The sequence below is a fragment of the Pieris napi genome, chromosome 15, assembly GCF_905475465.1.
Source record: "Pieris napi chromosome 15, ilPieNapi1.2, whole genome shotgun sequence".
In the NCBI taxonomy this organism is placed as follows: domain Eukaryota; kingdom Metazoa; phylum Arthropoda; class Insecta; order Lepidoptera; family Pieridae; genus Pieris; species Pieris napi.
The window spans coordinates 8,551,036-8,834,424 of record NC_062248.1 but is presented as its reverse complement, the minus strand read 5'-3'; the positions used below and the strand labels follow the sequence as shown (position 1 = coordinate 8,834,424).

At 34.5% G+C, this 283,389-nt stretch overlaps 19 protein-coding genes across 31 annotated transcripts; 9 read left to right on the top strand and 10 right to left on the bottom strand.

Annotated features, from left to right (window-relative positions):
- The first annotated feature begins 42,301 nt into the window (after positions 1-42,301).
- On the top strand, positions 42,302-65,314 carry LOC125056814 (anti-apoptotic protein NR13-like). Of its 2 annotated transcripts, none has more exons than XM_047660106.1 (6): positions 42,302-42,454; positions 61,720-61,906; positions 62,355-62,593; positions 63,414-63,674; positions 64,750-64,903; positions 65,113-65,314. In XM_047660106.1, the coding sequence occupies exons 3-6, from the start codon at positions 62,423-62,425 to the stop codon at positions 65,124-65,126; spliced, it is 600 nt and encodes a 199-aa protein (XP_047516062.1). In that variant the 5' UTR covers positions 42,302-42,454; positions 61,720-61,906; positions 62,355-62,422; the 3' UTR covers positions 65,127-65,314. The 2 variants fall into 2 exon arrangements, with proteins under 2 accessions (XP_047516062.1, XP_047516061.1); XM_047660105.1 differs by having other exon boundaries at positions 64,750-64,908.
- Positions 65,315-66,100: 786 nt separating this feature from the next.
- Positions 66,101-84,552, top strand: LOC125056419 (cullin-3). 5 transcript variants are annotated; one of them, XM_047659498.1, is made up of 16 exons: positions 66,101-66,225; positions 66,617-66,770; positions 67,807-68,004; positions 68,294-68,479; positions 69,094-69,297; positions 71,025-71,204; positions 72,430-72,624; positions 74,003-74,179; positions 74,627-74,797; positions 79,419-79,526; positions 80,067-80,191; positions 80,655-80,874; positions 81,603-81,772; positions 82,566-82,704; positions 83,645-83,830; positions 84,449-84,552. In XM_047659498.1, exons 2-15 carry the CDS (start codon positions 66,711-66,713, stop codon positions 83,795-83,797), a joined length of 2,286 nt encoding a protein of 761 aa, XP_047515454.1. In that variant the 5' UTR covers positions 66,101-66,225; positions 66,617-66,710; the 3' UTR covers positions 83,798-83,830; positions 84,449-84,552. The 5 variants fall into 5 exon arrangements, with proteins under 5 accessions (XP_047515454.1, XP_047515456.1, XP_047515455.1 ...); XM_047659500.1 differs by having other exon boundaries at positions 66,151-66,259; XM_047659499.1 differs by lacking the exon at positions 66,101-66,225 and adding an exon at positions 66,351-66,510.
- LOC125056420 (tectonic-1-like) lies at positions 84,542-86,042 on the bottom strand. The gene is given in 2 exon segments (XM_047659501.1): positions 84,542-85,492; positions 85,680-86,042. Coding segments are annotated over 2 exon segments (1,089 nt in total). The 5' UTR covers positions 85,872-86,042; the 3' UTR covers positions 84,542-84,595.
- A 1,051-nt stretch (positions 86,043-87,093) lies between these two features.
- Positions 87,094-88,715, bottom strand: LOC125056421 (B9 domain-containing protein 2). Of its 2 annotated transcripts, none has more exons than XM_047659503.1 (4): positions 88,380-88,715; positions 88,252-88,302; positions 87,703-87,928; positions 87,094-87,336 (listed from the first exon to the last, which is right to left on the bottom strand). In XM_047659503.1, the coding sequence occupies exons 1-4, from the start codon at positions 88,468-88,470 to the stop codon at positions 87,243-87,245; spliced, it is 462 nt and encodes a 153-aa protein (XP_047515459.1). In that variant the 5' UTR covers positions 88,471-88,715; the 3' UTR covers positions 87,094-87,242. The 2 variants fall into 2 exon arrangements, with proteins under 2 accessions (XP_047515459.1, XP_047515458.1); XM_047659502.1 differs by having other exon boundaries at positions 88,177-88,302; positions 88,380-88,711.
- A 193-nt stretch (positions 88,716-88,908) lies between these two features.
- Positions 88,909-122,020, top strand: LOC125056551 (serine-protein kinase ATM). The gene is made up of 35 exons (XM_047659701.1): positions 88,909-89,476; positions 89,637-89,730; positions 90,205-90,369; positions 90,995-91,224; positions 91,591-91,689; positions 92,123-92,347; positions 93,111-93,238; positions 95,553-95,777; positions 96,075-97,153; positions 98,213-98,631; positions 99,225-99,680; positions 101,005-101,325; positions 101,581-102,086; positions 104,656-104,827; positions 105,342-105,582; positions 106,015-106,253; positions 107,080-107,360; positions 108,177-108,375; positions 109,010-109,295; positions 109,846-110,313; positions 111,453-111,654; positions 112,752-112,917; positions 113,460-113,566; positions 113,639-113,746; positions 114,720-114,934; positions 115,595-115,810; positions 116,442-116,606; positions 117,330-117,436; positions 117,506-117,622; positions 118,689-118,790; positions 119,208-119,395; positions 120,012-120,118; positions 121,116-121,230; positions 121,447-121,568; positions 121,754-122,020. The coding sequence occupies exons 1-35, from the start codon at positions 89,276-89,278 to the stop codon at positions 121,945-121,947; spliced, it is 8,265 nt and encodes a 2,754-aa protein (XP_047515657.1). The 5' UTR covers positions 88,909-89,275; the 3' UTR covers positions 121,948-122,020.
- A 470-nt stretch (positions 122,021-122,490) lies between these two features.
- On the top strand, positions 122,491-123,816 carry LOC125056851 (PITH domain-containing protein GA19395). The gene is made up of 4 exons (XM_047660164.1): positions 122,491-122,864; positions 123,123-123,244; positions 123,331-123,435; positions 123,512-123,816. The coding sequence occupies exons 1-4, from the start codon at positions 122,682-122,684 to the stop codon at positions 123,720-123,722; spliced, it is 621 nt and encodes a 206-aa protein (XP_047516120.1). The 5' UTR covers positions 122,491-122,681; the 3' UTR covers positions 123,723-123,816.
- Positions 123,817-123,958: 142 nt separating this feature from the next.
- Positions 123,959-147,008, bottom strand: LOC125056850 (collagen alpha-1(IV) chain). The gene is made up of 15 exons (XM_047660163.1): positions 146,878-147,008; positions 133,641-133,826; positions 133,519-133,563; positions 133,101-133,385; positions 132,750-132,998; positions 131,863-132,646; positions 131,523-131,783; positions 131,222-131,444; positions 130,853-130,968; positions 130,366-130,766; positions 127,854-129,924; positions 126,821-126,998; positions 125,732-125,846; positions 125,025-125,245; positions 123,959-124,627 (listed from the first exon to the last, which is right to left on the bottom strand). Exons 1-15 carry the CDS (start codon positions 146,953-146,955, stop codon positions 124,456-124,458), a joined length of 5,385 nt encoding a protein of 1,794 aa, XP_047516119.1. The 5' UTR covers positions 146,956-147,008; the 3' UTR covers positions 123,959-124,455.
- A 15-nt stretch (positions 147,009-147,023) lies between these two features.
- Positions 147,024-159,777, top strand: LOC125056849 (collagen alpha-1(IV) chain). Its single transcript, XM_047660162.1, has 12 exons — positions 147,024-147,140; positions 147,243-147,288; positions 151,826-152,242; positions 152,489-152,731; positions 152,808-153,029; positions 153,219-153,524; positions 153,665-154,132; positions 154,213-154,596; positions 154,998-155,454; positions 155,532-157,049; positions 157,598-158,829; positions 159,195-159,777. Exons 1-12 carry the CDS (start codon positions 147,121-147,123, stop codon positions 159,450-159,452), a joined length of 5,571 nt encoding a protein of 1,856 aa, XP_047516118.1. The 5' UTR covers positions 147,024-147,120; the 3' UTR covers positions 159,453-159,777.
- Positions 159,778-161,675: 1,898 nt separating this feature from the next.
- LOC125056561 (transmembrane protein 164) lies at positions 161,676-163,630 on the top strand. The gene is made up of 6 exons (XM_047659717.1): positions 161,676-162,010; positions 162,198-162,380; positions 162,489-162,605; positions 162,734-162,812; positions 162,904-163,004; positions 163,154-163,630. The coding sequence occupies exons 1-6, from the start codon at positions 161,876-161,878 to the stop codon at positions 163,388-163,390; spliced, it is 852 nt and encodes a 283-aa protein (XP_047515673.1). The 5' UTR covers positions 161,676-161,875; the 3' UTR covers positions 163,391-163,630.
- An 88-nt stretch (positions 163,631-163,718) lies between these two features.
- Positions 163,719-165,870, bottom strand: LOC125056562 (F-box/SPRY domain-containing protein 1). Its single transcript, XM_047659718.1, has 4 exons — positions 165,322-165,870; positions 164,933-165,206; positions 164,764-164,854; positions 163,719-164,686 (listed from the first exon to the last, which is right to left on the bottom strand). The coding sequence occupies exons 1-4, from the start codon at positions 165,690-165,692 to the stop codon at positions 164,589-164,591; spliced, it is 834 nt and encodes a 277-aa protein (XP_047515674.1). The 5' UTR covers positions 165,693-165,870; the 3' UTR covers positions 163,719-164,588.
- A 628-nt stretch (positions 165,871-166,498) lies between these two features.
- On the top strand, positions 166,499-168,165 carry LOC125056563 (thioredoxin reductase-like selenoprotein T homolog CG3887). Its single transcript, XM_047659719.1, has 3 exons — positions 166,499-166,826; positions 166,893-167,022; positions 167,455-168,165. Exons 1-3 carry the CDS (start codon positions 166,675-166,677, stop codon positions 167,773-167,775), a joined length of 603 nt encoding a protein of 200 aa, XP_047515675.1. The 5' UTR covers positions 166,499-166,674; the 3' UTR covers positions 167,776-168,165.
- On the bottom strand, positions 168,162-185,323 carry LOC125056557 (WD repeat-containing protein 35). The gene is made up of 22 exons (XM_047659711.1): positions 185,172-185,323; positions 184,972-185,083; positions 184,604-184,743; positions 184,403-184,505; positions 183,991-184,151; positions 183,363-183,510; positions 181,197-181,327; positions 180,618-180,821; positions 180,001-180,115; positions 179,331-179,444; positions 178,788-179,010; positions 177,398-177,623; positions 176,685-176,854; positions 174,942-175,157; positions 173,660-173,803; positions 173,167-173,284; positions 171,884-172,012; positions 171,139-171,232; positions 170,423-170,598; positions 168,867-168,953; positions 168,606-168,715; positions 168,162-168,358 (listed from the first exon to the last, which is right to left on the bottom strand). Exons 1-22 carry the CDS (start codon positions 185,193-185,195, stop codon positions 168,187-168,189), a joined length of 3,117 nt encoding a protein of 1,038 aa, XP_047515667.1. The 5' UTR covers positions 185,196-185,323; the 3' UTR covers positions 168,162-168,186.
- An 829-nt stretch (positions 185,324-186,152) lies between these two features.
- Positions 186,153-220,881, top strand: LOC125056555 (sodium leak channel NALCN). Of its 2 annotated transcripts, none has more exons than XM_047659710.1 (35): positions 186,153-186,469; positions 186,633-186,818; positions 186,944-187,167; positions 187,367-187,495; positions 187,622-187,767; positions 187,869-187,977; positions 188,947-189,146; positions 189,704-189,864; positions 191,824-191,991; positions 192,599-192,790; positions 193,094-193,231; positions 195,033-195,239; positions 195,442-195,692; positions 196,116-196,241; positions 197,016-197,168; positions 197,748-197,927; positions 198,917-199,037; positions 200,466-200,597; positions 200,895-201,062; positions 201,129-201,196; positions 201,935-202,075; positions 206,490-206,610; positions 207,256-207,389; positions 208,292-208,457; positions 213,140-213,334; positions 213,833-214,050; positions 214,780-215,003; positions 215,567-215,703; positions 216,120-216,256; positions 217,091-217,250; positions 217,946-218,050; positions 218,119-218,182; positions 219,306-219,396; positions 219,750-219,826; positions 220,189-220,881. In XM_047659710.1, the coding sequence occupies exons 1-35, from the start codon at positions 186,368-186,370 to the stop codon at positions 220,332-220,334; spliced, it is 5,277 nt and encodes a 1,758-aa protein (XP_047515666.1). In that variant the 5' UTR covers positions 186,153-186,367; the 3' UTR covers positions 220,335-220,881. The 2 variants fall into 2 exon arrangements, with proteins under 2 accessions (XP_047515666.1, XP_047515665.1); XM_047659709.1 differs by having other exon boundaries at positions 196,980-197,168.
- Positions 220,882-221,756: 875 nt separating this feature from the next.
- On the bottom strand, positions 221,757-227,575 carry LOC125056560. 3 transcript variants are annotated; one of them, XM_047659714.1, is made up of 9 exons: positions 227,312-227,575; positions 227,061-227,203; positions 226,629-226,703; positions 225,949-226,112; positions 225,206-225,407; positions 224,553-224,728; positions 223,111-223,291; positions 222,268-222,483; positions 221,757-222,050 (listed from the first exon to the last, which is right to left on the bottom strand). In XM_047659714.1, exons 1-9 carry the CDS (start codon positions 227,340-227,342, stop codon positions 221,808-221,810), a joined length of 1,431 nt encoding a protein of 476 aa, XP_047515670.1. In that variant the 5' UTR covers positions 227,343-227,575; the 3' UTR covers positions 221,757-221,807. The 3 variants fall into 3 exon arrangements, with proteins under 3 accessions (XP_047515670.1, XP_047515672.1, XP_047515671.1); XM_047659716.1 differs by having other exon boundaries at positions 227,061-227,158; positions 227,312-227,565; XM_047659715.1 differs by lacking the exon at positions 227,312-227,575 and having other exon boundaries at positions 227,061-227,301.
- A 611-nt stretch (positions 227,576-228,186) lies between these two features.
- On the bottom strand, positions 228,187-233,196 carry LOC125056558 (nucleolar protein 10). The gene is made up of 10 exons (XM_047659712.1): positions 232,992-233,196; positions 232,609-232,869; positions 232,355-232,495; positions 232,073-232,281; positions 231,545-231,773; positions 231,176-231,302; positions 230,539-230,707; positions 229,868-230,102; positions 228,986-229,111; positions 228,187-228,610 (listed from the first exon to the last, which is right to left on the bottom strand). The coding sequence occupies exons 1-10, from the start codon at positions 233,055-233,057 to the stop codon at positions 228,203-228,205; spliced, it is 1,971 nt and encodes a 656-aa protein (XP_047515668.1). The 5' UTR covers positions 233,058-233,196; the 3' UTR covers positions 228,187-228,202.
- A 3,198-nt stretch (positions 233,197-236,394) lies between these two features.
- Positions 236,395-246,817, bottom strand: LOC125056439 (katanin p80 WD40 repeat-containing subunit B1). Of its 3 annotated transcripts, none has more exons than XM_047659530.1 (16): positions 246,560-246,817; positions 246,345-246,475; positions 245,920-246,253; positions 245,397-245,595; positions 245,080-245,230; positions 244,610-244,784; positions 243,263-243,397; positions 242,639-242,695; positions 242,073-242,240; positions 240,991-241,131; positions 239,953-240,055; positions 239,383-239,521; positions 238,970-239,110; positions 237,830-237,942; positions 237,366-237,440; positions 236,395-237,097 (listed from the first exon to the last, which is right to left on the bottom strand). In XM_047659530.1, the coding sequence occupies exons 1-16, from the start codon at positions 246,588-246,590 to the stop codon at positions 236,842-236,844; spliced, it is 2,349 nt and encodes a 782-aa protein (XP_047515486.1). In that variant the 5' UTR covers positions 246,591-246,817; the 3' UTR covers positions 236,395-236,841. The 3 variants fall into 3 exon arrangements, with proteins under 3 accessions (XP_047515486.1, XP_047515487.1, XP_047515488.1); XM_047659531.1 differs by having other exon boundaries at positions 243,320-243,397; XM_047659532.1 differs by lacking the exon at positions 240,991-241,131.
- A 1,150-nt stretch (positions 246,818-247,967) lies between these two features.
- Positions 247,968-249,015, top strand: LOC125056441 (UPF0598 protein CG30010). 2 transcript variants are annotated; one of them, XM_047659534.1, is made up of 2 exons: positions 247,968-248,215; positions 248,288-249,015. In XM_047659534.1, exons 1-2 carry the CDS (start codon positions 248,054-248,056, stop codon positions 248,804-248,806), a joined length of 681 nt encoding a protein of 226 aa, XP_047515490.1. In that variant the 5' UTR covers positions 247,968-248,053; the 3' UTR covers positions 248,807-249,015. The 2 variants fall into 2 exon arrangements, 1 of the variants encoding a protein (XP_047515490.1); XR_007118061.1 differs by having other exon boundaries at positions 248,073-248,210; positions 248,288-248,337.
- Positions 249,016-249,152: 137 nt separating this feature from the next.
- Positions 249,153-251,130, bottom strand: LOC125056440 (AKT-interacting protein). The gene is made up of 5 exons (XM_047659533.1): positions 250,739-251,130; positions 250,598-250,662; positions 250,421-250,521; positions 250,122-250,309; positions 249,153-249,592 (listed from the first exon to the last, which is right to left on the bottom strand). The coding sequence occupies exons 1-5, from the start codon at positions 250,813-250,815 to the stop codon at positions 249,340-249,342; spliced, it is 684 nt and encodes a 227-aa protein (XP_047515489.1). The 5' UTR covers positions 250,816-251,130; the 3' UTR covers positions 249,153-249,339.
- A 14,347-nt stretch (positions 251,131-265,477) lies between these two features.
- On the bottom strand, positions 265,478-271,550 carry LOC125056794 (protein big brother-like). The gene is made up of 3 exons (XM_047660084.1): positions 271,244-271,550; positions 270,681-270,860; positions 265,478-266,316 (listed from the first exon to the last, which is right to left on the bottom strand). Exons 1-3 carry the CDS (start codon positions 271,415-271,417, stop codon positions 265,960-265,962), a joined length of 711 nt encoding a protein of 236 aa, XP_047516040.1. The 5' UTR covers positions 271,418-271,550; the 3' UTR covers positions 265,478-265,959.
- Between the last annotated feature and the right edge of the window lie 11,839 nt (positions 271,551-283,389).

The following is a 283,389-nucleotide window of genomic DNA, read 5'->3' as shown; positions in this document are numbered from 1 at the left end:
TAACATTATCATTCAGGTTGCATAGCTAAATCAAACGTTTCATTCAGAACTGCCCTGCGATGCTGTAACTCACTTTAAACAATAAACTACAAGCTCCCTCCTTATCAGAATGCCGAATCGTGAAATGACCGCTTCACGACTGATTTGAGCGCGACTGCCGCTGTGAAAACCGTTAACCGCTGTGCGAGTTCGAAAAGTGAGTTACGGAATCGCAAGACTGCTCTATTCGAACTTAACAACGAAAGCTCACACAGTCTATACCATAGTTTCGTCAAGTATTCACATAGGTTAACGTGATAATGTTGCTTTTAAAGCTTGAACGCATGTCCATATAGATGTTTTTTTACGATTCACACTAATTGACCTAGTCCCAAGCTAAGCTGGTGAAGCTTGTGTTATGGGTACTAGGCAACTGATATACATACATATTATAGATAGATAGACATATAAATACATATTTAAACACCCAAGACCTAAGCACAACACCAAATGCTCATCACATCGATGTTCGTCTCAGCCGGGGATCGAACCCGGGACCCATGGATTCGCAGTCAGGGGTACTAACCACTAGACTAATGAGTCGTCAATTGTATTGGCCGTAGATTGTATAATGTATAGTTCAATAAATGAATTCTATGCGGACGATGCATGTTCGCGTTTTCCAATAGTTCCACTGCGCCTACGCAGTGCTCTTCAAGTTTTCCCTACGTATTTTATCGTTATCGTTATCGTTGAACAGTATTCGATATATACATTTTATTACGATAGCTACACGACCGTCTGTAATCGCTAATAGCGCGATAAAGTTTTATGCCAGAGTTATGTAACCTTTTAGTCAAGTTACATATTAGTTTATATTTTAGTTAATAATTAAAACTCACTTGAAGCCAAAATGAGCCCTTTAGTTTTTCCCACACTCATAAGATTCTCGTTTCCGATAATGTCGAATAGGTCAACTACACTTATATTATTTATAGTTAACAGAAGTGACACTTAGATTTAAGAACCCTTAAACAAGTCAAGTTAGTTTTTTGTTAATCCAGAGTCGCAACCCAACTACCCCTAATTTTATATTAGTTATAAACACACGTTTGAAACGATTAAAGCCAGTTGACACCCAGCTTTAAACAAAAAGTTTCATTTAATATACCTTTGAATATCCCAGCAACAACCGCCACCATTTTTTTTTTTTTTTCGTGGGGAAATGCGTTACGCATACCCTCCCACGGCACAGTTGACCTTGGTGGGGAAGGGTTATGTGGGACTCGCACAACAGTGCATACCCACTAAAACCCCACGGCGCCACCAGCAATCGCCCGGGGCAGGACACGGTAACAGCGTAGCCTTGTCCGCATCCAGCCACGCGATCAGCCGTTTGTATCACGGTCCTCTACGGCCACAGATGATGTGGAATGGACCTTGGCACAGCAAGGGCCTTTCACATCGGCCAATTCACCCTGTTTATAAAGCTGGGGGAGGTCGGGCACGATGCTTGCAGGGATGCGTCAGCATCCCTTCTTTTCGACGCATGAACCCCTGTTCCCCCGCTGGAGCAACTGCGTGCCCAGGATTACACACGGGGTTGCACGGTGCAACGGCGGCGCTGTGGTCTCCTACGGCGACGCGGGTGGGCTGCAGGATCATCCTCCCTGGCCCTCTCCGCCTCTTCCTTTTGGTGCATGACGGCTTCACAGAATCTCTGGAAGATTTCCCACATGCCGTCACTGTCCGAGTTTGTAACTGCTACTCTCACAATGTTATCGAGAGTAGCGTCCTCGCCCTGTAGCACGCCCAGTAGAGGCCTCCTTTCCACCTCCCATGCTAGGAAATCCTTTAAGGTGTGGAGGATTGCCTCCGCCGAACAACCGCCACCAAACTTAACTCCGGCTAAGAATCCTACAGGGATATAATAATGAGCGTAACCACTAAATAAATATGTCCGATACCGGCTCTTGCAGTATATTTTACTGTACCTATCAACCACACTGCTGTAACAACCGTAACTGCATTTGAATTAAGAGCATAAGTTCACCAAACAAAGAGAAATTTTACACGCGTTGTACCGCATTACTTGTCCTTTTTCGATAAATTTTACGTTAACATAAATAAAAAATATGTAAGCTATATGAATTGGGAATTAATTTGAAAATGAACTTTATATTTAATAATAAGAAACATAGGAAAACATGTTGTTGATGTATAGCGAACTATTCATTTAACAGTTCATTTCGTTTAAGTCATCATTAATTATAAAATAATAGTTTTCTAAAAAAAATGCTTTAAAATGTTTATTTATTTGATTTTTTCTTCAATCGTGGAGAATAAGGAAATGATTATTCACTTGGTCTTATTTGTTATTTCCTTTTTATTTAACAAAATCAAAACTCAATCGGAACTCATGGTACGTTTAATATTAATATTGAATATACAAAATGATATTATGATTACTTAACTGATTTCTCTCGATTAAACGAATATCTCGAATTGCAATACTCAACGGTACCTTAGTTTAAACAAAATAAATTTCTGAACGCACGCATAAATATTTGTGTTTAAACAGATTAACCCACTATTAGAAAAGGACTTAATAAACAAGATAATCGGCCATTTCTTAAAACATTTTATTTAACATGTTTGATAATTCTAAAGCATCATAACTTTGCTAAACATTTCTGTCCATACCTTTAAGTATTGTACATAAAAACGAATAAATTAATACAAACAATAATTGTATGAATAAACTTACAAATACTTCACATATATCTATTTAATTATCATGTTTACAGTCCTAATTTCATGTTAATAAAAACACTGCGAAAGGAGATATTCTAATTTATTTTATGAGATGCTGAGATCTACACAAATTTTAATAATTTATGAAAGTTATAAAAAGCTGTCACCAGCATTTTAATATTATGCTAATAGCCTTACATAAAACCGTATGTATATTCATTTCTTGGCAGTACAACATAATATTTTATATACTTTTGCTTGTATGGTGTGAATCAATGCTACTCTGACTGCCATCCAACTCTTGCCGGTCCGAGTAGCAATTGGAAATTTAAAACTAAATTAAAGAATCCTTTGACGGCTGTTCGTCTATCTTAATATGTCCGATAAAAATAAGTTTGATAAGAAATATAGGAATATTCAGCCATATAGGTGCTATAGAAACCATGAGGTCAACACTGCTCTGTCTTTGTTTACCTTTTAAATAATAATAACAATATAATCTTTATTTATTTCTCACAAAAACTTAGCACATAAACAAGTGACATTTATATACTATTATAAATAAATAATTGTCTTACTTCTGTTTAGGGAAAAAGCTAGTTTGTGTGAGACTGATGCCTGCTAAAGGTAAGAGTACCTGTGTTACAGGTCATCAGGCCTCCACCACTTCGGATCGACAGAAGGTCTTATACAATACAATACAATATTGAAAATCAATTGAGACTAGAGATGCTGTTAACAAATCACAACCAATCGAAACACTAAAAAAAGTTTCACCCTCAGTGTACCCACTAGAATTGTTAACGATTTTTTTTTAACGGATTTGAAGTTAAGCGAAACGTCGGTTAAATTTAAAATTATGTAAAATAATTGTAAATTTAACGATTTATTTCTGGAATTGAGTTCTATAAACTATATGTAGTGAAGATTAATGAATATTTTAGTAATTTATCTTATTTGATGAGAGTCATTAATAGTTTCTGCTTAATTCGTTTCCTTAATTGAAGCAGCGTTATTGGTGGGAATTCGTATTCTTAAGTCGAGTCAAAAACTAAACCTACCTAAAACTCGGTGTAAAACTCTTAACCGAGTTTAATTTAATTTAATACCTACGTGCTATGAGAGCATTTTGAAACTGTGCCAAATGCCTTCCAATTATTATTGGAGGTATTCCTTAAAGCGCAGATATTCGGTAAAATACGGTGACTCTTCCGCATAAATTACTGCGTACAAATGTCTTGGATTACCGTTTATTCATTTTATCCAGTTATTATTCATTCTAACAGTACACGAAGATCTGCAAATACATTACTATACTTGACTTGGTTTAAAATAGAGAAACCTAAGAGGATTACTCAGGATGCTTGCGAAGACTTTTGTATTTTTAAGAACTTAGTGTAGAATAGTTTTAGGGTTGGTGTGGAAAAATGAATTCTTAATCATTACAAAATTTTATTTTAAAGTAACTGGTCGATTATAAAAAATACTAAAGTAAACTTGACATGGTGTCAGTCTGTCGCTGTTTTATATTCCATAAACAATCGTTTTCAATCTAATTAAATAGTGTGGGAATATATGTACTTATACATGAGGTACAATATACAGTATCGACAATATTCTTAACCTATATAAATAATAAAAATCATTATAAATTAATAGATAGAAAGTTAAAACAAATTTAATAAGATTAAAAGAAAAATGTTTTAAATGAAATAATAAAGCGCCGGTTACTCGTAGTACCAGTGACCCTACTAGCTAATAACTGGTGCTATCCTCACTCAACGGATAAGTATATACAGCGAAGCAATGCTGCCAGCATTAAAGGTACACTCCCACAAGGACCAAACTTTTTAAAAATCAGACCTATATGATTGGGAAAGACTTTGTTATATATAATGGTGTGGTTTAATGCTCTGGGAATCAGATTAGGGGTTGGACTTCATACTGCTTCAGACTGGTTCTCAGATGGGCATAGCCATGCTCTCCTGACTGATCTTCGACTGAAAGCGTCGTAAAAAATTGCAAAGCCATCTCGAGTCTATACTTACGTAGAGCTTTTCTTTGAGGGAAACAAATCTACGTCTGACTCGTCCCAATCTTTGAAGATGGCCTGAGTTGCTGGCGGTAGTAAGTGCAACTGGACAGACAGTCTATGATGTTTAAGTTTCCAGACAGGTTTAAATCACCTGATGTTAAGTGATAGACGCCCATAGACACTCACATATCCAGATGGCTCACAAGTGCGTTGCCAGCCTTTTAAATTATATTTAGGTTGTCGCTTATGTTGAGAAGGATAGTGGTTAGTTCTAATAAATTTATTATATCAGTATATATAACGATTCAGGTAGCAAACGATTCGTATGTGTTTTTAGTACCAGTATTATGAACTTTCAACGAATTAAAAAACATTTTTTTATATATTTCACGTATGTCTCGGGCAGAAGGCTCATCTGATATTATGTGATACCACCGCCCATAGACACATAACTAGATGGCTCGCAAGTGCGTTGCCGTCCTTTTAAATAATATTTAGGCTGTTGGATATTATAGTAGTTTGGTGGTTAGTTCGAATAAATTTATTATAACAGTATATATATCAATTCAGGTAGCCGACATAAACCAGTCTAATGCGGTTTATATTACTGGTACTAAAAACACACAGTAGTCTGATAAAGGGTTTCAAATGTCCTAATTTGCCTAATAATGGACAGTACGAAATGCGGCGCTACGCTTACAGCTTACTGTGAGCGACGCAGAGATTTTATTAGTGAGTTGATGAACCGATTTTCATTCAAGCGAGTTGCGAACGCTTTGACCGAGCTTAATCGGTTTATGGAAAGCTTCATACGACAATAGCTAAAGGTTTTTGGGTAACTTTAGTTTTAATACAATTATGAGTTAATAATCGTTTTTTTTAATATAATAATAGGTTGGGGAAAAAGTTTCTTCGCATTTGCAAGAAAACTCACAACATTTTTTAATATAGTTTATTTACATTTAACTAAAGTATGTAGGTACCATTTTGTTCGATAACTTTTTGCCATCTTGTAGGTAGGGATATGATCCCGCGACAATTGGTTTTGGCAGTCCTCTCGTGATGTTAGCCTGACACTGCCTAAAGAATTCTGAAAAGACCGAAACAGGTGGAAATCTGATGGTGCAAAGTCAGGTCTATACGTCGGATGCATTAACACCTCCCAGCCAAGCTCTTCTTAAAGATAAAGGATATTGTCCTTCGAAATGAGGAGTTGGTGTATTGTTATTGTATCATGTTCAGAGGTGATATTTATGCTTGTAAATGAAAAACTAAAATAATATCACATGATTTTTGTCACGCCGAATCTAAATATATTTTAAACGTATTCAAAACAATTGTCAGACATAATCGTGTTCATTAATCGATCGATTAAGATATAGATTAGATTAAGACATTTTATAAACAACTTAAAGTGTTGTCCGTTAAGGTGATATCAGACGGTTCACTCGAATGATTGTTCACTCGAGTGAATACTTCATTTTTTTTCATTCTATGTTCACACGGCTTAGACGAAATGATACAGAAATGAACATTCATTGTTCTTTCTTTAAATATGTCATCGAATGAAGTCGTACGTCTTGGAATTAGTTTAATTTGTGATCATTTAATCAAAGAGTTGACAAAAAAGAAGCAAAGAAAACGTCGAAGGTGGTGGGTGCGACCATGGATTTAAAGAAGAAATTTATTTAAAAAAAAAAGTAATGTATTTTGATCGTTCCACTTGAACACCATTTTGCCGCATGTAAACAATATAATAACACACAGAAAAAAAAGTTATAATTTCGTCGACAACGTGATGTCCGTCAACTACAGGACTCGAAACAAAATGGCCGAATCCGAATGAACGTTCTCTCAGTGTTCAGACCGTTCATTTCTCGTTCATTCGGAGTGGGAATGAAAGATACCGGATGCCAATATCCAACACTGTTGGATCGGTTCACTAATGAATTCATTCGGTACTCGTGTTTCATTTTTTGTTCAGACATTTCATTTTGAGTGAAATGTACCGAATGAAAGGTGAAAATGAACAAAAAATGAACCGTCTGATATCACCTTAAATGCTCTATTTTAATAATTTAATTTCTTATTTTTGCGTAGAGATGTAACCAATATCTTCTACTAATAATAAGAAGTGCTCTGAAGAATTGTTAGGGCTAATGTTCGCGGCTTTGTTGCATCGTCGAGGCAGAAGGCAAACTTTTATCCTCTATCTCGACGCCTGATCACATCTCTTTTTAAGGCACTTTCGCCGCGCACCACCTCTTTGTGGAACCTCCTGTGGAAGCTGCCAGAGACGACTTAGGCGTCTTCAAGAAAAGAGCGTAAACCTTGATATGTCGGCAACACACCCGCAAGCCCCCTGCGATACACATATGGGCGGCGGTTATCACTTTATTCCAATTTCCAAGTGACTAAAAAAACTGATTGATAAAATAGAGATTACAATTGAGTTTTTCATATTTATATCAATCTATAACCGACTGCCACATATCAAGAGCTATTCCAAGAAATTCAAAATGTAATATTTTTAATGCGAAGTTGTCTATTAACGTGTATTTTATAATTTACCAAATTAATAACAAATCCTATGGGTTTATTAAATTTTAGAGGTATACAGTCTCGTTCATTATGAATTTAACAGACCTTTTTAACCCAGTACTTTACTTTTACATTTATAATTATTTTAAATAAATAAACGTTAGTAATATTTCTAGACCCTAAAGCTTTTAGCGTGAAAAAGTTTCATCCCGTTATCATAATATCATATTTTGGTTTAGGCATGAATATTTACTCGAATATAATGGTTACATTTTTGCAGAGGTTGATTTTACTAGGTGAGATTTTTGTAATAATTTCGCCAGACCGTACCAGTAAATATAATAGGAAAAATTAGTGGACCAAGAGAGACGTTGTCCACACGTCGTAAATACAATAAATCATTCTCCAATCCACTTGAACACAAACAATTTCACCAAAATCAGTCCAGCCGTCTTTCTAGGTCTTCTTAAGAAATGTATCCCGCTTTGTTTGATGTTAACGCCACAATATACATGACCATTCAACAAAAAGTGATCTTGAAGTACATATTCAATTTTCAAATAGGTTTATCATTTAAGATTTTCTTTAATTATAAAGCTATTATTATTAATTACCTAATTATTGTTTGTGGTGTCTACTTGAGAGTTCATATTTCGACAGGGAGTTTCGACAAGATTACATTAAATGACACAGAATATAATAGTTTTATATTTCTCAAATATGTTTCTTATATACCTATTTTTCCCTAATTATAAAAGACAGTGGGTACAATACAAGTTTCATCATCGTACAACGAGGGAGTATACGTAATTCCACCCGTATCACCTCGATGACCGTCGTTCCACAACTGAACGTTTTTGCAGTAAAAAACCGCCTTCACCGGGGTAGACGTGGATCTTTACTTCGTACTTCGCTCCCTCCCGCGACAGCCTATGCCGAGGTCCGAGTCTCGCGGGAGACGCCCTTGCGCTAGTCGCTGGAAAATACCCCTTCCGGCCGAGTTACGTTCGCCAAAACAGCCGGAGCTGAGCTTAAGATTAAAAACACACATTGATCAAGGAAGAGCCTTCTAGAAAGAAGAATACTATCTATTCTATGCTTTTTGACACCAGTTCATAATTAACTTCCAACGGATTTGCCTTTTATGTGCCTGCACTTTCCAGCTTATCTTACCCTATATCCTATGAGTGTTTCGCCACATAAATGATTTTGTATGAGCTGATTTCACAAGCAATTTCCTAAATAGGTAACTGATATATTTGCTGCTTTGTCAATTTCTATCACATTACTGTAGCTTTATTTGTTTCGCATTTACCTTATGTACCGGAAAATCCCCAACATGTACCGTGCTCCTACGTATAAATAATAAGCTGCTTAATCCGCGTTATAAGACCCATGAATATACCAGTGTAACTATTATTTTATTTTTAATATTATAATAATGACTCTTAAGATGTTTAATATCAAATAATAAGCGTTAATTCGTCCACATCTTATTGATATACATTTAACAAAAATATATATAAATAAAAATTTTACAACTCTAACTTTTCCCACCCTTTTTTATTGTGTGCCATCGTCATCCAATTTTCTCCAGCTACCCTTTCAATCGTCTCTTGGTCTGCTATTGTTCCTTTTCAAATATGTCAATACTTTTTTTAAATGAAATACTTGGGAATTACTTATTTTTTGTCAACCCGAAAAATCTAGATACCCAAATTTTCTGTAATATCCTCTGTACATTAAAATATCAATTTTATTATCCACTTGGCAATCCTTTTTTTTACTCTTTCACAATCCTTAACTTTTTTATGAGTCTCGCTTATCAACGTCTATCTAGAATTTTATCTAGTGCCTCGGATACACGAGGCGAGAATGTAAAACAAAAGATTGTGATTGGCCAAACGGACGTTTTGGACTAGAGGTGATGCTCGAACGGAATGCACAATGGTTTCGGCTTTTGTTTTACATTCACACCCCCATGCACAATGCGTTACCAACGTTAGCCACGAAAGATTTAGAATCAACATTACATAGAAAATTTATCTTTCTCTTTAGTCTCAGCCGAGGATTCTTTACGTAGATTCAGTTAGAAGATAAATATAAAGACGCCTTAAATGTTGCCTCATATATAAATAGAACGACGAACATGTAATAAAAAATAATTTACTTAATATAGTCCCTTTTATTTCTGTTTTAATGGTAAAGGGATCGTTTTTGATGGCAGTCATAAAATGAAATAACCTGGTGACGCTCAATTTGTACGACAAGTGTTTATTAAAATATGTATATCATGTGTAAAAGTCGAATTAGGATTTATCAGTCTTTGTTCCTCCGTATCCTATTTAAACGTAATTATTTTGTTCAAAAAGTAAACAACGAATGTTATTAGGTAGTTATTAATTGTATTAGATATCTATGTTAAAACAAATTTATTTACGAAGGCTTTTTATAAAGATGTTAATTTTTATCTAAACAAATACATTAGCTATGCAATAGATTGCTCTGTAGTCCTTGGATGGCAAGTGAGGGTAGGCTTATTAAAAAGTTTACCTACCTAATTGGCGTATTTTCCGTAACATATTATTAAGTTATGATGGTGGGACATACATAAAAGCAACAAATACATTACAATTGAAAGAAATAAAAAAAATACGTTGTAATTGGTTTATACCTGGAATTCATTTCCTTAGTCTTAGTATGAATCATGATTGAAGATATATACCGGAAATAATACTAATGGATACGATGTTAGCTGCGCATGTCACTCGATCCAAGTCCCTAAGGCATATTATTTCCGCAATTAATTTCCAGTCCATCTTGTTATCGGATCTTTAATATCATCATGTCGTCAAAACTGCATAGTTCTTTTTAATTTTTTAATGATTGCTTAAACATTATAAATAAACTAAATGTTCAGAAAACACCAAAAAACCACTAACCTCGGTACCTGAAGGCATCCCAATACAAATTTCTTTAAATTCCATATAAACTAAAGAGTTAACAAAAAATACAATCAATACAAAAATTCAACGAAAACATTACAACAAACAGTGGAAAAAAAGTGCGTGCGTACAAAATACACATGTCAGAAGTGATTCTTCTTTGACAAACTAATTTTTAAGTCTTGTTCATATTTATACAAATCTAAAACTTTAGATTTCCGAGACTTAGAGGGAGGGAAAAAGGAAGATATGTTAGGAATTTAATTGTCATTAAAATATTACGAAAAGTGTCGAAAATGAATACAAGTTATAATTTTTTTTTATATTTTTTTTTTCTTCGATTATAAAAACACGTGGCGTTTTAATTTACAATTCGTCATTTGAGATTTCATAAATTGTTTTGCATAAAATAAATAAATTCTCTTTACGAAATTTAAAATTACAAAATTGAACTTCTATAAGGTAATTCGCCCTTATAGTACTTGAGAGTACTCTCTCAATCGGTCTCAATCGCTCTCTCCCTTTTCATCGACAAAAATGCTGCACATCTTCGTGACGCTAATATTATTATTATTGCGATTCATGCGTACAAATGTTACCCGCATGCGCCTAAAGAAGTTTCACTTCAAAAACATTCTTATACCTTATACATATATATTATTATTATATTACATCTATCTTAAATTTATGGAGGTAAGCAATCACATCCCAAATCCCATGGTTGGCCAAAAAATACGCTTGCAATTTTGGATGTTATTTTTGTCCGTTCTCCGTACACATTATAGTTATACTAGTTTGTAATTCGATATTCAATGTTTGTAGATGGTCTTATTACCACTGTTGCTACCTACAGAACGATTATTAACTTTATGGCCTTTAAATATGTAAGCGATTTCGTTACCAGCAAATAAGATCATGTTAATAGCCAGGAAGTCAATATACTCGCATTTATTTCCCGCAAAGTAGATAAAAGCTGTTTTGACAAGCAAAAAACGAGCTTTAATCAAAAATAAAAGGTTTTTAATGAAAATCCTGAACGGAAAGCTTTTATTGAACCATCTTAGCATTAATAATATATTCTTCTATTATACTTTTACAAACGCTCGATGTTTCTACAATTTCAGCTATAATTTCGGGTTTAACAGGAAGCAAAAAATTGTCACTTATCTCTGATAATAATTTATTAAAGTAGAAGACATTATTACATTATTTATTTATCTATTTACAGTATATTCTTTGACTTTGATACTATTTTAACTTCAAACATTTAATTTCAATAAAAATAATTAAAAATAAATAAAATGAAAATCAAACAAATTTAAAAAGTTTGGTCCCTGTGGCAGTGTACCTTTAACGCTTTCTTTTCCGCTTTAACATATTACTTAGTACAGTTATAATATGTTAAGCATATTATTGTTATGTATATTATACATGCTTTATAATTTTACTGTCAATATTGGTGTTGTAATTTATTGGGAGACATTTACATTGCTATTAAAATAAATTATAAATTGGCCTACTATATACTGAAAGTCTTGCGGGGGGTGGTGAGCAACCCAAGGGCTCCTAACTCCAAGAACTCAGTTTCTTTGTACATATGGGATATCTGCGACGGCGAAAGCCAATGTTGTTTGCGATAATAATCGTTCTGTTGGTAGCAAGGGCCCGAACCAGTCTGTTGCACTGAGCCCCACGTTTGCACGTTTCGCCCACTGAAATCGCCCATCGAAATGTATATGTTTGTTGTGAGTGAGTTGACAGTAGCGGTATTGTGTATATTATGTATTTAATAGTACAGTCAAAACCGTTTATAACGACATCGTTTACAACGACCTATCGGTTATTACAACCAGATTGTATGGTCCCGTCCGAATCCCTAGTAAACTATTCAGTAAACAAACTGCTTATAACAACATCGGATACAGCGACATATCGCTTACAACGACGAAATTTTATCGATATTCATCGGCTATAACGACCAACCGCTTCTTGTCACAGCAAAACAAAAAAATACAAACTATTTTAAATCTTATTTATAAGCATTGAATGAATATTTAGGCATATTATTACCTAAGCACTTTCTCCCACCTCATCCTAACCTCTTCCCGGCCATTTGACCTTGCATACTTTACACAATATGTTTACCTAGTTCGCTAATTGACTGCGTGAGTAACAGTTTGATTTAAAAGTGTTGGTGTTGTTTACACTGTGCAATTGTGCATTTGTTATCATGTCGCAAAAAAAGAGAAAAGCGTTTTCTATTGAAGAAAAATCTCATGTCATATGGATAAAATGCAAATAATATTTGAGACTGGGCTAAAAAAAAACGTACCAAAATGACTGATTACTTTTGTACCTAATTATTTCGTAATAAATATTTTTGTTTCTTTTATGACTCGTTTACATATTATAATATTAACATACCATATTATAACCCAATTACCTACCTATTCTAGATAGATAACTATGTACATACATATGTACTGTACTTGTGTATATGACATTGCTTATAACGACTATCGGATATAACGTCGGCAACTATACGGTCCCTTCAATGTCGTTATAACCGGTTTTGACTGTATATATTATTTATTATATATTTTTTGTCGACATTATCGTATTGGTATCGTACTGTAAGGATAATGTAATCAATTAATGTAAAAAATGAATTCCACAATTACAATGTTTAAAGAATTCTACCTCATACAACTCTTCTTTCTTTTGAACAAAGCGCAGATCATTAAATATAATTTAAATTAATTCTCGACTTCTGATGGTTTGTGAACCGAACGGTTGCATGGCGGATGCGACGAAATTTAATTCTTAGGTATCAAAGATGGTAATTGCTCCTTAGTTTCTCTTGTCAGCCTGAGCTTCATATGTATACTTAAAATGAAAGTCTTAGAAACATGTATATTGTCATGTTTTCCATGCTTTCGGAAGTCAATGGATATATGACTCGACCACAAACAAAAAAATAACGTAGTGTACTAAATTTAAAACTAAAGAATTGATAAGAAGTACAGAAATAAGAAAGGAAACAAAAATGTTTGATGCACTATCCCATTGCAAAAAACTGATGTGGAAATGGGCTTCCCTCATTGCACGCTTGAACCATGGCACATGGACTTCCAGGTAGTAGTCTGAAGTAACAGAGATCGACCTCTTGCACGGTCAGCTGAAGAGCTTAAAGAAGCTGGTGGGGAAGAAGAAAAATGCTCAAGATAGAGCGAAATGGAGCCAGTGGGAGGAAACCTATTCTAAGAGGTCCTTCGAAACAAAAATCTGTATAAAATTAAAAGTGGTGTGTTTGTGTAACTTTTGTAAAGATAAATTTTTCATGGAATAAAAGAGGCCTTATTTTTTTTAAGTAACAGGAGGTTCACCGTTCACCAGTGACACCGTCGCCCATGGACATTCACTCGCAAGTGCGTTGCCGGCCTTTTAAAAAATGGTACGCTCTTAAATATTAAATATTAATTATTATTATTCCCGGGCTTCTTATGTGTAAAAATAAAACACCTAACCTGCGCCGATATGTAATAAATTAAATTATAATTAAATTGTGGGTATAAAATATGTTACCATTATAGACACTATGTATTCATGGGCATAACAAAGGAATCTCGTTAAGTATGCAACCTTATATGTTTTTAATTTGCATATATTACAATATTTAGGTAAATTACTATAGTGATAGTGAACAAAAGGGATTTTTGATATATAAAAGTAAAGTATAAGAAAAAAGGATCCTTAACATTTATTTATAGCCAAAGCGATCTTTATCGTTTTAGTAGAACAATTTGAACTTTATTGGCTCGGCTTAATAATTATTTACTGCAAATAGTAAACGTAATGTATATATTAACTAGCTGCCCCCGCGAACTTCGTTTCTCCTTAATGTGATTTTATTTAGCCTACCTTTTTAGTTTATACCAACATGGAACATTTTGCTATGCTACCCCAGAGACTGTTCGGTTTTCCGGAGTGAACTTTTTAGGTTTTTCTGTGATTTTTCTTTATATAAACCTCAGAGTTCAAGTTATAAGTTCTTAAATAACTAATAAAAAAATTGGGGTAGATCGTAGAGGGGTGAAAATTAAGGGTAGTATGTATTTTTGTATGCTGTTTCATAAAAAAATAAAAACAAAAAATTATATCTAAAAAATAAAAATAAAAATTTAGGGGTTTGAAAGATAGATATTAGCCGATTCTCAGACTTACTGAATATGCATAAAAAAATTCATAAGAATTGGTCTCCGTTTCGGAAGAGTATGGGAACGAACATAGTGACAGGAGAATTTTATATACAGTAGAACCTCGATAACGTAAACCTCGGTAACATAAAAACCTCTGTTACTTCAAAAAATACTATGTTCCCTTCCCATCGGAGCCCAAAACCTCTATAACTTAAAATACGCAACCTCTATAACGTAAATAAATAATCTCTGTATAGGCCCTCAGTAACTAAAATAAATGTTTCCACAACCTCTATAACATAAAATTGTTTGTGAATGAGTCATTTCATAAGTGTCAAAACAAATGGTTTCGGTATTTATTGCTTGCACGTGTTTACTAATGTATTGTTAACGTAAACAATACATTACCTATTGTTTGCTTTATCTAAATTCTTCAAAGCTTTGCGGCGGTTAGCTTTGTGACAACGACTTACTTGCATCATAAGTTAATGTATTCTCCTCTCTATTTGTCATTGAAAATAAAATCGATTTAGAAACAGTGAATTTTTTAAAACAAAAGAAAATCACAGATTTTTTTAAGTAGACTAAACCTTTAGTTGTTGTTTTATTTTTATGTAATGTAAGTAATGTGAATAAATATGATTACATATTTAATTTTCCATCCTTCTGATGCATTCAAGTAAAAATGGGAGGAAGGGTACATAGAAACATGTACATACCTCTATATTAACCTTTACCTGACAATTGACATAGAACCTTGATAACTTAAAACCTCTATAACATAAAATATTTTGTGTTTCCCTTGGACTTTATCTTATCGAGGTTCTACTGTATTAGATAATAATGGATTCCTTTATTTGAGCTGATTTGTACTATTTCTTATGATTAGAATTTTTGTAACATTCTTGTAGTGACATTTCTACCAAAGCGCTTTCTGGGAAATTTTTCTTTACGAGAATTTCGGTGAACAACTAGCATATTTTAATGAATTGCTTATTGAATACCAATATTTAAGGTCTGAATTATTCATTTCGTCTAATGATAATTATTTGATTCATTAGATAATATGTACCTTAATTGTATTAAGTCTAATTTATAATAGAACAGGAGGCAAACATACAGGAATCTCTCGACTGATGTTATGTGATACCATCGCCTATGAGCACTCTTAGAGCCAGAGGGCTCGCGAATGCGTTGCCGGCTTTTACTTACCTATTATACTTTTTATTTATACTTTTTTGAAGGACTAGAATACTTCAGTGGATAGCTGCAAAAACTGCCTTAAATAACGCTTAGTTGTGCAAAGTCTTTACAGTACCTATACCCATACAAGAACCCTTGTTATCTTATGAGATTCTTATCCATATAAAGTCCCTTTTCACCCACTTTCACATACTCTCATTCATAACGCCAATCAATCAATCAATACGACTATGAAAATCATTTAGCTCTGAAATCTAATACAATCTCAAAGGCTCAATAATGAACAATAAATTAATTGTGTTTATAATTTAATTATCTATGACGGCCACGATGAAAGCCAAAGCTTAATTACACTGGGGATCGTCTATTAATCTTTAAATTCATTACAGAAAATATTTAACTTACTGGTAAGAAGATTACGAATCGTTCAATTGATATGTAATTCGTTTTTTAAGTATGTATTGCCACGTACCGTACGTATACACATTATGGTTCTATTTTTAAATTTAGTTTGATTTTAACACTATACAGTAGAATTTTTCATTACAACCTAGCATCGTAGCGAAACAGTAGCTTTTATAAATCTAATCTAAAAGCGTATAAATCCTTAAAAGGCCGGAAACGCATTCGCGAGCCCTTGGCATTGAGAGTGTCCATGGGCGGCGGTGTGAGCCTCCTGCCCGTTTGACAGGTACAGTTACATAGTACAGATACTATAAAAAACATTACCCTTGAAAGCATTAAACGGTAGTGTTCTGTAACCTGTGGTAAGGTGAATGATTGCCTTGGCAAAGACTTTTTTTTAATACAGCGTTGTAGGGGCTGGTATCCACAGCCGTGTTGGACAGATACAGGATCTTTAAATGTTTTCAATAAATTTAGTTACCTTTTTACAAACTGGTTCTGGACTATAAAAAATTGGTTGACAGCTTAGCTTGGTCCAATACCCATAAAGCCCTATTACATTTTCCTGGGAAATTAAATCTTTATTCGCATCTGCCGAACTGTTAAACTATATTTTCTTTTTCTTTCTTTCTTTTCTTTTTTTTTATTTGCCAAGATAGTGGTACAATTAGATCGAGCAACAAAAAAAAAAAAAAAAAAAAATCTTTATTTTTCTCCACAATCTTACATTGATATTAACTAAATATTAAGAAACAGATATATTGTCGCAAGGAAACATTATAAGATTGTGAGAGACTGGTGACTGAACTAAGCAGGGCTTGTATCTCAGACCACCAGCCTCTCCCCACATGGTGTAAAAAGTAACCAGTAACAAGAGTAAATTATTAATAAGGACATTTTAGAGATGTAACATGGAGAAAAGAGGTACCTAATTAAAATATGTAGGTGTGCAATCGCGCCGATATAACATCCGTGCTAATTATTATATATATTATTATATATATATATATATTAGCACTTAGATAAATATATATATATTAGTACTTAGATAAATAGATAACAGTACATAAATAAGTATAAAAATAAATAGTAAATCAAAAATAAGCTATAAATTGTAAGTTAGACCATTGGTTGGATTAAGTTTTCAGTCTCATCATAGTTGAGACCTTGTATGTAGGCAGTGACCTTCTTTTTACAACTGAAGGATAAGAGTAAGTGAATATTCAGCTTGCGATTTAGTTTGTTGTAAATAAAAGGGCCGAGGTAACAGTAGAAGCGGTGGGAAAAGGCAGTGTAGAGAGAAGGAAGGTGAACAGGGGGTGGGCGGCGAGCAGATCGAGAGGAAGAAGGACTAGGTTTATGTTCGTGATGCTGTTTGAGGGCTGTGTTTAGGATGAACAGTTGACGTACTGTAAGTATCTGAGCTTCCTGATAGAGGGTGAAAGTAGGGAAAAGAATGGGTTTGAATAAGCAAACTTTTAGAAGAGCCCTCTGGGCACGTTCCAGGGACAGCAGATGGGTTTTGGCTGCACCACCCCAAGTGGTGATAGCATATAATAAAACAGATTGACATAATGCTAAATACATCATTCTGACTATATGAGGCTCGGCAACATGACGAATTTTCTTAAAGATAAACATGAGTTTGCGGACTCTACCACACATATTCATAAGATGGGCCTGAAACGTGAGTCGACTATCTAGTGTGATGCCAAGATACTTAACCGTACAACCTCTCTTCAATGTAGCGCAAGAGCATGGAACAGAAGGAACAGAAGAATGTGTATGGGCAGTTAAGGAATACGGGATTAAGGCTATGGGAGGAGTATATATGGAGAAGGTAAGATAGCAAGTTTTCTCTATATTAAGAGTTAATAAATTTTGGCGGAGCCAACACGAAACGATATCAAATCCGGTCTGTGCATAAGAGAAAGCTTCCCTCCAGCTTTTTGCAGAGAAAACAAGAGCAGTATCGTCGGCGTAAGAGACCAATTTGCAATTAGGTATTTTCAGGGAACACAGATCATTCATGTACACTAGGAACAGCGTAGGACCAAGAATGCTGCCCTGGGGGACTCCGAATTCCACTGGAAGGTAAGAGCTGACATGGCCATCTACCACTACACATTGACTCCGACCGCTGAGGTAACTTTTAAATAAGGAAAGTTGAACTCCTCTCACTCCAAGCGCTTCCAGTTTCTGTAGAAGGATTTGGGCCGAGACAGTGTCGAATGCCTTCGCGAGGTCTAAGAATATGCCCAGACACTTCCTATGGCTGTCCAAGTTCCTAACTATGTGATCGGTTAATTCATGGATGGCATCCGATGAAGATCTTTTAGCTCTGAAACCGAATTGGTTCGGAGAAAGTAATTGTTTATCTTCCAGATAACTAACGAGACGTTTGTTTATTAGGCGTTCAAGGATCTTGGACAGTGCTGACAGAATAGAGATGGGGCGATAGTTGTCGACACTGCCACGGTTGCCGGATTTGAAAATGGGATGCACTATTGCCTTTTTAAAAGCGGATGGGAAGATTCCCGTACGCATACTTAAGTTACATACATGGGCGATTGGTGTAGCTAATATTTTAAGGTTGCGTTTAAGTATGGCAGACGTGATGTTGTCCCAACCTGCAGCACAGCTTTCTTTCAAGGAATTTATAGTGATTTCGACTTCTTCAATAGAAGTGTCGAGCATGACGAATGATTGGAGAGGAAAAGGAGGATTTGGCCGTAATGGAGGTGGAGAGTCGTGTTGATGATTGGATTGTATATTTAAGGCAAGCGATTTTCCGATACCCACAAAGTGAGAGTTAACATGGTTTGTTGAGTCTTTTGGATTCGCTCTACATTTTAGGAGGTCACTTGGTCTATCATGTTTTTTATTAAGATTACTAACGTCTTTTATAGCTGTCCAAAGTTTTTTGGTGTTAGTTCCTGCATTTAGTAGTAGACCTTTTTCATAATTCTTTTTTAATTTCTTCAGTAGACTATTACAGAAGTTCCGGTATCTGTAGTATGTTTTACGCAGAATATCATTTTCAGGTTGCTTTTTTAGTTTGTAATGCATTCTATCTCTATTACGTATACATTTAAGTAAGCCTGGGGTCATCCATGGCTTGATGATTTTAGTGCGGTGAGAGCGAGTCATTACGGAGGTGTGCATAGAGATAACTGATTGAAGAATTTCTATCAAATTGTTGGTTGCTTCTTCACAGTCAGTGTTATTGAGAACAGATGAAAAATCTGTATTCAGGAGAGACTGTGAGAGGCTATCATGATCCACTTTTTTTGATAGATCGAGTAGGAGCAGAGTAGCATTTCTTTATATCTAAGGACATTACTACTGAACTATGATCAGTGATTGAAGAATTGATGACAAGAGTAAGAGCAGTAAGAGGTGATTTAAGAATACCGTGATCAAGACACGTAGAAGAAGGAAAACGAGTAGGGAAGGTATGAGTTGGGAGAAGCCCATGGTAAACCAACATGTTGAGATAATCTTCAGCTTCTTGGTTAAGATTCTCTGGAGTAATATCAATATTTATGTCACCTAAGATTATTATATTTTTGAAACTTTTAAGAGATTCTAGCAAGGTATTTAGAGAGTTAATAAAGTTCGTTTTATTTTTGAAAGCACTTGGTCGATAAATACCTAAAATTGCAGTATCAATATTAAGTTTAATTAAGAGAACGCTGGCTTCTGCTACAGAGGGTTCTTCAATTGGGATGCCTGTAATACAATTTTTATAGTAAACCAGGACTCCGTCATTTTTATTAACTGGGTTACAGGAAGAGATGCTGGAGAAACCTTTTATGGTTGGTATTACCGGGTTGCTTTCTAGATAACATTCAGTGAGAATGATAATATCCGGGATAGTATGAAAATTTGTAAGTAAAATTTCAAAGTTCGCGAAATTTGCCGATAAGCTCCGAATATTTTGCGTTATAATATTTAGGACTTTATTATGTTTAGGTAAATAGTTTCGGACTTCATGTGAATCACAGCAATGGCTTGAAGCAACCGATACATTATCGATGTTGTTTAATAATTGTCTATTATTACGATCGAATTTTGAAGCCTTGAGTAACTAAAAGTAGCCAATTTGCTAGCACAATACAGTTATTAAATGGGAATAGCAGTGTAAGGTCAATGAGTGCAAGCACAGGTTTACTAAACTTAAGGATATATGCACGCATTGGAATTAGAGTACAATTTAAATAGTATATATCAGTGAGATAGTCATAGATTATGTATAAGAGAAAAGTGTCTACAATATTTGTGTGTGAATAAAGAGGTATGAAATTAATTACGTGAGTAACAACTCTAGAATAATATTTGAAAATTGAGCCTAAGGAACCAAATACTATCAGAAATGCTAAATTATATAGGTATATTATATGAGGAAATATAAAATATAATATAATACATATGTAAAGGCGCGTCGGCACTATAGCACAGTTACAAACAATGATTTTACCTAGTACTAATATCATAGTAATTAAAAAACTAAATCTAATCATAAACAAAGACGGAAATACGTCGCAAGGATCTAGTTTTTTGGCTGGGGGCCAACCAGCTGACTTTCATTAGTAACAACAATGAGTTTGGTGTGGTCTGCCTGCCTCAGCAGCACTCGGCCTCCGGAAGTCCAGCAATACTTATATTTTTCCGTCTTGGCGTATTCTCGAGCTAGATAGTATAGGCGGCGTGCCTGTGCCGTCAGATGCTCGGCGATGTAAATCGGATGTTGCGGACCACCGACGATGGTGGAGTTGAGTTTGTTACTGCCTCTGTTATGTTCTTTGAAAGCCTTCAGAATTCTTCCCCTCGTAATAACTGAATTCTGAATTCTTCAATTAACAAGAAAAATCCGCACAATCAGCCATATTAAAATAGGCAGGCAAATACTTGGCGAAAATATCGTCTCGTACATTCGAATAGTAATATACAGTGACTATAGATAGTATCGAAAACTAATATAGCGTAACGTAAAATAGAAGCACGAACATACGAATAGGATTTGATTAGTAAATTAGCGTGTATTGTGACTGACAAATTATAGATTTGTGTTTTATTTGTTAAATAATTTCTATTTATTAATCATAGTTGATGTTTCATTGTATTCTTTAAAAAAAATACATTAGTGGCGCTACAACCTCTTTAGGTCTGGGCCTCAGATCTCTGAATCTGTTTCATGATTATTTTTCAATCTAATAGGCAAGTAGGTGATCAGTCTCTAGTGCCTGACACACGCGGTCGACTTTTTGGATCGAAGACATGTCGGTTTTCTTACGATGTTTTCCTTCACCGTTCGAGCAAATGTTAATTGCGCACATTGAAAGAAAGTCCATTGGTGCACAGTCGGGGATCGAACCTACGACCTCAGGTATGAGAGTCGCACGCTGAAGTCACTAGGCCAACACTGCTTCATTGTATTCTTTTATCTGTTGAAAAATTTGTAATTGCCGTATTTTTATCTCATTACTTCTTTCTCTTGCCTGCTGTTGTACTATTTGTACTGTTATAATAATTAATAAGCGTAATATATAATAAGCGTAATATATAATAATTGTATTAGTATATTTTCTCATTAAGTTGTAATATTATTAAACCCCTACATGTCCCATAAATAAAATCGCGTCTAGCAAATGTTCAGCAAATGTAACATTTCACTTTTCAATGGATTATAACACGTACCTCTGATTTCAGTAGCAGTAACGAAACAATGCGTAACTTGAATAGATGACACAGTATAATCCTTGTTAGAGGGAATAACGTTGTTTGAATAATTCATAATCAAGTTATTATGGGAACGCACATATGGGCTGTAAGCGGTTGAAATTAAATGTGTTTTTCAGAAATTAAACATTTGCGTTGAATATGTGAAGAATTCACTGCGTTGTGCCACCGCTGTGTGTAGTGGTCTCTTAATTGCTACTAAATCTAGTGTTAGAAAATTAATGTTGCCATAATAAAATATCTCTGAGTTTTGCAATGACCCTGTCAATATTAATAGTTAAATATTTAATTTATTCTGCGTAGTAGCTCCATCTGCAAGGCCTTGTTTTTAAACTGCACATAAAAAAATGTTAGTTTATACAATTCTTTTAACAGTGTTTTCATTAATTGAAAATCCTAAAACTCCGAATGATTTTTGAATATAAGTGTATTTTATTTCAAAGATTTGCCTCAAAGATTTAAAGGTAATTGACACTTTCGCCTACACGGTACACACACATCGCAATTTCTTACGGATTAGAAATTCAATTATTTATTATAAAATGTGCAAATAAAAGTTTCAAGTTAAGCCGAAACGGGCGCATATGCGTATAGAGTTATGTTGGATTTTATAAAATGATATTTTTATCCCTTACTTACGTAGTACCTACATGTAATTTAGGATATAAAACGATTCGACGAACAATCACTTTAGTAGGATGAGATGTAGGTAGATTTCTGGGTATTGCTTTGACAGTATTGATCTAGTTCTTTTTCAAATATCTTTATTTTTCATGTAACAAACATTTATAATGTTTGTTATTCCATGATTTTAATTGTAAATAAGTATTTTATCATTTAATCATGCTACATACGAATAATTTGTATTTACAATTTTCTTAACCTGCAAAGTACTAATAAAAATAATTAAAACAAATTTAAAAAGTTTGGTCCCTGTGGCAGTGAACCTTTAACGCTAGCAGCATTTCCTTGCTGTATTGCGATACCTTATTTGTTGAGCCAGGAAAGCACCAGCTCTGGGGTCACCGGTACTATCTACCAGGCGCCAACTTAATCTTTAATAAGCGCCTGTGTACTTGAACCCCACGATTATTTCATTATTTTTTCCTTTTCTTGTTCATCCTTCTTTTAAATCATTTCTGTATTCTAATCGTCGCGCCTCAAAATATTATCTATGAAGCAGATAGAATATAATGTCTGCCCCGGAAATTGACAGCAAACAGTCGACTCTAACTGAATAAACTCGATATCATTATGTAATAATTTATTATATAAAGGTTTTTATAATCTAACGTGGATTAAAGTTCAATTTGAAATTATTAAAAGAAACAAATAACGTGTAACATGAAAGTTCATAGTTTTTAATTAATTATTTTACAATTTATAAATATTTGTTACAATTTAAACTTTTGTGCTTTCGCTTAAACTTTCCACTAAATATGATTAATAAAGTAACAAACATCTGTTTAAGAAAGTTTAATTGATGGCTCACTTAAAAGGGTTTATAAACACTTTGTATTCAATTTATAAATTGAGTTAATAAACTTGATTATACATTCAAAGTTCCGTACCAAGATAGGGAGAGAAGACATTGTTTCCAGTTCAACGAATTAGTCTTTGTCACAATTTATAGAGTAGACTAGTCACAAACAAGAGCACTAAAGGAACATTATTACCAAGAAGGGATGTAGTAGAACCTCGTTAAGTCGAACCTCGATAAGTCAAAAACCTCCAAATCTCGAAAAAATGTTTTGTTCCCTTCCCTTAAAACACCAAAACCTCCATTACTTGAAATCTTGACCCTCTGTTAATCGAAATAATCACCGAGTCCCTCTAAGCCATTTTGGTACATATTTTCACTCTATAACTCGAAAAATTAAATTTGACCTCTGTATCTCGAACATAGGAACGTTTTATTTTACAACCTTTACAACTTGATCATTTGGAATTTATTATCTCTATTGTTCGAACAAAAATAAGTTACCGACTTTAAGAACTTGCCGACAATGTGAGTACACTATTGTTTCTTAGAAAACATTTTAGGAGTATACAATAATAAATTTATGACTCATGGAAAGACGTGTTTGCTTGCTTTGTGTCAGGTGTTCAATTTTGATTCCCTTTGAAATTTAGCTAAGCCAGTCATTTGTTTTCACAATTTATAATAAGAAACCTCAAACTCTTTATGTCGAATCAAAATCCTCCATAAGTTGAAAACTCAATAACTCGAATTTTTTGGCGTCTCCCTTGATGTTCGACTTATAGAGGTTCTACGTATGTAGATTCCTGTCTCATAAAAATGCTTTATGTGTCTCACGTTTCGTGTTCAGACTGTGTGGCTGTGGTAAAAAAGATTAATAAATCATAACGCCTTAGCTGTTGTTAAAATAAGGTTTCCCTAATTTTTTACCATCACAGTCTGTTTAAATTCATAATAGGTTTACCAGTAGCACTGTATCGCTTGCCCCGGGGAATAAAGCCATGAAAGCAAAATCTTTTTTTGTCAGGAAAAATAAATGAAGGTAATGTATAAAATTACTAGGATATTAAATACGTTACATATACAAATTTATATCAAGTGAAAGCAATTTTTTCTCCTGTTCGACGATTTAAATATTGTGGTTATGTATTTAGTGTAAATAGTTAAACTATAACTAAATGTACATTACATTATATACATATTACATTTATCTAATTAGACTGAGTGAAAAAGCAATTTACGATTGTTTCACTGTTTAAATTTAATTGCGGATGATAAAAACCACACATTACGACGGCACATTTTGAGGAATGTCTAAAACGTAATAATTTATTACCACTCTTGTCGCGGAAATATTATAACGTTGGTGAAACAGAGATATATTATTACCACTCTTTGTTTTCAAACTGCCGCATTAATGAGTAATGTTGAAAAAACTATGAGTATGGTTGTTGCTATCTAGGTATTTGTGCCCAAAAGAATTCGGTACAATCAAGACATCCTACACCTTATAATATAATTAATTACATTATCATCACCCAAGGGAGTCAAAAATTCTTTACGACTTTGTTCCTCGAGGCAAGCGATATTAACATCCGTCCAAAAGGAGGGTACTCGATTAGTCTAACTGCTGACTGGCTGGCCCCAGAGACTAAAGTTGAGAAGTTTTAGGTATACATCCTTAGCGGCGGGAATTAATTCGTTGGCGGGTTTTAGGGTATTACGTCATCATAATGATTGTAAACGTAGAATGTAGGTCTCACTACGCTATTTAGTAAATATTATTATTGGCTAACTCCCTTATTCATAAAAACTAAATTAGTCTTATTGGACTAAAGTATTTTTTCGGTCAATAAAAAACTACTTGAACCCAAAAATGGAAGTCACCTACCCACAGTTATACTCCATATGTAAGTCAGGTTTTTTTATTAGATATTTTAACTATGAGCTGTGTTGGCCTAATGGCTTCAGCGTGCGACTCTCATCCCTGAGATCGTAGGTTTGAGCCCCGGCTGTGCACCAATAGACTTTCTTTCTATGTGCGCATTTAACATTTGCTCGAACGGCGAAGGAAAAGATCGTGAGGAAACCGATATGTCTTAGACCCAAAAAGTCGACGGCGTGTGTCAGGCACTTGAGGCTGATCACCTAATTGCCTATTAGATTTAAAAATGATCATAAAACAGATTCAGAAATTGAGGCAAATCACCTAAAGATGTTGTAGCGCCAGTGATTTTTTTTTATTTTAACTATGGAAAAGGCTGGTATATAATATGTACATTCTACAGCTTTAAAGCATACGGCTGTAGCAAAAATGTAAGTACGTAATACAAAAAATAATGACCCAGTATAGTTTACAGTTTAAAAAGAATTAAGAATGGAAATTGACTTCTAAAGGGTTGGAAATGGAACGAAGAAAGCCGATAAGCAAAGACACTCGGTTGTTAGGAGCATTATATTATGGAGAAATTGGTTCATGATTCAATACGCTGAGTCTTAACGACGTACGATTCAGAAATGGGAACAGAATTATTAAGTCTCATTATATTATTACAAACCCACACAGTGTTACAAAATAGGTACAAGCAATGAAAATACGTAAGGCCAACCTACCTATTTGAGTAATTTTGTAAATTATTCTTTTTACGATACTGGTTAGTGCGGGACGGTTATGTGGGACTCGCTTACCCACCAACAATTGGACACACAATTAATAAATAATATAAAAGGTTTAAGACTAGAGAAAGTTTACATACGCAAAAAAACAATTATTAAGGGTAGGTATAATGTGAGGGTATTAAAGTGACTTTGACTATTTTAGTCTAGTTTGTCCACATTAGAATCTATGATTTATTATTTGATACAGATTTCTCGTAAAATTATGCTTACGCTGAGACTTAGTTTTATTTGACGAATGATATAACAGTTTTAATAATTTAATTACTTGTAAAAGTTATAGATTTGGTGAAAATTATTTACAATTTTTATTATTTAAAGATTTGATTCTGATCGAGTTTGATTTAAATGTATAAATATTTCTAAGTAATGAATTTAATAAATAGTGCAGTAGGTACAAAACTATAAAAATACAATCAGTCGCCCTGTTAAAGCGAGGATTTAATCTAATATATAAAATTCTCGTGTCACAGTTTTCGTTGCCATACTCCTCCGAAACGGCTTGACCGATTTTGATGAAATTTTTTGTGCTTATCCGGTATCTATGAGAATCGGCCAACATCTACATCATCTCTTTTCATCCCCCTAAATGTTAGGGGTAGTCCACCCCTAAATTTTTTATTTTATTTTTTTGACAAAATTTTTAATTTTAATTTTTTTATGATTAATTCCTAATTTTCATCCCTCTACGATCAACCCCTATTTTTATTATAAATGATATACATGGCAAAACGACGTTTGCCCGGTCAGCTAGTTAGTCGTATAGATTTCTGAAGTTTTACAATTTTGCTGCGCAATTTTCTAATATTTCCTTCTGGAAGAACCTTCTACAAAGTGTTAGACAAATAAAATGAACAAGATAAATGAAGTCTTTTATTTTTTATTCGATTTAGCTAATTAACAGCATTTTGTAGCAAATATACCTTTTGTTATGAGTCTTAAATAGATGGAACGTAAATGACAAAGTCTTTGTATATTTTATAGTTGGCTTTACAGGACGAAAAATACGCCGACATTTATCATGAAAGACTTAATTGAAGTATTATTTTCTATTTTAAGTAGTGATTAAATATCAACTCAATTTTTAAATTTATTTAATAAATAATTTTGCATAAATATTTAATATTTTGACAGGTCGCAATTCAGTATCATATATTTTTTAATTAGTTGATAATTTTTACAATAGAAGAACGTACGCTAGTTACTTCCTTTATATATGTGCACGTTTCTATCCTTTTATATTTTATCTATCCTTTTAGTTTAGCTTTTTGTGTCCCTGTTTAGTTTTGTTTTAATAACTACATATATTATGTACCTACTTTTGCAATTCTTGCTTACCTTATCAAATTTAATCCATTTTTTTACAGTTGTCGCCTGGAAGAGATCGCTCGAAAGCGATAAGCCCGCCAGTTGCCCTCCTTTTCATTTAATTATGTTCGAGTATATATATTTTATTTTATTTTTTTCATTTTATTTATTGAGAAAGATTTACAGCTTATTACTAACTTACTTACTAAATACAATGTTCTTTTACGCCATTAAATAAATCTTTACAAATAGTTAAGTACTTATAATATTGCTGTATTGGTAACAATAAAATGATTTTATTCAACTAAATAAATATATATCAAAGAAAGTAATAAACTAACTAAAAATTGGTTAAGCTAACACTAAACAGTTTAGTATAACTTTTATGTACACTTATAAGAACTTATGGTTCATCATTCATTCCACTGAGGAGCTCAGATGTCATATCTCTCCTTGCCGACACCACACTTGAGGCGAATAGGTCAATATCACAAGTTAGACTATTAAACTTACTCGCCGCCCTAACCATAAAGCTGTTCCTTCTGTAATTGGTGTTAACTTTAGGTGTGTACAATATGTGCATATTTTTTAGCGTCCTATTATACACACGGAGACACACCTTACTTAGTAGTTCAGGAAGGAGGCAAGTGGTGGTTAGGTTAATAATATTAATGTAACGAATAAATAAAATAAATAAGAACATTTTTATTCTGGTTTTAAAAAACCTTTTTGTGTCTCTTTGAAATAACGCATATCAACAATTATTACACTGCTCAAGTTTTAACTACAAAAATGTTTCGGTTCGTTTCTAAAAACTAGTTTGGCGGTTTTTGTAGTATTTTAATAGCTATATTTTCACTCTTCCAATTTTACGCTCATTTCGAAGTAAATTTATAGGTCAGTGAAAACACGGAACGATAAAACAATTTTATCTCCTAGTGCCAAACGTGAAAAGCAAAGCTGATTAAAGGCAACCATGGAAAGCTGCACTGCGCACGAAGTGATGTTTTTGTGGAAAAATATGAACTGGAAAAATTCAGCTTTACAACTTTACACTCGCGTCAACAACGCCACAAAAATAGATTTTTTAACTATGCATAATATAGATTTAAACTCTTTATCGATGCTCGTGCAACATAGTGTGGATTTCACTTGTTGGTGTAGCGACTATTTAGAAATAGCGACGTTATTATAATTTTAATTCAGTACAAAATTGATATGGCTATAGCGAATTTGAATGTTACGCCGAGTTCGGGTATAGCGACTGTTTTAATAAATCATTTGTTACAATGTACGTAATTCTATGTTTTACCTACAAAAAGGTAAATCTAAATATTTACTTACTCAAGTAATCTAGTACAAATATTTTAATATCACGAACAAGAAATTGAATTAACTTAGTATTGTCTTTGATTAACATAACTTATGTTCATTTGAATAAAACACTATTTTGACCGGATTGAAGTTATGTATTATTATAAATTTACAACTATTTAAAATTATGTTAAATAGTTGTAAATTTATAATAATACATAACTTCAATCCGGTCAAAATAGTGTTTTATTCAAATGAATTAACTTAAATTACTTTATTTTATTCTTTAGCTGGCATACTTATAGCGCTGCCTACAGGTTCCTACAGGTTAATTCCAGGTTTAGTAAACCTTAAAAAAAAAAATGTTATTTTTTACTTGTGCGTTTTTACTGTTTGTGATGAAAAGGGACGTTATTATCAGTCGCCGTAAAACCACTTTTAATGTGGAGCACCGCACTTCATAAAATGAATACATCCACTAACAAGTAAAATTTAAGTATAGACTCAGATGTTCAGACTCGTATTGAAATTGAAAAATGTGCTTGCTAAAAATGACCAAAAATTATAGCTGTCAGAATTCTACCGAATTAAAAATCAAAGTATAGATGCTTACATCCATTTCATTAGATAATCCTATTATCAAAATGATTAAATTTCAATTTGTTGAGAATTTTTCTTTACATGCAATATCAGCACGTCATAATCGATACTTAGCGCTAAGCATGGGTTATGTCAACTCCAATAGGAACACTCACCTCTGAATCTTGTACGTAAAGGAAACATCCTTTTATCGTACAATAGTGTGTTTACAGAAAGAAAAACCTATTCAGTATTCATGTCGAAGTTAGAACTACGTTTTAATAAACAAAAAAATACTGAATAAAAAAGTTTGAACAACATTGCAGTGTAATACATAACTTTTATAGCGTAGCGACATTTTGTTAAAACGAGATAATACTTGCAATACTACAAAAATCTAATATTTTTAAAGCTTTTACGCCTTTTTACAATTCACTCATGAAAGCTAATCTTAGGATTAAATTATTAAGCATAGACTTACAATTATAATAACTTCGCTTTTATTATAATTGTAAGTGTATGCTTATGGTTATGGTTTGTGGACTCAGTTCCCGCACTTAGACTCTGAATAGGTCCGTTATGTCCGTAATCGGCCTTTTAAGAATTTGTACGCTGTTTTCTTAACAAGACAAATTGCTTCGAAAGGCACGACAACCTGTAATGTAATATGTTAAAGACATAGTTGTGGGGCGTCTTACGACAAGATGGTATACCCTTTTGACCTCTACATCCGATGATTAACAGGTAAAATATAGATTAATATTATTATTTATAACAAGCGGTCTCCAAATAGCCAGATAAACTACTTAAGCACCATAAATCTTTCACAACTGCAAACATTTATCCCAAAACAATATTCGCCTGTAAGCCAATTTCAGTGGGCAAGAGCGATAAAAGTTTGTTCTTCTTTAAGCTTTGTAATCTGTGTCGACGAAAGTTGCGTTTTATTAAAAAAGCAATTCGAAAATTAAATTTTCTACTTTAAAATGGGCGAAGTTTCGTAACCCACGTAGGGAATTTAAGCTGATCATTTTCCTAATCGATTCAGTAGTTTCATAGAACGACTTTATCAAGTTTCAGCAACCAATATCCTAACTCCTTATCAACATATCGCCGTTCGAACGTTGGTTCGGATACAAAATAATAATAAAGCCTTGCTTTTCACATTATTTTGTTACTTAATATAGTCTATATTATTATTACTTACATTAATTTTAATAATTATTTATATACTACTAGCAGACCGGCCAAGCGTTGCTGTGGCTAAGGTTTTTGTTATATTACATAGTAGCAAACTATTCAAGGGAAACTTTAGAAGAACACCAGTCATGGGGACCACCATGCTTTTATGGTGGTTATGCCATTAAATTGTAGCTTATGTGAAACGTTGGTACTTTCAACACAGCGCCATCTGTTACAATTGTGACTATCAAATAATAAACAAATATTTTGCAATAATATAATATTGCGGGTATAAATTGAGATGTAAGCTATCCTATCTTTTAAGTTAGATCAAACTGCACACGGTGTGCAAATTTGATTGATATCGGTTCGGTAGTTTAGGAGTCCATAGCGGACAAACAACGTGACACGTAATTTATATATATTAAGATTTTAATGAATAATACGTTCTATATGATTTATTGTTTTTATATAGAACAGGGAGCAAACAGGCTCACCTGATGCTAAATGATGCAGCTGGCCATGGACACTCTCAATGCCAGAGTGCTCGCGAGTGCATTGCCGGCCTTTTAAGAATTGATACGCTCTTTTCTTAAAGAACCCTAAGTCGAATTGGTTCGGAAATACTTCAGTATGCAGCTGGTTCCACATGGTGCGCGTTGTTTTTTGTTTTCTGTTTCTCTTTTCATCTTGGTAGAAGTTTTAGTTTTCATACATATAGTGTTATGTAGCGTTTATCCATATTTTCAAAACTCGGGCTGATCTGACTTAACTGTTGTCAATAATAAGCGTACTTAAACAGAAAGCATTATTTACACATTTTTCTTATATTTCGATTTATTGTTAAATTTGTGTTAGTTTTTGGTTATATATTGTATACTACGTAACGTGTCTTATTACGCAGGGCCTACCGTGAACTTTGTTATTACCTGTCAAGTTCGGGACAGGTTAATTGATAGTCAAGATCAGGTTTTAAATTAGTAATAGTGATTTCCGCTCATTTGTTACGTTGTTTCAATACTACATGACGGAAGTTTTTCATTAGAAATAAGTTTTGTTTTTTATAGGACAGAGAGGCTTATCTGACGTTAAGTAATAAGCCGCCCATGGACACTCTCAATGCCAGAGGACTCGCGAGTGTGTTGTTATTTTCTTAAAGTTTTTATAGTGATCATGTAATGATAACCCAGCGAGTGGGTTTAGTAGTGAAGCCGCTGAGTCACGTGATCATTGGTCTGTTGAAATGAAGATCTTGAGAATGCAGTGTTGGCTTAATAGCTTTAGCGTGCGACCTCGAACCCCGGCTGTGCACCAATGGACTTATCTTTCTGCGTATTAAGAAACTCGCGAAACCTATATGAAGGTAACACTATGTACACTTATGAACGTCAAAAAAGAAATATACATTAAATGCTTCTAATTTTACATTTACTGCCAGTTCTCAAATCAAGGGCGTAGAACGGAAGAGAAGAACTGGCAATAAACTCTCCGCCAGCCTTTTTAATCGCCCAATTTTTTGTTTTACACAACGTTTGTAAGGAGCTGCAACCATTACACCATGTTCCACATGACATCTTTAGTAATAAATTATAATAAAATAAATTAAAAACAAAGATTTGTCATGCTGATAAATGTTCTATCCTACCATCCAAAATTATATTCAATAAAAAATAAATGTAAATTTTATGTAAAATTGTACTTTTGATTCTGACCTAATATTTAAGTTTATACGATCTCAGTATAAATTTACTGTCAAATCCATTGTGTTGAAAATTATCTCCGGGAACAATAGAAAGATCGACAAGAAATTACCCTCTCTTCCTCTTGTAGGTAAATATTTGAAATTTCCGTCTCTCATTGAGTATATTTGCCAACATTAATTTGCAATTAATTTAAATTATTAAATTTGTTGCTTTTTACTGTTACGTTATGAATTGATAGGACACAATAAAATCTTAATCACAGCTGTACATTAAAATAAGTAATCCCCGTAGAAGTCTATAACTAGTCAGAGACATACGAGTTACGGTCTCTCTTATTATAAAGCTACATGAGTGAGTGGGACAGTTTTCTAGTTTCCCGGTGTAGTGGAGGAGAGTGAGTGGCACCATCGTGTGTATCATGGCGCAAAAACCACCGGGGAAATACTGAAACCCCTGAGAAGTCGAATTGGTCCCACAGTCTTCCCAAATTTTGACTTGCCGGGGGTAAAACCCCACCCTTAGCCAACCCCAAATTCTTCCCGATTCCCAAGATTCTTATGGTAATAGTGTAAGGGTCTTTCCATCACCAGATCGACCCCTACTGTCCTCGAAAGTGGTGATACTAAGGTGGGTGGTGTTCGACCAAATGTCATTCAGGCGAGTGAGTAGTAGATGTTGCAATCCTTTTTACCTCGTTATCCTATCAAAAGCGTATTTCTATTGCGGAAATATGGTTTTGCTGATTGCGCAATTTTTCGGGATGTTCGCTCTCTTACTGGCATACAAGTGTTTCAATTATTACGAATTTGAAAATTTGTTTAGGGGAGATTGTCTCAATTTTGATATCAAAATAAGCGCATACTTAGCCATATGGCTAAGTATGCGCTTGCAGCGCTGGCATGCGAAATGTTAAGCAACAAAGCGCACTTATTACCTCGACTTGAGAAATTGAGGATTTATTGCAGATAATTAACTATCCACAGGTAAAGTTGTCGCAGTTTCAATGGCCTAAGTATAAGCCCGCAGCGCTGCCACGCGAACTGGGAAGCAGCGTAGCGTAACCTCAACATAACTATAATGTATAATTACGTATATACGTCAGTCACGTGACACAAAACGGTCACAGACTTCCACTGATAATTCTAATACTAATTTTGAAATTTTATTTCGTCGGGGACTGTTTTTGGTCGAAATATAATATGTGTTTTTGCGTAATTTAAGAATGTGTTTACAAGCGTTGTAAGGAGTGGTGCGACGCCATTTTTCCTAGAGAAGCGTTTTGGCGGGTTCCTTAAAATTATTATTTTTTACAAATAAATAATCTGAAATAGTTTTAGAAAACCTGTCAAATGAAATGAAAGGCGCTCGAAACTTCGTTATGTAAGTAATGTAATTTTATATTCCTTAAAAACGGTTTATTTACACATCAATAACTTTAGAACATTAATTGGCACAAATGGATCGCAGAATGAAGACGAAATTCAGTCTAGACTATAATATTCAGACTTTATTACGTTAAGCCAGACTAACATCGATTATTGATAGCCTATTTACATTTATACGCCTATTGTGTAGTGTTCATGGTATATGATTAAATTAACCAAGATCCGTGAAATTGACATTATTCCGGGATCAATTTAACGAATCCTTAAACAAACACAATTTGGATTAACACTAAGTTTCAGAGATTCATAAATTAAATGAATTTACATAATTTTGAAGGGTTTACAACCAACCAACCAACAAATACAAAGATGATACATTTTAAAATTGATGTTTGCGGCTTTTCCGATGTCTAAAATCTTTAATTAAAGCACAATTTTTAATTGAAAAATTGAAAGCAAGCAAGGGCTGTTAACCGATCGTGTGTCATCGAATTCCTCATATTTTAACAATTTTAAGTCTCGAAAAACTCCTTTCCACTCAACGGCGGATCCAGGGGGGGGGGTCATGGGGGTCATGACCCCCCCCTGAGCAGGACTTAGGTGGACCACTAATTGAACATAATGATTTTATATATAAATTTGTCACCATACAGATTATATGTAACTACATACCTTCAATATTTCATTAATTTAATTTAATATAATATAATAACTTTGTATGATGGCAAACGTTTGGGAACCAACGCATCGAAAATTTGAATTTTCCGCGCCACACTTGCGCGTGCTTGTTGACTATGAAACGTCTAGCTAGACTTTACCTCAATCGGAATCGGAACGACTAAACTTCAACATATCACAACATAGTTATTTTAAATTGTGACATCAATATGTATCCTAATATAGGAAAATTGGATACACTACCCTGTCAGCGAAGCGACAGCAGAAAGGTCTTTCTCTACGTTGCGCAGAATTAAATTTTGGCTAAGATCTTCAATGGTTGAAGATCGCCTAACCGGACTGGCACTTCTCCACGTTCATAAAAACGTACCCGTTGACGTAAATGACGTCAATAACACGTTTCGGGAAAACACGTTACAGAAAAATTTATTTAGTTATTAAAATATATGTATTTTGTCTGTTTCTATTTTGTTTGATGGAATCCTTTGTCGTACCATCTCTTCACTTTTGCGGAGTTTAGCGTAATACCACTCCACTTCCACTTCAAAAAAAAAATACGTGATAGTGTTTCTCTGGATGAAGATGGTAATATGAACGTGTATACAGGGTGGTCCAAGGGTATACGAAAATACCCCATGTATGTTCCGCGATTTTTTGTAGTTTTCGAGTTATACATTTTTTTGTGTTTTTTGAATGTTTTCTGCCAGCGAGGTTTCAAAAATTCATATCTTTTTTTGTTGTAGGTATTTTACAGTTTTTTCTGTTAAATGATTGCCTTAAAGTAAAAAGTAAAAAAAATCCCTTTTCAAGTAAAAAAAATCCCAGCTTCTTAAAATTAGTTAAAGCTACTCAAAAAAGGTTCTAAAGTTAGAAGTTAAGTTTTTAGCAAGATTTGCCCAAACATTCGACTTCAATTTAAAATACAAAAAGAAGTTTCCACAGCTTTTGGCTAAGTTTAAAAACTCCACAGGGTTCTAAGCTACCAAAATTATAGAAAAATGGTACTTAATCGGTCTTTTTTTGTTGTAATCGGTGGATTTTTTTTGGTGGATAGGCTAAAAATCATTGAAGCATTAAAAATGTTTTTTTTTCGACTTTTATTATTCTTATGGTAAATTAAACTTAATATGTAATGTGGTTTTTTAATTAATTTTAATACCTGTAGCTGTTAATAAATGTAGCTGTAATTGGCCTTTTAATGTGGATAGGCAAAAAAATCATTGAAGCATTAAAACTGTTTTTTTTTTAACTTTTATTTATGAAATTTTACGATCTACTTTTTACTAATTTTAATACCCGTAAAAAAAGTAGCTCGTGTAATTCTTACAATAATTTTGGTCTTACGAAAAGACCAATTAAGTACAATTTTTTCTGTGATTTTGGTAGCTTAGAACCCTGTGGAGTTTTTAAACTTAGCCAGAAGCTATGGAAACTTCTATTTGTATTTTTAAATTAAAGTCGAATGTTTGGGCAAATCCAGCTAAAAACTAAACTTCTAACTTTAAAACATTTTTTGAGTAGCTTTAACTAATTTTAGGAAGCTGAGATTTTTTTTATTTGAACAACATTTAAGACAATCACTTCACAGAAAAAAAAACCGCAAATTACCTACAACAAAAAAAGATAGGAAATTTTGAAACCTCGGTGGCAGAAAACATTCAAAAAACACAAAAAAAATTATAACTCGAAAACTACAAAAAATCGCGGAACATACATGGGGTGAGGAATCTAAAAAAAAAAATATTGACGTCACTAGTTGGACCAACCTGTATGTACACAATATTATGTGCTAATTTTTCAAGTGTACAATAAAGAATAAATATTTTTAAGTGCAATACTTACGTACATTAATAAAATACCTACTTTTTACTTGTATCTATTGTTATCAAATTTAAATTATAAGTTCTTGACTTGACCACGACTATGTGACCCCCTCCTGGCGCTAAAGCTGGATCCGCCCTTGTTTCCACTTCCACTTTCCACTCCTAGTGAGAGTCTAAGTCTACGGAAACTGAGTCCACAATATCTATCTATCTTGTTTTGTTTTGCACAAACAGTCAGAAATAAATTTTTAAGTATCTTACAGTTTTTTTTACACTTGATCATCAAGTGTTTTGAGGCGCGATATTCAAGTATGTTAATGAATTAGTTAAAAAATAAATAAATAAAATAAAAATCACTTTATTTGACGAAAAACATTTGGTACTAGTTAGTAGTAGTTAACTAACTTTATTTTAGTTTCTTTATTTTAGTTCTAGTAGTTCTAACTTTATTTTAATTTACCGTTATGTTATAACCTTAATAAGTAATTAAGGATCAAAATGAAGTTTTAAATTAAAAAAAAAATGGTTAAAATCGATAATTTTTAAATTTACTTGGGGTGTTGCGCGAGGCCCCTGCAAGAGCCAGGCCCGGCCCTGTTCGCCACCCCTAAGGCCGCCGCTGCCTGGACGAAATAGCTTTTTAGCAATAAGGCCGCCCGTTACATAACATCTTATGTAACTTTTTTTTTATATATGCATGTTTCCGGTGACGGATTGTAAATAAATAAATAATTTCATATTCGAATGGTAATTAACTGCGGAATTTTTTGTGTCTTGTCTTTACTCAGTTATCATAAATTAGAAGTCTACGCTTACGCCTACGCCTATGCTTACGCCTATGCTTACGCCTATGCTTACGCCTATGCTTACGCCTATGCTTACGCCTATGCTTACGCCTATGCTTACGCCTATGCTTACGCCTATGCTTACGCCTATGCTTACGCCTATGCTTACGCCTATGCTTACGCCTATGCTTACGCTTACGCCTACGCTTACGCTTAAGCCTACGCTTATGTCTACGCTTACGCTTACGCCTACGCATACGCTTATGTCTACGCTTATGCTTACGCCTACCCTGACGCCTACGCCTACCCTTGCGCTTACCTTTACCTTGTATATTATAAACCAAATGCTTTCAATTACTTTTCCAACACGATTCGTTTTTATCTAAAAATTTATATCGAGGTTTTGCGACTTCCCGGTGAACCCATATTTTACCCAGTGGTTTTTCGCCGAAATACATACGATGGTACCACTAACACTTCTTCACCACTCCGGGAACCCAACCGTTTAGTAGCAGTTTAATTACAACTAAGCGTTTCTTAAAGCAGTTTTTGCCGCGCACCACTACCACGTGGAGCCGACCAATTCTACTGAGGGTTTTTAAGAAAAGAGCGTACCCAGTACGCACGTGCGAGCCTTTTGGCAAAAAATAATGTTTATGTCATCAATAACCTCGACAAGCAATAACGTTAAATATATTGTCTTCATATTTACTACAAAACTCAAACAAAATGAGTTTTGTTGCCTGAGTATTTCAATTATTGTATATTACTTTGTGCGAGCTTTGACTTTTAATATATGAGAAATATTACTACAAAGTAGATTATAAATATATTATTCATTGTTTAGCGTAGTTGTTCGTGCGATTTCCAACCGTGAGGTTACGCGCTCAAAATTAATTGCTTTTTCAATTTTACATTAATTACTCAGCGTAAAGAGTACTTAAACCTTTTGAGTTAAAAAACCTAGTGTAGAGAATATAAGTGCAAGTGCAGTATCTCGGACACACGAACATAGTGTCTAATCATTATAGAACACACTAAGACGGTTAATGAACATTACCTTAGTTTAAGCTATTTATTGAATGAATCAATGGTGTTACAACCTTTTTAGGTCTGGGCCTCAGATCTCTGAATCTGTTTCATGATCATTTTTCAATCTAATAGGCAACTAGGTGATCAGCCTCCAATGCCTGACACACGCCCTCGACTTTTTTGGGTCTAAGGCAAGCTGGTTTCCTCACGATGTTTTCCTTCACCGTTCGAGCGAATGTGAAAGAATGAAAGAAATCCAATAGTGCACAGTCGGGGATCGAACCTACGACCTCAGAGATGAGAGTCGCACGCTGAAGCCACCAGGCCAACACTGCTCTAAGCTATTTATTAGTATTGTAGCGACACTTACAATCTGCGCCTAAAATCAGTACGATCTGATCCTAGGAAGGAGGAGGTAGCGCATAACATAACACAGAAACACTGAAAAGTTCGAAAACCAGTATGTCTTAGATCAACAAAGGCAAATAAGATGGATGACATAAGTACGTGGGGTTTCTGTGCCTATAGAGGAAAATTATCAATATAGTCTCAGAAAGGGTTGTACTTTGTGACTTTATACCATTGAATTTCGGTGAAGGTTCATTCGGAGCATAGAAATCGGATCTTTGATCTTAATTGTAATTCAATAGACGACAGATAATACAATAAAATAAAACACATAACAAATTGTGAATTTTACAATAGAACAGTAATTGTTCGAGTTTACTCGGATTACGATTTAATTGTAGAAGGACTTTACAATCGATCTAATATAAATTGCCTCAGACCGGTCAATGGTAGGAAGAACAACACCTTTCTTTTTCCACAATAACTATTAGATTTGAAAAGTTGATGTAAGGATTAAGATCAGTACTTAAAAGTCGAGGTCTTTAAATATTTGTACAAGCCTTAATTTCTTATCTAAGTATCGCGGTAATCATATGTGCTTTAGATGTTTTAAAAAATTTCAGCCTAATGTAAACGCGATTATTACACATTTGAATAAACTTGTTTATCGGAATTTAACTTTAACTAAACAAAGTAATTTTAACTATAGATATGTACATTATAATCGTTCTTTATTAGTAATCATAACAATCAAATTTACAAAATCAATGGCGCTACATCCTTTTTAGTTCTGAGTCTCAGATTTTTGTATCTGTTTCACAATCATTTTTTAATCTAATAGGCAAGTTGGTGAACAGCCTCCTGTGCCTGACGTACGCCATCGACTTTTTGGGTCTAAGGCAAGCCGCTTTCCTCACGATGTTTTCCATCACCGCTCGAGCGAATGTTAAATGCGCACATAGAAAGAAAGTCCATTGGTGCACAGCAAGGGATCGAAACTACAAGCTCGGAGATGAGAGTCGCACGCTGAAGCCGCTAAGCCAACACTGCTCAACGAAATATACAGTATTTTCAATTTTCTTAACCTTCATAGTAATAATAAGAACAATTAATTGATTTTGACTACTATCTTTTTATCTATATAAATTGAAGTTTTTGTAACGTATGTTTTTCACGGACGCTTGGCCCTGCGACTTCCTGTATACAAAAAGTCCCCTCGGGATTTGTGTGCTGCGATATCGCGGGCTACTTGATTCCGATGAAGTTGCATGGTTCTGGTTAGCGCTTCTCCTGACAAATCTCGTTTACACGTACATGTCGACTAAATCTAGTCCAATCTAACCCGAAAAAGACACAAGTTTGTGATTTTTCCGCTAAAAAATGAAAATCCTTCCTCAGGTCTCAAGGAATAAATAAAAAAAATACTCGTATTGGTCCAGCCGTCTTTGAGTTTTGGGCTTAGCTATATATTTTGCGATTAAATATAAACTAGATATATTTTTTTCTAATTACAAATCAGTAAATGATTATAATTTATCTGCTATCGCATAATTATCATAACGATGTTACCGTGTCGCTGGCATTTCTTTAATCCATACAGAGATGGCAAGTTGTTTTAGAAAACAAGGCAAAAGTATGTAGCTTTCGCTCAGAGGAACATAGAGTGTATAAAAACCAGAACTGTTATCTTATTTTTATTACAAAATTTAACTAGTTTATACTTGTTTAATATGGTATGGAGACAAGTGTGGCCGACTTGCTATTAATGCAATTTCATTTTCTTCATTATATTTATACACCATTTTTCTGTTAATAATAATAAATAAATAAAGCTTGTTATCTCTGTCCGTTAGTACATAAAATAACAAATAATTGGTAAGAAGGAGGAGGTCTGTCTGTATGGGGAGGAAGTCAGAACATAGGCCTCCTATTTAAGTCCATTGTGCTCTAACGCTAATCTATCTCCATCTCCTTGCGCATACCATCAGCCCATCTTTTTACATGACTTCCCCTCTTTCTTTTGCCCTCTGCAGAGAGAACAATACCATAAAAGCTATTAAAACAATAACGAACTTAAAGCTTAGTCTATACTATAGTTAGTCTACTGGTCTGTACTATTGTAAGCTTTTAGGGTGATAGTCAGAAAAAATCCTGGGCCCTAAGTGTGGCTACAGTGTGTCAGAAACGGTTTGGATTTCGACCTACGGGAGTCATAGTTCGCAGTAAGTCTCGTTCTTTATGTCGCCATTAAACTAATTGTTTTGATCAGTGTAATGAAAGATTCGATTTTATTAGTCTTTATTTTCATTTGTGAGAGTGTATAATATTATATAATTGTAATTGTAGGTAGAAAATATTATCATCATTATACTTAATGTTGAGTTAATGAAATAGCAATATGGTTTAGTAGTTATGTCGTGTGTTATGTTGCTATAGTCGTATTTTTTTTTATATGGCTCTGGCACGATTTGTGCATTAGCCAGCGTCAAGTATAGGATTTTTTATAATTCGTGCTTGTCTTTAGAAATTCGACTGTGTCCTCCATATACGGTTTAAGCACTCGCCCGGTACCGCACAACCCTCTAAAAGACCGAGAACAAATTTAAAATAAATTAAAACTTGCCCTCGAACCGGGAATCGAACCCGGTACCCCTCATCTAGCTGCCACTTAATAAGACCGCTAGGCTATGAGGCCCCTAGTCGTATTTTTAATTAGATGAAGTCAACTTTACGGTGTTGTCGGTTTTTAATGAAATAAAAATAGTGTTGTGACAAAGTGAATGATTGAAAAAACTCCTGAATTAATAATCGGTGATGGCACTAGTCACCACGCCGCGCTTTGTTATAAACCGTCAAAAAACTGATTGTAGTTACATACTACTAGTACCTAACTTATATCAGAGCACTTTTATAAAATTTTAAATTAGAAATAATATTCTTTTATTGTTTGAAATGATTAACTATTCACACTCATTGTTCACTCATCTGATTGAACAAGAACTGAACGTATCACTATTACTTTAAATATGGCAACATTATCCAACAACAGTTGGCTTCGTCTAATTAAAAATACGACTATAAACAAAGATATACGCGGCACATATACTCTCAAATTAAACGTACGTCTGTCCCATGGTTCAAATGGGAATTCGGGACATCAAATAAGACCTTAAGGAAAAACCCGCAGCAGTACAACTGGTCTCGGAATCAGATAACTGTTTTGTGATAAAAAAAATTCTCAATAGGCAAGTAACAATCCGTCGATTTTTCGGTCTAAAGCATGCCGGTTTCCACATGTTTTCCTTCACCGTACACTCTGTACTGTGGTTTGCACAACGGAGAGTCCACTGGTACACAGCGGTTCAAACGCCCATATGGCTTAACACGTGCATTCTCAATACTTCACGGTCAAACAAAACGGTCCGGCTTCCGCGTAATCACCGATATTATCTTAAACAACTACAACATCCAAGAAAAAATATTAACTTGGATTACGAATTACCTACCGGAAAGATAATGGAGTTTTTTGGTCGCGGACAAACATTATAATATATTATAACCAGGGGCCAGAACCCCAACCTGTTGCACAGATCCACGTTATCAAAGACGTTGCTACTCAATGCTGTCTCCGACACTATCGATATATTTATGTTTTCGCAGAGTGAATTCACAGTAGCGATATTGTGTATATTATGTGTTTGATATTATAGACTTTATTGTATTTTAATTATTCTCGATATTACCGTATTGGCATAGTTTATAAGGATAAGGTATGTATTTATGTAATAAATAAATAAATTTATTGACTAGTGTCATCACAATGTCTGCCTTAACCAAAAAATTGGTGCACAGCCGTGATTCAAACGCAAAACGTGTGTTTGCACGTTTAAACCACTAAGCCAAAACTGCTCTTTTGTTTCTTTTATATAACATGGCAAACGGGCAGGCGGCTCATCTGCCGGTTTCTCAACGCGTGGCATTTTAATATTTATTATTATATTAATTTATTATTTATAAAAAAACTACGTTAGTGTATTTAAATGTGAACCGAAGTCAAAGTTTTATAAGCTTATCGTAATTAAGTCGCTATGTCATCGCAAATCCATACGACAATATGATTTATAGCAAAACCACAAAGATTGAACACGTACAAAAAGTATGTTCATAGCTTATAAGCGATAGCACAATGAGAAAAATCATCGCACAGTATACACTGACGGGAATTTTTAATGTGTTTAGTTGATAGCTGTGTATCGTGCGTGACACTCGTACGGCGAGATGTGTTAGGACATTTTCAATAGTTTATTGTTATTTCCATTGCAGTTCATCTTTCAAACACGGATACAATTTGGTTCAAGGTATTTTACTTTATAATACAATTTGTTATGCCGATAACAATATTGATTTGTGATTCTGATATAACTCGCGCGCATGAATAAAACTTTCGGTTCGATTTTGGTTTTGCTGCTCGCGTTTAAAACGTTAAATAATGATCTTACATTTGTTAACTACATAATTACAATAAACTGAAATTATTTAAGAACTAAGTGAATTAGTAATTCTTATACTATTGATAGCCTTAACAAAAAAAATCTAACTAAATAAATACTAATTACCTTCTGAGATTGGATTCATAACGTCCTTCAAACCGTATTAATATATATAATGTATTAATATATGTTTGTAAACAATTAATGAATAAAAAAAAATGTGCGTGTACTAGTGTACACACTACACACGTTAGAAGTGAAACTTCTTTATGACCTTATTTTTCAAAAAAATATCTATATGCAACTAACTTTACAGAAATTGGTTAAATAAAGTTAAATTAGATAAAGTTTAACAAAAGGCTTTTAATATCACAGACTTGAATACAAATAATACAATTATTTCATTTTACCTTATTACCACTAAGATTATTACAGAATTTCATAAATTGTAATATAATTTTTAGTATCATTGTTATAGTTATTATAAATTTTTGTTATTAATGGTTTAGAATCTCTTCGAATCAACCGTGGTAGGGACGAGAAAAAGACGCGCGTAACGGTCGAATGTGACGCGTAACCGAAACATGTGACGCGTAACCGAAAAATGTTACACTAAATTTTTTTCCAACCCCGATAAAGAAGTTTCACTACAAAATATAATTGTTAAACCGAGAATACAGTATGACCCGGAAAAGTTCAAATTGTTTAGAGTTAAAGTTAAATCACTACTCTGTCGGTGTGTTGTCCCTCGTCCATTTACTTTCGTCATTGAAATGCCCGAAGCAATGGTCCTTAAACTTGAGAAAATCCAAGTTCCTTAAGTAAAATCTTTCGGGACTGATAGAAGTAGAATAAAGGTATGAATAGTTGTGCCTATTTGGATCAGACTTTTAATGTTCAAATAAATAGCTGGTAGTTTTAAATAATACTGCTTTGTGAAATACTTATAATGACAGAGTTTCAGGGCATAAACATATTATTTACGGTCTTCTTGCCGCATGTCGGCGGAGAAGTGTTGTCCTAGCGGCTTCAGTGTGCGACACTCATACCTGAGGCCGTAGATTCGATCCCCGGCTGTCCACCAATGCACTTTCTGTGCGCATTTTTAACATTCGCTTGAACGGTGAAGGAAAACATCGTGAGGAAACCGGCTTGCCTTAGACCCAAAAAGTTGACGGCGTGTGTCAGGCACGGGAGGATAATCACCTACTTACCTATTAGATTAACAAATGCTCATGAAACATTCAGAAATCTGACGTCCAGATCTAAAAAGGTTGTAGTGCCCACTGATTTATTATTATATATTAATAGAGATAAGTCGCCGTGTCTGAGTCGGCAAGTAAAATATTCATTGTAGGGAAAAGATTTCATATAGATATATGCAGGATATATAGAAATTCGTATTACAGTTTCAACGGTATGTTAAAACGCAACGGGAAAAAGGCATGTATAAAAGTATGCGTTTAAAAAATACTATAATATATTGATTATAAATCAATGAGTCTGACGGCAATCTTTTAACTAAAGTACTCTTTCGTTCTTTCTGTTAAATTGTGTTCACGCTGTTAGGAAAAGAGACAGATGATTGCAATTACACTGCTTCATTTGAAAAATAATGTTTTATATTTACTTTATTTAATGTAGGTATAAATCAGATATAAATCGCAAAATTCAAACTCTAGAGGAATGAATAAAGCGGGCTAGATTCATTTATATGTATATTTTGATTGGTAGCTAAATTAGTTTATTACATAATTATTCATAGCTTTTATGAATAAGCCATATATTATATGTTGTCCGACAGGTAGTGAAGCGAAGAATTAAATTCACACCAATTAGTTTATTAAAGCTAACACGGTAATTGGTGAACTTGGTATAAACAAATATCAGTATATCCTTAATTGAGATTTGTGCTAATTTAATTAGCTTTAATGAAGGCAACATCACTTCAATTATCAAATTCTGACATGAAAGAGGAAGCTTATATCTTGAACAATTTAATAATTAATACGCAATAAAGCATGTTTATTTTTAGAACTTACCAAGTGTATAGGAACACGGGAAATTTTTTAATGTTAGCTACAAATCTGTTAAATATGGTAAAAGAGATTTGGGTATTGGTTAATTCGAGACTTTTGCGAAATATAAATAGAATTATGTACATGATAATAACAATTAATGATTAATAAGATGGGTGTGAACTATTAACCACAAAATGCGGTGTTAAATCGTAAATGTTTTCGGTCTTCGCGGAATAAAGCTAATGAAGTTTTTTGAATTAAGAAAAAACTAAAATAATGTGCTATACTCCGATTTTTCATTGCGTAGAATTCTGACATTTCGTAAGTGTTGCTACTAAAAAAGTTCTCCACCGAAAAAGGTGTCCCTTTTGACTTGAATGAATTTGACTCATATGAGGGCAATATAAAATAAAATACTACGTATTTTTATGTTTTACCTACAAAAAGGTAAACCTAAATATTTACCTACTCAAGTGACCTATTAAAAAAATAACATATATTACAATATCACAAACAAATTTATTTTATTTTATTCTTTAGCTGGCGTCACTGCCTACTAATTTCAGTTTCGTAAACCTTTTTAATAAAATAAAATGTTATCTAAACTTGTGCGTTTTTTACTGTTTGTGATGAAAAAGGACGTAATTATCACTCGACGTTACACCACTTTTAATGTCGAGTACCGCACTTAATAAAATGGATATATTCACTAACAAATAAAATGTATGTATAGACTCAGATGTTCAGACTCTTATTGAAATTGAAAAATGTGCCCGGTCAAAAAGGTTTGCCATCTCGGACATGTGAAAAAATTATAGTTTTCAGAATTCTACAGAATTAAAAATCGGAGTATATAATATTATTCGGTTTTATTCTGAATTTATTGTAGTATATCTTACCGTGAAGAAAATCAGGATTTGATCACTAACCACACACTATTCTATACGTATTATGATTTAGGAACTTGGATACTATATTAATCTAAGATATTAAATAAAAAACATAAATAAGTTATAAATGTCAAGTACATTTTATTGTCACATAACATTAATTAACCATTAACGTATTTTAAAACTTTGGATCTACACAAGACCTTCACAACTCACCGTTTCATTCATTCGATTTGTCATTACACATCACTTCTAACCTTGACTCTGGTTAAAAAGTAAATATTTGTTTACCTTTTAAATCAATTCAGAATAATGTATTTTAAAATACCACGGAGTACCGCATGTTTTCCCGCATAAAATCATTCGATTCTATGCTAATGATAATGATGAAAAATGAGTTTACTTTTTTGCTAGCGTAATTAAGTTACAAACACTTCACATTTATAGCTTTGTTTTTCATCGCATCGGTAGGAAAGCCAACGTAAGCGATAAGTTAATTATAAGCCTTAAACATTACTCAAGCTTAAACTCAAATTCGTACAGTACAATTCCATGAATTTTAAGATGTCTATCGCCCTGTGATCTTTCATCTTGGGCTCAGATTTCTGTATATGTTTCTTCATAATTATTTTTACTAATTGGCAAGTGGGTCTCGTCTTTAAAAAATAATAATATGTTTATTATGGAACATAAGACACAGGTATCACTTATTCCACGTCATTAAATTTGAATAGGCATCCTACTCATCAGCAAGAAGACAGAGGGTGGAGGCCGAGAGAAAAAGCCGGGGTAAAAATCTCTCGGTACTCTTTTAAAATAGCAAATCATCAAACAACACTTATTTTAAAACAAATATCTAAATCGAATTAATTAAAAGTAGCCTGTCTAGCACTAGTCCCAGGCCCTTTTATCAACTAGATAATCGTTAACTTTATGGTGAGCCTTTTTACACAGCTTTTCTTTAATACATTTCTTAAATTTATTAAAAGGCAGAGATAAAAGAGCCTCTGGGATTTTAATGAAGAAGAGTATCCCTTTTCCCAAAAAAGAATTACTAACTTTAGATAGTCTAGGTAGTACGGGGAAATTGTAGCCTGCGTTTGTTCCGAGTATTAACATTGTGCGTATGTTCTGTTCTAGTAAACTTATAACTATTTTTGTATACATACATAATATTTTCATAAATGTATTACAAGGGAAAGGTATCTAAGTATATTAATTTCCTTGAATTTATCTCTCAGAGATTCCCTATATTTTAAATTATAGATTGCAGGAATAGCCTTGTTCTGCAGGATGAAAATAGTTTCATTAGTTAAATCAGCAGCATGACCTCATAATAATAAGCCATAAGCTATTAAACTGTGAAAGTAACTAACATAAACAAGTCTAGTTGTATCGACATCATTTAGTGAGGGAATTTTTTTAACCGCATAAGTCTCTTCGCCAATCCGTTAATATGAGGGGACCACTGAAGTTTTGAATCCATGGTGATTCCAAGAAATGCAGTTGTATCATCCTTTCCATAATTCCTTCACTGTACGAGAGAGTACTGTGAGAGAGTGTTAAATGCGTCCACTGCGAGGTCCGAATCCACTTATTTAATTATGATTATGAGATTAATTAATATTTAAGAGAGCCGCATACTCAAACCGAAAGGTTAACCCCGCTCTTTGTGATATCAAATCTCATAACGAAAAGGACTCACGACTTCCAACATGAATTTTGAATATTTTAACATTAGAAGCAGGACGAATGTGTGTCATGAACGCATCATAGAAACGTAGCTTCGTCCTGTATAAGAAAGGATATTTCACCTTTAAAATTAACTTGAGTACATTAAGTTTCAGCGTGTTTTTATATGTACGTAAATTGACTGAAATATGTACATATACGAAATTTTCTCAAAAACTACCCAGTGGATTTTGACAAAAATTACACCAGAAGATAGCGATTTATAGGGAACATTTTCATGTATACTTTTTAATGTTTTGATGATAATTGACTGAAATATGTACATAAACGTAATTTTCTCAAAAACGTATCGGCGGTCGCGCTCAACTCAGTCGTAAAGTAGTCATTTTACGATTTGGCATTCTGATAAGGAGGCTTGTAGTTTATTGTTTTACAGAATCGCAAGGCAGACCTTAAAGGTTGTAGCGCCACTAGTTTTTAATGGGGAAGGCTAAAAAGGATTTGTAACATGCTACAAGACCGTTACATGGTTACGGAAGTAGTGGAATACAAGAAAAATAAAGCTATTTATAAATGCAACTCGAATAACTTTCATAAACTGTCTCTGAAGGCACATCTGGTCCAGCAAAAATGGCAATTGAAAGTAAAGTACGATTTTGTACAGTTTAATATTCAAAGGTGGAAATTTTATCATAAAAATGTGTAGATTTTTGAATAATTGCACACCTTTGTAACTTTTCACTTTTAACATTTGTCCGATCGAATAAACGTTTAAACTGCATTTTTAATATTGTTTTTTAACAAAGCTTGTTTGCAATACAAAAAAACTTTTTGCAATATATGAAAGCGGGAACTGGAGTGTAATTTGGCTTGATATACCTGTATACATATAAAGCCATCGCGGAATAAGCTTAAAAGGAGTATTAAGAATAAGTGGTTGCCTGTAAAAGATCGCTCGGAAGCGATAAGGCCGCCAGTTGCCCTCCTTTTCATTTAATTATGTCAATTGTTTTATTTCTCTTTATGCAATGAAGTGTTAATAAATAAATTCATAGCGCTATATCTCCTGCATCATGACACACACACATCTGACACACTAAAACACAGCACAGCCGAATTCGGTATAAAGTATTTAATAATTTTTATTGATGTATTCCTTTCAAAAATATTTGAATATTATATGTATATACACTCGGCGTCAAAAAAATCGCACCTTTCCTAAAATTCGTGTCAAGCGATTATAACTCCGAAGATCCTTCCTGTACCCTATCATTATTAGTATCATTTGAAAGCTAATGAAATCCCTTATTTGAAAACGGTAGAAAATTGGCCACCACCCCCAGAAAAAAAGAAAATTCTGGGAAAATGTGAAACAATGTGTATTCTGATCAAAATTACAAATAAAAGGAACAATACAAAAATTAAAAGTAAACAATGACAATCCTTAAAAATTAGTCTTAAAACCTAGTGTTGCCTCCTCTAGCCCTCCGACCAGCTTCCAAGCGGTCAGTCATGGACCTGATGAGCGTCACGACGTGTTCCTGGGGAATGTTGTCCCACTCCTCGATGACGGCACCTCGAAGCTCATCGAGAGTGGCAGGAGCTGGATTACGGGCCCGAACTCGCCGTTTTAGCTCGTCCCAGAGGTGCTCGATAGGATTGAGGTCGGGGCTTCTTGCTGGCCAGTCCATAACCTTGATGCCAACTCGACGTAGGTAGTCCTTGACAATCAAGGCTGTGAGGCACCGGGCGTTGTCGTGCATGAACTCGAAGTTGGCGCCGACAAAACCTGCGCATGGGACCACATGCTCCTCCAAAACCTCGGTGATATACCGGTGGGCAGTCAGAGACCCCTGGCCGCGACCATCTCCAGCTCTGGAGACGCACACGAGGTCTGTCTTGCCGTCGATAGAAATGCCGCCCTAGAACATGCAGGATCCTCCTCCATACCCGACGGTTTCCACGGTGCAGGCTGGTGTGAAACGCTCCCCTGGTCGCCTGTAGACTCTCTTACGCATGTTGTTGGTGTACAGGCCCACTCGGGTTTCGTCGGAGAACAGGACATTCCTCCACTGGTCGAATGTCCACGGCACGTGCGTTTCGTAAAATCGCTTCCTTTTCGTCCGGTGGATGGCAGTCAATTGGGGGCCTGTAGCAGCTCTTCGGGGCAGCAAATTCTTCTCTCACAGCCTTCTTCTGATAGTGGAGACGTTGTCAGCTGTCCTTCGAGTAGCTCAAAGCCGCTGCTGCAGCTCCACAGCGTTGGAGAAGCGGTTCCGCAAAGACGTCGACACAATGGAGCGATCACCTCTGACGGTAGTGCAGCGACGTCTCCCGGATCCATGTCTCCTGATGTAACCTCCAGTCTCTTGGAACCGTTGGTATACCCGTTGCACTCGAAATCGGCTGATTTTCAGTTGCCGAGCAACTTCAACCTGCCGTAGTCCGATTTGCAGTAGGGCCACCACTTGAGCTGCTTCTTTGCCATGGTATCCATTTTCACTGGGTTTTTTCTTGTCGAAGCTCTTCAGGAGTGACCTCTGTGACGTCTGGATAGCGAATAACCCATAATTGACTTTTACCCCCTCGTTTTATACGCGTCCAGGGTGGTACAATTAGTGAGCCTCCAAACGCGTACATCGCCACTTTTTAATCAAAGTGCTGGCGATTTGTGGTTTCTGATTTTCCGTAAACAAATGATTATTTTTTTGAAAGCTTATTAATTGAGCTTTTAAATGATACTAATATTGATAGGGTACAGGAAGGATCTTAGAAGTTATAATCGCTTGACACGAATTTTAAGAAAGGTGCGATTTTTTTGACGCCGAGTGTATAACGTATTCCATCTTTGGCTACTTGTTTAGTATAATTGTGTTTTATTATATATAATTTATGTTAGCTCTAGGAATACGAAATATATATCTACATATATAAAAAAGATATGTTTAAGCCAAATGGTGCGATGTGTTTGAGACTACTGTCAGACACAAAAGGCTGAATAAATATTATAACTATTATTTCTTGAGTATTATTAAAAGTGTTAGTTAATCTGGAATTAGATATATTCATCAAATGTTTAATGTTACTGTATATTATATAATCTCAGCCCGATATCAGTAAATTTGTATAGTAATTACAGATTCATTACACATAAGATCTTCAACGATTTACTTTGATGACGTGTCCTGATTACGATAATTATCGGCATATTCAAGATTAATTTCCTTACATTTATTGTTATTAACATTAAAAGTTTAGATATTGAAAATATTAACTCAAAATTTCTTACACATCACCTCAAGGCTGGAAGTCTTCCACAGTCCGATTCACAAGGTATTTTATTTTGCGAACAAGCGAACTGTGGAATCGACTCCCGGTGTGGATCTTTCCTGGAATACACGACCTCCAATTGTTTAAAAAAAAGAGTATACTCCACCGGCAACGCACTAAAATGAAATGCTGTAAAAAAAATATATTTAGTCAACAAGAATACTGGCATATTCTAAATTACCCTCAACACATACTTTAAAAAGTAAAATTATAGTTATCTTTGGAAGCTTGAACACAACCTATATTAATCTATTAAAGTATTATAAATAGGATTTTTTTTGTATGTTATACGAATAAACTGACCGATTTACAAGAACTTTCACTATTACAATGCTAATTCCTGAATAACATAGACTATATTTATTTTCAGAATACATATTAAAAAAATAACAATTTCCAGCCATTTCAAGTTATTACTGTCTCAGGTTGCCTGTAATAACTAACAGATAAGTACATCGTTTTACCACTATGCCTTTGCATCAAAATGTGGTGATTTGGCCAAGGCAACTGTGTAACCACCTTAGTTAAACTTTGTTTTAAGACGTTTTAGGAATAAGATGTAAATAATGTGAAGGCAAATTTGTTTCTAAATTACGCTTGTAACTTCGTTTATGACCAACTGTTGTGTAAACAAGATCTACATTAAACTGAGAACAAAGAAACACAGGAACTATGCAATAACTTTAACGCAACAAAGAATTAATAATCTTTAATAGTCTGTTTTAATTCTTCAAACGCTTTTCTTTTCTTGAAGCACCAAAATTCTTGCGCAATGTATGCTTACATTACGGCATAAAAACTGTATTCCTTTTTTTAGACAACACGTATTTCGCAGTAATTTTCCATAAACATATCCAAATAAGTGAAGAAACGTGACAAAGAACTTGCATAACAATGATACCTAAGAGATAATAAGGTTCAAGTGTTCATTTACATTGTGCAAAACGCCATTTTAGTTTACATCTGCCATATTGTCATGATAATTTCCACCTACTGCTTGCTCTGTAAAAGCGTTTTATCAAATTAAGAAATAATTAAGCTACCGAGTTTGCTTTAAGCGCTTAAATCTAATTTTTAATTACAAGATACAATATTTCCGTTGTCACTTATCACGTGACTATAAGAAAGGATAACAATTGATTCGTAATGTTACCTCCTTATTTGTTCAAATTAAGTCAAGCTAATTAAAAGTGCCTAACTAAAGTCTTCTGTAAAATTGTTTTTAAAATAATGTTCTTCATAATATTATTTTATTCTATAAGTTAAGTCGTTTGACAGGTTGAAGGTCATGGTGACAAGAAAGCCGAACTAAACATAAACGATGTATATGCGGTATTTTTGCTTTATAGTAGTTTTTTAAATAGAACAGGGGGCAAACCTGATGTTAAGTGATATCGCCGCCCATAGACACTCTCAATGCCCGAGGGCTCGCAAATCGTTGCCGGCCTTTTTATTTGGTACGCTCTTTTCTTGAACGACCCTATGTCGAATGGGTTCGGAAATACTTTAGTGGGCAGCTGGTTCCATATAGTCGTGGTGCGCGGTAAAAACTGTATTAAAAAAAAAATATTGGTTGTTTGTAAAGTAGGTTTACGATCGAGATGTTTACGTGATAACGTCTTATTGGTGATATAAGTTTTTAAGTAAGGAATTAATGAAGATAACAATTTTTTCAAATTTTAAATTACATCTATCGTTTTATTCACACTTTTGATGATAAATTTCGGGTGCAAAATGACAAGTTTACTTATTCGACTATGATATACATTTTTCTTCATACATTCACGGAATGACTGGCAGCGCTCGAGATGAGACGGGAGATCGGTCCGTCTCTCTCTCGTTATACCTGCGATCGCGCTCGTGAGGTTTTGGTGTGACACAAGTTTCTGAACATGTCACCCGACTAAAACGATTTTAAAGACGTTATCACGTCAAAACGCTCAGTTGTGGAACGACGGACGTCGAGGTGGTACGGGTGGTATTTCGTATTCTGCCTCGACGTCCGATGATGAAACTCAGCTCCAGGTATTAATCCATGGTAAATACGGTAGAAGATGCAGAGTGACCCCACATCTCTAAAATTTACTTGCACTTAACCTCTCGTAAATAGTAAGATGTTGTTTAATATTAAACTGATTAAGAAAGTAATAAAGATCTTTCAATATCCTACTTTTTAGCTATAGCGACCAGCTGCATACTGATTTCAGATCTTGCTACAGCTGCATTTCATAACCGTTCCATTTAATTTCAATAATTTAATAACAGGAAGTGAGACAGAATATGATAAAGCTTAAAAGAAGCATTTTGATAACAGATAAATAACTTAATTTGATGCAAATTTCTAAATAAGAAATTGGAGTTGAACTAATAATACTCCAAACATACCCTTACATAAAAACCGTTTTAAACGACGTCCCTTTCAGTCAAATTATATTGACGCTATGGGAAAAAGGGACAGGTTAACGTGTTAATAACAAGTCTTATTTTTCATGAATACTTGAACACAGGGGTGAAATTTATGATCCTTATAATGATTACCTTATGTTATTAGCAACTGTAATATTTTGCAGAAAACTATTGTTTTTCTAGAAACCTAGCGGGCTGATAAGAATAAAAAACAAAAAATGAGTGCTCTTGTTTAACATGTGCTGCATCTTTCATTGAATTGTTATCTGTCAATCGGAATGACGGATCGCGTCGCGTATGATTAGAATATATAGAAGAAATACTGTTGACCAATCACAATCAAACGAAACGCGCCCCACCAAACTACCACGAACGAATTCATAATTGACCCATACTTATAAAATGTCTATAAACATATCTACTACGATGGGTCGTTAAAGATAAACCAGCAGGAGCCTAATGACTAAACAGCGTAGTACTATCTTGGAAAAGGTCGGTCGAAGTCATTAAAGAAGTGATAGTTCAAACATTCCTTTGAGTCATAAAGGATACTGGAATTTATATTTCTATTAGAAGTTTTAGTTGGTCACACTGTGAATAAAGTTTCGGAGGTATAAACCTCAATAATGCCTATCTCAGTTGACTATCTCTCATCTCATGCCTAACTATTTGTCTATGCTGAACTGACAACCCACGATTTGGTATTGGCTATTGTAGTTAGAACTAGAATAACCTTTTACGTAATAAGCACTCGTGTTAAATTTTGGTTCTTATATCCTCTTTGGCTGGAGAATCGTTGTAACAGTTTTTTTTAATGGCTCTGGCACGGTTTGTGCATTAGCCAGCGTCAAGTATGTACAAGAATTTTATAATTCGTGCTTGCCTTAGAAATTCGACCGTGTCCTCCAAGTACGGTTTAAGCACTCGCCCGGTACCGCACAACCCTCCCAAAGGCCGAGAACAAATTTTGAATTAAATTAAAACTTGCCCTCGAACCGGGAATCGAACCCGGTACCCCTCACCTAGCTGCCACTTAATAAGACCGCTAGGCTATGAGGCCCTGATTGTAACAGTTTTTGAACTTTATGTCAAAAACGAGACATTGACATTATACCAACACGTAATCTCACTTAAGGCGCTTAAGGTTGACAATAAGAAGTGATTTACGGCGACATAATTAATTGACACCGTAAAGTCCACTCTATAAGATTTTCAATCCTAATTAATTAAAAATAATAATTATATAATATCAATTTAATCGACCTTATAATATATAACCACTCGTCACCACAGTTATTAAAAATATAACGGAGTTAAAAGTATTTCTTAAAGAATACCATTTACCGCGTTCACATGTTTATCTCTAATTGTTTTGTGTTTTATCATTCCATTAACATTGTTTTGACACCAACGGTATAAATAAATGGCCAGGAAGCGTCGCATTATAATACAAAAAGTGAATGCATAAAACCTTGACAAGATCTTGTACTACAACAGGGAGCAATATCTTTGAAAAATATCTAATCTCACGGTAGCTAGTCTGAACAAGTGAAACTCAAACGGGTGCTAAAGCGAGCTCAATTCTCCGAGAACCTTTTATTCAGCATTTATGTATCTAGATTCCAAGAACGTCTGGCCTCTACCTATTATTTATTTAATTCTGGTATTAAGATAATTTAGATAACCAATAACGAACGTTAATAAACTTTCTACAATTTTGGTAAAATTACCAACTAGTAGATTCATTTTACGGCTTATTATTAGTTTTGTTGTGGTAACGTATTCGCGATTTCGATACTTCAACTTAGAATTAATACAATTTTATTAGATGACTTTCCCCGCTCGGGGCAGAAAGGTTTATTTATTTATTGAAGTACACAACATCATATATACCTACGTATAATGCATTTTCTATAGTACAAACAATCTATTCTAAAATACATAACAATTATGGTGAACATAAATTTTACAAAAAAATATAAAAATACAATGAAAATAACAACTTCAAATTTTAGTTTTTACGAGTAATTTTTTGCTGAACAATGCGGTTTAGGTACCAGATAGGATAGATCGGTGTAGATAGCTAAACTAATTTTTTTTTAAAGTTGATCAGCCTACCACCGAATATATCAAGCTCTGGATAAGTAGTATTTATTCTGTTATATTCGCGAAGAATTCAATTCAGGTTTAAACTAATATCATAAAGTGTTGTAATAAAAACAAAAGTGGTATTTTGTAACCCATTGTGATTCTTATATTAGCTTGAACTTTTCCGCGTTATCGTACGATAACAAAAATCCGTATCGCTGATAAATGTTATGAACATAGCCCATATAAGAGGCTATAATGTTGTTTGATTAACATTCTAATAAGCAATGAGAAGTATATATAAAACTAATATTAAAGAACCATTTGCAATAGCCGAGCACAACAAAACATTATTGCTTGTTGATCTTGACGTCATTTATTTCCTTGTTTATTGTTTATCTGTTTTTGAGACATGCCATAGATTTTTAGGGTGTAAGCGTGGAATGGAATGTAAATGTATTACGCGCAAAGCCCTGCGCTGTGACGTGTCACGTGTGTGTGTGTTAGTTAATATTATAGTAATTTAGCGTCAAGCGTAACACGAATTTAATACGAACTATGGTTGTTAGTCTACGAAATCATTTACGACTCAAATAAACGACCACTGCAACTGATTTATCGCACTAAGCAGGTGCGATTTAAGTCACCTCAAGCATGAAATAACATTTTTTATGTTCTTATTTATATTATATTCTTGTAATAAAGAGGTGATGTGATGATACCGTGTCTTACTTTTGTATAGACTATTGGTGTTTGTTTTTAGGGGCAGACTGAAACTCATTTAGAAGTTTATTAGAAGCCTACAAGTTCGTATCAGTATATCAACTGAATTAATGAACTTTTTGATTAGGGCTTTTCATTGATTAACCATTATTTGCTTTCAAAAAATTTGATAAGACATTCTGCGATTCTGTCGCAATGTTTTTCGATAAATAAATGGTAGTACATATGTATTACATTTCTCAGGCCTCCGTAAGCTTTATACCTAAAAGGAGAATGAAACAATCAGTCATTTATTCAATAGATACCATAGGATAAACAAAGCTTCAGTAAAAAAACGGATATAGATGTTTTTTACGTTGACTAATTAATGAAAATTATCAAAACAATACGTATCAACATTATTCTCGATGATTATTTAATTTGCAGTGGCTTAACAATTAGATAAAATCTATTTATATATTTAAGAGCGTTATCCTAAAACTGATACCACTACTTGCGACATTTTTTGAGTCATAATGATTTTTTCTATTTTTTTGTTTTCTCTCATAAAAAGATTTAAAAAAAATCAATAAAAAAATTCCACTCAACATACTTTTTCCTCTTATATAAAATGTCGAAGCCTATCAACGTGCTCTTATTATCCTTTGATTCCAATAAAAGTCGAAACAATCATGACTACCAAACATAAGTGAGGTTCAAAGGGCCTTTTGTGGAATTTTGGACTAGAACAAGTGGCACCGCTTTGAGTTCTGATTGAATAATCGCACGGAACTTACGGCTCAGTTGCGGTCACCACATTTCAACTTTATTTATCTATTCCGAACCAAACATTGCTTTAAAATTGATTGACCTAAATGCATACTAATCACGCATTCTCTTTAAATTTCCTCGTAAGGACACCTCACTTAGTATGCCGAGAGTGTAAAACTTATCAGTAACATTGAACGCTGAATTAACATTGCTGACATGGCTTTAGTCATGACCTTACGGCTGTCGCTACTTTCAATACTTTAAATAACGAATAATCAATCAGCATTTTCAATACATAACATATTTTTTTATAAATGGTAACCAAAAAATATAGAAATTACATTCTTATCTATTTCAAAAATTTAATATCTACTACACATATCTTTTATAAATGTAAAGTCTTTTAAACCTATTCAACTTGTATATTTCTTTCAATAGCTCGTACGTACTCCTATTGTAAAAACTTACAATGGATATTAACTATTCTAGTTCTATACGGTTCATTTAAGTTTAATAATTAATAGCAATTCGGAGCTCAATGTGATGTTTTTATAAAGTGTAAGTTTGTGTATCTTTTAAATTGATCTTAAAATAAAATTGTATTAAAGGTTAATATCTATTTAACAGTCCAAGCTTTTCCTCATATATTGTTCCGCGTCTTGTTAATTGTTAATCATCTTAAAATAACATCTGAATTGCAAAGGTACGCTTAAAAGGTACTTTTTAGACAACCTGTAGTGTGATTGCTTGGCACTATAAATTCAGGATAGTTATAAAATATTTTTTATCTTTTTTTGGTTAGTTTTTGTTTATGTAAGTATTTACTATTTTTTCTCTTTAGTCTAGCTGCTAAGTAAAGGAAGTATACTATGGTTATTGTTCTTCAGGCAACACTTTTGTACCTTGAGGTTATTTTATAATGTTTAAGCAATAAAATAAAAAAACAACAATTTTTTTATTGATATTTCCAAACCCCACAACGGGTAAATTTGTCGTAACATCTAGACAGAATGTTTTTGGCAAAAAGTCGGAATTTTATTACTTCAGAAGTGTTTGGCCTTAATGAATCTAAGTATTTTCAAAACATTTAAATTTAAGCGTAAACGAAAGAATTTTTTCCCGCGTTTATTTAAGTTGATTTTTTTTTAATTTTAGGCATTGTAAAACATACAAAGTTACCATCACTCTATTAAAATATAATTTTATTTCAGCCGCCATGTAATAAAATACACTTTGTTATTTTTTCCATTGAAATTTTATTATGTTTTACAACGAATAGGCGCTGAAATATCCGAGACCGTGGCTGTAAAGCACGTAAAAAATTTGATAAATAAACAAGGTAAAATCACTTGAAATATGAATCCCGTTTAATTAGAAGTGACCTTTTTGGTATATTTTTCAGGATCATCTTCTAAGGGTTTGATACATAAATGTATCTATTAAAAACATGTAAGCAATTCCGTACACAACGTAAATCACATTAATCAAATTTAAAAACAGAAAGAATATTGTCTTTGGTTAACACATATAAAGAAAACTATTTGATACAAACTTTTTGCAATATTTACAGAACTCGTTTCAAGTGCTATTCACCAATTGTGGTGAGCGAGAGATACGGAAGAAAGCAGTAATCATGGACCTCAATAGTCGCTGCAAGATTAATCTTCATCGATATCACCTTCGTCATCCTTTGTGATAATCCCACTTCGGATGAGGAAAAAAATAATAGTCGATATTTCATTCTCACATTACTTCTGTTTTTCTTTGCTGCAATGTTAATCAAAACCGACTCCATTTGTACTGCAATGCATAGCAAATTTATTACTAAGAGTAATCTAAATTATCTAAAAAAACCAATGCCGCTACAACTTTTTAAGGTCTGGGCCTCAGATTTCTATATCTCTTTCGTGTTTCGTTGTTTTCTATTAGGCAAGTAGGTGATCAGCGTTCTGTGACACACGCCGTCAACTTTTTGGGTCTAAGGTATGGTTTCCTCACCTTTTCCTTCACCGTACGAGCGAGTGTTATGCGCACATAGACAGCGTCCATTGGTGCACGGCCGGAGTTCACACCTACGACAGGGATGAGAGTCGCAAGCTGAAGCAACTAGTTCAACACAAGTTTGTGCTGAACTAGTATATAATTATTTGCATCATCTTGACACCTGCTGTTCCACAAAGCGTTTTTCAAGGCACAAGGGTGTGCACCTGGTTCCAGTCGATGTATAAACCTTACACTTAGGGACCTTCAAGACTATCCCTTTTTAAAGGCCGGCAACATACACGCCAGTCTTCCGGCGTGACAATTGTCTAGTCGTTAGCGGCCTGATCATGTCTCATAAAAAACTTAATTCATAGTTATTCAGTTTTTTGTTATATTTTTGTTGGCTTCCTAACACTCTTGTGTTCCTCAAAGAATTTGAATAAGCTTCCAAATTATATTCTTATAGAAAATTCAACGACAATATTATACAATTGTATCACTCTATTCTATCAGAAGGAAGGATAATTTTCAATTTAACAAAATTAAATGTTCCGACGTCGCCAATTACGAATTCTTGTACTTACCAGATTCGTTTGAAGACAGGTATTTTATATTTCTGATTGAAATTTTGTATTTCTTTTGTTCAAAGGATATTAAAAACTTTGAATTATTTTTGATTCGCGGAATTTCCTCTCACTGTTTCTATCTTATATGTATAAATTAAATATCATATAGTCGGTAAAACTCATATATTTAAATAAAGCACAATTTTTAACTAAACGTTATCTATACTAATACTTATGTTGTATGTGTGTAAAGAGTAAACTTAGAAACTACTAGAACGATTTAAAAAGTTCCCCACTAGAAAGTTACATTATCCCTGAGTAACGTATATGTACTACTTTAATTTTCAGCGAGTCCGCGACAGGCCGCCTAACTGATATATAAGAAACCATTGGCGTATATAGGTATTTTGAAATGTCTTTATTTGTTTCGTCATTTTTTTTCTACTATGAGGTTATCAGCCTTCGATGCCTGAAACACGCCGTCTCCTCACATTGTTTTCTTTCATTTCTTTGACTTTTCTGATGTGAAAGTTCCAAGCTACACTGCTAGTCTACCCGGTAATAGGTATATACGATAAGGCGCTCGATACGTCGAGTTAAATTTAGTTAAAGAAGTTTCATTTAAATGTGGTATTCGCTAGCCAAAGACAATATTGCGATTCAAACATATCCGTAAATGCTTGCTGAATAGCAGTAATCTCTCACAAAAGGAATGCGTGACTTGAGTAATGGCATACAATTATTCAACTGTTTTTCATAATATCCCTCCATTTATAATAATTGCTTAAGATCATGTTTCTCTATTACGTTCTAAGCAGGAGTAAAGACAAAAAATGTTTCGTGTGGAATTTAGAATTAATATTATACCGGCATTTCGGGATGTTTGAGCCATCTCTGGACAAGAAATAAAGGTGAACAACAAATACCACCCCGAGATTCCTTAATTCAATAAGGACAGAAAAATGCCAATCGATAGATTGTCGTTGACAATTTCCTAGGTTCTGATGAATGGTGCATTCATTTTATAAAAATATCAAACTTTAAGAGTTTGACTTTATTCTATAAAGACTTTATTTCCAAAACTTTTATTCTTCCATGTTCATTATATCCGTTTAGGATTTTGTTATAGTACGTAAAATGTTTTAAAGAATAAATAGGTTTAATCTTTAGTACAAAAATCGAGGAAAAAAATAAATTAAACAACGCATGGACCAAAGAGATTGTACTTTTGAGAGAGATTGATAGGAAGCAAAGATTTTATTGGCTGATGATTTCGGTTGAGATTTCATTACAAAAAGCTGAACAATATCATATATCCTATCATAACCTATACAAATAGGAATCATTTTATTAATATGCCTAACGGTTACATTGAGTGTCACCTGTACTGTATTATTCATAAAACATTAAGACGCATAGACATAAACTATGACCCGAACAAAAACACTATTAATACCCAGAAAAAAGGCAGGTTAATGGCCTTAAAACGGTTTATAAGTATAAAAAAGAAGTAAAAAAGGCAAATCTATAGCGAATTCTATTAAGCAATAGATACGTGACTACGACGTTATTAATGAAGCCTCTTTAGCGACAATTCAACAGCCTTATATGTAGAAAAAAGAATAGAGGCGTCTCATCCATCTTGGACTCAAATTTCCATATCTATTTTTACTAAACATTTTTCTTTATAAGCCACGTGATCAGCCGTCTGTGCCTGACACGCGTCGTGCGCTTTTGGGTTCTTGGGTTTCTCTTGATACCCGTAAGTCTCCTCTCTCTAAATCCCTTTGATCACGATGTTTGCCCTCATCTTATGAGTATACATGTATTACTTGCGCATATAGATTTATATTTACTGCAGCGATTCAAACGCGCGACCTCACTAATAAAGATAATTACTGGACACTAATAAAGTACAGTAGTATAATTACTATTATAAATTGTAGTATTTAGAAGGTAGGCAGATAATTTTCAACTTAAAATTTTTCCTTTAGGTTTACAAGGCATAATTTAACAAATGATGAGGGAGTAACAAAAATGTCACATTCACGTTTAATACCGTTTTACATGTTATAATATGAAAATTCTTTCCGATAGTAATAAAAGCAGAAGCTCAACAAGTTGACAAAGGACGAACTAGGCAATAACTCGATACCGTTCAATGGGACGAGTACGTAATATTGAAAGGAAAACAGATTTTTCCGAGAAGGCTTCAAGAGTTTAATATTAAACATTGTGTTACCTCGTACTATAACATATACTTAATGGGTACAAAGTTTTATTAGAATGACTGCCTTGGAGTTGAAACTCAAGACGTTCAAGGTTCGACACAGATCAATCTATTAGTTGTTATCGTGAGAAAATTTATGCATCATTTATTATAGTAATACATACATATCGCTTTTGTTTATGTGTTTTTCATAGCATCATGAATATAATTTCGGTGGTATTTTCCTTACATGAGACTCTTGTTGGGTGTTTCTTACGTATTGTTTTTTAGTATTCAGCTTTGTTATTACTCAAACTAAATTTAACTTTGTAGAGTGTGACTATATATACTTTACACATACACATACTTTATTAATTTAAGGATAATATTTCTTAAAACTGTTTTAGAATAATAATTTCCAAATAACTCTTTATTGATATTAAAAAACACTCTCGTTTCTCAATATTTGTTTTAGATAGGACCTCTAACAGATTTAAAATGGCAATTGGATGGAAAGAGAATTCAAAAGGACAACAACATCGCAATACACGTCACTCCACCAGATGGAGAAGAAGACGAGTTCGTGCCGCCGCTGCGAGCGCGCCGCAAACTCAGCACGCCGCTGAGCGTACTTCCCGGCGCTGAACGGCTGAAATTGTCCGGTGAGTACAAGTATAGTCTTTTATTGACATAACCTTTACACATTTAAAGAAAAAACTTTTTAACCGGATTAAAGTTTTGTATTATTATAAATTTACAATTATTTAACATAATTTTAAATTTAACCGACGTTTAACCTGTTTGACCGAAATTTAAAATTATGTTAAATAATTGTAAATTTATAATACATAATACAAAACTTTAATCCGGTTAAAAAGTTTTTTCTTTAAAAGAGTACAAGTATCTTTAATCCTCAAAACAAGGCCGGCAACGCACCCACTAAAATGGGTGTCCATGGGTTGCGATGACTTTCCATTATGGATATTAAAAAAAATATCTAAGAACTTAAATTACGTTATAAACTACAATATTGTATGGATTAGAACTTAAATACTTACTACTAATAATATTACAGATTATAAGTTCTTTTTTTTACAAATAATATTTCAGATGGCCTACGATTATCACAAACACGTTCGTTGTCACCAATTGATCGCACTAAACGACGATTTAGCACAATGGTATCAAGCACGGCAGCTGCTGCAGTCTCCCGAAGGTTGTCTGCCACCATCGGTTGGTGCCTAGCCATGCCTACCCAGGTCAAACCGCAAATTGTCCGACAAGGGAGAGCTCTATGTCTTCAGTACATTAAGACTCAAATACGTAGATCATCAGCGTGCCCTAAGAAGGTAACGTAAGAAAGAAATAAATAGGCCCTTAGAAGAAAAATACTTTTAAGTTGTAATTAGACAGAGAGATTTGATATATGTATTATTATATTATAGATATTGATATAATGAGAACTTGTGAGTAAACGATTCGGCAATCTGTTTTACAATAAAAATGTGGTGAAAAATTACTCGGCGGACATTGTCAAGAATTCAGATATTATTTTCTTTTGATTATCATTCCTACCTAATTGCTATTTTGTAGTTACATTGTATATTCGCGGATGCTTGGCGGACCCATACGACTTCTTCGCAACAAAAAATCCCCTCCAGAGATGTGTGCTGCGATATTGCTTGCTACTCGATTGTGAAGAAGTTGTATGGATCTGGTTACCGCTGCGCTTTCTGAAGTTTTCATGTCAATTTCATGTATATCGTTCGTATTTTCATAAGTATTTAGCTGTCCACATTTAAGCATGTGTGATGTTTAAGTATAAATAGAATAAAATATGAATAAATCTCAATATATATATATGTAACCGGAATATAACAAAATCCGCATGTGGGCTTAAAATAATAACTCTCGTTTAGAATCCTACGAAAGTTTATAATTCTAGGAAATTGCGGATTTTGTTATATTTCGGTGACATAACCTAATGTTAAACCCTCAAAAACTGCCTTGCGATTCTGTAACTCACTTTTCGAACTCACACAGCGGTTTTCACAGCGGCGGTCGCGCTCAAATCAGTCGTGAAGCAGTCATTTTATGATTTGGCATTCTGAGCTCGTAGTTTATTGTTTATCAGAATGCCAAATCGTAAAATAGTAATATCTTCTTCAGCAAATAGTATTAAAACGCCTACAACAAATGCTGGAAACGGAATGCGGAGAAGAGGCAATAAACAATGTCGAGTCGGGAGTACTAGCGGCGTTACGAGCTTTATGTGCAGCGTTAGAAAGGAAACGGCCTGACGCGTTTCGACACGTGGCCCGTCAGGCGACGAGAGCCCCCTCAGCCATGCTCCGATCAGACACAGCCCTTGCGGAACTTGCTTTAGCCCTAGCTAGACGCATTACTAGAGAAAACATAACTTGGTCAAAGGTAACTATCTTCATTACGTCTTCACAAAGGATAAGTAGTGAAATAGATTATTACAAAAATACTAGCTGACCCAACAAACGTTGTTTTGCCATGTATATTATTTCTAAGAAACATTGTTTTAGTTCAATAAAAATAACTATCTACAATAATAATAAAAAAGTTAATCGTAGAGGGGTGAAAATTAGGGGTTGTATGTATTTTTTAATGCTGTATCATAAAAAAAATAAAAATTTATCTAAAAATAAAAAATAAAAATGATTTACCCCTAAATTATTAGGACTACCCTTAACATTTACGGGGATATTGTCCGATTCTCAGACATACCCAATATGCACACAAAATTTCATGAGAATCTGTCAAGCCGTTTCGGAGGAGTTTAACTACAAACACCGCGACACGAGAATTTTATATATTAGATGGAATAAATAAAGTCGTTAAGTTTTCGTAAACGTATGAAGAGATTAATGTTTCATAATTATTCATTTTCGTTGTTAAAGACTATTGTAATTAGTTCTATACAAATGAGTGTTATAATTTGTAAAATTCCACCTTATTAACTTTACAAATATGAGCGTGTCAAAATTGTGCAATGTACAAGTAAAAGCTCATTTAGTAGGTGATAACCGCCAACAAGTGCTTTTAATATTCTAGCAGTGAAAATATTATACGTTTACGAGCCATAAAGATTTACTTTTAACGTCACGTAGTATTATGTTGTAGATTCGTATTTCTATTCTCCATAAAAAGGTTACGATAACCTAAAAGAAGATTTAAGGGTTTAATAACACAAGTGAACATTACTTTCGTACGACCTAAGGCCGATGTTTTTTGTAACGATTTTATATCTATAAGAAGCCAGTGCTTATATTACTGCTCTCATACTGATATCACAAGAAAAACTAAGCAGTTAATACCAATTATTAAACAAACTGTATAGTATTTCCGTTGGTCACATTCACTGTTTGAACAGATGATCGTAAATTAAACCAAACATTACATACTATACCTAATTATGCTTATAAAAAAGTGTAAATAACACTAAGTAAACTGCAAATTATTCCTTTTTTATTTTTAGATTGCAGCTGTATATTGCATCTGTGGTGCATTAGCAAGAGAAGCTGCTGAGGCATCAGACAGCGAACCTGCTCTGGAACTTATAGCAGCCCCGGCGGCGGCTATCGCAGATCTCCTGCATGAGGAACCTGGCAATTGGGTTGCCAGTCATGGCGGTTGGGTACTGACAAAATATAAACACAAAGAAAGGACTTAGTGAACAGCCTTTGATCAACTTTGGTCGCGAGAAATCAGAAATGCCATTACCTGCACAATTAAATTACAAAGTAGCAGGGACCAACTAAGATCCATTCTTTGTGTCTATGATGAACCCTCAAAATTTGTTTAATTTTAATTTAGAATATTAAATTGTTTTTTTTTTCAGAATGGACTTATTGAGCGGCTGCGCGTTAGTGAACGCGACCAAAGATCCGAAAAAAATTTACGTGTTATGATCTCCATCTTCGTGATTGCCTGCGCAACCCTATTTCTTCTTCGCTTTTTATCTATTCTTACGCAGTAAATTGTTCTGTAATTTATTAAGTATTTTATGAATAAAAATTTAAGAATCGCATTTACAACGAAAATTAGTTTAAATAACCTACTAACTTATTCACGCAATCTATATAAATAAAAATTTTAAAGTGTACAGAGTACCTACCTAATATAGATAGGCATATTTCAGGGTGCAAAATACAATCGGCAACTGCAAAGACAACTGTAGATCAAACTAAGAAGCTGAAATTTTTCATAATGTATTATTTACTATTTATCGTATACTTTCAAATACGTAGATTGATATTGGACATTTATCATATTTTGCCCTAATTTGCCCAAGTAGAACTCCAAACTTTTACAGACTAACCAAGAGGCAATCAATTATTCAATTAAAGAATACATAATTAAATGTTCCACATTAATTAATTATGTAATCTTTAATTGAAATTTTTGGTATTCAAAGTACAAGTTACTAGAAATTTCTTTATTATAAGAAATTTTTCTACTAATATAAAAACATTTTTTATAAATGGTTAAATTATTCCATATTATATCTAATTACTATTTACAATCAAGTATTCAGTATTTACAATTTTCTTAACCGACAATGTAATAATAGAAATAATTAAAAATAAATAAAATAAAGTTATTTACAATATAAAGCTCAGTAAAAGTTATTTACAATATTAAGCTAGATAATGCGCGCGAATAATTAAAAAGCGCGCGCTCTGGCTTGAATCAACTTTTAGACTCCATAGACTAATAAACTTGTTTTGACACTGTACTTGACTGTTGTGTCACATTAAAATCCACAGAGTAGTTACTGATACTAAATGACCGAATGCCTCTGTGGTGTTAAACTAAATTGTCAATTGTCACTTGTCCTTGTCAATCATGTTCTATTCCCAATTTTGATTCGATGGTTTTGGAAAACTGAAAAAGTATCTTGTTTACACTAGTTTCTAGATATTTTTAAGTGTTAAACTTATAGCTAAATGAGGTAACATCTTTTTAATGGATTAACCGTAATTGATGTATGATAATTATTGAATAATATGTCATGTCAAGTACTAGCTAAAACTAGCGACTATATGATGAGTGAAAGAGAAGTCTCCATTCCTAGCCTGTTATTTTGCCTTTTCTCTTGACATCTATTTACTTTATCAATATTTTTCATATATTTTGTTCTAAAAGATATATTGCACCCTAAAATTGTTTATTATTACGGCTTTATTAGTAAAGCTTACCAATCAAAACACAAAATTGAGCCCCTTTTCTTAATTGGGTAAATATTAGCGTAATTCGCATTCGCCAAGTACATTATCGGATGACGTTTGCTTTACCAACAAAAACTAAGCAGTGATTTTCTAATGTAATGCTCAAATTTCCAGCTTTGAATTGGAGGGCAACAATGAAGTATTACTCTGAAGTTAAATAAAAACGATATATAAAGTTTTGTTGTGAGTTAAAAAATAATCAGCCGCAATGATGAAAAGTACGTTACCGAAAGACAAACCTGGCAAGATGAGGATCAGAGCTTTTCCCGTAAGTGACGCCTTTTTATCCAGTTATTAAGAATAAATATTGCACACTAGATGTAAAACATATCAATTATTAAAATTTATATTAGTGTAGAAGGTTACTTGTATATTATGATAATAAAATATTTTACTAATTGTTTTGATACAACCATTTAATAGGAACCTCATTACTAAATAACACTTAAAATATGATTTATTTAGCTCTGTACTTTAAATATAAAGTTGCATTTAAGAGGGACTGGTGGATAAAGCTTAACATAAAAAAGTAATTTATTAAGGAACAGTCACAATATAACTTAATTTGTGTGAAATTAAATAAGGTTAAATTATACTTTAATAAATTTGCCTGAGACTGGAGTTCTTGAAATTGTTTAGGTAATCAATTAAAAATTGTGTGTGTATATAGATGTTAGTGTTTTCAATGATTTATGGTGTATGTTTTTAATCCATAGTCATTATTTGACAACCAATTTCAAAATTGGAAAAATAAGTTCACTTGAATACAGACAAAATTTCAGTAAAAAAATGTCATTAATTTGTTTGACAACATAGAAAAATCACTACATTAGAGAATTTATAAAATTGTTTACAACATATATATTTTTACTTTGATATTTATGTTTTTGTAATGATAGAAATCATAAAACTCAAAATGACTAGAAAATTTCAAGTATGGAACTATTCAGAACCTTATTATCAGATGTATCCGGATACATGGGTATGTCCTCTCAATAACTTGTATGAAATAGACAGGCTGTCTAATTCATACTAAGTAGAACCACAACTGACTATTTTGTTAGTTGTGTTTGATATCAAAGCTGGCTTTCTTTTTATTTGTGTAGATGTTTTATTCATGGTTAAGGACGTTGCGGGAGAAATTAACAATTTATAATACCTAAATAATCTAATATAGACAATGAGCATTATTAATTACTACACTTATTAATTTTTCTAAATTAAATACTACTGACCTTGCCTCATGTGTATAGTAATAAGATAGTCATAATCTTCCTAACACAATAGAAATAAATCTTTTTCAGATGACTATGGATGAGAAGTATGTAGAGAGTATATGGACTTTACTAAAAAATGCAATACAGGAAATACAGAAAAAGAATAATTCGGGTCTCTCATTTGAAGAATTATACAGGAATGCATATACTATGGTACTCCACAAACATGGGGAGAGGTTGTACACTGGCCTTAAGGAAGTTGTTACACATCACCTCGAAAACAAGGTAACTATTGAGGGCCTTCAAGAGGAAATCAAGTTATATCTGTATTTCTATGAATTTCAATAATTTATCCTACATCCCCTTGGAATTTTACAGTCCATAAATCCCTTAAGGTATAGGGGTGTTTCATACTTAATTTTCTTCAATTTACCTTTCTTACTGAATTATTTTGTTTCTTCTAGATATGGAAACATTATGCTTAAAGCTGTGCATATTGCATAGTAAATTATACTTAAAATGTTATGCCAAAGCTTTCAATTGTACTTCTTAAGATCCATGAAAATCTTCACAGGTCCGTGAAGATGTCCTCCATGCATTGCACAATGGATTTCTGCAAACACTCAACAATGCATGGACAGATCATCAAACTAGCATGGTGATGATCAGAGATATACTCATGTATATGGATAGAGTTTATGTACAACAGAATGATGTGGATAATGTCTATAACCTAGGACTTATTATATTTAGAGATCAGGTACTGCTATTATTCTTAAGTATTCTTCTGGCTCGGAAAATTTTATATTGTATGTGTGCTACAATATTTCATACATTCAGTAGCTTTAGTTATCGCATGTAACCCAGAGATTGTAGATTCTCTGCAAATCAATAATTTTTCTGGTTTTATAGTAACAGAAGAAGGATCATTTATGGACGATCACTGTGTCTATAAGTAGTGTGGTTCGTTAAATAAAATCATCATATTTTATTCATACATGATTACATGATCAGTTTACACTTTAAAACTAACCATTTAACCCAAAATTAGTGTTTTAGCACTGTTTAAATTGTGTTTATGCTGTTATAATAGATGTGTAGTTAAAAGAGTGTTATATTAAAGACTATTTTTTTTTAATAATGCAGTATTTAATGTCAAGAGAAGGAATAGGCTTAGGAAAATATAATTAACTGTAATATCGTGGGACTCGCTGATATGCAATTTTAATTTTATTGTTAGTTTTGTATTTTACCTCTGTTTAGTGCTTTTGGGTCTGAGTCAACTCAACATTAGACAACAATACAATTTAAAAAAATATTTATTATTCTTTTACTATTAAGTTATGAACATATTTCTAATATTTCTTGTAATAGGTTGTTCGGTACGGTTGTATACGCGATCATTTACGACAAACACTCCTTGAACTGGTCGCTCGTGAAAGACGTGGTGAAGTGGTTGATAGATTGGCTATTCGCAATGCCTGTCAGATGCTCATGGTATTGGGGATTAACTCCCGGGCAGTGTATGAAGAGGACTTTGAGAAACCGTTTCTGCATCAGTCTGCTGAGTTTTATCGGGTAAGTTTTCTCCAGTTTGAGCTCAATTATTTTTTAATCTTACCGTTCTCTCCCCTTATTCTTTTTCATGTTCATTGTTTTAGTATCTTATGTTTCTACTTTATACTTTATTTGATTGTTATGTATCTGTTTTCTAATTAAGAAATATTCATAAAATGTTATAAAATGAAGGCTGGGTCAGTCAGTCAATATAAAAGCGATAAACTCAAAAACTACGTGAGTACGTAGTGGAAAGTGGATAATTCATTTTAATTGTTTTGTATCTAACTTGATTAAAATATAACGATTGAGGAAGGGGTCGCATTTTATTTGACAAAATTCGGAAAATCGGTAAACTTGTAGAAGGAATCTAGTTCAACATAAAGAGATATACATTATACAGTTAAAATGTCTCTTGTTTGTAAACCGTTTTATAAAAACTGCATAGTATGTAAGATATTTATTGGAAGACCAATTACTATTACTTACACAATTAAGTAAAACTTAATTGCAGCACTAGCAGACCGGCCAAGCGTTTTCTTATATTACATAGTAGTATAAAAATATTTTGCAATGAAATAATATTGTGGATATAAATTGAGATGTAAGCTATCCTATCTTTTAAGTTAAATCGAACTGATCACAGTGTGAAAATTTGATTAAAATCGATTAAGTAGTTTAGGAGTCCATAGCGGACAACGTGTCAAAACAACGTGACGCGTAATTTATATCATTGCCTAATACTTTATGACACTAAGATCACTGAATAATAAAAATAAACATGATTAACGGAACTTTGGAATTTAAGGAAAACAATATCAGTTAACATTCGTCATAGTCCATTTGGAAATTTTAATGAATGATAATAATACATTAAATGGATTCGCGATTTCATAATAATGGGTAATGTCCAATGGCCATGTTTCAGCCATTTAGCCATCTATTAAAGTTATTATGTAAATACAATCTTAAGAAACAAGTCTTTGGGGCTATATTTTATGTTTAACCTTTTATGTATATGAAAAAAATCCTTATATACTAGATATCATTCACTACTGCCACACTAATCTAACACAATATTTTTTACATTATTTACAAAACTAGATCTTTCAAACCCCTAGTGATAAAGGGTGTCCATCCCAAAAAAAAAAATTCTATGATACAGCATACAAAAATACATAGGTACAACTCCTAAATTTCGCCGCTCTACGATCAACCCCTATTTTTACACGCTTTATATTAGCTTCACCTGTAGGTATGTATGTATGTATGTAACCGACTCCTTCGGACTCGATTTTGACCCACTTTTAACGGACAGATTTAATTCAAACTTTGCGCACCTGTCAAAGATAGATGACAATGCAATAATCCGAAACAAAAAATGAAAAAAATAAAACAAATAAACTAAAAAATAAATATCTAATAGTTAAAAAAAACTAAAAAACACGCTTTTAAAGCACATCAAACTAAAAAGTGAAAAATAATTCCTAATTTAGGCTGAAAATGGTAATGAACAAAAAATACTGGTATTATTGTGAAAAAGCGTGGGTTGCTCGATAGACGAAAAATATGGCACAGAGCGCCCCACGCGTTTTCACAATAATACCAGTATTTTTTATTTTAGTAGATAGTTATTTATGTTGAATTAAAAAAATGTTTCCTAGAAATAATATACATGGCAAAACAACGCTTGCCGGGTCAGCTAGTAATAAATAAATTTCTCTGACACGTCGTTATTATGTCCACAGATGGAATCTCAGAAGTTCCTAGCAGAGAACAGCGCAGCGGTGTACATAGCACGAGTCGAGGCGCGTATAAGCGAAGAAGCTGAACGCGCAAGACACTATCTTGATGAAAGTACAGAGCCTCGAGTAATCGCTGTATTGGAACATGAACTTATTGAACGGCACATGAAGACTATTGTAGAGGTATTATTATTAAAACGACGACTCATTGGTCTAGTGGTTAGTACCCCTGACTGCGAATCCATGGGTCCCGGGTTCGATCCCCGGCTGAGGCGAACATCGATGTGATGAGCATTTGGTGTTGTTCTTAGGTCTTGGGTGTTTAAATATGTATTTATATGTATATCTATCTATAATATGTATGTATATCCGTTGCCTAGTACCCATAACACAAGCTTCACCAGCTTAGCATGGGACTAGGTCAATTGGTGTGAATTGTCTTAAAAAAAAAACCTAACCTTTTTTTAAATAAATATTCTACTGCTACAATTATTTTACTATTGAGATTGGCCTGGGCGGGATGTTGCGTTAAAGTGCGCTATGATTCTTATTGTCCGAGGAATGGGATCTATGACATGAACAGAGCAGCAGAATAGTTATGCGTGCTCACGGCAATTTTTTCTGCGAATTTTTTTTTTCGCTTACAATTTAAACCCGAGACCTCGTGATCTGTTGCTGAATATTCTTAACACTATTGAGACTAACTTTATTCCTTGTATAACAATACAATATAGTTGGAATTTTTTGAAACGTTGTTAAGCTAAAAATAGAAGCCTTTTACGTGTTTAATTTTTTTAGATTTTTGTGTCTACGATCTGTCGGCTATTCTTTGAATGTTTAGTTGAGTCTGATCTGTATGTATGTATGTAGTTCTGCTGTCAAGCACGTGTACTAAATTTCGTATCGTATATGTCCACTAATTGCTCGAAAACTAAGAGTTAAGGCCGATTTACATTATCTTAGTGTTTAGGAGAGTGCTTTAGTACAACTTGAAAGGCAAGTTCTTTAGCGTAGCGTGTACTAAAGCAAGTAGCGTTTACATGTTTCAACTAAAGTACTATCCTAAAGCACTCTCCTAAACACTAAGATAATGTAAATGGGCCTTTATAGAGATCATCTTCTTACGGCAACTTTCTATACTCAATCCCAATCCAATTTTGAGAGTTTGATAAAGTATCGTTTTTGTAAAATATCTTTGAATTCGATAGATCAAATTTTGACATTTATCAATCTAAACTTTCAAAAATCTGGATTGGAAATAATTTTAGATTATAGATCTTCCAACTTAGTCTTCAGTTTTAAAACTGGTAATCTTAATAGGTATTCTTCATATAATAATTATTCGTTCAGCCGAGTATCAAACTTACGACCCAATTGTACACTTTTACAATTACACTTTTTTTTTCAGATGGAGAACTCTGGCGTGGTTCACATGTTAATGCACACGCGTACCGTGGAGTTGGCCTGCGTCTACAAGTTATTATCTCGCGTTCAAGAAGGCCTTCGTACAGTCGCTGATTCAGTGTCGGCCCATCTCAGAGAACAAGGACGAGCGTTGGTCACAGACACACATCATAATACAAATGCTATTGCATATGTTCAGGTAAATATAGAAAGAAGTTACGTGAATTTACAAATGGAGATTTTGTTTTTTTTTTAATTAAAAAATATTTTGGAGATAACGACTAAATAGCTGAATCGATTACAATTAATTTAGCTATACATACTAAAGATTACACATTATCTGTGGTGAGCACGCTGCGCGCGCAACGCGCTTGCTCCGAGCCAATAGACCAATAACAGACTTCTTCGATTTTGGCGCTATTTCGTACATACGAATTTGAGTAATATTTTGTTGCATAACACTTTAGTAGCAAAAATATCAAGCAACACCGACGATACTGATGAAAATTTAACTCTACCTGACATTCTAGAAACAGCTACGAAACTGACGAATAGTCTTTTGTTAGAAAAATCAAATGCGTACGACAAATTTTACCAAGACTTGATGACTTGGAAAATGAACAAAAAGGCTAACTCATTATCCGAAAATGTTTTATTCGCCTACTTTCCAGTGTTATTGGATAACTTTAAGTGTTCGCCCTTATGGTCTAAATCTATATATATAAAAGAAAGTCGTGTTTGTTACAACACTTATAACTCGAGAACGGCTGGACCGATTGCCATGGTTTTTGGATTTGTTTCCGTCCCGAATAGCAGAATAAGCAATAAAATATCGGATAACTTATCGAATAACAATAAATTAATTAATTAATTTTACGAATGCAAAAACCATATGGTGCCATCTGTTGACAAAACTACGCATCATTTTACGTCGAATTCGTGTCAGTTCAAGAAATTCCGATCTTGAGGTGAATGAGGAGATGCATAACCATGCTTTGATCCTGATCAAAAGATGTTGGATATCAGAAAGTGCTTAACATGCAGTATCGCCATATTGACGCTAGAGAGAAGATGCCTAATGTGTAAAACTACCATTCTTTTTTCGCAATGGCAAGCAATAAAACATTTCTGTATTTGCAAAAAAGTTGCATTAATGTAATACTTAACATTAATGAAATCCTAAAATAAGTTAAATTAAAGTAACAACGATTTTATAAGGTTGTAGGGCGGAACGAAGTTAGCCAGGTCAGCTAGTATTCTATGATTCAAAGTACACTGAGTATTTACAACGAAATTGATATTACCAAATATTCAAAACTTGTATCATTTCTGAAACGTAAATCACAAGGATATAAAGGGAAGAAAGCCAAGACATTTTCAGTTGAACACTTAAATATTTTTTTAAATGAAGAGATTAAGTAAAGTAGTGTATGCAACTGCATATAATTAAGTATTTATGACAGTTGCATAAACTACTGTTACCTGACATATTATATATCTTTTTAACGAGTAAACTGTGTCTAATAGAAATATCCTGTTATAGGGACCACTGTTTGATTAAATAATATTATTTACAGAATTTGCTGGAGCTAAAAGATCGATTCGATCACTTCCTGCACAAATCGTTCAATAGTGACAAGATCTTTAAGCACATGATTGCGTCGGACTTTGAGTACTTCTTAAATCTTAACAATAAGTCACCTGAGTTCCTCTCACTCTTCATCGATGGAAAACTTAAAAAGGGCGAGAAGGGGGTAAGTTTTTATTTTTCTCTAAGTCATATTTTTTGATATGTGAGGTAAGTACGTAAGCGTAGGGAAGGGGGGGGGGGGGGGTTCTTATTTGGTGATTACATCAACAGTAATTATTTACTTTTTGACACATTACCCACACATTGTCTATGCTCGAAAACGAAATGCATTTTCGAAGATTCATATAAAAAATAATTCGTTATGTACTATAATTTTTGAGAGCTTTGCTTACTTTTTCTAACAAGAAGACTTTTCGTAAAACATAGCTCTGCGAAACAGTGAGTATGAGAGGTTGAAGGGTTGATCCCTTCCACGCATTTTCAGGGGAAATTTGCTATATTTTGGAATTCTCATACATATTGATTTTAAAATTAATTTTAGTTTAACAGTTTTAAAAGTGTTAGGACAAGTAAACTTGAAGACTAATTAATTATAATATATTTATTTCAGATGAGTGAGCAAGAAATCGAAGCGGTGTTGGACAAGACAATGGTGTTATTCCGTTTCCTGCAAGAAAAGGATGTGTTTGAGCGATACTATAAGCAGCACTTAGCTAAGCGACTCCTACTTAACAAATCCGTCTCAGATGACAGCGAAAAGAATATGATCTCTAAATTAAAGGTAATATAAATATTTAGTCCTTTCTAAGTATTAAACAAAATTACGTTACAAAGTTACGTAATCATAATCTATATAAAAAGAAATTTGTATTTCTCTTGGTTACTCTATATGACAATCTACCCCTCAAAGGGTTAATAAAAGTTAAATTTAAAAAAATATAATGTTTTTGGATTTTTTTATTTTGCTGTCGGTACTTTTTTTTGCACAAATATTTCTGTTATGAATGGTGCTAATAGACCACAAGCCCATGAACAAAAAATACCTGTGAAATGACCCAACGTGAATTACGCTTAGAAGGCTGTTACTGTATCTGAAAATAGCTCTGAGCACTATGCCGTCATTTCTGAGCGGTACATGTGAGTACGTGAGTGAATGGACTTTCTCAGGTACAATGGGGGAATTTCGACTAATTATTAATGTACGGCTTTGTTATAAGTGTATAGATGATTAAAAATAAATGTCGAAAAACCTAGTGCCGTACAAAAGTGATGGTGCCGGAAGTCGGTGCAAATTTTTAATTCGACGACAGTTGCAGAAGCAATATAGGTCATTTATTACTGTACGGCATTTGTGTGATTCCTTTTGGACACATATACAGATACTTTACCCGTAAACGCCGTACATATTCCCAGCGGATCGGTCGAAAGCCAAGGGTCGCAACATATGCCTGATTAGCATATAGGTGATGATGATATGAATCAACATAAAATTAAATGATCTTGAGAGTACTTCACAAATAGATAACATTTTCCAGCATGCCGTACATTTTTTGTGGAACACATAGATGTATGGGGTAAATTACTTTTCTCAGAAAAGAGTCATTTTCCGGTGACTTTTATCTGTACGGCAATAACACAGGTTATTAATACTTTAAACAATCTTCAATAAAAGATAAATGCCGTACACTTTCGATAGTCCGCTACCACCGCCTACCAATACAGGGCGTCCCAAAGTTATGGGAAATGAAGGGAAAGTACCTGAAATATCGTAGATAGGGTATTTTACTAAAAGAAGACTTTATGTTATTTTTAAAAGTTATTAATTCTACATTCAAAGATTTTTTAAAAATTACTTGCCTCGTCTGGGAATCGAACTGACTTAAATGTAAAAAAAACACCCCTACTTTTATGATGCCAATCGAAAGAATGGCCAAAAACTAATAACTCTTCTTAAGTAACATAGTATTTTAAAAGAAAGGAACAGCGTGAATATATCTTTTTAATCAAATTAAAAACATTATCTATCGTATTCGGCCTAAAAAAATCCCCTACGAGTCTGTTACTTTAGAAAAGTTATTAGGTTTTGGCCATTCTTTCGATTGGCATCATAAAAGTAGGGGTGTTTTTTTTTTAATTTAAGCCGGTTCGATTTCCAGACGAGGCAAGTAGTTTTTAAAAAATCTTTGAATGCAGAATTACTAACTTTTATAAATAACATAAAGTCTTCTTTTAGTAAAATACCCTATCTGCGATATTTAAGGTACTTTCCCTTCATGTCTCATAACTTTGGGACGCCCTGTATTATATATATTTTTGTTAAAAATATTTTTCCTTTACCTCTCTCTGCTGGTACGATAAGGCTGTAAATATACTTTACAGCCTTATGGTAGTATACTCAGATATGTACAGTTATTAATGACCTTAAGGGACACCTCAAACGTCGTCGAAGTTTTTATCAGCTGTAAAGAATAATCTGGAGTAAAATGTACGGCATCTGGTTTTTTTTGTTTATTTATATTTGTTACATATAAAATAACAATAATCTTTGAAAATATTACTCCCCATATTACTCTAGGAGCATTTGAAAAGTCATCTAAATTTCGGAAATTTCATATATTTTTTATCATAATATTTTTATTTGTTACCATTTATAATGAACGGCTATAATGTACAACGGTAATATTTAGTAACATTATGTAAAAAAACAAGTTGCCGTACATTATTCTCTGATCTTACAGCAGTAAGAACTTGGTAAATCCTGAAATTTCGATAAATATTTAATTACACAAATATTAACTATAATATTTGGACGGCATAATTATAAAACATTATTGTCCGTGTTAAATAATATTTTGAACATGTTGCCGTACATTTTACAATGACCTTAGGGTATATGGGTGTAGGGGTAGGGTTCCGACCCTTGGCTTTCGACCGCTCCGCTGGAAATATGTACGGCGTTTACGGGTAAAGTATCTGTATATGTGTCCAAAAGGAATCACACAAATGCCGTACAGTAATAAATGACCTATATTGCTTCTGCAACTGTCGTCGAATTAAAAATTTGCACCGACTTCCGGCACCATCACTTTTGTACGGCACTAGGTTTTTCGACATTTATTTTTAATCATCTATACACTTATAACAAAGCCGTACATTAATAATTAGTCGAAATTCCCCCATTGTACATGAGAAAGTCCATTCACTCACGTACTCACATGTACCGCTCAGAAATGACGGCATAGTGCTCAGAGCTATTTTCAGATATAGTAACAGCCTTCTAAGCGTAATTCAGGTTGGGTCATTTCACAGGTATTTTTTGTTCATGGGCTTGTGGTCTATAAAGGAAGGTTGTAGGTACGTGGGCCCATATACATATTATGTTATACAACATAAGTATTGTATATTTTTCTAAGATTTAATGACAAGGTTTATTTTTTTTTTTTACGGTTAGGTCTGCTTTCCTTCCATCTTTATTCGATTACAATTTTGTTAAAAAAGGTGTAAGATATTATTGTTCAATGTTTTTTTTTAAAACAAGGATGTACATGGTTCTTTAGTAGGGTGACCCAAGAATATATATTATAAAAAAACATTGCAATACTATATCAAAACCATAAATTTCCCAGAGAGAAGGATTGCTCAAAGACGTGGAACCCCGTTATTTCCACTGTATAATCGGAGACGTGTCCCAAATTGAGAATTCCCTAACAGAATAACCCCATACCCCTAATAAAAAGCTGCAAAATTCTTTACAATACTCTCGTGAGTAAAATTATATTTCACCTTGCTTAAAGTCTGGAGATATTTATTAAAGACTTACAATCATTAACGTGCTCAATCTAGCAATACTCGCACATGAGCAACGAACGCGTGATAAATTAATTTCGCTTATAATTTCTCATGCATCAGTTTAGATCCTTAAAAAGTGTTCGCGGTAAAGAATTTTGCAGAGTTTCTATCAAGACTTTAAGCAGGAATGTAGCTTAGGGAGCGTTCAAGTATTACGTAACGAATTTGTGGGGGGGGGGGGGGCCTTTTGTAAAACGTTACGATGCGGGGCGGGGATTGAATTACGCGTTATTGTTAATATTATTTTCGACTTTCCAGTACTTTACATCACACAATGGTTACTAGGTTGTCACTAAACGTTTTACTATACGTGGGTACAGTACTGTACTTAGGTACAGAAAAACGTTACGGCGCGTTACATGGGGGGGGGTTCAATAACCTCCAAAAAATTGAGTGACGTAATACTTGAACGCTCCCTTAGAGTAAGAAGTAGACTTAGCGGGAAGCCTGGCTTCCGTACGGCAAAAATGTATTGGATTTCGAGAATAGTGTAGTTAATGAAAATTTCTCATCTCCGTTATTGTTCGTTCATTTATTGGGCATTACTTAAGTACTTTTTAGCGTAGTTATTTGGTATACAGTACTTACCTTGGATTTATTTTAGTCACCATGCGTACGTAAAGTAAATATCCAGTGGCGCTACAACACTACAAAAATAATAAAAATGTATTTATTCATTACAAGTATGCATTACAATTATGACATTAGGAAACCCTTTTTAGTAAACTATACCTGTGTCAGACTTTCCAGCTATTCCATAACAAACTCTATACAATTTTTGTGTTTAAAAAAATGTTTACAACAATTACAAACAAACAAGCATCTGTTTTGGTAATTTTATTTATTCATAGATATGTCGTCGACTTTTGCGTCAATAAATGCAAACGTTGATTGTCTATGTGCACAATTCTTGATAAATCAATACAAAGCATCAATCACAGCTGTGCAGTAGATCAACATCACAAATCTATTGCACAGCTGTGTTTCGAACGATACTACAGCTACCGGCAAACTTCTCGAGCATTAAACAAGGGAGTGGGGGAAAGTTTGCGCGTATACACAAACGTCAACTAATTTACCAATCACGCAATCGACACGTCACTCTACCGCCGCCGCGCATCACCGCCCCCAAGTGATACCTAAAAATCGCTTCGGAGCAAGCAAGGACATTTGTTCAAGATGTTTGCCGGTATCTGTACTCAGGGTTATGTGAAACTGGATATAAATAGCCACTGAGCCAACAGTGTTCTTGTTCATAATTTATTTAAAAGTACATACACATAGACATAAAATTTATTACTAACGAAACAAAGGAATTAGGTGCATTTTAAGTGTGTTTGTAACTAGCCCTGGCTCAGCATTATGCTGTGGAGCAGACGTGTTCCACAATGCTGGTCATCTAACCTTTCATACAAATATGTTCGCACTTTGTCAAACTGATGATGAATTTGACGTAATACTAAATCAGGGTCCTAAAATCATTCGTAATTCCAATACATACTTGTAAATACGCTTATTTGCCGTACGTTTTAAATTAATTTGTTGTATTTCAGACTGAATGCGGTTGTCAATTCACATCGAAACTCGAAGGAATGTTCAAGGACATGACAGTGTCTAATACCATAATGGAGGAATTTAAGGAACACGTTATATCATCCGGGGTGAGTTTTTGAATAATTATACATATATTTTTTGTATGTATATATATATAGGGAACAGCACTTACTAAATACTACTGCTCAAAAAATATATTTTAAAAATTAATCAAAGTTTTATATAACCATTATTCTATTACACTGAATTAGTACGATTATGATTAGGAAAAATTCGGGTTGTAATTTATATGTCAAGACACAAGAACAATCTCGTTTTGAGCGCTGAAATACGTGAAACTTTATAAACATAAAATAGTTTAACAGCTCTTGAAACTAGATTTAAGTTTAATTCACGGGAGCCTAAGCGCGAATTGATTCGGTGTATCAAAATATTTGACTTTAAAGAGTCTAATAATTTAAACTAGAAGACAAAAAATATAAGATAATGATTATCGTCTAAATCGTTCGTATCGTTTAAAAAATAAGTATAACTGATTAATAAAATATAAAATGATAAAATTGTGTACTAGTCTTAAATACACAAAAAAAACTGAACCATTGTCGAACACACAACTTGTATCAAAATAAAATAAAAAATATTTTCAGAGCAATTTACACGGCGTGGATCTGTCAGTGCGCGTGCTTACTACGGGATTTTGGCCGACGCAGAGCGCCACGCCCAAATGCAACATACCTGCCGCGCCTAGGATGGCGTTTGAAGTCTTTAGAAGGTAATGTATATATGCAGGATGTTTTAAATATTCATTTTTGAAGTTATACTTCTTTAGGCGCGTTATGAAAAATTGATCAGAGTGAAATTTTCCGATGCGCGCGCACCGTGACACAAAATTAACAGAATGAAGTTGCCCACGGAAGACGCTACGGCATTGGACATAATTTCAAAACAACATTCGAATAATAAAATAATTTATGTTACATTTAATGTAAGAGAATAAATAAATATTTATTTATTTAATTTTTCAAATGTAAACTGAACATTATTGACTATAATGACTCCTTTTCCAGTATTTGATTATTTAATTGTAATTAATTATTTGCATGCAATCAAAAACTATTTTTAATAATGCCAAAGAAGTATAACTTCTTACGCGCGTACATAAGTACACGCACCCTTTTTTTATCTTTTAAAGACTAATGTTTAACATTTTTTATATTTGAACTTAATTTTTTTAGCTTCTACCTAGCAAAGCACTCGGGCCGCCAGCTCTCCCTCCAGCCCCAGCTGGGCAGCGCAGACCTCCACGCGACGTTCCGTGGGGCTTTGCCCTCGTCACCTCCCCGCTCCCCGCCCCACTCCGCCCCCGCAGCTCCCCGCAGGCACATCATCCAAGTGTCCACCTTCCAGATGTGTGTGCTGCTGCTGTTTAACAAGAGAGAACGGCTTACCTATGAGGTGAGTTCCTAATATTTAATCTCTTTGCGGAAAGAGAAGTGTTTTAAAACTATTATTTGCTACGTGTCATTTCATTCTTATTTAATCATTAACTATGATAGCACATAAAGAAACCCGTATTTGGGGGTAAAAAGTTATTATTATTGACCTTAATACATTTATGAAACAACATTGTAATCGCGTTATTAGGCCAGTAGCGCCATCTCTTGACAATAAAAGTAATAAACACCAAATCTGGTTTCATTTAGCAAAGGTAAAATTGACCTTAATACCAGAATTTGAGAGCAGTGTTGGCAATCTTCCTTGAGGTTGTAGGTGCCATCCCTGACTGTGCACCATTGGACTTTCTTTCAAATTGCGCATTTAACATTCGCTCGAAAAGAGAAGGAAAACATCGTGAAGAAACCGGCTTGCCCAAAAAGTCGACCACGTGTGTCAGGAGGCTGATCACCTACTTGCCTATAAGATTGACAAAAGATCATGAAACAGATTCAGAAAACTGAGGCCCAGACCTAAAAAGGTTGTAGCGCCACTGATTTATTTATTTTATTTGTGATGATGTTTCACATGTACAGCGAGGTTACCACTAGCGAATGCAATCTCGAGTCGAGAATACGAAATCTCGCGGGATCGACATTGCATTCCCTACTTACCACCCATTTGGTGGTTAAAATAGATGTGTTTATTAATATACGTGTATCATAACAATTGTCAATGAATAATTCCAGGAAATCCTGAACGAAACAGACGTCCCGGAGAAGGATTTAGTGCGCGCTCTGCAATCTCTGGCGATGGGCAAACCCACACAACGAGTGCTTATCAAACATCCTAAAACCAAGGAAATAGAGCCCTCTCACCAGTTCTACGTGAATGATGCGTTCACTTCGAAATTGCATAGGTAATTGCACTATTCCCTCTCTTACATAAACTACTATTTTGTCTCTTTCTGTCATATTGTGTTTACGCTGTGATGAAAAGAAACAGAAGTACTTTATTTTTGTTGTTCTGAAGAGTTGTTTGGGTTGATCATTCCTGCATCGACGTTATGGCTAGAAGTCTTCCTCGGTTCGCTTCACAAGACTTTTCTTTTGCGAACTGAGGAATCGAAAACCGCTGGGAGACTTCCCTGGGAAATACAACCTCCAATTGTTTAAAAAAAAGGCCGGCACTAAAATGGGTGTGTCCATGGGCTTCGGCGACTACCCTTTTTTGGGGGTTACGTCCCGTCGTTTGCCCCCTGTACTATAAAAAAATAGCAGTGAATGAAAAACGATTGTTAGGCAGTAGTAAAAATCATTTAAAACTGACTTACTGATGAATATTTTTATTCATTTTAGCATCTATAAAACATTTTCAAACAAGCCATATTGTGTCTGTACGGCTCTGTTAGCTAATTTTTAAAATACAAAGTATTTATTCATAAATAATAAAGGCAACGAGCAGGTCGCTAATAATAATCTACTTCTAACTACCAAATCTACCAATGTAAAGAGAAATAAAATTATGTTATTCACAAGACGTCCGAAGCATCAAATATTATACAAAACAGCTGAATGACGATGATTGATAAATTATGTTAGGGATATGATTGGATTGTGATTCCAAGGATACATCTTTTGAAAGAGTGTAGGGTCCCATACATTTATTTATGTATGTGTTATACTAATGAATAATTATTTCCCCCAAATCAGGGTAAAAATCCAGACAGTAGCGGCGAAGGGCGAGTCGGAGCCGGAACGACGTGAGACTCGTAACAAAGTGGATGAGGATCGCAAACACGAGATTGAGGCCGCTATCGTGCGTATCATGAAGGCCAGGAAGAAAATGGCGGTATGTTTCATTTCTTTAAGTAGTTTTTGTATATAGTATCCTCGTGTATCTTCTATGAATAATTATAATAACTATTCGTGACAGAAATATGGTTGTAACAAAATTGATCTAACGCTAGTCCTTTCACTGGGGAGTGTTTGCTATTTTTTTTTAAATAAAATTTGTCTTAGTTTAATCAAACAAAAGTCGTATAAGACCTAAGAAGTACGTGAATGTATGAGTTTGTGAATGGGTGTGCGTATATAACACTCTGTATTTGAGATTGGCTAAGAGTTGTTATAAACGTGCGCTGTCTGTGTTAGTTTTTGGAACCACAGACCTATGCTAAAATTTGTAGTAATAATATTTCCTCATAGTTTTTTTAATGAAGGCAAATTTTGGATTTATTAATTCGCGTAAAGTTTAATCTTACTTTCATAAAGGATTTTAATTAAAAGTTGATCTAGAATAGTTTTTTTATTATAATATATTTGTTTTTCTTGAGATGGAAAATGGTATGTTTTTCGGGAATGTAGAATACAGTTTCTGAAATATCATCTTGCATCTAATATATCCAGAGCTTACACTAGCAGTTCCCGGAAAATTTGTTGGTACCAGGTTATTAAGCAGATTTTCCTACTGAAAATATATTCGAACTTCCAAGTGCGCCAACACAAATGCATGAGCGGGGAAATGTATAATTTTAGAAAATATAAATTTCACATTCATGCTAATTAATTAAATGCTTAATCAAGTTCTATTTAAATTAAAATAATTAACTACTAGGTTATGAGTCTTGAGTGTCAAATCCTATACGTCTTATACATAAGTCTCGACTCTGAACCATTATTTAAGAAAACCTGATCAAAAAGAAAGCAGCAGTCTCCTACACATACATTTTTATTTTTTAATAATATTTTCAAATACCTTCTTAGCATTATATCTATTTTTGTATTTTCAGCACACCCTGCTAGTAGCAGAAGTAACAGAGCAGCTGCGCGCGCGCTTCTTACCTTCTCCGGTGGTGATCAAGAAACGTATCGAGGGTCTCATAGAACGGGAGTACCTCGCGCGTACGCCAGACGACCGCAAGGTGTACACATACGTCGCATAGGTGCGTCTACACATATATACTACCAATTACAAGGTAAATTTTAGAAAATTAGATTTTATACAGTTTTGACCCCATTTGATTTATCGCAAATAGTGCGCATGTGTAAAGTAAATTTTATTTTATTTTAAATAATTATTTCTAAGAGGAAAGTAATAATTTGAACTTCAAAAATGCTGTTGACGTTGTTATATTGGCTGTCTATTAGCGAAATCGCGTTACCCGGATTAAAATAAGCCAGATCTCAGCGTACTCGTTGAACTAACTCATGCGCAACTTTCGGCAACATACTGTTGAGTCCCTCAACAGTCAGTATGTCAGACATGCAAATTGTAGTACAATTAAAACGTATTCTTTATATTGAATAAACTATGAAAAAAAGATTCTGATTACTTTAGAACATCTGTACATGTTGGCTCATTGCTTTAAAGGTAAATGTAATACTAGCGACCGTGACCCGAAACCTTAATAAATTGTATGCCTTCCTCTAGAATTCTAATCATATTTCTCTCCTATCGCACATAATAACGTGGTGAACGAATTTTCAAAGTCAGTTCAGTAGATCTCTGATAAAACTTTAGCTCTTTAATATTAGTATAGATTTTTTAGGCATTTTAAAAATCTAGGCACTAAACAATGTTTCATTACTTTCAGGCTAACAGCGAGACCGTAAATCTCTCGGGTGGACAAGTTAAAGTGATAGAAGTAACGAGAGTATTTAAATTATTGCTAAATAAAAATTATTAGTTAATACAAAACGTTTATTTTATTATCAAAGCGAATATTAGCATTTCTCGAATATTAGAAGAAGTTTTTCGGCAGGTTTATGTTTAGTTGCGGTGCGCCGGCGAATTCTAAAGATTTTCTCAGCTCTAAAAAGCTCGTGTCTACGGTGATCACTGTCGAAATGTCCTCTATGTCGAATGTTATGTTTTGTGCGGTGCCTTCGACCTTCACATATACAAGTTGTTCACTTTCATACGCCATAACATATCCGATTCTCGCTATAATGTTGTTGCACTTCAATTCGTTATTTTTGAACACCCCATATATGTAGGTTCTTACGATTTGCATTCGTAGCCATCGCTCGTCGCTTAGACGTTCAGGATTACCATACGGCGATATATAGAGTGTAGAATTTAGTCCCAGTAAATTTAATATTTGATTTTGTATCAAATGACAAGCGGTCGTGCCATTTTTTAAGTCGATCTGTTGTATGTGGTATCTGCATTTGCTTCTTTTATTGTGTCCAAATTGAACTATGTTGTATCTAACATTTGATGATAGACATTTCCCATTTCTGTTATATGGATACGTAAGAATTGTTTTCTCATGAGTCTTATTGAAGAAATGCAGTGTATGGTTACTCTCGGCACTCGATATTATAATTGGTAGACCCCAATTGTATCCCGGATTGCCGCTTAATTTGATGACATTTTCTATAGAATCGTTGCTTAAATAGAATTTTACTTGAATAGTCTGTGTTATAAAAGGAATTCGCATGGACACTTTCTGAACGTGTCATTTTAATACAGCTTTTGTGATTCTTGAATTGTAATAATAGAAATTATATTGCACAGTAGTAGCGATGTTCTCGCAGTAAATATCGGTACAATGAGGTTCATCACCAGTTTTATTATATGCTCGGCATTGATTGTCATCGCATATGACCAAAGTCCAATTTGTATGAAATTCGCTCTGCAAAAATAAATCGTCTGAAAAGTACGTCTCTTTCTCTATTGTGTTGACACTGTTAAAAAGAGATAGCTAATGTATTTTACGAATGGTTAGTGTTAGTTATTTTGGCTAGATTTTAAAACGTTAAATACTCAATAAAATATATGGCTTTTTTTGTTACTCCGCAATTCCTCCCAGCTTAACATACCTTCGTGGCATTAATTGTTTCCTCCATACTTAAGACGCTACTATTGGTGGCTTTTAAAGCTTGAAACATATGAAGATCTTGCAACTTTACAATACATTTGACGTTTTCGTTTATTAAAAATCTTATTCGTCTTTTATCATTGCAATAATTGTTGGCGAATGCCATTGGAATATCTGAAATTGTATCACACATTTAACAAGGAAACGCGTTTATTTTTAATATTACAATTGTTTTGAGTTAATGAAACTACTTTCAAAATTACTAAGTGTGACGTTTATTGTAAAAAAAATAAAATAAAATAATAATAATTTAATTAATTAAATCGTACAACAGTTAAATTATTTTTAGGCCTTAATTTTTCAAAATAAAATAGTAAAACTGGTTAATAAACGCGATACACAATTGTTTTAGATATTGTTTCTTAAAAAAATATTGTAAAATTGTTAAAAATAAACGTATTTTAAATATATATGTATATAAGTAAGCACCAACCGGCATGAAACCTTGACTCGTTCATCAACCATATCGGATCATTGTATTTATAAATATCCAACTCATTAAATTCTTCTTGCTTGTCACTAATACGCCACCTATGGTACCTATAAATTGCTGCCTCATCAAACTGTAATAGAAATATATAATATACCATTCATTAACGTAAATATTATGTATTTTGTTTTAACTATTTACCTGTATGTCTGTTAAGCGTTTATCGGGTAAGTTAGTTTTAGAAATACAAAATAAATTTTCTAAAAAATTCGTTTGTTTCATTTGACCTGAACTGCAGGGATGTATGAATTGTTTGAGATATTTTTCTTTACAGTTTTGCGAGAATAACATTCTTTCTGTATCCGAACAATCGGTATCACAGCAACAATTAATATCACATGTTTTATACTGGAAAAAAATAAAATGTTATTACAAAGAATCAGAAAACTGAAAAAAAATAAGCGTCGCCCGTGCCTCTCTCAATAACTTATGAGTATTTATTAAGAACCCCAAACAATATTTCCATTTATCTATTATAAGCAATAAGTTCACACCGACCCGAACAATTCTTGTTTCGGAATGCAAACTGATTCAATAGAAAGTCCTTAATTTTAAGCAGGAAAAAAACCCGAACATTACATTATTGTTATTATGAACGAACATTACATTATAAATCACAAACCAAAATATTGCATCCACATCTCCCTTCAGACTTCTTTCGTAAACTTGGTTTAGTTGTAATATTCTTATTGAACAACGTCACTTCAGTAACATTCTCATAGTCAGAAGTTGTGATATCGGTTAAGAAATTTTCTTCTGTAGTTGAGATATTTTCATCATAAACCCAGTCTAGTATAGTGCTTGACGTCTCTGTTGTCATGTCTATTGAGATGTTCGATAAGGTCTGATAAAACAAACCGTGGGGCTTCTCTACGATCCTAGCCATGGCTTGTAAATTGCGCCTTAACATTTTACTTTTATTCTTTTCCTCAATAGTAACGTTTATGAAGTCCATAACACAAAATTGAATTAAAATAGACACCAAAGTAAAAACAAGGTATGTTATTGGCTGCATTATTTATACTCTACTCCAAATTGAGTGAAATTCCTTAAAATTATACAGATCTTAATTTCTATACACCCTTTTGACTGTGTGCTTAACTTGAATCTGTAAAAAGAATTTTGATTATTAACAGCTCTATATTATATTAATAAAAAAGAAAACACACATTTACAATGTACAATAAATGATTTCTATATTCAATATGTTTTAAACATTTAAATTTTAAAGTATTATATAAAATGTAATAACAAGTACAGATAAAATTACTTTACTACTTCAGTCTTCAGTTACTCTATTTTAATATAGTATCTGCAAGATTTCAAATTATTTAATATATAAGTTATAAAAAATAAGGAGACCCAAACTAAAAGCATGGGACTTTCTTTATGTAGTCTTGACAATATTCAACACTACATAAATGTTCTCCTCATTAATCTCCTCTATACGAGTATAGAATTAGAATAAAATTACCTATCATTTCCTAAACTAATAATATCATTTTGTGTTATTTGATGAGATCCACCAAGAAAATATTGTCTTAAGCTATCTGATATTGAAGTTGCAGCAGGCAGCCAGCAGGGTACTCTTATTGTATGATAACCTGGCACTGTGGGGAGACTAGTACAGCCATAGCCTACCACCCATGATCTTTCCAATGAGTCAAGACAGTTGACATGAAAAACCAACTTTGGCCAACCTATAAAATAAGCAAACTTATGTATTATGTTTGTATTAAAAGTGCTAACTACAGGAACGAAATTTTATTATTATTTTAAATAGTTGAAATCGAGGAAAGCAATAAGAAACTCATTGGCAGTTAAAAATAAGCCAAAATCCATATTAAGTTATAATTTTTATACTACATTTGAGGTAAAATATATAAGAGAAAAAATAAGAGAGAGCGAAAGATTGTAAGTATGTCATTGATTTTCAGTGTTTTTATACCTTGTATACCGCGAGTTACAAAATGTATATCAAGCGGATGAGCCCATATAACAGAATTATCAGTATTGGGTTTACCAGTTGATGTCTGCCCCTCGGTGCATCCTGTAAGTAGTGTCCAATTGGGACCTACAAGAAGAAAATACCGTGATGAAACTTATGGTGCAAAGTATTGTAAGGATAATTTTAAAATGTTGAATACATACCCGCTTGAATCGTGTATCGACAATACAAAGAATAACCCTCTGTAAAATGCTGTGCACAATTTAAATGTCCTAAAATGTGCAGTTCTGCCATGGAACCACATATATTTAGGTAAAATATCTTATAAATTCATATTCGAATAGAATAAATATTCTCTAGTTTTGCGCTTGTTTATTTTTTGTTGTCATGGAAACAATACATAATGCAGTAAGTTTGAACTTTGGCAGGACGTGACGTACTTGTATTTACGATTTGACTCACTTTGAATTTCACCAATCAGATTCACGAATGTAATGTTGTCAGTCAACAATATTCCCTTTAATGACTAGTACTTTAAATTTTATTTTTAATTGACTTGACTTGATTTTTAATAGACTTGGTTTAGAGTTTATTCTTTTTGTTACTTAATCTATAATGAAATGGGAATATATTAATTTTTTACAATATGTATCGTTTGACTGTATTCTATAGTTTGTATTCTACAATAGTAAATACTAAACTATAACAACTATCTTTTGTCTTTGATTTCCATTCAAAAATAAGCCAAGGTCAAGTGCTTGTTATGATTTATGATTTTTATTTTCTAATAAAGTTTTATTTAATTTTTTTCATACTCATATAACTAATACATACAACATATAAGGAATTCGTAGTCCTTTTAACTTTAGATCTAGTTTACGAAAATATACAAAACTTTGTAGTGTCGTTTGAAGTTTAAGAACGGACATATAAACGCCGGGTTCTAACTTCTAAAGTTGCATTTGTCTGTTAGGCTAAATATTCGAGTTATGACCGCACTTCGCAGTAATGCTTACAAAATTAGGAAGTTACAGGCTAATAGGATTTAATCCTGTCCGAGTCAATTGGTGTTCTCTAGTGATTGTAACCCATCAAAAACATGGCTTTGGAGCAATCGTTGATAGAAATATGTTCGGGTCTCACCTCGATACGTGTTAATGAGAGAAAGAAAAATTCTGAAACTTTAAAAGATATGCTCAGTAGATCTGCTATGCCTAGCTTACTTACAGAAAACACTCGCAAGAAGTCAGGTTACACTTGGAACCAAGTTTTTAATGATATCAATGAATATATACTCAAAGTGAGTAATAAATAAAATAATTATAACTTAAATAACATAATGATAATTTAAATTATTTAGTAATTTTCTACCTGACTATGATTTAAAAATGATTACAATTTCACATAATATTTTCAATCATTTAAACATAAACTATTAATAACCATTAAAATTATTCTAGGAAACTGAAAAATATGAAACAAATAAGAATTTTGATAATATTATTGGGACTTCTACGAGTCTTCTGAATTTATGTGTTTCAGGGTCAAATAAAGGTAAATACTATCAATTATTTGCTTGGATTTACTTAATAATTAATGCCTGTGGCAAAAATGTAAAGTTACACTACACTACAGATCCATCTGAAACAATTATTTTCTTTTAAAGCCCAGAAAGCTTAAGATATGCTTATTGAAAGTGTCAGAGACATAGATACAGTATATATGCCTGTCCTAGAATATAAAAGCTTCAATTCTAATCACTTAGGTCATATGTTAGAACCTCTGCAGTACACAATGAACTTTCCTGTGTTGCAAACTTTTGTAAACAAACTTGTACCTGCAAGGAAAACATTATTAAAAAAACTAGACTATTTAGTAAGGCATTTACTGTATTGTTCTTGCCTATTCTAGAAATTATAACATAGATATAGAAGTCTCAGTGACAACCAGGGGTTATATCTCTGCTTTACTAATATTATAATATAGTAATAATTTTGGAACATGTAGATTAGTATTATATATTTCCAGGTGGTGCTCATATAAAATGTGATCTTATTATGGAAGCTTGTATAAATATATTTAATGATATTCGTTTAAGAAAAGCTATTGGAGATGCATATTATAGTGTCCTCTATAAACATGTCCTGAACAATGATTATTATATAGGATTCATTACACCATCTATGTGGGAAAGTATGTTTCTTTATTTATTTATATTTGTACATTTAATAAAGGTAACTAAAAAATTAACGCACAACGGACCAATCAGGAGTCTAATTGCGGTCCTACAACCCTAACCCTAAAGATAACTAAAAACTATTATGTGAGATTATTAAAATTAAAAAATATACATAACTCACATACAAAATGCAGTAATGTATATTTTTTAATTTTTGTGCCTGTCTTTCTGGATGTATATAAAACTCTCTTATAAATACCAATCAGATGCTTTTCAGCTAATACATATAGCTCAGCTCAAAACAACATGTAGGCTTTCTGTAATTAAATCTGTTCTCAAGATAAAAATTTTAAAATAATTGTCATAAATATTAGTTCACACTGTATAAATCATAGCAAATGCTTGCAGGCGAAATTGAGAACATCAACTAGTAATCAATATATTGTTATCCCTCGCTAATATGAATCTGTGAAGGCAAAATCTGATTATTCGAAACATCACTCAAACAAGAAAATACTTGTTTTTTTAATTCTCATTCATTTATAGTTAAGTAAATTTTATTGCAATTTATATTATCTATCAAACAGAGTTTATGATATTTATTAATCTTAAAGAAATAAAAAATAAGTGTTATTACAGATTTACTGGAAGCCTGTGTGAACCTCTGTTTAACTAATTCATCTCATATGGACATTTTAACAAAGTTCAAATTACTATGGCTGGTTATTAAAAATGCCAGCAACACTGTTCAATTTGTTGTATGCCTTAGAGATTCATTGGGAGATATAAATAAATGTTTAAAAAAAATAATGGACAACAAAAAAACACAGGACTTTGTTATGAAGATTTTCATACTATTGGTGGAGTTGGTAATTGTTTTTATTATATAACCACAGAGCAACATGTAGTAAAAAGTTATAGATTATATTCAGATCTCCATAATGTAGATAATTATAATTGTCAAGTCAGGGTTGCCATTAAACTGCAGAATAGGCTTTTATAAATTGCTTTTAATTTATGTTTTTCATCTACCATATCCTTTAATTTCACACCTGTAACACATAATAACAACTTAAATTAATATGTATTTTTTTTAAATCTATGCCAACGGAAAGTTTTAAAGCGCCAATAATGTTTTACTTGATTTAGTCACATATTTTTGAAATGTGTATTTTTAAATTAAATGTATGTAATACTTAAATATATATTATATTAATATTAGTTATATGTTTCAGCTGTCCACAGAATCTCGTCATATGATCTGCGAGTTCACTGAAAATGTACTTCCTATAATATTTAAATTCTATGACCACAGTATGGATGTTAAGAAAAAGGTGTGTAGACACATACATATTTAATTATAAAGCATAAATCATTACTATCACCTCGACATCCGTCGTTCCACAACTGAGTGTTATTTAAGGCAGTTAACCGACAACAAACGGAGGGTTCTTAAAAGGCCGGCAATTGACTCACGAGGCATTTAAATTTCCTAACATCATATAAATAATGCGTTTATGACTTCATTTAAAAAGTATGTGTAGATATAAAATTTGCCTTGACTTTCCACATATAACTGAGTGCCTATCGATCGACAAGGGTATCAGGTGTATTTTTACGTTACCCTTCTAAGACACTTTTTTCCTAAAATATATAAAGATTCTGTTTTAACCTATATATAAATCGCTTTTCGGAAGCGCTGAAATTATACTTAAAACAAATATGACCGATTTTTTGTTGTATTTTTGACATGTTGGTTCTTTGCAGTCTTTATTATTCAAGGCGTTAAGCGTCGCAGTGACAATTCACCACCCTTGTGGCAGATTAAAAAACGAGGAGGGTAGTTTAGCACACGACTGGGATGTGTGGTATAAACTTTTACATAATGTGCTAGAAATAGTTTGCCTGGAAATTAATTACATAGAAAAATCTATAAAACAAAATGCTGTTAGTGAGAATTTTTCACTCTTGGCCGCCATTACATATTACCAAGTAAGTATAGATCGGATATTTATTTAAGAGAAACATAAAATACTTTTCTCTTCAATATGAATATTACGGCCTATGCGGCACCTTTGCTAATTTAATACACACATGGCCACACCTAAAGTTTCTGGATTCGATTCCCACCGACACAATAATTACGATATTCAAATGTTTAAAGAAACATCGTCAACTTCTTTTTTTAAAAATTATGTTTACAGTAAATACAAAATCTTAATTCACTGTAAATTTCTTTGCTAATATCTATACGTAATATAAAGAAGAAAACACCTTTCCATTACAAACTCAACAACAATAAATATATATATATATACTAGCCGTTTCGCGCCCGCTTTGCTGGACGAATTAAAATAAATTTTATGTTTCATTATTTTATTTTTTTTCATATTTTTATTATTCTTCTTTTTAACTTCCCGCTAAGAAAATTGAAATATTTCGAAAATCGAGTTTTTAACAGATGTTGACGTTTAGAGGTTCTAGGAAGCCTCCCCGAATGTTTCCGCGGTGAAGTCCGTATGGATAAATTTTCATAAAAGTAAAACAGCAATAAAAAAATGAAGGAACGTTGGAATTTAATAAATAAATAGCCATCTAGGAAAAATTTCGCATCGAATGGTGGTAGTTTCATGTCGATACGATCAGTGGTTTAGGCGTGATTGAGCCTCAAACGAAGACCATTTTCATTATATATATATAGATTTATATAATAATAAAATAGGACAAATCCTAAATCTTAATAACACTATTTCAGATATTCAATGAAACAAGAGATTCGAATGATGGAGACGAATCAGTGGCAAAGAGACCAAAAATAAATTTGAATAAGAACAAATGTTTTAATGACATTTTAAAGGAATTACGACATAGTGGACCTCCTTGGTAAATTACGTAACGCAATTTTTGGACCCCCCCCCCCATGTAACGCGCCGTAACGTTTTTCAGTACCCAAGTATAGTTAAACGTTTCGTGACCACCTAGTGACTCTTTATACGTTAAATTTACTATTATATGGCGTAAGTCGAAAATAATATTAACAATAACGCGTAATTCAATCCCCGCCCCGCATCGTAACGTTTTAGAAAAGGAAAAATAATTCGTTACGTAATACTTGAACGCTTCCTAAGCTGCTAAGTGTCATTGTGAAATAAGCTTAGTAAAGTCATAGTAGATTTTTAAATATAATACTCGAGCAACGCTTCGTAAGCGTATTTGTAACTAAAATGTATGAAGACGATATTCGAGCTGTCAAAACTTGACAGTATAGTTTTGACGTTTACCCTTTGATGCCAATTTAGGGGGGATCAAGATGTCCTGGGGGGTTTTGGGAGGTACGCTTATTTAGAGGGATTTTCAGACTGTACACTATTATGTACAATTTATATTAAGTCTTGTCAACTAAGAAACTAAACCAAATAAAGTCCTGGCAATAACTGAAATATCAAAAAACTATAATACATCGAAATTTTATACTACTTGCATGTTTTTGATGCCTATTTAAAACTACCTCACAAACCGAGTCTAGGGGTTATACATATTTAGGGGTATTTGAAGATGGTTTTAGGGGGAACATTATTTAGTAGTTGGCATCAGTCTTAGTATCATCGGCCTTGTTCATATGTGACGCCCGTTATCGCAGGTCAACGCGCTATCGAATTTATAAAGAGTTCAAATGACAAGCGCTAACGCACGTTGTGAGAGCTCTTCAGTCTGTTTCGATAGAGCTTAGAAAATGGACGTGGAAGAAACTATTATTTCGTGGCTTTATGACATATCTTCAAATTTACTCATTTTGAACTGAATACGAAAACAAGTCACAAAAAAACGTGCAATCGCTATGGAAGCGCACGTTACATACCTATCAAAACGCGCGTTCGCCTGCGTCTAAAAGACGCGCGCTCATATCAGTTATATGTAAATATCACGCGTCAATATTTTGCCATCTGAATATGGCCTTAAACAGAGCACTAACTGGGCCATATGTCAGACTTATAGGCAGTGGCGTAACTATTAGTCCTGCCCTGCGATTCTGTAACTCACTTTTCGAACTCACACAGCGGTTATCACACCGGCGGTCGCGTTCAAATCAGTCGTAAAGCAGTCATTTTACAATTTGGCATTCTGAAAAATAATAAACTACAAGCTCCCTTCTTATCAGAATGTCAAATCATAAAATGACTGCTTCAAAATGACTACTTCTGTGTCTTTTATGAATGACCGAGTCCCAGCAATCGCGTGATTGATACAATCATTCGCTATATCTAATCATGCCGCTATATCCCAATTATGTTTGACCGACACGACCGAGCGGTCTCAAAGCGAACGCTATAAAATGGTAGCTCCTCGGTTACTATCGGCTCTCGGTCTCACAGAATATTCGCGATTGACATACACTCGGTTATCTCTGAAGACCGCATGCCAGCCCTGCCACCCTATTGTTACGCCACTGCTTATAGGTCTTACATTAAAGAGAATTTCGAACGATTACGCCTTTAGTACACCTACGCAATCGCATGCGGCAGCGAAACGACGAAAAATCTGTAAGTTGTATGGCAACGTTTCGCATGTGTTTTGTCTCGCTCTAATATATAGCTAGATGAAATAGTTGCGTCCTTGTCGGTATTGTTTCGCAAGTAACTGCAAAATGGCTGTTGTTGGGAGACGCAGCCGTTTCGCTAGTGGAGTTTCGCATTGCAAGGCGTCACCACGCGTTCTGTCGGTGAGGACAGAATTTCGCACAATGGAAGCCGAAAATATTGAATTATTATTGAATTTGACTCGAAATTATCCCGAATTATATTTAGTTGGGCATCTGATCTTCATGTGATTGAAGTTCTAAGCACAGCTTATTTTCTCCGAGTTTCTTCATTTCTGATTTATTTCATGCACCCAGATTCTACGCTTTCTCTTTAATACCGACGCCAGCAACAACAATTCATCCTCTTCAGAATCTGAAAGCGACGACTGGGACGACTCAGATGACATTCTGAAACGACGTCTGCACCTACAGCCCACGAAACCTGCAATGACATTTCCTTGCGAAAAAACTGCAGTGTACTAACGTTCCGCAGATATTTCGCTACCGCAATTATTTCGCAAAGACTCGCAGCCGCATACGAACGCGTAGGTGTACTAAAGGCGTTAAAATTCAAATTACATACAAAACAAATTTTCTTGAATGAAATATTATTTTTAGGGTTGATATTGTACACTTCTACGTGCAGCAGTTTAAACACTCTCTAACAGCTGATGATTATATTTCTCTCATTAAAACCTCGGAGATACTAATACCAAATATGGGCCAAGATTTTGACAATTTGGGCGAAATGTGTTGCACGGTCATAGAATATTATGTTAAAAATCCGAAAAATGTTACCTACTATGTTAATGTGTTTTATGATCTATGGAATGCCTGTGTTAGGTAAGTGGTACATATAAGAGCTTATAGCACATGGGGTGTGGACACATTTTTGCGTCTATTTCATAGAACTTAGTTTTTTATATAGGTTAATATTAAGGTAAAATTCTCATTGAGCTATCTATTTTCAAAACTCACAATTTAGTTACTCTGAGAAACTTCAATAATATGTTGTTAAAAATCCAGTATTTCCATCTTCAGGCTACCTATAGTCATTGTTCTTTTATACATATAATGTTAGATATTTTTGATTATTTTATTAAAGTTAAATGTGGTTTCTTTAAATAATTTTTTTTTCAGAAATGCAACAACACCTGCAACTCTAAAATCCGTTCATATGATCATTCGGTCTTTCCTAAGATTAGACATATTAAAATATTCTCATGTCCAACCTCTTTTAGCTCTATATTTTGAAAATGGAATGCCCGTCACCAACTGTTCCCTTATAACATTAGCCTTCGTTTATTCAAAATTCTATTCCAACTGTTGTTATTCTAAGCAAAGAATTAAATGCGTGGAATGGTTAAAACAAATGAGCATCACCGATATTAATATTAATTATTTAGGAAATATCTTATTCCGTCTCATTTCTGATGAGAATATGGTAATGAAGTTTGAGATTACGTCCGATGTACCTAAACTTTACGAGGTGTTTAATAACATGGAAACTAGTATTCTCTTTTCAAATTTTGAATATGAAGTCGAAAATAAAGAGTTTAAAAGCGCAAAGGAGGATTTAGTTGCCGTGGAATTTAATCAAGAGATGTGTACAATAGTATTAGATTATTTACATAGTAAAGTGACTGAGCTGTCTTCAAAGCTCGATTCTACAGAAACATTAATAGAAAGTGTAAAATTCATACATCTGACACTAAACCTGTATGAATCGTTGCAAAAGTACAAGATAATTTCAAAGGAATTCACGGTCAACTCCGAGTTATACTTCATTACAATAGACTCTTTGAAAAAGCTTTTCATACATTTGACTCGTTCACTGCGTTCAGATGAACAAGTCAGAAAGAAGATTAAATTTATCAAGTGCCTCAAAGAGTTGCTGCAAGATAATTTTGGTTGTTTCCTCAACGGTATTGCCAGGTCGTGTATAGATGTGAATTGCTTTCATGCCGTCAATGAAATTTTGAAGACAGAGGTGGAACTGGATGATGATGAGGATATAGAGATAGGACCGGTGGGTTTAAAATGCCAGTGCGTATATTTTTTAGCCGCTTACTGCTATTATTCCCATACGTATACTGACGAGCTGGTCAAATGCATACTGGATGAAGACTTGTATAAATTAGACGCACAATGGGATGTTGATTGTGCTCTCAAATGTATTGAAATGGTAATGGATCACGATCAGGACGATAAATATCTAGGTGGGTTTATTTATGATTTTTATGCTTTAGAAAAAAATTAAAAAATATTTCATGTTACTAAAAATAAAATAAATCAGTGGTGCTACAACCTTTTGAGGTCTGGGCTTCAGATTTATGTATCTGTTTCATGATTATTTGTTAATCAAATAGGCAAGTAGGTAAACCACTCCTTATATGGAAATTGTATTTGTTTTTACAACAAACTCCCAAGCGAAATTAGAGAATTATCACTAAATAAATTCAAAGCCCTCATTAAACGAAAATTAATCAATAAAGCTTTTTATAAATTTGAGGAATACTTAAATGATCCTAATCCTTGGGATTGATTTGCTCCAGTTCAAACAATTTGCATGACAATACTTGGCGATTAAAAAGAGTGGCGAAAAGTTTCTTGCCAGTTCTTCATACCCGCTCTACTCCCTTGACTTGCGAACTGGTAGTAAATGTAAATTTACAATTAATTTAACTTCTTTCTGACAATTCATAAGTGTACTCGTTTACCCACATGAATAAAGATATTTTGAATTTGAGGTGATCAGCTTTTGGCGCCTGACACGCCGTCAACTTTTGAGTCTAAGGTGGAGGATGTTTTCCTTCACCGATCAAGCGAATGTTAAATGTGAACATGGAAAGAAAGTCCATTGGTGCACAGCCGGGAATCGAACCTACGACCTCAAGGATGAGAGTTGCACGCTGAAGCCACTTCGCCAACACTGCTCATATGTTTCATGTTACTAGAGTCGCATGCTATTTTGGTGCAGACATTCTGCATCGTTCTCTATTCTTAGAGAGCAAAACCTTAAAGGCCGGCAGCGCACTTGCAAACTATTACTATATGTAGTTGCCATGGGCGATTAGCAGTATAACTTTAGCGACCCGTCTGCTTGTTTGCCTCCTGTCCCAGTTTAGGAGTAACTCTATCTTTTGGCAAAGGCTAAGTTAATTGAATTATCGTATTAAACATTTTTTTGTAACGTTACTATCGTAAATTTCGTGTTAAGGCCTCTCTGAATACATCATTGGAATTAATAATTTCTATATAAAATAATTTTCTTACAGAATCCGTGTTTGGGCTTATGAAGAACATGTGTAGAGTTCTGTTTAGGAACTCAAAAGCTAGCTTTGGTCTTTTACAATTGCTACTCAAGATATTAGACAGAATTTGGGTTCACAACGACAGCGTGATGAGAAAAAATTGTATAATAATGGTTAAGGGTTACTATGAACGTTGTAATAAGTCGTACTATACACCACGTCTTGCTTCAATAATATATGAATGTGTGGCTCGAGTTATCAAACTTAATAGACAATATAGATATGAACTGGAGTTTGATACGAATCTGATTAAGCAGATAAAAGGCAATAGTCACAGTATCAGGATATATTGCTGCTATCTTCTTAAATTTCTTTACGAGAATCTAGATGTGGAAGATGTTAAGGAAATTTCGAATTCTCTTCTGGATATCTTTGTTATTACTGTAAGTACAATTCTTCTATATTCTACGGTCATACTTTCTGTATATGTGCGCATCTAACACTCGCTCGTACAAGGAAAGAAAATATCGTGAGGAAACTGGCATGTTTCATATCCAAAACTCGATATCATGTGTAGACAGATGGCTGATCACCTACTTTTCTATGATAAATTGAAAGAGTATGCAATTTGAGGCCAACTCTTCTTCTTCAATTGTTAACTTTCGCATCCATCACCACATCTCAACGGCATCAAATGACAAATCTCTTTCTCGAACCAGAATATTCCACGTTTCTTCTCCATACATCAAGATAGGGAATATTAAAGCCAGTACAGATACCGGCAAACATCTTGAACATTAAACAAGGGAGTGCAACAACTTTCCCCAAGTTTGCGCAGCGCGGCACACAAACGTCAACTGATTTACCAATCACGCGATCGACACGTCACTGTCCCCCCCTCCCAGTAATACCTAAAATCGCTTCTGCGCAGGCAAGAACATTTGTTCAAGATGTTTGCGGGTATCTGTATCAATCTTCCAGGTGTTGCTTACGGTCCTTAAATACACGTATAATATGGTTTAAATTGTAATTTCAGGTGCCGACCGGAAATGAAATAGTATTGAAAGATGAAACAATAAATCGTACACTAACAGTGTTGCATTGCTTTCGTGCCTTATCCAAAATTCGGCATTGGCTTCTACATACAATTGTATTCCAAATAATTCACGCCCAAAAGCAAAAATCCTTGAATAAGAGTCTCACGCGAAAAGCTTTGAGTCTCATTGTAAAGGACATCGCTCAGCGAAACTTCGAGGAATATGTGAACAACAATATTTTGGATATTCTTTATTCTTGGTTTATTGAAGGCGAGAAATTTGATAGTCTCCCTTTAAATATATTGGGTTTTAAGTTGGATGTATTTCTGGAGAAGCACGCGAAATGGCTGGTGGCTTCGGAAGTGCTGTGGAGTTGTAAGGGTCATATTGAGAGGAGCGAAACTGTGAAATTGGTTGCCGCAAAGTCTAAGAAGACAGTCGAAGATGTTATTGAGGTAATGTATTAATTTTATGGTTAAGATCAAGACTGTATTATAACTATTGGAAATACTATACAACGACGTTTTCAACATTTTTCATATACAATGTTCAAACTCTTTAATATATATATCCTTAGAAAATTATTAGACATTTAAAAGTAGCCGATTTTCACACACGTGCTTTAGTCACACCCTGCGAGCATTCTCTCTGTTATATTATTGTTTAGTGGGTTATCCTTATAATTGGCGTGTTGATTTGAAACACATTTTGTATAATGTTTTTCTAAATAAATAAACAAGTAATCTGCAATATTTTGAATAATGTTTTTTAGATTTCAATTCTACATTGGTTTCAAAGTTGAACTGCTGGCAAAAATACAGAAAAAGCTAATAACGTGCTCAGTCAAATTGTGATCAGGTTCGAAATGTGAATCACAATGTAATATTATTTAGATTTAAAAAAACACATATTTTATTAACCTATACTCACCTATAAAGAATGAATGGTGCTACAACTAAAACTCAGATTTTTATATCCGTTTCATTAATAATTTAACGTTGTGTCACGTAGCATGTGTGCCTCACGCTTCTAACGTGACGTTAGACACACTGACACCGCTGGCTAGGTGTTCACGCCATCCAGTTACCTTTAGTCCAATTCCAATCCAATTTCTGGGTGGAGGACTTTAGCTCCACCCAGAAATTGGATCCCAGATTTCACGACTAAACCTAGACCAACAAAGAAGTTTAAGCAAGCGGGTGCCGCACAAGCATCCCCATAAACACTCAATTCTACAGTGCCTTCTAAAGGGGCAGAATCGTCAACAGTTCCCATTCCAATCCCAATTCCCAATCTAGGCATAAATGGTACTGTTGCCACACAAGCAGCTCCAAACCAAACTAAAGAAGTAACAGAGGCAGCTACTCCAGTTACTGAGAAATCTAGCCAACCCATAGATAATAAAACTTCTGAAAAGAAAGAAGGGATAGAATAGAAAGAGTGGTGTTTAGGGAATGGGTGCGGTAAGGATAGAGAATGTGATCAGAGAGGACTAAAGGTAACTGGATGGCGTGAATGGCGTGATGGCTTATGTTTGTTATAATTAATTAGAACTTCGATTATATCCGAAGTAATCTGAAGATAGAGAACTCCGTGGTTAATTTACCACGCCTCTTCGGGTGTAACGTAGTACTTGTATAGTTGCGATCCCAGAATGATATATAGATAAAATATTTAATAGCTGAAACTAGTAATACCTTTGTGAATAAGATTTTTAACAAAGTGGACGTTACAAACTCATATTCTTTTGTTTTAAATATATATTACTCCATTTTTCAGATGTGTTTCTGTGCCATCATAACGTTATGCCTACCCTACATTGTGGTAGAGAAATACGAAATGGAAAGCGAGAAACACGCCGATTTCAAAGCGTTATTTGAAAATTCGAATAGAATGTTCCACTCGACGAGACAAATATTAGATAATGAGAAATGGAGCAATCTTTTCGTTGAGCATTTGGGTGATCTTATTTTGTTGGCTGCGACTCATGTGTGTGACCCTCAGAGCGCGATAAAACAGTTCAAATTAGAAGAAATGCATATGAAGAATAGATTTTTGTGTTCTAAGGCTGTTTTCAAAGGAGTTTTGCGGTATTTTGGGGTGAGAAAAAATTAATAGCTAGTCTTTTCAGCGATATCTGGGGCTGCCTACTGGTGGGCGACTGGTCGGTATACCAAGATATGGTTTTTTAACACTCTGATCGTCTTCCATTGTCTTAATCATGAGGAATAGATTTCCTGTAAGTGGAATTAGGATCACCATAACCGAATTCTTGTTACTCTCTCCAGTTTAAAAACGGTTTAATGTAATAAGGTTTTGACTGTATGTCTACTATACTTTTATCGTTATTTTCAGGAGCTAATCGACGGTGATGTCATAGAGTACTTTTCAGGAAACCAGCCTTTAGTCATCCTAAACATACTCTTTAAACTCTGGGGTAACTTTGTCAATGAGAATGTTCCCGATTTCAAAATTTTACAACTCCACACTTACGTTTGCTTTATAGAAAACATTAAGATTGGTTTTGCGTCCGATGCTGTTTTGTTTAATTTTATTCTAAACAGTCTCGCGAATGCAATAAACACGTCAGTAACAAATGAATTAAAAGCTATAGTCGGAATCTTAAAGCAAATTTTGGATAAGCTTAAACAAGCGAATAGCTTAGAAAAGTTGCGGGGAAATATTTCCGCTAAAATTCTAGCTGTTTTGAGCGCTAAAGATGCGAGTTTGATGGAATTAAATGAAATAGATGTAGTGGATAGTGTTGTTTATAAAAGCAATGTTAGTCAACACAAATGCGCTTCCAAAGTGGAGTTTACGAATATGCTGCAAACGTATACAACTAGTTTAATATACCCAAGGTAAGTTCATTAACCCATCATAAATAATTTCATTCTAATTTTGAATTCCAATTTAAAAGCTATAACTCTAAATATATCTATACTTCAAGAGAAAAGCCGGCAACGCACTCACGACCCCGCTGACATTGTAGGTGTTGATAAAGTCATTTTAGAAGATTTATGACAAACTTTGACTCCTGTATGTTATTTTTGACGTACGGGACTCGGACTTTGCCCTAAGTCCGTGTCTGAATCTAACACTAAGATTCAAAGACTTAGCGATTCCGTCATAAACGAGTTGGATTTTGACATAATCATACTAAGCCCTAAATGTCCACGCTTAATCTGCCCAATTCTTATATATTTTTCACATATATTCACTAATGTCATTTGTGTGTATAAGCACGTGTATATTTCGTTCATAATTTTATTAGATTTCTTTAAAATAATGATTGCTGCGTTGGGCATCGAACCACTGATATTAAGTAATACTCCACATTGCTCCTAAAGTACAGTACAATTGCCGAAATGTAAATTTAAAAGCCTTTAATTTTTTATAGACATTTATTATTGTGTTACCTATATAAATGATATTTGATTTTAATAAACTTGTTTTGATATGCGCATCTCTTGCCAATCGGAAGTACCGTGTATGTGGGACTCGATCAATAATGATGGGCAATAATATAAAATAAATCAGTGGCGCTACAACATTTTTATGGCTCATATTTTTGTATTTGTTGTACATCCGGGGATCGAACCTACGATCGCTCGATCAGGGATGAGAGTCGCACGCTGAAGTTAGTAGGCCAACACTGTTGGGCAACAATACCCACTAATGGTAGGGGAGCCCACGATGCTAAATGGGGATTTACTCGAGCGTCGTAGAGACCTATTGGGATGCAAAGCTTAGCTAAAAAGAAGAAAAAAATGTTATATGATAAATTCCTTTTCATCGGTGGGGGAAGCGGCTATAGATAGTTAAATATGTAAAAAAAACTGTTGCATGGACATCCTCGTGCGCGTCAGATATTGATAGCATCTATGCCCTTCGTATTTTTAATAATGTACGTATGTTAATCTGATCGTTTGCATGATGCGGGTGGTTGTATTTAAGGGTTGAAAATGAAAAAAAAAAAATTATCGAGCGCGTCAGATTTTCTAAGGGAGTGTTAAGTGCACCAAAAAAAAGCTCTCATTCACTAATCTGACGATTTCGATGGGACGCAAACCCATGGCCATTTTCATAATATGCAAAAAAAAATCGCAATTTTGAAATACTCAAGCGCGTCAGATTAAGATTTATGTGGTTCATCTTTATGTTCTAAACGTACTGTCTCATAATCTGACGATTATCTAGAGGGATTCGCCTGATCTGACAATTTTTTTTTAGAAAAACGATTCACCGAAAGGGCCATTCCTGCAACTTCCCGCTACTTCCATTCCTGGGCGCTTAAAATTGATATTTTGAGCTCGCTGAGTTCAAAGAAATAACATGTCTATGCATTTGAGCTCTCCCAGCTCGAAAGTCTGATAGAATTTTCATAGAACACTATTTTTGGAATTTTCAAACCGCAATAACTTTTGAATGGATCAAGCAATTTTCACGCGGTTGGCGGCATTCGACGCAGTTTTATCATCATCATAATTAATTTTGCAATTTTAATTGATATAACCACAAATTTCGGAGTAATCCCGAAAAAACACTTCGGGTTTCTTTCGTTCACGATATCTCTCGAACTAATCAACCGCTTTTGACGGGCTTGGTGGCGATCGACGTGGTTTTTCAAGCTCAAAGGCGGATTAGTTTTTGAAGTTGATCAATAAAGAAACCACTTAAAAAAAAAATCTTATTTTTTCAAGATTTTTCAAAATTTCTCAAAATCTATCGGTCCGAATCGGTTCAAATTCACAGGAAATGTAATTTTGAGGGAAATATTTAGAACGCCGTTTATTAGATTCCGATCGGTTAAAGGAAATGTAGGCATCACGCAGCTGCACGCATTTAACTTTATCGACGATTTTTTGTTATTTCGGCTTGCGGAAATCGTCAGATTATATATTTTTCATTATTCTTGAATTATTTCCTTCAAAATAAAAAAAAAATTAGCTACGCTCGAGAATGTCGAGATGACGGTTTTTTTTTACAACTTTGTTGCCCTCCCCTTTTTTTCCGTCACTCACAAATTGTCAGATTAGTGGAATATACACTTTTTAGGATGTAATTAACTCACCCTACCTTAATCTGACGCGCTCGGGAATTTCTGATGGTCAATTTTTTTTTACTAATCTGATCCTGTCTCCTTCACGGGCGGCCTTATATATGGGCCTCATATTTTGTGGAGGTACTTAACCGGGTACAAGGTATCCCCCTATATATTAATCTGCCGCGCTTTAGTAAATCCCGAAATCCCCTCTTGGGCTCCCCTACCATAAAACAAGTAGGGATGTACAAGGCCGCGTTAGAGAAGCTCCGGGGTCGCTTGCGCATTCTACCGAGGCCTCAACATACAATATATAAGTGTATGTTGAGGCCCCGGTAGAATGCGCAAATGGAGGTATTGATTGTAATGAACGTAATTTCTTCTAGCAATGAAATACTGAGAAACTTTCGACAATTTTTAAAAACAAATTCAGATAACGTCAATGATCTCTGTAAGGAGTTAAATATTAAAGGATTTTCAGAGGATTGCTCGAATAGTCTGGTCCACTGTATTATAAATGGGCTGAGTAATATTTTGAAGACTTCAAACGAGAACAAGGTAAGGGGATAAAAAATAAATAATATCTATTAATACAAAATAATTTTAAGTTTTATACCACTTTGGATTTCGGACTAAATGCGCGATCTTTTTTTATTTTACCAACACAACCGTATGCGTGAGAGAAATTGGACAGACTGGCGCCGTAACGCGTTACGTAACGAAGCGCTTTACTCTCCCATAAGAAGTTATCACTTAAAAAATATAAATATGCATTTCTCCTGATTTTGAAATTTTTACTTATTTAACACTTCCTTATTTAAAACTCTTATTACTTAAGTATTCGTTTGTTTTTGGCCATTGTGATGACAGAGCATACTGAGAATATAAAAAGTATGACAATCCTATAGTGTTTTGTTTATTGTTTGCTCGAACGAAAAGGCTTGTGTCGTACTAGATATTATGTTGACCAATCACAATTCAACAATTTCTATATCTTCTTATATTATGTACTCCTAGTCCCTTTAATAGTACATTAATGGTTGTAATTAGTGTATGTAATATATATTTTCAGATAGTAATAGAAGCTTGCAATTGCTTAGCCGAAATGGCCACTTACGATATAAAAACACTGGTCACAGTCCCGCCAGCGGATACAGAGCGGTTAGAATCATTATCAGCAAAGGAATATTTTACATACAAAACATTAGAAACACTGTCTAGCGAACTCTTTGATAAAGATCCGTCAGTGAATGGCAAAGTCGCAGTCGTTATTAACAGAATTTTGAGATATCGCGACGGAAAGTTGGCTTTAGGTGAGTACGTCTTGACTTGATTGAAAAAAATAGTAGGTTGTTGCTATACTGTTATAAAGAGGACAAAAAATTCAAAAACAATAGGAGCTACTTATAAAAATCTTTCACTATAAGAATCCCTGAATATTGTTTCCAAAAAAATTTAATTTAAACATTAATTTAAATTATTTTTTTTATTAAAAAGTAGGTTTACTATAAAAAAACTGTGTATTATTTATGTTGACATCGTGCTTTACTAGAATATTTTATAACGTAATATTCAAAATAATAATTAGATTAGATTTTTATTCGTTCTAATCCATCTTAATACAATGCAAAAAGGACATCAATTTTTACGAGTTACGTTTAGGCGTTGATTGTGTCTCGTTGCAAATATTTTTGGGCTACCCTGCAGTGAAACGTACATTGTTAGACTTATTTATATATTGACAGATATGGAGGGAATTAACAAGGAAATATTACAACCGCTCTCGCCCCTAAATAGCGAAATACACGCAGAGTATCAGATAGATGATAGAAAATTCGAGTCGTTTAATTCTCCTGATTTCTGGGTTCCAAAGCCAAGCGAGGATCACCTAAACTGGGTCGTAAGGATAACGACAAATCTATTATCATTGATTGCATCAGGAAATAATTGTGCTGGTGTCCTGGGCGCTGTTTGTGCTTTAAAGGTAATATTTTTGCGGTATTTACTAGGTTAAATCATGACGGCCTTCGGGCACAATTCATCAACATCGCGGCTGGAAGTCTATCACAGTCCGATTCACAAGGAATTTTGAATTGACTCCCGGTGTGATACGACCTCCAACTATTCAAAGTGAGAATATAATCCTCCCTCAAATGCCGGCAACGCACCTACTAAAAATGGGTGTCTATGGGTTGCGATGACTGCCCTTTTTGGGCGTCCCGTAGGCTCGTTTGCCCCCCTATTATATTAAAAAAAAAAAAAACTATCATTGTAGTCTCGATATCAAACATTTTTCGCTGCTAATTTTTCTTCATACATAATTAATGTAATGAACGTAAAATTTATCGAATACATAAAAAATAATCCAGTGGCGCTACATGAGTCGTGACGTCATCCGATTTTAATCCCTTTTATGTCATGGACAAGTAGTTAGGGTAGGTGATCAGACTGACCAGTCTGTAAGATGCCATCGATTTATTCACGATGCTTTCATTCACTGTATAGAGTGATTGTTAGGGCGCACCACATAGAAAGTCCATTGGTGCAGAAGATCAAACTTACATCACAGGGACGAGAATCTTACGCTAGAAAAACATTGCTTTATTCTAATACATAATTCATACATAGAAAACATAATGATTTATCCACACTTTAATTACTCCATTTTCATTTACACGTAACGCGATACGACAACTCAAAAATATATTAAACGAATAAATTAAGTAAAACAATAACACGTTTAATATAACCTTCACGTTTTCATCAATAATTAAAACTATTTGAATTCTCAATAACATTTACATTTTTAGCCAACATTATCAGCCAAAGTGATGCCATCTATCTTGGGTCTTCTATTTGATTGCGATGCGCGTTCGAAATCTGAAAAACTTATAAAAACACTGGGAGAACAATTAAATCAATTCTTCACTTACATTTGGAAGCTTACTTTTGATGATAAAATGGAGAACTCAGAAGATGGAACCTGCGCAGGAGTGTCAAGTAAACTCGATCACAACCACAAAATGATTATTCAGTACATACTTCAACTTATTGATTTTATCCGGCTGCAAGCGAAAAATTACCGGATCAAGTAGGTTTTGTCTTCTACAATGAATTCTAAGGCATAATTAATGAACTACCCACATATTTCATGTTAATAATAATAATTCCATTTTAAGTCCTTACTATAATAATTTTGTTAGTATTGTTTTTATACACTTAGCTTACGTTGGTTATTGTTATTTCCATTACTTGTTCTGCAGTATGTACCCTGGATCCTGGACTCCTGAACTTTCTGTTTGGACCTGTTCTTTGATTCGAGTTATTGTTGATAGAAATAAAATCAAAGGACTTAAAAACTACTTATGCAAGTATGGCATAAGTGCTTTTGAAACTATTAGATGGTCCAAGAAATGTTTCGGCTTGGAAGACTACACAATCCTGCTTCAAGTTCTAAAACTGGTGCTACCACGCTTTCATTTTCTTGTCTCAATTTAAGTATAACCAAGTTAATTGCGCACATAGATATGCCCTGGCTGTGTGGACCACAAGATAACGCTGCAGCCTGTCAATGTTTTATTCTTCCATACAGTGGCGTAACTATACCATCTGGGGACCGTAGCAAATCCTTTAGATGGGGCCCTATCAGTAAAAATCTTCACGTTGTAGTAGTCCCCACGCTAGTCCAATGCGTATTGGAAACTTCACATTCATCCATAGAACATAATATCTCTTGGGTCAGGGGCCCGTGGCATTTTGCCAGCCCTGCCACCCTATTGTTACGCCACTGCTTAATTGAGGGTTGAATTTATGGAGAGGCGATCGCTCAAACTATTAGGCCAACACTGCTCATCTGCTCTTTATTCTTTCCCACAATTGTGATAATTTTTACCTGTGGTATTTACAGAAAGTCCTTACCGCTGAATTACCTAAACTTGGACTATAAGAAGGTGGCCTGGGCGAGCGCTTTAGCAGATTTAAACCTCGTAGCTATATACTATGGGGAGTTGTGGGCTGCGGCACAAAATGGTGGTGTTCCCCCCTCCTCACCAGATGCCACTTCCAACTTAGATGGTGGTTCACATCTACAGCGGATTTTTAGAGGGGTAAGTCACCTTTTCTATGTATTCAATAAAATGGTAGCTAATACAGACCCAAGCTTCCACACTAAGGACATCCCTGTCGGTTAGGGAGCGTTCAAGTAGTACGTAACGAATTTGGTTACAGTACTGTACTTAGGTACAGAAAAACGTTTCGGCGCCTTTTACAGAGGGGGGGGGGGGGGGTAAATAATCTCCAAAAATTGCGTGACGTAATACTTGAACGCTCCCTTACCAGGCACTTCCGTTGTTCATAATATATACGTTTGGTGACTGGTCGTACTTGAATTCGTGTATGCAGTGATGTTAGTTAATTTATTTTTTATTATTAATTACTTAAGATGTCATGTGGAATGGTTGCAGCTCCTTACAAACATTGTGTAAAACAAAAAACTTGGCGATTAAAAAGAGTTTCGGAGAGTTTATTGCCAGTTCTTCTCTTCCGTTCTACGCCCTTGACTAGCAGTAAATGTAAAATTAGAAGCATTTAATTTATTATGCATTTATTTTTTTGACGTTCATAAGTGTACATTGTGTTACCGATATGAATTAATGAATTTGATTTATACGTAATACAAAATAGTTAATAACTAATGTATATAACAATTAATTGTTTTTATATAATGCACATACATTTTAGTGCTTCGTATCAATCGGCGAACCAGACGCTGTTGAAGGCTGTGGAACAGCCCACTTGACAAGTGAAGATGAGAAACGGAAGCATTTAATAAACACAGGGCAATTCACGGATTCCCTGCTATTGCATGACATAGCACTTTCGGGTTCGCTCGACCAAACGCTGCAGTACGGAGCGGTTACATCCCTTCATAAGGCTGGCATGCACCATTTAGCCTTACAGTATATTAAGTCATGTCCTGAAAGTGAACCACTCAATGATATCAAGTATGACTGCTTGTCGCTTCTCGGTAAGATTTTTTATTTTATTTGTGAAATATATATAAAAAAACTACACTTTGGTATGATATAATTTGTTTATATCGCTGGCCCCAGGGGAACAAAGTCAAATTGCAAAAAATCTGAAAAAATGTACAGAAGTCAAAAATGAGAAAACATTAACAGTCGTAATAGTTGTTACGACTTTGTACCCCTGGACAAGCGATACATTAATTTTTTATTTTGAAAATGTTAACAATTCTCAAATAATATACGATTTTAGTAGTTTTTTTTATAACATCGTTTATGGCATCATTGAACATTTCAATCTAGCCTAACTTGAGACTAAGTCATTTAAGTATGATGTTATTTACTAATAAAGGTATTTAATATAAGAAACAGTTCAATTACATTAATTACTGTTAAGGGGGAAGAAACTTTTTTTTTCTTACCATTGTGTAGCACTTTACGTACCCTAACACTAGGTACTATCAAAATTATATCTTCCAACTCTTTTTACGTTATAATATTTGACATGACTAAGTTATTAAATGAATGAAATTCTATAAAAACATTTTTTAGGTGACTGGAGTGACTTTGTCGATACGAGGGAATTGGAACAAAAGTCCAAATTGACGTTTAACACAAATTCTATAACCAAAAAGTTTCGATATGCATGTCTCAAAGACTGCCTAAATATCCAAACGAGCGAAGATTTCTATACAAAACTGGAACAGCCTCTAAATGGAGCTAAACTTGCCATTTCACGATTGTGTAGGAGGTTAAATATGGAGAATTCACAGTGCGTTTACAAGATTATGGCGTGCCTTCATCTGTTTAGGGATATAGAGAGTTATTTCGCAGTGAGATGTGGCAAGTTTCATATCAAGGTGTTGCTAGATATGTGGAAAATTGAGAAATTGCCCCCATACAAGGACTTTAAGCATTTGGAAAGTCTCATATCGCAACGGGGTTTAATACTTCAGCACGCGGCTGAGAACAATGGCTTATATTCGGAGAAGATAAATTCGCTGCAGTTGCAATACGCCGGTAAGGAATTCAAACATATTTGTGCCGGTACATGAATCAGCAATTGTGCCGTTGGAACTTCAAAAAACAAATGAAATTTGTCTCTCATTACTACGTTACGTTATTAAATTTTAGTACAGCAAATCATATAAATACATGACAAAAACCATCAAAAATACATGACAATTACAGTGAACATAAATTTTATACTTAATTTAATTACATTAAAAAAAATATAATCAAAATATCTTACTTCCAAAATAGTGAAGAACTTTTTTTTTGTTTTTATTCGCCTAATGCGGATTTGGTAGCAGATAGTTTTTTTTTTAATTTAATAGCAGGCAAACAGGCAGGAGGCTCATTTGATGTTAAGTGATAAGCCCATGGACACTCACATTGCCAGAAGGCTCGCAAGTGCGTTGCCGGCCTTTTAATTGGTACGCTCTTTTCATGAAGGACCCTAAGTCGAATTGATTCGGAAATACTTAAGTAGGCGGATGGTTCCACATAGTAATGGTGCGCGGGAAAAACTGTGGTTTACTAAATTAGATCTATTATAGTTGTTTCGGCTAGCAAAGCTATGACTAGGAAGGATTACGACTTGTCCATATATAATACTTTTTGCCATTTATTCATTTAAATTGTATCTTATCTTATCTGTAAAGTCGGTTTACTGACGATAGTTGAACGTGACAACGTCTTAAGAAAATACTGATGGAATGGTTGCATTTTTCAAAAGAAAATTTTAATTTTATTTGTTTGATAGATATTTTGTATGGATATATAGAGAAGGAGGTAAATGGAAATCACAATTGAATTGATCAAGTTACATTTATTTGTACGCATAAATACAATTATGTTAATTTTTTACCGAACGAACGCTGCCGAACGCGGAGGCCGATTGTGCATCTTTGTCGCTCGTTCCGCGCTCTCGCTTGCACTTCAAGCCTTAAATGGAACGCCTCAGAGCGAGGTAACGCCGCATGCGTCATGTTTTTTCGTGCGTGCAGCCGGCTCCATCGAATTATAAGACGTTGTGACGTCAAAAATTTGCGGATTTATTATTTACATTGTCTCTCACTATCCAGAATTTTTATTTCCTCTTTCCTTAAATCGCGTCAATAAAATAAAAATATAATCTGTATAATTCTTGATTTTAGAACTGGGTTTGTCAAATCAAAGAGTACAAATTGCACAGCGCATGGTAGCGATGGTAAAACGGTTTCAGCCATCGAAGGAAGTGACTCTGTTAGAGAGTAAAGTCTCGTGGGATAAAGGACACAAGGACATCGCTCTGTCCTTATTACACGATAACATTGTCGATGAGACAGATAATCCCAAGTTAGCTGCTATGTCGTTAAGGTAATTTCAGGGCAACAGTTTTTGAATTCTTATTAATTTTAATATTGTTTATTTTCGTTTAGGTATTTTTATTTTCTCTTCTGTTTCTTGTTTGTAAATAAAATAAGGCTCATATAATTTTTGGTACGTACATACTCATAGTACGTTGAACCGAACAAGAAATGGTGAAAGGCCAGTCTCAGATATATTTTCTTGATTTACTTCGAAGAAGTCTACTAGTTACACTTCTAAGGGCGAAAGGCGAGGAAAAATTCAGTTATTTACCGAGACTTCTAAACAGAGCCGCATTTAGTTTATATAAGTGAATTTTTGCGTTCAGAATATTGAATCTTTTTCTGTCTGCGATATTTTAGCTTAAAAGGAATTACACTTTTATATTCATAAATCAGATGTTATGTTAGTAAGCCGAAGAGTTTGTTTTAATGCGCCTATCTCACGAACTACTGATTCGAATTTAAAAATGATTTTATGTTAGATGACAGCTAGTATTCAGTAACCTTCATATATTTAAATTTTGTGATCATTTTATATTATCTATTATAAACAATTGACGGTGTATGGTATGAACTCCTCCGAAATGGCTCGACGGATTTTCGTGAAATTTTATGTGCATTATCGGTTAGGTCTGCGAATCGAACAACATCTATTTTTCACCCCCCTAAATGTTATATGTAATTTTAAACACCCCTTAATTTTGTAGACAATTTTTTTTTGTTTTTATTTTTTATGCACATACAACCCTTAATTTTCACCCAAATAATTAATTTTATTGAACTAAAAACTAATTTCCTAGAAATAATATATATTACAAAACAATTACCGGGTCAGCTAGTTTATTATAAATAAAAGTAATTAAAATTATCCATGCTATAACGAGGAATAAAATTGTAGCGCGATCTTCGTAAAAATCATTCAGAAATCAATTAATCTACACCTATAATCATAAAAAAAACACTCTCCCGTCTCTGTTCATCACAGCGTATACACAATTTGACATAGAGAGACAAAATACTTTACTTAAAGAAGTTGAACTAGCTATGTTGTATGTATATATAAGCCATTAAAAAGCAACATACAAATAAATGGATAATTTCCAGACAATACGGTTTATGGATGGCCGAGTGTAAGCGAGAAAATGCAAGAGATATAATCAATCACTACTTAGAAAAAAGCCTTGAGGTACTCAAAGATTACGATGATTTGGACACGAGAAACAAAGTGTACTATGATATAGCACAGTTCGCCGATGCAGAGTACAAACTTGTAAGTTTTGTATGAATAATTTAAGTTATACTTTGATTTTTAATTCCTTAGAATTCTGACAGCTGTCATTTTTCGACATGTCAGAGATTACAAACCTTTTTGGCCGGGCACATTTTTCAATTACATTACGAGTCTATACATACATTTTATTTGTTAGTGAATGTATCCATATTATTAAGTGCGGTGCTCAACATTAAAAGTGGTTTTACGGGGACTGATGATTACGTCCGTTTTCATCACAAACAGTAAAAAACGTACAAGTAAAGAACATTTTATTATTTTAAAAGGTTCACTAAACGTTAAGGGTGGTTAGCCATTAAATTTTTATTTTTTAATCAATTTTTTTTTATGATACTGCATACAAAATAAACAAACCCTATTTTTTATTATAGTAGATGGTTATTTTTATTGAACGAATTAAAAAGGTTTCCTACACATAATATACTTACATGGCAAAACAACGTTTGCCGGGTCAGCTAGTATGTTTATAATAATGTTACATATTCTTAACTTATAAAAATGTTATTGATGTACCGTTAAAGGTGGTGACATACATGAATTCCTCCACATTTGAGAATAAAGTCAAATGTATGGAGAGTATGAAGGGAACAGCTGCTAGTTTGAGGTCTTCTCAACAAACGCTGACGAGGTATAACCCGAAACTGACGTTTAACCGTAATTAATTTTCCTATATTTTGTTGTAATGTTATTATTATGGCAGAGACGAAAAGAAAGCGTTGATAGCAAACAACGCATTTCGGCAGATGGACGAAGCTGAGATCGCGAATACGAGAGCGGAGAAAGAAACTTTTTTGGAGCTAGCAATGAGGTATGCCACATTGTATTACAAATAAAACATTTATTCCGGGGGCCTCATAGCCTAGCGGTCTTATTATGTGGCAGCTAGGTGAGGGGTACCGGGTTCGATTCCCGGTTTGAGGGCAAGTTTTAATTTAATTTAAATTTGTTCTCGGCCTTTGGGAGGGTTGTGCAGTACCGGGCGAGTGCCTAAACCGTACATGGAGGACACGGTCTAATTTCTAAGACAAGCGCGAATTATAAAAATCTTATACTTGATGCACAAACCGTGCCAGAGCCATAAAAAAAAAACATTTATTTATGGCTCTGGCATATGTTATGTTAACATATAAACAGTAAAATTTAGCTGTTCTTTTAAAAGGGAGATGCGTTCAGCTATTGCTCCATCATATCCAAATAGCGATGAACGGGCGCTGGTGTACAGCTAGGCGCAATGTTAGAACCAGTTAGTTACAATGAAAATTAAGAAAGAGCATAAAAAGTACCCTTAGTAGGTAGACAGAAAAATATACGTTTCAGTAGTAAAACAGTACATCCTTTTTTACTCTATATCTTTTAGCTGCTCTTGTATCTCTTTTCTAGTAAGTATTTTGGATAATCCTTTTTATATATATTGGACACCAAAACCTCATCTTCAACACTTCTGAACAGTTTTATAAAGTCTTGCTAACCTTGTTACTTACGTATATATGAATCTGAAAAAATAATTATTATGACATAGCATGACTAGACGGATACAGCTTTCAAATGTTAAAGAAAAATAATTTCAAATTTTAGGCCAAAATATGTTTAAGTATAAATATACTTATTTATTTACACTTCGTTGCAAATAAAAAAAACAATACATAAAAATTAAATTATAAGGGATGCAACGGGCGGCCTTATCGCTAATAAGCGATCTCTTCCAGGCAACCCTAGTAAAGAGAAAAACTAAAAAAAACTTAGGAAATCCTATACAGACTATAATTACTATTTTTCCACAGATTCTATTTATTGTCACTCAAACAGAGTGACGATAATAACCTCTCAATATTTCGAGTTATATCGCTATGGTTTGAGAACAATTTGGTGAATTTGAGCGGTTTAGGCGAAGCCCTTAAAGCGGTTCCATCATGGAAGTTCATAACTGTGTTACCACAGATCGCACCACGCCTTTCCTCTGATGACACATCCTTTGTTCACCTAAAGGAAATATTAAGTAAGCATATTTTTATTAATAATTAGCTTAATTGGTTAATAACAATTATTATTAATTTTAAATGAATTTGTTCTTGACCTTCAGCACCTTTACATCTTCATAGTAAAATGTTTATCATAACATAGGTTAGGATTTTTTTATTTTGTTTTGTTAGGATTTTATATTACAACTATCGTTATTAATAAACCTCCATTAGTTAACACATTCAAGTTCATTTAACTGAGCGTAATACCAACAACATATCTAATAGCATTTTGATTTATTTATTTTATTGTTAAAACCAACAAAAAATTTAGAAATTTCATTTGTTGTTGTTGTTAGAATTTTCTTGGGCCGCTTCTGACAATTAACTTAAATTTAAGGAATCATTTTGGCTTCGATGTTAAGTAGTGTAATGCAAGTGCGAGGATATAATGTAATGCAAACGCCTAATGCGTGTCGTCTAATTCTCCGTTCATTCACCTGAGGTCACTGACTCCACCATACGCCGCACTTCTTACTTACCGTAGTAGCCTTACACTTTTTTTAGAATAATCTATGCTTTCTTCGGCTTCTTATCAATATTTTTGATCCTTCGAGCCGGATCTGATCTACTGTATCTGTTACTTTATAGGTTCTTTAAATATTAAACATTTTAATGTTATATATGTTTATTTACAGTTCGCTGTGCAAAAGAACACCCGCATCATACATTACCCATCCTCTTCAATCTAAAGAATTCAGACAAGGACAAAAACCATAGAAAGGACCAATCTCAGTTATTCCGAAGTCCTCCAGAGCCAAGGGTTATAGCTGCTGGAGAATTAATATCAGAATTGGAGAGGATGGATCCTAAAATGGCGATTTTAATAAAAGAAATGGATACATTATATGATGGTATGTATGAAAATCTATGTAACTCGAGTGAGTTCAATTATAATTAAAACCCGTAGTTCCTGAGATCAATTCCTAAATATAAATCACGTTGACTGACAAACTTAAAAGAAAATATTTATTCCTCTTTTACTAAATTTTTCATACACCGTTTCTATTGATGGTTAATTTTTTTAGTATTTTTTCGCGATTGGTTATAGAGTTTAACTTTTACAAAGAATTTGCCACGGGCCCCAAGTAGTATAGTTACGCCACAGCTCTGAGGCCAAGATCCGTTTCGGGTGGTAACGCCACTCGATTCACAAAAAGAAAAAATCTAATCTTTAATATTTATAAGTGTACCTTACACATAGAAAGCTGTTTTTGCAATAACAAAAGTCCGCCAGGGTTAAAACACACGCAATGAAATGGGTACAGAAAAACGTTACGGCGCGTTACATGGGGGGGGGGGTCAAGAATCTTCAAAAATTGAGTGACGTAATACTTTAACGCCCCCTTAGTAATTTGACATGTTTAATGCTCCATTTATTTTCTCAATAACATCAAGGATTTCTTTGTATGGAATGTATTAGAAACGTTTCCCGCAATATCGATTCGCCTGCTAACACGTGACATAATCAATATTTTTTTCTAGCTATAATAAGCTTCGCATACTTCACATCTCCATTCAAGGATATAGGCAAACAATTTTCATTACCAAAGGAAGAGGCTATTTCTCGTCTCTGTGACTTGAATAGTATTCCCGTCCCGACAGATACGATTGCCATTAAACGGAATTGCGATTACTCCAACTTGAGTAGTGAGTATTAGATATTGTTTGGTAATTTTACTTCATACCTAACTTATTTTATTTATTTATTTATTTACTCAACGGTATTCCTACAGCTACTTACTGAACAATATTCAAACTATTACACTGTACACAAAAGCCAAAAACGGAATACACATTTAAACATACACAAAGCACAGTTTCACCTATACAAATAATATATATATGTATTTATATTAATTCTAAGTTCTAAGATTCATTGTTCATCATAATATATATTTTGATTTCAAAAAGGTTTTGATTGTGTTTTTTGGAATTGGATAATATTTTATTGTGATATTTAGGTTTTAAAACGCGTGTTTTAATTTTCACATGCTTGTCTACAAATTTCTCGGAATATTTTTTTATAAGGTATGTTCCAACTTCGGTCAGGCCAAGTTTCATCAAAATCGGTTTAGTAGTTTTTGAGATATTGGTATCGGCGCATTTCTAGAGGACAAGTATAATATAATTGGTAAATAATGTTGTCATGTAAATTTCTCAGAAACGGATATTATAAGTATATTACTTGGATCAAACCAAATTTCATCCAAATCGGTTTAGTAGTTTTTGCCATATAGGTATCGATGTATTTCTAGATGACAAGCGTAATATAATTGGTAAATAATGTTGACACGTATTTGAAGTTGGTTTAAATTATTTTTGACAAATACAAAGCTGGAAACAAAACAGTAATAGTAAATTTCATTCTAGGTTTTTCTGGTTTTGACAACTATTTTGAAATGGTGGGTGGAATAAATTACCCCAAGAAAGTTAACTGTCGAAGCTCGGATGGGAAGAAAAGAATTCTATTAATAAAGGTAATTCATGAGAATCTCTTGAAAATAAAACCTTAGTGGATCAGATATGCTAACAGCTTTATATTTCAGGGCGAAGATGATATGCGACAAGACGCGGTGATGCAACAAGTGTTCTCGATTGTCAATACACTGCTTGAAAAGAATCCAATTACATATCATAATAAATTACTCATTCGTACTTATAAGGTATGTATGGCTTTGTGGGGAATCGGTAGACATTTTTATAATTAACTAGTAGACTCGGCCAAGCGTTGCTGTGGCTAAGATTTTTGTTATATTACATAGTAGTAAACTATTCAAGAGAAGGGGCAGGAGAACACCAATCCACCATGCTTTTTTGGTGGTTATGCCATTAAATTGTAGCTTATGTGAAACGTTGGTAATTATTTTGATAAGGATCAATACCTAGGTACGAATAAAGAGCCTTTTCTAGCGATGGTATTTTAATAAAAAAAAAATAATAAAAGGACGCTTATTGTGACGTAAATATAAAAGATAGAGCCATGCTGTCATGTTATATAGATAGTGATGTGTCCTAAAAAATTGTAATACATCATTTTGTTCTATCATTAATAGTTTTCGCAGCGCACGCGATAAGTATGACGTTCATAAGTGTACATTGTATTACCTAAATGAATTAGAATTTAAATTATTCAAATACACAATTTTATTTACATACTAGCTGCCATCGTGAACGCGTTTCGCCTAAATATGATTTTATACTTTGCCTAAATTTTTAGTACTTACTATTTCTAGCTAGCTAGCAAGTTACATACCTCCGGAATAAAATTTTGGGATTAATTTGTATATGTAGACTTACTATATAGATATATATAAGAATATATTTATATGTCGGAGAAAGATTTTCATTTAAATTTTTTAAGATACTAAAATTAGTTTAATGAGTACTTACTAGTTAAAAAAAAATCTGAATCTGTTTCATGATCATTTTTAAAATAGGCAAGTATGTGATCAGCCTCCAGTGCCTGACACACGCCGTCGACTTTTTTGGGTCTAAGACATGTCGATTTCCTCACGATGTTTACCTTCACCGTTCGAGCAAATGTTAAATGCGCACATAGACAGAAAGTCCATTGGTGCACAGCCGGGGAACGAACCTACGACCTCAGGTATGAGAGTCGCACAACACAACAACACTGCTCACTTACTAGCTAACTGACCCCAAAACTCAACCCAACCCACTAATATTAGTGTAGATTTTTATTGTTTTTTTTGACGTGCTAACTTTCAGGTAGTTGCGCTGTCCCGTCGTTCTGGTGTATTGGAGTGGTGTGCGGGCACTGTGCCGCTCGGTACGTACTTGACGAACGCGCATGTACGTCACCGCCCACAGGTAAAATTATTTTTAAAACTAACGGTTTTTAGTGGTATTTATATAGGTGCCCCGACTAGCTGTAATTACTATGAGTCTAGTATTTTAGGTCTATATTCTAATTCGTATTTTTTTTAAATCACAACCTTGTCTTGAGCGCTGTCAAATATGTCAAACTTCATACAGAATTTGATGCTCTTGAAATAAGATTAAGGTTCCATTGACGGATCTTAGTCTTGATACTGTAAACTTCAATACAATTGTCATTAATACCATCTTGCACATACAAGAATTAAATGAATTTTGTCTTTATCCTTCTCATGTTATATAAAATAAATAAACGCGACAAAACATAAATCTATAAATGGAGGATATTATTATTTTATAGTTAGTACGCTTACTAGGAGGATTCGTACATAACTAAATTGTTGTTTGTAGGATATATCACCGAATATCGCTAGAGGCAAGATAAAAGAGTCCCAAGAAAGGAAACTCTCAAACAAACAGAAGTTGGCGGTTTTTAACGAAATATTGCGAGTGTTTAAACCAGTTTTTCACTATTTCTTTACTGAACATTATCTCGACCCTGTTACTTGGTACGAACGAAGGCTGGCTTATACCAGGAGGTATGGGATTTACTTTTTTCACGTACTCTTTTTTTTTTTTTTACTGGCCATTTCATTTGGAGTAAAAGACGGTGCTAGTACGTTTTATATATTTTTACTTAATTATGGACATGACTACGACTGACTGCTTGAAAAGTTATTTACAACAAGGATATTTTGGTGTTTCACATATCATATTCATAAAAAAACGGTATAATCTCACCGTTTTAACTAAATTCTCATGTCTCTTTCCCTCGTGGTGTAAACACAATGTGACAGAAAGAAACGAAAGAGAGCTTTAAAAGAGTACAATAATTCAGATTTTTATAAATAAGTCGATACTAAAAATGTATAATGAAGAAATAAATAATAAACACTTTTATTTAGCTAAATTATTTTTCAAACAGCTTTTTACTTCTTGTTTTCTGTGAAAATTTAAGAAGAACTTTAGGCCTTAGTTATTTTGTTTATGAAGAATAAACAAATTAACTCAGCAAGTAATTCTAAAAGTTTTTATTTTGGTAACTGTTTATTAATATTTTAATTACAAATTAACCTTTAAATATTACTATAAAGAGTGTGACCGCGATTATAAAACTATATAGATAAGCAAACATTTAATAAATAATTATTTCAGTGTGGCAACATCGTCAATGGTCGGATACATACTTGGTTTAGGGGATCGCCATGTGCAAAACATATTAATTGATAAGACAACTGCTGAAGTTATTCATATAGATTTTGGTAAGATCTGCATATTATTTCCGTCATGTTTATACGATTACCTGGAGTGTCAAAGAAGAGTAACAAAGAGACTTGTAACTGGACTAGGGTTTTAATATATAATTTATATTGCTACAAAATAGCTTTTGTAAGTTACAGAATCTGTGTAAAAACACGGTTATTCATAAAAAAAATTAACTAACTGTGACTCACGTAAATTCTAAATACTTTTACTTATTCCAGCATAAGGGGGCGTCCATAAATTATTTTCTGGCCTTTACCGTTTTCCTAAATTTTTTTTCAATCAGAAAAAAAATTGCGAGATATTTGCCGAGACACCCCCCCCCCCCCCCCCCCGCCCCTCTCCAACGTAAGATTAAATGAGATTTAACTCGACCCCCTCCCCCCTTAAACTCCTCACGTAATTTATGGACGCCCCCTAAATATCGTATTTCTGCTGTAATAAGTAAAAGTGACAATTTCTCCTAATATATTGTAAATGGTCGGTGCGAATCAATGTATAAATGTTTAATTGTAAAAAATTATAAAAATTTATCAGAATAAATTACCTTAATCATTGATATACAAAAAACCCAAGATGCACAGTCTCGAATAAAAGTAACGCTCGAAAGTGTCCCGAAACACTATTTCTGTCCCTTTCTATAACAGTATGTCTATAACAGTATATGTTACAAGCATATATTATTGCAAAATCAACCTTACGCGAATTGCTTAAAGTTGTTATTACAACGCAGTGTATACGTACTTAGAGCAATAAAATTTTACGACCGACCGTAGTTTTTTGAGGACGTTTTTTTGACGTTGAGTGTGCATCTTGGGTTTTTTGTATATCAATGACCTTAATGTTAAATTACTCAATCAAATTAAAAAAAAATTGTATTATTTTCCTAGTGAAGAAGTTACAGCTTTGACAAGCTTAAAGTTAAGATTTTTGATAAAAAATAAGTGCCACATCTGTCTAGAGTAATACGATTTTATCGTTTTATGTTCCGTGCAGGGATCGCTTTCGACCAAGGCAAAACTTTACTTACTCCGGAGACAGTACCTTTCCGTTTAACTCAAGACATCATCGCTGGCTTTGGTTGTAGCGGTGTTGAAGGAATATTTCGAAGGTACACACGTCTTAGCTTATTATATTTTGCATCTCCCTTGACAATTTTATATCGACCGAATTGTTGTTAACTAAAATGATTAATACGTTTGAATTACCTTCATAGCTATAAATAAGTTCATCTATTCTAGTTTACTAAGTCTTAATATTATCCCATAGTTAAACACACAAATAGCTCTCTTTAGAGCTCTCATATTTTCGAGATATATTTTTGTAGATGCTGTGAGAAAACACTGCAATTGCTCCGAGATAACCAGGAGACGTTACTGACGATACTGGAAGTTCTCTTATGTGATCCCTTATATCTCTGGATTGTGCCCAATACTTCTAAAAATCCCAGTAAGTAATATGTTACAGACAATTTTGTGATAAATCCTAAGTCTAATTGTGCTCTTGCCAGCACATCTTCGTTGTGTACCCTCGATTTGGGAACTGGAAATGTAAATTTAGAGATATTTGATTACCTTCATACATGTACAAAAAACTAAATAAATATATTTTTAGTTCCAAATTTACTTTTATAGACGAGTCACGTGCTGAGACAGCGTCAGGAGGACTAGCAGAGCGGGCCTTGTTGGCCGTTCGTAGTAAGTTAAATGGAGCGGAGAGCGGAGCGGGCGGCGTTTCGGTACGAGGGCAGGTCGCCGCGCTTCTGCATCGCGCCACAGACCGGGCTAATCTCTGCCGGCTGTTTCATGGATGGCAACCCTACCTGTGATATCTAACTACGAGTTATTATAAGAATTTTAAGTTGTTGATTTTGATAACGTGTAATAAATTGATACAATAAAGCTTTTGATGTTATTTATAATCCGTCTATTAAATAAAGCAATTGAAAATAATATTAAAGGACTATGCGTAATGACAGTATTGCCAGATTATATAATTATGTAGATACAAATTTAACAATTAGTTAAACAAAACGAATACATAGTTAAGTTTAAACGGAAATTTATCTTGATAAAATTGCAACGGATGTAATAATACTTATGAAGCGTGGTGCATGTTATTTAGTAATTGAACCAAATTAATAATTTAAGTTTCAAAATTTGACATCCATATTATAAACGTTTAACACAAAGTAGGTTTCATACCTAGTACTGATAATTTATGTCCATATTACTTTTAAACTTCTTTCCAAGGCACATACATCTTAATGATAATAATATATTTAAAATACATATATTATGTCTGAAGTTGACATTCTCTCGGACACAGCAGTGAGGTGATGTTTGACATTTGACAATTGTATTCAAATTTCAAAGATTAAGAAACTTCAAAAAATATTTTGTAAATAAGTTTTGTTTTTGATTATGTATCTTGTGAGTTGATAATAAAAATAATAATACATAGTTAAAATACGAGTTATAAGATCTGTACCAAAAGATCTAATTACTCCGTAACGTCACTTGATATTTAAATAATTTCTACTTCTGCAAAGACGATACTAAAATGCCGCACAGTCATTGCCATGGAGAGCATGACCACGACCATAGTAATCCGGCAGAGCTAGGTTTGCAGTATAATCTCTATGCTAAGATTGATAAGGATAACTTGCAGTGCCTAAATGAAACCATTGATGGATCTGGAAAAACAGTTTTCAAACCATGGGAAAATAGACTGGATAGAAACGAGGTATATTTTTAACCAAATGCTTCATATAGACAAAAGCTGGCTATTTATCTGTGACTGTGAGCAAACCAGAAGTTGGTTTGCTCTCTTATAAATAGTAAATTACTATAACCTTACTCACAAAGTACTATAGCTGTAATTAACTACGTGATCTGTAAGTTTTTATCTTTTTTAAGAAAAGAAGCCATAACACGATTTCTCATGATAAAATATAATATTGTTATTGGTCTAAAAGTCCCTTAAGTTTTGTGATCTTTACAGTTTGTTGAAAGTGATGCAGATGAGGAATTACTATTTAACATACCATTCACTGGGAATATTAAATTAAAAGGTATTATCATTGCCTCAGAGGACACAGACACCCATCCCTCAAAGTTAAGACTGTGAGTAAATGTACTAAGAATTTGTAATTAATGTATGTAATGGGTATATATACTTTGAGATATAATCATTTGTGATATTTGTTAAGGTACAAGAATAAACCTAACATGACTTTCGATAATGTTTCAATGGAGCCCGATCAAGAAATAGAATTACATAAGGACAGTGAAGGAATACTTGAATATGCACCAAAGTATGTGTGTATAATATATTGATTCATTTTTTTATTCAATAAGTATTGCCTTTTCAACTTTTTTTTATTTTCACAGAATAGTCACATTTTCATCAGTATCACATTTAACTATGCATTTCCCCACAAATTTTGGTGCAGAGACTACTAAAATTTACTATATTGGACTCAAAGGAGAATGGGCGCCAGGTCATAATCATGGAGTCACCATTTGCACCTATGAGGCGAGGCCTAATCTAGATGATCATAAACTGAAACACTTAGATTCAGTCGCTAAGGATATTCAATAATACAAAGTATCATTTGGACTGATTGAAGCCTATAAAAGATTAGAGGACAGAAATACAATTCACGTCATGTGAATAAAGAATTTATAATTTATTAGACAGTGTTTTTTTTAGCAATATATTTTGACCATTTCATTTTTAAATAAAATTTCTGTATTGACTTTGATGAAATTTTTTTTAGTGAAACAAATTAAACTCACACAATGTCAATATTTTTAAATTAATTTAACACAGGTAAATAATTGGTAGTTTTATTAAAATCTAATTTTATTTATATAACCACTACTATGTAAACAGTTTATTTACAGAAATATTGTTTTGGTTGTGCTTAGATAGACCACCAGATATTTTCAAATCACATAATATTATGACAGAAAAATTATATAAATTAAATGAACTAAGTGACTTAAAGTTAATATAATACATACTATTCAATTTAAATTTATAAACTTTCTTTTGGAATTACATATTTTGAATATATTTAGTTAAAATTGGCAGTGATATTTTCAGTGGTATTTTACGAATACCTATCATAAAGATAATACAAATCGAAATGGTTAATAATATACAGGCCCATATGACTAAAAAACTGTTTTAATTTAAGCTAGAAATGCTGTTATGTTTACATATACTAGGTTTATTTGTAAAACTTATTTTAATAGTACTAAACCATCAATAAAATTTGAAAGTCGTCTGAGAATAGTATTTGTCATGAAATATGGGCCTAGTGAGTCGTCTATATGACATTGTGTCGGCGTCTTCCACGGTAGCGGCCATAGTTGGGGCGGTATCGTGGTCTGTGGGGCAAAGGCCTGCGCACAACAGCGTTAGGGACGGCCTCGACTCCAGCTGGCCGAGGGGCGTACCCCGTCGCTGGACCCGGGTTCCGTCGTTTACACACTACACATCTATAAAAAACAAACACATTTATTTATGACAGCGACACAGAAAATACTTCGCAACCAAATTATGAAATCAAACCGATAATCCAAATCATCATCACATTTGATTTATGATTTCTAAATAAAGTGTAGAAACTTATCTTTCAGTAATACTTATAGAACTACTTAATCGTTATTTTAATTCTTTCTCTAATATAAAGCGAGAAACATTAATGAAAAATGTAACGGTGTAAAAAGTAAAAGCAAGAAAAATTATTTCCTTCCATTCCTTTCGTTTCTTTAAGCGCACCATTTATTGAGAAAAGTTGCTGGCAATACCTTTTTGTTTGTTGCTGACAATAATATAGATCAGGCTACGACTGAATTACTGCTAGTTTATATAAAATGCTTATTTAATCTTTACCTGCTGACTTTAGATATTTGATCAACTTTTAGTGTTTGCTGTTCTGGGCGTGAGAACATTTTATTATCCTCGATCGTAGATAGCCAGTAGGAGATGGCTGTGGCGAAATAGTTACATCTTCCGAGGCCATTGCATTCTATGAAGGGACGCGTTCTGAAGTCCTGGAGACAGGAACCTGGCGATATCAGACTCTGACCTGACGCATCTGGGCCAGCTGTGTGCTGCAAAATGTATTGTTTGGTTATAGGGATCCCTTCTCTTTTATCAGAATTCTTATATTTCTAGGTATAATTATGACGCAAAATGGGCAAGGGGTAGACAGTCAGTATAAACTGCCTGCTTTGTACATAAAACAAATACAGTTTTGCCTTGAATTAAACCCAGAACTTACCAAAACAACTGAGCGATGGCTCTTGTTATGAAATATCTACTATACTGGACAACACTGCCAGAAAGCAGAAAGAGCTAGAAATATTAAAAATTTGTAGGGACACTAAAAGTTTGGAAATGCATATCCACACAATTCCTGGTCTCTCAAAAGTTATCGCAAGTGACATGCCATATAAGAAGCTTCCCTTCAGAGAAAGAATAAGGGTGACTTATGGTGACCCATTGCTGCGTACTACTGAAAATTTTGCTTACAAATAACACGTGACTTTTTGGTAAATTAATAATGTTGATTAGTGTTATGAATATGAATTACTTACCATTAAAAAGCTGTATCCCACCCATAATTCCTCCCATTCGTTGGGACAAGAAGGCGGTGTACTACTTTGACTGTGTAAAGCGATAGCTCTTGTTGGGGATTCACAAACTTGGCATCTGTAAGTAATGATTGTGTGGCCATTGAGTTCAGTTAATTATTACTAAGAATACAGAAGCTTTGTTACACTTGTAAATCTACCCTGATAACGAAACTTGGTTTGAAAACCAATACATATCTGCACAAATGTATTTTTTTTTCAATGTGCAATACACATTTGTTGTCGGTGTAAAGCTTTTCTAGAAAAGCGGTGCCGTTAACTAACGGCCGTTTAACATAATGTAAAAAAAACAAGCATTTTCGCTCGTCCAAGTTTCCATTCATTGTATTAATTAAATATGGGCACCGCTACACGGGAAAAACGTTGAACTAATGTTTATCACCGTTGTGATGGCCGTCATGCTCATTTGCACCGCTATTTGACGTTACGGTGACAACGTTCTCTAGAAAACCTACTCCGATGTTATTTATAGACAACGTATGGGTGACGTCACCCAACGTTAAATTACGGACGTTAGATAACGGCACCGCTTTCTAGTAAACCTAAGCTTAAGGAAAAAGGATCTATTAAACAGACAGTCCAGTGTCATATTATGTGGTTACATGTTGAAGTTATACTTCTTTAGGCGCGTTATGAAAAATTGATGAGAGTGAAATTTTACGATGCGCGCGCACCGTGACACATAATTAACAGAATGAAGTTAAAACAACATTCGAATAATAATAGAATTTATGTTACACTTAATGTAAGAGAATAATAATAAATATTTATTTATTTAATTTTTTAAATGTAAACTGAACTTAATTGACGACAATGACTCCTTTTCCAGTCTTTGATTATATTTAATTGTAATAAACTATTTGTATGCAATCAAAAACTATTTTTAATACAATTCCAAAGAAGTATAAGTTCTTACGCGTACATAAGTACACGCACCCTTTTTAGAAACAAATATTATTACCTCTTAAAATTTATATCAATCAACAATTTACATATTGACATATAAAAGAAATCCAAGAATTAAAACACTACCTGGAAATATATGATCCTACGTCTCTCGCTTGGATGGGTGTCATAGCCATCGGCATGGGCTCTGGTGTTGAAAGCCAGAAACTGTAGTCTTCTCTTTGAGCGAAATTACATACGTCGTTTAGATTGCAGAACATAAATGGCATAGTTGAGAATCTACGGAGACAGCTTCCAGGAGCACCTAAAAGAGAAATTATTATAACTACTGAGTTGGTAATTATGGAGTGGTAATGTAGGCGCCAGAAGCATGCTGCGGGAATTACAAATTTTTTATTATATGTGAAATGACAGGGATTATATATTATTATGTATTATATTACCTATATCTAATATATAAAATTCTCGTGTCACAATGTATGTTACCATACTCCTCCGAAACGGCTCGACCGATTCTTATGATTTTTTTTATGCATATTCAGAAATTCTGAGAATCGGACAACACCTATTTTTCATCCCCCTAAATGTTAAGGGTGGTCCCACCCTTAAATTTTTATTTTTTAGACAAATGTTTGTTTTTATTTTTTTATGATACAACATACAAAAATACTTACAGCCCTTAATTGTCACCCCTCTACGATCGACCCTTATTTTTTATTATAGTTGATAGTTATTTTTATTGATCTAAAGAAATGTTTTCTAGGAATGATATACATGGCCAAAAGACGTTTGCCGGGTCAGCTAGTATTATTTATAATACAAAGTTTACCAACGATCTTTCTGACGAACTTAACTATTCGCATATTAAACGTACTTGGAGCAAAGCTTATTCTGACCACGTACTTTGTTAATGTCAAATTTACTATATTTACTTACTGTAGGTATAATGCTCGATTCACGAGGACCCATGTACCTATTAGAGGTGACGTTTTATAAAATCTTTATATCGGGCAAACAAATTTTTAATACCCGAAAACAAAACTATTTAATAAATGCAATGCAAATGTTAAAATACGAAAGTGAACAAAAGCTATGAATGAAATGTAAGTCTGTAGAAGGAACAAGCAATTAGAAAATTTTAAAAGTTGTGCAAACGAACCTAAGTCTTGTCCATGTGCTTTGGCGTTGGCTATAATATGTATAAGTGAAAATCCATCCCACATTGGTGTTGTGCCGGCGGGACATTGGGGTACCATTCTTGACTGTGAATGTACCGTGAAGTAAAATCCACGCGATTTTGGTATCGGAGGTGGGGGTGCAGGTACACCTCGAGGCCCTGGAGTACCAGGTAAACCATCCACACCTACAGTACCCTTAAGCCCGATTCGACCCCGTTCGCCCTGAGGACCTGGCACCCCTGGTAATCCAATGCTACCTCTGTCTCCTAAGTGTCCTTTCATTCCTGGTATACCATTTTGACCAAAGTCTCCTGGCTTACCACTAAGACCAGGACGTCCTTCGTAACCTAACGGTCCCGGTTCACCAGGAGGACCGGGATTCACTTCCGAAGGTAAGACGACATCACCTTTGTCACCTTTCATACCTTTTATTCCGGCATATCCAGGAGGACCGGGTTTGCCGATGTCACCCCTTATTCCTTTTAATCCTTTAAGACCCTGCGGGCCTGGATAACCATCCCGCCCGAATTCTCCTGATTCACCCCGCTCTCCCTTAATACCGAAGAAACCTGGTTGTCCAGGGGCTCCTGTTTCACCTTTTGGACTTATAGCGAAACCCGGTTCTCCTACATTTCCTTTTAGTCCGTGAAAGCCTGGTCGACCTTCCATTCCTCGTGCTCCAGGTATACCCATGTTACCACGCCTTCCTGGGCGTCCGTCCATTCCTGGCATTCCTTTTGGTCCTCTAAAACTAAGTCCTGGTTGTCCAGGTTGGCCAACTGGCCCATCAACTCCAAAGTCCCCAGGAGCTCCTTTTTGACCCATATTACCAGGCCAACCAGGCAATCCATCTTTTCCAGGTAGGCCTGATTCTCCCCTTTCAGCATTTATTCCATCTAATCCAGGTAGTCCAGGAGGCCCAACTTCACCTATATATCCCTTTGGACCCTGTACACCTTCGAATCCAATTTCACCTTTAGCACCATTGTCACCTCGTTCGCCCTTTATACCGGTCCTTCCATTAAAACCAGGCTCACCAGTTTGTCCCTGAAATCCCGTCAAACCTTCCATTCCAAAGTCTCCAATGTCTCCTTTAGTGGCTGGAGAGAACGACCTAGGACCCATTTCTCCTTTAACTCCTTTTACCCCAGGAGATCCTCTAAGACCTTTTACTCCAGGAAAGCCCATGTCACCTGGAATTCCTGGAGCCCCCATTTTACCAGGTTCACCTTCCATACCAATGTCACCAGTAATGCCACTTTCACCAGGAATACCGTTAGGGCCCCGTTCTCCTTTGACACCGTCAAATCCATGGCGTCCTGGCGAACCTGGGTACCCTTGAAAGCCTTTATCTCCGATTTGGCCAAAATAGCCAGGTACTCCTCGCTCACCTATGGGTCCCTTGATCCCTTTAATTCCTAAGAATCCGGGAGTACCTTGACTACCTCTTTGACCTTTAACGCCGTCAAAGCCAGCCATATTTAAGCCAGAATCACCTTGATCACCCTTTTCCCCATTTAAACCGTATAGTCCAGGCCGTCCAGAAACACCGTTTAGCCCTGGTTCTCCGACATCACCTCTCATACCGGTTAATGCATCTTCTCCTTTTAATCCCTGAAGACCCGCCATACCTATATTACCGCTCCCGCCCTTGATCCCAGGTAAACCGTCAAGTCCTGAATAGCCTGGTTGACCAATATCGCCGGTTTTTCCTTTATCTCCGCGTACACCAACTATTCCAGTTCTCCCAGGCTGACCCGGATATCCTTGACCACCCGTTTCTCCACGATCGCCAGATTGACCGTCATTACCAGGTCTACCCATTAATCCCGGGAATCCAGGAAAGCCTACTGTACCACGTTCTCCAGTTGTGCCTCTAAAACCGATAGCACCAAACTCTCCCTTAGTTCCTTTCGGACCTGCGTCTCCGGGCAATCCATTGTAACCCTGAAGACCAGGTTCTCCAATAATTCCGATGGCACCCATAAATCCAGGATTTCCAGGCATACCAGGCGCTCCTTGTAGTGTAATCCCTGGCATTCCTTTACGTCCCTGCAAATGTTTAATTACCCATTAATTTACATAGCATTTACTAAACCAATCCAAAACAAAGCCATGTAGCAACAACTTCTTATTTTTGTCAGCTTAAAAAGGATTTTAGTACTGATTTAATGTCCGCATGTCCTCATGTCATGTTATTGTTTTTTTTTAAATCAAATATTTATTAATTGCTTTCTTTAAAAAACTACAATTAAATTTATCAATTAAAACTTTTTGTTCATATTTTTTTGTCTCGTGCCTGACATTTTTCTTTACTAGTAGATTCCAATTCCATTCCTATTAAAGTTATTCCTATATAGTATTTATGAAAAGTTAAAATAATTAAATTATTTACCTCGGAGTGTTGTAAATACTTAAGCATATTTAAAAATATAAATTAAACTACGTTCCTAATTTTAAACTTCTAACGAATACACATTACACGATACTTACTGAAGGTCCTGGTGGCCCCTGGGGCCCGCCATCACCGGCAAATCCAGTTTCACCCTTAGGGCCCATAGTCCCTCCAATTCCTGGGGATCCTGGATAACCTGGTTCACCAATATCTCCCATTTCACCTGGCAGACCATCTATACCTCTTTCTCCATAGATGATAGCTAGCCCCACTTCACCTCTTGAACCTTTTTTGCCTTTCTCTGCGCTAAATCCGTCGACTCCTTGTGGACCTGGTTTACCCGGCTCTCCAAATGGCCCTATATCTCCCTTTTCACCAGGAAATCCTCTGCTTCCCTCAGGCCCTTGCAGGGACACACCAGTGTCACCTATGTCACCTCTTGATCCTGGTATTCCATCATATCCACTCTCACCGATGTCTCCTTTTCTACCCCTTAATCCTAAAACATTAAATATATTAATTAGCATACCTACATGCTTGTTGTATGATTTCTTTAATATACTAATTTATGAAATTATATAATACCTTCCGGACCAAATGGTCCGATGTTTCCTTTTGAACCCTTTGAGTTAATCTCCGAACCAATAGCTTCCCCGCTCTCTCCTTTAAAACCATCATCACCGGGCTCTCCACGTTCACCCCTAATATTTTTTTTTGCAAAAAAGCACAAAATATCAAATAACTTCAGTTTTGGACCAAGAGTAATTTAAGGAGTATGTAAAAATATTCTATACCTATAGATTAGAAGTCAATAAAAAATTTGAGGAATGGAAGTGTTATGTCTACTCGAAGGTCATTTTGTTACAGGACTTTTTATTGCTTCTATTTTTGAATTTAGATTACTACTGAGTTTAGATCTATAAAAATAAATTAATTTTGAGTAATTTTACTAACTTTATGCCTTGCTCTCCTTTCTGTCCCGTCAAGAAGGCGTACGGTACATCGGCGTTTCGTCCAGGCCATCCAGGTGCTCCGTCGCGACCGTGAGTACCGTTGCGTCCAGGAAAACCAGGCAGACCGTCGTTGCCTGTCATGCCCTTAAGACCAGGCAGGCCATGGTCGCCAGGTGGTCCAGGCCATCCAGCATCTCCTGGCAGACCAGCATCTCCCAGAAATCCTGAAAATAACATTTGTAAAATTGTTCTTTACTACCATATAATTTGATATAGAATCGTAAATGGATTCGATTCATTACCTAGGGGTCCCTGTGGGCCTTTTTCAGCTAAAGTCAATGCGTACGGTGGGTTTAATAAACGCCCTTTTCGCCCTCTAAGTCCTTGTGGTCCAGCCATTCCAGATTGACCTTTATTTCCTTTTACTCCTTTTTGACCGGGAATGCCGGGATATCCAGGTAAACCTTTCTTACCCCGAGGGCCGGGTAACCCTTCATATCCAGGGAATCCTTTTTGACCAGAAAAGCCATCATCTCCTCTTTGTCCCTTAGGGCCCGGAAGACCTTTTGAATAAATTGATTATGAATAAAAAAGGATTTAATTATGATAGTAAATTGACAGATAAATAAAATTAAAATTTACCGGATTTACAGACAGGGCAGTCGTCTCCTTGTTCACCCCTTGTGCCATGAAGACCTGGTCGTCCAGGTATGCCTGGATCACCAGTGAAACCAGGTGGACCAGGCGGTCCATCTTCTCCCGGTGGACCAACTCCATGAACACCTCGTCCAGGAAAACCAGGTGGACCCATGACTCCATTATCACCTCTTTCACCTCTTAATCCTGGTGAACCATCAGTCCCAGGAGTACCATCTTCACCATAAGGTCCCACAACTGTAGCACCTTTAAAACCTTTAGGCCCCATAGAGCCCATCAATCCGGGTGACCCTTGAGGTCCTCGCTGTCCTGGTAAACCTTTAAAACCGTCGTTTCCTGGCTCACCTTTAGGAGATATACCCATCACACCTTCACGGCCAGGAAGACCTTTTATACCTGGTAATCCAGGCAGACCTACTATACCAGGTAGTCCAGGAGCCCCGTCGAGGCCAGTACTTCCTGTAGGACCGGGAGGACCTATTGGTCCTTGAGGACCCATGGAACCTGGTTTTATTGGTTCACTTAAAGTTTCGTCGTATATACCAGGCTCTCCCATGAAACCTTGTTCGCCAGGAGTACCAGCTCTTCCTTCCTCTCCTATTTCACCCGATAGTCCATCATCACCGTCTAAGCCCGCGTAGCCCGGTGCTCCTTTATCACCTTTAGGCCCAGCTGGACCTAGTACTCCTCTCACACCTGGCTTTCCTCTTGGACCATTTTCACCTTGGTCTCCTTTATATCCTTGAGCACCATGTAAACCATATGGTCCCTATTAAACGTTTCTATGGTTATTATTGAAATATCGTGTTTTTATTTTTAAATGTGCATTTTTCTACTTTTTATTATTTTCTTTAAATATAAAAAGAACTTACCGGTCTTCCTGTAGAACCATGTTCTCCTTTTATGCCCTTGACTCCCTGTTGACCTCTTGGACCCCTATCTCCTCTATTACCTTTGGCTAAAATTGTTATATTTTGCTGTACTTGTTGGATAAAAACTACTTGAGCTGGTCTTCCAGGTTCTCCAACTTCACCCTGATCTCCTTTTTCACCAGGTGAACCTACAACATCCTCACCAGTGTCACCTCTGTATCCTGGCACACCAGGGTTTCCCATTGGACCCTGCAATTAAAATTGAATTTATAAAATTCTAAATCGATATCCAACATATTAATATAAAAATGTATAAATCAAAAAGACCAACATATCAATTGAACATATAACCTGATCTCCAGTTTCTCCTCGGGGTCCACCATCTCCTATCCAACCCGTTGGACCAGGTGGGCCTGGAACTCCATGACGACCAAAGTCACCTTGAACTCCTTTCGCACCTTGTGAGTTTACACCTCCTTCACCAGCTAGACCCTGGGCTCCTTTCTCTCCGTATGGACCTGGTAGACCTCTATCACCAGGAATACCCTGGGGGCCTGGTAAACCTATGGCACCATCAACTCCACTGCAACCATCTAATCCAAACACTCCCCTGATACCCTCGAACCCTGGAGGACCCTAAAATTTCATTAGTGTTTTGTAGTCCTTACGTGGATTAATTCCAAATGGTTATTCCATTTCAATATTACTAAAGTACTCGTCATTTAATAAATCAATTTTCTTTAATTTTTGCATAGATAAATTAATTTACCTGTGGCCCAGTATATCCTCGTGGTCCATATGGTCCATCTGACCCCTGAAATAAATAAAAATGTAAAATGCGTTCTTAACAAATAATAATTAAACAAATATAAATTTATAAAGACAACTTACCCTTTCACCTTTGTCACCTTCGTCTCCTCTTTCACCTAAGTCCCCTAACTCCCCCATAATACCCATACGACCCTCTGGGCCATCATCTCCATATTCTCCTAGTAGCCCGGGTACACCTGGAGGACCCGGATCACCCCTATCTCCTTTTAATCCAGTGCAATCGCATCTTGTTTGGTTGCAGACAACCTGTTAATTATTATTATTTAAATTAATAAGCACGATGCAGTCTACGATCTAGATGCAGAAACGCGAAAGAATGAATGTTTATCACAGCTATAAACTCGTGAGGTGGCGAATTTTTTCACAAGTTTGGATGGACTGGTTAAATAGAACAATCACGCACAGATTAAGAGCCGATATCATGGATTTTTTTATTTCATTAATAAAGTAGGTAGCAAAATGTGTGAGCTCACCATCAGATTTGTCTACATGCATCTTAATCAAACAAGTTTAATATTAAGCCATGAAAGCAGAACGTCGTAAACAATATTTGATTGGGAACATTAAGTAAAACAATGAGCGTGCCTTATCATCGGGACCTCTGACACAGATTCCCGGAGTAAGTGTAAGACCATTGCACTTCCTACCACTTAGTAGAGCATATAAATCACTGATTAAAGAAAATTTAATGCAATATTTATTTTTCCTGCTTTAAATGGGTTTTATGAAACTTGTCCAAAAGCTTTATTTCACTTTAGTACTGCTCAATTATCACTAGGGTTATTTATCCAAAATAACAGTTTTTCTCATGTCACTAGTGATAGAAAAACCTACACGTGAACTACAACTGCTATTTGGGATTTAGTTTAGTTAGTTTAGTTTAGCTTAATCTTTAGTATTTTTTCTTTTTTTTTATACCCAAAAGTGGTTGTTCCTAATCTGTTTAATACTTTTAATATACTATGACATCATAAAATATTTGATTAGAAATAAATTGGTTACTAAAATGAACAAAGAAGTTAAAACATCAAGACGAAAATCACATAGAATTTCGTAGCTCATAAGCTAAGACGATCATTATTTTACTCAATGACTTCAACAGAACAATAATATGTAAGTAGGTCGATGATGTCACTTCAGCAAAACGATATAATAATTAAAAACACAATAAATACGTTGATGAGCTTTTGACATGACTTATTTTACAATTAATCGTTTGAGAATGACAGGTAACCTCCAATCATTCAGTTTTAAATACTCAAGAAAGCCAAAAGAAGCGGTCAAAATTAACGTCTTTTGTTAAAATAGTGAAATAATGTTGTTGAAGGAAATTTTACGAATTAAAAATTTAATAAAACAAGTTTAATTTTACAATACTTGTGGAAAAAAATAAAAAACAGAAAACAATATAGATAAAAACAATCCTTGATGCTGATTATATAATAAAATAAAATATATATCATGCTAAAATTTCAGTTCGATCGGTGCAGAACTTTTTGAGTATTTGAAGCGTACACAAACCAATATAACATTTTTATATATATAAAGAAGATATAATAAAACACTCGTAAATAATATATTTGTTTTAAAATCATTATCAAAACACGTGTAAGGATGACTTGATTATAAAAACATATATCATTAAATGAACTTTAATCTCCGTTGACATTTTAAGTTTTTTGTCTAGCAATAACAATTATTTATGTTAGTTTTGGTGTGATTTTCCCGACCGTCAGTGTTGGCCTAGTCGAGCGACTCTTAATGCCCCAAAGATCTTACGCTCGAATAACGGCTGTGCAATGCAATTTTTGTATGTGCACATTTAACACGCGTTTTGTACCGTGACTGCATACACCTTAAAGAACCCGGCATGCTTTAGTCCTGAAAATCTTCGGCGTATGTCAAACACAGAAAGCTATCTATCACAAACAGGATGTGGTTACAGTAAAGTACAGTTTAATCATCGAAAAACATGGAAAGAAATGGAAGCTTTAATTGAACTGTCAGGACAATTATTATTTATTTAATTAAATGTAGTTCTTAATATTTCATTACATATTTAAACACTCCATATTTGCCGATCTCTACGGAGAATAGAGCAAGTGTCATCGCAATTTATTAAGAAGGCGTTTCAAACGATATCAATTTACATTTGTAACGAGTTAAATTCGTTTAAGGACACTATTTGATAGAGTCATATGTTTTAGTGTTCTTGCAATCAAGGTTAATTCTTGTTTATGAGTTTGTGGTATACTTCTGGAAAACGTATTTCGTTTATAATAAATAGTTTGTTTGGTAATAGTTTAATTGACACGAGTACATATTCCGGGTAATTCAACTTATATTTTTATTATCATTACCTGCGAGTATAACACATACAGAACGCAATATATTGCGTAAAATCCTAGGACCGAAAAGGACCGATCATGGACTATCCGAAAATACACCGAAATAAAAGAATTGGTAGCCAGCCCAACATTAGAGGTGAATACAAGGCCCATCAACTACGTGGGGCGCCTTGAGCGCTTGGGCAGGATCAGTAAAGGCATATCTAAACCGGCCTACTAGTCGGGAAACAGTAGGCCAGCCCTGGTACAGTTGGAATGTTGGTGGAGGAGGACCTGCTGAAAATCAGCAGTCACACAGCGTGCGCTGGAATTTCTCGATTCGGACATTTTGGGTCCCAGAGCCGGCGGAGTTAGTGTAAGTGAGATTGTGTAAATCTCAATTTATACTTGTGAAACTGGAAGGCAGCTTTAATTATCAGTTTTAACTATCCTAGATAAATAGAGGCCTGGATTTAGGGGAGGGCGATCGGGACCCCGGGCTGTAGCCTCCACAGAATAGACTTCGAAAAAGAAAACATTTAAATTCTAATTACTAAACCACATTGTCTTTGATTTTTTTTGCCGTTTAACCTACAGTACTTTGTACAACTATGATGTTATTATTCTTAGGTATTAACAGAAATCATTGATCTCGACTGAATATATAGACTATATTATATGGTTTTTTTTTGGGGCTGGTGTTCGAACTTTGTTGTCCCGAGGTCTAGCTCATAATCCGGACACGGATAAATAGAGCTTACAAAGGTAGTAAATTTGTTACGTAGCTGTCTACGAAACGCTACGATCTATTTACGATACCCAAAAATATATTTAAAAAAATCAACTTAGAACATGAGTTTCCTTGAAACTCCATTTATTGATGCATGCATTTTGATTGTGAAGTAATTTAAACATCATTTGAATCTAAGGACTATATATCACCGAAACAAATGACGTTATCTTAAATTAGTTTATTGTTTTGCGTCTAGGCATTTGTGTTCATGATGCTACTATGATATTTATTAACGCACTTAGTCCATTGCACTAAAGCTTGACAAATGTAAATTTAATTATGTAATGTACCTTACACGTGTAACGCTCTGTAGATACAATATGTAAAAAAATAGTGCTGGGAAGACACCAAATATATAATTATATGTTTGTTTTATTTTCAGTTTTATGTATGAGCAATTGACTATCACGGAAAATATGGTTTGTTCTCTTGGGATTCAGGGAAAATAAATCCAAGAAAGTAAGTATTAAATTAAACTAGATATACCAAAATTTTAAAATTATGTACAATGGTGTCAGCCATTGTGTAAATGTACTAATGTAGTTCATAAATTAAATACTTAATGAATAGATATGAAAGCTTTGGTCTGTTACGGATACGTTGAACTGCAGAAACATAATTATATTTTTTTTTTTATGGCTCTGGCACGATATGTGCATTAGCCAGCGTCAAGTATAGGATTTTTTATAATTCGTGCTTGTCTTTAGAAATTCGACCGTGTCCTCCATGTACGGTTTAGGCACTCGCCCGGTACCGCACAACCCTCCAAAAGGCCGAGAACAAATTTAAATTAAATAAAAACTTGCCCTCGAACCGGGAATCGAACCCAGTACCCCTCACCTAGCTGCTGAAAAAATTATAGATTTAAGAGAAGCCCTCTCTTGTTTATGACCAGCTTTGGAAGTACATAGATACAATTATGATAAATCAATCGTATTTAATTAGTTCTTTGCTACTATGTCACATATTTTTCAGTGCGAACAGCGCTTCCTGTGGCGTGGGCGCTGTCAGTGTGCGTTCTTCCGGTTGACGCGTATTCTCAGGGACGCAAAAATGTTGCGATTAAGCACCTAGTTTTATAAATTTATAGACTTAAAATCGCTGTAGAAAATAATAAATGAAATGAGAATGAAACTCGATTTATCAGTTAGTCGGACAATTCACAGTAGCCGTAATTTCTTTTATTATTCATAGTTTAACTTACTCGTCTAATAATAGATATATAGTGTTTATTGCTAAATAATATTTTATTATTTATTTACTTACCTTACGGTATGAATAACATTTAAAAACATTGTTTATTATTAGATCAATTTAAATTTGAAACAGACACGTTGTTTAAAGCGTATTAAAAGGTTGCATGTTATTAGATCTATAAATTAAATATATACTTGACAACAGAGTTCATTTCTTTTGTCCATTCGAAGCCGTCATTTCTAAGAATCCGCTATGAAATGCAGGCAATGCGAAATTCACAAATACCGATATGGACACGCGTCTAACAAACCCAAACATAACAACCACGTTTAAAAAGGATGATATTTAAACAATAAAAGCTATTATTATTATTTTTAAGACACGTCTTTGTTGTATATTTTTACCAAATTTTACTGTAATTTGTGAAATGACATCTCTTAGTTATTTACTATTATATTTAATTTTTAAAAAATGACTTTATCTGTATCTGTAACAGTTACGAGATATATTTTTCTGTGGCAATAGTTTTAACAAGTTATTATTATAAGCGAAACTGACAGCATGTTTATGTCGTATTGCATTGTTGAAGTCAGACTATGAAACAACACTTGATAAGAAACATATTCAGCTTAATTGTCTTTATCAAACATAATCATCACATACATTGCGTTGATTGCATCATGAATAATTCTGCTGAAATAATTTCAAATTCATCGGGTAGAATCATTACCGAATTTTTTTATGAATTATGTCATTAATGATTATAACATGTGGTAGGTATCAAAGCGATTATAGAACGCATGATTCATTGGTTGCAATTCATGGAACGGGCTGGATAAACAATCATGGCAGTGTCCCAGGCGATAACAGCCATTTGCACATCCCGCAACGAACGTCCCGTGCCTAACTTCATATTTCTTTCGGCCTTTGTTTAAAACGATACCCATAACGTATATGTGTAGGTAACTAGAGTCCTTCTGGATGAATCCTTATTTATTGTTATTGTGTAACGACACATATTGTGTCTAATATAAACCTGGTATTGGTTATTGGGTAAAAACTTTTTAATATGAGCAATTAATAACACTTTTTCAACGGATATAAGCATGAATGACGAATGAAACATGTACAGAAATATGTCTGGCCCATGGCCCGTTGGGAGGTGGAAGGTTACGGTCGTTGATTTGGTTACAATGTAAACTCTATGGCGTTATTAATTAAATATTTCGTTGTATAGTAAAGTGTTTTCCTTTTAATATTTTCTTCGTCATAGTCATATTATATTAGTCACCTACCTATCGAAACGTGGAGTCTGTACATTAATAAACGTTTATTTTCGTTGCATTATAACTAATAAAACTATGTCAAAAAAGCAGAGCAAACTCAGATTTACGATCGGTTTACTGGAATCTGGTGACCCCGGTAACTCGTAAACGTGCTCCCGATACACAATGTGAGTTGTACTTGCAATGTGACTTAATGCTACAAAAATAGACTACCTAGCTATAAATCTGAATCTACTATCGTCAATTTTATAACAAATCACGTGAATTATAATTATTATAGTTATATTTACATAAATCAAGGCTTGTATTTTATTTAATGAAAACGAGAATATAAGAGATCCTGCTGGATTGATTGTTGCTTTGTAGTTTTAAATTCTTTGTTGCGATACGTAAAATCGAACAGCTACATAACAGAAAAAGAAAAGCGTATTTTAAAGTAAATGGAAGCACCTACGTACAACGTTTAGTTACAATACTACGCGTAGTTTCCTACACAAACATATGGAATTGCGCTGTCAAAACCTAAGATTGTCATATTGACGTAAAGCATTAAGCCCTCTGATCAGATTGCTGTCAAATATATTGATTAATTAAATATCATGAACTAATAAAGCTGGTTCTGTTAATTTTATAAAATTTAATCACGAATAAGTTTAGGAATCCTAAATGCAAACAACTGCAAATATAGTTTAAGAATATAACCGTATATTAATGTGCCTTTTGTTGCAGTACTGAAACTATTGACCTATTTTACGTAACTGGAAGTAAGCAATAACTTTCAGTGCAGCTATAAACTGCAAGTTGCAAAATGGCTAACCTATTCTATATAATTTACTCTATGCATCTTTGTCGGTGGTTTTAATTGTACAGCAACTTGTCACTGTTGACGCAAATTACTCTTTTTTTAAAGATTATATTATAATGTACATAGATTTATAAATTTACTTTTTGGTTGCTTATGGCTAGGCGTAATAACTCCATTCTAAATAAAGCCATGAACTGTGCAATTCGGTGACTTATTTCCGTGCTTTTATTTCTAGCGACGATTAAAAATGGGAATCATAGTGTAACATCCTCTTGAGTTCAATGTTCTGTACGGCAAGGCGATAAAACAGCGACTCATGAATTGAAGCGAACATTGACAGGACGATTCACCCCGGAATTAAGTTACGGATAGCGACGAACAATATATAACTTATAATATCTTAGCTATTATATTTAACTATCCTTTATGGCGTTATAAAGTTTATTAGTTGAATATAAACTCCTGTATAGATGTATAATATCATACAACAAATTTAGTAGTTTGTTTGTTGTTGGGTAACATGTTTCATTGCGATTATATTTATTTAAATATCAGTATATAATTCCATACTACTAAATACTTAAGACGTAATATAATTTAAATAGCGCTTTGAACTTTAGTGATAACATTGTACTGTCCTAAATCAAATTCATTCTAAAATTGTTATCTGCCATGATATGGTAATAAAATTTTAATTATTTCGGCAACAATTGCAAAAATTGTGTTAAAATAAACGACAAGTTGATAATACGCTTCCTGTGCGCTTGATAAGGGATCCTGCTGTCGCGACCCCGTTACGAAAGTTTCAATGGACACTGATTTTGACCTATTTCAATCGAGATAGCCTACTCTAAATTAAGTTTTTAGAATTAAGATTCATTTTGAAAATTTTAGTCACTCTATCATTGGGAGTGTTCAAGTATTACGGAACGAATTTTGGGGGGGTCCTTTTGTAAAACGTTACAATGCGGGGCGGGGATTGAATTACGCGTTATTATTAATATTATTTTCGACTTTCCAGTACTTTACACCACATAATGGTAACTTTTAGGTATAAAGAGTCACTAGGTGGTCACGAAACGTTTTACTATACCTACTTGGGTACAGAAAAACGTTACACGGGGGGAGGGGTCAATAATCTCCAAAAAATGTGTGTCGTTATATCTTATAGAAAATTAATTTTCTATCTACGTAACATAATTATTTTTTATAATAATATATATTTTAGTGCGTAATTAGAGGCAAGCGATACAAAATCGACCTAAGGAGACCAAAAACATTAAAGCATCAATCAGTATGTTTAAATTATTTACATTTTCAATGCAGTATATAATAAACACTATACATTGAAATAAATTACTAACCTTAACATAAACTAAAATATATTATTAAAAGGGGGACTCCTTTAGGCAAGGTTCTGAAGATACTGGCAGCGTGCCCCTTTGAATAGCTAGACTAATTCTTTGTCCGAGGTAGCTGCCAGATCTTCCTTCTCCTGTGATGTCGACTAACCTTTTTGATATTTCTTTAAAAAGCCTTAATAGCGCTAGCACCCCACGGACCAAGGGTCTCGACACCGAATGGGAAAAAATCATATTCTGAGCCTAGACCCCTGTATTTGCATGCTTAAACACTTAATAAACACTTAAATGGCTATACAACTAGAGCTAATGGTGCTACAAACTTTGAGGTCTGGGCCTCAGACTTCTGTATCTGTTTTGTCATCATTTAATTTACGAACTACAAGTAGCTCAGCTTTTTATGCCTGAAACACGCCGTCGACTTATTCAAGAGAGGCAATGGCATTCCGGTTTCCTCACGATGTTTTCCTTCACTGTATGCGCACATAGACAGAAAGTAAATAGTTATAATTAGCTGGAAACAAAGCTGGATTCCAGCTTGTACTATGGATTTAATAACTCTGACTGCCAAAAGTTTGAGGTCTATGTATAGTCAACAATATCAATTTCTCAAATTGCTGCACATTCTAGTTTAAATTCCTATGAATTCCCATTTTTTACATAATATTTTTATACGCTACGGTACATACTACGCTTGAGCCCATTCTTGGTCAAAGTGGCAGTATTTTTGTTAATTAGATAAATATTATTCTTTCTACGCTTCTACTTAATACAAATAAAGGTTAGATACTATTTAGTTTATTATAAATAATATATTTCCCAATTCCTACAATGAGTAGTGTGGTCGTAGGTTCGATCGCCGGCTATTCACCACTGGACTTTCTTTCTATGTACGCATTTGACATTCACTCGAACGGTGAAGGAAAACATCGTGAGGAAACCGGTTTGCCTCAGACCTAAAGACGACGGCGTGTGTCAGGCGCAGAAGTCTGACCACCTACATGCCTGTTTGATTGACAAATAATCATGAAGCAGATACAGAAATCTTAGGGCCAGACCTAAAAATGTTGTAGCGCCACTGATTTATTATATTTGTATATATTTCCCAATCCAGGTATGTTTAAGTACAGTAGACAACTTTGGCATGTTAATTGAAACGATTTAGGTCACTGGATTTATTTTCTCTATAAGGATGTAAAAAATCATACAAATCTTATTTAATTTCTAGTCAGTTCTAACTAGTAAAGCTTGGTGCTACTTAAAGCATTAACAATAGAGATGGCTCAAACTTACTATTATTATTTATAAAGTTTAATTATTGTAACATTTTGAACTGGTAAAACAAGCGAAGGTTGCCACTGTATATTATCAAGCACAATTTGGTCTTGTCGCTAAATTTATCAGAGGTTACAACCTTTAGTGTCGTAAATTTTATTTAAATGATAAGATATTTTTTGGTACTAACACAATCATTACTGAGAATTTTCGTATCCGTAAAAGCATTTGTGAACATTTGGCATGCTTATATTGATTCTGTAATGGTAAATTATTTTAATTAGGAAACCCGCTACAATAACTACAATATTTATTGTATAAAATAATATTGTATTACAGTAAATTTTTTTTTTTTTAATAAAATTAAAAAGTAAATTACTTGTTTTTAACTCGTCTATTAAATTTCAAAGTTATTCAAATAATTCAAAAACCATTTAATCATATAGGTAACACATTGTACACTTATGACTCGTCAATAAAGAGATTTATTAATGTAAGTAATTCAACTAAATGACAATATTTGAATTTTCTCGTCTTGTAATCATACTGGATTATTACTACATATTTAATTTGACTTGATTATAAAACATTTTCAACGTTTCTCATGCTTTGTAGCGCGCATGATGTAGATTTGACTGAATTGTTTCGAACAGTGTTGTTATTATAAGAAGAAAGTCATGGATGAGTCCCTGTATCATGGCTATTTAAACGAATGCAAATTCATATAAATTTTACGCAAGTTTCATAGATGTTGACTATTGACTAGTAGAACAAACCACATTTTATTACCAAGAGGTGAACTGTATTATCTTCATCCATACTAATATTGTAATGAGAGAAGTTTTGTTTTCATAAATTATTTCACCATGATAATACAACATTCGTAATAATATTAATAGTCAATTTATTTCGAAAATATTTATGAAAACAATGTCCGTGTGAATCAGTGGTTATTTTAGGCTTAATAAATGAATCGGCATTCATCAATGAAATGTTTATGCTAATTTGTAATTACTAAACTTTAAGCTGTTTTTTTAGGTCACGAGGGCGGATAATGATAAAAATGTTGTTGCCACTTGATATGTACCGAATAAAAACGTTAAAAGATAATAGAGCAAAGGTTACCGTAACACCAGATTGTCTAATGAACACATTTATAATCTTGAAATATAGTTCACTTGATAACTTAACAGAAAAATTTATTTGAGTATTCGGACCAATTATAAAACACTTCCTTAAAACAAAATCATTCACGCAAATTGGAACGCAAATTCCAGTTGAATTTTTTTATATTCTATAAATAAATAGATTGGTTAAGCAAATTTTGCCAAACATAATCAGAAATTCAATATTATAATTCGTAGAAAACAATTGCAATGTATTTGCCATTTTTGTTAAAAATTTTATCAGATTTAGATCAAAGGTCGAAATATGATGTAGACCAAAAATTTAGTTAAAATTGCTTCAATCATACGGATTACTAGTGTACTATTAGTTATTCCTAAAATATATTGGAAATGTAATATAACAATGTACTTAAGAAAACCATAAATTATAGGTATATAAAGGATAGGATTTTGTCAGTCATTTCAGAATCTATGTTATTACATCCGGCATGGGCAGTAATATAGGCTCAACTATAAGTTGTTTGGATTTTCTTGCTCTCTTCGATATTAACGCGTAACGGTCGTAGCGCTACTCTCTGAGAACAATTATGTTAATAAAATATTGATTTGATTGTTGTATAGGGTGAACATTTTTTTATATTCAAATGGTATTCAAGTAAAAAGGTATCTTAACATACGCATTTATAATAAAATAACGATTACATAATGCTTCAACGTATCTCCTCATCATACTCTAAAACTATGTTATCTGTATTATTACCATTAATTAAGTAAAAATTATTATACAAAAGATAAAGAACTGTGTCTCCATAAACTTTATTAATAACAAAATATAAACGTCAAGATAGCTTTACATACCTACACGCTATAACAGATTATTAAAATTTTATACTATTCATATAAACAATATCAATTAATACTGATTAAACTTATATTGAATTACGCTTTTACTACAACAACGAAAAAAGCTTTTACTACGGCGGGAAATCAAATGAGCCAATAGTATTTTTCTATATAGTACTATGTACATTTTAATGTATTTAAGTAATATTTGGAAAAAATTCTAGTCTATTTATGTTTACTTAACAGTTGCGTTTAAGCGTTTGTGAAAATTTAATATTGGCGCAAAACTAAAACACTAATATATATTATTGATAGGCAATAAATATAGGATAGTTCCTATATCTAGTCCTATAACTATTACTCGTAGTCGATTATGATACGTTTAAGAAAATATCTATGATAATTACTTTACACAAGTGTAAAGTGTAATTGCCGTATAGGTTTACATAGAAAATGCCTCAGAACTACATCCGGTCCAAAGGAACTTAGCTTTTGGCTAATGACAATTGTCATTTAGACGTCAAACTTAGAAACAAGATCTGGCTGTATGGACTAAAGTCCTTTGCCTTTCCCATTAGGGATGAATTAATATCATCATCATCATCATCATCAAACTTAGACTTGCGAGACCGTTAATTCTTGTGTAGTCATTGGAAATAAAAAAACCGAAAATGCAACTTGAATCGTATACGAAAAAACGCAATGTATATGTATCAAAGAAAATTAGTATATTCTAGATGAAAACCGAAACAAGAGTTCTAATTTCACGTCTGTATTGTAGTCTATTTAACTTTTAAATAACTGACAGAGAGGTTTATGTAGAGTTTAGAGGTATATAGAGTGAGCTGTCTAATTATGTTAAATGTGAGAAGCCCGTAAACGAACTACTTATTCTACCCTTACCTATGTAAATTACTAATTTGTAATAGCAATCACTAAATAAATAATAAATGTGATAGTATATTTGTTTATTTTCTACGGATTTATGCTTAAACAGGTGAATCGATAGTGCATAGATAGATCTTAAGAATTTAGTGAGTGTTTGTGTTACGCCTAAGTACAGTGAAAAATTCACATCACAGCTACAGAAATAAATTTTGGTGTAGTAAATCGCAGTCCATTTGTTCACCTAATAATAACTTTCTAACAATAAAAATACTAAGTATGTAAAATGTTTTGACAAAAAGTTAACGATTTTCATATAGGTATTTTAACGGATATAAAGTGAATAATATAAATAAAAATGTGTTTATTCATTATTTTATGCATGTCAATGTGTAATATTTGGGAACCCTATTAAGTTATAAGGTACATAATATGTACTTAAAGACGAAGCCACAACTAGATGAAACGTAAGTATACATATCTACATTAGGCGGCAAAGAACCTTAAAAGTTGAATTTTCTATCTGTTATCAAATAATATCTACTCCAAACCAAATTGATTAAATTTAATACATATACAGCTTGAATTCGGTACTACGTAGATTGATACGAATTGATCCTAACTTATGGCCGATTTACATTATCTTAGTGTTTAGGAGAGTGCTTTAGTACAACTTGAAAGGCAAGTTCTTTAGCGTAGCGTTTACATGTTTCAACTAAAGTACTATCTTAAAGCACTCTCCTAAACACTAAGATAATGTAAATCGGCCTTTATTCCGACTATGTCTCCCGTATGGAAACACCAAGGTATTGATGAAGTAATGGAGTCACAATTAGCGTTCAATCTCGTTTCTGAATCTTACTTGGTAACGACATCAACGAGATATCGAAATAATAAATCTATAAAATAAACAAGAAAATACATCTGAATTATCTGTAACACAAATCAGAAAGTTCTTTAAATATATAAATAGCTTTATCTGGATAAAGAAAAGTTAACATATTATTAAAACTCGTCTATATCTGTTAAAAACAGCTAAAAGAGTAGCCAAAAGTCATTATTAATTATAACATAATAGTAATTCCTGTTCGTAGAATCTTTTTGCATTTTTCAGCACTCATAATAACGCCCATGTGCACATTCATATAAACAAAGTTACATACTGTTATATGTGGATATTACACAGACTACAACCACTTTTTGAAAGGGGTTTGAAACGTTGCAGATTTGACTTTGAAATCCTTACATTGTGGTCGGGCTTTATCAAGGCTTTTATAACACGACTATGTACTATCTACACTTAATGTTAAAGAATCTTCATCTAAAAATCAGCAATAGTTAAGCGTTGTTGTCATCTTTTGGGTGATTTTTTTTGAAAATAATTACAATATTACTTACAGCTGTAGTTTGAGTTGGTATCCATAGGAGAAGAAGAGAAACGGGCACAAAGAGGCGCGCACGCGCCGGGCCCGACATGGCTGCGCCACACTACTGCCGCGCGCCCTCAGCGGGTGTCACCGGGTGCTGAGATGCCGGGGGGTGGGGCGTGGGGCCGCCACCCGAACACTGGCTCCGCTTTCCTTAGTATCCCGGCTCAAACGGCGCGCGCGCACCCGACACAAGCGCAGCGCGCTCCGGGCCATGGCGGTCCGCGTACTTTGGTAAGAATTAATTATTTCACTACCTAAAAATAACTTCTATATTTAAAAAAAATATGTAAGAGTTTAAAAATAATATTTAACTAAATATAATTAAATTATTAGGTTGGTAACCGCGCTGGTGCCGCTTTCAGGAGTAAAGACGAGTCCGGTAAGTGCTTTTTTTTATTTTAATAAAGTGATCAATTTTGATTTTAATACGTAATAGTGTAAAGAAGATCGGGATTTAGGGAATGTTTGTGTAATGGAGGAGCGTCCCGACTCGCCCGTCCGCTTTCGTCCTTTTGCAATTTCTTAAAACTGCAAGCTTGAATCGATTAGGTTTAGCAAAAAGCTCGATGAAATATAATTTCATTTCAAGTATTGCGAACAAAAAGTTTAAAGAACTTTCTAGATATTTTAAAATTGAAGTAGGTATCTTATTTTATATCAATATCATAAATGTACTTAGTTGACGACCGACAAAGTTTATCATTACTCGGATGTAAAGCGACAGCATTGCGCAAACAATACAATTTATAGAATTGTATTAAAATAATAAATTACGAATTCATATTTGGAATTTATTTATAGGTAATTAATTTTCTTAATTACGTCAAAGAGGCTATAAACACATACACATTCGCCTTTAAAATTATAAATAGGTATTCATTGTGTTAGGTGTGAGTAAGACAGTATCGTTTTACTATAAAATGCTAGCTCGGCAAAATATCGCGTATCAACTAGATCCTTCAGTGTCTATTTAATAAATAATAATCGCGAAATGTCTATACGCATCTTTAACTGACTTCCGAAACAGCTATATTCCAATAATCAAGCAGAAGTTAAATAAAGTCTTATATTCGATTATAAATGCGTTTAATGTTGTTTTTCGAAACAAGACAACAATAGCTTACAGATTTTTTTCTTTACTTACGTCACCTAATTTTTATTTGATTAAAATAAAAATAGAACAATATTCCAAATAAAAAATGATCGAAATAGTTCAGGTTCAAGTTTTGAATAATCGAAGATATGCTAGGCTATAATTTGATGCGGTTTAGGCCGAATTTCTATGGAACAAAAATTTTGGTGGTGACTCTCGTACTATAATACAGTCAGCAAAAAGTGTTAAATACAGGTTACATTTTTATATAACATAGGTGCTACTTATCGATTTATTTTCTTGTTTTTACTTAGTTAAATACAGTGTAAACTCTATAAACGACACTCAAGGGACCGTGCATATTTTGACGTTACAAAGAGTTGTCGTTAAATAGAAAGAAGAAAAATCTGTATAAGAGGAAGAAAAAGTTTATTTCAGACTAGTGTTAGTAATTACATAAAAATGTATTTATGTCGAATGATGCCGACAGTTGAGTAAGTTGAGTTTATTACGGGTTAGGACAATAAAGCGACAAAAGAACGTAAGTTCTTCAGAAGAGTTCCGCAGTTTTAACGAATTTTGGCAACTTAAAAAGTACTTTTTATTATTTAATTGTCGTTATTGAGGGTGGGGTTTGTGCTATGTAGAGTGTGTCATTGTATGGAAGTCTAAACCAACCAAAGCCGAGTGATTTCGACGCTTTAGGGACTTTGTAGTTAAATCGAGAGATGTTACATGGAGTTTACACTGTAATTAAATAAGGATGTCAACGGGCGGCCTTATCGCTTTCGAGAGATATCTTCCAGGCAACCACTGTTAGGAAAGAATAATTAGGTTTATTTTATTGTTCCATACAAAACCTAAGTATATTAAGGTTTTGTATAAGTGCGAGGCCTATGTAACTTAAAGCTCCAACCTCTAGTAATAAGTTAAAATAAAATACAAACTCAAATTCATCTTTAACAATAATATAGAAATACCATGTTACCTAAAATCCAATATAATATCAATTAGTTTCCGGAAAATGACTTGGCCATTGGCTTTAGACGGGCGAGAGTATTTTTTTTTTACATAAGCACTTGCGCGAACACTCTAGAGGATTATTAATAATTTAAAAAACACAATGGAGGGATGGCCTACTCCAAATTTTTCCAATTGCTTCATCTTCGCTTCAAGTCTGAAGCCGTTATATAAACTTATAACTTCAATTGCAAATGAAAAATTAAACAAAATCCCTTTGATTTCTACTCTTGTCTATCAGTTTCACTCCTCTTTTTCAATGTCTATACCATGTAAAGCAGTAGTGAATTCAGCGTGCGACCGTCATCCTTGAGTTCGTAGGTTCGATCCCCGGCTGTACACCATTGGACTTTCTTTCTATGTGCGCACTTAACTTTCGCTCGAACGGTGAAGGAAACCTGCGAGCCTTAGACCGTCGACGGCGTATGTCAGGCACAGGACTCTGATCACATACTTGACTATTAGATTGACAAATGATCATATCTAGGTAGTAGCGCCACGAATTTGGCAACGTATACATTACGAAAAAGTGAATATTTTGGATAATAATTACCGATTTCTTGTAATGGCACATATTTTGTAAATAAATAAATATTCAACAATTGCAAATATTTCGATATATGTACCTACATGTACACAGCTTAACCACCTGAATCGCGTGAAGTTTGACTTCATTAGCCATCACCATAACTGTATTATACTTTGTTGAATAACTATTATGGAAACATTTTTATTAATTTATGATTATTTTTAGTAAATTAAATCATATATAACATAACGTGACATTTATATGCATTTTTCAGTTATTTAATATTGTTATTAACACGTTCGTTGCATTACGAGATCTATCAGATCTCTTGCAGGACTTTTGTATTGTGCGTTGAACATAATCGTGTTTTTTCACTCCTTGCGGGAGGATGTAACTTGTAAAGTTCTTTAAGGATGAGCAGGACAAATATACATATTTGCTTCCTACTTAAAGCTGAATTCAAGGACTTTAAAAAATAAATTAGAGATGGATTAGGTCCCTAACGCACAGTACTGTAATTGTTTTAATTCCTTGCGTTAGGAGATATGTCGGTACTCGTGAAATCGTACGCCTCGTAGACGCAAGAGATGGAGGATGGGATTTTTAGTGTTGTCCTAGAATCGACATTCGGGAAGTCGCGGGCACGTTTTGGAAATAACACTCGCGTATATACCAGCGTGTTGATTATTTTTGTATGATAAAAAAGTGTAAAAAATCTATTTTATTGGTTTGACTGTAACAAAAAATCAACGCCGGATTATACTGCTGCATCGTCCAGTAAAATATTTGTTTTGGAAAATGTTCAAATTTGCCCCCCCATTGACAAATAATGACAGTGATTCTGATTATGAAATATTTAACGATAAACCTTTTTCGTTGGAGCACACGCAGTTAAACAGCACTGACGCTTCTAAAAAAACTAAACGAATTGTTACCATTTGCGCGTAATGTGCAAGCAATCAATGTGCTTACCATGTTTTAATGAAAAACACTTTGCATAATTAATAAAACTTTTAGAAGCGATAACTGAGATATTATTTTATTCCCATCACTACTTACTACACATATTGAACTATCTTCGGGTGCGGTACGAGATACAATCGATATCTAATTTTTTTTTGGTATTTGTAGTTTATTCAAATGTCGTAACTGCGTGCGAACCTAGCAAAATATAAAGCAACTATCTTTCACCCACAAAAAATTCAAAATATATGTCATTGTTTTTTTGGAAGATATAAATTATTTTCAAAAGTGTATTTTTAGGAGACTGATTAGGTCTCAAACGCACCAGAGGATAGGCTTGTTACGAGATCTTTTAGGTCTCCAACGCACCAGCTGAAAGTTCTTTAAAAATGATGGCGCAGTGAACGTGTTAAATAGTAAACTGTAACAGTAATTGATAATGCTTTTCCATAAAACAGATACTTAAATTAATATAAATATTACTGAACTATAAATTAAATTTAAAAAAAGCTATCACAAATATGCCACATTCTGGTTAAGACTTACTTAATATGGCTTTGTTATATTTTATTTTATATTATACATTAACTTTTAATGTTAATAAAACAAAATTCGAAGGTTGCTTAAGTATAAACTCATTATAATTATAATAACGGCAAAGACCAAGCGTTTTTGAGATAGTTCGGTGAAAAAAAGTGTTCTGTTTTTACTCATTTAGTGCTCATTTTTGAATAAATTATTGTCCAGCCAAACACTTTCTACTATGTATGGATTTTCTTAACGGAGTCAGATCGAATAATTCGAGGAACTGGTATCGCTATGTTACCACTTAACTATTTTACTACTTGGACGCAATCAGGACTACAAAATTACCTGATTTCACCTGCTTGTGTTCTTTAAGGTGTATTGTGTGTTTTTGTGGTCTGATTATTGTTTGGAATTAAATTACCGAAATATTGTGTATAGCATAATAAAAAAAAAGTATATTGCTCGATTATTAATCTTATATTTGTAAATTCATTCAATTAAAATTTAAGGCACAAAATATGATAAAACCTTAAATATTAATAAAAGCACAGCCACGAGTTTGCTGTGAAGCAGATGAAACGGGGCAAAATTGAAGAATATATATCGTTAGAATTAGCTTATACATTTATCGAATATACGACAATGAAATAGTTAATTGTTTAAAATTTATAATTTAAGTATCATACATAATATAAATATATTCACGCCTAGTGACGCTTCGTCTCGCTACAGACTATTTAAGTGAAGTATATTTTCTTTTAAACATTTATGTCTCAATTGCAGCAAGATGACCTTTATGCAAGGGGAGATATCGAAGAAAACAATATAAATCCCAGTCGGTGGCCGCCGACGGAATACTGGCCAACGAGAGGTTTATCGAACCGACCAGACTTACCAACGGTCCAACCCTCATCTCCGTATTCTCAACAACAAGCATCCTATCCTTCACAACCATCCTATCCTCCACAACCTTCCTATCCTCCACAACCTTCCTATCCTCCACAACCATCCTATCCTCCACCGCCATCCTATTCACAATCACAACAATCCTATTCCCAATCACAACCAACTTATCCTCGCAATAACTTTGCCGTTTACGATCCCGTTACTCATCAACGAGTGCCACCTAATGAAATTACACGGAATTGTACTGCGCCCGGGTGCTGTGTTCCCAAATGTTTTGCTGAAAAAGGAAACAGGGTAGGCAATTTATCAACTACCGTCTGATTTTAGTAAAGATATCAACTCAACCTCACATTTAAAATTTATCTTTATACTTGAAATATATAAAATTACACATTGAAAATATTTTGATAATAAGTTAATTATGTATGAAAAGTAAAATAATATATTTTTCTTTTGTACAAACAAAATATTTACTATATAACCATAAATTATTGTTCTGTGATTAATTAAACTAACACTATAATGTATATTATTGTGTAGGGATTTCCTGGACATCAAGGGTCACCGGGAATGAGAGGTCTTCCAGGACACGAAGGTGCTGAAGGTCCACAAGGTCCAAAAGGACAAAAAGGTCAAGTAGGACCACAAGGTCCACGAGGCCCTAAGGGTGAAAGGGGAAAACCTGGTGCTCAAGGATTTGTTGGTTTATCTGGACCACCAGGTCCTCAAGGAGATTCCGGAGCACCCGGAATCCCAGGAAGAGATGGTTGTAATGGAACCGATGTAAGTCATCGTCAATTTAAATAAAAATTAATGTAATTAAACATTTTTAACATTTTAGTTTTGGAAACTTTTATAGGGAGATCCTGGTATAATGGGGTCCAAAGGATTACAAGGACCTCGTGGAATACCGGGACCAAAAGGAGACAAGGGTGACAAAGGTCAAGCTGCTCATATGGGGAGGTACCCGAAAGGGCAAAAAGGAGAACCAGGTGCTGATGGTATGCAAGGACCTCAAGGACCAGTTGGATTAACTGGTTCTCCTGGACTTGCAGGACCTAAGGGAAATACAGGACCTATGGTATGATCAATTTTTTTTTTCAAAAATAAAATTATTATCTATATTATGTGTGAATATGAAAACAAAAAACTTATTTAAATAGTTGCGTATATGTAAATGTTAAATTCTTCATGAGTTTAACTTTCTTCTTTCTTCTTTTTTATTAGCAATTCTTAAAAAAATATTTTAAGTTATAAAATTACTTTGTAGGGCCCACTTGGTCTAAGGGGAGATAAAGGATCGAAAGGGTCAAAAGGCCAATCGATACAAGGAGACAAAGGTGACAGAGGAGATAGAGGTGATAGAGGTCCTGGTTGCCCGCCAGCACCTTTAGTTTCTGTTGACAACAAGGGCGCTATTAAGGGTGTCAAAGGAGATAGTGGCACTAAGGGTGATAAAGGGGAACCTGGAAGAATAGGAGAGAAAGGAGATACCGGTCTCATGGGTGAACCAGGGTTGTCGGGACAAATGGGTATTAAAGGAGAAAAGGGTATAAGAGGAAATCCAGGAGAGAGAGTAAGCAAAAGTTTTTATAATATTTTGTTAATATAAATATTTTTGAATATCTCTGTAACACATATTTTAATAATAATCAATGTCATGAATGTAATATAAACTACCGTTGCATTCTCAACATAACTCAATAAAATTTACAGGGTCGTGATGGTATGTTCGGTCCTTCAGGCCCAATGGGGCAGAAAGGTGACCAAGGCAACGATGGATTGCCGGGTCTACCAGGCCGGCCTGGATCTAAAGGAGAACCTGGAAGGGATGGGCAACCTGGCTTAAGGGGGTTAAAAGGTATTCCTGGTCCAGCTGGTGGAAGGACTGGATCCCGTGGCCCCCCTGGTCCTACTGGACCAAGAGGATACATGGGACCTGCAGGTGCTCCGGGAACTGACGGAAGGCCGGGAGAAAGAGGTTCATCAGGCCCTATGGGACCTCCAGGGGGACAAGGTGAACCAGGTACACCTGGTATAGAAGGGCCTGCCGGCCACAAAGGTGATAAAGGAGAACCCGGTCTAGATGGTTTGCAGGGTGAAACAGGCCCAAAGGGTTATGATGGCCCCATTGGACCCACTGGACCACGTGGTCCTAAAGGAGAGGATGGATATTCAATTCCTGTAAGATTAATCTTATTATAAATCTTAAATTTAAATGAAAAACAATTTAATTAAAAAAATGTTCCTGTAATGTTTTTCAGGGGGAAAGAGGAAATCCTGGAGTGCCAGGATTACCTGGAGAAAGAGGTCAAAAAGGTGAACATGGTTATCAAGGCCTAAGAGGTGTTCCGGGAAATTCTACTTTAGGTACACCTGGTAGCCCAGGAGAAATGGGAATGCCAGGTGAAAAGGGTGAAAGAGGTCGTCCAGGATTTGACGGACTACCTGGTAATCCTGGTGAAAAGGGTAATATCGGTGGGCGATGTAATGAATGCTGGCCGGGTGGTCCAGGACAGAAGGGTGATCATGGATCTGATGGTATTCCTGGAGAAAGGGGTGAAAGAGGTCCTTCTGGTCCAGCTGGTTTGACCGGTGAACGAGGCTCTGATGGACTTAACGGATTACCAGGCTCAGTTGGAGCTCCAGTAAGTCAATTTTTTTGAGAATGCATTGCATTATTGTTGCGTTGCATTAATGTTTTTATGTTTTATTGTGAATGTATCTCATAAATATAAAATCGGCGTACGATCTCACATTTTTATAAGACAGTTATTTTGGGGAATACGACTTTGATAACGAAAATCAAACAACCGGTATGGCAAGCAAGCAAGGGTGGGACTGTGTGCATATCGCATCTAAATAATAATTTTATTTATTTTCTATTTAAGTATGAAGTATTTTAAGCTACTATATTTTTATATTTTTATATTTTTATAGAACACAGTCAAACTTAAGCAAAGATCATACAATCGTAATAATTTATATGACGTATGCAAAACAAATACCTATTGCGTTGTTAAATTCATTTTTAATTGATTTTTTGTAGGGTGATAGAGGAGACGAGGGCCCCATGGGGCCACCTGGAGAAAGTGGAGCTGATGCAATTATACCTTCTAATTTAGTAAAAGGACCTCCAGGAGAAAGAGGTCTTCAAGGAGAAAAAGGGCTGATGGGACCAAAGGGCGATAGAGGAGTCATGGGACCTAAAGGGGACCGTGGATTAAATGGAATGCCAGGGTTTAAGGGCGATCAGGGTAGAATGGGTACGCCTGGTATTGATGGTATATCTGGTAGTGATGGATCGCCAGGAATTCCAGGAAACAAAGGAATGTCGATTAAAGGAGAAAAAGGAGAGCTTGGATCTCAAGGATTCAAAGGTGATAAAGGTATATCAGGAAGAGGTGGTTTAAAGGGTGAACCTGGACAGTGTCCAAACTACTTGCAATTATTGACAAAAGGTGAAAAGGGTAATCAAGGTGCACCAGGTCCTCAGGGCCCACAAGGTAAGACACGAGTGTAACAAGGAAACATTTTAAATTTGTGATTTTATTTTCCTTTTTATAAAAATTGTTTTTTTTAGGAATGCCCGGAGAAAAGGGTGACAGAGGTTTCACAGGAAAGACAGGAGACAAAGGTCAAAAAGGATTAACTGGACGTACTGGTCCTGTTGGTCCTCGAGGTTACCCAGGACTTAAAGGTGATAAAGGAGACTTAGGCTCAATGGGTTTTCCTGGTACCCCTGGTGACACAGGGTCAAGAGGATTTCCAGGTCTTCCTGGTTTAAAGGGAGATAAAGGTGAAATTGGACCGTCAATGCCGGGACCTCCTGGGCCAACTGGATTTTTAGGTAAAAAAGGAGACAGTGGACCCAGGGGTATACCTGGTACACCTGGTAAGGATGGGCCTATGGGACCAGTGGGTTTGACTGGTGAAAAGGGGGATAGAGGTTTTGCTGGTTCCCCTGGATTTCCGGGACCTGCAGGCTTAAAAGGAGAACCAGGTCCGGTTGGACCCCCGGGAGTTCCGGGAATACCAGGTACACCAGGAAGAGAGGGACCAAAGGGTCAGCAAGGTTTTCCAGGTAAACCAGGAAATCCGGGTGTTATAGGGCTACCTGGTCAAAAAGGTGATAGAGGCATCCAAGGAATAGAAGGTCCTAAGGGATTCCCAGGTCCACGAGGTCGCCCAGGACAAAAAGGTGCTACGGGATACGATGGTAGTCCTGGAGATAAAGGTGATAAGGGTGAATTAGGTTTTCCAGGTATTCCTGGAGAACCAGGTTTGCCTGGGCCAATAGGACCTGTTGGAATAGAAGGACCAAAGGGAGATCAAGGTTTTCAAGGACCCCCAGGGCTACCGGGAAGAACTGGACTTACGGGTGAGAAAGGCGATAGAGGTTTCCCCGGACCATTAGGACAAAAAGGGGAACCAGGCAGAGCCGCAGAAAAGGGAGAAAGAGGTTTTCCAGGAATTCCAGGTGTAAGAGGATTAGACGGACAACCTGGTCAAGATGGCCAAAAAGGAGATAAGGGAGATATTGGAGTTCCTGGAATAGGGATTCCCGGACTTTCGGGGGAAAAGGGCGATATAGGTTTTCCTGGAAACCCTGGAGTTGCTGGTGAACCAGGCGAAAAAGGTAACCGCGGTTTGCCCGGCTTAAACGGTCTTAAAGGAGATAGGGGACCAGTTGGAGATTCAGGTTTACCTGGTCGACCGGGATTAGATGGATTGCCTGGTCCTGCGGGTGACGCTGGTCTACCTGGTTTAACAGGTGTTAAAGGAGGAAAGGGAGAAAGAGGGTTTCCTGGTAGAGATGGATTTGATGGTCAAAAAGGAGATCTAGGGCCAGTCGGACCGCCAGGCTTAGTAGGAGACAGAGGATACCCTGGTTTAAAGGGAGACAGGGGACTTCCCGGACCATCACTTAACGTAAAAGGAGACAAAGGAGATATAGGGCCTCCAGGACTACGTGGTCTAACAGGGCAGAAAGGTGAAACTGGACGAGATGGACTGCAAGGTCAAAAAGGTGATAAGGGAGACCGAGGATTCACTGGTGAAAGAGGAGATTATGGTCAAACTGGTGCCAGAGGTGATAAAGGTAACTTATCGACTGATAATATATTTCATTTTACTTATTGAATATAGTTTCAGTTTTTATAATACTATAACCAACATTAAACAAATCATATCATAGAGACAATCCCCTATGTCCCGTTCATTTTTCGTGTTTGGTCCGGACACTTGTTTACATTATAGAAACTGATTTTATGATTCACCAAAGTAATTTTATTTTCCATAACAATGTTATTAGATATACTCATATACAATAAGTTTAACAATTTTTTTAAATACTATTACCATTTTCGTTAATCATTTATATCGCTCCGAATAAATTAAATCATATTATTTTTATATTAACTCAAATGAATATAATTTTATTAGTTGATCATAAGAATCAAGTATACAGTAATTACAACATTCTTAACCTACAAAGTAATAATAAAAAAGAAAATTATTCTTTTTACACAACTCGTCAAAAATCTTATTATTATAGTGTTATTTAATTCCTATAACAAAATATTTATTTATTGACTGATTCCTATTAAAGAGAATTTATTGATCACTTAAATACTTGTAAAATTTTAGGTGACACTGGACCAGCTGGACCAGCTGGCATATCTGGCCGAACTATTAAAGGAGAAAAAGGCTTGCCAGGTATTCCAGGTAAACATGGGGGGCGTGGCTTGCCAGGTGCAACCGGAGAAATGGGAGAGCGCGGATTACCCGGATTACCGGGGCAAACAGGACGACCTGGAACGCCAGGACAACCTGGCCCACAAGGGGAGAAAGGAGATCAAGGTCGTGAAGGTGTTGCAGGGCCGCCAGGATATGATGGAACTCCTGGTGCAATGGGTCCTCCTGGTCTGATCGGTGAAAGGGGAGAAAAGGGAGACAAAGGTGCGATTGGATTTGGTGCACAAGGAGAAAAAGGTAACCAAGGAGTTCCTGGTCTACCTGGCTTACAAGGAGAAAGAGGGGAAAAAGGAGATCGAGGGTTCGACGGGCTAAATGGTCAACCAGGACCAATGGGAGAAGAAGGTGATAAGGGTGAAATAGGTTTCCAAGGTAGCATAGGTGTACCAGGCGTGGAAGGTGTCAAGGGTGACAAAGGTGATGCAGCTATAGTTGTATATGGAGCAAAGGGAGAACCTGGACCTAGGGGACCACCTGGCTTTAACGGTGCTCCTGGTCAGGATGGAATTCCTGGATCTAGAGGATTGGACGGTCTACCAGGTGAGAAAGGAAATCAAGGATTCCCAGGCGCTCACGGACCACAAGGCCCTCCTGGAGTACAAGGCTTACAAGGGTTCCAAGGTGAAAGAGGTGAAGCAGGTCGCATTGGATTCCCGGGTGCACCAGGACCTGCTGGCGCTCCTTGCCAAAATAGAGATTACCTAACGGGAATTCTTTTAGTAAAACATAGTCAGACTGAAATAGTGCCAGAATGTGAACAGGGTCACGTTAAGCTATGGGATGGATATTCTCTACTCTATATTGATGGAAACGAAAAAGCGCACAATCAAGATTTGGGCCACGCCGGTTCCTGCGTCCGCAAATTCAGTACAATGCCATTCCTATTCTGTAATCTCAATGACGTGTGTAATTATGCAAGTAGAAATGATCGAAGCTACTGGCTATCAACTAACAACCCCATACCTATGATGCCAGTAGAAAATAATGAAATTAAGAAACATATATCAAGATGTGTTGTATGCGAAGTTCCCGCTAATATTATAGCAGTTCACAGTCAAACACTAGATATACCCAGTTGCCCGGTTGATTGGACATCTCTGTGGATAGGATACAGTTTCGTTATGGTGAGTAAATATTGTCTAAATTATATTTGTGTATGATACATTTTTTCAGTACCTTTGCTTTACCGGTTTTGTTTTAACACCTCCGGAACAGAGAAAGTGAAAAATAAATTTACATCACTTCATTAACAAACAATTGATCTATGGTTTTATGCCACACAAGTACATTTTTTTTCGAATACGCGTTCGATGCTAGAATATATCAAGCATATTTCGATACTAATACAAGTATAAGTATCTTACAGTAAAATTCTCTGATTTTTTTATAAGTATATCCCGGGTATTAATGTATAAAATACGTTCTCGTTCACCACATTTGCCTAGATATATCTGAGCGACAATTATTAAAAAATAAATGGTTATTGCAGCATACCGGTGCGGGAGGTAATGGAGGCGGACAAGCACTTGCAAGTCCGGGGTCCTGTCTTGAAGACTTCCGAGCCACACCGTTCATAGAATGTAACGGTGAAGCAGGCACTTGCCATCACTTCGCCAATGAACTCAGTTTTTGGATGACAACTATCGAAGACAATAAACAGTTCGACATGCCCGAACGAGAGACATTAAAAGCAGGTCGTTTACTCCAACGAGTTTCTAGATGCGCAGTTTGTATTAAAAACACGTAGTTATCATACTAAGAACTATAAATTAAATTTTTTAGGACAATAAAAAATATTTTTATAAATTAAAAACAATGCGAAGTTAAAGATATTGTCTCCTTTCTAAAATTGCGAAAATTACGATACACCAAAGCTTTTTATCTTAAGTTTAGTCTAAGACCTATAATTTTTATTATTCAAACGGCGCTATATTTATTTCTCAGCCATAATTAAAGAGTATATCCTAATAGTTACGAACATGTTTTGTTATTGAATGTATAAAAATATGTAAAGTATTGTTATATTGTTTGGTCAGTATGTATTTAATAAATGATAAAGCCTTTTAAAAATGAAAATGTATGGACATCTTCTTGCATCTTCAGTCTCCTATAAATATGTTACCTGTACATACAAACGAATATTCTGTTTATCATAAAAAATGTTCAAGAATATGTTTTAAGAATGAAGCTTTTGTTTATATATTTAAAACAACAAAAATAATAATTAATAGTAAGCACTGCCATTGTAGATAGATTAATAAAATAATGTGTTTATTAATAGATTACTTATAAGGTTTTATTAAATATATTATAACAAAAAATATTCGTTCTGTTTATTTAAATATATGGTATGTAAAATATTTGTTTTACAAAAGAACCTACCGTCTCCGTTTAGATACCTATTATAAGTAAAAAACTTTTTTACTCATTATATTAATGACCTATTAAAATGAATTAATAACAGGCACGGGTTAATTGGTAGCAGTGGTTCAGAACCGTTAACCACAGTGTAGTGTAGTTTTATACAACCCGTTCGTTGTATACAAAAACAGTTTTTTTATACACGTTAAGTGATAATAGATCACTAATATGTCCCCCATGGACACTCTCAATGTCAGAGAGCTCGCCGGCATTTTAATAATTGGTAGGTACGCTCTTCGCGGTAAAGTCGAATTGGTTCGACAATACTGCAGTGGGTACGAGTTTTCAAATCGGAACATAATGTTTAAAGAACTTTATTTCTCATTACAAAAATTATTTTTTATTTACATGAGAAATTTAATATTAAGTATATACGATCGAGATACACGTCGCCATCAGCTAGCCCAATTTTAGTCTAATGGGCCCATTCTGATGTGTCCCTCCATCTTTAATGCCCTTTTGAACTGATCAATCACGCTAATGTTACGAACCTTAGACGGAACATGCTCCAGGCCAGAAAGCTGGAGATCCAATTGCATGATTTTTTGAGGAGGCCATAGGCTGGTAGCTTCGAGAGAAGCGTTTTATGCCACACCAGATCGAAGGCTTTCGCTATATCCAAACTAACCGCTAGCGCGTCCCCCTTGGACTGAATTGCCTCTACCTATCTATGTATAAGGTATACAAGAAAGTCACCAGCTGAGAGATCACGACGAAAGCCATACTGATAATCGCTAATCAGTTGGTGGCCCTCTAGATACCTCAGAAGCTGGCCGGTAATAATAGTTTCCACTATTTCGGAGAACAAGGTTAAATCTATTGGTCGAATCAGAACGATCGCCTTTTTAGGGATCGGATGTGTTGAAGCGGTCTTCTAGCACTTCGGGGCAGTGCCGAGCGAGTATAGGTACCGGAAAAGGCGCTTTAAGACCGGAGCCAAATCAGGAGCACAATTGTTGGGATGCCATCAGGGTCGCTCGCCTTATGAATGTCCAAGGAAGAAAGAGTTTTGCGGACAGCACGTTACCAAAATATGTTTTCCGGCATCGAAGTGTAACACCGTGAAGTGGTCGGTGGTGCGGTGCCCTTCCTTTGACTTGCAAAGTCGAGTTGGACGAGAAGAGACAACCCAAAATTTCGGCTTTATCTTTAGCGGTAGGGGCTAACGAGCCACCTCCTTGTGCAGAAGTGGAACGGAGGGCTCACAGAAATTCTATTAAACAGCTTTGGCGAGAGACCAGAAGGCTCGAAATTTTATCTAAGTGATATTTGATAGTAATATTGGATTGTGTTTTGTATTTCTAAAAAAATTAAAACAACATGATATGTGATGGCTAGGATACCTGAGATTAATATTATTACTACATATAATTTATTTTATCCACGGGCTTGAGACAAAAACATTAGCTCACGATTTATCAGGTGACCGTTTCCATACTATTTGCTATTAAAGGGTCACGCCATTTACAGTGACTTTGTGACTTTTGTCTGAAGCCCAGTTTCTATACTACTGTCATTGTCATTTGTCACCAAAGCGGGAAAGATATTTCTCTGTGGTTGACGTTGAAGAGCGAAACCCAAATTCAGTAGTATTAGTACTGTAAAATAGAATATCTTATTTAACTGTTGGGAATTAATATGGATACCGATACTTCTTAAATTCTAAATTATTTCACTGTTATTCAAGTACTATTCGACATTTCAAACTAATAATGTTTCAGTAATAAAATAAAAAGAATCGAAATCAGAATGTTTGAATGGGCTTACAGTGGAGCAAATAAAGCTGTACCAAGAAATGTGGGCCCCGAATGCGCATATTTTTTATCAACGCAACGAAAAATAATTGAAACAATTATTGTGACAAGTGTTTGTATGTATGTTATTGTAAGTATTTTATTATATTAATTAATTTCTCGTTGTTTTTGTCTAAGTGAAGCCTTATAACTTAATTGACCCATGATACTAATTATAATTTAATTAAGAGCCCTAGATTTATATTTTTTAAGGAAACTTGCGGTACTGTCACTAAGTGTATAATACGTTTCTAATAATATTTTTATTTTGTACCAAGGCTAAAACATACCCAAAGTTAAACATTCCAAATGAAGATTCATATGTTAAAAGTGACAGAGGTGGGAAGAGATTACTAGTGATTTTACTTGCCTTACTATGGGGAATGGAAATTGGTTTCAAATTTGCATCACGAACTGTAATTTACTTATTGAATCCATGCCATGTTACTACATTAATTCAAGTAAGTATCATAAGTAAATCCATTCTAATATTTGATTGTTACTAAGCATATTTTATAATTTCATTTTCTTTTTGTCAAATAGTTTATAGCCATGTATTTGGATTTCAGATATACTTATTGTCTGCACCACCTAGTAAAACAGTTACAACTCTGTTTAGAATTCACTTAAATTTGTTAAATGGACCACTTTTAGCTTTTCTCTTTCCGGAGACTGCATCAAGAACTGTAAGTTTAAATTAACAAAATAAATAAAGTAAAGAATAGTAATTGCTACATTTCATCATAGTAGCATTTTTTCTTCGAACCATTACATATTGTATTATAATGAATACCACTCTATCAATTTGCCTTAGATACTTGCAGAAGCTGCACTGTATTGGATTCAACATGGAATGATGTTTGTGATACCATATTATTTGCTCAGAATTGGTGGTGGGTAATTTATCAGTGTTTTTTTTTATTATACTTACATACTATAAAAAATATATTTAAATGTATTTTTAAATAATGGTTTATTTTACAGGTGTTTATAACATAGAGCCCTTTTGGGACTTCAATTGGGCTATATTTAGTTATTCTCTTAATCTGCTATATCACTTCATTATTTTACAAATAATAGCCATAGTAAGTTATATATATATTCAAATAGCATTGTATTGTAGTATATTATAAAATTAGACAACAAATATTTTTTCTTTAGTAATGTTTGTATGTATTGGATTTAAAAAAGTAATGCCAACTATTCTATTTTAACTATTTTGTTTTTATTCCAGCCAGCACAAGTTAACCTCAACCATATGCTGTGTCCAGCAATATTAGATCCATTTGATGGTGCCTGGTATCGCATAGCTGCAGTATTACATCAAGCTATTTTGTGTCCTATGTTATGCAAACTGTTTTGCCTTATGGCAGAATTTTGTTTGACAAAGTTTCCACCTACCAAAGTGAAACCAAAGATGAAGGATAATTTACTAGATAATATCTTAGAACATAAAGAACATGTTGAATAAAAGATAAGAAACAGTATAAAACAATGAATTGTTCTGATAAAATTTCACTACTTCCACTTTGCGGAGGTTAATCATAATGTGATATTTGGCAAAGCCTATATATTCAGCACATGATAGTCAAAAGATTTAGAAATGCGCTAAATTTTCATTTAAATAGAAATGCGCTCGATTGCTTTCAATTTCGCACAGAGATCTTTGGTTGATGACAAAAACGTTTCACAATTAAAATGTTGAGCCATATAAGGTCTTTTAATCATATATAATATTATCTTTATTATTCTAGAAAATTGTTATTTAAAATTTTATTTATTTTCTTAATAACAAAGACTCATTATTTATTACTTTATTGCAATTGGTGTAATTTATACTTATAGTAGGTATACATTGTGTAAAACTTAATTTCTGTGTAAAAAATATAACAAGCAAAAAAGGAAAAAAATTAACATTCATACTGAACTTAGAATAAAGGAATGTTTACATCACAAGACAAAAATATTTTTGCCACTACCATCCATTCCGGATGGTCCAGCTAATGTACTTACATGAAAACTTGTAAGTTATGAGATAGCATATTATATAAACCCATTTTAAAGTATTACTAACCTATCAAAATTGTCATGACTAGGACATTAAGCACTTACAAAATACATATAGATAGATTAGTCTAGTTTAAAAACACACACACATTAAAACAATTAGTAATGATTTAATGCAAAATCTTGCATTATTTCTGAAATTAATCCTTAACAGAATAATAAATAAAATAAGTTAAATAAATTTAAGTTACTTGCTTTTGCCTTGGATAGGACAATATTGTTTTTTTTTTCAATATATGTTGTCATTTTTTTTATTTTGGTTATATGGGAAGTAATTGATTTACTCAAGTGAACATCTACAGCAGTTCACTTATATAAATCATATTTAAATTGTAGCACTTTGACTGTAGCAAAATAATACAAGGCACAAAGAAAATAATTGCACATAAATCCTATGTAAAGAAAGGTACATAGAAAACCCTTAAAGCCTAGAATGTACAAAACTTGCAAGTTACTGTATCTCAAATATAAATTTTTTATTGACAAATTGAAGCTGGAGTTGTGACTTAATGGAGAGAGTGAACCACTTTTAAAAATATTTACATAACTAAAATATCACACATTGACTAGAATAATTTTCAAACTAAACAGTATACTTTACATCAGCCATCTAGAGGTAATCCTACATACACCATTGATACTTCAGTGTTCCCATACACTGCTGAGACTGTTGGATATAATTTGGTGTTAAAAGGTAGATCTGCAAAATATTGTTAACATGTTAATTCTGTAACATAATTATACAAAAATAATCTCAAATATTATTCAACACCTTACTTCTGAATGCAACTCCTAAAAATTCATATTTCTTCTCAAAACATAAAGTGCCTGAATCACAATCCAAAATGACTCTTACTCGTTCACCAACCTTAAAAATAGTATCGGAAGATACATAAAATTGTACTATTGTGTTTTCTGTAAATATCAAATAAAATATAAGTCTTACTTGATATTTTGGACTGTTATTCATCATGGGATAGTCCCCTTGAGTGTCTCCATTGTGTAACAGTATATTATCAACTAGATTCCACCCCCAGCTGGACTCATCAGATCCTAGTAAGCCCACATAACCTTGACATTGCAATGGTGCTTGTTTAGTTGAGACTCCTATAACAGCAACAGTACCCAATGGTCCCTCCCAAATAACTTCCCAGGCATGCCTTCCTCGACTAAACCCAATTTTTCCCCTACAGGCATCTGTACTTTGGGCAACTGGATTTCTTAAATAAAACAATGTTATGTTTCATAAAACTTCCATAGTTAATAAAAAACAACCAACAATTAAATACTTGTACAAGTTATTGTTGTTATTACCAAAGCAAAGACAAATTTTACCTGTGAAGAGTGAATCCATTTGGTTTAATGTAAATATTTCGGGAACAGTCATTAGGGCTCCATGCATGAAGGAATGCTCTTAACTTAGTTTTATATGTAGGTAAATTTGAAAGTAAGTCAGATCTCAACACTTCCTCAGACAACCTTCTGATGCAGTGAAACCGCCACAATTCGTTGTTTTCGTCACCGAGAATTCTAAACCACGTTTTACATACTAACATGCAATTCTTCAAATCTTTCAAGTTAAGAAAAGAGAAAATATTTTCTAATATTTGGTCTTTAACAAGTTCAGCAATAACATAATCATTGCTTAAATCATAACCATTCATCATATTAATATTACAGTTACAGATAACTTGTTTGATATACATTGAACATAACTTAATAACCCAGTTTTATAAAAAAAGAACGCTACAGCGATTCCTTATGTTGTACTTTTATACAGGCATAAAACTTCACTATTTGTTTGCTGTAAATAATTTTAAGTATAACACCATAATCATGTTATAACAGATGAATTGGACTTAAGAGAATAGCACTGAGCACAGAGAATAGAGAACAATCAACAAAGTATTCACTTTCAGTAGATAATCAGTATAGTGCTTCTATTTTAAGGACAGACTAAAAATAACGTATCCCTAGAAGAATAGACTTAAAAGTTAAAATTCGAATTATTTTTATAAATCGGAACGAGGCTATGAATTAATAAAGAAAACACTCTTAGATAAAAAAGGAATTTGTTGATCTTTTAATTTCTTACGCCATCCTGATGAGTAAAAATGATTGTTGTTATATTTCATTTTACGTAGGTTGGCACTTGGCAGTAGTTTTTGCGGGTTTTAATAATAATAAGTGAGGTATACACATATCATACTCAGCTAAAAATTTCAAATTAAGAACAAAATCCCCGAATTATTTATTAGGTTTAATAGACAAAGTATTTTAATTCAAATATCGATTAACAATTTCTTTTCTTTATTTTTTAATAAAGGGGAGTAGAAATTAGTATCGATACTTATTATAGAAGGTATTATTACGGTATGTACTTAACTCTCACAAATTAGGTGTCGATTTCAATAGTACTTGGTATCGATAATTTTTGCGAATCCCTATTCCCTAACTCTAGTTCTGACTTCTGTGATCTGTCACAAGTTAGTAAAATAGTGACTACTGACATATTAATTTTGTTCGGTATTTTCACTTTTCAGACTTCAATTTTCAATTTTCATCGTAGTTACTAGTTTGCGACTTGTGAGTTGTGACATCATAATTCGTTTAATAAATCGAAAAAGTTCCAATTTAGTTAAGGGGTTTGTAAAGTTATCTCTAGGAAAATCCGTCAGCTTTTCCACAATGCCAACATCTACGACCAGTTGCTTTATTTCATGTTTATTATTATGTCTCGTTTTGTCAACTGATAACGTTGTCCTAGCTAATGAAAACGAGGTAGAAAGCATTTCTAAAATTGGACAGGGAATGGGCCATATCATGAACATTTATTACTGGTAAGTTGTTTTTTAAGTTATATTAGTAGTATACACGTTTTTGCTGTACCTAATTATGTATTTCAGTTATTCATGCGGTTATAGAAAAGTGTTTGAAGACTATGCTGGAATTATACAACAAAAATATCCTGAAATATCAGTTCTTGGAGCAAATTATGATCCACCTGGTTTTAATATGTATCTTTCAAGATTGATTGTAAGTACTGTTGATTGTTTGCATTGCAAAACTGGTGGACTGTTTTGAAATATTATTCTACTTTTATATCCTACATTATCTCTGACGATAATAGACTGGAAAGTATTTTTTAAGAGTTAGATACATATGAAAATTTTGATAATAACTCAAGTTGTTAAAAAACTATTGACAAAAGAGCAAAGTGATACATTATAGTTTTATAGAAGACATCAATAACTACAAAAAGTTCATTGCAATAGCTAATGTAAACATGCAATAACACATTTTTAAATGTTGGTATTAATCCTTATCCAAATAAATCTCTTCATATTCACTAAGTAATTATAAATTTTAATAATATATAAAAATCCAGATCTAAATCGACAATAGTAATAATATACTAAATACCAGTTGAAACATAGTTTAGAAGTTTAACATTTATTTTTGTTACAGGGATTTGGGAAAATGATAGTTATAATGTGCATTCTTAGTGGAGTTAATATATTTGCTTGGCTTAATAAGCCACAGCCTTCTTGGTGGAGTTGGTGTTTAGAAAACAAGCTTTATGCTTGCATGATGATGTTTTTTATGGCTAATATGATTGAAGGCCAACTAGTATCTTCTGGCGCATTTGAGATATCACTTAATAACATTCCATTGTGGTCTAAGTTGGAGACTGGAAGAATTCCACAGCCACCAGAACTATTTCAAATAATAGACAATACATTGCAGTTTTCAAAAATGGAAATGCCCTCTAACAATTTTGGCCAGTAACAAAAATGAAATATTTCCTACAAACCATTTGTTTTAGTGGTCTACTATCTGGTTACTAACTATTTGGTTATATTTATGTTAAGAAAGCGTAATATAAGATGTTGCAATATAATGAAAGATTACCAATACTAGTTATTTCTTTAATATTGTAAAACAATTTCTCTTGACTCTTGCAACTATACCTAAGTTTATATAATGACATGCATTGCATTGTGAGATTTCAGTGATACATTCTTTATCTTATCTTTTGATACGTAAAATTTGCTTTAATACTGAATGAAACATTTACCCTACTTTGAACATACAGAAGTTATCTAGTCAGGTGATAAATGATTCAAATAGTAATGTCAAGAGACAAAAGGTGGTAGATTAAATAAAAAATTGTGTGTATGTGCTGATTTTATTTAAATCTTATGTTAATGGAGAGTGGCAAGTTGGGCAAGAATGCCGTAGTACTAGTTCATGTTGTTGTACTTGGGAGGTGCATTTTGAACATGTCCATACTGTATTGAGTGCAATTAGCGTCCGTCCAGTCACAACACATCCTGGGAATTCTGTGTTACATCCAGGACACAAAACCATCCTAAAATTTATAAATATATTATATAAATTATGTGGATACAAGATTTTTTATATTATCTTAGTCTCATTTCAGTATTTCATATTATAATGAAAGACATACAAGGTTACAATAACCTTGCAATGTTTACAATATCTAAATATAGATGGAAAAGAAATAAATCTTGAAAATGATGAAATTGATATTAAAAATAGATAATTATAATATTTTGATAATTTTTTTAAATATGGTGGGAATTTATAGAACTTACCAATCTAGCATAGAAAAATGGCAATTGGGACAATCTATTTTATTGCCTTTTGCGTCTTTTGGTTTGCATTTTGTGAATATTTCTATGGCTAGGTTTTCAAATGTTTTAGGCTGCAAAATATAAACAATTTATTACATTACTTGGTAAGACCATATTACTTAAATGTAGTGTAATCGCGTAAAATCTAATAAATAATAACATATAGATTATTATTTTTACCAACATAATAATACAAACATTAAAAGTATCAAATATACTTACTTCAATAGCTTCCAGTTTGATAAATGCCTTTGAACACAATTCAAACGCTCTAGCTTGCAAAGCTATCGCCGCGATAGTACACCATGCCTAAAACATACAAAAATAAATAGTGTTAAAAAATTGAAGAAAAAACCCAGTATCAAGAAGAAGAATAAAAATGTAATTTTGGAACATTCCGTAGGTTTGTTCCAGATCACCCACCGAACAACTTTTCAAACTTGCGAAAATTCAAATTCTTCACGTTTATTTGAGCGCATATGAAGAAACAGTAATATACTTGAGATCAAAATCATGAAAACCTATACCTATTTATAGTATGTTTTAAATAATTAAGAAATACAATATCAAGTTAAGTATTTGATATATCCTAGAACATTTTCACAGAGAAATAATAATTATATACAAGCATGACAAACAACGGTAGACAAATAGACATTACAATATTAAGGAGTTTCGAGACACAAATAATTATGATGAGTGTAGGTATCTAGCGCAGCGTTGGCCTAGTGGCTTCAGCGTGCGACTCTCATACCTGAGGTCGTAGGTTCGATCCCCGGCTGTGCATGAATGGACTTTCTATGTGCGCATTTAACATTCACTCGAATTATGCGTCAGATACAGGAGGCTGATCACCGACTTGTACAATACATTTGTCAATCTAATAAATATTATTAGATTGATAAATGATCATGTAACAGATATCTGAGGGCCAGACCAAAAAATATTGTAGGGTCATTGATTTATCTTATTATATATATTGTAATATAGGTTTATTAAAACTTATAACATTTGAAAGTCCAGTCAGCCAATAGAACAAAATAAAAATCCCGTTTTGAATGTGTTTCATATTCTCTAACGAGTTTCGTAGAGAACATAATCGGCTCTTATTTTTATTGATCAAAATTATGTTTTAACCGAAGGAGACTTTAACGCTCGAGTTGCTGCTGGACATACTCCAATGAACTCTGTAATTGCTACGATTTGCAAATTATTATATAAAGAATTCCTCCACAATTTTCTTAATTATCTGCGACACGACAGGTTACGACTTGTATATTGATTTCTATCTACAATTAGAGATTTGGCTAAAGATTGTTTTCTAGTGTCGCCACCTACGCGCTATCCGTGACTCCCGTACTTCAAAAATGTATTTGATTTTCATACGGGAGTCCTTCCAGACTTAGTTTCAGATTTTTGTATTTGTTATTTATGACGCACATTTTTGGGTCCTAAACACGCGCCTCATGTTTCATATAAGCATGTGTTAGTTACGTATAGAAAGGAAAATATGTCGCTAGACGACGCAACCCTCACATCATTGAGTTTTATGTGATACCAATTACCCAAGGTGCGATATCCGCTATATGTTTATTAGGACAACTACATCAAAATTTAAAAAAAAGTCAGGATCGATCACGGTTGTCACTATTCTAAGAGAAGGTATGAGGAAAAAGCACCGACTATATATAATTCTTATTTGCAACACGTTATACACACGTTATACACATTCACAATTTTTTTTTAATTTTCCATATTAAGCATTATATTGCTTGTACCTGTAAATGCTGAGCTTCGTGTAAGTCGTCCAATACAGCGGCAAGTCGGGCAGCCGCGCGTAGAGCTATATCAGATCGGAATGGAACTGCGCGTGCGCGGGATATTGCTAAACAAGCCCATTGCTGCGCCTGCGCAGCTCTGTACGAACGTATCGCATCGCGGCTTTTGGAACCCTCTATTAATTCAATTATTTTTCTATTAGTGAATAAGTAATTAAGAATAACTAAGTCGACTTCAAATACTTGTAAACTTTAATTACCTGGGTTTTGGTAATATTGGTAATATTATATATCTCCTTCAGAATGTGTGGATACCAATATTTAGTCAAAATTACTGAACCGATTTTGATGAGACTTAGACTAAGTTGGAATTTAGATCTAAATCAATGATCATCTCGATATGTCTTAGTTGCTGAATTTTGTGGATAGATACAATCACGAAAATTATCACGCGTACTTGGAAATATGTATATCTCCAGTCATTTTTTTGTAGAACGGAGCAAATGCGCAGGAGGATCACCTAATGTACTTAACATTAGATACCATGGACACTCAATATCATAGGATTCGCGAGGGCGTTGCCTGTATATTGTTGAATTTTTAGTTGTGTTTTTACTACTAAAGTTTAATGTTATGTTCTCGCGACACATTTCAATTAAATTGAAGCGCGTCCAACGTGTTTTTAAGTATTATTTTTAATATAAACCATAACTCACCAACAGATGCCTGGCTATACATGTGTCCGGCTAGAACATATAACTTTTTTATTCTCCACGGTGAACTATTTTTAGAAGCCTCGAGGTTCGCCAACTAAACATAATAAAAATAAAATTGTATAAATGCCATGATCACGTGACCGAAGCCCAAGCAAGTGTCCACAACAGTCTCGTTTCGTGTCATAAGTGTTCAAACCATAAAATTATCAATTTCAGGGTACTTATAGGTCTCCGACGGGAAATTAAAGAAAGATTAAACTGACGTAAAATACCTATCAACATTATTCACGTAGGTATACAGTTTCTCTGAATTTCTAGAGGTATCCGGGGATAAAGATACACGCCCATATTACTGAACTGATTTTGATGACTAAGTAAAAATATACCTGATTAAAATCAATATGTCTTAGTTTTTGATAAACTTTTTGACACTTACGAAATTTTACACAGCATGTCTAAATTTTATCCAATTCCAACAATATCATATACATCTGAGAGGTTGAACTGATAACCTATCTTCTAAGTAGACAAAAAGCTTGGAAATTAGCTTTTGTCCGCAACAGCTCACCCGCGGACCATTCGTGGAACAACAGCTGGCAGCCAGGGCCAGCTTCGACTTGCTCCTTGCTACAGTAATGAGCCTTTTGTCCGCAACAAGTAGGTTCAAAAATACAACCTTACAATTCGTGTTACAATAAACAAATACGTTTTTTTTTATAAAAACTATAAAAGTATTTATAATTACCTGATAGGCCATAGTTGCCCCCTGCAACATTTTACCACTTTCCTTCAACTGTGTTATCCGTGTAATTGATGGCTTTTGATTTATTTCAACTTTCTCATCCGAGGTTATTTGTTTTCCTGTAACGTCTACCTGTAAATTTTCAACGATAGTGGAGTTTTGACTGTAATTGGACTTTCATTTTGTAAATAACGTATCATTCACGTTATAACGTTAAACTTGGCAATTGAAATTATTATATGTATAGTATTAAGTATAAATTTATATGTAAACAAGCAGACCGGCCAAGCGTTGCTGTGTCTAAGGTTTTTGTTATATTACATAGTAGTAAACTAATCAAGGAGAACACCAGTCATGTGGACCACCATGCTTTATTGGTGGGAATGCCATTAAATTGTAGCTTATGAGAAACGTTGGTACTTTCAACACAGCGTCATCTGTTAGAATTGTGACTATTAAATAATAAACAAATATTTTGCAATAAAATAATATTGCGGGTATAAATTGAGATGTAAGCTCCTGATGTGAGATCCTATCTTTTAAGTTAGATCAAACTGCACACGGTGTGCAAATTTGATTGATATCGGTTCGGTAGTTTAGGAGTCCATAGCGGACAAACAACGTTTCACGTAATTTATATATATTATTAAGATTTAATTAAAGCTTTTTCTTTCTATATTTAAGCCATACACAAATCATTACCACTTCATCATGATATGAAAAGAAGCGCGTCCTTTCAGTCGCGAGAGCGTAGTTGAAACACCAACAAAAAGCGAGAGGTGGCGAGGCGAGGCGAGGCGACACAAGGTGCCAACCAGCGCACAATGGACTGGCAATTGTTCGCGTTAAGTCATACCCTCAATTCTAGAGAATTCTATCTGATACACCGAAGTTATCTAAATTCCTAATTATTTATTTTAAATTTTTTCAAAAATTTGTGACAAAGGAACATAAATTGCTTAAAATTTTTCCGTCCATCGAAGCGATACTTTCATTACAATAGATAACATTATACGTAGAAATAAAACTAACAGTAAAAACTAAAAGTTCTGACTAATAATTAAATTACCCATACGTTTTTAGTAAACTAAGCGTATTTATACCCAGGCGCCCTATTAATTTAATTAATACATTATAGCCGTACAGTATTATCGTACACCGTTGTAAAGACGATAATGATTGCTGATTTATTCGAATAAATCACATTTAAAGAAGGCTTATTAAAACGACTTAGTTCATTTAACTACTAAGAACAAGAAAAGAAGAAAAACAGAGGAAAGAATTACCTTAAGGTTTCTAGGCGAAGTGAGTTTAGCGAGCGCCGCGCTGTCCTCTAACGCCATGTAACATTTTTTCAACCCCTCTGTATTGTTCGACATTGTATAGTATTCTATTGCACCTGCCCTGAAAATGCAGCCTCCAATTTATAGAAATTATTGACACTTGACAAAATGCATTTATTTATTTTATTTGTTTACACTTCGTTACCTTATACAAAAACGTCGTCTGATATCAAGAGGTAAGGATAAAGCAGGATACTATGCACAGTAAAGGAGGAGTGATAGAATTCAGTCTTATGAGTAGGGGTGGATTATATATGATGTGGTGTACTTTAATAAATAAATATAATTTAGTAGATTAGAATAGATTTTCCACATCATGAAATGCTTGAAGCCAATCCGCGATTGTACTTTTAATGCTGAAATTCCTTAGCGTTTGAATATTCTTATACGCAGTTGTTTTTTTTCTATACAAAAGTAGTGATTGAAACAAACATACCAATTCTGCCTATCAATGTAGTAGTCCCCTATATTATTGTAGGCTTGCTTCACCTGTGACTCGGTTGTCGTGACAGACATCTTTAACAACTCCACCACTCTAAACCAATGTCCCAATCGCTTCCTTAAAGCGATCGCCAAATCGCTATAAAAAGAAAACAGTAATGTAAAAGTGGAAAAAGTATGATTTGTCTAAAGCAAGTGAAAAATTCGACGGGGGCTTCAAGTTTTTCCCATTGTCTAGGGGCAGCATATGCTTCCCCCTCCCCTTGCCCTTGAACCAGACAAATAATAATATATTATTTACTCAATAAATATCAAATTTTATTTGTGTAATTTAATTTATTTTTAATTTTTGAAGTGAAACTTCTTTATCATAAAATTTACGTCACGTGACGTCGTCACATTTTTCCGTTACGCGCCATCTTTTTCTTGTCCTGCGATTTCGGATACAGTTTATTGATTAGTTGCAAGATTTGTTGTTTGTGAAGTTTGCCTACCTCTGAAAACTAACTTCAGGTTTACCGCAACGTACCTACTGTTATTTATATTGGATATTTTTTTTCGCGTTATATTTAATTAATATTGCAGTATTATGTTTAGTTATAAATAGAAATTATGCTTTAAATCATTATTATTTATGTCGAAAACCGTGTAGTGCGTTCATAAAATTTATTAAATTTATATTAAAAACAAAAATATATAATAACGATAACAATGATAGTAATAATTATATTACAATTAATGAAATTCTGTAATAATCTTAGTAGTAATAAGGTAGAATGAAATAATTGTATTATTTGTATTCTATTTATTTATTCTATTGTATCTATGTCTATAATAATAAAAGCCTTTTTTTTAACTTTATCTAAGTTAACTTTATTTAACCAATTTCTGTAAAGTTGCATATAGTAGATAGTTTTTCGTAAAATAAGGTCATAAAGAAGTTTCACTTCTTACGTGTGTACACTAGTACACGCATACATTTTTTTTGTATGGTTGTTTGTTGTAATTTTTTCCCTTGATAGATCGCTATGTTCTAATGTAGTTGATGTGTATGTGTGTTAAATTTGTGATGTCATATTTTCTTGTATTTTTTTAGGCATACACATTGTTTCAGAACGTACAAATCAATAAATAAAATAACTGTTTATGTTTTCCATTATCACTTATAAAATATACGTTTATGAAGTGAGTTCAGCTCTACACATTGTAGTAATAGATTCCATATTTTTATATATAATTCTACTGTACAACTGTCAACAAAATAAATAATTACCGACCGTCTGTCTTCATTATGATATATTTTTTCAGCGGCGTCAAAATCTTTGAAGTATGCGAAAATTTCAGCCTTTTTGAGTGCATTCGAGTGCAGTGCATTAAGTCGTGAGACAAATCGAATCCCGGCGTAATCGTTTCTCCTTACAAATGCTGCCTCTGCTGTTTCCAAAGCAGATTCTGTTTCGAAATTTTTGAGGGCTGCTTCTGCCAATAAAAGCCTGAAAAATTACACAAATAATAAAAGTCAAAAAGTGAAAACCATTTATTTATTTAGGTAACACAATGTACACTTATGAACATCAATAAAAAAATATACATAATAAATGATTATAATTGACATTTACTGCCAGTTCTCAAATCAAGAGCGAAGAACGGACAACAGGAACTGGCAAATCTCTGCCGCTCTATTTAATCGCCAAGTTTTTTGTTTTACACAAATTTTGTGAGGAGCTGCAACCATTACACCATGTTCCACATGACATCTTAAGTAATTAATAATAAAAACAAAGATTTGGCAATGGCTCTAAACAGTTAATAGACCTTGGTCCCGGATTGTATATATTTTATGCATAATTTCTTTATGGAACCAGCTGCCCAATGAAGTACTTTTACCAAATCGACCGAGGATCTTTCAATAATCAAGGGGCTGTATAAGGGGCCATCCATAAAGTACGTCACACGTTAATGGGGAGGGAGGGTATCACCGAAGTGTGACATCGTGTGACAAGGGGCATGGGGGGGTCAATACTTTTGTGACGTCACATGTTAAAATTTTAAATACTAAAACGCAAAGTTTGGATGTGAATTAAAAATTTTAAAAATTCACGAACTTGATCTATATTTAATAAATTAAATGAAAATAGCTGTTTTCTCTCGATTATTTTTAAATACATACATAAATTTAAATGTGACGTGTGACGTGTAAATGTGTGACGTCACATCAGGAGGGGGGTTATAAAAATGTGACAACCTGTGACAAGGACGGGGGGAGGGGTTCAAAAGTCCTAAAATTCGTGTGACGTACTTTATGGATGGCATAACCATTGATGATGACTTTCAAAAGTATTGGATCTTGTAAAAAAACAATTTATATTTCAATACTTTTAACATACAGTCACAAGTTGGGTTGTATGTCAACTGAACCGGAATTTTGGTCGAATTTGAATGCACAAACTCAGTCTTGAGTCACACTAGGCGACCACTGATATCTACTTATGTGACGTAGAAGAATGAGATGAATATAAACACCCACATATAATAATGTAATATTCAAAATATTTTCTTTCATCTTTAACTAATTCTTTGTATAACGTGATGAATTCTCCTTCCGTCTCTCTTAATTGCCATGCTTCATGCACCCATTATCTTTTTTTTCCTTGATGCTGCTCTTCTTCTTCGTCTAAAGCAACAGCTATCATTGCTAGCTCCGTAGTATTGATCAGAGCTACTTGACGACAGACATGTTTTCACTGAAGCTGCGTAAACTGAGTGCTGAATTGAATGACTGACGGAATATTGTATCACTGATACTGAACTGAGCGGACACGTTGACGGAACTGTGGCTTCACTGAGGTCATACAAAAAGTTTTTAAAAGAAATAGGTAGTAGTGTTTAATCATCCGGGTTACCAATACCATTTACATAAGCTATTTAATACCTCCGACGACTACATAGTCGCGGAATTATCTAGAAAAAAATAAAAAATAAAACACAAAAAATATACAAATACAGACAGAAATTCTTACCATAATTTAGGATGAGGGTTATCCTTAATGAAATTTTCGGCTTCCTTCAACCCAACTTTCTCGATCAACTGTCGCGTATCTCTCAATGACTTCACTTCCACTCTCACTATATGTTGAGGAGTACATTTGTCGGTCAAACTATCCAAAAGCGCAGTTGTAATTTCTAGGTCCTGAGGACAGGAATTTATCAACTTACAAATATATCACGGATGGACAACACAAGTTTATGTATGTAATATTTTACATTTCACCTTAATTCATAGCAGTAAAGTCGGGATTTTAAAGCTATAAATCTTTCTAATTGGTGTATGAATATTTTGATTACATTTTTGTGTGGGGTTTAAAGAGCAAGGCGGAGCGAGAAAAATTCTATTTGAGATCGACTTTGCGTTTTCCCACTATTTTATTAATTTATTACATTAAGTTTAAGTTTACTTTTTTTATAACACTAACTATAATTAGTGACATTTGCATGTTTATTTTTATAAGTCTGAATGTGCGGTTATTTTATTAATAAATCTGAATGTACCATTTTCTTCCAAATAAACGATTTATCTATTCATTTCTGTCAAATAGTGCACTTTAGATTACGTTGCAATTAATTAGACTTATAAACGTGAGAAAATAATTGTGGGATAGAAGAACTCACTGTACATATAAACAAAGCTACGGAGCTTGATTCAGTAAACTAGCTAGAGCTTCCGCAGTTATACCTTAAAAGCACACAAGTATCCATTCATAGTTAAAGGTTCTTCTGGATCGAGATCTCTCATTACATACAATCTGGCCTTCTCTGCCACCGCAAGTAATCGAGGGTTATCAGCAGCCCAAAGTGCCCCCCAGGCGTCCTTCCGCACAGACTGTCCCATACTAATATTATTGGCCATTTCTGTCTCTAAGATATAGAGGTTCCCCGGTTGATCTATTACGAAAAATTTACTGAAATGTTAAAGGTTATTAATGCGGATATAATGAAGACTGTACAATTCTTTTTTAAAGTTTCAATATAAATAACCAACCAAATTAGTTTTACTTATGAATATCGTAAGAGATATTGTATGTCTATAAAAATCACCAGTGGCAAACCTTAACTTTCCTCTATCGTGATCTTTTGTTTTTTTTTTTTAGTCTAAAGCTACGGTTTCCTAGAAAAGCGGTGCCGTTATCTAACGGCCGTAATGAAACGTTGGGTGACGTCACCCATACGTTGTCTATAAATAACATCGGAGTAGGTTTTCCAGAGAACGTTGAGTGTCAGCGTAACGTCAAATAGTGGTGCTGTCATTTGCATGACGGCCGTCATAGCGGTGATAAACAGTAGTTCAACGTTTCGCGTGTAGCGGTGCGCATATTTAATTAATACAATGACTTGGACGAGCGAAAATGATGAACAATTAATTGATTTTGTTAAAAATCATGAAGCTTTGTACAATATCAAATCCAAGGAGTACAGACAAGCTCAAATGAAGCAATATTTGTGGAACGAAATTGGAATAACTCTTCAAAAATACGGTCGCACTACTTTCTAGGAAACCACAGCTTGGCCACCGTAAAGACGGCCGTTAGTTACCGGCACCGCTTTTCTAGGAAACCGTAGCTTAAGACATGCGGTTGCCTCACGATAAATTCCCTCACCATTAAATGCTTACAAAGTCCATTGGTGCATAGCCAGGGTTCGAACCTACGACCTCAGGCATAAGACTCGCTGAAGTAACTAAGTCATTACTCTCTATATCACGTCCGCGCTCCATAAGGGGGCAATTTGAGTGTTAAGGGGGTGCTATTCGAAAATTTATAAAAATTATTTGGAATTTGAATTTTAGTTTTTCATTATATGTTTTGAACACTTACTGTGTTTCGTTAACAATTTCTAATAATTTATTTGTAAAACCTATCATTATTACAACCTATTTCTTAATTCAATTGTTTTTTTTTTAATATTACAAATTATGTATTGCGGCATAAGAATTTAGAACGGCTAAAGTAAACCTTGGCACATAAAAAGTTGGGAGACACTTCTATATTGTAGTATGTCTATAAGCAAGCAATATGGAACACCAAGGCGCACAACTTTTTCCAAGAAGGGTTTTTTTCTGTACTCACCTAGAATTGCAATTCAACCCCAACTTATACGGCTTAGTATTCATATTAATTTGTGTGATTTTCTTAAAGTTAACAAGAGAGAAGAGTAACACTGTCCCCGAATCTCGTCCAACAAGCAAATGTGTATCAGAGCACGTGATACAACATATTGTGTCGTCATGGAAACCTGATTCTCCTTGTACCACTAAAGAACCATCTGCGTGGTACAATTGTTCTGTTATTCCTAGAATTTATAAGATACTTCTTTAAATCAAGTAAAAAAGTAAGTATTTTATGTCTGTTTAGTAGCTTACGGCCAGATTATAGTGAATGAAAAAAACCATAACAATGGGAGTGTAATAATTTTAAGTAAATTGTATTTCAGGTTATTATGGAGGTTATTAACTTTTTTACATGTTTTGCTAATATAATGTGTGATTAGAAGACAGCTGCAGTACACATTTCATTTGTTTTTAGTAATAAAAATCTATATTATTTATAATAAATAACTATTTTTTTACCGCGAAGATAAAAAAAATTACGTAAAATTTGTACATTACTTACGAGGTCTAGTCGGCGTAGAAAATTTCCAAATAAGAAATGTATCCTTGGATGACGCAACTGCGATAGCTTTGCTATTGATTGATACATATGACATTGGAATTGCGACTGTTTTCGCTGTAAAAAAGGGTTTTAAAGGCATAGATAAAAGATGTGTTAGCTGCGGCTGTGTAAAAAAATGATTTTTCTATCTCAATAACAACTTCTCGTACGCTTAAGAAAACAGGAATAGTATAATGTTGACGACTCATTGGTCTAGGTGGTTAGTACCCCTGACTGCAAATCCATGGGTCCCGGGTTCGATCCCCGGCTGAGACGAACATCGATGTGATGAGCATTTGGTGTTGTGCTTAGGTCTTGGGTGTTTAAATATGTATTTATATATCTATCTATCTATAATATGTATGTATATCCGTTGCCTAGTATCCATAACACAAGCTTCACCATCTTAGCATGGGACTAGGTCAATTGGTGTGAATTGTCTTTAAAAAAAAACTCTCAGATTCAGAAACGAAAATTGGAGAATTATCATTCCCGTATGTAAAAATCCAAAATGTTTTTGACGCACACACTCGGCCCTTTGCCTTTTTTCTGAATCTTACACTAACACAACCACGCAATAGCAAAAATCTGATCCTAAAATATTTTATATCGATGTATGTAAAGATCTTACCATCGCATTGAATGCCTTGTTGGTTTAATATTATTAACGAGTCGATCGTTGATATAATACAATACTCGTGTACACCGCACATGTCAATCACGTTGGGGATATGATTGATCCATGACTGAAACAATGTTTCGTTCAAGACTCACATACAAGATATTTAACATCTTAATATATATAAATTACGTGTCACGTTGTTTGTTCGCTATGAACTCCTAAACTACCGAACCGATATCAATCAAAGTTTTTTAGTTTTTTTAGTTTGATCCAACTTAAAAGATAGGATAGCTTAAATCTCAATTTATACCCGCAATATTATTTTATTGCAAAATATTTGTTTATTATTTAATAGTCACAATTCTAACAGATGGCGCTGTGTTGAAAGTACCACCGTTTCACATAAGCTACAATTTAATGGCATTACCACCAAAAAAGCATGGTGGTCCCCATGACTGGTGATCTCCTACCGTTTCCCTTGAATAGGTTACTACTATGTAATATAACTAAAACCTTAGGCCACAGCAACGCTTCGCCGGTCTGTTAGTAATTTATAAAGATTGGGACACATAAATAGGAAAACAGCCTATCTTCAAAGACAAAAATAAATAAAAGATTATACTGACCTGATGAGTAATAGTGTCCCAGAATGTAACAGTTTCAGTCCCCGATACAAAAGCTAGAGTGCTTCCATAGAAGGCGTATTTGTGATCTGGTTTGACATTGGCGAAATATATGAATGAGTCGACTGCTATCGCCAGTCTGAGGGAATGCTGTTCCCAAGATAGAGAACGCATAGAGCCTCCGGGAACTCTTAAAGTTCTTACGTGCTGTAAAATTAATGAAAAAAAAATAGAGCAGTGAATATTAATAATAATAACAAAACTTTAATCACGACAGAAATATGATTGTGACAAATAGATTTAACGCTAGTACCCACACTAGAAGCCTCTAGGGAGTTGTGGGTTACTAAATTAATACAATCCGTTTCACAATTTGACGGTTTCACTTCGATAGATTACAATCTACCGAATAATAATACGTTAAATTGTAAGCAGTACGCTGAGGTTCACAATTCGACAGTCTATAATCTCGCGAGATAGATAACAATCTAACGGTGTTTACAATTTTACGGGGACATAGATATATGTATCTGTAACATTTCAAAATTAACGTGTCTTAATAAAATTAGAGTATAAACTTACTTCACCATACCCATTGAAGAACTGAACAACGTTCGCCTGTTCCTGCGTTAGGCCAGCTACCGCTAGCACAGTACCATTGTGATTCCAGCAACATTGCAATATTTTCATATTAGTTTCGACCATCACACTCTCTGTGAAATTTATTTCGAATACTTAATACGAATTGACGTAATTAAATTAGGAAAATAATGATATCACTTTTATTTATTTGAAAAGTTAAACGTAGATTTAATTTAGTTTATGACAAAGCGGGATCAACCTAAGCTAAAACGAGAAAACAACAAGTCCTTCCAAAGTATTCAATTAAATGTATGTACGTTGTTCTCAATAAAATTCAGAGCTACCTCCAATTATATCGATTACATAGTAAAAGTTTACGTGAAAGATCCCAGATTTTAGCATGAGATTCAGAAATGAGATGTTTTGACATACCTACAGGAGTCAGATTTAACGAAGTTTCGATTCTGAATCTCACCTTAAGAAACGTAATGCCATTGTTGAAAACGTAGGCCATTGTTATAGGTAAGTTTAAGGAATTGAATATTATGACACTATCTGTAATCTGGTCAATATACTCTTGAAGCTTATATTGTGTATAGTATGTCACTGGCCTAAGTATGTAATAAGTTAATTATTTAAATATTTTCGACGACCTGGTGGACAGAAAAACTGTGTCCAGTTTGTGTTTCCACCACACCAACTTCTTTCTATTTAACAGCCTGGCCACGGGACATTCGCCGACGCGAATATTCGCGCGGTGCGAACCGCGATGCGTCTAGCGACTGAAATAAACTCATAGCAATGTACTAATCAAGCCACGCGCAACGGCGACCAGCGATGCGACCGGCGAAATGTACCGAGCGAATCGCGCGGGCGACTGACGTCGCGACGGGCGAGCGAAACAAATGCATGAATCAGTACGGTGCAAGCCACGGAGTCGAGCGGCAGTCGCGGCGAATAGAGAAGGGAATAAATAAGTTTAGTCGCGGTCGCGGCGAAAAATGAATACAGAGTTTTTTGTTACTGAAATACTGGCTAGACCAGCTATTTGGAAGTCTGGCCATCCACAGCATTAATTTAATATACCTTAATCTCAAAAACAATTTTTCAGCGGCACTTAAAATTCTATTTGCATTAACTTTTTTCTCCAATTCTGGTTGAATATTCATAAGAATATAATTGAAGGTTTCAATACTCATTCTGGTATATTAAAAAAATAATTCTGGATATATTCTGAATTTCTCATACTTCTTGTGGAATTCTCCACAATTTCTCCAAATATTAGGTCTTGCACCAAAAGCTATTACTTTCCAAGCAATATCGAGATGATTTCGATAAAGACATTTCGCTGTCGAACTTCCTTACTGGTCGCGGCGGCAAACGTGACTGGTCCGTGGCCTGCAAACGGCCCCGCGCGAATGGTCGCCTCGCCTCCCGCATCGCAGTTCGCACCGCCGATCCCCGTGGCCAGGCCGTAAGATCATGTATATAATAAATAGATAAAAAAAAAGCTTTTATGTAAGTACAAAATATAAACGATTTAAAACAAATGACTTTCACCATTATAATACTCGAAACAGAACTACTCTAAGCGTACGACCATCCAGGCTCCATAAACCACTCCTTATATGGAAATTGTATTCGTATTTACATCAAACTCTCAAGCGAAATTACAGAATTATCACTGAATAAATTCAAAACTCTCGTAAAACGTAAATTGATCAACTAAGCTTTCTATACTTTTGACGATTATTTAAATTATCCTAATCCTTGGGATCGATTTTCTCTAGTTCAAATATTTATGGCTTTTCTGCCTAACAACAATTTGTATGACTGAAAACTTGGCGATTAAAAAAAGTTGTGGAGAGCTTCTTGCCAGTTCTTCATGCCCACTCTACGCCCTTGACTTGCCAACTGGTAGTAAATATGAATTTAGAGTCAATTTAATATCTTTTCTGTTGACGGTCATAAGTATACTTGGTTACCTATATGAATAAAGTTATTTTGAGTTTTAGTTTATTTGTAACTGATAAAACGCGACAAATTGTTTTGGCTTGTTCTTAGGAATTTGCAATTAAACTTACTTATTAAGTGACATTAAGAAAAGCTCTTAGACTACAACGAAATTGTGTTCTAAAGATTTTTTTAAGAGTTTATAAAACATACCTTCTTCCATACATGTCTTCATCAATAGCATCAGACCGCTTTTAAAGCATATTGCTAGAACAGGGCGCGAGATCGGAGCCTTTCCAGAAAACCAATCCATTGACACTATCTCCATTCCACTAGATACATTATTATTGGCAATGGGCATCTGAAAACCATAATATAATACCCTTAAAAAATCTTTTAAAGCTTGATTTAATGCTCTCAGGAACTGATTTTCGAAATGATTTTTTGTGGTGGAATAATATTATATAACACTAGCTGACCTGGCAAACGTCGTTTTGCCTTGTATATCATTTATAATAAAAAATAGGGGTTGATCGTAGAGGGGTGAAAGTTAGGGGTTGTATGTATTTTTTAATGCCTACCCTTAACATTTAGGGGGATGAAAAATAGATGTTGTCCGATTCTCAGACATACCCAAAAACTTTTACCAGCTTTTATATCTTAGTATGAGAAATGTTTAAAATTATTGACCTTACATTACTGCCTGATATTTCCACTTATTGGAAACAACATAGAAGCAGAAATAAGTCTATAATATATTTAGCTGAGTTGAAGTCATGAACTAAAATATCTAATTATATTTTTTTATTATAATAATATAATACTAATACTTATTACTTACAATAAAATTTCCTTGATCATCATAAAGATGTAATTCACCATTTGACAATGCAAAAAGTAATGTGGAGTTATCAGGTGACCACTGTACACACTTTAAACCAGGACCCTTGATGTCTTTACCCCAAACCCTAGAACCATCCACTGAGCCTACAATGACTGCTCCTGAAATGTGTATTTACAATTTTTAATGCAAAGTATTTTTCTTTTGTTTATACATAATTACCAAATTAATTCTCCGTCATTTATACATATATCAAAATTTATTTTTAATTCTTATTCTTTGTATCCTAAATAGATTTTAATTGCATGTATTAAAAATGGGAACTAAAATGTTATCAGCGAACATCTATTTTGAAGCATTAATTTTAAAGCATTTTATTGATCTTATAATAATTAATACAAAATATTAATACCATCTTCATAGGCTATACATATTTTTTGTCCATCAGATCCCCAAGCCATTCCACTCACAGTAGACTTATTTCTGTTGTTTATCATTTCTTCATACCAAGAACCCTTAAAAAAATCACACTCTTATTGTATCTAAAACCAAATGGCTACAGGAACATTTTTAAATCTTATCCTCATTAAAATAAGCCTAAAATTATTTTTACCTTATACAACATCCAAACAATAATAACACCATGTTCATCACTTGTAGTAAGTTTTTGAAAGATTTCATTCCAAACAGCGACACAAACTTGTCCTGTGTGCCCTTCTAAACTTAAATTCATTGATAAATTGCCACCACCTCCTGAAAAAGTAAAATTATACAAGTTAAGAATTTTCCTATTTATTTAAACATATATTACATTCTTCTAGGGACTCCCTAGACTTATTAGTTAAGTCTTCAGTGCCTTTCAAAACCAATTATTTTGCTTTCTTAATTAGTAAACTTCTAGCTCAACATTTCAACTTTATATTTTAATTTAAAAGCTATGAAATGCATTAGTAAAAATTGTCTTGAGCAAAAATTATTTACCTGATTCTAGTTTCAATACTTTTAGCATTCCATCTTCGCCACCCACAGCAATGTATCCGGAAGAGTGATTCCAAGACAAACATGTTACGTTTGATTGTTTTGGAATCGCAATCTGTAACATATGTATTTTATTAATAAGTTCGATCAAAGAAAAAAAATTTACCTGATTTAAAATAATCAATTCATGCACATATTTTCACCTTTTTACTCATATAAATAAACATTTTGTTTTATTAAGTCAACAAATTGGTAATTCGCATTCCTCTTAATATAAAAATTTCTTAATCTCTTTTTATAAAATAGGTACTCGTTTGAAATATTAAAACACTAGTATAAAGTATTTTGAATTTTAGTGCATCAGTCCGTTTCCTAGGATACCGAATAACAGACACAGACTAGCTAGAAAATCATTTGATTCAGAATGTTGACGAAGGACTTGTACTCTGTACCCCTAAGCAAATCTAATCTGTGCAGGGTTCACAACCGTACGATAATTATCGTACATTTGCGATAATTTCATAACTACGTACGATGTACGATGGTACATGACTATCGTACGCAGATTTTACGATAATTTCCAGTCTGATAAAAAATTTGATGATTACACAGATAGCCCAATAACAATTACAGTTTTTAGTGTCAGTGCCATCTATTGGCTTATTTTTCTATTAGGAACTTATGCTGTCACAAGGCAACTACAGCAGATGAACAAAGCGTTAATGTACAAACACAAAAACGCATCAGAATGCACAGCCAAAAAATTCACGATTTGTATGGTGACGCAGATTTGGAAGTCTTCGATAACATTTTAATACCTAACGAATTTTAAGTGATAAAAATAATATGCGATGTTTACGGACAATAGGTCCGTTCACTTAGAGTGAACACCATATTGTTCAACGAGAAAATATTGCGTATTTTTGTTCCTCTTTGACGGAAGAGATTGAATAAGTTTATTTTTTTTTAAGTATTATTTTTTTCAATTTGAAAAACACAAGTTTACAAGATTTAAACTATAAATCGTTTGCAACATTTTATTTTCACGTTTCATATGATTTTTAAAGTATTTTTAGCCATTTTCCTGACTGTACGATAATTTATCGTATATGGATCACATATACGATAATTTTACGGCCCTGGTACGATAACTGCCTGGCTTCAGGTTGTGAACCCTGAATCTGTGACACAATCATTGATTTTTCTCAAAAAGACGGTACCTCAAGTACAATCACAATATTTATAATTTTAGGAAATTGGCTTGCTTATACTAAACCATGTACTTTTCGTTAGTCTATAAGCAAGTAAGAGTCAGCAGGATATTTCCTGTTTTCAAAAAATTCAAAGTTTGAGACCATCGTGAAAACAAGCCATAAAAATTATCTTCAAAAATATAAAAATGTTGGGAAGAAAGCAAAGCCTTAAAGGCGAACCGGTACTAGCAGATTATGGGCCGGAAGAGTCGCTTAATGAAAGTGCCGATATAGAATGGGTGAATAAGGTACATTGATTTTTTAATTACTTTAAGACAGGACAGGCCACCCGACTATCTATACCGTTATATGAGTTAAAATTCCAATGAAAAACTTATAACACTTATACTTATAAGCTAGTAAAGCATATTTTTTCCTTTGTAATTAACTATTTTAATTATGTTGTTGCAGAATTGGGTTAGAAGAATTTTAAGGTTTTGTGCTCTTTTAAGTTTGATATCGGTTTCTGCCAATACTCCAAAGACCTTTGAAAAATATCCAATTATGCAAATAGTTACATTTTCTGTCGATTGCACTGTAACACTTTTGTTTACTGCAGAGATGATTGCTAAGATGCACATAAGAGGAATTTTGAGGGTTTGTAGATGTTTACTTTTTTAAAAGTTGAATGTGTAATGAATTAAGTTAATACTAATTATGAATTTTAAAGTAAGATAACTAATGTAGAAACTTAACAAGTGACAGTTATACCACAATTTTAGGGTGATGTTGCCTATTTAAAGGACCACTGGTGCCAGTTTGATGCTTCCATGGTATTTTTTCTCTGGGTATCAGTTTTACTTCAGATGTTTGAATTGACTGGAATTGTGCCAAGATATAGTTATTTAAGTATACTTAGAGCACCAAGACCACTGATTATGATAAGGTTTTTGAGGGTCTTTTTGAAGTTTTCTATGCCTAAGTCCAGGATAAACCAAATATTCAAGTAAGAACAATTTATTTAAGATTTTTATTTTAAACCTAATGTAATGTTAAGTTTTTATTTCAATTGTTTGAATAAAAGATGAACAAATCATCTGAATATTATGTTGCCAGTTATAGATAGCATAGTTAACTAACTAAAATTTAAAATAGTTGAGTCTAATTAGAATCATGGGTATTAATACTTTATTTTGTTTTTGCAGGAGATCAAGTCAACAAATATACAATGTAACTCTGTTCTTTCTCTTCTTTATGTCATTATACAGTTTATTAGGAGTTCAATTTTTTGGAGAGTTAACACACCATTGTGTTAGAAATGACACTGATCCAAAGTAAGTTGATTAGACTGTTGTGTTGTTAATTAGACTAAGCATATTCCATTAGTCTGACAAAAACTTTTAAGCATTTTTAATGGATTTATTTAATATTTTGTTGTCATTAATCTTATTTCATTTCAGTGAAATCACAATAAATTCTCTAGCGATTCCGGATACATTTTGTTCACCGGAGCCCAATTCTGGTTACCAGTGTTCCAAGGGCATGAAGTGTATGAAACTCAACTTGTCTAAATACATTATGGGGTTCAATGGTTTTGAAGAGTTTGGTAAGTCTTGGTAAGATTTATTTATTATTAGAGCCTCTTAATATTTTGGAGGTGGAAAATCAGGTATTTTCAAAGTATTTATATAAATTTATTGTTTTTAGCTACCAGTTTATTCACGGTTTACCAAGCGTCATCCCAAGAAGGCTGGGTTTTTATAATGTATCGCGCAATTGACTCGTTACCAACATGGAGATCAGCTTTATACTTCAGGTATACAACATAAATACGTTTCAGTGTTTCACGTTTATCGTCTTTCCAAATAAACGTTGAGCATTTTTTCTCTTTTGAATTATATTTAGTAATATTTTGCTACATCTAAGGAACATTAAGTAGGCCAATAGTAGTAATAGTAGGTAGTATACCAATATTTTCTATATAATAACTTACTATAGACAATATAAAGTTTAGTTAAAATAAATTACAATAAACAGTAGAGCAAAAAGGCTACGAACAGAATGACACGCTTAGTCACGTGACGATGTCAATACAAATCCGATAGATCCGTTTGATGTGTAGATTAAAATCCAACATCAAGGCAATTTTATGAATTCATTACTCGTCTCTCGTTGACCACGATAAAAAACGCGCGAAAAGTCGAGTTATGAAAATAACGTAATAAATTATTCGTTTGAATAACGTTTTGTTCGTGCGTTCGATTCCAGCCTGTGCCAATGAATTATTCTTTCTATGTACGCAATTAAATCTACGTTTCTAAGCACGAAATACTGATCACCTTATTGTCAGTAAAAAAATTATCGAAACGGATGCAATGCAACTTAGGGCATGAGCCATATAGGGCTGTTGTGCCACTGGATCATTGATTATTTTAATGAAAATCTAATTGTTTTTTATTCTATATACGTATATTAAAATGTACGCAACAACCTAAGAACTTAAAAATTGTTTGAGCGTTAATAAAAAATTTGCAAAAATATTTAGACAAAATTTTAACTATTGCGTAATGTAGTATTGTCTTTTATTGACATAACCTTTACACATTCAACACTTTTTTACCGGATTAATTAAAAAAATATTATTATAAATTTACAATTACATAACATAATTTTAAATTTAACCGACGTTTAGCGTGCTTTACAGCATGCGTGGTCACGGTGACTGAAGACAAAAGGTGTTGGATGTCAAAAAAGTATTGCGTAATGGTTTTGTATATTTTTTCAGTACTATGATATTCTTTCTGGCTTGGCTGGTGAAGAATGTATTTATTGCTGTAATTACGGAGACATTCAATGAAATAAGAGTGCAGTTCCAGCAGATGTGGGGTGTGAGGAATCCCATTACAAAGAGTAGTACAACTCAGTTTTTCACTGGAGACGATAGCGGATGGAAACTAGTTACGATTGATGAGAACAAACATTCCGGTGAGATTTTTTAGTTCAGGCACATAAAAAAAAATATACTGGATAAATTTTATTGAAATACTAGATTTTAGCGTAGTGTGAGAAAATACACTCAAAAGCCGGCAATACAACCGTGAGGCCCTCGGTGTTATAAGGGTACATCGGGGGGAAGATAACACTTTATTTAAATTAGCCTGCTCGTTTTCCCAATCACTTGATTGTTTTGACAGATAAGGGAGTTCGCGCTCAGAAAAACTAAGAAAGTTTATTCATTGCTCTGTGCGTTTCTAAATCACTTCTTTTTAATATAATGTAACTGTAACAAGTGTAACATTAAAGCTCTTTATACAGAGATTTAAAGCTTTTACATAAAACTTCTCATTCGTGATTGTCACGTTAAGTAATTTATGAAATTAATTCGCATTTAGATTTGTAAATCATTTGTTTTAATGTAGAACTTGTGAGCAAAAAATTGTACGTAATTAACAAGAGATGGAAATTTGGCTAAAAGATAATTATAATGCAATAAAATATACAAATGCGGATACAAATTCAAGATCTTCACTTAAACTTTTTAGGAAGTGCACCTGAAATCCTACACAAAATGCTGAGGTCAGCCTATTTTCGACTGTTAGTTATGGGTGTGGTTTTGGCAAACGGTATTATCACGGCCACAATGGACTTCAAACACGACGACAATCCTCGCGAATTCTTTTACGAGAAATACTATTATATAGAAGTAAGTGTTATCATTTATTAAGTTTTCGAACTGATAACAAGAAAAAATTTCAATCTGTTTATAACTGTTCTTACTGCGTTAGTCGAAACACTTTAAAGAGTTTCAATGTTATTTTTATTAATTTTTTAGTTATTATTATTATTATTATTTTTTGTTTTGTTGTATTTAATATTAATTTTGTGGTTGTTTGTTTAATTTTTTCCTTTGATATGTTCTAATGTAATTGATGTGTATGTGTGTTAAATTTATGATAGGGGTAAACTACCAGTCATTGGACAATTAACGAGCATTTCAAGGTTTTAAATAGTTTATGAACACATTTACTAAAATCCCTGCTAATATTTTTGTTATTTTATTAGTTTAATAAGTAACTTTGTTTAATACATTCTTAAAAACAGCATTTAAGATCAAACACGCGAAAAAAATCCTGTTAAAAAAAAGCTATAAAATATATAGTCATTGGACAGAATTTTTAATGTTGGACAGCTTTAACTAGTTAATGGACAGCACTGTAATAAACTTTTTAAATACCAAAATAGTCAATGATATCTGCCTTTAAAGGAAATAAATAAAGTATAAACTGTTCGTAATTACATTTATTACAAAATAATCCTTTCTTCATAACTTCCTTTATCCAAACCTCTAAAGTACGCTCCTCTTCTTCAGTCAGAACGGGAGGTGGACCAAATGATGTTCTATGGGTTGGGTTTTTGAGTTTGAAATGTAAGGACTTGGGAATATTGTATTTTCGCGCTATTTCTCGAATTTTACCAGTTTCTCTTATTTCATTAAGTGCTAGATTTAAAGTAGTAGGATTAGTAAAAGTTAAAGTAGTCTTTCTTTTTCCCCTTAGGCATTCTTTTATCTTCTGAACACCGCTATCCAAGATTACCTGCAGCCATCTAGTTATTGGACACATTAATATGAGTCGTGGGACACTCTGTCCAAAGACTAGTAGAAAATGTCTATAAGCAATAATATAAAAAATAGTTGCTTTTGCTTAAAAATAAAGGTAGGAGAGTCTATAATAGCTTAAATTTATTTCAATTTCAATAACACAGTTATTGAACACCTGTCCATTAATTAGATTTTAACATTAAAAAATTTGAATCGTTGGACAGTCCATTATAACCTAAAAATTATGTTTTAAGGTCACCAATTCCTATAAATTCTATGGTAAATACGATAATGCTTTACTGTGTAAACGGCTAAGCATATGGGATTAACGAAAAGAAAATTAACTGCTATAAACTTTGTTGATAAACTTACCGAATTCTTTATTTTTCTCTAGAAATACCGCCGACCGTTAGGACGCCAACAAAAGTAAACAAAAATTAACTACTACTGCTATTAAAAATGTTTTGAACTATTGAGTATTGTCAAAAAGCAGAGTTTAGAAAGAAATTAATTCCAATGTTGGTATTTTTAGAGCAACCTTAATTTTTAAGATTTTATTGTGTTCTGTCCAATGTCTGGTAGCGTCCAATGACTGGAAGTTTACCCTATCATATTTTCTTGTATTTTTTAGGCATACACATTGTTTTAGAATGTATAAATAAATAAATGTGACAATAAGACAGATAAATTGTATTGTAGGGTGTAATTAATTCTGGCAAAAATCTGTTAAATAAGCGTATTGACTGGCGCAAAAAGCTAAGCTAGCTAAGTAGCTGAACCCGCTAACTTCGTTTCGCCTTAATATGATTCTTTTACTTAGCCCATCATGTATAGAATAAAACCAGATTTTTAGGGTTTTCCATAAAAACCTTCTTCAGATTTCAAGTAATAAATTACTGAAATTGGTATATTTTCAATATATTTTGCGATTCCTTTTTATTTATACCAGTAACTAAACGAAAACTAAATGTTTTAATTATGGTTTTGATGAATTGTTAAACTTTTTACATAACGTACTTATTACTGATGGTATTTGAAATTGAATTGAATATGTATTTACAGATTGCATTCACAATATTTTTGGACTTGGAAGCACTTATGAAAATATGGTGCCTCGGATGGAAGGGGTACTTCAAACATTCAGTACACAAGTTTGAGCTGTTGTTGGCTATCGGAACAACTATTCATATAATACCGCAATTGTATATGTCTGGATTTACATATTTTCAAGTAAGATTATAATATACTGGTTATATTTCCTAGTCAGGTATTTGTATTAACTTGTGTTATGTTTTTGCATAACACTTGCACGTATGGTGAAGGAAGAAATCGTAAGGAACCCGGTATTAGACCCAAAACGTCGATAGCAGTTGTCCGACTGAAACTGCTTTTAAGACCGCATACATCGTTTGTCTTACTTTTACCTGTTTTGTTATTTGTGATGTATATAAAGTGGTTATTTCTTTTGATTCCGAGTATATTAAAATATATATATATATATATATATATATATATATATATATATATATATATATATATTTTAGCCTAGTTCGATAGAAAATCTTGATCGGGTACTGCATTTCCCCATTTCTGTCATTGTTTGAAGATATGAAGTGATTTGGGGTTAATACGGGAAACGGCTTTGAGTATATTTGTATAAGAAAAAAAGTAATTAATATTATTTGCTTTTTTTGAATTTGTTTTTTTCTTTAAATAAACGCGGAAATGTGCGGTAAATTTCGGCGTTTATTGGCCCATTGTTCTTGACTTCATTCATAGATCATTCATGTAACTTATAAAAATATGATCATTGATATTTGCTTAATATCATTTTCAGGTTCTACGAATCGTAAGGTTGATAAAAGCGTCGCCACTGTTAGAAGGATTCGTGTACAAAATATTCGGTCCGGGTAAAAAACTGGGGAGTCTAATTATCTTTACCATGTGCTTACTAATTATCAGTTCGTCGATATCAATGCAGCTCTTTTGCTTTCTCTGCGAGTTTACCAAGTTTGAGACGTTTCCTGAGGTAAGTAGTAAAATGGTTATTTAACTAGCTATCAAATATTTTGTCCTTATCGCTCACGTGTCTTGGCCGAGTTTGTTATTTCATTAAAGTCCTGCAATACAATTATTTTAATTAAATTCCCGATTAAAATCAGAAAATATTCTAATAAAAAATGCTTCTTAATGATAAGCCAAACTCGCGTCTTTTTCCACAGACTAACAAACTCTCAATCTTACAATTAAATAAAACGTCAGTTTTGACACGTGACAGATAATTAACAATCTAAAATAAATAAAATTATTTATTTACACTTATAATTCGCAGGCATTCATGTCCATGTTCCAAATATTGACTCAAGAAGCTTGGGTCGAAGTTATGGATGAGACAATGGTTCGAACAAGTCAGACGTTAACACCACTCGTTGCGATTTACTTCATACTATACCACTTATTTGTCACATTGGTAAGCTTATTTTTATATTTTAAATATTATTGCCATATATCAAAACTGCAAAATACAGAGATCAACACACTAAAGATAAAACCAAAAATAACAAAAAAATATATAAGAGTAAACTGTGATTCTAGTGCCACCAATCATTATATTCAAAATACAATAATTAATTAAGTAACGTGTTTCACATTACACAAATAAAACTTTAAAATACAAGGTTAAATAAATAAATTGTTTTAAATGATAAATATTTCGCACTTCTATTTTATTGGTAAAACTAATTGTTAGTTACATTTCTACACTAGCAGATATATAGAAATATAATAAATATTAATTTTTTCTTGCAAACATGTTTTTGCAATAAATACCTTTTACACTATACTATTATTACATTTTATATAGCTACATAGATTAGTAAAAAGTTTTCTATGATACCAAAAACAATTAATTAGACATTCTTCGCAAAGTTTGATGAAATGTTTGAAAGAATAATGTATATGAATGCGATAATGTAGACTTGGTTTGGCCGCGATTCGGCTTAGACCGAACTTTGACCGTGTTAATAATGTCTCTGTATCTCAGCCTAGGTGTGCTGTGCGAGCTATAAAGAATTTTAGAACCAATCATTTCAGATTAGTATATTATTACAGATGATTCGCACTGTACGTTTAATTGGTCATCTATCCATTTTCAGATACAATGGGTAGCAGTACACATTTTAATATCATATATATTTTCTCTACACTTCAAAATATATAATATACTAGCAGACCAGCCACCATGCTTTTTTGGTGGTTATGCCATTAAATTGTAGCCTTTGTGAAACTTTCAACACAGCGCTATCTGTTAGAATTGTGACTTTCAAATAAAAACAAATATGTTGCAATAAAATAATATTGCGGGTGTAAATTGAGATGTAAGCTATCCTATCTTTTAAGTTGGATCAAACTACACACAGTGTGCAAATTTGATTGATATCGGTTCGGTAGTTTAGGAGTCCATAGCGGACAAATAACGTGACACGTAATTTATATATACAGTAAAATCTCTTTATTCGCGGGGTATACGTTCCATAAATATGCCGCGAATACAGAAACCGTGAATACAGAATGGTAATTTATATGGGTTTATAGGGGATACGTTCCTAGGTGCCAAAATAAAAAACACAAATATATAAGAAAATCAATTTTATTGATGTTATTAAACATTATGTAATCATTATCCTCATGCTTAGAGTAAATGTCACATTTTTAGTGCTAGTTGAAGCCTCTTCTTCAATGGGCTGTGAATTTAACATTCCCTCCAAGTCGGTTTCAGTCAAATCTTCATCTTGCGATTCAAGCAATTCCTGAATGTCACTTGATTCTGTCTGTTCGAACCCATCTCGTCTTATTCCATTTGCAATTTCGGCTATGTTTGCAGTCAAAGTTTGAACTTGCACGAATTCTTCGTCAGTTTCCGCAGTCAGAGCAGGCCATAGTTTTTTCCAGCATGACTTCAATGTGTGTGGTTTCAGTTCGTCCAATGATTCTTTTATGTTTACGATGCATTTTGCTATGTCAAATTTCTTCCAGCAACTTTCATATCAGGATTACACTCCATATTATCTATATGATATTGCGTTAAACACCTATTGGAATTTTGTATGAAATTTTAGATCCGCGAATAAAGAAATTTTTTGCCGCGAATAAAGAAATCGGGTTGCATTTTTTTAATCCGCGAATAGTGAAAACGCGAATAAAGGAAGCGCGAATAGGGAGCTTTTACTGTATTAAAATTTTATTCTCAATAAACATTTTCATTATTTCAGATTGTGCTGTCACTTTTCGTAGCCGTGATTCTTGATAACTTAGAATTAGATGAAGATATCAAAAAGTTGAAGCAGCTGCGCTATAGACAGCAGAGTGCAGAGATTAAAGAAACCTTGCCTTTTCGTCTTAGAATCTTCGAGAAATTTCCGGATAGTCCACAAATGACCAAATTGCATAAAGTACCCGGAGATTTTAATTTGCCAAAGGTAAGAGAACACTGTGCTTATTCTGTGACTTTTTAAAATAGGAAGAACAGACAATTTTTTCATTAACTTAGAGGTAGGTATAGAAATTCACAGATTTTCTTATATTAACATAAAAAAGGTTATATATGTCATGATTTACAACAAAGATATCTTAACAAATTAAATTTGTATCTCTTTAATTCAAGGGAATCGAATCTTTCAGGTTCGAGAATCCTTCATGCGTCAATTCGTATGTGAGGTTGAGGGTGAGGAAGAAGGTGGTATGGTGGGGGGTCCTATCGGTGGACGTACGATAGCAGGGGATCTATCCAGACGCGCTTTTGAATATATCGGTGTCGATAAGATCGCCTTTCCATATCGAAAGCGATGTCTGGTAAAAACACTAGTTGTGGCACCACCGGCGCAACGCCCAAGCTCTGCGCTTAGGAGACATGTTGTGGCTTCGATTATTAAGTAAATTTATAATTCTACATTTAAAATTATTATTTTTTTATGTTGATTTTAAGTTTTCTTTTAAATTGACAGGTATACATGACAGCCGTGCTCTTTTGTTGCAAGGTAGAGTTTTTTTTATATTTATTTCTTTTTTCTCTATACTTTATGTAGCTTTGCTTTTGGCTTTTGTTTCCATAGGTCTGTTAATTTATAATTTAAAAAAATATACTTCATACCCTTGCTTTTATTCAAGTTTTTGTGAACAAAAAAGAACATGTTGGCTGCCCTCTGCCCTAAGTTTTCACTAAGTTACGTAAACTTTTTAAAAACCAAAATATCTTTATATAAAATGATTCTCAGAAAAATAGTTTCCATGTGATATTTTTTATCTTCTTGATCAGTTATAAGAGGGACACTCTTTTGATTGATATAATGTTTCAGTGACTCGAACAACCATAGGCGTCTAGTTCTAGGTGACTCAGCGTTATTGGCAACGGGTGGCAAATCTGGGCTGAAGTCACAAGGGACTGTATCGAGTGCAAAACAACTGCGGGTAGACCAAAAAAAGTAAACATTTCTTATTTTCTTAAGTCGTGTAACCCGTCTGGGGTAGACCCATTTTTATTAGGCTAATATTTTATCATATTTCTGTGCCTATAAAGCTGAAATATTTTGTATCTCTCTAGGACTGTATAAGGGAGCGTTCAAGTATTACGTCACGCAATTTTTGGAGATTATTGACCCCCCCCCCCCCCCATTGTAACGCGCCGTAACCACCTAGTGACTCTTTATACCTTAAAGTTACCATTATGTGGTGTTTTAGTACTGGAAAGTCGAAAATAATATTAACAACTAGCAAACTCGGCGAACTCCGTTTCGCCTCCAGATGGTTTCGTTTTATGTAACATTTCGTTTGGTGATCCCGCTTTTCTGTTGAATTTTTTCCTGAATTTTCTTTGCTATAAACCTCACGGAGCCCGAGACCTTTCCAACGAATGCAAAACCGTGGAAATCGGTTCGTGCGTTCTGGAGTTATAGCGTCAGGAAGGAAAACCCGACTTATTTTTATATAGTAGATAACGCGTAATTCAATTCCCCGCCCCGTATCGTTCCGTTTTGCAAAAGGACCCCCCCTCCCCAAATTCGTTACGTAATACTTGAACGCTCCCTTACACGTTCCGTTTAGTACCAAAATATCCACTGACCGCTGTTAAAATTTTTTGGCTATTGGATTTTACGTTTCACTATTTTCGATTTCCTGGAGCCGATAAGTTTTTTCCGCTAAATCGAATAAACTTGAATCAGATTCGGTTCAAGATCAATCCGGCGTTCGGTCCGCAGCGGTTCCATCAAACTGAAGCAGACCTACGAGCATCTTTTGGAGAATGGGGACATTGGAGCTGCGTCACGAGTTGTACCCTCTTCCAGAGCTCGGCCGCCGTATTTGGATATACGGTTGTTGCAGGCTAAGAGGCAGCAGGCGGAAATGAGAAGGTATGTCCTATTTGTAAGCATGCAGACACATTATTCATACAAGATATATTCAACATATATTGATAAAGGTTATAATAGGAAAAGTTTCATTAAATAGATAAGAATTTTTATTTAATTTTTATAAATGTAAGAGCAGACAATACAAGTAAAATAAACAGATATACATGTATATATTAATAATTGATACCAACACAAAAACAATTGAACACAAGGAACAAACAATTACTACTAATTACAATGGTGATTTTAAAAATACTTTTGAAATTTCCATCACTCAAAGTATTCATTCTTCGTTCTTTATAATGCGAAAATTTGATACACAAATAATAATATATAGAAACAGGTTCAAGTTTCAAGGCGTTAGTCAATATTCTATTACAAAGAATGAAATTATTATTTGTTCTCTTTTTATAATTTATCAACGATCGTATAATCATAATTGAAAATAACGAACTTTCTCGACTATTCCTTTTTTAATGTTAATCGTGTTACAACTAAAAATACAAATAATTAGACCGGCTCCTTGAAACATTCTGGCAATTAACTACTATCTGCTGCTACTATTTATTTTTATTTCAGAAATCAACGCGAAGAAGATCTAAGAGAGAACCATCCATTATTCGACACGCCTCTATTGATCGTACCCAGAGAGTCACGGTTTCGTAAAATTTGTCGTGCGATTGTCGACGCCAGATATGACGCTCGTTTAAGAGATCCAGTCACAGGAAATGAACGAAAAGTTCACTATAAGAGTTTTCAGTAAGTAATGCCTTTAGCCGCCGGTAGTGCAACGGCCCATGCGGTATGGGTTCTAGTGTTAGGCAAAGTTCACATGTAACGCGCGTTAACGCAGGTCAACGCGCGATCAAATTTATTAAGGGTTCAGATGACAAGCGATAACGCGCGTTGCGTATTGTGAGAGCTCGTCAGTCTTTCGATAGAGCTTGAAAAAGGGACGTGGAAGAAGCTATTATTTTGTGGTTATATTACAAAGTCTTCCTGAGAGTCGGTATCATTACAGAAAATTAAAACCAATTCTTCCCAAGCGCGTCGTTTTTTATATTATTTATATAGGATTCTGTAGCTATATCCCAAATCGCTGGCCTTTTCCGGACTTCATCAATTAGTAAATCGATTTCAATATCTTGCGATTCACTCATTTTGAACTGATTAGGACAGCAAGTCACAAAAAATTGCACAATCGCGATGAAAGCGCGCGCTCAACTGAACAGTCTACGGACGTTACATACATTTTAAAGCGCGCGTCAACGCGCGATCACCTGCATCTAGAGACTTTTTCTCTGAGAACAGTTGTATGAAAATACCACAATGTCTAGTCGCGCGATTTGAAAACGCGCGTCAAATTTTTGCCATCTGAACGTAGCCTAAGTGATAGTGCTGTGATTGAAAATGTTATCATAATATTAGAGACTCTAAAGCATTTCAGACATAAGAGAGAACCTCATTTTCAACTTGCATTTTGGCCTGGGGTGTGTACGAAGGGGTGTGTGCCAAGACTGTACATTTTGCTCACTCGGTTTTTTTTTAGTTTTATAAGTGCGGCGATTTCTTAAATCGTCGGAGTTACGTCCCGTGTCGCCAGACGCAGGCACTCTCTAAAACATTTATTTAGAATTCTTTTCATAGTAATTGGAATTTACTCTTTTATAATTATTATAAGAATAACCAAGTATGCACGTTATAAAACAAAAAAAAAAGTTTTATATAGTTTTTTATAATAATTTCAGTAACTTCTTGGGCCTAGTGACGTACCTTGACTGGGTGATGATAATGGTAACGACTCTATCATGTGTGTCCATGATGTTTGAGACCCCAACTTATAGGGTCATGGATAACTTGGTCCTACAGGTTCGTTAATATCACAATTCTGAAACATCAAATAAAAAACAACCCTTTCGTATTGGTATGTTATCTAAAGCTGGCGGCTTCAACACATTTACACTTTGTGCTTGTGTAGTGTCTGTGAATTAGCGCGAGGCGTGATGTCACACTGAATATGCATCATGAAAAGACTGTCCGTCTCTCTCGCGCTCGGTCAAGCTTATAAGTATAAAAGAGACAGTTATTGTTTTGCTTTTGCTACTGTTTATGTTGATCTTTACTGTACATGTTGATCTTTTTTCTCATTATTTTGTCTGTGATTGTTTACTTATTTGGTTGGAGATTAGAATACTTTGAAAAAAATGTCTTATGAAATATATTCTGTCTAAACATTAACAGGACAATCTCGTGAAATGGTGTACAATGTTTTTAATTATTTTAAGTATCTTAATAAAAACAGTTTTATGAAAAATTTCATTTTTAATTTGACATCAGATGCGACTGGTGTTTCTAAGAGGAGTATTGAAAGAATTGTTAGTGAAGTAAAAGTGAAGTGTGTTGAGCTAGATGGAGCGTATGTCGTAAAATGAAAAATTATTTACACACTACTCTTTTACGTTCTTGGTCGGGCTGAGAACTTTTAGATCCACCCTCCGTATGCACATAATATTTATATGTATTTGACACATTTTTATTTATTTACAACTCCCAACCTTACTAAAACCAGAGTAAACTAAATATAGCTTGGCAAAAAAGTCATATTTTTAAACATACTGCATAGTGAAATTGCATAAGTGTGAGTACTGTGAACGCGTCAGCTTTCGATAACCGACCTATAGTTATTTGGTCTGAGTTTTATGTCTGCTAATGTTTCTTTTTTTAATTATTATGAAGCCCGTTTATTTCCAATGTATACAATATACATATCTTAATATATATATTTCTTGTGTGCGTGTGTATGTGACTGAACTCCTCCTAAACGACTGGAGCAATTTTGATGAAATTTTTTGTGTGTCTTCAAGGGGATCTGGGAATGGTTTAGATTCACAAATCAACCCGCCAGATGTTAAGGGTAGTCCACCCCTAAATTTTTATTTTTATTTTTTAGACAAAATTTTTAATTTCTATTTTTTTATGATACAGCATTAAAAAATACATACAACCCCTAACTTTCACCCCTCTACGATCAACCCCTATTTTTTTATTATAAATGATATACATGGCAAAACGACGTTTGCCGGGTCAGCTAGTATTATATATTTTTCTTATTGTTCATTATTGAAGATTCCTTCAGTATCAGTGACCGGGGCCACCTTCTCGGGTGAAGGTCTCCTTCAGCTATTTCCAGACCTCTCTTTTTGCTCCCTTTCTCCATTCGCATCTTGCTTTTATTACAAGGATATAAGGACCATAGGTATATTGTATTTTTCATCCTAACTTGTTTTGTTTTTTCAGATCGCGGAATATGGCTTCGTGATTTTTATGAGCTTTGAGTTGGCTTTGAAAATATTGGCAGATGGATTGTTTTTTACACCCAAAGCATATCTGAAAGATGCAGCTGCCGTATTGGATGTATTCATTTACATTGTACGTATGAATTTATAACGTACACGCACGTATACTCTACGTACACTTTCTATTAATATTCAACTAGTTTAGAGTTAGGAGCAGTTTATCGCTTCACCATGCTATTTGTTGCTAAATTTATAATATATAACATAAATTAATAACTTTTAATGGCTTATTATAACATAAAATGGGTGTGGTTGTCAGAATTTTTCACACTTGATAAATTTAAATAAATTCGTATGCTAATGATAGCCTACTTGGGCTCCAATAGTGATACTTACAGAGCATAGAGTTAATAATATTACTATATTTCAGGTGTCTTTAACATTCCTCTGTTGGATGCCGGTCCGCGTACGCGCAGGTTCAGTAGCCCAAATGCTGTTGATCCTTCGTTGTGTGCGTCCTCTACGAATATTTACACTTGTCCCACACATGCGCAAAGTTGTCTATGAACTGTGCCGGGGATTTAAGGAGATATTGCTGGTATGTATATCTATTTTTAAAAACTACCTAATTATTCTACTGTATTTACGCTGACTTTTTTTTCAGGTATCGACGCTGCTAATTTTGCTTATGTTTGTTTTTGCAAGCTATGGGGTTCAACTGTATGGTGGCAGGTAAATAATCTATGTACATGACATTTGACATGATATAATCTATGGTACATTTTATGTTTAAAAAAATACACTGCAGTCACTTAAACAACAGTATCTACATTTATAATCTGTTTCCAAAAACATATTACACTTAATATCTTTATATATATAATTCTTCTGTGAGTGTGTATGTCACTGAACTTCTCTCAAACGACTGGACCGATTTTGATGAAATTTTTTGTGTGTGTTGAAAGGATGGGAATGGTTTAGATTCACAAATCAGCCCGCCAGATGGCGCTGCAGTCGGTACTTTCATACTTTGCTTTACTAATTGCTTGAAATATCATGCAGGACAACGTCTGTCGGGTCCACTAGTTAATGTACATAATTATAATATTTGTTTTATATTGGCGCTCATAAGTGTACATAAATACCAAAATGATTAAATAAATTATGATTTGATTTGACTAACTAAAGTTAATTAAGAAAGAAACATTTATTAACACGCATACAAATTAACACAGAGCCAAACAAAGATAAGAGGGCTTGGGAAAGCCTTGTTACCACAGCATTGATTTTCAATGAGACCATTTAGTATTTCATAGGAACGTGTATATATTATGTATGTAGAATGTATATGTTTAAATATATATTTACATATATAAAAATATGTATATATTTAAGAGCAAAAGAAAAGTAATTTAATTATTTGATGTCGGGTCTTTGTATAGTTTTAAGACTATTCTTTCTTGTCTTTAGATTAGCCCGTTGCAACGACCCGACGATACAACGTCGCGAGGATTGCGTTGGTGTGTTCATGCGTCGTGTGTTCGTGACCAAAATGAAAATACGGCCTGGACCCAATGAGACATTCCCTTCTATGCTAGTGCCGCGAGTTTGGTAATTAGCAATTAACTTAATTGTCGGTCTTATAACATTTATTAGGAGACTACTTTTTATTCAAATTTTAGTTTTCGAGTAATTTGTGTAAGCATATCCTATCCTGCTCAACCGTGACTTTTGTAATTCTTGTATTTCTTATTATTTTGTATTGCATCGCAATTCATGAATGCGTGGGATTAGATTAGTTTATTTTATTAAAAAATTGGTGGTGATTCTATAATTGTTTATTTTATGAGATTTCCTTATAATTTTTATTTATTATGTTATTTGTTTTTCTATAACTGAAACGAAGTGTATATAAATAAATAAAAATATTATCCAATCCCAATAATATTGCAATACAGATATTACAATTATTGAAGGCGGTTAATCGGGTTAGCTTGTAATTTCTAATAGTATAAGATCCCGCTATACAACGACCTTCACCGAGATGCTTATTTAATGAAACGTATTTTATATTTAATTTAATATGTCAATAAATACAATCCATATGGGTTGTCTAGCAAATTTCAGTCCAGAGTATGTTTAATTAATAATTTAAAAAAAATATTTTTTTAAACATTTCACCGGTATGATTATTAGATAAATTCTATACCAATCGAAAGTATGAAGCCCATAGAATATGCAAACTTTATGCTGCCCATTCTTTTCCGGTCACAACTATCGGGTTGCCAGGTATAAACAGGTAAATCTGTACTAGCATTTTGCAACGGTCTGTTTATTGAATGAAATTTAAATGAAATTAAAGATTATTTTATTCTGAACACGGTGGTATAGGGTTGGCTGCGAAAAATCAGTCCAGAATTGCGGTTGTCGAATTTTCAAAAGTAAAATATTGCTCCGAGTGAATGTTTGCGACTGAGATGTCCCAACCGACCATCCCTTGCGATAGAAGAGGACACAGCATAGCAGCTGTTTAAAGTCCGCCCACTTAAAGAAAGAGAATGCGCATGCTACTTGGGCTTGGAAAAGAAAAGGATAGCGATGGACTCGTATATTATACTATGCATCATTTTGGAGTAGTTTATTATTTAAATAGAGAAATAGTTATTTAATTTTGTGCAACAAACAACTAAACTCGCAAGAACAATTTTGGAAAATGTCGCCAACCGTAAAAGAATATAATCAGAGTTTTTTTGTTTGTTTTCACCCATTCTGGGTAGGCAAAGGGAACTATGCCCATACAGCCAAATCTTCAGTAGAATTTTTTTATTGATATGAAATGAAAATGAAATTTAAACAGATGAAATGAAATGATACCCAACCTAACTCATTGCATAAAATCATTACATCTGATATTGAAACAAATTAGTAGCTTCTTTAAAGAAATATATGCATGAATCATACACACTTCTATGATTTTTTTAGTAAAAACTTCGTGGTTGGTTTTTTCTTTTTAATATACATTATTTTGACAGTTGGGAAAGAGAACGCACGAGTTCGGAAATGGTAAAGAAAAAGCCCGAGTGTGTAATAGCCCACATCCCGAACGCTATACGTCCCTGCAATACGCCACTTTTTGAGCAACTGTATTAAAAAAGTCTCTTTTGTGTGGATCGGATGATTAAATAATTGATTTTAATGATGAAACTTTTAAAAACTGTGTATTAAAGTTAGCTTTTCGTAAAAAAAACACTTTAAATACAATTTTGTTGAGCTACCCAGTGCGTCTCTTCAATTTGTAGGTTGTTTGTTTTGAATTTTTTCCAATAGTTTCAATTGAAGCAATAGATTTATAAGTTGCATGTAGTACATTTTTTAATTTTTTTCAATCAATATTTTTAATCAGGGTAGTAATATTAGGTCCTTACATATGAAATTGGCGTTTTGTATGGGAGGAACAAAAAGTCGAATATTTTTAAATATAATATATTTAATTAATCAAAGTATGAACCATTGTTTTCTATGCCCTTTTGCCATCTTATAGGTAGTTCATTGATCCCTTTACTAAAAAAACCAGTCGGACGGGAATCAATAAAATCTGTGAAGGCGATTTGGACTGCCCCATCAGAGTTAAATTTTTTCCCTTGCAAGAAGTTGTCCAAATTTCGAAAAAAAATGGTAATCTGTTGGAGCAATTTCCGGGGAGTACGGAGGATGTCTTAGACATTCCAATTGAAGCTCTTCTAATTTGGTAGCCGTCTGTTGTGCAGTGTGTGGTCTAGCGTTGTCGTGAAGTAGCAGTGGCGTGGAGCGATTGACCAGCCTAGGTTATTTAGCCGCTAGCTTTTCCATCATGGTTTGCAATTGCTGACAATAGACATCAGCCGTAATAGTCTGGCCAGATTTCAGAAAACTGCAATGAACAATACCGGCACTAGTCCACCAAACGCTTACAAGTAACTTTTTTGGGGTTAATTTTCGTTTGGGGCAGGATTTGGCTGGCTGGCCAGGATCCAACCATTGTGCTGAGCGCTTCCGATTATCGTAAAGAATCCATTTTTCATCACAGGTAATGATTCGGTTTAAAATACCTTCATTATTGTGCCGGTTCAGTAATGTAACGCAGCAGTCGACGCGCTTTTGCTTTTGCTTATCTTTCAAGGTTTTTAATCTTCCCAATTTGCTTCAAGTGAATTCAAACAGTTTTATCACTAACACCGCAGCCTGCAGCTAACTCGGACTTGGTTTGCGATGGATCCGCTTCCACAATAGCCTTCAATACTTCATTATCAACTTGAGTCTCAGGCCGTCCACGGGGCTTGTTCTGCAGGTCGAAATTTCCAGAACGAAAATGTTGGAACCAAAAACGAACTGTGTTTTCTTTTGCAACATGACCGCCATACACATCATTCACCCTTCGAGTCGTTTCCGCAGCACTAGTGCCACGGCGGAACTCGTACTCGTAAATAATGCAATACTTTAAGTTTTCCATTTTGTAAAATGAGTGACGCAAACTGAAAAAAACAGAAGAAAAAAACAAATGAATGACGGTCATCGAAGCACAAATACATGAGTAAATAGCTGTACAAATTTTGATTTGGAATTCTTAACCAAAGAGGAGATATTTGAGGTCAAAGTAGACAAAACGTAAAACGCCAATTTCATATGTAAGGACTACACTATAACCGTCTTTTTTACTAAAGATGTATATATAATTTAGTGTCACATAAAAAATATACACATAAATAATTTATTGATTAAAAAAAAATTAAATAACTATTTCTCTATTTAAATAATAAACTACTCCAAAATGATGCATAGTATAATATACGAGTCCATCGCTATCCTTTTCTTTTCCAAGCCCAAGTAGCATGCGCATTCTCTTTCTTTAAGTGGGCGGACTTTAAACAGCTGCTATGCTGTGTCCTCTTCTATCGCAAGGGATGGTCGGTTGGGACATCTCAGTCGCAAACATTCACTCGGAGCAATATTTTACTTTTGAAAATTCGACAACCGCAATTCTGGACTGATTTTTCGCAGCCAACCCTATACCACCGTGTTCAGAATAAAATAATCTTTAATTTCATTTAAATTTCATTCAATAAACAGACCGTTGCAAAATGCTAGTACAGATTTACCTGTTTATACCTGGCAACCCGATAGTTGTGACCGGAAAAGAATGGGCAGCATAAAGTTTGCATATTCTATGGGCTTCATACTTTCGATTGGTATAGAATTTATCTAATAATCATACCGGTGAAATGTTTAAAAAAATATTTTTTTTAAATTATTAATTAAACATACTCTGGACTGAAATTTGCTAGACAACCCATATGGATTATATTTATTGACATATTAAATTAAATATAAAATACGTTTCATTAAATAAGCATCTCGGTGAAGGTCGTTGTATAGCGGGATCTTAGACCATAAAGAAGTATTTTCTTTTGTACAATATTTTATAATTATTTTTAGCATCAAGCAGCTTAGACGTTCATGAATGTGTTTACAAGAGTATGAACGCGCAATGGACTGGGAAAAATAGCATTGCAACCATTTCAAAGATTTACAAAATACCATAACATTTAAGCTTTTTAGAGGCATTATAGTAATGCCTCCATTAGTCGTTATTTATAACTTACTTACTTAACTTATATAAAAGTTGTACGTTGTGTGTTTAAAATGATAGATTATGTTAATCAAACAAGGAACAAATCATTATTCCAATAATTTAGTATTTTTTAATATTACGTATTTTAGTCATATTACCTTTATTAAAAAATGTATTTCTTCATGACTTGACTCTTCAATGGCTTTATATTTCTGATCTGTTGGGCAACCTGGATGTAACTTTGATCTGACAAAATTACACAAACGCCACTAAATTTAATCATTACATTATTCGGGAGAGACCACGATATGATCTAAGTTAAATTCATTTTATTCAATTAACTATGCAAAAGTTAAATATTTAGTCCTTTTTAGACACTTCAAATACACTATTATGAATACTAAAATATTATTTCAGGGCGAATCCGAAACGGTTTAATTTTGACAATATCAGAGATGCATTGCTGACTTTATTCGAAGTTCTATCCTTCAAAGGATGGTTGGATGTACGTGATGTGTTAATTAAAGCGTTGGGACCAGTAAGTATTTAAATAATTACACTGTAGTGAATAATACTTATGATTTTTTACTCTACATGACGATAGAGTAAAGAAAACCTCAGCATCTGAAGTGATTCAAAAGTCTTTAAAAACATAAATAAATCAATAGTGCTACAACCTCTTTCGCGTTCAAGTATTACGTAACGAATTTGGGGGGGGGGGGATTTCTTACGGATCGTTACGGCGCGTTACATGGGGGGGTCAATAATCTCCAAAAATTGCGTGACGAAATACTTGAACGCTCCCTTAGATCTGGGCCTCAGATTTCCGAATCTGTTGCATGATAATTTTTCAATCTAATAGGCAAGTAGGTGATCAGCCTCCAGCGCCTGACACACGCCGTCGACTTTTTGGGTCTAAGACATGTCGGTATCCTCACGATGTTTTCCTTCACCGTTCGAGCAAATGTTAAATGTGCACATAGAAAGAAAATCCATTGGCCCACTAGGCCAACACTGCTCTTTAAAGCTAAGAAAATGTAAAGAATGGGAAAGTTCCATTTAAGATCCTTATATAATATGATCAGAGAACGATAAAAGTGATGCTAGATATTTCAGTAAAATAAGTTAAATCACTGTTTGTATTTATAACTCAGGTCGTAAAGTTTGGTAAAAATATTTTCAGGTTCACGCAATATACATTCACGTATATATTTTCCTTGGCTGTATGATTGGTCTAACATTATTTGTGGGTGTGGTCATCGCTAATTATTCTGAAAATAAAGGGACAGCCTTGCTGACCGTCGACCAGAGGAGATGGTAAGTCCTATATGACTTAAATGTAGCTCTGTGCTTATATTTACACTCTGCAACTTCTACCGCATTTGCCATGAAGAGTGTTCAGAGGAGTTGTTCGGATTAATACCTGCAGCTGAGTTTCGTCATCGGACGTCGAGGCAGAATACGAAATTCCACCCGTATCACCGTGCCGCGCAGCACCACTTTGTGGAATCAGCTGTCCACTGAAGTATTTCCGAACCAATTCGACTTAGGGTCCTTCAAGAGAAGAGCGTACACATTCTTAAAAGGCCGGCAACGCACTAGCAAGGCCTCTGGCATTGAGAGTGTCCATGGGCGGCGGTATCACTTAACATCAGGTGAGCCTCCTGCCCATTTGCCCCCTATTCTATAAAAATAAAATATTTTATACGATTAGTGAAATGTCCTTTACACTATAATAGGTCTTTTTTCTGGAATGATAATTTATAGAGTAAATATAATAAATAATAGGGAAATACAGAGTATTTAGATATTCTTAAAAGTTTGGTCCCTGTGGCAGTGTACCTTTATTGCTGGCAGACTTTTCCTCGCTTATTGCGATGCTTAGGAATGCACCAGCTCTGGGCCCAAGTCTACTCCAAAAGGAAAAGAGAGTACTATTTACAAATGAATTAAATTTATTTATTACTAACTGCTTACACTTGAGTTTTTGTGAAGACGTACACAAATACCAGAAAAAGCATTAATTCTATGTAGCTTTGTAATTCGTACAAATTTAAAAAAAAATTATCTAGAGATTTCCTCTCTATGAGTTTATTTCACTCGTTCTGTTTTAGTTTAAATAGAATATAAATAGTTAGCAGTAATCATTAAAAAATTCCCTTTATCTTCTGAAATTTAATTAAATTGCCATAGATTTGAGTGATTGTCTGTATTCACAGGTGTGACCTAAAGAAGAGATTGAAAATTGCTCAACCCCTGCATTTGCCGCCTCGACCGGACGGTAGAAAAGTGCGAGCTTTCGCGTATGACGTCACACAAAATCTTACCTTCAAACGAGTTATTGCTATCGTCGTGCTTATTAATAGCGGCCTCTTAGCTGTTACCGTAAGTTATGTTTTTATAAGTAATCTCATTGATTATTTACGATATAAACAACCAATAACTGCACATAATGTTTTCTTTTTCTTTCCTTTTTTTGTTATTATAGATTTTAATAAAGTTTTTATATACAGTGTAAACTCTTTATACCGTCATTCTCTATAACGAGGAACTCTTTATCACGTAAAAATTAGTTAAATTTGTTTGGTTTAACACAATACCCAAACATTAAGTATTCCCTCCATATAACGAAACCTTTCTATAGCGAATAAAATGCTCGGTCCCTTGAAATTCGTTATAAAGAGTTTACACTGCAATTCGGCTGGTAATTATGATTTTATTTTATTAATTCATACATTTCTTGCACTTTATCCTCAATATTTCTTTATCTATATATCTCTGTCTGTATAATTCATGAACCTGAAGTCAAAATAACTTTATTCATATAACAAACTATTACACTTATGAACGTCTGAAAAGAAGTTAAATTAATTCTAAATTTACGTTTACTACCAGTTCACAAGTCAAGGGCGTAGACATACCCCGAACAGCCCGCTTCTGCAGCACAAATATGGATTGAACCTCTGCAGCAGCACCTTACAGTAAAATTCAGTACGACATAACGTTGTGAAAGTAGCTATACACAATTTTAGCCGTATCCTTATCAGTAAACTGTCGGATTTTCTTTACTGCATATGCTGCAGAGCCAGTGCTGCAGTGTCTATGTGTGGGCCCCACTGGAGTTTACTATCTATTGTTATGCCTAGAAAAACAGTTTTGTCAACAAAGTTTAGTTCACTGCCCTTAACTTTCAGGTTACCAAAATCTCGCTTTACGCTAGTAATTGTTAAATACATTTTGTAAAATTAATATTAGCTTTTTTACTTTTAATTAGGTACTTATATAATTCTCCTTTACCGTTATTTCTTTATTTTTACCTTTATTACCTGGAAGATATCGGCTTGTTAGCGATAATCGGATAATTAGTAATTAAATTAAACAAAAACAAATAAAAAATAATACTTAAAATGTTTATAAACCATGTATACAGGGTGGCCAAAAAGTCGTGGATCAAACGCAAATAGGGGATAGATGAGGTCATCAGCGGCAAAAAATTGTTCTACGGGAGGTCTCTAATAGACCACAAGCCCATGAACAAAAAATACCTGTGAAATGACCCAACCTGAATTACGCTTAGAAGGCTGTTACTATATCTGAAAATAGCTCTGAGAACTATGCCGTCATTTCTGAGCGGTACATGTGAGTACGTGAGTGAATGGACTTTCTCAGGTACAATGGGGGAATTTCGACTAATTATTATTAATGTACGGCTTTGTTATAAGTGTATAGATGATTAAAAATAAATGTCGAAAAACCTAGTGCCGTACAAAAGTGATGGTGCCGGAAGTCGGTGCAAATTTTTAATTCAACGACAGTTGCAGAAGCAATATAGGTCATTTATTACTGTACGGCACTTGTGTGATTCCTTTTGGACACATATACAGATACTTTACCCGTAAACGCCGTACATATTCCCAGCGGAGCGGTCGAAAGCCAAGGGTCGCAACATATGTCTGATTAGCATATAGGTGATGATGATATGAAACAACATAAAATTAAATGATCTTGAGAATACTTCACAAATAGATAACATTTTCCAGCATGCCGTACATTTTTTGTGGAACACATAGGTGTATGGGGTAAATTACTTTCCTCAGAAAAGAGTCATTTTCCGGTGACTTTTATCTGTACGGCAATAACACAGGTTATTAATACTTTAGACAATCTTCAATAAAAGATAAATGCCGTACACTTTCGATAGTCCGCTACCACTGCCTACCAATACAGGGCGTCCCAAAGTTATGGGAAATGAAGGGAAAGTACCTTAAATATCGTAGATAGGGTATTTTACTAAAAGAAGACTTTATGTTATTTTTAAAAGTTATTAATTCTGCATTCAAAGATTTTTAGAAAATTACTTGCCTCGTCTGGGCTTCGAACCGACTTAAATGTAAAAAAAAACACCCCTACTTTTATGATGCCAATCGAAAGAATGGCCAAAAACTAATAACTCTTCTTAAGTAACATAGTATTTTAAAAGAAAGTAACAGCGTGAATATATCTTTTTAATCAAATTAAAAACATTATCTATCGTATTCGGCCTAAAAAAATCCCCTACGAGTCTGTTACTTTAGAAAAGTTATTAGGTTTTGGCCATTCTTTCGATTGGCATCATAAAAGTAGGGGTGTTTTTTTTTAATTTAAGCCGGTTCGATTTCCAGACGAGGCAAGTAGTTTTTAAAAAATCTTTGAATGCAGAATTACTAACTTTTAAAAATAAAATAAAGTCTTCTTTTAGTAAAATACCCTATCTGCGATATTTAAGGTACTTTCCCTTCATGTCTCATAACTTTGGGACGCCCTGTATTATATTTTTATTTTTGTTAAAATATTTTTCCTTTACCTCTCTGCTGGTACGATAAGGCTGTAATATACTTTACAGCCTTATGGTAGTATACTCAGATATGTACAGTTATTAATGACCTTAAGGGACACCTCAAACGTCGTCGAAGTTTTTATCAGCTGTAAAGAATAATCTGGAGTAAAATGTACGGCATCTGGTTTTTTTTGTTTATTTATATTTGTTACATATAAAATAACAATAATCTTTAAAAATATTACTCCCCATATTACTCTAGGAGCATTTGAAAAGTCATCTAAATTTCGGAAATTTCATATATTTTTTATCATAATATTTTTATTTGTTACCATTTATAATGAACGGCTATAATGTACAACGGTAATATTTAGTAACATTATGTAAAAAAACAAGTTGCCGTACATTATTCTATGATCTTACAGCAGTAAGAACTTGGTAAATCCTGAAATTTCGATAAATATTTAATTACACAAATATTAACTATAATATTTGGACGGCATAATTATAAAACATTATTGTCCGTGTTAAATAATATTTTGAACATGTTGCCGTACATTTTACAATGACCTTAGGGTATATGGGTGTAGGGGTAGGGTTCCGGCCCTTGGCTTTCGACCGCTCCGCTGGGAATATGTACGGCGTTTACGGGTAAAGTATCTGTATATGTGTCCAAAAGGAATCACACAAATGCCGTACAGTAATAAATGACCTATATTGCTTCTGCAACTGTCGTTGAATTAAAAATTTGCACCGACTTCCGGCACCATCACTTTTGTACGGCACTAGGTTTTTCGACATTTATTTTTAATCATCTATACACTTATAACAAAGCCGTACATTAATAATAATTAGTCGAAATTCCCCCATTGTACCTGAGAAAGTCCATTCACTCACGTACTCACATGTACCGCTCAGAAATGACGGCATAGTGCTCAGAGCTATTTTCAGATATAGTAACAGCCTTCTAAGCGTAATTCAGGTTGGGTCATTTCACAGGTATTTTTTGTTCATGGGCTTGTGGTCTATAAGGTCAACCCCTGCAGAGTTATGATTTATTTTGGTTTTTATATGAAAATTGACTTTTTTTTACTAATTCTTCTTAAAATTCAAAAATATCTACATCCTGTATCTTTCTCATAATATCCACTAGGTTGGTACTGATGAGTTCTTGCGTTAGACATACTATTTATAGTTGTTTATTGAGTGCATTGAAGATAATATTAAGTTATACGATATAATTTTTTTTCAAATCAAAACTTTTTGTTTATTTCGGACCCCACTGTGAAAAAAAATTACTCCACCGAAATTATAATAAAATAAATTATAATTATAACGCTCTAATATACATTAAAATTGATATTAGAGCGACTCATGGCCATGTGTAATACCTTTTCAGAATCCATATTAAATGCGCCAAAATTTGTAATACAAATATATAATAATAATAGTTTGTACTTTTCGGTAGAGTAATTTTTTTTCACAGTGGGGTCCGAAATAAACAAAAAGTTTTGATTTGAAAAAAAATTATATCGTATAACTTAATATTATCTTCAATGCACTCAATAAACAACTATAAATAGTATGTCTAACGCAAGAACTCATCAGTACCAATCTAGTGGATATTATGGAAATGATACAGAATGAAGATATTTTCGAATTTTAATAAGACTTAGTAACAAAAAGTCAATTTTTATATAAAAACCAAAATAAATCATATCTCTGCAGGGGTTGACCTTAGAGACCTCCCGTAGAACAATTTTTTGCCGCTGATGACCTCATCTATCCCCTATTTGCGTTTGATCCACGACTTTTTGGCCACCCTGTATACATACCCAAAATATATAAATAGAACAATAAACTAAAAATAAAATAGTGTTATGAAAAATAATAAAATAATTAATGTAAACTTGCTATATCAGACTATGCCATCAATGCCACATCTAGTAAAAAATCAAATTCGAACATCTGTTTTGCTTGGTTGACTAATCAAGTTTATTATGTCTACCCACATTTTTGGTGCTGTTTTATTTTGTTATTTTATATATGTACCTACATCTGTGCGCTCTAATTTCTAAATTTTAATCTTAGTTTTAAATATTGTTTCTCAGTAAGTGAATTATGTATGCAATTCTTATGAGAAATAAAGTTATTCTTAAACCTTAACCCCGTAGCCTCCCTTATCATTTATATTACCTGTTTTTATATGTACTATTAATATAATAAATAAAAATAAGTATACGGATTTCAGTGGTCCCGTCACTCCTCAAACACAGAACGCTTAGCCCTGACATCCGCTCTGCTCACTCTAGTGTTTGTGGTAGAAGTTCTCCTAAAGACCATAGCCTTTACGCCGCGTGGCTATTGGCAGAGTCGTCGCAATAGATACGACCTCCTTGTAACGGTTGCTGGGTGCATATGGATATTCATGCATTTTACACTTAAGGTACCTTTTTATTATTCGTAAAATTTGTGTGTATTTTAGAAAAAATAGATTGTCTCTTATTGACATAAATGTCAATAGTGTGTAAAGGTTATCCTTTACACATTTAAAGAAAACACTTTTTAACCGGATTAAAGCTATGTATTATTATAAATTTAGAATTAAATTAACTAAAAAAAACTAAATAACTTTTTAAATAATTACAAAAACTCTATAATTGTTCTAATCCTGTTAAGATGATGATGAAATTCACTAAAATATGTTACCTAGATAAATAATATTACGCTTTCCATTTTATAAATCGAGTTTTGAAAAGAAAAAAAAATTGAAACGAATGGTTTTCAAAAAACAAATGCACGAGCTGTAAAAAATTGAATTTGCTATTCCTAACCAAAGAGGACATATTTGAGGTAAAATTGGCCAGTAGGACACAACGCCAATTTCATATGTAAGAACTAATATATAATTAAAAAACAAAATCATTTTCTACCTATTATACAGAACGACCTATCCTACTTCGTGGGTTTCATGGTGGTGATACTGCGTTTCTTCACCATCACCGGCAAACACACCACCCTAAAGATGCTGATGCTCACCGTCGGTGTTAGCGTCTGTAAGAGTTTCTTCATCATCTTTGGCATGTTTCTGCTGGTCTTCTTCTATGCCTTAGCTGGAACTATTGTCTTTGGCAACGTCAAGTATGGAGAAGGTATCGGAAGGTTAGTTAGGCTTGAATATTTTTTTTTTTATATTAAAGGTCTTATAGAGAAGTCTAGTGCGGGGAATAATTTTCTAATAAGGAATTAATTTGTCCTAAACTTCCCAGGATAGTTAATGGCATATGTCTGACAATTGCTATATCAAGCTCGATCTATCTCATGCAAGGTGTTCATAAACATACTCACATATAATAAAACTTTTGGGGATTTTTTTTTGAAGTTATACTTCTTTTTCCGCGTTAGGGAAGAATGGTGAGAGTAAATTTTTACGATGCGCGCATCTAAACAACTAAAACGTCACAAAAAACCGACACCCTAAAGTTAGCATAGTCAACATTTTAAAATAAAAATGTCAATTTCTTACATTATGTAGAAATATTTTTTTTTTATATTTAAATAAACTTTATTTAACTAGATAATTCGTTATAATAAAACTTTCAATGTATTAAATACCTTTTTTCTATAAGGCGAAAGATAAAAAAATTATCTTGTTACGCCAAAGAAGTATAACTTCTAACGCGTGTACATAAGTAAACACACATGTTTTTTTATTTGTAATTACCGTATTATGACATTTCGAGTCGACATTCGGATCATTCTTAGAGCTAAGTGCTCTAAGAATGACCCGAATGTAACTTACAACGTGCGGAAATCATTTCTAAGTCGATATTATGAAGCACAGCTAATAATATTTTTAGTATTTTTGTTATCAAAAGGACTATATTTCAGACGAGCGAACTTCAACTCGCCAATTCACAGCGTGGCAATGCTCTTCCGTATAGTGACAGGCGAAGATTGGAACAAAATTATGCACGATTGCATGGTGGCGCCACCTTACTGCACACCCGCTGATAATTATTGGGAAACCGATTGTGGCAATTTCACGGCTTCATTGGCGTACTTCTGCACTTTTTACGTTATTATCACGTATATTGTCCTCAATTTGCTGGTCGGTAAGTGTCTAAGGGATGCAGGAACGACTTACCACTAGCTAATATGCTAATAAGCCTACACCCTCTGTCTTCTTTGCCGATGAGTATGGATGCCTACAAATTCAAATTTAATGACGTGGAATAAGTGATACATGTATCTTACGTTCCATAATAAACATATTTTATTTTTATTTTATGTCTGTGTGTCAAAACGTTTTTGACACAGAAGTCTTACGGTGCTTAGTTTTGACTGAATCTTAGTATGTTTTGCACTAACTTTCTCAGGCGCAATTCTTGCACCGCACTAACTCAAAATTTAAAAGTTGTGACAAATGACATTGACACTTCACACTTGACTGTTGTTTAATACATTGCATTGTTTATTATTATTTATAACACGTGTCATTTTTTGCAAGATTTAATTTGCATTTTTAAATTCCCGTGAATTTAATTCGTCGAATAAAGCATTTGACAATTTATAAATAATATTGCAACAGTCTTATTCAACTCAAAACATTTATACTCTTTATAAGCGTCGAATTCGTATTTTTATTAATAAATTATTTAATTTTTAATATTTACAGCTATTATAATGGAAAACTTCTCGTTATTTTATTCGAATGAGGAAGATGCATTGCTGTCATACGCCGATATTAGAAACTTCCAGAATACCTGGAACATTGTAGATGTACACCAAAAAGGCGTTATACCAGTGAGAAAAGTGAGTTTTTTCCGAATTTATGTTTATATAAATATCCTTAATAGAGATAAGTAATGTTCAAACTAATTTGTATAATAACAAACTTATACTACATTCATTTAATAATTCTTGTTAATTAAGTAATATGTTTTTTCTCATGAAAACGAAACAATATTGCTAATTTTTTTTAGTACTATAAATATAATTTTTATAAAGAGAGACGCTTTTAAAAGAAAAAATTAATAAAACATTTTTAAAGTATTAAAGGTAAATAAATGTTTGGTTAACGTGAGTTCTCTTTAAAAAACATTAAACGTAAACCAAAATGTATTATGTATTTGATGAATGTATTATTTTTCAACAGTTGTGGTCATGAAGTTATGTAAATAATATTTAAGTTTGATTTCAATAAAATGTGTTTTCACTTTTTTTTTTAGGTAAAGTTCATCCTTCGGTTACTAAAGGGTCGTTTAGAATGTGATACTCACAAGGAGCGACTCTTATTCAAATATATGTGCTACGAGCTCGAAAGGCTGCATAACGGGGAAGATGTTACCTTCCATGACGTCATCAAGTCAGTTTATATGTGTTTTCATTATATTAACAAAACTTATTTCTTAACTCTTATTCGTTAAAGTACAAAATTGCTCTTGAATTTATTCGTATGACTCATGTCACGTGATAATTTTTTATTTTTAATGTAATTAAGGCCGTAACTCACTATTTTTCTCTCTTTATAATAGCTTCTGAATATCAATTTTAGGTTTTGAAAATTAAAATGTTGACGTAATAAACGTAGATTTTTTTCGAATTATCTTACATTTTTTTTATTTATTTGCAGCATGTATACAATTTTAACAATATATCAAAAGTGTTAGTATATAGTAAACAATAATTAAAATTCTTAGTTTTGTTTACTGTTTAGTCCGAAGTATAGAAAAACTTCAAGTGTGAACTAAGGGTAACATTTAGTAGCGAAAATTAGCGGTACATCTCGTATATCGAAAACGTATTGAATGTCAAACCCGAAGTCCCATTTTGCGATGAGTCTCTTCTATATCTTGATATTTTAAACTAATTTCATTTATTCAGAGACAGAGTAAAATTTTATGAACATTCTATGTTAGTTTTTTGTTCCACAACTGAGCGTTTTTCAAGGCAGTTTTTGCCGCGCACCACCACTATGTGGAACCTGCAGTTACCCACTGAAGTATTTCCCAGCCAATTCGACTTAGGGTCCTTCAAGAAAAGAGCGTACCAATTCTTAAAAGGCCGGCAACGCACTCGCGAGCCCTCTGGCATTGAGAGTGTCCATGGGCGGCGGTATCACTTAACATCAGGTGAGCCTCCTGACCGTTTGCCCCCCGTTCTATAAAAAAAAAGTTTATTTCAAAAATTCATATTTTAGTATGTTGTCATATCGCACCGTGGACATTCGTAAATCTCTGCAAATGGAAGAGTTACTCGCAAGGGAGGAATTTGAGTTCCTTATAGAAGAAGAAGTCGCCAAGCAGACAATTCGCACTTGGCTGGAAGGCTGTCTAAAGAAGATACGAGCTAATACTAGCGTAAGAAACACTTTATATTTATTTATACACAAAAAATATTTACTATTCTTACAGTACCAATATGATAATGTCGAAAACAAAACAAAAAATGTCATTGTCATTGAAAATTATATTTCGTTATTACAAACTTTTTAACCAATGCGAATGGGTTTTAGTGGTTGGGAAGGGGTTTTAGTAATAATCAAGCCTTGATACGTTTTTATTCCTGAACATCGATCTAAGGGCATTATCATATCTATTATATACCAACGGATTTCGTGATTTGATTTCAACAAAACATTTGCAAAGATGAAATTCTTTACGGATAATTGTTATATATTATGTATTATCTTCTGGGTGTTGAGAGCAGAGCCTAGTAGCTTCAGCGTGCGACTCTCATCCTTGAGGTCGTAGGTTTGATCCCCGGCTGTGCACCAATGCATTTTTTTCTATTCTCATGCGCATTTCACATGAACAGTCGCTCGAACGGTGAAGGAAGACATCGTGAGGAAACCGGCTTGCCTTAGACCCAAAAAGTCGACGGCGTGTGTCAGGCACAGGAGGCTGATCAGGAGTTATTAGGTTGACAAATGATCAGAAATTTGAGTCCCAAGCCTAAAAAGGTTGTAGCGCCACAGATTTTTTTAACGTCTTACAGGTTTATGTATATGAATTTGCCAAAAAACAATTGTATTATTTCTTACATAACTTTTCAGAAACAACAAACAAGCCTCATAGCGGGTTTGCGCAAAACAAATGAACAATTGCTCGACTTACCAAACGAGAAGACTGAAAAGGAGAAGTCCGACACAGAAGCCCAAGTAAGTTTACGTAACCTTAATAGAGGCAAATGATTATTAAATGTTTTCTAAGACAAAAGATTTTTCAGGAAATAGCAACAAGCACCGGGCGAACAGAGATAACAGAGTCGACTTCCCAACCTATTATATCAAGTAAGTTACATTAATTCAATATGTCCTTGTAAAACTTCCAAATATTATATTTCTTATTTACGCACATAGTACTGAACCAAAACGTTGACGTTACAGGCTCAAGATTTATCCAATATTTGACTTTTAGAAAAAAAAAGCAATTATACAGTAATCTAAAAAAATAATAAATAAATATAAAATGGTTGAATGGCCACTAATTTTTTTTTAAGTACTTATTTATTTCTGATTTACACTACCACTGCGAGTTAATTAAATTATATACATAATTAATTCTAAATTGCCCGGAGGTTATAGGTTCGATCCATGACAGCCCACCAATAGACTGTGCGCAACTATCACTCCCTCGTACGTAAGGAAATCGTTAGAAAACTGGTATTCCTTAGACTCAAGTTGACGGTGGTGTTTCTGTGACACACGCCGTCAACTTGGGTTAAAAGCTGCGGTTTCCTAGAAAAGCGGTGCCGTTATCTAACGGCCGTAATGTAACGTTGGGTGACGTCACCCATACGTTGTCTATAAATAACATCGGAGTAGGTCTTCTAGAGAACGTTGAGTGTCACCGTAACGTCAAATAGCGGTGCTGTCATTTGCATGACGGCCATCATAACGGTGATAAACATTAGTTCAACGTTTTTCGCGTGTAGCGGTGCCCATATTTAATTAATACAATGACTTGGATGACCGAAAATAATGAACAAATAATTGATTTTGTTCAAAATCATGAAGCTTTGTACAATATCAAATCCAAAGAGAACAGACAAGCTCAGATGAAGCAAAATTTGTGGAACAAAATTGGAATTTCGCTTTTTTTTCGTCTTCTGATGACTCTTCATCATCCAAAAATACTAATAATGCTATGTCCAAATCGTCCATTTTTCACCAGTGCACGACCTAACGCTCGAGTGAGTACTGAGTGACTACGATTGAATACGGTCGCACTACTTTCTAGGAAACCACAGCTTGGCCACCGTAAAGACGGCCGTTATTAACAACCGTAAAATGACGACCGTTAGTTAACGGCACCTATGGGTGGCATTCAGAAATTAGACTGCTAAGATTTTTGGTTTTTTGTTTCTGAATTATACCCCTAGAGATAGTAGCGCTAGCTTTTTTATTATTATAGACATTGCAACATCACTGGATTCCCTACCTAAGCGGCCTTCAACTAAGAACCAATTAAAAAGAACTGGACTGCCCTCCGTTACTATACCGAGGTAAGTGTATGCCCACGGGAACTGTAATAAAAGCTATATTTAAACTCCCTTATTATTTATTAATACAGCGTATATAAAAATATACTAGACTATTCTAGAACTATGAACTTTAGTTTATGAACTTTGGACGTGATTGTGACTTGGGATAGTATTAAGAATACTCTTATATATGATAATAACAAAATTGTTTCTATTGGCTACAAAAATAAATAATATGTCTATATATATATAGACAAACAGCCATCTGTCATTCATGCAATCTGTTTGAAATTTATTTTATAAAAAACATTTTTATTTTTAATTTCTGTAAAAGTATACGCAAATAGATGAGACTTATAATTTTCATTTTATAGACCAGAAAGTCCTATCAAGAAGTACCTACAGCCAACGCTAAGTGATCCACATCCTGCTTTAAACAAGAAACCAACCCGTAAGTGTTTGCTAAATGAATACCGTTTTTATTCTGTTTATGTTTACGTGATGTAGGAAAGCTGGTGTTGAATTATAGAAATGTGTATTTCCCATTGAAGGCTTTGCGATTTAAAACAATAATTTAAGCCTAATTCATTTTTTTTTAATTCTTGGGAGACAAAGGCAACGTAAATCCGTGAGATTTATTGTGCTTAACTCAGGGATAACAAAAATCAAATAGTATTTTATCTATGTAGCAAAAAATTAATTTTAATATTTTCATAAACCAAGCATTTTTTTTTAGAATTAAAAAATTATTAATTATAGTAAAAAATCATTAATTTAAAATGATGAAATAATAGTAATAATAATTATTTACAGCGCCAGTAAAAAGCAATCGAAGCGGTGTATCAGTAATTGCAACTGGCTTAAGTGCGAGCACGTACCCTCGCGAACAAGCAGCTATCACGCACGTAGTATCGTGGTGGAGTAACGCACTAACTGATCGGAATATGCCGTGCGACTAGCGCCCGCGTATACGTCGCGTACGGACAAGGTCGCCCGCTGCATTAATGCATAGCGCTCGTGCGTTTTGAATTGATAGTTTCGAAGTGCTATCAACTAGAAATATTTCCAGTAAAAATGTTTGTTTAGCGGCTACACATCATTTTCAGCAAATAATTTTACCTACTTTTTACTGGATATTTTTGGTTGGTATCAGACCTAGATTTTATCAATTGTACTGTGGAATATAAGCATCAATTTGATCTATAGAGACAGATATAATATAACAGTTTAAAGTGATTTCGGAAGGACCTGGCGACCTTGTCGAGAAACGCGAGTGAAATCATAGGAATATCACAGGATAATGTGAATGATTTTTGTGATCTTGGAGACTTAGGGAAATGGCCATCTTTTGTTCATTTCTCTTTTATTTTAATAATTATATACTTCTTTTGAAAATGCGACTCTGCATTGAGATTTTCATTTTCCGATTGTCTACTAAAAGCATTAGATTGAATTCTACTGCAAATAAATAAGGAATTCATTAATAAATTTACATTGTCAGTACTTGGAACAGAGGAGTTTTCTTATAATGGGTTAACAATCACAACATTCCTGAAATAAGCTTATGCATACCAAGTCAGACCTGGCTTGTATGAAAAGAATCATGCAGTCTACTGGCGCACGCCTGCTCCCCCTATGTATTTCACTAAATATACAAGTAAGATAGATTTTTCAATTCAACTTTACTCCCAGTAAAGTTCGTCGTGTCGAGAGCCGCTTACAAAGGTTTTTGACTTCCAATATCAAAAGTATATCAGAGCGTCAGCTTTGGTGTGTATTGCCCAAATATTTAACATACATACTTTGTAGTAATGTATAAACAGTCTTATTATCCGTAGGTAGTGAAAAATATTTTGTATTTTGATTACGTGTGTGCCAAGGAGCGTTCCTAGATATTTTAGTAATTGTGTTACCACATTTCAAATTTTATTTTAAGAGGGATGTTCAGATAACCATTATAAGTCTGTGTCTTTAATAATATAGATAAGTATATACTATTTATTAATGTTGGGTATTAGTTGTGTGTAATTAAATGCTAATTCTGATGTACACATTTCGATTCTATTCGTCAATCAATGGTCAAACAATCTTTTTATACGTTTTTGTCCCTAAACATAATTATCGTAACAAACTCGGTACTATCTTGTACGTGGATTAACGTTTAATAATGGGCCGAGAGAGCCGAAAGCTATGTATTCATTTAGCAACACTTGAAGCGCATCACGTGACGCTCAATATCAACGTCGCACAACAGCGCGCGATGTTGTCATTTAACAAACAACATTACGCGCGTCACAGCACAGCACACAGCTCAATTTGTGTACGTCAGATTTAACATAACTGTGTCTGTAATAGTTGAGAGATAAAATAAAAAATATAAACAAATTCATGCTATTTTATTCAATACATTAGTTAAACTTATATTTTAACTTTCATTGTAAATAATGACACATACCAAGTGCAAATAATATAATAGTGGCTAATGTCAAAATAAGACACAGATATCGGGAGGAAATAGGATAGCAGAACAGTTTCGCGCGAAGTTTGAGGGATGTGGCGAAAGCGAGTACTGTGGTGATGTCTTCTTGCGATGTATCCTGATGTAAAAAAGGTCGCACACACAACTCGTGCCCGACGGATTGTGTGCGGTGACATTCCGCTGATAGTCTTGCTGCCTGAAAGAAACAATATTAATATATTATCTTTTTAGAAACTCTGCTTTATTGATTCACCTTTCATAGCCTAGCAATTTTTATTTTAATTATCTCGGATATTCTCTATTACATTTTTGTACAGGATTATTATTCAAATTATTTATTTTTGGAAAGCTGTGAAAAATCTAGAGAAAGCCTCCAATTTCATTAATAAGAATAATAAATATTAATGTTGTACCTGTATAAAAGGTACGACCACTGCCGAAATCCATAGGAGCTGATTCAAAATGCTTATTCCTGCTATTGGCTCCGTTCCCGTATCCACTTTGTCCAGGTCTAGTAACCACATGATGCCAGACACCGCCCATGAAGAGTTCACAATCGTAAATAAACAAACAGCCGGTGCTAGATCATCGTTTAGGTATTTTAGAAGCTTGCGAAATTCAGCTATTTCCTGTAAGGTATTTTTTTTTAAAGACAATTCACACCAATTGTCCTAGTCCCATGCTAAGCTGGTGAAGCTTGTGTAATGGGTACTAGGCAACGGATATACATACATATTATAGATAGATAGACATATAAATACATATTTAAACACCCAAGACCTAAAGACAACACCAAATGCTCATCACATAGATGTTCGTCTCAGCCGGGGATCGAACCCGGGACCCATGGATTCGTAGTCAGGGGTTCTAACCACTAGACCAATGAGTCGTCAATTTTACAATAGTTTTTCTTATTTAATAATCTTATACACAAATTAACGGAATTATACGTGCTGTATATATTCGTTTCACTGATAATTTAGATATTTTTTTAACAGCTTTGCGGAAATATATAATATGAGCTGATGTGATCACAAATAGAGAGATAAAAATATTGAAAAACGGTAATCAAGCTTATACTTGGAATACCTTGATTATTCAATCGTTGGCTTTGGGGATTTTCTTTGTTGATTGCATTGTTTTTGGGACAGAGCTTGTAAATAAAGACTTCGACCACATGTTATAAGTAATTTACTAATTTGTTCGAAATTTCTTTTGGTGATACTATACTTAACTAAATAATAATTAATGTTTACCCTCATCCAATTCAGCGGCGATATGGTGCGATTAAGTAAGCGTTCCCTTAGGAACATTAGGTGCGCTTGCAACAATTGAGCTTGCAGGCAGTAGCTCGTTATGACCGTTGCTTGAATCATATCATGGATCAATGTACATACTATAAGAAGTATTTTTAAAAAAAGCAACAACTCGTCGGAACTAAAAAATAAATAAATTCAGGTACCGCATTTATAAAATTCCGTATGTGCCGGATTAGCCATATAGCAAGAGTAGCAAATGTTACGGGCCTCGCGAATTTAGGGGCCCCGCGCTCCAACGCCTGTCTGGCCATAATAAAAAAAGTATTAATTTAGATAGGAGCGTTATATATCTTGCATACCTATAACGCGAAGTGCTTAGTCTATGCTTCCACATAAAAATAAACTCGACTTCGTAAAATTTAATCGTAAAAATAAATACGTATTTAATTTTATAACGTTAATTTTAAAATTTTAATCGATATATTTAGACTAGCTTGATATTTCTACCCTTCAAGCCGCCAGATTTTTACTTTACGAGTATAAAGGTATACATTTATTTTGCGAGTTTACGTAGCTGACATCGTGCCTTTCAAATCGATTTTAAGTGTTTCGAGGAAACTGGCGAACTATTTAAATTTCCACTGTGGTTGGTTGATTTATTATAAAATATAGATTCATTTTATAAGTGAATACAGCTGACCTTTTTTTCTTTCGAGATTATTAAAAGCAAGTAGTGTGTTTCCCAAACTTAGATATTGCCTTGCGCATTGCATTTACTTGTCTCTCATGATCACTGATTTCAATTAATTTCAATATTAAATGGTATTATAAAATGAATTAAGGAACTCGATCTGCCAAAAACGTCTTAATCATCTCACTTTACTCAATATAGAGAATGATTTGCTTGAAGAAGTCGATATTGATAGTGTTATCTCTAAATTTGCCCATATTAAACCCAGAAAAGTTTATTTGAAACAGATTTGTTTTATTAAATACCCTTAACTTAAAAATCTAATGCAACCCATAGGCCATAGGCAGAATTTGCTACAGGCCCCGCGCTGGCTTAATCCGGCACTGTCATTTGAATATATACATAAAAAAAACATAAGAAAACTTCAATTTCGCGTTTAAAACACAATCTGGTACAAAAAACTTATCAAGATGAAGAGCACGCGAGATCTCGGTTTTCACCGGTCTTGCTTGTTAATGGACTTAAAACTTGTAAAATCCATAAAGTTTATGATTACTGATGATTTAAATACTAAAACCAAATGTTTTCAGAGTTTACTATGAAAGGCCGACAACGCACCGACTAAAAATGGGTGGTGCTTTTTGGGCGGCTCCTTTTTATTCTATAAAAAAAAATCTTTCAGCTTTATTTCTTTTTGTGTCCTCTACTAATTGTGATGAGTGTTTATATACAAATAGTTAAAACTAACCTGTTTTCCATCCATCTAAACATAATAGTTCCCTTTGCCATCATGAGGTTTACGGAGCACAATGAGACACACATCCAAAGGACACTTAAACTAATAAAGAACCAAAGCATTCGCAGCAATTTCTTTGGTTTTGTTGTCGGTGTTCCTTGAGGGGCGTACGACGATAAGAGGAACACCTATATATAAAACTATATTTTAATTTCTGTTAATCGCTTACATAGAAACAAATCATTACGCATCTACGTATCATCAGCGTACTGGTTAAGAGGGAATCTAATGCATTTCAATTCTAAGTAACCAGAATTCAAAACAGAACCAAATTCAATTCAATAAGAACCGAGTGTGTTTCGGCAAATGAGGTAAAAACGCCTGCACTGTATTGTTACAGCACAGTTTATTTTATTTCCTTAAAACGAAAGTCTCGAAATATTCATTCAATATGTCCGTTGTTCTATCTGTGTTATATAGGATCACACTCAACACTGCAACAGTATTTAAGATTGAATATAATTATTACGATGTGCAGGAAGTCAAGTTTTTATTCGTCTTCAAAAAACTTTAGGAGGATAAATTCGATGTGTATTGTAATAATAACTAATTTCAATTCTCTATAAATTAAAATGCGTTCTACTTTATTGAGAATAAAAGCTCACCCTCTCCATAAGATTTTGCAATTGTTCATTATCAGATATCCTGAAGAGATAAAGTGCATACAGGAATCCTAAGAAGTGCAACACACTGGGCCCAATATAAGTAAATGTGATGTTGCCGTAACATACTTGTCTGTACGCATCATATTCCAACGAGGAAGATAATGCTAACGGCACTAGTTTGTAACAAAATCCCCTGTCTCTTCTGTAAACAAAAAATATAATACGTTATTAACTGGCTACTCGCTAGGTAACTTACTACCTGTGGTAACTCGTAAGCGTAACTCAACTTACGTGTTCTCCAATAAAACAATTATTTGTAAGACATAAAAGTCTAGTACGCAAGATTTTCAAGAAACACCGAAATAACATAGAACTCAGATTCGTTAAATTGTAAAGTAATACACGCGTTATTAAACATAAGTTTTCTTAAACTTACTAAAAGCCTCGAGGCATCTATTTTCTCTCATCTCGTTTGACGTTGCTAATGAAAAATGGGAGAAATCATTTTGTTAACCAAGCGTTTGTTTATGAATCTGGCATTTTGTAAATAAGTGGCCTCAGACTTGACGATTTGTCTTGCACCAACGATAGTCAATAGGCGAACAAACAAAGGAAGCGTCCATTTTAGCAAAACTTAATGTAGATATTGTTAAATTAGTTCATGTAACTTTCAAACTGAGTATTTTACTAAATTATTGCTGTTATTTCTGGCTTTTTTTCTTAACAATGTTCTCATATTTTACCTAAAACATGCCATATATTGCAATATATATCCTAAGCACATAAACACTGCCACTTGTGCTGAATGGAAGTGTGAGAAGCAGATGGCGCATCTTGAGGAGTTCGACGTATCAGCCACCGGCCGCAGGCCCATAACCGTTAATAGTTTAAGGTATGGTACTAATATCTGAAACGTGAGAAAATATGTCAGTGCATTATTTTAAAACACACACAGCTAATTAAAACAACTTTTCACCCATCTTAAAATATTTATCCAAATTTACAACACTTTCAAGACTTTATTACATATAGGAAATAGAATATTTAATGCTAATTGTCAGAATATAGTTTTCAGTATCAGAGTATAATTGGTAGCAGCAGAGGTATATATACGTGTGTTCAAGCTATTTTAAGTACATATATGTAAACTAACATAATAGAAATTCAATTCTAAGTAAAAAAAGACTAGATAAATTTTCATTCAAACGCACATGATATCCTCGAGTTTTAAGGTAGGTAGACACCAAAGCCTACCTTTATAAACGATGAAAGGGAAGATACTTGGATCTTGCCTCATACCTTGTTTACGGGAATAGGGCAACGGGATTTCAAATACTTATGTTTACAATTGACATACAATGAAGAAATAAGTACTATGTGTATACTTCAAATCTACACATATAACTAAATAAATATTACTCACTTTTGATTTACAATAGTGTAATATAGCTGAAGTACTCATATAATCTGTTTCTGGTGATTCTGTTATTTCCCCTATCTGTAATGACAAATATTATAATAAGACTAAGTAGGTACTATGCATTAAAAAATAAACTACTGGATCAGGAACTATATGAAATGCACTCAGCCAGGTGTTATATACATATTTAATTTTAAATGATATTATTATATATACCATCATACCTTGCGTAGGGTGCAATTACCTGCAACCATATAGTGTGATTTAATTTGTTTTTTTTTGTGAAATTGATTGCAAATAAGGCTAGTTTAGACTGAAACATACGTAAAAAATAATACAAATAATATCCCTTCACGCACATTTATGCATTTGACACGTATCTGATCCACTATACGTATCACATTTTATTTAGTACAGCTGTAAGAATCCACGTACCTCGACACTGTTCCCGTCAACGCTAGATCTCACGGACCTCTCCATCGCTGGCACAAGTTTCTCGTTGCCCAGTACATGGCTGTCCAGGAGATCGCTAGCTGCATGAGCGATTAAACTCACATTATCCACTTTATTACCCATATCTATACATTAATTGCTTTTGAACACATTATTCAAACAATAACATCTTAATGATACAATATATTTCCGCTAAGTATTATTTTTAATATACTCGAACGTAGTCTACTTACAGCTACTGTAAGATCCATTGTCTCGTTGCATTGTGTTGTCAATGCACCTCGAATTAATAAAACTGGCACTTACATCCTCATACCGTCATAATTTTATAATATGTATTTTTGACTCAATATTCACGGAATGTTTTGCTTAGCGAATGTCAATAAACTGCATTTTAGTGCGACTTTTTGTTGTTGTACATACTGCTTTCAATTTTAAAGTTTATCAGAAATAAAAAACATTTTTGATCTTTTAATAGATCTTTCAGTTTATAATTATACAACTTTTGCTTCTGGTTATTTTAAGATTCTTTAAATTCCATATGAACTTACTTATTATCACCGGAATAGAAACATATAATAGACAGGCAAAATACGTCTTTTGGCGTAAGCGTCCATGGGCGGCGGGTATCAACTAATATCAGATGAGGTCACAGCCCTTTTTTGTTTCAAAAAAATCCACTACGACTGTTAATTGAATACGTAGGTATTGTATAATAACGTAATAAAATCATTTGTTTGTGTCCTAATTAATATTTTTAAAACCAAAGGTTTCAAGTTCATGTTGAACTATGATACCCTTTAAGATGATAAGACACAATGCAGTTTTAAACTCTTTTCTCAATACTAACATAACGTTTTAAAAATAAAATACAAATTTTCTTTATAAATTGTATTTATGTGTATAGTTTGTAAAAAAAAACTAGTTGAATTTCTGTAAAAGACAGGACATCACGGTTTTAGAATAAAAATCATTTTATAGGCGTCGTTTCTGTAGCCTTAATTTCAAGGTAAACTATTGTTATAATTCACTTGCTTTTACTTACTTAACTTAAATTAATATTTAAAAATAACGTCATGAGGCCTTGCACACAAATAACCAACACATATAAATTAAATATTTTATTATCGTTTCTTTTTAAGAAATCCTGTTCTTCTGACCAACCGTTTTCTTTCTTCATAATGCTTCTTCATATTCTTCTGATTATTATCTGTCTTCTTTCCTCTCATGACAAACTTCATCTCTCTATTGCCTCCAATTCCAGAGAAAATGGTGGCGCCCTCTTTACCCAATCTTTCACCTAAACTTTTGTTGCTGACTTTCATTATGTTCATTATGTTACCATTTTTGGGTGGCGCACTCAATTCATACATTTTGTCTTCTCCACTTTCTTCTATATCCTGCTTTTTGTGTCTTATTATTTTATGTTGCTTCTTTACTTCTTTCACCCAGGTGCGGTCCTCGTCAGAACTGTCTCCACTGGTGTCGTAAAATTCTTGGTCAGAGTCACCTTCCTCGTCGTCACCTTCAATCTAAATAAGAGGAATACATTTTTAAAATGGATTTCAGATTCTTTAGATCAGGCAAATAAAATGCTCTTTATGTATTTTCCGTTATGTATTAATTCAAAGAAAGCAGAAGAAATTTTAAATTTATATTATTTTTTAAAAACACTTTTTCAAATTTCTACATAGTTAGTATTTTTGTGCATGGTAACACTATTATACAACTTCTTAATATACCATACTCCATAATTTGTGGGTTTTAAATTTTATAAACACTCGAACAAAACCTTAAATTAAAGGAATATTTAGCTGCATTTTGTATTCATTAGAAATTTTTGACATAGATTAAATGAAAAAAAAAACCCACCCATTCCTTCCACATACAATATAAAATAAACTTACCTGCATAGGTTCCGCTTCTGGTTTATTCTTGGGCTTGCTCTTGCCAAGGCGGGACAGAACTGGGTTCAACAGACGGTACTCCTCAGCGTCTTTGTCAACTTCAAACTCAGGGTTTTCAAACATAGCCTGCCAAAATACATGCATTTAATTATAGATCGGATTTGCGAATGAACTTTATTTCTAATTGCACGACCGTAGTCAAACCACAGGTCTGTTAACTATTTAGAGGCTAATCTTACGAGATTTTTATTGTATAAACTCACTGAAAAAAGAAAGTAAAAAGAGAAGACGCTCACAAGAAATGTGGGAAGATAAAATAAAAGAGATTGGAAAATAGTTGCGAAAATGAGACAATTAGAAGAATTTGGAGGAGACCTTCACGCCGTCGGAGGGCGTGTACTTATATTAAATTATATAATTACATAAAGTTATATATAAAGGCCTTTTTTATTTACTTATAAACTCACTGTAATATTTGGTATTCATGAGTAATTATTTTTACGGGCGACTTTATGAGGGCACTAAAATATACTTTTAGTAATTCATATTGCGAGACGAAATATCGAGGTAATTTTAGTCAGAAAAACTTTACTAACTTTACAGGCAATAGAAATAACATAAGTTGGCTAATGTATTTCCATTTATTATAAGTTAAATGATTATTAACGTATAATATTAATTATTATTATTTGAAAAATAGAGTAAAGAACTGTATTTCAATATTAACACAAAATTAAGGGCGAAGACCTGCCACAGAGAAGAGCAAAAAATTTCGTACAAGCTAAGAATATTCATATGTTCTATATATAATTAGCTGTGCCTCGCGATGTCAACAACATCTAATATAGATTAAAAAAAAACAAATACAATAAAAAATCCAACCTTAAATCTGTCATCTTTAAGCAAATTGGCAGTTTGCTTCTTCTTAGGTCTGTCATCATCGAGTAAGCGCGAAGCGAGATCTCGGTTGACTTTCGGCAAATTATCATCAACTTTGAGCCTCGAAGGCCTCTCTTGTTCAATTTTCTCCCTGATTTTACGTTTCTTATACTCTTCGAAGGCAAATGGATCTGCTATTGATTTCGCACGTTTATACAATCGCACGTCGACGAAATATCTAAAATTGAATAAAAATATTCAGTAGATGTTTTATAACTTTAACAGTAATTACTAAATAATAATAAAAAATAGTTATAAAATAATAACACATTTATAGGGAATTAAGCGCGTTTGATTAGTAATGAAGCGAAACACCACTATAGTTTTAATATTTAAGTAATTACCAAATGTACGGAATATTTTCATGTGGGTGTTAATATAACTGCAGAAATTTGTTTGCCTCATTGAGGGATTAAAATCCAAAATCCAAAATGGTGGTTTATGGGTTTTAGACTCGGATTTGAGGATTTATTTAATTGATGTTTTCGCTTATAGTGGATAAATTTTTGTGGTTTTCCACATGCCAATCTCCGATGTGCATTCATTGCGCGGAAATAAAAATTGTTGACAGGGTTAGAAACCACTATTAGTACAGTAAATATAAAAGTACTTACCCATGCATGTAAGCCCTTAAAAGATTTGTGCCAAGAAGATGATCAAGACCCAAAGACTCGAGCTCCTGTTTTGTAACAAACTTGTAATCATCATAAACTGTTTGGGAGGCCGAGCTCTCCATTTCCTCAGTCAAATTATCTAAGAACGCACACCATTTGGGGGCAGGACCTGAAATAAAATGTAAAAAAAAAACATTATAGAATGTCATATTATCTACTTTTTATGTAGTTTTTACATAATTTTCCTAATTAATATTTTGTATTTTTTTCATTAATTTTATTAAAAGTGTTTTCTTCTAAATATAAGTCATAAGTAACGTAATTTACTAGGCTTTTCTTTTTTTAATAATTATAAAAAAAATATGATCATATGATCCTTTTTAATATGAATTTGCAAATGTCCTGTTCAAGTGAGTATAAAAATTGAATGTGTTAAATTCTTAAGGAGTCGGGTATATTGTTAGGTTTAGGCTTTGAAATAGATATCATTGAGCCCTGCCAAATGTCATATACAAAAATTTGTATAATTAGATAAAATTTGTGACTTTCTAGAATATGGGCCCAAGAATATAACTATGTAGAAATAAGAAAGTTTTTAGAAAACTCTCATGATTAACGTGAAATACATTAAACTAACCTAGTGATGGCACATAGTATATTTGCATTTTCTGATCCTCCATTGCCATCATACAAAGTCCTGTGTTTGGTATAATACAAAGATCATTGAAATCCACAGATGACTCAATATTTGTATACTGCTTGCCCTGAATCATAAAACCAAACAACATATAAAGGGCATTGTCTTCAGGGAATTTATCATACTGTGTTAATATTGTTTTTAGTTTAAGGTTATACTTTGAGATTCTATTAATAGATCAATTAAAGAATCTATGATAAATTAGATTATTTGCAAGAGTACCACACTGAGAAGGTGATCATAACAAATTTAGTCTCTTAAAATGTTAATGCTATTGCCAGGAAGTTGATATTTAAAAATACTACTTACTGTATTTTTATCCCATATCTTAACAACATTAGCGTCCATAGAATACACATAATTCATCTGCTTATGAAATTCTACTTGCTTAATAGGCATTTCATTCATGTGGTCCTTAACAAGAAGAGGTTTACTAGATCTTATATCATATAAAAGTACATGTCCTGATGAAGTACCAACACCCATTTGTAGAGCACCATTAAATTTTAAGGCTGTTATGGAGGGTATGGTTGAATTTCTGAAATAAAATTTATTAAGTATTTTTAATCTACCTGAACTAGGTTGTATGTGCTTGCTCACACGCTCAAATGTATGTATGATGATTTATATTTGGTCTGTGTACCAAAAACAAAGCATAGTAACAATATATAGTGTGTTTGAAGAATCATATCCAATGGGATAATAATCAGTGAACATATGTATTAACATTTAACAATAATCATTAAATACCACATGAATTGATTACACTTATGAAATTTTGTAAAATGTGGTTTGTAACTTAGACTAAAAGAAATATAATAATTATTTATATTATACCTATAGGCAGCATCAGAACAGTGTAAAGCACAGTCAAGTATGCCTTGGCGAGATTTTGTGCGGGGATCCCATGCTTCCACATGGCCACCTTCAGTTCCAAAGACTAAGAGACCATGCTCCTCATTTACACTACAGCAGTTAATTTCCATTGCCTTTGTCACATATGGTGCCAAAAATTGACCAAGTTCCAAATTCAACCTGTACACTTGCTAGAAATTTAAATAAATCTATAAATATTAATTCTAATAAAATTTTAGAAGTTAATCTTTGACATGTACTTACACTTGAGGCTCCAACAACAACAAGATCACATGAGGGTTTATGATATGTCATATCTCTTCCAAAATGTGGCACCCTTAACCTATAGTGTCTTCCATGACCTACATGAAACTCGACATAACGGTCACATTGTAGAAAAACAATCTAAAAGTAAAACAAACATATATGTATATGTTATAAGTAACATAATAAGAATAAAAAATTACAATAGAAATAATACATATAGTTAAAACTTATTATATGCACTTACTACATACCTTTGTATAATCTTCACTAAGAATTTCAAAAGTAACAACTTCAGAATCTAAGCATCTCTCAAATTTTAAGGATAAATTATTTACATCATAACATTTGACTCTGGGTTTGTAAATGCCTGTAGCCATAATATACTGACCATCTTTAGATGCCCGTATACTTGTACTCACACCTGGCATATCAAACTCCTGTATTAGTTCGATTCTTCTTCGTAGATCAACATTCTTCTTTAACAGTGCACGTTTCTTTCTCTCTGTTAACCACTGGAATGAGTTATAGGTTAAGAAAATGTCCTTTTAATTTTCGGAATACAAATTGTTCAAATAATAAGCATTTTTCATAAATATCATTGAAAAAGGATCATTAAGTTGTCATTAAAACTTACATCAGGTAAAGATTTTCCCGCACTAAGATTGTAAATCTTCACATTGTCAATATCGGAAACCTGCATTTTGTTAATGTTTGTGCCTTTATATTTACTATTTTAAAACAGTCACATATTATGTTTTAAATAATCAAAAATATTAATTATTGTTCCTGAAATTTTGATTCAAGTTATATATTTTAACTTAAAAACAAGTAACAACACCACATGTTTTTATTTTTTACTTTTTATTTCAGACTCGCATGTTGTCTGTCGCACTTCAGTGATCAGTCTTCAGTCTTCACCTTTGCCACTTGTCAGTTGCCAGTTATCATTTATTATTAAAGTCGTGTCAAAATATTTTCAATTATTGTGAAAAACTCACTTTAAGACATAGATAGAGTATATAACCATAATCCGTCTACGTTTTAAGAGTGGACTAGAATTTTTCAACCTTAACACATAATATATACGTATATCTAGATGTATATTATACATATTTGGAATAAATAAAAAAGTAAATAGTTTTATGAAAATAATAATTAACCACAGCTGCACTTATTCACATGTCAGACAAATGGAAAGTTGACATCTAATATTTCTATGCCATCAATTCCTCTATCTGCAATATTCAATAGCATAATTTGAAATTTCATAAGACATAACCTATTCAAAAGTTCAAAACACATTTTAATCGAAATAATGCATAAAATAAATATGTGGTAATTCTAGTCTAAGTTAGAAGTTTAGATACTTATGGTTCTTAATTTATGAATTGTGGCATAAACAAGGGTATATTATTCATAAGAAGGGAATATTGTATATACACAATAACATAACCATGGCTATGAAAAAACTAACTTTACCGAAATCGGTACTAGACATGAAGTTTATGAAAAAATCTAAAGAAAGAATAGAAAATTCCAAGGACCATGATAACTTATATTCAGGCGTTATAACGAATAACATGAAGCAAGCATCTGGAAATTACATTGCGGAATCTAGTTTCATCTATTGTACAGATTTGTTGGAAGGTAGACTATCTTTTAAGGGTATGAATCCAGAGATTGAGCGACTAATGGAACAAGAGAAACCTAAAGAAAAGGATGGCGATATGCAAAAAGATGTATCTGATGAAGTTTTAGCTAAAACAATGGAGAAGTTTAATAAAAGAAAGAGGCCATTTAGTCCAAGCAAATATAACTATATTAAAAAGAGAAAATAATTTGTACACAACATGAAGAACTTGGAACGAAATCTTATAGATCAAGCAACTACTATTAGAAAGTAGTAGTATATCAGTTATGATTTAATGTTGTTTTTAATAATTTAAAAATAAAAAAATTCTTACTTAATCATATTGGTAACCATGTACATTTACTGTTACAACCAGTTCCCAAGGAAAACTTAAGAAACATCATACCATTACCCCTCATGCTTCACATGAAACAAAATTTCAAATTAGTAATGTATCAAATACTTAGCATCAATGGGGAAAATAGAACCATGCATTAACAATATAGTAAGAACAAAACAGAAACTCAGTCAATCAAATCATTGTAAAGGCATGACCAATCATGTTTATGACACGGATTACTGTGTGCACTCACCTTACATTAATATATGTATATTATGTGCTTTTGCTCCTCATATATTATAAGACTCAACGGTTTGGATTTAGAATTACATATGTAAGTGTCTCAGGGGACCTTGATTGAACACCTCCAAGTGATTTTTGCTGCCGGAGTTGTGTCTAAGTATTAAAAAAAATATTTAAAATTTTGTGTAATGTATTGAAATTCGTAAACAAACCGTAAATTTTCTACTTTTCTATTGGTGAATAGAGATGAGACATTCTGCATAAAAAATCGTTTTTTTAATTAAACAATTGAAAAATCGATTTAAAAAAAATAATCGATTTTTTTTTATTTATAGTCTGTTTTACCCCTAGAGCAGCGCTTCCAGATTCACTGTAATTACAGTAGATTTACTGTATTTTAGACTTTTCTACTGTATACTGTAATGATAAAATACAGTGTATGAAAATACTGTATTTAATTTCCGTTCATATTAATTATCAAATTAATCAAATTTAATACGTTTTACGTATTACAAAATACGAAATATAAATTTGCAAGCTAATCTAGAACCCAGAACCACTGACCTCTATCTATAGACAACTAGCAAACTCGGCGAACTCCGTTTCGCCACCCGATGGCTTCGTTTTATGTAACATTTCGTTTGGTGATGCCGCTTTTCTGTTGAAATTTTTCCTGAATTTTCTTTATCGTGCTATAAACCTCACGGAGCCCGAGATCTTTCCAACGAATGCAAAACCGTGGAAATCGGTTCGTGCGTTCTGAAGTTATAGCGTCAGGAAGGACCCGACTTATTTTTATATAGTAGATGTAGAGTAGGATTGTTACCTACATATTAGTTTACGTGCTGGGAATTCCCCAATGAATCAGAACTAACCCTTAGCAAAAACCAACCGTCTAGTATTATCTTTGCCTCACTCAAACGCTGAGTGCGAACGCAAGTTTAGTGAAATTAATAATATAAAAACCAAGCAGAGGAACTGTCTGATCACAAATACTATTAAAGAAAATATGTTAGCTCAGCAAGCCATTCGTCGAAATTCTGAAAACTGCGTCAAATTTAATCCCACTAATGAAATGATTTTGAAGATGAATGCAAAAATTTATCAAAATCATGAGGAAATTATTTTAGAATAACTTACAATGATATGTATTTACAAATAAATTAATACAGCATCTTATTTTTCTTTTAATATTTAAACAAACTTTTACTGTAATCGAATTTGAAATCTGCTGTATTGTTTTAAGAAACTACTATATTTTTTAGCTGACAACACTGTAATTTTACTTTTGGGATCTGGAAGCACTGCCCTAGAGTGTTATTGTAATACTGTAGGCGCCATTTTTTTTAGATGAATCTTTGAAGCTACTGTAATTGTTGGATAATTATTATTATACAAATAGCTAGTAACCACACTACTACTAGTAAAGACTAGTCATCAATGATGATTTAGAATAAGAATCTATCTAATTTATTTTATGAGTTCAGTTACGATGACAAAATAACATTCTCATTAATGACCTAATTCTATAGAGGTGTTTATGTTTAGTACACAACCTCGAAGATGCTTATCCTTATTTACAGAAAGTATATTCTCAATGTATGAAGAAGGTAAATGTATAAGATTCTTTTAGCTCATAAATGCTAAAAAGAACCTTATGTTTCTATTAGAGATTGTCTTTGTCTTAAAGAAGCTTTAGGTTAAGGTCTTTTTAAACATCTACCTTCTGGTGTTTTGTTGAGATTTCCGACCATTATTATTATATGGATGGCATAATCGGGAGAAATTATTCTCCAAAAGACAATTAAAGAAGATAATCACTGAAATACTCTAAATAAATGATTTATTTGTAATAAACATATCGTAAATAACATCAGTCTATTTTTTGAACTCATGCATAATAATAATACTAAAATAAAATAAGGTCAGAAGTAAAATCAGTGTTATGTAAAAAGAATGGTTTTGTTTTTATATTTGAACCAACATATTATTAACAATTTTAATATATTAACATTACTAACATAAATATTAGTTACATGTTGATTATAATTAGTGAGTTTTAACTTTAATAAAGATTTAAGTGAAATAATCATTATTTATTAATTTAATTAGTGTTCACTGCTATTAATAAAAGTTCAATTCTTATATAATTGTTTTTAAATTTTCTATTTTATTGTTATGTCTAGTATAAAAATGTTTTTACCTTCAATAAAACCCTAATTTCAAATGAGATTTATAAATAAGTACATGGGCGCTATTTATTGATTCATTTTAATCAAGTCCTTGTTGCATTAATGTATGAAGATCTCGGAAAGCTGCACCTAACCTGCCCTGGAGTGTTTGTCTTTTCAGTAAAAAGGCACGAATGTCTATTAGAAGCTGGTGTATTTGAGCACATTTAGCATATCGTTCCTCCCTCGGAATGTCAACGCCAAGTGTACGTACGGGCGCGCTAACGTTCGCACGTACAACTGATGAGAAGTTACGTACGATAAGTCTTAGAGCATTACATCCACATTGCATGTATCTGAAATAAAGTTTCAATTATAGGTTACCTAAAGAGAATTTTAATAGTTGTTGAAATACTTATTAAGCTTGAATACAAAATATTAGATCTCCCTTTTGGAAGGACATTAGCTTACATACTACAAGTTGTTTTCCATAGACACTACATTTAACAGCAGTTATTAAGCTAAGATGCTAAAGCTTGGCAAGTCACAACACTGCAACATGATTTCACGTGCCTGCTTGCAATTTTTAAGTTCACGTTTTCTATGATTACAAATCATACTTACGATTCATATTTGCTTTGTAACAATTCGAAAATCTTGGGTAGCATTAACAAACATATATCCAAGTTCCACAGGGTTCTGTAATAGAAAAAATCCTTTATGTACGAAAGCCTAGTGACTTTACAGAAACTTAATTTAATTGGTATAATAATTAATTTTATGCGAAAATAACAATAACATTTGGTTCATATTATTGCAAGTGAAATAATTAATTTCCAATTTTGCTGATTCTTAAAATACTCAACTATAACAAACACCTGTTGGTTTTTAACATACGGGAGCCAAGATGGCGCTCTGAATCTTCCTCTATGAACTAAAATCGTCTATGTGTATCAATCTTAGCAGATTGAGTTGTATTAAAAGATATAAATGAACCACATAAAGAAATCTGAGACCAAGATCCATAAAGTGTTGTTCGTTATTCTTATTAGATAATAGGCAAATAAAAAAAACAATTATGTACTTACGGTCTGTGTGCCATTACGTTCAAAATATCTAGTATAACGGAGGCGTCTTCTAAGGCAATAACCGATTCAAGGGCCGACTTTAGGCTCTTGTTTACTCTTACTGAGTGGAAAATCTGCAATAATAATACGGAATATTCTTAAACATACTAAAAAATTATCTTATATTATTAGCCATTTTAACTACCCATAGCTGTTAATGGTGATTTATGCGTGGTGTATGATCGTGGTATTTTTTTTGTAACTACCCGCAATCAATATATATAAAAATGAAACCCGTTTTCCGTTGTCACGACATAACATGAAAACGGCTTGACCGATTTGACTGATTTTTTTTAATAATATTCCTTGAAGTACGAGGATGGTTCTTACGGAGAGAAAAATTTAAAAAAAATGAGTGAAAAAGTCTAAAAACAACACTTCTATATTCCCATACAAAATATTCGTAATAATACTTAAAAGTCAATTTGAACTTTAATACCATATCATAAAGTTCAAATGTTAGTGGAGGGGTTCCGGGAAGGTAAATTTTTAATTTTTGACATAATGTATTTGTTGTCTTATCAACTTTCTTTTTTTTATATTATTAGCTAGACCGGTGTCCCGAATCTCAGAATAAGTATTTAAAAAAAATAAAGAATCGACTGTTAGGCGGTACGATGTTCGCCAGGCCAGCTAGTTGTTCAATAATATATAAATTGGTTTCCTCGGAAATGCACCTATTTATACTAATAATAATAATATGATTGGACAATTCACACCAATTGACCTAGTCCCATGCTAAGCTGGTGAAGCTTGTGTTATGGGTACTAGGCAACGGATATACATACATATTATAGATAGATAGACATATAAATACATATTTAAACACTCAAGACCTAAACACAGCACCAAATGCTCATCACATCTATGTTTGTCTCAGCCGGGGATCGAACCCGGGACCCATGGATTTAAAAACGAGGATAGATTTGTATGTAACAAATAACCTCAAAAACTACTAGATCAATTAAACAAAATCTTTCACCATTGTATTGGTGGTCACATTATTCCTAAGTGACATACATGGGTTATATTTATTTCCAACATATATAAAAGAATTTCCGCAAAAGGTAAGGACTTTTAATAATGAGGTGTATGGTTTACCTGCAACGCCCGTTGTCTAGCTGAGAGAACAGCCATCATGGAGTCATGTCCCCTCATCATCACCCCAAGTACTTCTTGTTCGCTAGGCTCTGCCCCGCCCCCGCGACCACCGCGACGCGCTCCACATGCAGTTAGACCACGCTAATAATAGGATATAACACTATTTTAACACTTGTTTGACGGTGAAAGAAAACATTGCGAAGATCTGTATCTGACACAAAAAATATCACATGTTCATTACATTATTTTTTTTGTGCTTTTTAAGATTTTTTTTTTATTTAACTAGCCAAATATTTAAAAAAAATATTTTTAATGGTCTATTGGTTTCCTTTTAAGATTAGTAGTATACATGAGTTAAATAAAAAATTTCTAGGCAGTGATATATATTAGATATTTTGCTATAAATTTCTCACCGGAACAAAATCATCCAAATCCAATCCCACAGGTTTATCAATAGAAAGGGGAACAAACTCTAGTTCTGGTTCTCTTTCTGGAGCAGTTTCAACCGTCCTAGTTATAACTCGCTCTCGGGTGGCCGTATCAAATCTTGTTCTAAAAGATATATATTTTATTTTCGTAAAAAAATACACTGTAAACGAATTGAATCTCACCTTAATTATAATTTGTACTTAAAATGTTTTTCGTAACGTGATCTCTGAACGACTAGAGTATAGGCTTCTTATTGACCTGTACCAGGATATTGCATGGCCAGTAAAAGGCAAAATAAATTTGGTGTTTAATCTACTATATAAAAATAAGTCGGGTTTTCCTTCCTGACGCTATAACTCCAGAACGCACGAACCGATTTCCACGGTTTTGCATTCGGTGGAAAGGTCCGAGACCTTGAGGTTTATAGCAAAGAAAATTCAGGAAAAAATTCAACAGAAAAGCGGGATCACCAAACGAAATGTTACATAAAACGAAGCCATCTGGTGGCGAAACGAAGTTCGCCGAGTTTGCTAGTATGAAATATTTTTTTTTACCTGGAGTTCTGACTAGATGCTCTGGTAAACGAGAGAGATCTAGGCCCTAAAGATGTTGGGCCTAAGGAGACTTCACTGTTACTTGGCCGTAGATTACTTCCCGCTGAAAGAATTTGTACAAAAATCTATTCAACATACATTCTTTACATTCCACCATTTGGTAAACCAAAAAAAAAAGGGTGCGTGTACTTATGTACGCGCGTAAGAAGTTATACTTCTTTGGCCTTCTTTATTTTTTTTTAATATAATTAATTAATAATTAATATTTAACGTAAACAATTTCATAATATTTAGTATATTATTCAATTATTAATTAATATTAATAACAATTATTATTATTATTTATTATTTTATTAATTCAATTTAATAACTTGGTATGTTTCATAACCTTTTAACTAAGTAACAATAGGTCTTTGTGAAAAAGCATGGCTAAATTTCTTTGAAAAAATAATTAAAACTCCTTTATTTGTTTAAAAGGTAAATGCCATTATGGTCATTCAAAATTCTTTGCTAACTTCACGCATATTCTAATTTCTATTTCTTTTTACTTGTAGATTGTCTTATTCCCATCTCGCTCGCGCACGCTATAATCACACTGACAACTTTGTGTCACGGTGCGCGCGCAATCGTAAAATTTCACTCTCATCAATTTTTCATAACGCGCCTAAAGAAGTATAACTTCAAAAATTACTTAATTGTTGCATTTACTGTTGTACACAAACAAAAAGAACAAATCATGTATTTTTTTTACTTTTGATCTTGGCTGAGTAAGAAAAATTTTCTTTTTTGTATTATTTTAAAATAAAAATTTGTATATCTGGAATAGATCACAATTATACCCAGGACTAATAATACCCGCGATAATTGGGACTCTATGATAACTGTTAAGTCGTAAAACCTATTACTTAATTTGATGGAAAGGGCGGAAACAATGAAACTTTGGGTAGTTCTCGTAAATCGGATTACTTATTTACATTGAGGTAAAATTTAAACCACAAACCAATGCTAAGCAAGAAAAAATCAATAACCGAAACTTACATATTTCGGTGTTTGATTTCGTTTCCTTGTAAGAGTTATGCCTGTTAAGCGATGGCGCTTGAACGCTCACAGTGAAATTGTTTATGGTTGACGTTTGCACGTTTGTTAATAAGCTGTCATCTTTATTGCTGTCAAGTATTCCTGTCAATATTAATACCAAGTTAGTATGAAGCTTCGATTTTAAAAAATATACTGTTATATGCATTTAACGTTCTCGTATATTCGTTCACCAATACCAAATCATGATTTTCGGACGTATGAAATATATTAAAAAAACTATATGAATAATTTTATTGACCTATAGAAGGGTACATTATGTTAACTATATGAAATATAACAAAGGTGTAAGAATCGCGTTACAGCCCGTTTCCACTAGTCGTAAGTCGCATAAGACTAAAAGTCGAAAGTCTGATGTCCCTGTTCACACTGCGTCGCGAGTCGTATAGGTAGTTTCGCGCCATTCGGTACGTAGCGAATTCGCGACATGGACGCCGACGAAGAACTTGTTGTGCGATGTACGAAGAAAATTAAAAAAGTTGAAAAAAATTTCAATTCCAAGAAAATACTGGATGCACCCAATCCTAACAGAAAGATCGACTTTGGGAAGTTATCAAAATTCAATACATGAATTAAGAAATGACGAATAAAACACGAATGGAGTGAGCAAGCAATGTGTAGCGATCTAGGAAGCGGGGCGGGGAGAGAGGTAACAACGCGCTCGAGTCGATTAGACGCACGACTAGTGTGAACAGCAACAAGCAGGCACCTATGCGAGCACGATTCGACGCGACTTTTAGTCTTAAAACGGGCGCTGGCCCGTCGGATAGTTTTTTGAGTTGTATTAGACTAAAAGTCGCGTCTCATCTGTGAACAACTCCATATAAAGTGTATGGTGACCAGAGCATTCGACTTTTAGTCTTATGTGACTTACGACTAGTGGGAACGGGCTGTGAGGGCGATAAGAAATACGACGGGACACAAAAAGATGTTGTTTTCTGTCGCAAATTTTACTTCACCATCAGCGGTTTTCATCAATAGACTAAGCAACATATTGAAGCCATATGAGATGTGATATGACTTACTGGGAAACTCATTTCTCTTCTCCAACACGGGGTAATGGCTAGCGGTGGGTATACGCGAGTGTTCGGGCCTTTGCCTCTGAGGGGGCGAAGGCTGGGGCGAAGGGCGAGGGGGCTCCTCTAGCAAAAGGTCACGTAATGACGTACTAACTGAACTCTCGAGTTTACACTCTGAAAATAAAAATATTTTTATTAGACTAAGAACTGTAGATGAATTTACTGTGTTACAAATAACTTATAAATATGTGTATGTGTAAATATAAATAAATTATATTATAACTAGATTTCAAATCGGTTTTATTTCTTTTAATGCTCCGTTCATTAAAGTTATTTTATTAAATTGGGATTTATTCAGTGTTCGTTACGAAAAATAATTAGCCTGTTTTGGGAGAAAATGTCATGATTTAGTTCCATTGACAGTTAAATCAAGTCTTGTGTGTGTGTCTCGTTACGAAATACAAAACAAACGACCATTAAAATTTGTGTCTGTGGACATAACATAATATGGTACTACTTTTGGGCGATCAACAATACATAAAGAAACACTAAAGATGTTTATAATTTCTTACCTGTCACAGAGTAATCTTCAGACGATAGGCTCGTAGCAGGCGGCGGTGTTCGTGTCACTAAATTAAATGTCAATGAATAAATTTAACTCTAAGAATGTTGTTGTATAAATCAATTTACAAATCGTAAATGACAGTACAATCTTAGTACATATTAATAAAAATTGATTAATGTTTTAAGAAATAAACAATAACTTATGATTTAAACGGCTATTACAAGTAGGTAAACGAGCAATCAAATAAAAATAAACGATTTGATTACTTTCGCAATAGACCTGAAAAATCTTGTGCGAAGCTTAAAAAAGTTTTTCACTGACTGACAATGCTCTTGCATTACTTTTGAGATATATTCTAATTATATAATCAGTAGGTAATCTGCGTATGTTCATTACCTACAGTGTGTTTAGAAAAGCCATAAAAAGAAAAAAGTTCAAGCAAATCTACTGTTTTCTAATATCCGACATACCTAAATCGAAAAGCATTTCTATACCGAATATTAGTTAATACATCCGAAGTTTTGAAGTTGCAGCATAAATAAATGTCAGTTGTCAAAAGGAAATGTCAATTGTCAAATCCAATTGTGAAGAGAAAGGGTGTTTAGGCTTGCGGTGTATAAGTGCTACTCACGCGCTCTAGAGGGTCGGAATATCTCAGTGTAGTCATTAATATTGGATATAACGGCACCTGACTCCTCGTCTGCTTCCGTCCCGGACGTCGACTCCTCTGCTGTCTTTTCATCAAGGAGCGTAGGTCTATGTAATACTGAAAGTATTATAAGTATTTTTTACTACTGTTATTTTAATATAACGGTTATTTTAATGTTACTATGATTAGTTAAAGACATTAATCGGCAGCTTGGTTAGTTTATACGAGGGTGGTCCGATAATGTCTATGCCTACAAAAAAAAATAGTTTTTGGAAAATTGTCGATTTATTTCTCAACATAATCCTTTGATTTCGATACACTTGACCCTGCGATGTTCCAACTTCTTTAACCCGTCTACTGGAGGTCTGCAAAGTAGGCCTCCGTGGCGGCGATAACCGTCTCAGTCGAATCGAAATTTCTGCCCGGCGAGTGACTTTTTCAAATTTGGAAACAAAAAGAAGTCGCATGAGTCCAAATCCGGAGAATACGGTGGCCGCGGCGACGGCGGAGTTGTGAGCCGGTGCATTATCCTGATGGAAGATAAAGTTTTCTTCGCCACATGGGCCGTTTTTTCTTCAATTCTGCGTCTAATCCTGTGTGTGTAGAGCCCTGTGATCCTTTGCCCTTCTGCAGGTAGTCGATTTAGATTATACTTTTGAATCCCAAAAGACGGTGGCCATCACATCACCTTTCCGGCCGATGGGACAATCTTTGCCTTCTTCGTAGAACGTTCGCCGAGTGAAGTCCACTGTTTCGACTGTCCATTGGTCTCTGGTGTGCAACAATGTATCCACGTTTCGTCCAAGGTCACGAAACGATGTAGAATCTTCTTAGGATTGGGGTTAAACGTCGTCAATTAAGTTGTTTAAATTCGTTGAGCCAATTTTTGACGGTCGCCATCGAAGAAGAATCAAAATCAATGCGCTCTTTGATTTTGCTGCGCGATTACTTTTTCATTTTTTGAAATCCGCAGCGCTTCCACACGCAGTCGCAGTAGCTGTCTACGAGAATGTTCTAAGCGAGGAAATATTGCTTATGCGATAGTGGTGCTGTGCTATCAGGCGGTGAGGCTAAGTACTTCTAAGACCATCCTCGTATCATGGTGATTGGTTGGTTGGGAGTCACCGCTTACACACATGTACTAAGCAATTCTATATATTCCGTCGGATATTTTTTTATTGTTTAAATCATTAAGCATTGCCATTGTTTGAAAACAATTGAATTAATTAAGGCCAGAACTTTCTTTAACTTTAACTATTATAAAACCTGATTGTCAAATAAAACTATTTTACGTAAGAAATGTTTACAAATATCATACTTTAGACTTACCCTCCTTAGCTGGTTTTTCTTTTGAGAAGCTCTTCCGCACGGTGTGACCTTTTTGGAAGGGTGAGAGGTCCCTTACCACAGTCGGAGCAGTCGGAGGCGGGCCTCCAAATGGATGCACTTTACTCAAGTCCACTACTGATAGCACTACATATGTTGAATGGAATGATCCAGCTATCTGTTGATGTAAACAGAAACAATTGAATACTTTATTTAAATAAGTATACCATACCATAAGTTACCTCAAACACTACTTGACAATTGATATTCATAGATTAATAGACATATTTTATATTTCTTCAGCAACCAATTAATATAGTTTATCTGATATTATAATAGCAATAGCATTCAATAATTATGTTTCCAATATTACATATAGAAGAAATCTTAACAAGTTTTTTTCTCTTCTTGTGTCTTTGTCTAATTTGTATTGAAAAGATTGAAAAGATTTGTACTGAAGAAAACACACTAACCAGCTGAGTTTGCGCAACTGTCATATCATGTATTTGTCCCCAGTGACCTGTTACAGTATCTAGGACTCGGGCAGGCTCCCATCCTATTACATGTAGGCCATCATTACCACAACCCAACAGTGTGGTACCATCATCACTGAAGGCCATATGTCTGACAAAGAGTATTACGATTAAAGACAGAACTACTACCATATAATAAAACTTAATTATTGCTCTTAAATTGATGATGTAAAAATTAAAACAACAGATTAAATTTGTATTAAAAATTTATAGATAGAAATCATTTTAGAATTCTTAATAATGCAAATAAAACATACCTTATTGATGTGTTATCTTTATCAAACTTAGACACCAACTGAAATTTTTCCATATCCCAAAAGTTAACTGTTCTATCTGAGCCACAACTAGCAAGCAAAAACTCATGTGGATGGAACTTAACACAGGTAACAGCCGATGTGTGTTCCATGAATTCTTGCAATACTTTACCAATTCTAACATCCCAAACTTTAACCAACCCTGTAATAATTTACAAAAGGTGTTTGAATTAATAGTAAATCCAAGATTGTGGTCTATATTGTCAGGATTAGCAAGAGAGATTTCACATGTTTTCAGCTTTAGAAATATAATTAAAGATTCTGTTTAGAATAATTTCATAATGTACAGAAATCTTGATTAATACAAAAAGTGACACTATAATGATTAATATTAAGGTCACAATATTATTATTATATATAAGCATTATATAAAAAAAATGATTGCAAGGTTAAGGCTTGAAGCAATCATCAAGAAGTTATTTCCTAAAGCTGCAAATTAATTACTACCAAACGAATATATAATTACCATCTTCACACGCAGATGCTATCCATTGACCGTCAGGACTGAACTGAAGACTATTCACAGCTAGGCGGTGACTTGAATAAGTTACAATACAACCTCTTTTTCTGGTATCCCACAACTTTATATGACTATCACATGATCCAGTGGTCAAATAGTCACCATAAGGATGAAAGTCCATACATTTTATAGCTCCTTTGTGACCAGTAAAAGTTCTCAGCAGTTTTGCAGCTTCTAAGTCCCAAATTTTTAGTGCACCAGTTTGGGAACCAGCACAAACCAAGTCTTCAGAATGACCAAAACACACACATTCCACTGGGGTAGTATGTCCACTTAGGCTCTGTAAATTGGTTATTCATTGAATACTATATCAAAAAAAAGGTGTTAAACACATTTTATGAATTTTATATAAATTTATACTTTGAGCATACCATTAAGCATCCCTGTCTACCAATTGCCCATAAATTCACTTTTTTATCATCACCTCCAGTAGCCAATACTTGATTGGATTTATGTCCCATGGCCAAGCAGTTGACATTCGCTTTGTGGGCGACAAATTCTTCTACAAAAAGTTAAGATGTATAAATATTATGACTAACTTCAAGAAAACAAATTGTTCATACTTCTTTTTATCAATATTACTTACGAAGTTTCCATGATCTCCTTAGCGTATCCATAATTTAAAACCATTCCTTGTTCTAGTCTCGTTTTACAGATTTTTGTAGATTCAATTTTAATCACTTCTTCATTTTCGATCTTTATACGATCGTGATAGTGCTATTTAAATTAAAACTGTTTGTTGAAATTTGCTAAACGAATTTATACAAGAATTTCAGTAAAGCTGTTGGTGCCTTTCATTTCATTCCTTAAAATTTATAAAAATAGATTTTGAATTTTGATATTTTGTATTGTATTCATATCTCATATAAAATTTACTAATGTCAGTTGTCACCACAGAATATCTAATGCTTACAAATTGTTATTGTCAAAAAGACTGGAGTTATTTGTTCTTTGAAAACGATCATTCGACACCTATAAAGGTGGGAACTGACCAAAGTTACGATGTGTAATGTAGCATTCGCATCGAGCGTGTAACGCATCGAGCATGTTTTAAAATCGGCGTAACATGCTCGTCAAAACTCTGTGCTCCACTTTCGCCGCCAGTGTTCACGAGATGTGATAGTGATAATGTTGATATCTTTCATTCTATTTAATTATTGTTTCATCCAAATTAAGAAGAAGAAAAAATGTTACTGGACATAAAACTTATTTAAAAACACAGGCGTATGAGGTGGTTTGTTATTGATTGCAATATTAAAAACCAAATGATTACTGGACAGTATAAAAACTTTGTACGTAGGTCTTGATTTTGAAGAACTGTTGAATTTAATTGGACCAAAAGTACTTAAAAAAAGACACAATTTATAGAAAATCATAATCATGATCACTCGCGACGTGCGACGCGTAATTACTGAACCGCGTAACAGTCAAAGGATTCGCCAAAAAACCGACAGCCGGGTGGAGCACTCAAAGCGAGCAACGAGCCGCTCGTTGCTCGCTGGTTTCCCCGTAACACCTTGTACTGACTGCACGAATGCTCGCTGTGTACCATTACATTACACCTCGTAACGTTGGTCAGTTCCCACCTTAAGAGATACAGATTTTTTTATGCACGTAGATGTCCATATTACATGTTAACAAATTACATTGTAGGCTACAACTTACAAAGTAAAGAAGCGTTAAATCGTAAACTTCATCTATTTTTCATTTACTAATTAAACTTTTTTAGCTTAGTTTACTCTCATACTACCACTAATGATTAGTTTTATTTTAAAATTCCGTAAAAAGTAACAATTGACTAGTTCTAATTCATTGGAAAAATGCGCAAATAAATTTATAAAACAAGAAATTATTAAAATACTTTTATTCATCATACGACTACGACTGTGGTCTGAAGCTGAAGTCATAATTGTTACTGAGCTGACACTTGACACTTTATTTTAAACGGACTACGGGGTACCTTTTAAGTTTTAGGCTTTTATATACAAATGAAATTATTTATTATCAACATTTCAAATTAATATTATATTAATCATTTGTTTTAATTAACAGGCTCAATAATATCACGGCACATATAAAAATGTGTGCAACCGGTATCCGTTTATTTAAAACAAATTTTTCTACTTTATTAACACAAAGAAATGTTTTTTTACAAAGTTTTAGAAGTTTAAAATATATACAAGGTCAAGAACCAGAGCCAAAAATTAGGGAATATTTTTATTATATTGATCATCAAGGTATGGTGGGTGTTTTATTATCTATTATTAGTTGTATGGTTTTTAACAGTTCATAATACATATATATTTTTTTTTAGTTATTTCTAGATGATTCTAAAATGAAAAACTTTACGTCTTGCTTTAAAGAGAAAAAGTTTTTAGAATTCTTTTTTAAACGAATTCGTTTAAATAAAACTGGAAGATACCAAGAAGAATTTCCATATGTATCTTTGTGTGGACGAGAACGAAATTATATAAGATGTGATGATGTACCTATAGTTTTTACCCATATAATCAATAAGGAAACACATAAAATCCAATTACTTACATATGCATATGTAGGAGAATCATTGACATATAAATTGATGCCTGAAAAAATATATATGTCACCTGATACTGGAAGAGTATACCATCCTGCAGATGATAAATATGGTGGAGTAGGATTAATAAGATCAAAACTTGCTATAGAATTAAGTAAACATTTCACTTTTGGAAATGGAGAATGCAATCCACCTACTCATTTTACATGGAATGAAATAATTTATGACCTAGATCTGTTGTGGTTTCATGATAAAGTACAACAGTATAATTTGAAAATTAATAACAATCCCGAATAAGAAACAATTATATATTTAGTTGTTAGTACTTATTAACAATTTTTTTAACTATATTTAACAATACATATATTTAAGGTAGTATTTATACAATAAATATATTTTAAATCTGATTTTATTTGCCTTAATCAAGTCTTAAGATTTGTATACAAATCAAATCAATTCTGACAAACAAAGAAAATCTGGCTCTTTCAAAACGAATGAAATCATATCTTGCTGAAGTCTTTTTAAAACAAGGAGCATAATAAGATTCTACTACCGTTAATACACTTAAAATACATGTTTAAAATTACTAACTCCTAAGCTTGTACATTCAAATTAAAAATTTATATTACACATAAAATAGAAGTTAAAAAAAATAATGTATATTAAACAAGAAAACACTTTCAATGTGAATAATTAAGATCCTAAAAAGGAAGTATAGCATAGCAATAGTGATTTGCTTACTACCTTATCTGTTGTGCTTTTTAGTTAATCACAGTTTTCTAATATGGCTACAGTTTTTTGTGATATAATATAAATTGTAGTGTATTCATTTATTGTGATGTATCTTCTTTTGAAAATGATTGATAAGATCCAGTTTGTACCCAAGATATACCATGAGAATTCTCATCATTCTCTTTCTGTTTTAACATTTTATTTTTAGCAACATCATGTATCTTCGGATCATAGGGTTGAAAAGTGATGTAGTGCTTATCCTCTGTTAAAGGTGCATCATACATGTGCTCATGGCTTAGTGTTACACATTCTTTAACTTTTTCTATAAATGCCTTTTTGTTGGTTTTGAACCTTAAATGGTAAATAATAAATTAATTTTTGTCAAGTTAATCTTAATAAAACATGTAACAGTAGGATCCTTTACAGTAAATATTCCTAGAGGAGCCCATGCTCCAAGCACTTTATTTTGACAATAAGGAACAGGTTGGTAAATTAGTCTCTTTTTCAAATCAAAATCTATTTAATAAAGAAGAAAAACTCACATTTATATTGTAATCAATAATGATAAAGCATATTATGGATCAATGGCGTAACCATACGATCTGGGGCCCGTGGCGAATTCTTTTGATGGGGCCCTATCAGTAAAAATCATCATGTTATACTCAGATTAATTTCGACACATTGTACATGTCCCCCTATTGGCCATAGGCCGCCTCTATGGCCGCCACGCTAGCCCAATGCGTATTGGAGACTTCACATTCATCCGTGGAACTTAATATCTCTTGGGCAGGGGCCCTCTGCATTTTGCCAGCCCTGCCACCCAAGTGTTACGCCACTGTTATGGATATAAATATATATATATTAATAAAAAATTGCTTACATTAATGATGCTTCATTATTTGCTGGTGCTTTTATGTTGATGTTATTAAATATCCAAAGTAAATATTTCAGTATTTGCCAAATATGGTTTTGTTTCTTATCCCACTGAGAAAAGACTTCATTAAGATTTAGATGACCGCTAATTGCATCTACTGCTGGGTGATATAACTGTGATGTAAATGTTATGCTCTAAAAATAAAATTACAATGAAGTATGTCAAAACATATAGTATGTTATTCATATTAAGCACTGCACAGAAGAATTTGAACATATAAATAACATTATACATAATAGACTTACAGGAACCGTATCATCTGGGAATTTTTCTGGTAAAGATAGTGTAAAACGAAACACTCCTTCAGCATATATTCCTGTTCTTACAAAAATCACACCATACCACACTGAAATAATAATTTAAATAATATAAGACTTAGATAATATGCATTAAGAAAATAAAAATATTTATAATATACTTACAAAAAGAATTTTCATATGATGGTATTACATAAATTCCTTCCAAGTTTTCAGTTTGTAGCATACGGCTGAAATTTTAGTATTGTATTATTATATCTTACCAATTGCAGTTCAAGTAATAAATAATACATTGCACGAACTTACTATTCAGCCATAATGATATATTCCTGATGAAATATGGAATAGAGTTCCTTCATATTGCTGCCACTTTCTTTACTCATATGTAATTCTTGGAATATTTACTACTACTTTAGAGGAACCCCGTGTTTATATCATAACCCATTACTTCTTAAATATATTTATAATTAAAATCAAATAAGTAAACAGCGAAACCTGCGGAATAGAAAGTAGAAACACGTTTGTGGGAGTAAAATTATGTTAGCAAGATGAATACAAAAATAGTGACATAACCCGACTATCTAATTTTGAAAAGTTTTAATATAATTTAGCAATTTTGATCATGATTCAGTAAAATTGTAAAGTATAAGTTATAATATGTTTAAAAATAATAAATGCCAAATGGTAAACAATAGTCAATTGACAAATGACTATCACCGATCACGTCACTACTGTGTCAATGATTTAATTTTGACTATTAACACAGACAACATAAATAAAAATAGCCCTTTTTCGAGTACTTAACTAAACTAAAGGCCGGGTTATACTACAGCCACGCCGCGTGTCGCAACGCTGCCTGACGCACGGGCTGGTGATTATACTACAGTGTCGTGTCGCCGCGCGTGCTGATTCATTTTTGTGTCAGTTCAGTGGTGACCGCGTAAACGTCCGCATCTATTTACAATAATCTCTTCCGACTCAGATACGGATCTTGAAGAAGATATTGCTTGCCTATTTATGTTAAGCCAACTCAAGAAGAAAAAAAAATTGTTGGCCTATTTCTTGCCACGCTGCTGTTCTTATCAAATGGTCTTTATAATCTTTATTTTTAGGATCATATAAAAATTTATACTCTCTCACTAGCTCAATAAGTTCGTCAGCGGACATCTTGCGCGCGCTCTAAAATGTGGTAGATGTCTGCTTGCTTGCTCGTCAACACGCCGGAATGCGCAAATGCCGTTCTGTTATTGCTACACACTCCCTCTAGAGGGGTGTGTTTAAGCCCGTTCGGGGCTATGCCCCCTTCGGGTGGAGTGATTTCTCGCGCCCTGCTAATACAGGGCGGTACGGGGTCGAGGTTTTTCCTCTAGGTGGGGGCTGCAGCGCGCAAGGAGGCGTTGGCCTCAACTCGCTGCGCGCAGCCGATGGGGTCTATTCCGGGATGTCAAGTCCGGTGGTTTGGGGCCAAGGAGTATTCTCGACTTGGCCCTGGTGTCTCAATGGTTGGTATCGGGCAGCTACGCGGCTCGCGGTCAAGCTCCGCCGGGTGAGACCCCCGGTGGCCCCGGGGGAGGCCCAGCGAGGCGACCAGCGGTCGTAGCCGCGGTTGCTGCCCTGGTGTCACGTCCGGTGGTTGGGGTATCCGCGGAGAATAGCTCACGCGGATACCTGTACTTGTCTGGTGGCCTGGAGTGCCACGGCGCGATGTCCTTGAGGTGGGGATGTTGAGAGGCGTCCGCTCGATCGAACATCCCCTTGGTGAGCCGTGCGACGAACTCGTCGATTGACTCCATCCTCAAGTCTCGCGCTATGGTGGTGTTCCTGACGTAGCGGGGGGCCCCCACTGCGCGTCGTAGACTGATGTTCTGTACGGCGCGCAGTCTCTGGCGGTGGGTCTCCTTTGTGTAGGAGTACCACGCCGGTGCCGCATACGTCAAGTGTGGGCGCACATATAACTTGTACAGCGCGAGCTTGGTTCGGAGAGGTATGTTGCCGTAGAGTAGGGGGTAGAGCGCGTTCATCGCACCCTTGGCTCTCCCTACTGCCCTGTTGACGTGGTGCCGCATTGTGAGTCGCCGGTCTATGGTGACCCCTAAATATGTGACCGGCGTCTTCCACGGCACGTCCTGATCCAGGAATCGTAAGGGCGGCGGCAACCTACCTTGGCCAAAGGCAATAGCCTGTGTCTTGTTTGGGTTGGCGGCTAGTCTCCACTTTTCTAGCCACTCTGGCAGGAGGTCCAGAGCGCGTTGGAGTTTAACCGCAGCGTGCTTCGTGTGCAGAGATGTGGCCACGTACGCTGTATCGTCAGCGTAAAGGGCCAAGGCGCACCCTTCTGGGCACGGGACGTCGTCGGTATACGTGGCATACAAGATTGGAGACAGCACGCTGCCTTGTGGTACACCCGCCGTGATAGGTCGCGGTCTCGACGCAGCCTCTCCCGTCGCTACGAAAAACGTGCGATCAGTGAGAAAGGCGCGGAGCACGGCGACTATGCGGCGGGGCAGTGGAGATTCGGCGAGCTTCAGTACGAGGCCGTCGTGCCAGACACGGTCGAAGGCCTTTTCCATGTCCAGCATGACGGCTGCGGCCCCGTTCTTCTTGTTCAGGGCCGTGGCTGCAGTGAAGAGCACCTTCGTCAGCTGCAACGTCGTGCTGTGTTCGCCGCGGAAGCCAAACTGTTCGGGCCTTGGCTGCAGGTAAAGTTGGATCCTCTGCAGCAGCAGCCTCTCGAACAGCTTTGACTGCGTCGAGAGCAGAGTGATGGGCCGGTAGCTCTCGGGTCGGGTAGAGTCCTTCCCGGGCTTCGGTATTAAGATCACCTTGCCCTCTTTCCAGGTCTTCGGGAAGTGGAGGGTCCGGAGGATTCCCGTGAAAAGGCGCGCCAGCGCGACAATCCACCTCATCGGCAGATGGCGCAGCGCCTGGTGGGTGATGCCATCCGGTCCTGGGGCCTTCTTAAGTGGCAGTCGACGGATCGCCTTTCGCACTTGCGACGGCGAAAAGAAGATCCCGGCTTCGTCAGGTGGGATCGGGCTCGACAACCGGGCCTCGACAGCGCTCTCTACCTCAGCCACACGCGCAGGGGATGTCGCGGTGTTCGGCGAGAATTGGCGCTGGAGGTGTTCGGCGAAGATTTCGGCCCGATCGGTGTCATTGTAAGTGATGACGCCGTTGCTGTCATACAGTGGACGCTTCGGCTCTGGAGTCCGGTAGAGACGGCGGCATAATTGGAAGAGGCGAGTAGGCTCTGTAGTGGCCTCTCCCAGTGAGTGCTCCCACGTGCGCCGCGCGTGTGTCGCCAGTTCGGCCTTGACACGCTCGGCGAGGCGGTTCAGCTGTGCCTTCAGCACTGGGCAGCGATTGCGCTGCCACTGCCTCCTGAGTGCGCGCTTCTGCTGGATCAGCTTTTGTACGTAGGGAGCGAGGTCCGGGCGTATGACCTCCGGCGGACGTGTCGTGGTGGCTTCCGCCAGAGCCGCCTGGAGTTGCCGCGTCATGGACTCCGCCATGTCGTCAACGGCGCCAATCGTCATGTCCGGTGGGCCGGGTGCAGGGGTTTCTCCAACGATGGACTCGAAGGCGTTCCAGTCGGTGAACCTGCAGGTGCGCGCAGGCGGGGATGGTGCCCCCGCGACGATGCACAGCACCGGCTGGTGGTCCGACTGGAATTCGTCCATCAGTACCTCCTGCGCCAGGTGGAGGCCAGGCCGGTTGTGTACCACCAAGTCTATGATGTCAGGCCTGTGGGCGTCTATTCTTGGGTAGTGTGTCGCGTCTTCTGGCCCGCACACGGTGTAACCTCGGGTCTCGGCGTATTGCAGAAGCCGAATCCCCCGCGGGCTGTTGGAGTGCGAGTGCCAGCTGATGTGCTTGGCATTCCAGTCGCCCGCGAGGATTGTTGGCCTCTGGTTGAGTGTGGCCTCCAATTCGGCTGGGATGAAGTTAGAGCCAGGGGGAGCGTAGGTGGCCAACACTTCTGTGGGCTGGCCACCCAGTTCCAGCTCTACCCCTAGCGTCAGGATGCCAGTGTGGTTTGTGGCCTGGATGGCACGATGAGGAATCCTCCTTCTAATCAGTATCGCCAGGCCACGTATGGGCGCCCCGTTGATCGCCTGGTGCTCTTCGCGGTAGACGAAGTAGCCCGCAGCACTCAGGCGGTCGGTGGAGCGCAAGTGAGTCTCGGAGATGAGCGCCACATCCACGTCTTGAGTACGCAAGATGTGACGCAGGTGGTGGCCTTTTCCCCGAAGGCCTGCGGCGTTCCAGTGCAGGAGGCGTAGGTTCATCTTCTTTGTTTTCTTACGCCTCGACTGCGCCCTCGGCGTCCTGCATGATGATCGGACGGGGGCGGGTATAGGGCGCCCATCAATTCGTTGACCGCCCTGTCAACCGCTTCAACGATCGCCGCCTCAATGGAAGGCGTCAGGCCCCCCAATGGGCCCCCACTGCGGGGGCGTGCGGCTCGCTGTCCGGCGGCTCTGGTGGCCCTACTGGGGCCGGCCTCGGCTTGCGCTGAAGATGATTCCGCGCGCGGGGGGGCGGGGGGTTGCAACCCCCCCCGACCTCTCCTACCTCTGGGGCGCCTGCGCTGACCTCGCAGGGGCTCCGTAGGGTAGGAGATGATGTCTACATCTCGATGGTACGAAACGTGCTGCCCATGGGCGCGCGGCTCAGCCTGCGCATGCGTGCGCGGCTCGTCTCCATTCTTTGCGGGTGCAGGGGCAGAAGCGCCATGTGCGCCATGCGCGCCATGCGCGTCACGCGCGCTCTGCGCGCCATGCGCACCACGCGCGCCCCGCGCGCCACTTGCGCCCCGCGCGCCACTTGCGCCAGGCGCGCCAGGCGCGCCATGTGCGCCACGCGCCTTCGAGGCGCCCATGCCCCGTGTGGTGTGTGCCACTGTGCCTGCGCGCTTATTGCGGGCCTCCTCCTTTAGCACAGGGCACGTGCTATGGTTCGCCGGGTGCGCCCCCTTGCAGTTGGCGCACTTCGGCGTTGCTCCCTTTGGCAGGGGGCAATCTGTGGTGTGGTGTCCCTCCCCGCACCTCACACAGGCTAAGGCCCGGTGGCATTGGTGCGAAGAGTGTCTAAATCCTTGGCACCGGTGACATTGGGCGGGGCCCCTTTTGCCCCGCCAAGACTCGATCGTGCTCCCCGGTATACACAGCAACTCCTTGATGCCATATATAGCGGGGGTGAGGTCGGGGGTGCGGCGCAAAATAACTAGGAAGATACACCCCGGTCTACCCTTCCTGGCGCGTATGGGCTGAGCATGTTCCGGCTCAAACCCGAGGTCGCGCAGCTCTGCCATGATGGCCTCGGGCTCCGTATCCGCCGGAACGCCCCGCACTGCCACCTTCAACTGCCTTTCAGCTGGCAGGGAGTAGGAAAAGTAAACGACGTTGACGCCTATACTCTCCAACTCCCCAAGGTACCGTTGTACCACACGGTACTCCTCCTCATCTTCTGGTATGATTTTCAACCCCTGTCCAAAAGCGCGCGCGTTGACTGTGCGTCCGAGCCTTTTTTTCATCTCCCTGATGTGTACCGTCCAGTCAGGGAGGGACTCGATCACAAACGGCGGATATTTCGGTTTCAACGCGGCGGGGGGCAGGTGTGCGAGGGGGGGCCGGCGGGCTACTGCCGGCGAAGCGGTCGTCGCGGCGTATGAATTCGCCGCGTCTTGCGGCGTCGATTGAACCGTCGCAAGTGGGGGTGCGGGGGGCACCGTGGTGGGCGTCATGCCCATGGGCGAGGCGGTCGTCACTAGATTCGTGTCCGCCGTGTCCTGCGGCTTCGTTTGAGCCGTCACTTGATGGGGTGCGGGGGGCGCCATAGTAGGCGTCATGCCCATGGGCGCATCCGCCAGTCGACGACGACGCGGGTCTCTTTGAGACAGCGGCGCTGAAAGTGTCTGCGGTTGCGGCGGCATCGTATGTTGTGACTGCGACTCGGTATTTGGCGGCGTCGTCTGTGCGCACACGCGCTTGGGCGCCGTCCCGGCGGCGTCCTCATAAAAGTCCTGCGGCGGCGGGCGGCGTAAGGAGAAATTATGTGCTCGCCTTGCCTCGGCGAGCGCATTGTGTTCGTCGCTTGATAAAGGCGATGTTAAGACACCCTGCTCCAGTAGGCGCCTGCGGGTTTGTGCGAGATATTCGCACATCGCTCGAGCAAGCCCGTCCGTGGCGAACCGGCCCATGATTGTCTGCGCAACAAAGAGCGCATCCATTTCATAGCCGGCCCGCGCGGATACGGGCTGCGATGGCCGCAGGTCGCCTTCTAGGTACGCGATCAACTCTTCGGGATCGCGCCCATGGGCAGGGTTGTCACCTTGGTGAATTAAATCAATTTCACTTACTGTGAATGTTTGATGTAAATGCGTAGATGTAGGTCGGTGCGGGGTGGCGACAAGGGCGCTCTCGTCGTCCGTATATCGCGACGAGAGCTGCGGCCTTAAATCGCCTCCGTGGGCACTTAAACTTCCACTTTCATTTATATTTTCACTGTCATTTACATCCGAGGTCGTACGCAATATTTTGCGTTGGCCACTAATTTCCTCCGCGGGGGAGGGGTTGTGGGGGGCCGCTGCGACGGCGTATACGTCAGCCGTATACCGCGACGAGAGCTGTTCGTAAGAAATGTTTTTATTTACACTGTCTTCGGCTCCCGATCCCAGGGCTCGATCGCTACGCGAGCGAGTCACTCCTGGGCCGGTCTGCCATACGCGACGCGGGTGTATTTTTCGTTGACGACGGCGGCGGCGGCGCGGCTCCACCGCGCGAGCGGGAGCGTTCTTTGGCGCGCGGGCCAGACTCGTCGCGACGGGATCTTCGCTCCATAGCGGGAGCTGGAGTCTGCCAGGCACAGCCTGGACACCTTAGTTTGGTCCGCGCATGCGCATCCCCCGGTGAGACCCGCTGGTGGGAAGCCGGGATAGGCGCAGCACTTTCCTCACCTTAGTGCCGGCGTAGTATTTGGTGCAGGCGGCTCCCTCGTACGGTGTTTGTTATTATCTTTACTTAATAAAGATTTTAAACAAAACGCAATAGAAGAAAAGGCTCGTGTGCTCAACCGGGTGGCAGACAGCTGTGTCTGCGCAAATGCGCGTAGCCACGTGGCGATTATACTAGCGCAGAGCGAGCCAACGGGACACTTCCCCCACTACCGAGCCCACGCCGATCGAAATCGAGCGATCTGCGTGGCGTCAGCTCACTCGGCGACACGCGGGGCTGGGTTAATGTAACCACGTTCATACTAAATGTATGTAACCGATCGCAATCCCACGCGTTGCGACACGCGGCGTGGCTGTAGTATAACCCCGCCTTAAGGCCATTGCCCATTATGTTTTACACTATAGTCGTATTTTTAATTAGACGAAGCCAACTGACAGTAGCTAATGTCACTTTGTAAAATAATGTTGCCATATTTAAAGTAATAGTGATGCGTTCAGTTCTTGTTCAATCAGATGAATGAACAATGTGTGTGAATAGTCAATCATTTCAAACAATAAAATAATATTATTTCTATATCAAAATTGTATAAAAGTGCTCTGATATAAGTTTGGTACTAGTACTATGTAACTACAATCAGTTTTTTGACGTCTTATTACAAAGCGCGGCGCGGCGACTAGTGCCATCACCGATCATTAATTCACGGGTTTTTACTTTGTCACAACACTATTTTTATTTCATCAAAAACTGACAACACCGTAAACGTCAGTTGACTTCGTCTAATTAAAAATTCGACTATAGTACTCGACCTCCGACGGAGTGAAGGCCTCCTACAAATTCTTACACTTATTATAATTTTAATAACCTACTCAATACGACGCAATGTGTAGTAAAAGGTAGTCTTTGTCATCATTAGCAACGATTTAGGCGGAACTAGACTAGGGGCACCGTGTAAACTTTAGTAAAAGTTAAGCTAGTCAAGACAAGGCAACCATGTCTCAAAGAAGAACGGCTGTTTAAAGTTGCAAATTACCGCGGTTTGTGATTTACAGAATATTATCACTATGATTAAAACGCTCCAATATAAACACTAAAAACGCGTTGTATAATTTATTATTACTTTATTAGTTAATACCGAATAAAGAATACAACGCGTTTTTGGGGTTTAAAAAATGTATGTGGTACATACATTTTTAAAACCCGAAATTTCATAAATACTAGCACCACGAGTTTTGATATTATTAACGTCTAAAAATCGTAATATTCATTATTAAGTGACAGATAGATATTGGACTCTTTTAACCTTTGTTTCCTAATGATCTAGAAAATTATGTCGAGCAATAATTGTCATAAGCACAAAAATGGATAGTTTTTAAATAAATGTACAAATATGTAGCGCCTTTCAAATTCTATCAGCAAGCTTAAAGGCTGATTTACACGTATTAAGTTGCCAAGTCTTAACTAAATTTTAACTAAATTTCAAGTGACTTAATTTTAAGTAACCGTTTACACGTAAAAATACTAAATAATTAGTTAAACTCATTTATTCGCTCAAGATGGACGACCACAGAACAAAATATTATAGGATTTTCTCTTCCTGATTGGGGATTTACTGTATTGTATGCTCCAATACATGATTGTGAAGGTTCTGGGGACTCAACGTTATACGTATTTGAAGAAGGCGAAGGAGTAAAACGGCTACTATTATTCATTGGGGAAGGGGTTCTACTACTGTTCATTAATTGTTGTATACGCATATCGGACAAATAGTTTTGGATATGTTTTTGAGCTTCCAGCGCCGAATGCAAAAGCATAGCTTTGCAATGACTCCGCCAGCTTATGCTTTTCACTTAAATTTAACTAAATTTTGCCTGTCCAAACGTGTCAAGTGATTAGCCACGCCCACCAACTTAACCGAAAAATAGACAAAATTCTATTCTACCTTGTTTAGTTTCAACTAAATTTTAACTTGCAACTTCTTACTAAATTCACTGTTTACACGGGTTAAGTTACTTAAAATTAAGTTAATATTTAGTAAATTTTTAGTCAACTTAATACGTGTAAATCGGCCATAAGGCCGTTTCTCCACTGCTCCGGTCCGGCAAACGTTAGTTACCGATCCGATTAAATAAACGAATAAACTTGCCAGAGCAATAAAATATTTAGAATTTAGAACGTTTTATTAATAAAATAAAGTACATATATGGGTTTTAGTTAATATAAGTGTTGCATGATAAATATACAAATATCGATTATTGTCGGATCGGATATAGTGGAGAAGCGCAATCTGGCCTTCCGATATTTTTCTCATGACTCACTCCGGTATCCGACGCCGGACCGGAGCAGTGGAGAAAGGGCCTAAGCCTACGATCAAGTATTCGTACGACGTGTTCGTGTAAACAAGAAATGATATTCTTGACAGCGAACTCACTAATTGTACTTACTTCTACTATACTTTAGTGTAGTTTACTTTATTTGCTTTATTGCCGAACACTTGTTATTGTTTGGCCGTCTTCATCGGTTTTAAAGGTCTTATTCATAGAAAATTATTTAAAAAATCCAGAATTCACTTCCTGCGTACAGATTTTTTTAGACTACGTCAGACAGTAAAATTTCATTTAATAGGTGCCCGTTTTTAACTAACTTAATGCATGTAAGGACAACGGTCAATTATTCTTTCTCTTATAGTGCCATCTCTTTTCGGACGGTTGCCGATGTATTTTAATTCTAGCTATTTATTCGGATGCTGTGCTTCTGAAAAATGACTGGCTGCTTTTACCAAACCATTGACGAAGATTATTTAACCAAGACATGCGCCTTTGCCTTGAATGATTAGTTGAAGGAGCTAAAGGAGTAAATAATAGATTTGTTTAAACTGGACTAATCAAGTTTAATGATGAAAACCACTCGTTGACACTTTGATAAAATCATAAAGTAAAACATTGAAGAAATGAGTATGTATTACAAAATAGATTTCCTCACTGTTTCTCACTTGATGGTTCGTGCGAAATATATTATTTTTATTTTGGTTTTTTACGTGAAAGAAAAACATTGTATCATCAAGCTATATTTTAAAATAAAACAATTTATATAAGCATGTAATACTAATAAATACCTATTCGACATAAATATTTTTTATTTGCACATATTAAAATCCGTTGCATCTGTAGGGTCCCGGGATTAGATCACCTGATCATCCAGGGATCAGGCGGCGCGCTCTCTCAATTAGTTGGGATTATCGTACACGTGGCCAAAGATTACCGAACATATCCTCTCTGTATTTAATTGTTGAAACGTGTTTTTCAATTTTAATTGTTATCTATATCTAGGTTAATACATATTAATAAAGGACTTGAATTAATTACATACAAGTAGCTGCATAGATATATGCAAATTTCATTACACCTAAACCTGACCATTAATTAACTAAAATATTAAATTTTGTTTTTATTTATTAAATTCCTAATTTTATACTGACGCCTATCAATAACTTGAAATAATATTTGCCTGTATAGAGTACCTAAACCACGGAAAAACTCTACGCTTACATCGCCATAACTCAAAGGCTATCAATGATTATAGAAATTTAAAAATAGAATCTTTCGCGAATTTACAGAAAGTTTAAATTTATATATTGTCGTATCTGTACTCTGTAGCACTCGCTGTAACGAAAATCGGATGTTGAGCTGGGATTTGGCGCCATTATTTATTTTTAATTTTGACAACGATTATAATATGCGAAGGAGAATTAAACATTCTATATAATATTATTAGGGATTGGCTTTTAGTACTTTACTGGGTTTTATAGTTAGGCGCATAACCAATTTAAAGGATAAATTGTATCTCCGTATGACGCTACACAATACACATTACACATACCCCAGACGTATATGTACCTAAAAGTAAAAACCTTTTGAAACTTGTTTTTTTTAAATATTGCCATATAGTTTTAACTTTATGCCAGAACTTGTGTTTTAATACCCTTCTGATTTTGATATATGCAACTGCTTCATAAACTAACTAGGTAGGTACATCATAACTGGCTTGCTATGATGATAAATTCAAAATATTTATCTGATTCCTACTCGTTTACTTTAATACTGGAGATTTTAGTTCTAACCCTTTTTAATTTATAATTTTTAATCCGTTTAAGCAATACATAATTTATTCAATAGCGATATATTTTGAATGGCGCAATGAGTCATGTTTACATCCTATAAGATGTCTTCACTGCATACAAATATCCTTGCATCTGGCAATAAACGTGTTTTATTATAAACAAGCAGTCAATTTGGTTTTATGTAGTTATCTATGTTTAACGACAGCCGCTTTCTTCGTAGAAAACAGACGTTAATTCGAGGAAACATATGGAAGATGGCGCTACCTTTAAAGTGCCGCTCACATCCATAGCCGAGCTATAAAACTAACATTTAATGTATGCCCTGCTGTACTGTAATTTAAAACTGTGTAAACAAACAGTGTATCCAGAGTTTATTTTCCTCATTAGGTAAGCGCTAACCATTATAATTAGCTTCCGATAAATTTAGTTTAATTAAAAGGAAAATGACAGCTGAGTTGTCCGATAGTGACTATAGTACTTCGGTACAGAGATACCCAATGTAATATAAATAAAATAGTTACTAAAAATTGTGCTAGATTAATTATTATATCATTGAAGTTATTGTGTGTGTTGTATATCTTATTAAGTTATACATGACATTTGTTGGGGTTGTGTCTACTGATAAGACCTCAAATATTTCTTTTTTTCATTATTCATTTGTTTTTAGACTAGTTTATGACTTACCGCCAGGAATCAAAACGCGAACCTCTGGAGTATGCATATAGTCACGAAGGAAAGAATTCAGTTTTTATCTTCGTCTCATATGTTAACCCTTGCCTTGTGAAGACTTACAAGTGCATCTTATAAGTTTTCAAAGCATCCGAGTTACATCAAGTCATGCGTGATATGAGCACGGCGACGAGACTGGTTTAATTTATATCAAATTTCAACTCCTTCGAAAAGACTATAATCTTTTTAATACAGGCTGTATGTATATAAAGTTCGCTGCCTCTGCGTCTTGATTCGCACCCTGAGTGTATGGGTTCTGTTACTAGGGAATTTTTTCTTTTGGCTAATAATGCACTTGCATTGTAAAAGATCTAATAAATTCGGACGCAGGAACGTGTCTTAGTTGCGCCTTATTAGATTCATTGGTCATACCTATTTGATTATAATTATTCGTAGATACAATTGCTGAAGTGACAAAATTACAATGAATAAAAGCAATAAGTATTTCTAAAAAATTGGCATATAAACATGTTTTAATTTTGGTCAAATTGAATCCTCTCTGTTGTACATTTTGTTCAACAAAAAAAGTATGATAACCTAATCGGATGCGGGCAACAAGCCATATCGTTCCCACGCTCCACGCGGATTACACAAAATGCTCTTTTAGTGCTTCTTAACTGACCTGGGTCTTTTTTGCACAAAATGCATTGATAAATCACGGGTTCATTGTGAATATGGAGTTTTTTGCTGTCATCGATGTCCGAGGTACCTGCTTGTTTGACCGGGAAGGTGTCTAGCGTCACAATAAAAGATAAAATCAAATGATAATGTAAAGCTTAGTTCCGCGTAAAATTTAATTCTGTTTTTTGAACGTTGTTTTGACAAAAGATTTCGCTTACAAAGTGTTTTATCGGATGGCTTGCATCTTGCTACTGAGACTGTAAGGTTTTGTGTCACAATAAAATATTGTTCAAGATAAAAAGGTAGTTTAAGAATTAAATAAACTATTTTGTGTGTGTGTTTTACAGTACTAGTGCAAATATCCATGAGTCTCCGACTTAGTCCACTTAAATTACTCGATACTCGATCGGCAATAAGTATCTTTTATAAAGGCAGAAGGCTCACCTGATGTTAAGTGACGTCAGTGCTCATGGACATTCACACAGCAAGAAGGCTTGTCGGTCACCTACGAATCTGTAAGCTCTTTTCTTAAAAGATCCTAAGTCATATATTGGTTTGGGTATTCCTCGACGGTTCCACATAGTTGTGGTGCGCGGTAGAAAGTCTTAGGAAACGCTCAGTTGATTTTTTGTGCCACTACTTCTTTTATATGAACACATTTTATTTGCCATTCATTGGCCTGCACATTCTATCTAATATATAAAATTCTCGTGTCACAGTTTTCGTTGCCATACTCCTCCGAAACGGCTCGACCGATTGTCATGAAATTTTTTGTGCATATTGGGTATGTCTGAGAATCGGCCAACATCTATTTTTCATCCCCCTAAATGTTAGGGGTAATCCACCCCTAAATTATTTTTTATATTTTTTAGACAAAATTTTTAATTTCTATTTTTTTATGATACAGCATTAAAAAATACATACAACCCCTAATTTTCACCCCTCTACGATCAACCCCTATTTTTTATTATAAATGATATACATGGCAAAACGACGTTTGCTGGGTCAGCTAGTTTTAATATATAATAAATAGATTCCCGGGTTTTAAAAAGGGAGCATATATTTTTTTAATACTTTAAACCCATTGAGCCGTGAAGTGTATATTTTACGGTTCACTGTTTAATGATTAATTAAAAACATTTAAACAGCAATTAAGCTCATGTTTAACAAGCGGTGCATTTCCTTAGTAAATTACAAAATTAGGTGAGGGTGGAGGGTTCGCACAGGTGCGTTGCGCGTGCGTGCAACAGCCCTGCTCAATAACATGTGTTGGATTGCCTAATAGCACTTAATTGCTATTTTATCAAGAATCCATAAGGGTTTTTACCTGATCTTGAACGGTTTATACAGTTTATTTACTTCAAAATCTAGATAAACACGGATATTCACAGATAAAACATAAGGATTTTACAGAAAAAAATCAATATCATTTACAATAAAACATATCTACCTACAACCAACTCAAAAATGCATTTAAGTTGGTTGTAAGTGTGTTTATAACCAATGATATGTTATTAAATAGAAAGCGAAAATAATGTGCCTAATTGACTTGGCTAAGTGGTAATACGAAAATTTATATACCTAAAATTTAAATTAACAAAATTATATAATATTTGCTGCCTCTACAAATTGAAAATAAAACCAGAACTTTTAGTAAGTTTCGTTTACATTTAAAGGAGATATTCAGAAACTTTAAAACTTATAATACCGTAAAAGGTACTGTATAAAATTGTAGGGAGCATAATATGTATAGCAGTGTTTCCCGAGGTGGGTACCACGCCCCATAAGGGGACAATTACATTGTTAAGGGGGGCTATTCGAAATTAAAAAAAAAATAGTTATTTGGAATTTCAGTTCTTCATTTTATGTTTTAAAATCAACTTCCTGTGTTTCGTTAAATCTCAAAGGTTCTTAAGTCAGCCATTCAATTTTAGATATTTAAAATTATGTATGTTATACATAATATATCATAAGAATTTTATTAAGAGTAAGGTGCCCAACTGGGAAACTCTGCTGTATAGGCTAATATTTTCACTTGTTAAAAATATTAATTTGTTAAAGTAATTATTCTTATTATTTATATTTTAATAGGTTCTATTACTAATAGCTCAAGTATTTTGCATTTTATTAGACTTTAAAGGCAGACACTCCTGAGACCGCGATTTACATCGGAAATTACAATTGGAAGTATTTATTGTAAAACACTGTTACGTTATTAAAAGTCTTTACAAAAAATGTGTTATTAATGTGCGTGTGCAGGTGTTATTAAAAACCTTTACTAATATTAAATAAAGAGCAATCTGTTGCCAATTGCCATTCTCAAACCTTGGGTTTTGCTTTTGAATCCCGGCTGTGCGCCAATGGAAATTCTTTTTACGTACAATGCTTATATGAACGTCTGGCATAAGTACTGGCACACATTACTGCTTAGTTTGAGGGCTCAAGGCTTCAAAGACGTTATTTGTATATGTAATTAATTTTCAATAGGCACATTGTACCAACACCTAGTATTTAAAAATGGTAAATAGTTCAAAAATTATCTGTTATAAAAGTTATAAAAGCTTTCGCATTACTTCTCACTATGGTGTAAAAAATAACGGGTAAAAAAAATAAAAACCAACCTTAAAATTTATACATACCTATTTATTCACATTACTATCACATTTAATAAACAAATTATCTTAAAATTAAATAACACAACTAAATCAATGTAATATCACTTTAAACATACAAATAATTTTCATAACTTCAGAAAGTATCTACAAATAATGTCGCAACTCTATAGTTTAAAAGTTAAAAAATTAAGCCGAAATCTAACAAAAATCTGCAATCTTTTCCGTAGGTTCCTATACATGTCTCTAAATTTTAGAAAGAATTATTAAAATGATAGGTACAAATAGCTTAAACGTTAAGCTACGTTTTGATAGGCCTATCCATACTACGAGGCATTTCGCTTATGGTTAATACAAAAGACTTTCATAGCGCTACAAAAATCTTATAACTACGATTGCAATACTTTCTTCATCTAAGGTACATTAAGGTATGCATCCAATATTGATTGCTTGACAATCTGTACAGCTTTCAGTGGAAAGACTAAGATGAGTTTACGATATGAGCGCACCCTGAGAGTGAGGTTTTATGTGTACAGGGTGTGAGGGATGTGGATGAGATGGATGTGGTGCGTGAGGTGGTTGCCTTCCCGGGTGACAACGCTGAACGCCATGGACCTGGGAGTGACCACGCATATCCTCGCCGTGTTCTCTGTAAGCGCGCTGTTTATCTTCAAAGTCACGCAGCCTCTGATTATAACGTTCTATTTGGTCACGCAATGCTGCATCTTCAATAGCAGCGCGTTCTTCGTCGAGTTCAAGACACCCTGCACCGTCCAAACGCTCCAAATCGATCCATCCCCGCCATCTCACGCACACTCCATTCATTATGAACCGGGATATGATGTGAGCCTGTAAAAAAAGGTCTATATTAATTCCTAGAAAACAAAAAGAGGCGCAAAAAATATCGATGTAGGTGGTGGACGGAGGAAGCATTTGTCATTGACTGTAGACGGTTTTGATGATTAAGTAGTTTGCCGAAAAAGGTTTATAATTGCCTCCATAGCTCAGTCTACCTAGTTTTTTCTTATGTTAAAGTAATTACCCAATCGGTGAAGACATATCGTAGGAAGAACATTTAATTTACATGGCATTAAATTTTAATATATTTGATTTAGACTATATATTTTTAAGATTAGGCAATGAATGCATTGATTTATGTCCGGTTTCTAAGTTCAAAATACAGGTCGCAATTTCTTAGAATCGTAAATTTTAACATAAAAGCCCCAACCGGCAGTCGTTATCCATAGAATAGTTATTGAAATTCAAAATAATTTTGAATTATATATATACTGTATTTATAAGTTTCTTTTTTTAAAGTGCATGGTTTAAAACGACAGAAGGCAGACGTAAAGTATTGCGTGCTTGTTTCGACATCCGCTCTTTCCAATACTTATATATAACATTTAATTAGTAAGTTAACCTCAACTTTAGTAATTACAATAATAACCACAGAGCACCATTTCAACAAACCCTATGCTAACCGTATGGCTGTTTTGAAGAATACAAATAATTTTATTTAAACTCTATATCTTACTAAATTTAATTATAGTATTGTCTTTTATTGACATAATTTTTACACATTTAAAGAAAACACTTTTTTCTTTAAATTTAATTATTCCTTCGACGTAGTCATTGTACAGATAACACTACCAAAAATGAACTGGCCGAATAAAATAATTTGAATACCAAAATTATGGTCTTTTTTCAAGGCTCAATAAGTTGTCTTCTGCCATTAGAGGTAATAAGGCATAAACTTTCTTTGAAATTATTTATACACTACGCTTCGCGCGCTTTACAGTGATATTTAGATTTATATCTTAAAACGTTATTTTTTAAATAATACTTAGTGCTGTTATAATACATATCTGTAAACGTATTATTATTATCATCTAGCGTTATTAAATTATACTTTAAATGTTGCCTGCAATATCGCAATGCCTATACATTTGGAAATATGATATGAATGTGTAGTTTATAATGTTTGAAACGAACGCTGTAGGTATCTAGTAAATCTATAAACTATACGTTCCTAACTGCTTAGTTATCACATCAGAAGGCTGGTGAGGACAGAAGGGGAAAATGAAAACGATCGGCGGCCATCTTGTTGGGCGGGCGGAGCTTTCCACTTCCACCCTTCGAGGGCTTTTCCGTATTGATTTTCCACTGTTACTATACAATATATGGATTTATATACCTTGGTGCGTATTTTGGATTCTACGCATAGAATAAGAGAAAATGAAATACTCCAAAGGTTAAGAAGAAACATAATTTTAGTAGACATGTGCGGTAATTAGACTACCGAAAACATACAACAGACTTATATTAGCTTTACGAAGCGTAGACATTTTTTCCTTGACGAAGTGATTCTTTAAAGACTGTATCTGTTAGTATCTCTGGGGGCAAAATTTCACCAATCAATTGAAACTTGTTTAGTAGTAGTTTTAAGTTGTTAATATTATTTTCAAACGGACTTAGAGAACTTAACTTTGCACCTAACGCTAGTTTCTTACCTAATAAAAACCGCTCTATGAGCAAGGGTTTACGAGAATCTTTGGTACTGCCTTGCGATTCTGTAACTCACTTGGACAGAATCGCAAGGCTGTATTTATTCCCTACCAAAACCTTCACCAGCGAGCGAAGAAAACAAATTTCTATCGTACCTTTTCGATACAAGAGGCACATTTTATTAAGTTTAAAAGAAGAGGGTTAGTGCACACTCGTCTGTAATGTTAAATGAACCAAGTGTAAATAAATATAAGTATTCATAGAAGCGCAGCGGGCGGCCTGTGCGTAACGAAGGGGCCAAATTCAATAAAACTTTCCATCAAATGGGTTTCTCAAGTGCTAGCATTTCGATGCCTGCATTCTGTAAGATTCTGAGGCATAACTATAAAATTAATAACTAGTACTCTTTACGGTTCCTAATATTTACAGCATATTATCGAACAGTGAACAGTATCGTAACTGAGAAGTTGGATTGACTTGACACAAAATAGTACAAACAATGTGGTGCGCATTGGTTTACGCAATGTACCTCTGTAGGTACTGTAGGTGTGACTCTTCCCTGAGGTTGTAAGTTGGCCCGGACTGTGCACCAATTGACTTTCTGTATACGTGTGAATTTGTACGTTGAATGAAACATCGTCAGAAAAATGTCATGTCGTATACCCAAAAAGCAGACGGGGCGTGTCAGGCACAGGAAGCTGATTACCTACTTGCCTGTTAGAAAAAACAAATGATGACGACTGTTTTGTGATCATGTGTTTTACATACAGAAATCTGAGGCTCGGACCTGCCCTGCGATTCTGTAACTCACTTTTCGAACTCACACAGCGGTTTTCGCAGCGGTGACTCATTTTGATAAGGTCCATCCTTGTAGTTTATTGTTTATCGGAATGCCAAATCGTAAAATGACTGCTTCACGACTAATTTGAGCGCGACCGCCGCTGAGAAAACCGCTGTGTGAGTTACAGAATCGCAGGGCTGACCTGGTTGTAGTGTCACTGTTTTGTCACGCAAGACTCTGATACAATGTGTACATTATAAAAACGCGTTAAATTAACTGAAAGGTTTCGTTAATAATGTTCCCTATTTTTACTAATTTCTATTCTTTAAAGAAGTAGTAGTGTATTATTTAATTACGTTTAAATAAATTATGAAAATTTTTATAAAATTATAAGCGAGTTCGTATAAAACAACTCCTGCACTTTTCCTCCTTATGAAATACCTTTTAAGCTTTATAGTATATAATAGATAATATTCCCCAAATACCTTAAACTATTAATGCACTCACATGCCTACACATTAAGTTAACCGGAACAATCAACGGAGTAGAAAAGATGTCGTTCATTCAACATGAATTAGCTACAGAGCGTGACCGGCGTTTTATGTATGGTATTATGTTTTTTGTTCTGTTATTTATGTCTTAATTTTCTTAGCCGGAATTTGATAAGAGAAATTAAGTCATTAGCAGCTATGGCTCCGATAGTCATTTCGTTGCAAGCCTTCGCGTTGAAGTGACTCATTTTATTAAGGCCATTTATTACTCACGTTACTAAAAATTGTGAATATCACTTCTAAAAGATTAAAAAAAAATTAACATGAATATAATTTATAACGAGATTTATAACTTAGGGTTTTTATTTTATTTACCTTCCGGGCTTCCTTGTGTTTTCGATAAAAGTATGCTATAGCGCTACAACCTCTTTAGGTCTTGGTCTCAGATTTATGAATCTGTTTCATGATCATCTAATAGGCAAGTAGGTGATCAGCCTCCAGTGCCTGACACACGCCGTTGACTTTTTGGGTCTAAGACCTGTCGGTTTCCTCACGATGTTTTCCTTCAACGTTCGAGCAATTAATATTAAATGCGTACATAGCAAGAAAGGCCATTGGTGCACGGCCGGGGAACGAACCTACGACCTCAGGCATGAGAGTAGCACGCTGAGGCCAACACTGCTCGTACATAAGCTATAGATAGTATCAAAACATCTTCTACTTGTATTTTTATTGTTTTCTCTCCTCTAAAATGGATTTGATATCCAGACAACAGTTGGACGTAATGGCAGTAAACAACGAATAGATAAACCAAAAAACCATGGTCAGATAAAACCATAGCCAGCAACAAATGAATGTCTTGAAAAACAATGAATATCGTAAGCAAAATATTATGTAATTTACGTTCTAAATTCAATTTTATTTTTTACTTTTTGGTGTATTTTATTACTTTTTAAAGGTTGAAAATGAATAAATATAATAACGTTATTAATGTAGTTAACGATATCAGCTAGTAGTTACATCATAGCGGAATCCAACTCGCACTATTTTATTATTTTATTAGCCAGTTAATGAAACTGGTAACTAATTAATATTAGTCATTACTTATGAGGAAATATTTCGTAACTGTAAACAAGTTTTAAATTGCTCTATCTGCCATTGTATTTCTGACTTATCACCATCATAATTAATATGCAACTTTGCCTAGTCTTCTAATGCAGATACATATTTTGATTAGGTATAAGAAAATAAAATCTACCCAGTTGGTCTATGTCCGTGGAAATAAAAACTCAGCTACACTGAGCTATAGAGGCAAGTGGGTTTATTGAACGCTATTATTGTGTTCAAAATTGTGAATATTGAAATTATTAGTGAAATTAAATGCTACTAAGCTAGTAGGTTTCACAGGATTAAGCTTTAAGAAAACTATAACTTACTTTGCCGTTTTCTTTCTGAAAATCACAGCCCCGGTTGTTGTATGGTGAATGATCGAATACAAGTTGAAGGTTGGTTCCGGTAGCAGTGAAGGCGATTTCGGTGTGACCCTCACGACAGCCGCTGGTAAAACGCATCTGTCTTTCTTCTGGGGGGCGGTCACGGTAGCCTGTGTACCTAACCTAGAAACCACAGAATTTAGTTTTTACTTCTTGCGATATTCGACGGATTAGCAATTCATTTCAACACTACAGTTTTCATGTTTGAGTTATGACGAACCCAAAAATAATATTCTTAATATGAGTAAAATACATTTCATGTCACAAAATTATGAATACCTATTCTATATTTAAGGGTCTAAGAGCGGAAAATAAGTCCACCAACCATAACCATATATAATTAAGGAAAATGTGACCAGGATAAAACGTGATTCATAATTTACAGGTTGATAATATTTAATTAAGACTAAAATCTGTCTACCATAAAAAAAGAGAATACATAAGTCCTTCCGTATATCTTAAGAGTTAAAGGAACGCACATCATCTGGAAAATTTAGCAAATTTACCTCGCTCTCCCTGCTCAGTCTTTTAAAGAGATCATCAGATTCGAACTTCGCCTTCTGGTCGGGGACCACTCGCGGCATCTTAAATATAAACCTCGGTTTAGGCTGCTCATAGAGCCCAATGGAGTCAAAAGGTAACATTCCGGCGAGGGATGCAGGATCACTCATTGCGTGCATAACATTAATCTTCACAACACACTTAGCATTACTCGAACTACAACACTGTAAACTATCGACGACGCGAAATGGAATCAATACACGACTCGACACTACGGCTTACGACCACTGAATGAGGTCCGTAGCACTGTATGACTGTAGGGACAGAGTCTCAGAGATTCCTTTGAGGCGGGGTTTTCCAATGGAGGGGGCGCCGCCCGACCAATACCAAACGATCCATCCCGCCCCACACAGTCTAACGCCTCCTTTGCGTAATTTCGGGAGCTATCAGGCGGAAAGAGGGTTTTCTCCCCTCGAAATGTTTCAAAATAAATACTGTAAGTAACAAAGCACATGAATTTATAATGATGGGCATTATGCTCTGTCAATTCGAGTGTTTTATGTACTGTATCATGTTTTGTTCCTTTGTAAGATAAATATAGCTTATGTATAGGGGGAGCATGATCCCAGGATACGAAATTCGATATTTTAAGCCTCACTAAGCATCTAACAATCTAATAATATATTTTATTCACGGCGTAATGTTATAAAATAAAATGTGTTCCAGTTTTGCAAATGGGTTCACATTGTACAATTGCGTTTTTATATTCATTTATGTATTTAAAATATTAATAGGTTTTAAATTCAGTTACACGTAACTTTGAGATCTGAGAGCCTTATAAAAGGTAAGAATATTGTTATTTTTTTCAGATATTGAAATCTATTAGATAATTTAATTTATGAGTGGGTATAGAATAATTTTAGTACCTAATACATAATAAGGTACTAAACAATAAATATATTTTAAAAGTTCAGTTCTTGACCTGTTTTAGAGTAAATTTAAATGAGTTTCATTATTTTTTATATCTAAAGTTTAATTTAAGTTTCTGTTCTATGACATTGTTATGGTTCAAATACAGTCTGCCTAAAAAGGGCATTAATTTCAGTATGTAGGTTTGATTATATAAAAGGTGTTTGATATGAACCTTCTGGTTTTCTGTCTTAACTGATACCGCAGCCCATGGACACCATGCCAGAGGGCTCGTGAGTGCATTGCTGGCCTATTAAGAATTGGTACGGTCTTTTCTTGAAGGACCCTAAGTCGAGTTGGTCCGGAAATACTTTAGAGGGCAGCTGGTTCCACATAGTGGCGGTGCAGAAACTGCCTTAAGAAACTCTCAGTTATGGAACCACGGACGTCGAGATAATATGGAAAATTATGTGTGTACACTATCATACATTATATAAATGTTAAGAAATAATTATATTTCTTAAATTAGATTATTTTGTTTTTACAGATGTTTATTTCATTTTGTTTGTTAGTCTGTGGAAAAGACACTAGTTTCACTCTTTTATATATACCTATATCTTATTGTTCAATTAATGGACATTAATGCTCGATCACTTATATAATATAGGTATACACATATATCTATTTCCGTACGACAGTCGCTTTTTTCGTGTCACATACACGTGCAAATCCGTCAAACAGAACAATAAATTAAAAGTAATTCCTAAGATAACATCAAGAGATCTATTACAAGTAAGTCTTTGAAGCTTTTAACATACCTAATCACAAAAGGCGGCGACGAGTGTTGGAAATGTATCAAATGTTTAAATAAAGGCATCATGAGCGATCGATCCTTGATAACGCCTCGCTAAGTGTCGCTTTTGTTGTTATGTTTTCTATTTAAACTGTTACGTTTGTGCCGACAGAGAGAAAAGCAACAATTTACGATGTTCTTTGACATATTTTGTAAGAAATAAGAAAGGTGTTTCAAATGTTAAAGAATTAGAATGAATAGTCAGTTAAACATACTCTTTCGAATATTATAGGGAATTATTAAAATTGATATCATAATATTGGTACTGTTAGTATTGTGGCTAGTAGGCGCATCTCCAAACTTTGTATCGCGGCGGAGGAAAACGGAGCGGAGTCAAAAACCGATGGCGTGTCTGCGCAGAAGGCTCACCTACCTAGTCTATATAAAAACAAGAAAGAAAACAAAATACAGAAACATGCGAGCAAGACAAGTTAATTGTAGCGATTTTTGTTTTCAGTTTAACTATAAAGGTAGAAATTCGTGTCATTTATGGGTTCATAGTTAATTGGAGAAAACTCATATCTGTGTCGTTTAGTAGATAATTTTTCATGAAACGCAAGTATTATGTACTTAGGCTATAAGCGGTCTGTGCGTTTTAATCCGAATCAATTATTATATAGGCAGAAATAAGCTTTAAAAAAAATTGACAGACTGAAAACTTGACACTTGACACCAGGGAGGAGGAATAGGCTACCTATATGTCAACGGTAAATACTGTTATTGCGTTGTACCTACTGACTCAAGCTTAATGACAAATTATTCGACTGAATTTAACGAAAAGTACGTATAAATATAATAAATTCATAACTCTTATCTGCATTGTCACGTCTTCATTACATCAAAATGGCAGCACGTGTCATGCAATAGTCGTTTGATCTTTGCATCGCGCGGCGTTTTGTTCAAAGGGCCTACGCCCTACGCGCCCTTCAGACACCCACACGCACTAATGAATCTAATACTGAACTTCCATTAAGTCTTGTGTTTAAATTGCCTTTTTATAATAATTGAAGAAAAAAATACAGGCATATTATATACCTTAGTCTTGAATTCACTACCTCGTGTGGTCGTTCCTTATTATTAAATATAACATGAACATAATAAACTTTTAACTAATAAATTTTCTTTAGTTTTGTATCTATGTACATTGTATATATGTTTATAAATTCTGAAAAATTTTGTAATACCAAATTGTAAGCTAGTATGTAGTAGGTATTGGTCAACGGTTCATATCTCGTGCCTTACAGTACTAAAAGATGAATGAACAAGTTCAGCAGACTCCATCTTGAACTTATGCTACGTTCTACGAGGGCGGTCCGATAAGTACAGTCGGTCTTGACTGCAACATGCGGTCCGTCTATGGCCCGCTTTAGCCTCACCGCTCGATAGCACATTTACACCTTTACATTTATCTTTATCTTTTCACATAATGTGTCCTGTCCATTTCCATTTCAATCCTTTACTAGAAGTAACAGCATTTCTAAACTTTGTCAAGTCCTTTATTTCTTCTAGTTTTACTCTATCTTACAATTTTAGACCTATAACACTCCTTTCGATACTATTCTGACATAATCTCAGTTTGTTTTCTTGTTTATCAGTGAGTGACCAGGTTTGACATGCGTATTTCAGGCACAGTAATATACAGGGATCAAATACTTTTCTCTTGTAAAACCTTTTCAAGGTTCTGTTTTTCATTACTTCCGAAACTGACGAACAGCTTAGGTTAAATTATCTTGTCTCTTACATTTTCCATAAAGTTTATTATCTAAGAATTAAATTAAAACCGATAAAAATATACATTTATTCATGTAAAAATATTGAATGATAGCGAAGATATTTTTTATGTTCGCACATGAAGGTATAATTTCGGAATTCTCTAACTCACGTGCCTTTTTTCTGGAGGTTTTATGTGATAATCAGTAAGAGTTACTCCTAAGGCTTATAAGTAACCTGCGCAAGACTGGGATATAAGCTGCTACTATTTTATTCAACCATGAACTAAAATTAACTCGATTGAGGAATTGTGCCCGCAAACGCCGTCGATTTTTCAGTCGAAGACATGCCGGTTTCATCACGCTGCCGTCTTCGTCTTTCGAGTAAGTGCTGGCGGACTCAGTTTCCGCACTTACCTAGACTCTCACTAGGTCCGTTGTGCGTACCGAGTAAGTGTTATCTACGCACAATAATAAAAACATCAGTGCAAGGCGGTCAGTTCAACAGTTTTATCAACTTATATGAACTTGAATTTTGTTCGTAATGAGATTTCATTATATAAACAAATACTGAAGTAAATCTAGTATGCCGTGGGACCATACTTGATATTAAATGCTCCCACGCCCACATGCGTACGATAATGATAATATAAAAGAGGCCAGAAATTTTAATGTTACTATTATCTAATAACTTCTAAATATGAATGATAAAAATAAAAACAGGCCTAGTCGATAATCATCCATTCCGACCGATTCACAACCAAAGTCGGGTGCCTTGCGTTCTTACTTAACTTGCTTAGATTTCAAGTTCTAACACACTCAAGGCTAGATTCGGAAAAGAGATTTAGCGCTGTCGTTTCTGAACCTTACCCTCAGGTCCTTAGCAGCTCCAATCGAGTAAAAAAGCAAGAACAATACGTGAAATGAAATAGTTGTTACTACTACGTTAGTACTACTATTAATTATTAACTATTAGATTTTACATATTGTAACTTTTTATTTTGTTGCATCACCAGACAATCAGGCAGAATATGCGTATTTGGGACAAAACGGACGCACGGACATCGTTTCAATAGAAGCTGTAAAAAACTCAAATTCAAAATCGGTTGAGTTGAAACTCTCAAAAACTAAGAACTACCCGAAATTATAGCATATTTAGAAGGTATTCCTTTAAGACTTATATATGTAGGTAGACCCTACGTTAAACAAAACTTACTTAATAATAATTATTATGAATATTATAGACAGTTTAGTTCGTTAATTAACTGAAACTCCTTAAAAATAGTAATACTATGCTATTGTTTATTTTTATAGTTTGTTAATTTTATTCCTATTTATTACCATGTTGTTTATTCCTAATTTTGTTCAACAAGCTGTTGAAATATTTTTCCAAGGACCGAATTCATTATACCCATATATAATATTTATTAATAATTAACATACTAATTTATGTTTTTTGTAAATCAATAAAACACGGATTTTGATAAGGAACTAACCACATCCGTAAAGATAACAGGTTTTGTTTTGATTTTACGGCCGCACAATTAGGTAATTTAAATGGCCGTTAAGTTTAAAAATTGTATTTAAACTTTCACCGACAAAAGTCCAGAGTCATAAAGAGTCATGAAACTTTGCTAAATTTTATTGTTCTATCGCTTTGATTGCCCCTAATTCTAGTGCAAATGGCATGCCACGTCTTTGTATTTTGTCCGTCTATTGACTGTTGTTTGAAGGTAGGAAGAATTCCACGAAAACATAGATAACCGTCTGGAGGAACTTTCTCCTTAGAAGCAAAACTAAAACTATGGACAATGTAACCATATAAAATTTTATACAAAGAGTGCTATTCCAATAACCATTACATGTCGCTGAAAAGGACATCTCAAATAGATATCTAAAATTTTTATTTTAAACCTAAAGACATTTTTTGGGATTTTTTTAATAGAAAACAATGCGCTTATCGGAACTTTTTTATGTACAGTTGTGTCGCTTAAATCAAAATATCATATATTGTAACTAACTTAATGCAAACTTATAAACGCCAGTAAAAAGTGCTTCTAAATTTACATTTACTGCCATTTAAAAGCGTAGAACGGACGAGAAGAACTGGCAACACACTCTGCGTCACTCTTTTAAGTCGCCAAGGTTTTTTTTACAAAATAAAATCATTTTACATTAAAAACAAGCACCGGCAACCATTAAATTATGCTCCTCATCATGTGTTATTGTCTGGCCTTTTTAACTTTTTATCAATTTTACGTGTGCCAGACAATTGATTTAAGTAAACCAGCTGACATGACATATTCCGTTGTTACTTTTCCCTAAGGACACATATTAATCTTGTTCATAGATAGAAAATTCCATTTGTGCCCTAAGGTTCGAACTGACGACATCAGCGTTGAAAATCAGGAGTCACTAATGTAATACCTTGTACATATTACTCAGATTTTGCGTAGTGCTGAAGTAATGGTAGTACTCGCTTTTTAACTGCGCCCTTAGTTCTAGTACAGAAATTTAATCCCATAGATCTCAAACGTTACAAACTTAGGCTTATAACTTTAATAGTTTTAGTCACTAACCATAATATTACATATGTTCTAAACTATAAAAACACAAAGTTATTTGTATCAACTATAACGACTAGTTCTCACCTTAACTTTTTGTCTCCGTGACCCAATAAATCAACGCATTGTTAACACGTTTATAACCCGTTCATTTCCATATTTGCTTTACAACAACCAGTAGACATTTAATTAATTGATCCATAAGCTAACAATTGTTACTATTGACCCCTGAATGAAACAATAAAAAAATATACAATGAAAGGGTTACGTGTTCCCATTAGTATTATGTGAGACATAATGTGGGCAGTACAACTCATTTGTTCCACTTTTAAACCGAACTAGCGAAAAAAGTGAAGGCAAGCTTGAAATGCCGACAAAAGTCGTTGGCTTATTTATAATTTAAATTGGCATTTAAATCTTAGTAAATTACTGTTTATTTTGTGAAGTGAGAATTATATTTAATAACACACAAATATAGAGTTTTTACAATATTCTTAACCTACATAATAATAATTATTGAAAATGGAAAAATAGAAAAATAATAACTAATAATTAATATGTTTGGTCCCTGTGGCAGTGTACCTTTAATAAGGATTTCTTCGCTCCTCTCTTTGAAGTCTTCGTGTGAGAACTTTCTCTATTTGAAGTTACATAACCATACTACGAACCCATATATATATATATATATAATTTTTGTTTACGTGTATAATATTTGGAATTCTTATCTTATCTCTTTTTGAGATTATTTCTTTCAATATGTTCAATAAATTTCAAGCAATTGCTCTACAGCTAAACCAAGATTTAAAGACAGAGAGATAGGAGATATACTTGTTACTGTCAGTTAGCAATATTTCTTAAAACGTTAAGCTTAAAATCCATCTTATAAAGTATATATTCTGAAGTTTCGAGAAATTGCAACAAAAAATTTGGAAGACCGGAGATCCTGTTCCGGGTGAAGGTGATGTCATGAAGCAAAAAGTTAACTCCCCTTAACAGCCATCAATAAATTTCCGTCTAAATAATTTACATAGTTGAAATAGTTTTATTTCCACGTCTTACTAATTGATCATAAACTATACGTAAAAAATAAATGTGAGTTCGTTCGTATTGCTTCTTTGTATGGTTCTGTGTAATATACCTATCCATCAAGTAACAAGATCTTCTTCCTTCTGGTTTCTTCTATCTATGCTCGCCATAGACATTTTGTCTGATGATTTGATATTTTAAAAGAGTACCGAGAGATTTTTCGCCAGATTTTTCTCTCGGCCTACACCCTCTGTTTTCTTTACTGATGAGTAGGGATATTTACCGATACAAATTTAATGACGTGGAATAAGATACCTGTATCTTATATTCCATAATAAACATATTTTTTTCATTTAATATACAATGAATTGTTTACGCGAATTTCAACCCTGATTACTTCCTAAGTAATTTTTTTTTTATTTGCGCAATTTCTGTTTGATGTAAGAAAACATGGCGTAATGTCCGAAGTGTAATAAAAACCTAATAATTAGTGACGTATGTCAGGCTTAAAAGGCTAACATCCTATATTCCCTATAGAAAGGTGTATTTATCAATAAAAAAATACATGCAAAAATGTGACACTGAATATATAAAAATACTAGTGGACCCGACAGACGTTGTCCTGCATGATATTTCAAGCAATTAGTAAAGCAAAGTATGAAAGTACCGACTGCAGCGCCATCTGGCGGGCTGATTTGTGAATCTAAACCATTCCCAGATCCCCTTGAACACACACAAAAAATTTCATCAAATTCGGTCCAGTCGTTTGAGAGAAGTTCAGTGACATACACACTCACAGAAGAATTATATATATAAAGATTACTGCGCAGACGAAGCCGGGACTAGTAACAGGGACTCCAACTCATCGTAAAAGGAAAGAAGCCGTCAAAAGTTGTTTATGCGAGCAATTCCGGTCAACGCTTTGTCTTCGCCGCGCGGCCTTCAACGACACCCTAATAAAGGCGTGGCAAAAAATTCTAATGGCTGTTGATCCTATTTCAAAGTCATAAAATGCAACAAAATTAGCTTTGTTTGAAACTGCAAAGGTCCGACTGAATGAGGACAAGTTTTACCGGCATTTGGATTCTATTGTTTTATTACATTTGGGAAACATTTGTGCTATTGTCACGATATAATAAATTTCAATGGTGTAACTGGTCTAAATAGTGTTGGACTTTCTAAATCCTTTCTATTTGTTTGTTGTTTAAAGGTTATTTTATGAACCTTTGAATATATATCTGTTTCTTGTCGGCACTTAATGTATTCCCTGGTACTATTTAGCACAATTTATGGATTCAAGAGAAAAATAGGAGCCAGGAAAATATGTATATTGAGAATCGTTAATGTCCTTGGCCGGTTTTAGTAGTATATCAGTGTCGCTGCTTTGACCAATGATGAGTACAAGGAAAAGCCTTGTATCATGCGGTACACTAGTGTGATCAAGGGCGTACCAATTATTAAAAAGCCGGCAACGCACTCGCGAGACTTTTGGCATTGATTGTCCATGGTTAACATCAGGTGCCCACCTGCCCGTTTGCCCCCTGTTCTATCAAAAAAATGTCCATACTTATTGTCTATGTATTTATCCGCAATTTTTAATAATAAATTAATTCAAACCAAGTTAAGAGTTGGTACGAAGTTACTAATAAAATCTATTCACACCTTTATTTTTTCATCAGTGCCACATAACAATCGTTTTATCATGACTTTTTATGATGACCCAGTGAACTTATCACCCACATATGTTTCTGTAAAATATGGTGAAATCTTAGTTATTTCTAAAAAACAAAAGAAGTAAAAGACATCACATATCTTGAAGTTAGACGAATTCTATTGGAAAATGAAATTATTGTTTATTACATAAGCTTATGTGTGTGTTTGTTATACATGTTTCTCATCGTTTAAACTTTCCCTGTACTTCCATACATTTCAAGATCGAAAGTAGCCACATTGGTCCAGAGTTAGAGCGAGAAAAACACAATTAATTATATAGATTATTTATGTGGAACCAGCTGTCCATTTCTGAAATAATTCGACTTACGGCCCTTCAGGATACATACCAATTTTAAAAATGCCTCCTTCTTTGAAAAAACATCTGGAAGGAACAAAAACCATTCATTTTTCACCGAACTGTCGCAAAATCAATAAATGAGACGCCCACTACTTACCACTTTATAATAAACGATTAAAGTTCGTGTCATTATTGTTGTACATAGAGAAACTTGGAATGGCCCGCAGGGAAATACCTTTTCTCAAACGTTCGATGTTAATTATATTCAGACAATTCACATAGGTCAGCAGTCATCCGGTTTTTACGTTACATGTAATGAGGTACTATGCAGCCATTATAGAGTTGAATTTACTGTACGCATTATGTTTGAACTTTGAATTAAATATGTAAATATTTGACAATTGATAATAAAATTTTGCAATAAGATTCAGACATTTATTACAAAATAGTCCTTTGGATTATAATTACAGAAGAATTCTTCGTAACTAACTATTCACTTAAGTCAATATTTACTACAAAATTATAGGACCTACAGTTATGAAATACAAATGTTTTATGTACTTTTGCGCTTCTTGGAGTTACTTTATATAATTTTGTTCTAACTTAAAACGGTTTCTTGAGTTAAATAAAAGCCCCCTTATTATTTAATTATTATAATTTGTACTGAGTTTCAAAATTTGTTTTCGTAACAATATATAAAAAATCTACTAAAATAAATAGCTTACTATATGCGATCTATAAATAACGTCGTAGTTATCAACTTGTTGAGAAAAATCACGAAATAGAATAATAATGATTCCGAGAACGCAAAACGCGTCGATCATGTTGCGTCAAAGATCGGAAATTCCATGAGTCACTATACTATGAACCGTATATTGCGTACTTTTTCGCGTCATCATTCCGTCATCGAAGACCATACTTAACAGTCTTAGGGTCGATTCGACCAAACTTTAATTTATACACGAGTAACTATACCAAGAATAATCTATTCCATGATTTTAATCTCGAGTAAATCCATAGTCGTTTGTCCACGTAATCGATAGTATAATTGTGCTAGGAATAACAATACGCGAATAGCAAGAGAATGGTGAACGAAAATAAAACTCGGCAAATAAATGTTGTTCTACAACGGGACAGTGTAAGAGCATACATCATGTCAACTCGATTTTGCCGTATTATAGTGTGAAAAAGTAGCTTTTAACAGGTGTCAAACGACAATAAAAAGTTTTTATTTCTTGTTTGTTTGAGGCTTTCGTCTAAAAAGGAACTTCTGTTGAGCCCAGTTGAATTTCATTCTAATATTATAGAAAATAAAAAATCTTAAAACAAATAAATAAATAATAAATTGTTTAAACGTTTCATTATACAATGCTAGACTATTAATTTAGTGCGTTGCGTTGACTTGAAATTAAAACACAGAATACATATTTGTGAAATGACAGAAATCAGCTGATTGGACTGACTGACGCCATTAAATTATTCTAGGAATAGCTGTTATTCCGTGCGAAACGGCGGTATAGTAGCAATTCCCGAATAAGCCCACTATTCTTAGAATTTGTAGTTGGTAAAACGTAAAACTGATTTACTCTCGATTAACTAACGATTTATTCTAAGATTAAGATTTACTCTTGTTTGGTCGAATCGACCCTTAGTACTGTACCTTGCGAAACATAATTTTTTTACTCTTTTTCCTTGTATCTATTGAGAAAACAGATGGCTAAAAACTCGTGAACAATTTGAATATTAGTGTGTTGGTATAACCAATTCATATAGGCATATTTCCAATAGAAGACTAGAATTTGTGACATTCACATTACAAATAAAACCTCCTTAATGATGATGATATTAATGTATTCTTAATGGGAAAGGCAAAGGACTTTAGTCCATACAGCCAGGTTCTTAAAAAACCTCCATAAGTCGAAACTGGAAAAAAAAATCACTCAAGTGAGATAGTCCCTGTAAGCCGTTATGGTAAGGTACCATTATTTTATTACCATTTTCCTTCTATAACTCGTAAAATTTGATTGGACCTATGTACCTCGAACATAATGTTTTATTTTAGAACACTGTACAACTCGATAAATTGATACACATTACGTCTATAGTTCGAAGAAAAATAAGTTAAAGACTTAATATATTAGTTACCTGTGTAACTTGAATTTTTACCTATTTAACCTCTCTAACTGAAAATTTTGTAAGAACAAATCTTTGAAGTCGAATCTTAATCCGCCTAAGTCAAAATCGTCCATAATTCGTAAAGTGTTTGGCGTCTCCCTTCATGTTCAAGTTATAAAGGTTTTACATAAAGTATATGTATAACAAACATATTATAATGGTTGTAGTGGCAAAACAAGTGTAAATATGTCCTTTTAATTTTGACAGTTAATTTAGTAAAGTGAGAGTTTTGTTACATATTTTACAATACATATATAAGTTAATGAATTGTCTCAGATAATAATTCTTTCACACCAAACTCCAAAGGTATAATTATATGAATCAAAGGAATATAATAAACGAACTACATATATATATAAAAAATATACATCAGAGTTTTGGATCACAACAAATCTCCATGACATTTAATTTGCGTTAACACTTTTTAACTTCTTAAATACATATTTACATCATATCTGATTTATCAAGTAACTTACAAAAACATAAAATAACTTACAAATAAATGCAATAGTTATTTTACATCTAAATAATCGATTGATATTAAAAACGTACACAATTAATCACTTTTTTCGAGCTCTTCAGTCGCTTACACGTCATTACAGAAGCTTATTTTGTAAAGCGGACGGCACCGTTTATAAAGCGTTATCTTCAAATCAACAATAACAAGTTTAATAATGGACGTGATTAATGTCCTCGCAGGATGACGCGCAGTTTGGGCCAAGGGAGGCGCGAACTGCAAACCTAACGCAAGCCAAAAGCTCACTTGGGCCTTTAGCGAGCCTATATTCCCGCCCCAAATGACCAGACATTATTTAATTGAAATAGAAGTGAAAGGGTGACAATTGTAATAGAATAGAAAAAGGGTTCACTTTTTGCGATAATGCGATGAAATATTGTACAAGGC

What these genes read in the sequence shown, in the direction of transcription:
- LOC125056849 (XM_047660162.1), top strand. Translation starts at nt 147,121, where the DNA reads ATGGCGGTCCGCGTACTTTG. An exon ending in CAGGAGTAAAGACGAGTCCG is followed by an intron (nt 147,289 to 151,825) that starts GTAAGTGCTTTT and finishes TCTCAATTGCAG; the next exon opens with CAAGATGACCTTTATGCAAG. An exon ending in GAGGAAATCCAGGAGAGAGA is followed by an intron (nt 153,525 to 153,664) that starts GTAAGCAAAAGT and finishes TAAAATTTACAG; the next exon opens with GGTCGTGATGGTATGTTCGG.
- LOC125056551 (XM_047659701.1), top strand. Translation starts at nt 89,276, where the DNA reads ATGGCTTTGGAGCAATCGTTGATAGAAATATGTTCGGGTCTCACCTCG. An exon ending in TCAGGACGATAAATATCTAG is followed by an intron (nt 97,154 to 98,212) that starts GTGGGTTTATTT and finishes ATTTTCTTACAG; the next exon opens with AATCCGTGTTTGGGCTTATG. An exon ending in TCTCAACAAACGCTGACGAG is followed by an intron (nt 113,567 to 113,638) that starts GTATAACCCGAA and finishes TTATTATGGCAG; the next exon opens with AGACGAAAAGAAAGCGTTGA.
- LOC125056555 (XM_047659709.1), top strand. Translation starts at nt 186,368, where the DNA reads ATGTTGGGAAGAAAGCAAAGCCTTAAAGGCGAACCGGTACTAGCAGAT. An exon ending in TAATTAAAGCGTTGGGACCA is followed by an intron (nt 206,611 to 207,255) that starts GTAAGTATTTAA and finishes AAATATTTTCAG; the next exon opens with GTTCACGCAATATACATTCA. An exon ending in AGATACGAGCTAATACTAGC is followed by an intron (nt 217,251 to 217,945) that starts GTAAGAAACACT and finishes ATAACTTTTCAG; the next exon opens with AAACAACAAACAAGCCTCAT.
- LOC125056851 (XM_047660164.1), top strand. Translation starts at nt 122,682, where the DNA reads ATGCCGCACAGTCATTGCCATGGAGAGCATGACCACGACCATAGTAAT. An exon ending in ATAGACTGGATAGAAACGAG is followed by an intron (nt 122,865 to 123,122) that starts GTATATTTTTAA and finishes TGATCTTTACAG; the next exon opens with TTTGTTGAAAGTGATGCAGA. An exon ending in ATACTTGAATATGCACCAAA is followed by an intron (nt 123,436 to 123,511) that starts GTATGTGTGTAT and finishes TTATTTTCACAG; the next exon opens with AATAGTCACATTTTCATCAG.
- LOC125056794 (XM_047660084.1), bottom strand. Translation starts at nt 271,417, where the DNA reads ATGCACGCAATGAGTGATCCTGCATCCCTCGCCGGAATGTTACCTTTT. An exon ending in GACTGAGCAGGGAGAGCGAG is followed by an intron (nt 270,861 to 271,243) that starts GTAAATTTGCTA and finishes TGTGGTTTCTAG; the next exon opens with GTTAGGTACACAGGCTACCG. An exon ending in TTCAGAAAGAAAACGGCAAA is followed by an intron (nt 266,317 to 270,680) that starts GTAAGTTATAGT and finishes CTTTTTTTACAG; the next exon opens with GCTCACATCATATCCCGGTT.
- LOC125056560 (XM_047659714.1), bottom strand. Translation starts at nt 227,342, where the DNA reads ATGCAACGAGACAATGGATCTTACAGTAGCT. An exon ending in CAATGGATCTTACAGTAGCT is followed by an intron (nt 227,204 to 227,311) that starts GTAAGTAGACTA and finishes ATTAATGTATAG; the next exon opens with ATATGGGTAATAAAGTGGAT. An exon ending in TGCAAAATCTTATGGAGAGG is followed by an intron (nt 224,729 to 225,205) that starts GTGAGCTTTTAT and finishes TTTTATATATAG; the next exon opens with GTGTTCCTCTTATCGTCGTA.
- LOC125056561 (XM_047659717.1), top strand. Translation starts at nt 161,876, where the DNA reads ATGTTTGAATGGGCTTACAGTGGAGCAAATAAAGCTGTACCAAGAAAT. An exon ending in GTGTTTGTATGTATGTTATT is followed by an intron (nt 162,011 to 162,197) that starts GTAAGTATTTTA and finishes TTTTGTACCAAG; the next exon opens with GCTAAAACATACCCAAAGTT. An exon ending in CGGAGACTGCATCAAGAACT is followed by an intron (nt 162,606 to 162,733) that starts GTAAGTTTAAAT and finishes AATTTGCCTTAG; the next exon opens with ATACTTGCAGAAGCTGCACT.
- LOC125056814 (XM_047660105.1), top strand. Translation starts at nt 62,423, where the DNA reads ATGGTATCAAGCACGGCAGCTGCTGCAGTCTCCCGAAGGTTGTCTGCC. An exon ending in AAAACATAACTTGGTCAAAG is followed by an intron (nt 63,675 to 64,749) that starts GTAACTATCTTC and finishes TTTTATTTTTAG; the next exon opens with ATTGCAGCTGTATATTGCAT. An exon ending in TTGCCAGTCATGGCGGTTGG is followed by an intron (nt 64,909 to 65,112) that starts GTACTGACAAAA and finishes TTTTTTTTTCAG; the next exon opens with AATGGACTTATTGAGCGGCT.
- LOC125056562 (XM_047659718.1), bottom strand. Translation starts at nt 165,692, where the DNA reads ATGTATATCAAACAAGTTATCTGTAACTGTAATATTAATATGATGAAT. An exon ending in AATGGATTCACTCTTCACAG is followed by an intron (nt 165,207 to 165,321) that starts GTAAAATTTGTC and finishes GTTTTATTTAAG; the next exon opens with AAATCCAGTTGCCCAAAGTA. An exon ending in ATAACAGTCCAAAATATCAA is followed by an intron (nt 164,855 to 164,932) that starts GTAAGACTTATA and finishes ACTATTTTTAAG; the next exon opens with GTTGGTGAACGAGTAAGAGT.
- LOC125056419 (XM_047659496.1), top strand. Translation starts at nt 67,395, where the DNA reads ATGATAGAAATCATAAAACTCAAAATGACTAGAAAATTTCAAGTATGG. An exon ending in CACATCACCTCGAAAACAAG is followed by an intron (nt 68,005 to 68,293) that starts GTAACTATTGAG and finishes AAATCTTCACAG; the next exon opens with GTCCGTGAAGATGTCCTCCA. An exon ending in ATGCTATTGCATATGTTCAG is followed by an intron (nt 72,625 to 74,002) that starts GTAAATATAGAA and finishes TATTATTTACAG; the next exon opens with AATTTGCTGGAGCTAAAAGA.
- LOC125056557 (XM_047659711.1), bottom strand. Translation starts at nt 185,195, where the DNA reads ATGTTTATTTATATGAGTAAAAAG. An exon ending in AGTATTGAAACTAGAATCAG is followed by an intron (nt 184,744 to 184,971) that starts GTAAATAATTTT and finishes TTACTTTTTCAG; the next exon opens with GAGGTGGTGGCAATTTATCA. An exon ending in ATGTATAGCCTATGAAGATG is followed by an intron (nt 184,152 to 184,402) that starts GTATTAATATTT and finishes TACACATTTCAG; the next exon opens with GAGCAGTCATTGTAGGCTCA.
- LOC125056563 (XM_047659719.1), top strand. Translation starts at nt 166,675, where the DNA reads ATGCCAACATCTACGACCAGTTGCTTTATTTCATGTTTATTATTATGT. An exon ending in ATCATGAACATTTATTACTG is followed by an intron (nt 166,827 to 166,892) that starts GTAAGTTGTTTT and finishes TATGTATTTCAG; the next exon opens with TTATTCATGCGGTTATAGAA. An exon ending in TGTATCTTTCAAGATTGATT is followed by an intron (nt 167,023 to 167,454) that starts GTAAGTACTGTT and finishes TTTTTGTTACAG; the next exon opens with GGATTTGGGAAAATGATAGT.
- LOC125056439 (XM_047659530.1), bottom strand. Translation starts at nt 246,590, where the DNA reads ATGGATACGCTAAGGAGATCATGGAAACTTC. An exon ending in ATTCCGACCCTCTAGAGCGC is followed by an intron (nt 242,696 to 243,262) that starts GTGAGTAGCACT and finishes CATTTAATTTAG; the next exon opens with TGACACGAACACCGCCGCCT. An exon ending in AACGTAATGGCACACAGACC is followed by an intron (nt 237,441 to 237,829) that starts GTAAGTACATAA and finishes TTTCTATTACAG; the next exon opens with AACCCTGTGGAACTTGGATA.
- LOC125056421 (XM_047659502.1), bottom strand. Translation starts at nt 88,470, where the DNA reads ATGGCAGAACTGCACATTTTAGGACATTTAAATTGTGCACAGCATTTT. An exon ending in TCGATACACGATTCAAGCGG is followed by an intron (nt 88,303 to 88,379) that starts GTATGTATTCAA and finishes TTCTTCTTGTAG; the next exon opens with GTCCCAATTGGACACTACTT. An exon ending in TGTAACTCGCGGTATACAAG is followed by an intron (nt 87,929 to 88,176) that starts GTATAAAAACAC and finishes CTTATTTTATAG; the next exon opens with GTTGGCCAAAGTTGGTTTTT.
- LOC125056850 (XM_047660163.1), bottom strand. Translation starts at nt 146,955, where the DNA reads ATGTCGGGCCCGGCGCGTGCGCGCCTCTTTGTGCCCGTTTCTCTTCTT. An exon ending in GTAGGATCATATATTTCCAG is followed by an intron (nt 125,847 to 126,820) that starts GTAGTGTTTTAA and finishes CATTACTTACAG; the next exon opens with ATGCCAAGTTTGTGAATCCC. An exon ending in CAAATATCTAAAGTCAGCAG is followed by an intron (nt 124,628 to 125,024) that starts GTAAAGATTAAA and finishes TGTTTTTTATAG; the next exon opens with ATGTGTAGTGTGTAAACGAC.
- LOC125056558 (XM_047659712.1), bottom strand. Translation starts at nt 233,057, where the DNA reads ATGCAGGTTTCCGATATTGACAATGTGAAGATTTACAATCTTAGTGCG. An exon ending in ATACTATGTGCCATCACTAG is followed by an intron (nt 230,708 to 231,175) that starts GTTAGTTTAATG and finishes ATTTTATTTCAG; the next exon opens with GTCCTGCCCCCAAATGGTGT. An exon ending in CAGAAGCGGAACCTATGCAG is followed by an intron (nt 228,611 to 228,985) that starts GTAAGTTTATTT and finishes CCTCTTATTTAG; the next exon opens with ATTGAAGGTGACGACGAGGA.
- LOC125056441 (XM_047659534.1), top strand. Translation starts at nt 248,054, where the DNA reads ATGTGTGCAACCGGTATCCGTTTATTTAAAACAAATTTTTCTACTTTA. An exon ending in ATATTGATCATCAAGGTATG is followed by an intron (nt 248,216 to 248,287) that starts GTGGGTGTTTTA and finishes ATTTTTTTTTAG; the next exon opens with TTATTTCTAGATGATTCTAA.
- LOC125056440 (XM_047659533.1), bottom strand. Translation starts at nt 250,815, where the DNA reads ATGAGTAAAGAAAGTGGCAGCAATATGAAGGAACTCTATTCCATATTT. An exon ending in TATATCATTATGGCTGAATA is followed by an intron (nt 250,663 to 250,738) that starts GTAAGTTCGTGC and finishes CTAAAATTTCAG; the next exon opens with CCGTATGCTACAAACTGAAA. An exon ending in TCCCAGATGATACGGTTCCT is followed by an intron (nt 250,310 to 250,420) that starts GTAAGTCTATTA and finishes TTTTATTTTTAG; the next exon opens with AGCATAACATTTACATCACA.